The 246,034-nt window shown below is 40.7% G+C and overlaps 1 protein-coding gene across 4 annotated transcripts; it reads left to right on the forward strand.

Annotated features, from left to right (window-relative positions):
- Positions 1-20,243: 20,243 nt before the first annotated feature.
- LOC126293354 (uncharacterized) lies at positions 20,244-240,308 on the forward strand. 4 transcript variants are annotated; one of them, XM_049986555.1, is made up of 17 exons: positions 20,244-20,375; positions 53,614-53,774; positions 55,758-55,841; positions 74,637-74,781; positions 78,570-78,710; positions 93,024-93,090; positions 114,430-114,534; positions 137,821-137,976; positions 146,909-147,057; positions 168,871-169,060; positions 183,530-183,652; positions 196,508-196,630; positions 204,332-204,454; positions 204,590-204,709; positions 222,226-222,366; positions 230,832-230,986; positions 240,011-240,290. In XM_049986555.1, the coding sequence occupies exons 2-17, from the start codon at positions 53,641-53,643 to the stop codon at positions 240,143-240,145; spliced, it is 2,091 nt and encodes a 696-aa protein (XP_049842512.1). In that variant the 5' UTR covers positions 20,244-20,375; positions 53,614-53,640; the 3' UTR covers positions 240,146-240,290. The 4 variants fall into 4 exon arrangements, with proteins under 4 accessions (XP_049842512.1, XP_049842511.1, XP_049842513.1 ...); XM_049986554.1 differs by having other exon boundaries at positions 20,259-20,413; positions 240,011-240,305; XM_049986556.1 differs by lacking the exon at positions 55,758-55,841 and having other exon boundaries at positions 20,260-20,413; positions 240,011-240,308.
- Positions 240,309-246,034: the final 5,726 nt, after the last annotated feature.

A 246,034-nucleotide genomic window follows, 5' to 3' on the forward strand; every position in this document is an offset into this window, starting at 1 on the left:
CTTTACGAGGATATGAAATGGGATTATCACATGGTTTCAGTCGTGCATAATGCAGGTGGTAGACTTTGATTTATTGGTAGAATAGAGGAAAAAGGAGACTGCTTACAAATCACTCATGCGACCTATTCTAGAATATTGGTGAAGTTTGTGGGATCCGTACAAAATAGGACTAATACGGGATATTTGACGTTTACAAAGAAGGGCAGCACAAATAGTTAGAGGGTCGTTTGATCCATGGGAGAATGTTACAGTGATGCTGAAGAAACTGAACTTGCCGAGTCTTGAACATAGACATAAACTATCCTGAGAAAGTCTAGCAAGAAAGTTTCAAGAACTAGCTTTAAATGATGGCTCTAGAAATGTACTACAATCCCCTACGTATTGATCATATAGGAATCGGTGGGATAAGCACTGCACGCACAAAGGCGTTAAACAATCATTTTGCCCGAACTACATACGTGAATGGAACAAAAAGAAACCCTAATGACTGTTGCAGTGCGACGTAGCCTGTGTCAAGCACTTCACGACGGTTTGCAGAGGCTGGATGTACAAGGCTTGGAACTTAAATAATGGCAACTATTTATTCACAACCGATAAAAAAGAGTTACATGTTCGCACCTGTTACTGTCCTTCAAAGTAGTCACCAGCGTTGTGTAGAACCCGTTGCCAGCGATGTGGAAGGCGTAGTATATCGTTAGCTGAGCCTGTTCTGTTTATGGTGCGAATGGATCGGTCTACTGCCTCTCTAATCTCTGGAACAGTCCTGAAGCGAATACCACAAAGTGGTTCCTTCATCTTCGGAACCAAATCAAAGTCACAAGGTCTAAGTCGTACTACTTTTCGTTTTTGGAGCATCACCAGCGACCAGTTTAGCGAAATAATGGACGATACTTTCTGCGCAGATCACCCATCATTTTATACGACAACGGGCGGGCGCATACAGCGCAAGCTGTGGCTGCTCTGTTCGGTCGATGGGACTGGTAAGTACTGTACCATCCACCATACTCCTCAGACTTACGTCCTTGTGACTTTGATTTGATTCCGAAGATGAAGGAAGCACTTCACAGCATTAGCTTCAGAACTGTTTCAGAGATTCGGCAGGCAGTAATCCGCTCCATTCGCACCATCAACAGCACAGGCTCTGCTAACGGTATACTACGCTCTTACACATCACTGGCAATGGACTCTACACAACGCTGGTGACTACTTTGAAGGACGGTAACAGGTGCAAACATGTAACTCTTTTGCATCGGTTGTCCACGGCGACAGTCTGGTTTCCGTTCGCAGCACTTTCAAAAGGGGACGCACAACACTGAACACTGCACTATGGAGAACGACGGCATATGGGTATGGGGTGGTGGAGAGGAAGACCTGGACAGATGAGGGGAGGGGGAAAAGGGGGGATCCGATGGAGGGAGAGGGCACAGAAAAAGGGGGGAGCAGGGAAGATGCAAGAAAGGAGTGGGGAAGACATTGAAAGGGAAAGACAAAGGACTCGGGGGGGGGGGGGGGGGAATTGAAGTCAAGGAGTGGGTGATTGGAGAAAAAACAGGATGGAAGGGGGGAGAGGAAGCCCAGGAAAAGGACAGGGGGGAGGGGGAGGTGAGGATCATAGTTGATAGGAGGGATAAATGGAGGGAGAGGGCATCATCCAGGAGGTGGAGTTGATGGAAACCACCTCGGGAAAGGAGATGAAGGGTATAGAGGCGGAAGGTAGGGGGAGGCACAAGGAGCAGCAGTGGTTGGGGGTTGGAGAGGAGAGGAGCAACCAGGGATGAGGGGGATCAAGTTGACGGGAGGTGCAGAGGACGTGGACATGTTCAAGGAAAAGGAGAAGATGGGGGAAAGGAATCAGGTCATAGAGGACCACAAGGGGGACATGAGGCATATACAGAAGGCAAGGCAGAGTACATGGCGCTCGAGGATCTCGAGGGACTTATAGAATTTGGGGGGGGGGGGGAGGATATCCAGATGGGACTGGCATGACAGAGGATGGGACGGATTAAGGATTTGTAGGTGTGGAGAATGGTAGAGGGGTGCATCCCCCATGTCTGGCCTGGGAGGAGTAAGGAGATGGAGCAGTTGTGAGCTTTGGATTGGATACAGCGGAGATGACAGTCAATGGTGAGTTCAAGGTAGGTGAGGGTGGGGGGAGGCAGACAGGACGAGCACAGATGGTAAGGGAAAAATAAAGGAGCCAGAAGGAGCGAGTGGTATGACCTAAGATGATTGCCTGGGTCTTTGAAGGATTGATTTTGAGCATCCACTGGTTACACCATGTGGCAAAAAGGTCAAGGTGATTTGGAGAAGGCCTTGGGTCTGTTGAAGGGCAGGAGCGAGGGCAAGAAAGGCGGTGTCATTGGCATACTGCAGGAGGTGGACAGGAGGGGGGGGGGTGGGGGGCGGGAATGGGGCATATCTTCCGTGTACAGGAGGTAAAGGAAAGAGGAGAGGACAGAGCCCTGGGGCACACCCGCAGAGGGGTAGACGGTATGGGAATCGGCGTTATGGATGGTAACATACAAAAGGAAAAAAATGGTTCAATTGGCTCTGAGCACTATGCGACTTAACTTCTGAGGTCATCAGTCGCCTAGAACTTAGAACTAATTAAACCTAACTAACCTAAGGACATCACACACATCCATGCCTGAGGCAGAATTCAAACCTGCGACCGGAGCGGTCGCTCGGCTCCAGACTGTAGCGCTTAGAACCGCACGGATACTCCAGCTGGCATATGAGGCGCAGCAGGGAAGGAAGGAGGCAACCAGACAGACATAGTTGATAGGAAGGACATAGGTCTGGAGTTTAAACAGGAGACCGGGATGCCATACATGATCGTAGGCCTTCTCGAGGTCTAGGGAGACAAAAATGATGGAGCGCGGGAGTTAAGCTGAAGGGAGAGGATATGAGTGAGGCTTAGGAGATGGTCATCAGCAGAGAAGGAAGGTCGAAAGCCACATCGGGTGTTGGGGAGGAGGTGGTGTCGGCGGAGGTGGTGATGTATACTCCGGGTAAGGAGGGATTCCAAGAGCTTGCTGAACACCGAGGTGAGACATATAGGGCGATAGGAGGAGGTATCAGATGGAGGCGTGTTGGGTTTGGGGAACATCAGGATACGAGAGGTCTCCCACAGGTCGGGGTAGAAGCCAATGGTTCAAATGGCTCTGAGCACTATGGGACTTAACATCTGTGGTCATCAGTTCCCTAGAACTTAGAACTACTTAAACCTAACTAACCTAAGGACATCACACACACCCATGCATGAGGCAGGATTTGAACCTGCGACCATAGCAGTCACGCGGTTCCAGGCTGGAGCGCCTAGAACAACACGGCCACTCCGGCTGGCTGAGAAGCCAGTGGCAAGGATTACGTTGTACAGGGTAGCAAGGACTGCAAGGAAGGAGGGAGGTTAGTGTTTGAGATGTCGATAGGTAATGCGGTCGTGGCTGGAGTGGTGTTGCTTTTAGCGTGGAGTGTGAGGCTGATATCCTGTGTAGTGATGGGAGTATTAAGTCCTGATGGTGGTGTGTGGCTGAAGTACTGGAAGCTAGGAGCAAAGGGAGGAGTGGAGGTATCGGTATGCTCGATGACGGCATGGAAGATGGAATAATGAAATTGTGGATCATCTGGACTGGAAAAGACATCGGATAGGTGGGAGGCAAAGTTGTTGGCCTTACTGAGGTTGTCAGGAAAGGGATGGTTATTAAGGAAGAGAGGATACTGTGGGATAGGGCGGTTCCCAGTAAGGTGGTGGAAAGCAGATCAATACTTGGAAGGGTTACCGGGAACATGACGTTGAGTTGGAGATAAAGAACTTTAAGCTTTGGATTTTATCATACAGTAATCGATTTGAGGTGCTGCGAACCATAAAGCGCACCATCGTCGATTGTGTGCCTGCTGCATTTATTCATGTTTCTGACATCTGTTGATGTTATGGTGGGTCAGGTTTATCTGTACTGTAGGACCACATTGTACGTATATTTGAACATTCACAAGAAGCTGCCTCACTGGTTTCTCTGATATTTACTTATATATAGTGGGCCGAAGATGGCGTGCTTTTCGCCTTTATGGCTCTTAGCGCCTTAGTTGTATTCTAGTCAAGTTACTTTGTTCGTAGATAGTACTAGCCGAATTTAATAAATTCCGCAAACGGCAGTTTGTGATTCGAGTTGGTTGTTTGCTGTGCAGGAATTAGCTTTCCTGTGCAGAATCAGTATAAACTCTGTTGAATCCGTGTTAAACGATAACAGAAATGGAAATTGCCAAGAATAGTTATCCACAAAGGATGTCTGGCGTACTAGACCAGAACTGCTGTCTGAGAATGTGACGAAATCGAATAAGCGTGACTACTAGCGAACATTTAACAAAGAAGTGTATAATAAGCGTAAGTTGTCTGGCTGCAGCGCAAGAAAGCCTGATCTTCAGCCAGAAAGTTAATTCGTTAACTAATACATGAATTAGGGATCTTGTACAACTGGCTGAAAAAATAAGAAAGCACGAAAGCTCTCACACGAAAATGCTAAATGGTGAGTAGCGAAAGCTTAAACATTATTTCTTTCTTGCCATAAACTGTACTTAATTATGTGCAAAACAACAAAATTCCGCAAAAACAGTTTGTAACCGCCCTGTTAAACTGTTAACAACTTAGTCAGCCGGTGTCGTAATTTTGAAATAAGAGTCAGTATGAATGTCGCGTAATAAATATATCGTGGGAAGCGCCGTTGCGGCTCAGGCAACGGTCAATTGTGGAAACTAAGCCACTGAATATTAAAATTAACGCTATGAAGGAAAACACCCGACTGACTACACAAAATAGGAGGGCGCGTACATTCGCGAGTGAGTACTTCAAAATAAGAATTTATACGGTAAGGGAAATGGGTCATAAGTATAATTAGTCGGTACACACTCAGTTGTGTGCGAACGTACGATAGGAATAGAGGCACGAAAAAAAATTGTTCAAATGGGTCTGAGCTCTATGGGACTTAACATCGGAGGTCATGAGTCCCTTATAACTACTTAAACCTAACTAACCTAAGGACATCACAAACATCCATGCCCGAGGCAGGATTCGAACCTGCGATCGTAGCAGTCGCCGGTTCCGGACTGAAACGCCTAGAACCGCTTGGCCACAGCTGCCGGTAGAGGCACGTACATTCTATGTACTATCATACCCCGTGGCCTGGGCAAAAAGAACTGTGGTTAAAATGTATTTACTCACCTGAGAAAGAAAACAATCGGGCTTCGCAATTAAATGAAAAGAAAAATTGCAGGTTCTGAATGTGGTTCTGAGTGTCGCAGCAAATATAACATAAATAATGAAATTGACATTGGCGGCCACGAAGGGAGAGAGATGAACACATTCACTACCTCTATTGTTGAGCAGCGTCATCGTGAAGATGTCCGCCCCGATAGCTGAGTGGCTGCCGGCACGGTAGCTGAGCGTGTTCGGTCAGAGAGCTGGTTGGCCTCTGAAATAAAAAAATAAAAAAATGAGTGGAAGGATCAACAATGAACTTTAACGGATATCATGTCAGGACAGCAAAAAAAAAAAAAAAAATAGTCAGCGTGACGGATTGCCGTCCAACGGGTCATCCCCATCCGACGCGCAGGTGGCCCAATGTGGCATCGAATGTTGCACTAAGGCGGCCGGATCTGCCCCGCAAGGGGCCTCCCGGCCAATGACGCCAAACGCTCATTTCCATTTTCCATCGTGAAGATCGTTGCCTTCATCTAAATTCTCCATACAAAATTAAAGTAATAATAGTCTACCAGAATTACAGGAGCTGGGATTCGGGTATCGTGAATGAGAAAATCGTCTTGTTTCAGAAGTTCCTTTCATTATTCAGCACAATTTCAGCTGACGAATCTTCTTTTGTCATCAGTCTTAAATACTTTTCAAATGAATGTTTGGTACGGGTGTCGAATAATTACTTATACATTTATTAACAGGAAAAATTATTAAGTATCTTCACAAATTCTTCCTTTTTTCAGACAAGTTATGCATATTATTATTACTATTATTATTATTTTAACAGCAGCTGAAATTGTGTAAATTTGTTGATAACCTTGACTGTTATTCAGCAGATACTACTGATTTTACACTGTTATATTTATCTGAACCCAAAAGTTCGTGAACACCCAAACTGTATACATGTCACTGCTTTTACTATTACATAATATTTGTACCTTTAAAAATTATAACATGTCAGTTACTAACAAGGGAACCTCCCCATCGCACCCCCCTCAGATTTAGTTATAAGTTGTCATAGTGGATAGGCCTTGAAAAACTGAACACAGATCAATCGAGAAACTATGAAAAAAAATTAGCAAAATATACAAATTGAGTAGATAGACAACATAAAGACCAGTGCGAGCTCAGGAGCGCCGTGGTCCCGTGGTTAGCGTGAGCAGCTGCGGAACGAGAGGTTCAAGTCTTCCCTCGGGTGTAAAGATTATTTTCTTTATCTTCGCAAAGTTGTGATCTGTCCGTTCGTTCATTGACGTTTCTGTTCACTGTAATAAGTTTAGTGTCTGTGTTTTGCGAACGCGCAGCAAAACCGTGCGATTAGTAGACGAAAGGGCGTGCCTCTCCAATGGGAACTGAAAACATTTGATCGCAAGATCATAGGTCAACCGATTCCTCCACGGGAAAACACGTCTGATATATTCTATACGACACTGGTTACGGCATGTGCGTCACATGACAGGAATATGTTGTCGACCGGTCGTGCGGCAGCGTTCTCGCTTACCGCGCCCGGGTTCCCGGGTTCGATTCCCGGCGGCGTGAGGGATTTTCTCTGCCTCGTGATGGCTGGGTGTTGTGTGTTATCCTTAGGTTAGTTAGGTTTAAGTAGTTCTAAGTTCTAGGGGACTGATGACCATAGATGTTAAGTCCCATAGTGCTCAGAGCCATTTGAACCATTTTTTTTGTTGTCGACCCACCTAACTTGTACACTTGGCGAATGGGTAAAAAGATTCTTCTACCTTGCCCGATTTAGGTTTTCTTGTTGATGTGATAATCGCTCCCAAAAAAGTGATGAAAACATAAGAGTTTGTCACATAAACTGCAACAAATGAATGCAACAGTTTCACAGTCGCACAGTTTTCTCTGTTCTCTGTCAAAACATATGTTTTGAGGTCGTGTGTTTCGATGTTTGTTTGGGTGTAGAGTCCCCATACTACGGCGCAGTTACCTCGCATCGGACGGACAGATAATAATTGTCTGAAAATAAAAAAAAAATTGAACCTAGGACCTCGCGTTCCGAATTTGCTCACGTTAAGCACGGGACCACGGCGTTCCTAACCTGACATTATCATTGATATTGCCTATGTTCCGCATGGACTACTCAGTTTGTGTATTTTGCTTATTTTTTCATAGTTCCATACAACTTCTTCCTGTTTTTTCGATTGATCTGTGTTCAGTTTTTCAAGGCCTATCCACTGTGCCAACTTATAACTAAATCTGAGGGCGGTGCGATGGGGAGGTTCCCTTGTAAGTGTGAACCTCTCACCAAGTATGCATTACTGTAATTTTTATGGATTACGTTCACACTCTTATGACAGCTATGTATGTCCTACACTTGATTGTGCGCTTTTGACGCAAATGTATTTTTGACACATTGATAAACGCTGCGAAAACCTTTTTTAATTTCTCCCATTCTCTATGTTGCTTGCGTGTACATTTAGATTTATCTCTCTTTTGTACCTTACAGTTTACTCCTGTGAAGATAGTTGTTATAACTGACACCGGTAGAGATAAATATGCAATTTTGGAGCTGATGGGGCAAATATGCCTTTTTCAAAATACTGACCAGCCATAGACACCTAAGGCAAATTTTACTAACAATAAAGAAGGTTCAAAGTCGACATTTAAATACGTTGGAACTGTTTTACGATTAGTGTGTTATCATGGGCTATTGTATGTGCCGCTTCATTAACTGGTAGTCCAGAAAACCGTTTCACACTCTTACCACACAGCATCCCAAAAGCGAAAAATTTTGTAATTTGAATGTTTGTAATTATATTTTGTGAAAAAATTAAAAATCTTAAAAATAATAAAAACCTAAAACGAAAACAAAAGTGTCTTTTTCATTCTGTTCTGTATGATTTTTTATAATTTCGAGTTCCACACCCCCAAAGTGTTTGAAGTCGCATTGAGGAGCTGAAATTTGCGCCCTGTCACTATACCCAAGGATAGCCCAAATTAGGAAGTATATCAAATTCCCATACATATTTAGGAAAAGGGAAACATTACCAAGTTCAATAATTTTATGCATGCAGTATGATTAAGATAATTAGGTTGCACAATGAAATGTTATTAGTTTCTCAAGTTTGGGTGAAGTAACGTGTGGGAGACGATTCCCAACATCAGAATATTATGTATACAGTATATGCCTAGACCATTAACGACAGAAAACTGTGAAACACGGGAAGGCGATAAACTTGTCCACATGTTGCCAGTATATGGCTTCTGGAACAGGTACCGGTTTCAGGTAATTAATTTTCCGTCTTCAAACATTTGACTGATGGCATTGGGTGGATTACCACCCTCCCTTTATATACTCTGTGGTACCAGCAGGAGCATTATGAGAGAATGCAGAAAGACTGCTGCACTGTATATATAGAGTGCAGTTCTTTTGTGTTCCTGGATATTAGAGTTACGCCTCATCATTCTACCTTAAAAACAAACCACTTTTTTTTTAAATCTCATACAGTATATAGAATATTTCAGCAAAAATATTCCTGGAGCTAACATTTTGTTGAGGTATCAAATAACATAAGACTATCATTCATGCTATGCCATCCTTAAGAAGAGAAGCTGTACCAGAAACATAACCTACTCAAATTACCATGCCTACGTCATTATAAAAGGCAGGTAAAGCAGATGCACTTACAATGGACATATCGTTTTGGTTGCATTAAACCGACAGCAAAAAATGACCTACAATGCACAAAATTAGCATGACTTTCATATCTGTGTGCATGTGTGAAGCAAATAACGAAATTCATGGTACAGAGGTAAATGTTTTTTTTCTTTTTTGTGGGGATGACATGGTGAATGAAGTAATGGCACACATTTACTTGATGTTACATAATTACAAGGGAATAATCTCACAGTTTTAATTATCATTTTGCAGTGGGATTAGTCAGAGCCCATTTTCTCCCACTTCTCGATACACCCAAATAAATCTATTACTCGACACACAGACATTCCTCAAAATCACAAAAAATTTGGTTTTCAATTGTAATAAACTATAGAGTATTATTTTACTTAGTACAAATGTGTAATGACGAAGTACTTCACAAAATTTCTGATAAGCAAGTTGTACAAATTTTGAAAAGATAACAATAATACTTTAATAACACAAAAAAGCCAACCACATTACGGATGGCATATTTAAAAAGCTCAGTAGCAGTATCATCTTATTTTAAAACACGCTTAAAGTTAGAGGTTCATCAAATGTGAGAAACTTGTATGATAGCATCAGAACTGTAATACTGGATGCAGAAAATCATTCAACTGCAATGAAACAGTCAGTGCACATGAAAAAGAGGCCTCTAACTTGTTGGTGGACTTCAGACATTTCTAAAGGAATTGCAGTTATAGATTTGGCCTTCATAGATACAGGAGAATTTTTCTTTAGATAATTATCTTAAATTTTGCAGAACTCAGGCTCTAACTAAAAAGTTCTTAAAACAACAAAGAACACTCATTATCGAAATTTCTTTGAGAACATGTATACACAAAAATATATATCTGAGGTGTGGCAGTGTGTTAATAATTATTAAGTGGTTTTCTGAAAATGGACTCTCCCTAAAATTTGTAGAAACACACTACATTCAGTTCTGCACAACAAATACAGTCATACCATCACCTGATGTAGCACATCAACAGATGTTAGCAAATAGAGCAGAATGCTACAAAATTTTGCATGTAAGTATTGATGAAAATTTTAAATGGAAGAAGCATATAGCTTCTTATATTGCTATTGCTTCTACTATGAAGATGAAGGATAGCGCTGGGAGGATGAATTATTAGTTAGTTAGTTACATGTGCCATAGATCATTTCAACTATTATTTCACTGATATGATGTGGAACGAGTCAGTTGGCAGGATATGTGTGCATGATTACTGTTAACATTATTGAAAACATCATCATTTTATTCCTACTTATGCAACTACACTTAAAAACAAGGTTTTTTTGACTAACAGTTTTTAATTAATTTTGTATTATTATACAAACGATCAAAAATTTTATTGCTGCATATTGAACTCCTCCCTGAGCCACTGACAGCTTCAACAATGGGTATTAAAGGTCACTTGTTACTCTAATGTTGTAGGGATGTGCATCACTCTTCTTCTCAAATTATGGTTGATTATTTATGACGACTTTCACTAGCAAAAATATGTATTGTGATGGGACAGTTAAAATGCCCAACTACATTCATGCTCTGCAACCTTAAGTGAATGGCAGATGGTATGTCCCATTGTACCAGTTATTGGGGTTTCTTCTCATTCCATTCACGTATGGAGCATGGGAAGAATGATTGTTTGAATGCCTCTGTGTGTACTGTAATTATTCTAATTTTTTGTCCTCACAATCCCTATATGAGTGATACATAGAGGGTTGTAGTACATTTCGAGAGCCATCGTTTAAAGCTAGTTCTTGAAACTTTGTTGGTAGACTTTCTCAGGATAGTTTATGTCTGCATTCAAGAGGCTGCTAGTTCAGTTTCTTCATCATCAGTGCAACGCTCTCCCATGGTTCAAACAGCCCTCTAACCATTTGCACTGCCCTTTGTTGTATACGTTCAATATCCCGTATTAGTCCTATTTCGTACGTATCCCACACAGTTCAGCAATATTCTAGAATGGGTCGCACAAATGATTTGCAAACCATCTTGCCCAGTATTTTACCAATAAACCTACTTTGCCTATGACTGAGCCTATGTGATTATTCCATTTCATATTCCTACAAAGTCTTACACCCAAGCATTTGAGAGAGTTGGCCAACTCCAACTGTGATTCCCTGATATTATAGTCAAAGGATACTGCGTTTGTTTTCTTTTTGCCAAGTGCACAATTTTACCTTTCTGAACATTTAAAGCAATTTGCCAGTCTCTGTACCACTTTGAAATCTTATCCAGACTTGGCTGAATATTTAAGCAGCTTCTTTCAGACTGCACATCATTATAGATAACTGTATAACCTGCAAAAAGTCTGAGGTTACTATTAACATTGTATGCAACGTCATTAATATACAAGATGAACCGAGCGTCCCAACACACTTCTCTAAGGCTCACCTGAAGTTACTTCTACATCTGAATGATGACTCTCCATCCAAGATATCATGCTGTATTCTCCCTACCAAGAACTTTTCAATCCAGTGACGAATTTCACTTGCTACCCCACATGATCGAATTTTCAGTAATAAGCGTAGGCGTAGTATTGAGTCAAATGCTTTTCGGAAATGAAGAAATATCGCATTCGTCTGAGTGGCTTGATCCATAGCTTTCAGTATGTCATGTGAGATAAGTGCGCTTTCAGCATGTCATGTGAGAAAAGTGCGAGTTGTGTTTCACACGACCGAAGTTTTCGGAATCTATGCTGATTGGCATGGAGGAGTTCATTCTGTTCGAGATATCTCTTTATATATGAGCTCAGAATATATTCTAACATTCTGCAACAAACGGATGCCAAGGATATTGAACGGTAGTTTTGTGGATGAGTTCTACTACCCTTCCTGTAGGCGGATGGACCTGTGCTTTCTTCCAATTACTGGGTACAGTTTTTTGTTTGTGAGATCTATGAAAAATTATAGTTAGAAGAGGGGTTAACTCAGCCGCACATTCGATATAGAATCTGACAGGGATACCAACAGGCCCTGGAGTTGTGTTCAATTTTAATAATTTCAGCTGGTTCTCAACATCACTGACACTAAACTGATTTTACTCATACTTTTTCTGGTACAAGGGTTAAATTGGAGCAATACTTCTGTGCCTGCCTTTGTAAAGGAACATTTGAAGACAGAGTTAGGCATATCAGCTTTTGTTTTGTTACACTCAATTTCAGTACCTGTCTCATTCACTATGGACTGGACACCAACTTTGGTGCCACTAACAGCCTATACATACGACCATACATACACAACTGCATGACGTCCGTGTGTGAACCCTGCATATCTTCTTACTACTTGCTTTGTATGCTCAATACTTTCTTTCTAAGTGATGAGTTATCCCAGGATATTATTGAGTGGAAATATGCAAAATATGTTAGGAGGTTGATACATTTGATTACAAGATTAGCAATTATACGAAGAGCACAAGCAGCTGAAGTTAATTATTTGAGAAGCTCAGTAATGCTCGAATACAAACAGAACATCACAACATAACTGTTCAGATTACAAAAGTCTTATACAGTCCATTGAAAGTCCAAAATGGAACTATGATACAAACATATGTGTGGCAAAAACTGTTCACATGATGACACAAAACAGTGACAAAGGGAACATCTCTTCTTTCATTTGGATCGCTGCTAACTTAGGCACCACTCACAATGAACAGGTAGATCAATTACTGAAGTCAGCAGTTACACATCAGGAATTTTCTAACACTCGCTAGTTTCTAAAACATGTCTTCATTCACAGATGAAGGAGAAAATAACATCTATTTGAAAAAAAAATAATTAAATTTGTCCGTATCTAGTAAGGGAAAAAGCGTGCATCGATACAAAGATCTATTCCACCTAAACTTTGGTTCCATGACAAAACGTTCTCAATGACATTAAAAGCAAATGTAATCTTGATGTGTTTCAATCGTGGATTTCCTGTCAGGAAGGTCGCAATTCGTAGTAATAGACGGCAAATCATCGAGTAAAACTGAAGTGATATCAGGTGTTCCCCAGGGAAGCGTCCTGGGACCTCTACTGTTCCTGATCTATATAAATGACCTGGGTGACAATCTGAGCAGTTCTCTTAGACTGTTCGCAGATGATGCTGTAATTTACCGTCTAGTAAGGTCATCCGAAGGCCAGTATCAGCTGCAAAGCGATTTAGAAAAGATTGCTGTATGGTGTGTCAGGTGGCAGTTGACGCTAAATAACGAAAAGTGTGAAATGATCCACATGAGTTCCAAAAGAAATCCGTTGGAATTCGATTACTCGATAAATAGTACAATTCTCAAGGCTGTCAATTCAACTAAGTACCTGGGTGTTAAAATTACGATCAACTTCAGTTGGAAGGACCACATAGATAATATTGTCGGGAAGGCGAGCCAAAGGTTGCGTTTCATTGGCAGGACACTTAGAAGATGCAACAAGTCCACTAAAGAGACAGCTTACACTACACTCGTTCGTCCTCTGTTAGAATACTGCTGCGCAGTGTGGGATCCTTACCAGGTGGGATTGACGGAGGACATCGAAAGGGTGCAAAAAAGGGCAGCTCGTTTTGTATTATCGCGTTATAGGGGAGAGAGTGTGGCAGATATGATACACGAGTTGGGATGGAAGTCATTACAGCATAGACGTTTTTCGTCGCGGCGAGACCTTTTTACGAAATTTCAGTCACCAACTTTCTCTTCCGAATGCGTAAATATTTTGTTAAGCCCAACCTACATAGGTAGGAATGATCATCAAAATAAAATAAGAGAAATCAGAGCTCGAACAGAAAGGTTTAGGTGTTCGTTTTTCCCGTTCGCTGTTCGGGAGTGGAATAGTAGAGAGATAGTATGATTGTGGTTCGATGAACCCTCTGCCAAGCACTTAAATGTGAATTGCAGAGTACTCATGTAGATGTAGATGTATTTTTCCATACATCTTCACCGAGTAGGAATCTCGAATTCTCCTTATTGTGACAATACATCCTACGCTGATCTTAACAATATTTTTTTCACTTGTCCGAAACACAGGAAGGTCCGCTTTTTTTTTTTTTTTTAGTGTGTATAAATACTGTTCTTCACGTCTTTCGTGCAATGTCCAGTATCGATGGAAATCGGCGCTTTGCACCCCATTATATACAAAATGAGATTTTAAGTCTGAATGTTATGTTCCCACTCGGTAAAGCGGTCCCAGACTAATCTAGCGATATTTGTTTTTTCGATAAATATTAAGACTGGCAGTAAAAGACGATGAATCAGAAGCGTTCCAGAAGCGACTGAACACACCTTGCAGTTTGCAGATGATACAACCTTGTTCTCAAAAGGAGAGAATGTTTAACAGGCAGTTCAACAAGCAGAAGTCTTGTTCAATGAAGCTAAGGCCTGGTTTATCATGAACAAAATGAAAATTAATGAAGAAAACACTCAAAAGATGATATGCAGCCTCAGCAACACTGGAGCACTGGGTACGGCAGCAGATGTTAAACTTCTGGGTTTTCTCATTGATACCAAATTATCCTGACAACAGCACACGAAACATGTATCTTCCCAACTTTCACAGGTCCTGTACCTCTTGAGGAAATTGAAAAGTATAGTACCAGAACAGCACCTTCGAACTGTGTACTATGCCATGATCCACAGCCACGCCAATTATAGGCTGTTGTTTTGGGGCCATTCTACAGGCTGCAAGAATGTGCTTTTACTGCAAAAGAAAGCAATGAGGATCATTACTTAAAGCAAAAAAACAGACAATTGTAAACCAATTTTCACCAGGTTAGGAGTTCTGACTGTTTACCGACGGTATATATTGAACTGCCTCTTCCACATAAAGAGAAACCATGATATGTACAAAAAGAGAAATGAAGTTCACAAATACAGCACTCGCAACAAAGACAGTATCGACATGTCAAGGTGTCGATTAGTAAAGACACAAAACAGCTTCCCAATGGTGGCCCTAATATTGTTTAATGCTCTACTTGATCAAATTCAGTCTTTACCATGGGAGCAGTTTAAAACTAAAAGAACAACCCTTCTACAATATTGAAAAATTCTTCTCTAAAAATAGCATAGTGTTTACTTGAGCTGTAGCTCAGTTCCATGACTCCAACAGCAACCGTTATATTTAATTTCATTATATACTTGTATCTATTTTATAGTTGTGATATTATTGTAATTTAATTATATAACTTAAATCTGTCTTGCGGTATTAAATTACTGTCATAGTAGAGTTGTAATTATGTATTTTGATAATGTTGTATCTTGACACTGTCTGTCCTGCTGTGGCTCGTGAATGACATAGAACTGGTAATAAAGGAACAGCGCTGTTGCATGGCAATAGCAGTCAGATGTGGGCCACGATGGTACTGTCGACACTGGAGGATTAATACATATCGATAAAACGGATATCGAACCAGAAAAATTTGAGGCCCCTCTATCGAATGGACACGTAAAGTTCCACTTTAAAAATAACTTTGTTTGCAGTGGGAAACAAACCGACGCTTCCTATCGACACTGAGCGTCACAGAGAACGCGATGAGCAGTTTTGTTTGGGCAGCTACACATCGCAGAACCGAAATTGCAAATATCTGCTGAAACGCTATAGAAATTGTACCTCATGACTTTTAAGGGGGCGCTCTGTATATGACAGTGTTTAAATAGCGATATCTTCTCGAATTACAGAATGTCCTGAATTGTAATAACCAGACGTTCCAGAAACGAATGTTTAAGAACATATTTGGGGTCTAATGAAGCAAGGGATACAACCAATGACGTCATACATTACTCATAGATAGTAATGTCTTCACTTCGAGCCATAGATAATAAAACAGTTCAGTGTTCCTGATAAGAGCTATCATTGTACATTAAAATAGTTGAATGTGATTTTAAAGAGATCGCTACATATTGCTGAAAATATTCTTCGTGTGCGTTTATTAAAGTAATTGGTTTGTTTCTAGTTCATTCGGTACTTAATTTCATTCTTAGTGATATTGAAGTAGTTTGGACCATTAGTTTTTTTTTATTTTAGAACATTTTTTAGTATCTCATTTTCGTTTGTAGGTATGGGTTTATCTGTTCCGATGAACTTTGATGATTTACGAGAGGCTATGGGCGAAGACATGTTGGCCACGATTTGTTTTTTGTAAATGTGTGGTCTCATTGCTGAGTATATTCGATTTCGTGAGTACGGCGATCATATGCGCCTCACAAGTGCATCTCGTCGCCTTACTCACGACTTATTCGTATGGCGCTGCAGCAGAGATAGGTTGTGGCGATCCATTAGAAGAGGGACGTGGTTCGAAAAATCTCAGCTCGCTTTGAGAGACATTATGAAGATCGCATACTATTGTGTGGCTGTTTGTGCATGAATGTCGTGTGAGTAAGCGTATGGTTGTGGATTGGCATTCTTTTTGTAGGGAAGTGTGTGGGGAGTACATGATATATAGGGGGCCGTTGAGGCAGGTGTTGTCATCGAAATTGACGAATCACATTTTGGCAAAAGGAAGTACAACAGAAAGGTGGGGGGGGGGGGAGGGGGGGGGGGAGCGACCTCCGGTGGGATTATGGGTTTGCGGGGCAGTAGTTTCAGGTCAGGAGAGTGACGATGTAATGTTCGAAGTAATACCCAATCGAAGGAAGGATGTTTTGGTCAGCTTAATTGAAGATCACGTTGCATGGGGCTCCATTGTAATTTCAGACGGGTTTTCTTCATATAGGGATTTAGGGGAAAGGGGTTATCAGCGTCTCGTAGTAAATCACAATATTGAGTTCAGATCATTATCCACAGGGGCTTGCACAAATAGCATAGAGGGTTATTGGTCAGCTGTGCAATCTCTTGTAGGGAAAGGGAAACGGCAGATTTCCACACTTCAAAGTCATCTAGACGAATATTCATGGAGACATAGTATTCCCCAAACATATTGCCTGTTTAAATGTTTTATTAAACATGTTGGGCAAATGTACCGTCTGAAGTATGTTAGCTAATTTCACATTAGGATGGAGGTTTGGGTGAATATATGTGTGTGTGTTTTCGTAATGTTGTGTATGTGAGTATGTGATTTTTGTTGATGTCTGTCTAGGCGAGCTCCGGTTCCTTTAGGAAGTTCCCGTCTGGTAAGTTCACTTTTCCATTTTCTTCTTTTACTGCATATGACTATTTTGACGTATTTTATTGTTGTATTACACCAATACGTATGTTTTCGTGTAGTCCAGTACGTAATAGAAATTTCGCAGCTGCCGTTCTTCTTTCGTTTCCTAGCACTAGTATCATTACGATTTTTTCGAATCTGTTCTAGCAATATTGATGGCGAAACGGCCGACAGAACTGACGGCCGACAGAACTGAAATTTGTATCCCGTCCTTCAGTTGACCTTTACACTGACACTACTTATTCGAAAAGAACGACATATGTAACATTGATGAGATTTGCCAATATATGTCAACTGGAGAGCAGGATACAAATGTTGTGTATAGCTATATAGCTCAAGTAAAGAATGGGTTACTATTAGCATCGAAGGCAGCAAAAAAAAAAAAAAAAAAAAAAATTACCCCATAGTGAAGTACGGGATACAAATTTTATATGTGTCGTCTTATTGCCTCATCGCGTAGTTCAACTGAGGTACAGGTTGCAAATGTAACGTATGTTCATTTCTACGTTTTCGTTAGCAGTGTACATATATAGAGGTCAACAGAAGTATGGGATACAGATAATATGTGCGAAGTTCGTTCTGCCATCGGTAGTACTAATATCTACGTAAGAACAGACTGTTAGTGATAGTGGAGGCGAAATAAACAACACATGTAAAATATGTATCCCGTGCTTCATTTAGAGTTTGGTGAAGCTGGGGATACATAGTTCAACTGAACTAGAAATCGACACCCGCAGCTCGTGGTCGTGCGGTAGCGTTCTCGCTTCCCACGCCCGGGTTCGATTCCCGGCGGGGTCAGGGATTTTCTCTGCCTCGTGATCGCTGGGTGTTATGTGATGTCCTTAGGTTAGTTAGGTTTAAGTAGTTCTAAGTTCTAGGGGACTGATGACCTAAGATGTTATGTTCTAGGGGACTGATGACCTAATATGTTAAGTCCCATAGTGCTCAGAGCCATTTGAACCAAATAAATCGACGTACGCCAAACTTGTATCCCGTACTGCACTTAAACAATACATTTAGAATGAGGTTCGAGGTACAACTCATATATGTGTGATGTAATGTATTCTATGCTACCAATATTTTCCATCCATTTTTTCATTTCATTTTCCAGATAAATAATACGATACAAACACACGAGATCCTTAACGTGAAAATACTACTGGCATTTATATATGTCAACTATATTTTACGTATCTCGTATTCCTTTGTTTCTGAACATTCTTGTCAACTCTTTCATCTGTGTGATAAATGCTCTCTGGCCAATTCTGACGTCGTTGGTCAAAGCCGACGGGTTGTAACCCCTGCTTCACTAAACCCCATATTTGCAACAGTTATTTGCGAAGTATTGTGTTTGTAATATGTATGAGTGCATGGTACTTTTTCACCGAATGCCAAATAAAATATAAAATTCATTTAATGTTGCAAGGCCAGATCAGTCAATCATCCAGACTGTTGCCCCTGAAACTACTGAAAAGGCTGCTGCCCCTCTTCAGGAACCACACGTTTGTCTGGCCTCTCAACAGATACCCCTCCGTTGTGGTTGCACCTACGGTACGGCCATCTGTATTGCTGAGACACGCAAGCCTCCCCACCAACGGCAAGGTCCATGGTTCATGGGGGGGGATGTTAGTACATAACACGCAGAAAAGAATACGGCGCTTAAAAAGTTTGTAATAGGCGCTGCGTGGTTTGAGTGATTCAGACGATTCTCATATTAAGTAATTACCAGTTAAAAAAGAATCGTCGGTTGAGAAAATACAGTGAAGCAGTCGCATCACTCAGGTTTTTTGCTGTTATTTCCAGACCAAATATGCGGTAAGAGAATTTTCCAGTATTTGAGCGAAACGAAAGGTTATGGTACAGAAAACTCAAACAGCAGGGACGAAATAAAACTATAGCTTCCTCAGCACTCTTACGTCGCGAAAACTTATTTGCATTCAAAACTTACTATTCAACCAGTAAAACAGCGGTAGTGTTGAAAAAGTTCTGCGTGATTCCATTTAGTTTTAGTTTACTTAAGGACAAAGTTCCTAATTTCCAGAGATGCGCACGCATTTAGTCTTTTTTCACACCGTGTGTTTTTAAAACCAGTTATTGCAAATGGTGCTAGTTCAGTCAAATAAATTAGTAACTGATACTTCTCTCCGCAAATTTTTAAATCTCTTATCATCCAACATTTTCTCTAAGGAAATTAACGGGAGGGAGAGAGCGAGAAAACATTTTTCTACATAAACAAAAAGTGGATACTGATTTGTACACCGAAATTACGCACACAAGTGATTAAAGTTCTTTATACAAAGCTTTAGACATGACCATTCCAAGCTTCCCTTAAGTTTGTAAATTACGAGCGACGCTCTATCAACGCTGTTCTCGAGAAAAAATTACTTACCTTTCTATAAAGTATGAAGTCCAAAACAGTCGGAAGGAAAACAGCGAGTATTTCAACTACTTTTTATCATGTAATACTTTAAAGTGGACAAAGTTATGCCTTTTAACGACTGTATATCACGTGATAGAACAAAAAGGATGCAGACAAAAAAATAAGCTACTAATTTAATTGCTGCTATATAATTCGCCAACCCCCAAAGCCAGTGGCACAACTAAAAAAGCCGGCCGAAGTGGCCGAACGGTTCTAGGCGCTACAGTCTGCAACCGTGCGACCGCTACGGCCGCAGGTTCGAATTCTGCCCCGGGGATGGACGTATATGATGTCCATAGGTTAGTTAGGTTTAAGCAGTTCTAAGTTCTAGGGAACTGATGACCTCAGAAGTTAAGCCCCAAAGTGCTCAAAGTCATTTGAACCAACCAACTAAAAACTGCAATACATGAGAAAACTCGGTATGAGGAATTAATTACTGAAAAATTATAAGCTTGCTTTAAATTTCTAGTAGGTATTGCTGGCAGTAAACTCCATTATATTTGTCGTGCACGTGAGGGCACTTCTCACATATTTTTCAGTGACATACTGAATTTGCAGTTTTTCTACTTGCTTCACTTTTCTCGCCGAGGTGCTAACAATCACATACAAGAGAAACGAACTAGTTATTTAAACAATGGATAAGTTCTACCTCTCCCATGTTGGTCAGCGGACGTTATTTGCAACGTGATATTCCATCATGAGAAAAATGCTTTTGACGATCCCTTCCTACTGTATACAGTTCTTCCATCACATACATACTGATGATAAAACAAAAACATTCCGACAGTGAAGAAATATTTCAGTCATTTGGTGCATATAATGTCTTTGGTAAAGCTATCTTTGGATTATGATGTGAAAATTTGGAGGTCAATTTAAAAACCACGTTTACAGTTAAGATTAAATTCCCAGTATAAAAATATGTCAGATGGACTAGTACGGTGCGTACAAGATAATGCTGCGGAAAGATGATCGACACGTATGTACGACATGAAAGTAATGTTTGCAGACATTTCATCACGAAAGCAGTTAGTTACGCGTTTTGATAGAGCTAACAGAGAAGCAGTTTAAGTGATTTAATATAATTTATTCTCTATTAAATTATACTTTGCTAGCATTGAAGTGTAAAAGATAAGATATACAAGAAGCACCATCCTAATAAAAGTGTACAGTATCTTCGCGACGTTATTAAGTGCGAGATACCTAGTTCTTGATCGGCTGAAGCCGGTAAAAGTCGGACCATTCCGGACCACAAGTGTTGTGTCTGTGGCCGCTGCCAACATTGGCTACCGAATAACACAGTACTTACGTGTTCCGTAACTATTAGAAAGTAATTTTCGCTTTGTGGGGTACCAAACCAGGAAGCGCAAGAGCTGTGCATCACTGTGTGGGAAACGCAGCGTGCGCGACTAGCGCGTATAATGCGCTCCTGACTGTCAACATATTGAATTACGGTTGCAAAAGTTACCTGCTTGTTCTCCTCAAACCAACTTGAAAATTCGGCCAGCATCTTATAAACAAACTATACGTGTGGTATCAGTTTGCGTCTGCACTTAATTGTAAAGATTTATTTTTTACTAAATTATGCGGTGTATGCCTTCGTCCCATATACCCCAACCCCCGCACCACTCTCCTACCTTCTGAAGTCTTAATTGTGATGACAGACCGATTCCTGACGTAGCCCGACATCTAGGCTACATTTGAAGGCAATAACTTGCTTATGAGTATTTTACCGAACATTTATGTGTATAACACATAAAGTATGAAAGAACCGGGATGAGCCACTACATGTCTTTTGTCACATTGTTAAATGCATGAAACCATTCCTTTTTATGTCTCTCTTGGGGCAAAAATCTGGCTATGGATTTTTTCCACACTGTGGAAGTTGTTGGTTCTGGATCAAAGATTTTCTGTTACGGCAGCTGACCCCTTTGATATCACAAGAAGAACCCATATGATCTTATATGACTCCGAAATATTATTGTGGACGAATATTTTTCGAGTTGGAGTGACCAAGAGGAAAATAAAAATGCACCTCAGAGGAAATGCTTTGAACAATATTTGAAACAGCAGTTAAGCAACAAAAAAAGTAATGAAAACAGAAGATCTATATTTGTGGATGCGTTATTTTGTGTAAGAAACTGACACACAATAGTGACAGTCCATGGTGTTGGGTGGCTACATCTCACACAGTTGTCTGAAGTGCGTGATTACATTTTGTGAGTTATCATTAAACTAATCATTACTTTGAAGTTTTTGACTGGTTTTTGTGTTGGGTCCATTCAAAACAGGAAAATGTAGCCGGTTTTATTTGTTTATTCGTATTGTGGACTACATTATCAGTTTTTGACTCACAGGAATAGCTGTATATACACAAAAGAGAATTTTTTTTCAATATATTAGGTAATTGGACAGATAAAAAATGTACCATCAGGAGAGTATACATATCAATGGTATTAAAGTTTGCAAGCTTCTGGAGTCAGTTGCTCCTGACACGGGATTTCAGGCAATTTTTGAAAACTCTACCACTTTTCCTAAACGTCACCAGTGCTTTTCCTTCCGCACTCTTCCTTCCCCACTCCTTCATCCCCTTCTGTCCTTCTACCCAACCGAGTGAGGTGGCGCAGTGGCTAGCACACTGGACTCGCATTCAGGAGGATGACAGTTCAATTCTGCGCCCGGCCATCCTGATTTAGTTTTTCCGTGATTTCCCTAAATCACTCCAGGCAAATGCCAGAATGGTTCCTTTGAAAGGGCATGGCCGACTTCCTTCCCTGTCCTTCCCTAACCCGATGAGACTGATGACATCGCTGTCTGCTCTCCTCCCTGAAACAACCCGATCCCCAACCCTTCTACCCAAAGAAGGAGCCACTGAGTCAAAAAGCTTGCAAACTTTAATAGCTTTTATACCTGTGTTCTCTGCTGCCTCTTGGTGAGTAGATTTTTGTGTCTATCCACTTAAATTATAAATGTATATAAATATTACTGAACTACTACATGTCAACATTTCATCACAGCTCTCCATCATAATGTAGCACAAATGACATCAGCCATAAACAAATATCAAAGTTTTTATGTAGTTTGTCACACTATCCTCACTGTCAGGAAAGCTTCAAAAGAAACCTTGCAGGTATGTGTGGTACAACATGAACAACTGTCTATCATTCTGCTCCACAGTCATAAGATAGTGATGAAGATATGCCTTACTTGTGGAGAGTGTCAGCACATCTTCCACGGCCCATTCAGATGCAGTTCTGGATAGTTCAAATTGTTCATGGCTGGTCAAATCCAGAGGGTTTCTCCTGGATGCATAGCAGTTTGAGGCATTGTGGAGGATAGTTTTATTGTCAGTAGCATTTGTGATCATCAGTGGTATTGAATTAAATTTCTGTAAGAGTCCTGGCTGTCAAAAGAGTGGGCTGTGTTGATTGTAATCACTTTTGCTCGACATGCAATAGATCAATCAATACTGGAAGGTCGGTGTTATAAGCAGTCTTATGTTATTAAAATAGTAGCATGCTCTTCTGTCGGATATCAGGTGGTGGTATGTGGCTTGAGATAGTTAACAAGTACATGGGAATATATCATATTGACCCACTAACAATGCACATAGCTTCATTAACTTACGCGTCTGTCTTTTTCGTGTATGGACTATTAAGCCAGATAGGTGGCACACAATACTCTGCTGCTGAGTATACCAATCAAAGTGCTGATATTCGAATAGTGTTTGCTGATGATACCCAACTAGCAGCATACAGTTTATGGAGAATGTTATATCTGCTTTTGACTTAACAGATGTTCTTGTCAAGTTCTCCTTAAAAAAAAGTATCCTACCTTGCTCGATCCCAAGTTGTTTGTGATGCTTGTTATGATGAAGTTAGTCTTTCTCAAAATAGACAGACAAAAATGTACAATTTCTCTTTTATTTGAGTTTTAACCTCCATTTATGAAAAAATTGGCCTAAGATATCTAGATCAGAAGTTAGGGATTCTTCAGTTGTTTCAAAGGTTTTGTGTTGCGGACCTATTACCCAGTCATCCACATAGCCCAACTTTCTGGACTGTGCTGAGGAATGTCAAATATATACTGGGTGGTTGTAATAAAATTGCAGCTACTTACGAAGGCCCAGTGTGAGCTGTAATTATCATATGTCAGTGAAACTTGGTAGATATTCTAGTGTGTAAATGTGGAGCAGATTTACACTAAAATTAGTTTCAATTTTAGCTACCAGGTGCAAACCTGGTGCTTTACACTTAATGCTGGTATGACATCCACACTGTCATTTGATATGCACAATGTGAATGAACAGTATGGCTATCGAGAAGAGAGACCATGTGCTGTTAGTGAAACTGTTTTATGTAAATGGCAGCAATTATAGTGTTGCAATGGGATATATTGACCAGCTGGAAGGTCTGAGGAGATGCCTGATGTAATTAAATGGTTTAAAGAAGATGACAAATTTAAAAAAAATGGGTGAGTTCGGTGTGCACCTAGAAGATGAAAGTGTCCTATCCCAGTGGAAGTTATTGACAAGGTTGCTGTTGCTGTAACTGATCATGCAGCTCAGTCCCCAGATAGTGCTAGTGCTCATGTCTTATCACAAGAATTGTTCATCCCATGGACAGCAGAAAGGGAAGTTTTCTGATCTATATTACACTGGTACCAGTAGAAGGCCAGCCGGAGTGGCCGTGCGGTTCTAGACGCTGCAGTCTGGAACCGAGCGACCGCTACAGTCGCAGGTTCAAATCCTGCCTCGGGCATGGATGTGTGTGATGTCCTTAGGTTAGTTAGGTTTAAGTAGTTCTAAGTTCTAGGTGACTGATGACCTCAGAAGTTAACTCACATAGTGCTCAGAGCCATTTGAACCAAGCAGTAGAAGATCCAGATGATGCAGCAACAAAAAGCTCATGAGCTGCAGCAACATTCTGAATTTGCTCTTCGGTTTCTGGCACGAATTGAAGCTGATGACATCTGGCCAGGCAATATTCTATGAAGTGATGAGGCACATTTTACACTATGGTGTGCAGTCAATACACAAAAATGCCAAATTCTGAATACTGCTAACCACGTGTTGGGTAGAAGGGCCAATGCACTCACGATATATGACTGTGTGGTGCGGATTCACAAGCACCTTTATTCTTGGCCCATTCTTCTTTCAAGAGAATATACAAAGAGGGCCTATCAGATGTACTGTGATGCTTGCACTTTATGGAGACCTCCTTGTACAACATGTAATTCCTGCTTTGGAAGAAAACAACTGTGTGGAAATTATTGTTTCCATGCAAGATGGGGCAGTACTTCATTCGCTTGACCAGTGGAAGTTCTGCTTAACACAACCTTACATGAATGTATTATCTCCAGACGTTTTATAAATACATGGCCTGCTAGATCACTTGATCTGAATACATTTAATTTGTGGCTCTGGGTCTGTCTAAAAGAACACATGTACCAGGGATATGTTTGGTCTCTACCTGATCTGAAGGCCAGTATATGGGAACACATTGATCAGATTCCACTCAAACAGCTGGGAACAACTATTGATCAAGTCATTTTATGGATGCACTGTTTCGTCGACATCTCAAGTGCTCTTGCTGAACAAACTGTGTAAGCTGTGGTTAATAATAAAATCAACATTACACCCTTCTCACTTGTCTGACCTTGTCCATGTCCCATTCATAATCCGTTACATATGAAAACATTTATATACATCTTTCTTGCATTCACAGTGCCACATTAGCACGTGGTGGCCAAAACTGGAATTAGTACAATGGAAAACCAGCCAAAGTAGCAAAATTTCACTTTTTTATTTATTTGATGACTGGTTTGGGTCCAGAACCCATTTTAAAATCATCCAGATAGTCAAAAATGGCACTTCCAAAAATACAAGAACCATGTCAAGATAAATATATGTGTATTATGAAGTGCAAATTAACAGTTACAGCACATAGAGATTATGATTTGAAAATGATTCCCAGCCCAAAAACTAGTCATCATATAAGTAAAAAAAGTGAAATTTGCAACATTGGTTGGTTTTCATTTTATTGATTAACAGAAGTTGCTAATCTGCAATTATTCTAGCATAATGGAAGTCTATAAAATTGGAACAATTTTTTTTCCAGTGTAAGATGCATTGATGCTTTAGAATTTCTGTCAAGTTTCACTGCCATACAATTATTGCAGCCCACAATGGACCTCTGTGAGTAGTGACACTTTAATTGTAACCAACCAATATAAATTAAACAAGAGAGGAGCAATGATGGGTCAATGCGGTAAGCCATTATTCAGTACTTTTTGACAGTTACTTTATTTTCTTGTGGTTACAGTAAATTTCCATACAGTTTTGTTGCTCATCAGCATGGAATAAGTTGTAATAATTTATAAAATGGCCCATGGCTCCAAATCATGTCGTGCTGCACTTATATCACTTTGATCAATGAAAACAACTGATGTTTTCTGCTTCATTTGGTATTCTGCTTCAGTTAATGTTGTTAATGACAACACTTGACCAGTGCAGCTCTGTCCTGGTCAGAATCTAGCTTTCTCGACAGAAAGGTTCTGAAAGAGCACTAGACTAATCTAATTGTATAGTATTCTTTCAAGGAACTCATAAATAGAGAAACTGGACAATAATTCTTTGGCTGGTCTGATGCCTTTCGAGGTTTGAGTATTGCTGTGATATATATAAAAAGGGCTGAATGAGATATCATAATGTAAGAGAAGAAATCTGCTAGCCCCCTTTTTGCATAGTTCCCATTGTGTAGGAGAAATTTGGAATGGATTCTATCACTTCCCAGTGCCTTATCAGAAATTTCAGGTACAGAGAAAGTTCTTGAAAACTTAGATTTCTCAATAGTGTTCTGTTTAATTCTGATGTATCTTGTATGAGCTTTGTCCCATGGTGCTCTGAACGTGGACAGTAAATGTGATACAGTCCTGTGAGTTGATATGTGTTTTCCCTTACTTTTTTGTCTGAGTGTACAGCTTACGAAGTAAGTTATTCGCTGTTTTCATGTCAGAAATTTTTAGAAATTCGGCGTACTCTTTCTCATTAATCTAATTCTCGGCTGTCATCTACTGCTTGCAGTAGCTACTAGGGCTCTCATTGTTTGCTGCACTTGTCATAGCTACAATAAACCGCTCATGTTATTTGCTATTGGGGGATCCAACCAAAACATTTGTCCAGAATTTTAGCACATACATCCCATTTTGCTTTTCTAAAGTTCCATCTAGATCATGGAAAGGATGATACAAGTGGGATACCTGTCCCAGTTTCAATCAAGATTTGACAGCGTTGGTTGTCTGGGAAGCTTGTAATGCAAATTGGAAACACTGGAGAGGTACTTTATTCTCATTAGTTGTTTCAACACATAGGATTGTACTCTTGCCTCCTGTTCCTTTCCCCTTTGCATCAAACGCCAAATATAAGTTAATGAAAACTTTACGATTTTCATAATTTTCCTTTTACTTCTGTTGAGTGTGGTAACTGCTAAAATCGAAGTGTTGACATGCTGGGATGACTTGTGAAGGCCAAGAGATAGCTGGAGGTTTGTTATATTGACTACTGTTAGTTACCCAATTTTTACCACAATTTCATGGATGTCACTGAGATCAGATACAGAGCATTGCGGTGCATTCTTGATTGGCAACTGTCACTCCATAAGCATAATTGTACATTGTGCCTAGTAAGTCAAAGCCATGAATGTTTCCTCCCATATTCATTTCAATTTTCTGTATGTGTTTCCTCAACAGCGACAAAATTAATTTTATATTTCGATGAAACCTTCTGTAAGACTTGGCACTTTGATTTATTTATATTTTCAGTATTGATTTGGCAGATCTTGATAACAGGTTCGAATTGTGTAGTGGGAGGGTCCTGAAAATAACTGTATGATTCCATGGCTTGTGACAAATTCATTTTAGCCAAGAGATCTTTGAGATTATCTTGCCGCCTCTGCTTCTCAGCTTTAGAAATTTGCCTTGAAATGACTGTTCTTTAGCACCACCCATAGGGCATGTGCAACTTAAGAAATGTGACAGTTGCAAATAGTCATAGTCCTCCACATATGTAGTAAGTTCAGGATTCAGTACCACAATACTCAAATCTAGACTTGATGACAGGCTACAAAATTTATCACACACTTTTTTGAAGGGACCATTTCATATTTAAGGAAACGGTGAAACTCTAGAATTGGATAGTCTGATGGTGGTTTGAACCTTGTTGTTTATGACTGAAAGCAGTCTTAATCTAATATATTTTCTTTTCTAGTAGCAAGGGGATGGAGAAGGTAGAAGTATCTTCAAACATTATGAACAATGATAATACCTCTCCCCATGAATGAACTTATTAAAGATACTTAATGCCAATATAATGAATCCATAAGACTAAACTTACTAAAAGAAAAAAAATATACATATGGATAAATATTTTCAAAGTTGTTCAAGTGCATTGACTATGAACAAGGCCACTTTGGATCAAAAAATGTACTTGCATAGACATTTTCAAGCCATTTATATGTTTTTATAGACTTGCTGCTTACACATTTGTAATTGAAATTTTCAAGAAGAGAACCACATTGTACTGCTCAACACGTCAGGAATTTGAAAAAATGTATCCAGGAGAATGCGACAAATAACCTTACTTTGTGTATCAGTGGAAGATAAAACTCTGGAAAGAATATTGTCATTAGATTGGGAGAATAAATTTAGTAGTTGTATTATGTGACAGTTCTAATTTGCATGCTATGACAGTCTACTATTTCTTGATATGTGTTCTCCAGAAAGATCCAAAAAATGAGATGTCCATATAAGCAGTGAGTGTTATTTTCATTTCTGCCATAACCATCTGTATGTAAATAAGTGCCAAGGCACTCTATCTTTATTGTCATATTGCATGCCTCTACCTGAATAAGACGGCTCGCATGTCAGTTGAATGATAGGACAACCTGCACTGATTACCACTGATTGAAAGAATTTACTTAAAAATGACAAATATTAGTAAATGTGCAGGACTTAGAATGTGTTTGAAATTTGCTAAGTTAAATTACGAGTTTGATGTAACACAAGTAATTTAAATAAACTTAAATGGATAGATTTCTACTCACCACATAGAGGAGACACAGAATGGCAGCTAGCTGTGGATTTGCTTTTTTTTGGCAAGTAATTTAAATAAACAGTCCAACTACCATCAACAGCAATAGAGAATGTACTGCGATGTGTGATGCTGATATAATAATGATATCTGTGAGTCACAAGCCAACTAAATGCCATTCTTTCTGCAAATCAGTTCTTGAGATGTGTAAGGTTCGAGGAGAAAGACTGCACATAGCAATATTCTTTGTGAGAATGTGTCATTGGATTCAGGTCAGGAGATTTAGCTGGGAACTTTATGTACTGAGATTCTTGATGGTAAATGCTAGATATAATCAAATTATGTAGACACTGGCCTCAGCTTCAGGAAGGTAGAGGGTCATGTTCTGTCTGCCCATCATCATCTATGTATTCTGCGGTTTACCCAAATTGTTTCAGGCAGGTACTGGGATGCTTACTTTAAAGTGGCCATGACCAGTCACTAGTGCTGCCCTCTTTTCATTGAACATTCGTGTATCTGTGTATATTACTCTGTTTTTCTTGTATTAAGTTGACAAACCCTATACAATTGCAAAATAATTCTTGGATGAATAAAGTACTAATATTAATCTGCAAGACAAGCTGCATTTAGTTGACCATGGGTACGTAGTAGGATAAAATATAAGGATATGAGCAAACATTGAGGATATCATTACTGCAGATATTTGCAGTTGGAGGTCTGTATGAGTACTTTTGACAGTGTTGGTTAGTGTACACTCTTAGAAATACTGAAGGTAACAGGGATAACATGCAGGGAATGAAAGGCTATCAATAACTTATACAGAAACCAGACTGCAGTTACAAGAGTCAAAGAACATGAAAGGGAAGCAGTTGTTGAGAAGGAAGGTTGTAGCTGCAGTACCGTGCCTACCATGGAGTGGTGGCAGCCAAATGTCAGCTTGCTGCACAATTCTAGCGCCCATGGCTTGACTTAAACTGTGGCAAGGCCATGGAGTCAGCAGATAGACCATCAGAGAGTGAAGCTGGTGGCTGCACCAAAAACTCAATCATCGTGCACAGCCAGCATTGGCGTGTGCTGATCAAGATTATGTTGTTTCTGCGAACCAGCCAAGCAGGCAATCAGAAAAATCTAGTACACCACACATCAAGGATTTACAATCACACTAGGGCAGCAGTAGGCAGTGCCATCGTCAGCCCCAAACTGGTAGACTTCATCAGAGCCACCACCACTGCACCTCTCAGTCAGCTGTCTACTGCAGCTCTTTAACCAAGACATCACACCCTCAGGGACTGGACTTTACAAGCCCAATGCGTAGGTAGGAACAATAACTTTTTCATTACTCGTGCTTGGTACTGGCTTTGCATTCACAGTGAGTATGCTCCACAGTGGCTTGTCAGACCTTTAACTTTTTGTTCTACTGGTTGTATTGTCCAACAAGACTTTATTTGTTTCCTTATTATTGACATTTCGTAAGACTGTGCTGTTTACAACAGTGCTCAAGGATAGCTCTTCTTGCAACAGTAAATGTTTGAAGAAGTATTTAATTTCTGTGGTTTAATTGATTAGTTTGGAAGACACTTCAAAAAGCCTATTAATGTTGTTGTTAATATGTAGCTAAAGGCTCAGAATAGTGCACATTCAATATAATTGTGTAAATAAATACTTTTACGGTTTAGGTTCTGTACATCAATCATGTCTGACATAATAGTAGCCTATTCCCAAAGTTATTCAGTATGTACATCGAGCAAGCAGTAAAGGAAATGAAGGAGAAATTTGGGAAGGGGGTTGTAGTTCAGGAAATAGAAATACAAAGTTTGAGATTTGGCTATGATGCTGTAACTCTCCTAGAGATGGCAAAGGGCTGGAGAGAGCATTTAAACAGAATGGATAGTGCCTTGAAAAAAGATTATACAATGAACATCATCAACAAATGAAAATTCTTTTCTAGGTAACTTAGACAGTGTACTTTGCTATGTAACAGTGTGGAAATAATATGTAGCTACGCAAGCAATTGAGGGAGACATAAATTCAAGCTTTGATAGAACATGTAACAAACCTAGTGTAAAAATGTTGTGGCAGTTCCAGTTCCTGCAGTGAATCATTGGGCAGAGGAGATCACCAGCATGCAATTGTTTGCACAAATGAAGCACTTTATTATAAAAACGCCATAGAATAATAGAAATGAAATCATATAATGGCCATTGACACCAGACTGAATCGAGGATCAGCACATCATAAACCAACATAGTTCTTGTTAAAGTTGATAACCACATTTTCAAAACTGGTGCTCGCCACAACATTACTGAATATGCTAAGGCAGCACATTTCCATGATGTGAATTCAGAACCTTCACAACTAAAATCATTTCAGGATAATGTTTTGTTAATATTTCACAGATTTGTGTTCTATCTATGTGAAGGAATTTATTTTCTCAGGTCACTGCATGTTGACAGTAGATTTGAAACATTTTATTAGACAGCAAAAGAGCAAGACCTCACAAAAGTTATCAAAGTTTAAAAGTACCTAAATACTATCAAAGTACAATTGGAGAAAACACACCACTTGAGCAAAACTGACTGCAAGAATTATTTCTAACATATGGTTTCAATGCCCAACTAGTTAGTGAAACTTTTCACAGTTATTTAGTAAGTATCTCAATTCTTCAGCTTCTTCCATGTAATTATCTTAAAGTAGAAAGGGTAAACTGTGGAGAACAAAAAAATGGTAAAATCAAATAAACTGCTGGTGTTAAAAGCTGTAAGGTCAGTATCAAGTGCATGATCGTGTTTGGCACTTAAAAGCTCTCAGGAAAGTTAATAATTTTAATGAAATTAAAGATCAGTGAAAGTCTCTAAAACTGTATGAGGAATAGTTACACTTGTCTAAACATTATTGAAAAGATATATTACGAACAAGTGCAAAGCAGCCTGGTCATTAATTATTACTACTGAAGGTGAAGTCAGAAACTCTTACAACACAGCTCCAATGCTAGCAGATTCATTCAACAAATGCTTTGTAGCTGTGCAGAAGAAATCAGAAAGTTGATCATCTGGATTTCCTTAATAATACAAATATTAAATGTGATTAGGCCAGATCTCCATGAAGCAAACTTAGGGGAATGAACCAAGAGAAAGTTCTTAAAATTGTCAAAGAAATGAAAAATTCATATGGTAGCAATATTTTAAGTCAAATAACCTACTGAAAGAATAATACATTATACTGTAGCACCATTAACATATTATATAAATATAAACTAGTGTCTCAGAGAAGGCAGTTTTCCTGATCTCAGACTATCCAAGGTGACTCCAGTTTTTGAGAATGATAGCAAATTGGAGCAGTTATCACACACTTGAAGTCCAACATGAAGTGCCATGGGGATTGAATTTAGGATCTTGTCTGTTCTTTCACAAATAGGTGACTTACCAGAAATATATATAAAAGGTGTACAACTTTGCTTCCATCATGTGCCGATAGGTGGCGACAACAGTAAGTAGAGGTCGAAAGAAACAGATCACAGATGTCAGGCAGTTAGCTTGGACATCGATCAACATAACCTCGTTCAAACATTAGTCGATTTGTGTCTGCACCGTAAAGTTGTTGTTCTTGATTGAAAATGTCAGTTTACGAGCCTAATTCTCGTCATTTGCGGGAGGCGTTACTGTTTTGTTTCAATATGAAGAAAACGGCAGTGGAATCTCATCAAATGCTCTCAAGTACATATGGTAAGGAAGCTACTAGTGAAAGAACGTGTCGTGAGTGGTCTCAACATTTCAAGAACGGTGATTTTAACGTCATAGACTGGCACAGTGGCGGAAGAGAGAATGTTTTCAAAGATGCAGAATTGGAGACATTGCTGAGTGAAGACTCATGTCAAACTCAAGAAGAATTGGCATGATTTGTGAGAGTGACAGAGGAAGCCATTTCAAAATGTCTCAAGGCTGTGGGCATGATTCAGAAAGAAGGAACTTGGGTCCCATGTGAGCTGAAACCAACAGATGTTGAACAGCATTTGTGTGTTTGTGAACAGTTGCTTCAGAGGCAAAAATGGAAGGGATTTCTGCATTGCATTGTGACCAGGGACGAAAAGTGGATTCATTATGATAACCCTAAATGTAAAAAATCATGGGAATATCCCCACCATGCTTCCACATCGAGGGCCAAATTGAATATTCGTGGCTCCAAGATCATGCTCTGCATTTGGTGGGAGCAGCTCAGCGTTGGGCACTATGAGGTGTTAAAACCAAGTGAAAAAATCAGAGGTTCTCCTTATCGAACACATATGACCATAAGCGTGTAAAAATGTATTTTTTTAAAATTAGTAAGTTAAGTGTACTGATGAAGTCTATTGCATGTACTAATGCTGAATCTGAAAAGTAAAGCAAGGGTACTGCAATGTTGTTGAATTAAATTGGGTGGTGCTGAGGGAATTAGATTAGGGAGTTAGACATTAAGAGTAATAGATGACTTTGCTATTTGGGCAGCTAAGTAACTGATGACGGCAAAAGTAGGGAGGAAAAATAAATGTGGACTGGCAGCACCAAGAAATTTTTTTTAACTCTGAATATAAATGTAATGTTAGGATATAATCAAACAAAGGCAATGCCTTGTCTCTCCAGTCACCCATCACCTCCCAAAGTCCCACTGTCAAGCCACAGAGAAGCATTCCTCTCGTAACTTAGTGCCACCCAAGACTGGAGCAACTGAATCACCTTCTCCACCAGGGTTTCAACTTCCTCTCGTTGTTCCTTGAAATGGGGCATATTCTACCCATTATGCTCCCCATAGTGATATTCTGCCACGACCAAACCTACACAATATCCTTGTACATCCTTACTCCACCCTTCTCCCAATCCTTTGCCTCATGGCTCATATCCTTGCAATAGATCTAGATGCTAGACCTGCCCCACACATCATCCCACCACCCCCTACTCCAGTCCAGTCACAAGCATCACCTATCCCATCAAAGGCAGGGCTATCTGTGGAAGCTGTAGTGCTCTACAAGCTAAGCCGCAACCACTGTGCTGCATTCTATGTGGCTATTACAACCAATAAGTTGTCTGTCCTCATGAATGACCTTCGGCAAACTGTGGCCGAGAGAGCTGGACCACCCAGTCGGCGAGCACACTGCCTGACACAACATTCTTCATAACAATGACTGCTTCACACCCTGCACTGTCTGGATCCTTCCTACCAACACCAGCTTTTATGAATTATGCAAGTGGGAACTGTCACTACAATATATCATACATTCCTGTAACCCTCCTGGCCTCAACATTCTTTGGTTGCTGTCCTTCATCCAACTATCCCCTCCCCTGATACCACTCTAAGACTACACAGCCTTCTATTCCAGAAATACACCCACAGTCTTTTTAGTTCTCTCCTTTTACGCTACCTTCCCCCATCCCCCCTCCAACCCCCAAATGCATCTGGCTATCCTAACCTCTACCCATCTTGTCCCTGTATGCTCCCACAAGTAACACTTTTAAATGTCCCCCTCCTCTACTCTGCTGTCTCGCCCCCTCCCATCCTCCTCCTTACACCCCACCACTCATATTGCTTCTCCCATTCTCCCATCATGCACAGTTGCTCACACTCCAGCATTGGCAGCCAAAGACAGTGGCCATGTGTGTGGAAGTTGTGTGAATGTGTGTGTGTGTGTGTGTGTGTATGTGTGTGTGTGTGTGTGTGTGTGTGGAGAAGAAGCCCTTTGGCTATAAGATCACTTATTTAACAGTCCTTTTGTTGTGCCTGTCTACAGGCCATCTCCAATATATGGCGAAGAGCAGTCTGTCCTTTTCATTGTATTATTATTGTTGTTAGTATTATTAATTTTAGGACATAACTTTCTGAAGGCATTTGCATGGAATATGTCTGAATATGGATGTGAAAGGTGGATGATAATCAGTTCAGGTAATAAGAGACTAGAAGCTTTTGACACAGGAGAATGCTGAAGGTTAGATAAGATGGTCAGATAACTAATAAGGAAGTACTGAATCAAATTGGTGACCAAAGAAATTTATGGCACAACTTGCCTAAAGAAGCACACTTCCTGAGGCACTGAGGAAGAGTCAGTTTGCTAATGGAAAGAAGTGTGAGGGATAAAAATTGCAGAGTGACTACAGTTAGCACACTCAAATAAATTTATGTTGTAGTAATTAAGCAGTCAGCCAATGGACTTGCCACAGTGGTAACACCAGCTTGCGTCAGATCACTAAAGTTAAGCACTGTCAGGCATGGCTACCACTTACATGAGTGACTATCTGGGTCTGCTGAGTGCTGTCGGCAAGGGGTTGCACTCAGCCCTTATGAGGCCAATTGAGGAGCTACCTGACTGAAAAGTAGTGACTCCAGTTACGAAAACTGACAATGGCTGGAAGAGTGATGTGATTACCATATGCTCCTCCTTAATTGCACCTAGTCACACAGATTGGCTGTGGATAACATGGCAATCAGTTGGTACTGTTGGGCCTTGCGAGGCCTGTTCAGATTGTAATGTGCCAGGCTGTTTCCTTACCCAGGGCACCACATGTAATGTGCCGGGACATGTCCTTGTATTAGTGCCACTTAAAGCTCACGTCAAAACCGGATGTACTGGTATTGAAACATTTCCTCACCCAGTAGATAGTGTGCAGCATTCTCGACCTACCTTGTTTTGTTTATTCAATATTGTCTTACTGGTAGCTGCGTCCGTCTCACCTAAATCACACTGAAATTAAGAAGCCAGGATCCTAGATTAAGTTTTCCAAAATAAAATGTCAAGACCATATTCATTGTTGAACATTTATGTCAACCACAGTGTGATTTATTTGTTATCATTCGCACACACAATATTCATGTGACCAGGCCTCTTACACTTAATTGTCACATTAGGTAGGTCAAAAACTTCCAGTCTTTAACAAAGTTCACCGAAAAATTAACCAACTTGCCGGCACTTTTGCTCCAAGAAAATCTGACCGAGAACTAACTAGAGCGGCACCAGCTCGGACCTTATATAGACGAGCGCTTGAATATCTACATCTACATCTACATCTACATCCGTACTCCGCAAGCCACCTGACGGTGTGTGGCGGAGGGTACCCTGAGTACCTCTATCGGTTCTCCCTTCTATTCCAGTCTCGTATTGTACATGGAAAGAAGGATTGTCGGTATGCTTCTGTGTGGGCTCTAATCTCTCTGATTTTATCCTCATGGTCTCTTCGCGAGATATACGTAGGAGGGAGCAATATACTGCTTGACTCTTCGGTGAAGGTATGTTCTCGAAACTTTAACAAAAGCCCGTACCGAGCTACTGAGCGTCTCTCCTGCAGAGTCTTCCACTGGAGTTTATCTATCATCTCTGTAACGCTTTCGCAATTACTAAATGATCCTGTAACGAAGCGCGCTGCTCTCCGTTGGATCTTCTCTATCTCTTCTATCAACCCTACCTGGTGCGGATCCCACACTGCTGAGCAGTATTCAAGCATTGGGCGAACAAGCGTACTGTAACCTACTTCCTTTGTTGTCGGATTGCATTTCCTTAGGATTCTTCCAATGAATCTCAGTCTGGCATCTGCTTTACCGACGATCAACTTCATATGATCATTCCATTTTAAATCACTCCTAATGCGTACTCCCAGATAATTTATGGAATTAACTGCTTCCAGTTGCTGACCTGCTATTTTGTAGCTAAATGATAAGGGACCTATCTTTCTATGTATTCGCATCACATTACACTTCGCTACATTGAGATTCAATTGCCATTCCGTGCACCATGCGTCAATTCGCTGCAGATCCTCCTGCATTTCAGTACAATTTTCCATTGTTGCAACCTCTCGATACACCACAGCATCATCTGCAAAAAGCCTCAGTGAACTTCCGATGTCATCCACCAGGTCATTTATGTATATTGTGAATAGCAACGGTCCTATGACACTCCCCTGCGGCACACCTGAAATTACTCTTACTTCGGAAGACTTCTCTCCATTGAGAATGACGTGCTGCGTTCTGTTATCTAGGAACTCCTCAATCCAATCACACAATTGATCTGATAGTCCGTATGCTCTTTGTTCATTAAACGACTGTGGGGAACTGTGTCAAACGCCTTGCGGAAGTCAAGAAACACGGCATCTACCTGTGAACCCGTGTCTAAGGCCCTCTGAGTCTCGTGGACGAATAGCGCGAGTTGGGTTTCACACGATCGTCTTTTTCGAAACCCATGCTGATTCCTACAGAGTAGATTTCTAGTCTCCAGAAAAGACATTATACTCGAACATAATACGTGTTCCAAAATTCTACAACTGATCGACGTTAGAGATATAGGTCTATAGTTCTGCACATCTGTTCGACGTCCCTTCTTGAGAACGGGGATGACCTGTGCCCTTTTCCAATCCTTTGGAACGCTTCGCTCTTCTAGAGACCTACGGTACACCGCTGCAAGAAGGGGGGCAAGTTCCTTCGCGGACTCTGTGTAAAATCGAACTGGTATCCCATCAGGACCAGCGGCCTTTCCTCTTTTGAGCGATTTTAATTGTTTCTCTATCCCTCTGTCGTCTACTTCGATATCTACCATTTTGTCAACTGTGCGACAATCTAGAGAAGGAAGCACAGTGCAGTCTTCCTCTGTGAAACAGCTTTGGAAGAAGACATTTAGTAATTCGGCCTTTAGTCTGTCATCCTCTGTTTCAGTACCATTTTGGTCACAGAGTGTCTGGACATTTTGTTTTGATCCACCTACCGCTTTGACATAGGACCAAAATTTCTTAGGATTTTCTGCCAAGTCAGTACATAGAACTTTACTTTCGAATTCATTGAAAGCCTCTCGCATAGCCCTCCTCACACTACATTTCGCTTCGCGTAATTTTTGTTTGTCTGCAAGGCTTTGGCTATGTTTATGTTTGCTGTGAAGTTCCCTTTGCTTCCGCAGCAGTTTTCTAACTCGATTGTTGTACCACGGTGGCTCTTTTCCATTTCTTACGATCTTGCTTGGCACATACTCATCTAACGCATATTGTACCATGGTTTTGAACTTTGTCCACTGATCCTCAACACTATCTGCACTTGAGACAAAACTTTTGTGTTGAGCCGTCAGGTACTCTGTAATCTGCTTTTTGTCACTTTTGCTAAACAGAAAAATCTTCCTACCTTTTTTAATATTTCTATTTACGGCTGAAATCATCGACGCAGTAACCGCTTTATGGTCGCTGATTCCCTGTTCTGAATTAACTGATTCAAATAGTTCGGGTCTGTTTGTCACCAGAAGGTCTAATATATTATCGCCACGAGTCGGTTTTCTGTTTAACTGCTCAAGGTAGTTTTCAGATAAAGCACTTAAAAATATTTCACTGGATTCTTTGTCCCTGCCACCCATTATGAACGTTTGAGTCTCCCAGTCTATATCCGGCAAATTAAAATCTCCACCCAGAACTATAACATGGTGGGGAAATCTACTCGAAATATTTTCCAAATTATTCTTCAGGTGCTGAGCCACAACAGCTGCTGAGCCCGGGGGCCTATAGAGACATCCAATTACCATGTCTGAGCCTGCTTTAACCGTGACCTTCACCCAAATCATTTCACAATTCGAATCTCCGTCAATTTCCTTCGATACTATTGCACTTCTTATCGCTATAAACACGCCTCCTCCTTCACTGTCCAGCCTATCTCTGCGGTATACATTCCAATCAGAGTTTAGGATTTCATTACTGTTTACGTCTGGTTTCAGCCAACTTTCTGTTCCTAGTACTATATGGGCGTTGTGACCGTTTATTAATGAGAGCAGTTCTGGGACCTTTCTATAGACGCTCCTGCAGTTTACTATTAGCACATTAATATTGTTATTCCTTGTTGCATTTTGCCTACTCCTGCCTTGCCGCGTCTCAGGAGGCGTCTTGTCGGGCCTAGGGAGGGAATTCTCTAACCTAAAAAAACCCCATGTGCACTCCACACGTACTCCGCTACCCTCGTAGCCGCTTCCGGCGTGTAGTGCACGCCTGACCTATTCAGGGGGACCCTACATTTCTCCACCCGATAGCGGAGCTCGAGAAATTTGCACCCCAGCTCTCCGCAGAATCGTCTGAGCCTCTGGTTTAAGCCTTCCACTCGGCTCCAAACCAGAGGACCGCGATCGGTTCTCGGAACGATACTACAAATAGTTAGCTCTGATTCCACCCCGTGAGCGAGGCTTTCCACCTTCACCAACTCCGCCAACCGCCTGTACGAACTGAGGATGACCTCTGAACCCAGACGGCAAGAGTCATTGGTGCCGACATGAGCAACAATTTGCAGTCGGGTGCACCCAGTGCTCTCTATCGCCGCCGGTAGGGCCTCCTCCACATCTCGGATGAGACCCCCCGGCAAGCAGACAGAGTGAACACTGGCCTTCTTCCCCGACCTTTCCGCTATTTCCCTAAGGGGCTCCATCACCCGCCTAACGTTGGAGCTCCCAATAACTAATAAACCCCTCCCCCCGTGTGCCTGCTCGGACCTTGCTGAAGGAGCAGCCACATGTCCACTCACAGGCAGAGCGGGCGATGCCACACGGCCAGCCTCCACATTGACCCTCCGCCTCGTGCGCCGCTGAACCCGCCACTCCCCTTGGGGAGAGGGTGGCGCAACCGCGCCCGGTACCCGCGAAGATGTCTCGACAGCAGGGACAGTGGGTGAAGCATCTAACACCTGGGGTGCACCATGCGACGCACCAGACTCCCCACTGCCGCTACACTCCGAGGCAGCAGCCTGAAGACGGCTGACCGCGGCCATCAACACGCTCAGCTGTTCGCGAAGAGTGGCCAGCTCCTCCTGCGTCCGTACACAGCAGCCACACATCCTAGCCATCCTAAGAAATCAATTTACTATAGAGTGTTAATCAGCTTTTAACTAGACTGCTAATTCACTAAAGGCGGTTGATTATTGACTAAACTGTGATTGCTAACCACTTCTTGTAGAAACAAGGAAAATAGCACTACCTGTCTCTGGACGGTATCGAAAACAAACACTAGCACTACTAGCACTATGGCTGACTAAAGGGACTCTCTGACTGTATTCAAAACAAACACGAGATCTATGGAACACTTAATAGCACTCTACTATTAAAGCTTCCTAAAAGCAAAAACACGCAGAAGAAGAAGTGACAAGTAAGAAAAATACAGATAATACTTAGATTAAGGTAGCTCGCTGCACAGAAGACGTGAAGCAGACGGCGGTTAGGGCGACACTGACACTACTGGCAGTATGGCTGACTAAAGGGACTCTCTCTGACTGTATTCAAAACAAACACGAGATCTATTGACTATTTCTGTTAATATATTATAGTTTATAATTTCCCAGGGTTAAAATGATCCTTTCTAACTGGTTTTGAAGTTAACTATTGGGTTTTGTTATTTAAATAACATGAGTGAGCTGTATCAATTTAAATATGCGGAACTAACTTATGCATCCGCCGTGGGAATTCCCAACTTATAATCACGGCAGCCCTATTGAACAATAGTTTTTACATATTCAAATTTACTTAATTCTTAATTAATGCACTTACAAAGTTGAGACTGGAGTCATTTTACGTAGAAAAATAAAGGTAGCAAAAGTATCAAAACAGACCTCGGAATTATTTGGTAGTTTGGTCACAATTGGCACTAAAGGTCATACAGGCTACAGATTTTAAGTCTTAATATCTATTTAACTAACAGACTTTAGGTTAATTTAAACACTTTGCTGGAATCAGTAAAATTTAGGCTTTCTTTTGGATGCAGTCTTATAGCTGAATTTGATCTATTTGCTCACTCGAATTTTACTTACTATCTACTGCACAATATACGTCATTGTTCATAACTTTTAACAGTATGCATTTCCAATAAAACTGATTAGCTCATTACTTTTAGAATAGACATTAGAATGTACTGAAATAATAGATTTTACTAGGGGAACTTTATTTAAACTATTTCTGAATTCTGTACTATGAGACTGAAGGCCACAGAATCTGTAGTTGGAATCTGAGTAGTGAGAATGAAAAAAAATAAAAATTCATTGCTTAACTAAGTTACTGAAGGAGTGTAAAACCAAAACAGGATAGCAGTGAGCAACCCTGCTTCGTTACAAGACAGAGAGGAGAATTATACAGTAATGAAGAAACTTGCACATGATAATCTGGCTTGGGTAGCTGCATCAAACCAGTCTTCAGACCACAACATCCAAATCCCATGGACAGATTCTAACTAGTCCAAAAGAATCCATTTGATGGGTGATACCAAGTTTTGTCTATTTGTCATACCTGGATATCTCTCCTTTTACAAATCATTAAATTTGTTCCAGGGTTTCAAGTTCCCCATTCGGATCTCTGTGGGAAACCAGGTTGAGAGAAGCTTTGCGAAGAATAAGATGTTGCTGGGAGGAGTGCTGCATAGGAACAGGGAATGTAAGATCTGTGTATAAAGGAAAATCAGAAATGTGTAGTGGCATGGGAGAATTTGCTTTGAATGGGCATATTGTGTGCTATTCCAGATGAGAGAACAAACAGAAGTAATGGAGTAGCCTTCATAATTAGTAACAGAGTAGGAAGAGCTGTAATGGGATGCAACTATAAAAATGATAGACTTATGCCCATTGGATTTCAAGGTCAGTTATTCAAGTTTATGCTCCAACCACCGAGACCTGGAACTGATTGTGGATCAGATCACGGGCTCATAATTTCATAATTCTGGCTTAAACTGGGGAAAGTAGCAAAAGCTGTTCCATCTTGCAGATATTACCTTAAGTGCAGTCCTTTTGTCATGCCTGTCTGTGAGCTGTCTCCACTATATGGTGAAGAGCAGTCTGAAACAGATTTAATGCATTAGAGACAGAAGCCCACTAGAGCTGTGGGCAGAAGTGGCCAATACTGTCAAAAAGGCAGCAGAAAAACACATTCCTAAGAAAAAGAATAACAGGAAGGCCATGTGGGAATTGGTTGAGGCATTTCAGAAGAACACAGGAAAGCAAAAACCAAAGGGGATTGATCAGCAATGTTTAAATTAAATACAGAGTTTCAGAAATTATCTAGAAGAGATGAAAATGTCTTCTTAAACCAACAGTGCAAAGTAGTTGTAGATAATAACTGAATGAGGAAGACAAGGGATCTTTACAAGAAAATTAGATACATCAAAGGAAAATTCCAGGTAATAGTTGGAATGATAAAAGACAGAAATGGGAAAGATCTAACAGAAGCAGATGACGTTAAGGAAAGATGGGCATAATATGTAGGAGATCTATATAAGAAAGAACTGCATACTGACAGTGCTGATGATGATCAAGTTATTTTAGAACTAGAGCCAGATGTTTTGGAGTGTGAAGTGTAATGGACTATCAAAAATATGGTTAAAATAAAACTAGTGGACATGATGGAATTCCAGCAGAATTGTACAAAGTCATTAGAAAGAATGGAGTGAAAGTGCCACATTCAATATGTCAGAAAATGTGCAGCATGCAACAGTGGCCAGAAAACTGGTAAAGATCAGTATTCATCCTGATTCCAAAGAAGGGAATTTCTAAGGAATGTTCAAATCACTGAACAATCACACTTATCTCACATGCTAGAAAATTGTGCTGAAAATCTTACAATATAAACTTCATCAGTGTCTAAAGCAAGAACTATTGTAAGGACAAGCTGAATTCCACAAAAAGGAAGAGGAACCAGAGATCAAACTGCCAACATTTCGTAGATTATGGAAAAGGCAGGAGAATTCCACAAGGCCTGTATCTCTGCTTTACTGATTACGCCAAAGCCTTCGACTGTGTAGATCACAATAAATTATGGAAAGTACTCAAAAATTTGGGAGTACTAGATCACTTCATACATCTCATATGGAGTTTAAACTCTGACCAAGAAGCCACGGTGAGAACTACGTATGGAACAACTAAACAAATCAAGATTCAAAAAAGGGTACGGCAAGGCTGCATACTATCATCTTACTTATTCAATCTGTATGCAGAGCACGTTATGAGGAATGCCAGCCTAGATGAAGAAGAAACCAAAATTAAAGTAGCTGGTATGAACATAAACAGCCTTAGATACACAGGTACCTTACTGTTGACAGAAAGTGAAGACACTCTTGCTGAAAGTGAAAGAAGAAAGTGTAAAAGCTGGCCTTAGGCAGAATGTTAAGAAAATGAAAATTATAGCAACTGGATCTACCATTTCATGGCATACAGAAGGGGAAATGTGAAGGTAGTGCCTACATTCAGTTATCTCATTCCCAGATTTCTGCTGATGGTGACTGCAGCCGTGGAATCATTAGATGCTTGGTGCTTTGTAGAAAGGCAACGTCAAACCCTGAAGATTGTAAGGAGTAGAGATGTAACATTAGTAATCAATGGTCTTTCCAGGGTTATGTAGGGATGTGAGACCTGGACTGTTTGAAAGACAGAACAGCGACAAATAGACTCCTTTGAATTGTAGTGCTGAAGGAAACTTCATAGAGTCCCAAGGATGCAAAGAGAATGTATAGGTGGATATTAGAGCAAATGAAACCAGAATGCTCCCTGGAAGGTCAGATACTAAAACGAAAGTTGACCTACTTTGTGCACATCATGAAAGAAAATGTTCCACTGGAAAAAAACGCTAATGCTGGGGAAGATCTAAGGCACTAGGACAAGAGGAAATCAGAGGATGAGATGGATCAGCGACATCACAGAAGTGATGTGTTCTATCCTGGAAAACCTATGGGAGAAAGTGCAGGACAGAAGAAATTGTTGTGCTTTGCTTCATGGGGTCATGGAGATTCAGAACTGACTAAAAAAATAGAGGAAGATAGATTCCACAGGATTTCAGAAACCTTTAGGGTGAAAATTATGTGGTCAGTAGATTGGATTAGACACACAAAGGTTATGCATACTTTCAGGGAAAATTGCATGTCTTTCTTTCTTTCCTTTTTAATTTTTTGTTGTATGTTTGTGCCTCAGGTCACAAGAATGGTATCTATCCCAGCATTGTGTGTCCAGTTAGCACTATGTACACTTACGGAAAAAAATTTCAATACGAAAAAATAATTAATGTAAAGTAATGAAATGTCGGGAACACATTTGTCTAACTAACATACACTACTGGCCATTAAAATTGCTACAACATGAAGATGACATGCTACAGATGTGAAAATTAACTGACAGGAAGATGTTGCTGTGATATGCAACTGATTACCTTTTCAGAGCATTCACACAAAGTTGGTGCCAGTGGCAACACCTACAGCGTGCTGACATGAGGGAAGTTTCCAACCGATTTCTCATACACAAACAGCAGTTGACCACCGTTGCCTGATGAAACGTTGTTGTGATGCCTCGTGTAAAGAGGAGAAATGCATAGCATCACGTTTCGACTTTTATAAAGGTCGGATTGTAGCCTATCGCGATTGCGGTTTATCGCATCGTGACATTGCTGCTCGCATTGGTCGAGATCCAATGACTGTTAGCAGAATATGGAATCGGTGGGTTCAGGAGGGTAATACAGTATGCCATGCTGGATCCCAATGGCCTCATATCACTAGCAGTCGAGATGACAGGCACCTTATCCGAATGGCTGTAATGGATTGTGCAGCTACATCTCAATCCCTGAGTCAACAGATGGGGACGTTTGGAAGACAACAACCATCTGCATGAACAGTTCAATGTCGTTTGCAGCAGCATGGACTGTCAGCTCAGAGACCATGGCTGTGGTTACCCTTGATGCTGCATCACAGACAGGATAGCCTGCGATGGTGTACTCAACGACGAACCTGGGTGCACGAATGGCAAAACGTCATTTTTTCGGATGACTCCAGGTTCTGTTTACAGCATCATGATGGTCGCATCCTTGTTTGGCGACATTGTGGTGAATGCACATTGGAAGAGTTTATTCATCATCCCCATACTCACATATCATCCTGCATGATGGTATGGGGTGCCATTAGTTACACGTCTCGGTCTCCTCTTCTTCGCATTGATGGAACTTTGAACAGAGGACATTACATTTCAGATGTGTTACAACCAGTGGCTGTACCCTTCATTCGATCCCTGTGAAACCCTACATTTCAGCAGGATAATGCACGACTGCATGTTGCAGGTCCTGTAAGGGCCTTTCTGGATACAGAAAATGTTCGACTGCTGCCCTGCCTAACACATTCTCCAGATCTCTCACCAATTGAAAAAGTCAGGTCAATGGTAGCCAAGCAACTTGCTCATCACAATACGCGTCACTACTCTTCATGAACTATGGTATCGTGTTGAAGCTGTATGGGCAGCTGTACCTGTACATGCCATCCAAGCTCTGTTTGACTCAATGCCCAGCCGGCCTCGGTGGCCGAGCGGTCATAGGCGCTACAGTCCAGAACCGCGCGACTGCTATGGTCGCAGGTTCGAATCCTGCCTCAGGCATGGATGTGTGTGATGTCCTTAGGTTTAAGTAGTTCTAAGTTCTAGGGGACTGATGACCTCAGATGTTAAATCCCATTTTTGAACTCAATGGCCAAGCGTATTAAGGCCGTTATTAAGGCCAGAGGTGGTTGTTCTGGATACTTATTTCTCAGGATCTACACACCCAAATTGCGTGAAAATGTAATCACATGTCAGTTCTAGTATAATATATCTGTCCAATGAATACCCGTTTATCATCTGCATTTCTTCTTGGTGTAGCAACTTTAATGGCCAGTAGTGTATTTAAGTGATTAACATTGCAAGATCACAGGTTAATATAAGCATATATAAGTCATGGCAAATGTGAAATGCTGGTACATTAATAACTGGTGTAATCACCAGAATGTTGAATGCAAGCATGCAAATGTGCATGCATTGTCTTCTACAGATGCTGTATCTCAGTTTGTGGGATGTAGTTCCATGCCTGTTGCAGCTGATCATTCAGATTAGGAACAGTTGGTGCTGATTGTGTATGATGCTGGAGTTATCATCTGGTGATGTCGCAAATGTGCTTGGTTGGAGACAGATCTGGTTATACAAGAGGCAACGTGTTGACAAGGTGTAGAGCATGTTTGGTTACAACAGCCATATGTAGGTGAGCATTATCCTACTGGAAAACATCCCCTGGAAAGCTGTTCATGAATGGCAGCACAACAGGTCAAATCACCGGACTGATTTACAAATTTTGAGTAGGGTGCGTGGGACAACCAAGAGAGTGTTCCTGCTGCCATACAAAGTCACACCCCAGACCATAACTTGATGTGCAGGTCCAATGTGTTTCGCACCCAGATAGTCTGGCTGCAGGCCCTCAACTAGCTTCCTCCTAATTAACACCTAGCCATCACTGATGATGAGGCAAAAGCCACTTTCATCACAAAACACAACAGACCTCTACCCAAATGTCTTGGCAGATTAAAACTGTGTACCGGACCGAGACTCGAACTCGGGACCTTTGCCTCACGCGAGCAAGTGCTCTACCATCTGAGCTATCCAAGCACGACTCACACCCTGTCCTCACAACATTACTTCTTCCAGTACCTCATCTCCTACTTTCCAAACTTCACAGAAGCTCTCCTGCAAACCTTGCAGAACTAGCACTCCTGGAAGAAAGAATATTGTGGAGACATGGCTTAGCCATAGCCTTGGGGATGTTTCCAGAATGAGATTTTCACTCTGCAGTGGAGCTTCTGTGAAGTTTGGAAAGTAGGAGATGAGGTACTGGTGGAAGTAAAGCTGTGAGGATGGGGCGTGAGTCGTGCTTGGGTAGTTCAGGTGTAGAGCACTTGCCCGCGAAATGCAAAGGCTCCGAGCTCTAGTCTCAGTTCGGCACACAGGTTTAATCTGCCAGAAAGTTTCATATCAGCGCACACTCCGCTGCAGAGTAAAAATCTCATTCTGGAGACCTCCACCCAGTCCTTCAATGAGCTTTCGCTTGACACCACTGTAGTTGCAAATTGCAGTGGTTTTGGGGTTGGAATGGGTTGTTTGGGGGAGGAGACCAGACAGCAAGGTCATCAGTTTCATCGGGTTAGGGAAGGATGGGGAAGGAACTAAGTGGTGCCCTTTCAAAGGAACCATCCCGGCATTTGCCTGGAGAGATTTAGGGAAATCACAGAAAACCTAAATCAGGATGGCCAGATGCGGGATTGAACCATCGTCCTCCCGAATGCGAGTCCAGTGCAGTGGTTTTGTGGTCAATGGAATTCACACTTACAGGGCACCTGGTTTGGAAGTGTCCTTGAAATAACTGGTTTGTAACAGTTTGTTGTATCACTCTGGCACCAACTGATGTTCAAATTGCTGCTGCATATGCAGTATTATGCACCAGAACCCTATGCCAAAAACAATGGTCTTCTCACTCTCAATAGCGCTACGTGGCCCTCCTGAGTCTGGTCTGCTCATGACAATACATTCTCGTGACCACTGCCATTCTTGCCAAATCTTTCTGCACTATCACAGAAGGAACATCCAACTTCTCATATACCTATTATATGACCTTGTTCAATATGGGTGAGGTGTGGATAAGGCACCTTTATCACCCTAAATGGCATTCTGATTGACATCAACTCACCACGTGATTGTGTTAATGCTTCCACTTCTGCTGCTCGTTGAGTGGTCTCCTTTACTCCTAAGTTATTTATGTATAAAAATAAATGTTACTTAAACAGTTACTAATAACCTTAGATTTTAAAAATATCCCAAGCCGACCAGATGTTAGATAGAGGGGAAATAAAGATGATGATGTAAGAATAGAACCAAATTTAATTTGTCTACTTATTTTGCTGATACTGTGTATTGCTGCATCCTTAATTTGTCCTGTGCTTAAACAATTACTGATAAATTTAGATTACAAGAATGTGTCTGCTTACTTTAACTAACAAAGAGATAGAGGGGCTGGCCAGTACTTACCTCAGCTCAGTACAGCCGATAGAAACACAAAAAAACAACCGAAAATTTAAGCTCCTAGCTTATATATATAGATATTCTATATATATAGAATATATAGAATATATAGATATTCTATATTCTATATTCTATATATATAGATATTCTATATATATAGAATATCTTTGGCTTCCCTCTGACAACCATGCCTCCATCCTTGCTACCTTCCCAGTTTTCCTTTCCCTGTTGCTTCATAACCTGGGTTGTGAGTAACTAGATCCACTTTCCCTTCTTCCCTTTCTTTCCCCTCTCTCCTCCCTGATGAAGGAACATTTATTCCGAAAGCTAGGAGCTTAAATTTTCGGTTGTTTTTTGTGTTTCTATCGGCTGTACTGAGCTGAGGTAAGTACTGGCCAGCCCCTCTATCTCTTTGTTAGTATCTGCTTACTTTAACTTATTTATAAATAAAAATAAATGTACATGCATCCTCATTTTGCCCTGTCCAGTAGGCACTTGTACAATGTATGCTATATCATAAAACTGGACCAGTAAAAATTCAGTCAGTCAATCATTCAGTCTGTCACCAAACAGGGCAGAGAAAAATTGTGTCACGAAATTTTAACCCTGGATAGCTGATGCCAGTAAGAACCAAAATTACTAATGTTGTGTAGGTCAACAATGGACAGTTTTTAAAGTACGGAAACTTGGTGCCTCACACTCCAGTTGGCCACGGGATTGCCCTGTTGCCCTATTCGACATGTGTGTGTATCATGTTGGGCAGTGACAGCATAAGGGACGTTTCTGTGTGTGAAATGACAACTAAAGCGCTGCCCGTCAAATAACGAACAGCAACAGGGCAATCCCACGGCCAATCAGAGCATGTGATGCCAAGTTTCCGTAGTTTAAAAATGGTGTGTTGTTAACCTACACAACACTAGTAATTTTGGTTCCTACTGGCATCAATTATCCAGGGTTAAAATTTTGTGACACAGTTGTTCTCCACCCTGTATATATAACAAACACACACACAAATTCAAATTTCAAGCTTTCGCAACCCATGATTGCTTCATCAGGAAAGAGGGAAGGAGAGGGAAAGACGAAAGGATGTGGGTTTTAAGGGAGAGGGTAAGGAGTCATTCCAATCACGGGAGTGGAAAGACTTACCTTGGGGGAAAAGGGACAGGTATACACTCGCACACACACACACACACATAGCCATCCTCACATAACAGACACAAGGAGACATATGTAAAGGCAAAGAGTTTGGGTAGAGATGTCAGTCGAGGCAGAAGTACAGAGGCAAAGATGTTGTTGAAAGACAGGTGAGGTATGAGCAATGGTGACTTGAAATTTGCAGAAGTTGAGGCCTGGTGGGTAACAGGAAGAGAAGATATATTGGAGGAAGAGTTCCCATCTCCGGAGTTCTGGTAGGTTGGTGTCAGTAGGCAGTATCCAGATAACACGGACGGTGTAACACTGTGCCAAGATATGCAGGCCATGCACCAAGGCATGTTTAGCCACAGGGCGATCCTCATTACCAACAAACATTGTTTGCCTGTGTCCGTTCATGTGAATGGACTGTTTGTAGAAGGCTTCACAGTGTAGGCAGTCAGTGGGTAAATCACGTGGGTGCTGTCACATGTGGCTCTGCCTTTGAGCGTGTACACCTTCTGGGTTACAGGACTGGAGTAGGTGGTGGTGGGAGCGTGCATGGGACAGATTTTACACCGGGGGCGGTTACAAGTGTAGGAGCCAGAGGGTAGGGAAGGTGGTTTGGGGATTTCATAGGGATGAACCAAGAGGTTACGAAGGTTAGGTGGATGGCGGAAAGACACTCTTGGTGGAGTGGGGAGGATTTCATGAAGGATGGATCTCATTTCAGGGCAGGATTTGAGGAAGTCGTATCCCTGCTGGAGAGCCACATTCAGAGCCTGATCCAGTCCCGGTAAGTATCCTGTCACAAGTGGGGAACTGTTGGGATTCTTCTATGGGGGATTCTGGGTTTGGGGGGATGAGGAAATGGCTCTGGTTATTTGCTTCTGTACCAGGTCGGCAGGGTAGTTGCGGGATGCGAAAGCTGTTTTCAGATTGTTGGTGTAATGGTTCAGGGATTCAGGGCTGGAGCAGATTCATTTGCCATGAAGACCTAGGCTGTGGGGAAGGGACCGTTTGATAAGGAATGGGTGGAAGCTGTCATAATGGAGGTACTGTTGCTTGTTGGTGGGTTTGATGTGGAAGGATGTGTGAAGCTGGCCACTGGACAGATGGAGGTCAACGTCAAGGAAAGTGGCATGGGATTTGGAGTAGGGCCAAGTGAATCTGATGGAACCAAAGGAGTTGAGGTTGGAGAGGTCATGAAGATGTCATGAGTCCATGTCATGAAGATGTCATCAATAAATCTGTACCAAACTTTGGGTTGGCACGCCTGGGTAACCAAGAAGGCTTCCTCTAAGCGACCCATAAATAGGTTGGCATACAAGGGGGCCATCTTGGTACCCATGGCTGTTCCCTTTAATTATTGGTATGTCTGGCCTTCGAAAGTGAAGAAGTTGTGGGTCAGGATGAAGCTGGCTAAGGTAATGAGGAAAGAGGTTTTAGGTAGGGTGGCAGTTGATTGTAGTGAAAGGAAGTGCTCCATCACAGCAAGGCCCTGGATGTGCGGGATATTTGTGTATAAGGAAGTGACATCAATGGTTACAGGGATGGTTTCCAGGTGTAACAGATTGGGTAAGGATTCCAGGCACTCGAGAAAGTGATCAGTGTCTTTGAGGAAGGATGGGAGACTGCATGTAATGGGTTGAAGGTGTTGATCTACGTAGGCAGAGATACGTTGTGTGAGGGCTTGGTAACCAGCTACAATGGGGTGGCTGGGATGATTGGGTTTGTGAAATTTAGGAAGTAGGTAGGAGGTAGGGGTGCAGGATGTCTGTGGGGTCAGGAGGTTGATGGAGTCAGGTGAAAGGTTGTGTAGGGGGCCTAAGGCTCTGAGGATTCCTTGAAGCTCCGCCTGGACATCAGGAATGGGATTGCCTTGGCAAACTTTGTATGTAGTGTTGTCTGAAAGCTGACGCAGTCCCTCAGCCACATACTCTCGATGATCAAGTATCACGGTCGTGGTACCCTTGTCCACCGGAAGAATGACAATGGATCGGTCAGCCTTAAGATCATGGATAGCCTGGGCTTCAGCTGTGGTGATGTTGGAAATAGGATTAAGGTTTTTCAAGAAGGACTGAGAGGCAAGGCTGGAAGTGAGAAATTCCTGGAAGGTTTGGAGAGGGTGATTTTGAGGAAGAGGAGGTGGGTCCCGCTGTGACGGAGGACGGAACTGTTCCAGGCAGGGTTCAATTTGGATAGTGTCTTGTGGAGTAGGATCATTAGGAGTAGGATCAGGGCTATTTTTCTTTGTGGCAAAGTGATATTTCGAGTAGAGAGTACGAGCGTAGGACAGTAAATCTTTGATGTGGGCTGTTTAGTTGAATCTGGGAGCAGGGTTGAAGGTGAGGTGAACAACGTCTGCATCCACAGGCAAAGTATTTTGACAGATAACCAAGTTACCATAGGCAGGTGCACTGGCTGTTCAAAATCACACCTGGTGGCTACACGGTTTCTTGCCAAAATGTTGTGCATGTTGGACACTGACATTCAACTGTTCGCAGTTTCATCCACAATTTTTTATCATCATGTTAATGTTCCATAATCACTTTATCTTGCATTTTCTAACAATTTTCATTATATTCAGTGACTTAACTTGGGAAACTGATATGCATTTAAATCAACATCTACATCTGCGTGACTAATGTGAGATCACACTCAGGTGCTTGGGAGAGGATTTATAGAACTAAATTCAGACTATTTCTTGAGTGTTACACTGTCGAATAGTACATGTGAAAAATGAGAACCTGTGTCTTTCTGTAAACGCTCTTTTTTCTGCTATATTGTTAAAATAATAATTTCTTCCCTTGTAGGTGGGAGTCATCAAAACATTTTTGCATTCAGAAGAGAAAGATGGTGATTGAAATTTCACAAATGTATCTCACCACATTGAAAAATGCCTTTGTTTTAATGATTGCCACCCAGACTTACATGTAATATCTATGACATTCTCTCTCCTATTTAGCAATAATATAAAACATGTTCCTCTTCCTTGGACTTTTCCAATGTACATCAACCCTATCTGGTAAGGATCCCTGTACCGCACAGCAGCACTTCAGAAGAGAACTGACAGCCATAGTGTAGACAGTCACTTTAATATATTTGTTGCACTTCTAAGTGTTCCGCAAATAAAGTGCAGCCTTTGGTTCGCTTCCTGTCAACATTTACTACATGCTGGTTCCAGTTTGAGTTATTCATAATTGTAATCTCGAGGTTTTTATATGAATTGACGATCTTTAAATTTGTATTGTTTATCACCTAGCTAAAATTTAATGGATTTTTTTAGTGATCACATGGAGGACACCAAACATTTTGATGTTCAGGTTCTGTTGCCACTTTTCGCACCACACACATATCTTGTCTAGATTATTTTTTAATTTTTACTGATCTTTGGATCACTTTACTAGGTGGTAAATGACAGCATCATCTGTAAACACTCTAACATGGTTGCTCAGATTGTTTACTAAATTGTTTATTTGGACTAGGAACATTAGAGGGCTTATAACACTTCATTGGGAAACCCCAGATATCACTTCTGTTTTACTTGATGACTTTCTATCAGTTACTATGAACTGTGACCTTTCTGACAGGAAATCATGGAACCAGTTGCATAACTGAGATGATATTCTGTAGGCACATGGTCTGATTAGATGCCACTTGTGAGGAATGGCCTCAAAAATCTTACAGAAGTCTAGAAAACTTGAAATTGTCTTCTCCAGAGTGTGATTTACAATCACCTTAAACTGTGTGCATAATTCCTCTGCATCCATCATATTGGAATTAAATAACATTCATTCATTATCTAAGTAGAACGCTAACAACTGCTCATCTGCTCAGTCTGACATAAGAAATCTCCTAGACCACTTGATGTATTTTTTTAAACTTTAGTAACCATCACGTGTATGATGACATTGTGCTAACTAATCCATTAATCCATGTCTCTGTATTGACATTATCGATTAAGATCAGATGTGTTTGTAGCTATGAGGTCACAAATATTTCCATTGTGTGTAGGTTGTCCCACTAGTTACTCAAGCAAGTTGTCAGAGAAAGCATTTAGTACTTCTTCACAATATTGTTTCTCCGCACTACTTACAATGAATCTACAAATGTCCAAGTCCATACTCAGTAGATTAAAGTCACCTGCAACTAATATTTCTCAATCAGGATACTTCTGCACTACTGTATGTAGTCTTTCTTTGAATGATTCTATTACTGTTACATAGGAATGTGGTAGATGGTAGAAAATCTGGTAGTTAATTAATATTCAAATACAGTATATGTTCCAAAATCCTACTGTAAATTGATCTGAATGATATTGGTCTATGACTCAGCAGATGACTTCTGTTTCCCTGCATCTTTGTTAATGTTACCTGTACATATTTCCAGTGTTTGGGTGTGGATCTTTTGTTGAAAGAGTGATTGTAAATTATTGTTAAAAATAGAATTATTTTGTCAGCATACTCTGAAAGCAACATTATTGATATACAGTCTGAACTGTAAGACTTACCTTTGTGTCGTGTGTTAAGTGGCTTCACTGCAGTGAGGATATCTATTTCTAATTGACTCATTTTTTCAGTTGTTCTTGATTTGAATTCTGTAGTATTTACTGCATTTTCTCTGGTGAAGGAATTTTGAACATCCTTCTTTAGTAACACTGCATTAGTTGCCCAGAAATTGGTAAAATTATCATTCTATTTCACGTTGAAGATACTGATTGTGTCTTGCCACTGTTGTACTTTACATATGACCAGAATCTGTTTGGATTTTCTGCCAGATTTCGAGACAATGTTTCATTGTGGAAACTATTAAAAGCATATCAAATTGAGGTGCACGCTAAATTTGGATATTCTCTAGAACATCACCAATCATGGATGTTTTCAGTTTATTTGAGATCAGGCTTACTTTCTTCCTTCTGAAACAGTGTCCGCACCTGTTTCCTGTTTCATGGGAAATCTCTTCCATCTCTTGTTAATGTAATTGGTAAAAAACTCTCAGTTACTGTCAGCATTATTTCTTTGAACCTCAGCCACATCTGGCTGGTGCTTACACGGTTTGGAAGAAAGGTGTCAAGCGAATTTTTACATGCTTTCTCTAAACTAGATATATTTTACGAACACAACGAAGAATTTATGTTGTGACTAAACGACCTTTTCATTTTTCAGGTAAGGTAGCTGCTGGAGCAGCTGGAGATGCAACACGTGAAACATTTTAATTTACCACATCCTCTCTCTGTCCATCTGGAACCAGAAGAAGCATTAAACAGTTCTGTGACAGTTGAGTTCTCTGTGGAGGAAATACCTTCTATGCGAGATCCTAAAGTCAGGTACTGGTATTGTTTATTTTAATTTTGTTGAGCTATTTTTATTTTCCATGGGTCATGATTGAAACATCTCGTCATAATGCAGAATGAATCAGTTTTACGACTATAATACACTTTCTCAGTGAAAAATATAATTCTGGCAAAATGCTGACTTTGTAAATGATTATCTAAAACTAACTATACATGTAACACTGTAGGAAAACTCTAGTAGAATGTTAATTTTTTGGATTAAGGAGGAGTTCTCATTGAAAAATAGAAGTGTTGAGACATTGATGGGCACACTCAAAAAGCAAGAAAGCTTGCTAGCTTTCGTATAACCTTTTTTCAAGCCATAGTATAAATACACGCAGAGAAAACACCACACACACACACACACACACACACACACACACACACACACACACACGTGCTTACATCCTCAGACATCCCCAATCCTTCCACCACCCCCAATCCTCTCACCACCCCGAAGAATCAGCTACAAAGGACTACCCCTTCATTACCAAGAATCATATCCTTTGTCAGAGCTTTAGTTGTACCTCATCATGCCCTTAAATAAGGGGTGCCCTACCCACCCATCCCAAAGTGGTGTTCCATCACCAACCCATCCTACACAACATCCGAGTCCATGCCTTTGACACTTCCACCCTAACCCCTTGCTACAGGGATCATATCCCTCTGGAAGACCATGATGGAAGACCTGTCCAATCCATCTGCCCAGCACCTTCTACTCCAGCCCTGCCAGAGGCTAATCTTACCCCATCAAAGGCCAGGCCACCTGTGAAAGCATACATGCTGTATACGAGCTCTGCTATAACCATTGCACAGCTTTTTACATTGGTATGACTACAACAAACTGTCCACCAGGATGAATGGTCACTGCCAAACTATGGATGTGAACAAAGTTGATCACCCGGTGGCACGACATGGATCTGATCACAACATGCTCAATTTGAGTGGCTACTTCACAACCCAGCTCATCTGGAGCCTCCCTCCACCATTGGTTTCTCTGAACTAGGCAGATGGGAAGATGTCTTCACAGGACCTCTTTCGCTCCTGTAATTGCCCTGACCACAATCTCCAGTAACCCATTGTCCCCACACCCTTCAGCCAACAGTTTCCCCTTTCTCTGTCCTGTCAACCCCTCACAATTCACGTTCCCATGTCGCCATTCCCCACCATCTCTGCCATGCACCACCTGCCTAGCTTGTGCACCTGCCATCCCTCCCTCCCACTTTCCTAGCCGATAAACTGACTGCATCCCTCCGAGCAGCTAGTCACCCATCCCAACCTATATCACTGCCTCCCTCCTCTCTCTCCCTCTACCCCACCCCACCTGACGCAATCCACATCACATCCTAGCTTAGTTGCTGCAATGCAGCACTAGCTTTGTGTGTCTCGCCTGCAAAATGTGGGGCCGTTGTCCTCCCAATTGTGAGTTCAGTGTGGACTGGAGTGTGATAACCTTAAAACGTTAACTATAATTATAGGCTGGAACATAACAACTCTATCACTCTTTCAGATTATGACAAACTGTTGATAAACACAAAGATTTAACAAAGGATAATAATGTGCTCTGTACATTGTGTAGTTTTGTGTATATGGCAAATTGATTGGGAATTTAAAACGGGATTGCATGATGGCTGAAGTTCCAAGTTTCATTGCACTTGAAGCATACCTAATTACACCACTTTTATAGGATTCCTCGTGTGCTGTACTTGTAGGTAATAGCAGCTTGTAGTGGTACAAATAAAAATAACAAGTAATTAGTCAACTGAAGAAGGCAGCTGGATGATATATAGACACCCTTAAAATCAGACAGTTCTGAATACCTATTATAATATTTTTCCAGTTTTAGTACACCTCTGTGGTTGTGGATTATTTTAATTTACTAGTGTCCTCTCTAATGCCTCTCTACATGACTTAAATTAGTAAATATGACTGAACATAATGACTAGTACAAACTGAAATAAAAAAAATTGTTTTCAGCTGCTATGAGAACAATGGTTGCATTGTATTTGAAGGATACTGCCCTATTGGTGCACAAATTCCTTTCAGTCAATGTGGAATAAGGTATGTACATCAGAATAATGTTTTTATTGTATTTTCATGTTACCTTTATTTTTCTCACTGACTGCACAAAACACTGTTCAACCAATTTAGTCCTTACATACTATGCAGATAGCCATGCACATGCACAGATGAAATTGTGTAGTGTGTAAATTGGCAGTTCAAAAAATACTCAGAGAGATAACAAGGCCTGTTATTAACAGTTATAACTTCAGAGCCAAAACATTATCGCCACATGCTAAATAGAATGTTGATCAACTTTCAGAATGCAATGCAACAGTGATTTTGTGTGGCATGGATTTGACTTTAAAAGAATCTCATTTATATGCAAATTTGGACAACAAATCTGAGTATAAAATGACCTACCTGTATGTTATGAATATTTCATTTCAGCTCTGTCATTTAGGCACACCATCAGAAGTGTGTACACTAAATACCGTCCATTTCCTCAATACTGGCAGTAGATATAGAACTCATCTCAAGTTTAAAGAAAAATTCAATATGGTAGCTCCATCTCACACACAGCAACATACAGGGTGTTACAAAAAGGTATGGCAAACTTTCAGGAAACATTCCTCACACACAAATAAAGAAAAGATGTTATGTAGACATGTGTCCAGAAACGCTTAATTTCCATGTTAGAGCTCATTTTAGTTTCGTCAGTATCTATTGTACTTCCTCAATTCACCGCCAGTTGGCCCAATTGAAGGAAGGTAATGTTGACTTCGCTGCTTGTGTTGACATGCAACTCATTGCTCTATAGTACCAGTATCAAGCACATCAGTATGTAGGATCAACAGGTTAGTGTTCATCACGAGCGTGGTTTTGCAGTCAGTGCAATGTTTACAAATGCGGAATTAACAGATGCCCATTTGATGTATGGATTAGCACGGGGCAATAGCCGTGGCGTGGTATGTTTGTATCGAGACAGATTTCCAGAACGATGGTGTCCCGACAGGAAGACGTTCGAAGCAATTGATCGGCATCTTAGGGAGCACGGAACATTCCAGCCTATGACTTGCAACTGGGGAAGACCCAGAACGACGAGGACACCTGCAATGGATGAGGTAATTCTTCATGCAGTTGACGATAACCCCAATGTCAGCATCAGAGAAGTTGCTGCTGTACAAGGTAACATTGACCACGTCACTGTATGGAGTGTGCTACGGGAGAACCAGTTGTTTCTGTACCATGTACAGTGTGTGCAAGCACTATCAGCAGCTGATTGGCCTCCACAGGTACACTTCTGCGAATGTGTCAATCCTCATTTCAGTGCAAATGTTCTCCTTACGGATGAGGCTTCATTCCAATGTGATCAAATTGTAAATTTTCACAATCAACTTGTGTGGGCTGATGAGAATCTGCACACAATTGTGCAATCACGTCATCAACACAGATTTTCTGTAAACGTTTGGGCAGGCATTGTTGGTGATGTCTTGATTGGGCCCCATGTTCTTCCACCTACGCTCAATGGAGCACGTTATCATGATTTCATATGGGATACTCTACCTGTGCTGCTAGAACATGTGCCTTTACAAGTACGACACAACATGTGGTTCATGCACGATGGAGCTCCTGCACATTTCAGTCGAAGTGTTCGTACGCTTCTCAACAACAGATTCGGTGACCGATGGATTGGTAGAGGCAGCCCAATTCCATGGCCTCCACGCTCTCCTGACCTCAACTCTCTTGACTTTCATTTATGGGGGCATTTGAAAGCTCTTGTCGATGCAACCCCGGTACCAAATGTGGAGACTCTTCATGCTTGTATTGTGGACGGCTGTGATACAATACGCCATTATCCAGGGCTGCATCAGGGATTCCATGCGATGGAGGATGGATGCATGTATCCTCACTAACGGAGGACATTTTGAACATTTCCTGTAACAAAGTGTTTGAAGTCACACTGGTACATTCTGTTGCTGTGTGTTTCCATTCCATGATTAATGTGATTTGAAGAAAAGTAATAAAATGAGCTCTAACATGGAAAGTAAGCATTTCCGGACACATGTCCACATAACATATTTTCTTTCTTTGTTTGTGAGGAATGTTTCCTGAAAGTTTCACAATACCTTTTTGTAACACCCTGTATGATCTAGTATGTGCCAAACACAAACTCATAGCTACCACTGTTTTTAATTGTGAATTTTGTGGCCAAGGTGTCATAGTTAGTCCAGTGTCAGGCTCCTCAAACCATGTAGCATGATTCTTGCTATGTGACAGAGAGAGTTATACAGCTGACAGATGTCATCACTCTCTGCTATTTTGAAGTTAATGTGTAAGTAAATGAGACCCTAACCTCATATTTTTCCACAGAAATTCCATGGAATGTAAGTATAGCGTGTAAGGAGATTTACCTGTACTCATATCTCATAAATGCTTTGAGATAGTGAAATGAATTTTTGGCAAATAATAGCATGCAAAGCAGAGAATATTTTTCTATATAGCTACCCTTGAAACTTTCTTATGTACTGCAGTATAACAGTGATCCCAATGAAATATATGGATTTGAAACAACATAAGTGAAGGAATCAATTTTATTGTTATACCGAGCATGATCTTTTTATTAGCTATATACCTTATTTATCCTCAGCTGTTTGATAAATTGTAGACTGCTTCAGTATTCTGTCACAATTGCAACTGCATTAAGATGTTAGTGGGTAGTAATTGTGTAAACCCCATGGTGTTTTGGGAAAAGAAGCTAATTCAACATGGCAACAAGAGAAAGTAAAACAGTGTACGAGACAGCTGAAAATATGAAGTTCCCTCTGTTGCAATTCCAGTGTAATCCTGTACCCAACATATTTTCAGTAATAAAAAGAGTTGACTTGTCAAAGTATTGATTGTACTGGCATTACCTGTTAATACAATGATTTGCAGACTCACTAGCTGTAGCTTACAAATTTGTGTGGAGAGTGTTTGTATGAAGGGTTCTGTTGTAGAAATAGCTCTCCCTTTTCACATTGTCCTGCCCACAAATGATCCCTGACCACCACTTTTGTGCCAACTCTTACCATGTCGTCTGCTCAGCTAGGGGCTAAACAGTATTGATGCTCCCTACACAGAGCACAGAGAGATGCAGGTGTTCGGCAATAATGTTCACATAGTATGTGGCTGTCACTGTCCATTCAGTTACTACCGCTGTACATTTAATTACTGCAATGCTGTGTTCAATTATTACCACCCAGGTGAATGTCCACCATAGCATAATACTGCCCCCATTAGATTGCATCCATGGCAGAGTGCACATTTTGAGCAGCCTTTCTCCTCGATGATGGTATATCTGGTTACAATTGTTGACCTGGTGTAACAAGAAACATGATTCATCTGAGTGGGCAATACATTTCTATCAATTCATAGCCCAACATTGTAAATGTCACATTCACTACAGTCATAGTTTGCAGTATTATTGGGTCGACACGGAATCATGTAGAGGTCATCTGTTGCGGAATCCCGTCTTCAACACCATACACTGAATCTTGCACTCTGAAACATTCGTACCTGAAACAGCATTGTACTCTGTCACCAGATTTGCCATAGGTCACAACCTATCCTATTATACAGGGTCTCTGACCTACGCATTCTGCGAAGATGTGTTGATGTTCGTCTCCGGGTCACTTACTCACGATTTCACCATCCTTTGACCATTTTCCATATATGCTGATGGAAGTGGCACATAGATAGTTGACCAGTTTGCTGTTATAATGTTTTGACTTACCACTGTCTGTACGATACATAAATTGTGTGACAGAATTTTTGGCAAATACAGACTTTCAGGAGGCGAAATGTTGATACTGCTGATAGACACATGTAGATGTCAAAGTGGGCACTTACAAGTTTTCTTAACAAATAGTTCAGTACCCAGTGAAGAGAGAGGGTTAGCTTTGGTAAGATTAAAAGGAAGGGTTGCTCACTTGGATCACTGGAGGGGAGGGATTTAACTGCAGTGAGGATCAGGGTGACTTAAGGGATTTGTCGTCCCTCATCCCACCACAGGTGGCTGCCTGTCATCCCAGGAACTGATTCACCTGCCTTTCCTTTTAACCTTTCCAAACCTAACCCCCTCTCTTCTGTGGGGAATGAACTATTAGTCAACAAAACTCGAAAGTGTCTCACTTTGGCTTTTATCTATGTCTGTCAGCAGTACTACACATTTACCTCCTGTAAGTAAGTACTTGCCAGCAATTATGCCTCATAATTTATTACTTTTTATGATTTAATTTTCCTTTGGTATATACAGGGTATTAAAAAGTACTCCAAATTTTGAGTTGTTTTAGTGTGGTTCAAAACAAGAAAAGGGTATCCAGTAAACATGGGCTCTAAAATGCACACCTTGAAGATATGAACACTTGTTCATCTTCATTATTGTGAAATGCATATCATCTACTGCAAGCTTGTTGCTATTACAAACAACCTACAGAATGCTGTAAGCAACTTAGAACAAATTATTCTGTTACTATGGAGCAACAGAGCTTGTAATGTAATCTGCTTGCCACTACATATGACCTGCACTTATGAGCCATTGCTAAAGGGAGTGTGCGATAATGGAATGAGGAGCTTCCATTATGCTGATCAGTGCAAAGGTAAAACTAAAATTTTAAAAGCATATCAAAAACTTATCACTTACCCCAGAACTGCCAATATAGTTTATAGTAACAACACTAACAGATGTTTACTATATTTTGTGTCCATGGATGACAACAGAGGAATGTTTTCTGGTTTGTTTACTGTATTCTGTAGATTGTTCTTAATAGCAAAGAGCTCATAATAGAAGAGCTATGTTTCAGAGTAATGGTGATGTACAAGTGCTTGTAGCTAGTATAACAGATGCGGCATTGGAGAAGATAGCTGCTGTCTATAGGAAAATTAAAGAGACATTTCTGTGAAAGACCTGTAGGAAAATTAAAGGCCTTTTTATAAAAGAGAAACTTCTGCATGAATATTAGGAACTGACATGGCGAGCCAGTACTAACCAAAGAAAGGAAACTGGCAAAGAAGAAGGAATACATAGAGGGACTACTCAAGGAAAACTAAATTGAAAATAATTTGATGGAAAGGGAAGAGGAAGTACAGGAAGTATGGGAGATATGATGCTGTGAGAAGAAAGTGAAAGAGTGCTGAAAGTTGAAACAATGCACCTGGGTACACGACATTCTCTCAGAGATATTCAGGTCGATGAGTGAACATACGGTGACAAGGCTATTCCATGTGGTATGCAAGTTGAATAAGATAACTCAAATACCCTCAGACTTAAGAAGAATGTAATAATTCCTATTAAATCACATGATACCAAGAGAGTTGGTTTAGAAAATGAAGCACTAAAAGTAGTAAATGAGTTTTGCTATTTGAGCAGCAAAATAAATGACTATGGCCGAAGTGGGAAAATTGAAAAAAAAAAAAAATTAACTATTAGGAAACCTTTTATGAAGGTGTGTGTCTGGAGTGTAGTGTTGTTTGGGGATGAAATGTGAACAATAAGCAGTTCAGACAAGAAGAGTATTTGTGCTTTTGAAATGTAGTGCTACACAAGAAACCTAAAGATTAGATGGTTAGATTGAATAACTATTAGGTTTGTGCATAAGTTAATAGTTTTTTGTTTTGCATATTTCTATCCTAATTCTTTTATTGACTGTCATTTTTTATTTGTAGTTTGCTGTTGCTGTTTGAGTTTCCATATTGTTATTTTGTAATTTAGATATAGTGAGTGGAGTTGTCTATACTAGAAAATGGAGTACCAAGTGGAGAAGTTGGAACATTTCCAACATATTTCTCTGTTTGAGTTCAATAGAGGATCAACAGCAACAGAGGCAGCCACAAATATTTGCGCCATGCATGAGTATAATGTCATCAGACAGAACATAGCAAAAAAATTGTTTTCTCATTTTAAGGAGGATCACTCTGACATTAGAGACTCTCAACATTCAAGAATACCTTTTAAGACTGTTTAAGTGAATTAATCCACAATGATCCATGTCAATCAACATACTCGAGAATTGGCAAATGTGATGAACTGTAATCATTCCGCCGTTGTACAATATTTGCATGCTATGGAGGAAGGTTAAAAAATCAGGTGCATGGGTACCATGTGTTCTGAGCTAAAAACCACAAAAATCAGCAGGAGGCCACATGTGCAACTCTATTTGCTCAGTATCAGTTGGCTTGTGAACAACACCAACCGCTCCTATACTGTACCATAGTAACAGCCTTCAAGGAACTTCCTTTCCAGATGAAAATGCACTCCAAGCATGGCTCCCCAAGTTCTTCACCTCAAAATTATGTGATTTCTAAAGTCACAGAATTGAACATTTTCCCCAGCATTGGCAGATTGTTGTAAATAGTAAAGGAGAATGTGTGCTGTTGATTAAAGTCTCTGTTAGATGTATATGTTGTGTTTATTAAACTTATGGGAAAATGCTAAACTTATGTACCAACCTAATAATAAGAATATAGTGAAATGAATTGGGCAGGCTAGAAATTTATGGCACATCTTGGCTGTAAGAAAGTATCAGTCGATGGGACACATCTTGAGGAACCAGGTAACAGTCAATTTGTAAATTTGTGGAGAGAGACCAAAGCTTGACTAAGCTGGTTCAAAAAGATGTATGTTATGATAGCTATGCAGCAATAAAGACTCTTGTACTGGATGGACTGACACGGTGGGTTGCACCAAACCAGTCATCAAATTGAATACATAAGATCACTATAATAGATAGACCTGATTATAAAATGGAGATTACTGAAATAATAAAGCAGTGGATGTGTAACATTAGTCAACAGGAGCTGTCTAAATGCATACATACACTAATGTGCTTGTGGCTGATTTCTCATCACATCTTACAGGTCTAAAGTCCTCACTTCTATAACATTTCCTTAGGCTCCCAGTCCACATATCCTGTGCAAGTCTCTTCATCTCTGCATAATCACTGTAGCCTGTATCTATTTCGACCTGCTCACTGTATTCTAACCTTTGCCTCACTCCAAAAATTTTTCCTCTTTCCATGGATTGTGCACAAGAACTAGTGGTGACAAGACACGTAGACAATGCCACACTCAACCTATCATGGAAACATTAAACTGTGGCAAATACTGCATACACAAGATATCAAAAATACAACTCCTATGGAGATTTTTTAAAAAAATTCTTTGTTATTGCTGTGCTCTTGAGATTGAAGACTAGTCTGATGCTTATCTCCACATATCCTGTGCAAGTCTCTTCATCTTTGCATAATTACTGTAGCCTGCATCTATTTCGACCTGCTCACTGTATTCTAGCTTTTGCCTCACTCCAAAATTTTTACTTCTTTCCATTGCCAAATTGAGAATTTTTTGGTTGAATTATACCCATGCTTCATTCTCATTTAAGCTCATTATGGATTCAGAGTTAACATCAAACATCAATTTTCTAATGTCAGGTCTAACAAAGATGCCTTCCTTTAGTTCAGCTTCTGAAAGTTGTCAAAACTTTTGGCAGAGATACTTAAAACATGGTCCATCTTTAGGCAAAGCGTTTTCAAGCTGTTTCATTAGACCTAACTTTATGTGTAGAGGTGGTAGGAGTAAGTTTTTTGGGTCTACAAAGTTTTTGCATAGAATGTTCTTCTCACCAAGTTGTAAAGACTCCCTCACAGGCCAGTTCTTTCTGCACTGTTTGATCCCTGGCCCTACTGTTCCATTCACACAAGAAACATGGAAATTTGGTAAAGCCACCTTGCTGACCAAGGAGCATGCATGTTACTTTCAGATCACCACATATCATCCAACCATGAGCAGAGAAGCCTATTTTATTTAGCACTATTTCTAGGTTCTCATAGCTTTCTTTCATATGTTCAGAATGTCCAAAAGGTATAGATGCATACATGTTACCATTGTGTAATAAAACAGCCTTTAAACTAGTTTTGGATGGGCCGGCCGTGGTGGCCTCACGGTTCTAGGCGCGCAGTCCAGAACCGTGCGACTGCTACGGTCGCAGGTTCGAATCCTGCCTCGGGCATGGATGTGTGTGATGTCCTTAGGTTAGTTAGGTTTAAGTAGTTCTAAGTTCTAGGGAACTGATGACCATAGCAGTTGAGTCCCATAGTGCTCAGAGCCATTTGAACCAAGTTTTGGATGAATCAATAAACACCTCCAGTCTTCCTTTGTATTCAATACCAAAACCATTCATTAGACTGGGAATGTCTGAGCAGTACACTAAACCACCTTCTTGTTGAAAAAGCTTGGAAAATTGCTGCTCTCTCTTTGTATACATGTAAATGCTGGTTTCAACTGCCATTAAGTTCTTTTATTTTAATCTAGAGACAAGAAATTCAGTTTTTTCTTTCGTTAGGCTCAGATCCCTAACCAAATCATTAATCTCAGTATGAGTAAACAATTTGGGCTCTAGACTTTCTGTATTACAATGGAATTCATCATCATCTGCTATCATCTGCTTCATCTAAATCAGATTGTACATCAGAAAATACTTCTGTTGGAATAGTGTTTAAATCATCTGGTGGTTCAGGAACCAGCAAATCTACACCATGTCCTACTGGTCGGATGGTGGACGGAAAGTTGGGGTAGCTTATTACCGTCTTGTTTTTCGAATTATGACCAGTAATATCAACACTGCTAAAGTAGCAATCGTCAGAATGATTTCTTGGCTCCCTCCATATCTTAGGAACAGCAAATCTGAAGGTTTTTTTCTCCTTTTTGGATCATTTTCTCATATCTTCAACACACACATTACAAACCTTATGCGGTGCCCAAGATTGATCTTGATCACCAAGTTTAGATCCAAAGTATGAAAGATAAATCTTTTTCACAAAGTCTGTAATGTTTATTTGGTGTTTTTTAATCACAAATTCACCACAAATATAACAAAAACTGTCAGTAGAGTTTTTACAACCACGATTAGACATTGTACTGAGCACATGTACAGGAAATGGGAAAATGAGTTTAGGTTGACAGTAAAAAAAACACTATCTGTTAACACAAAAATAGAATCGACCTTTCTTGCCAGCAAATGTTTTTCAGCAGTGCTACCAATGTCACATACATTCATTACACCTCCGTTTCAAATTATTTTAACTATATAAAAGCTCTTAAATTCTTTAAAAAATAACTTAATTTAATAAATTTAACTGTAAAATGTGAATAAATGGTGGGTGATGCAGTTTTTTAAGTATCATATTTGGATTTCCCACCGTAAAAAACATAAGCATAAGGTATTTTCAGCAAAAAGGTTTTCCATCGTTGGCCTGTGTAACCTGAGAAGGCTTCATCATATTTGTTGTTGTATTTCAGTTATGTACAAGGATTTGCTCCAGAAAAACACAGTTAGAAAAAAGTTCCTAACACTTGAATTTATATGCCAGGTCCACACTTATCTTTTTCGAAATGCTTTCCTTGCTCTTGCAAGCCTGCATTTTATAATCTCCTTGCAGAATTCATCTATTACTTCAAGTATTTCACTTCCTAATCTACTTCATCACCTTCATCTGATTTAATTCAAGTACATTCGATTAACTTTGGTTTATCTCTGTGATAAGTCACACACAACTTCTACCACACTCACATAGCATGTTGTAAATACCTGAGACTCTGAGTCCATTATTATTGTTCTCAGGGTACAACATCTCTGATTTTCTTAGTTGCCTGAAAAATGGCTTTAACTCCCTGTCTGTTCAAGATGCAGGGTGACACAGAAAACGGGAATGTTTGAAATGAGTAGTGGCAGCCATGGGCAGATGGCAGCACTGAGGGTTCATTGCAGTTAGCGAGTAAACAGTCTGCCATTTCGGTAATGATGGATCTGTGGAACAGACAACAGTGTGTGTTGGCCATAAAAATGTATTATAAAAACAATGATAGTTTGGTAGCAGCACAGAGGGAGTTTTTATAATTTAGGATATTATGATTACATTCCATTGAAATATGTGGTAATGTTGGATTAATAACTTTGAAGAGACTGGATCTGCTCTCAAGAAGAAACCAACAGGACTACCAAGAAGTGTCCTACCAAGAAGTGTGCATTCTCCAGCGAACACTGATGTTGTACGCAAGTCTGGTCTGCGTTCAGTTCGTAAGCAGGCAGCAGTGGCTGGAATGTCCCTGGAGAGTGTTCACAGAATTCTTCATCTCGATTTAAAATTTCATCCGCACAAACTACAGATGGTACAACAATTGAAGGACAACCAACAATTACCGGTTACAATTAGGATTATGTCAACAAATGATAACAAAAATAAACAATGATGATGACTTTTTAAACAAGTTTTGGATGTCAGATGAGGCACATTTTCATCTCACAGGTTATGTGAATAAACAGAACTACTGTTACTGGGCAAACACATATCCTAATGATGTTCATGAGTGTCCTTTACACATTAGTAAAGTGACAGTATGGTGTGGTGTTTCATCATATGGGATTATCAGACCATATTTTTTCGCAAATGAACAGAGAGACACAATAACTGTCAATGCCGATCATTATGTGGAGATGTTAACAAACTTTCATTACTCCTGCATTGAACAACTTTCCAAACGTTCAACAGGATGGAGCAACATCACACAGTGCATGGCAATCAATGGCATATGTGTGAGAATTGTTTGTTAACCGTGTGATCTCATGATTCAGTAACATTACTTGGCCACCTATATCACCAAATTTACCCATTTGTGATTTTTTCTTGTGGGGCTACCTCAAGAGCAAAGTCTACATGACTCGACCAAGAACCCTGGATGAGATAAAACATAGAATTTGGGATGCAATTCACAGTATCCCAGCTGAGATGTTGCAGTGGTCAATGAGGAATCTCAACAGCAGATTTCATGAATGTATTCATGCAGTAGGATGCCGTCTAAAGGCTGTAATTAAAAAAAAAAAAAAATTATAAATGCCATCAGTGTTCCGTAAATGGCAAAGTTTTAAGGTTTCAATTACTATGAATGCAATTTCTTTCCTTCATCAGTTCTAGTTTTATTGGATTGTGGAAATGTTCCTATTTTTCTGTGTCACCCTGTACATCCACTTGTACTTGGCATAACTCAGAATAAGGGAAGAAACACCATGTGCTGATCTTGTATTGTTTGACTTGATAACTATCTCGGCTCTAAAATAAACCATCTAGCTTTTGTGTGCAGACAAATTGCTATCAGACACGTGAAAGCATGTCACTTCTGTTGAGAACATTCGTATTCAAATCTAGTAAAGCAACACAGCAGACCTGAAAATATATTATATAGTGATTCTGCCAGTTTGTTGTTGTTCTTGTTGTTGATGATGTGGTTGTAGCCTTCAGTCTGAATATCGGCTTGATGCAGCTCTCCATGCCCTACAGCAGAGCTGCATTTTCCAGGAAAAATTATAGCTGTATTCCTCTTTCCTTTCAGCTGTTCACGGTACCAGCACAACAAACTCATTTTGGTTGTTGTTACAACACCACTTCAGCCAATCATCCAGACTGTTGCCCCTGCAACAACTGAAAAGGCTGCTACCCTCTTCAGGAACCACACATTTGTCTGCCCTCTGTTGTGGTTGTATCTATGATACAACTATCTGTATCACTGAGGCACAAAATCCACCCCACCAACAGCAAGTTCCACAATTCATGGGGGAGGGGGGTCTGTCAGTTTATAGGACACCAAAAGGATATGTCTGAAACTTCTTTAAGCAACTACAGAGAGTCGTAATAAGACCCATAATAAGACCTTGTAGAAATAACTTGGAAGTGATTGTGTGTGGTGCTTTGATTTCCCATTGGATACCACTGACATAGTACATTCTGGTAAGAGGCTACTTGCATGGCTAACTGCCAGTTCTGAGCAGAGCAGTATCCATTGTAGCCCAGTGATTTCCACTGTGTTCACTAGGATTTTATCAGAGTATATTTGACCAAAAGAAAGCCTGAGAATAAATATAGTTACAGTTGAAGCAACTACTAATACAGTGAATACTGCCTTTTGGAAAAAGCCAAGGATGTTAAACAAAATGTATTTGGTGACTTGCATCAAAATATCAGAAGCTTCAGAAATAAAAAGGATGACATTGTCTCATAGATTCGTGGAAATGGCAGGATAGATGGACTTTAATCACACTAGTTGTGCATATCAAAACATCATATGGAAATCACTGAAATTGAGCAGGTTAATGTTAATGGATACAAGATAATATAGTACTACTATATCACCAATAAGAAGCAAAGGAGGTGGCTATAAGTATAAAAATGGGAGGCCCTTCAGGTTCAGGAATACTGTATTGGAATGCTTTTTGAATATTGTACCACAGCAGTGGATCAGGGGATTGGGAAACACACAAGCTTGTAGTGTCAACAGTCTACAGAGTACTGACAGGAAGTACCTTTAGGCTTGGTCCCTCAGTTACAGAAAATTTTAATAAGGGTCTGCAAGTGTAACTGAAAAATCATTTTGTGTAAATTGAAGGTGGATGGAGGAGAAAGGAAAGGAACTACCAATGTCAGCTGCCTCGGGACTTTATGCGAAGACAGTGGTGATTTGTGAAAATGTGTGCCAGACTGGGTTTCGAACCCAGGATGTTCCACTTACTAGCAGTTGAATTATCCACTACCCCACCCAGACAGAGTGTTTATCAAAGTTGCACGGCCTATCTCAGTATGCCTCCCAGCTGAGCCACATTTCCACCTAGTGCACTTACTCACAATCCCTGTCCATGTGCTCCATGCTCACTACTTTTGAGATTCCCACAGGAGGTTGAACGTATCTGTACATCCACACTGAAGGTGTTGGATTTATTGCCTATTGAGACAAATCAATTATATGAATGGATGGTATTTGTTCTTTCAGAAACGTCTAAAAGAAAAGAGACTGTGCAGAATATGCAGCTGTGATACATATTATGTAAATTGAAGGTAAAGGGGGTGGAAAGGGCATGCTGAGATAGTCCGTGCAGTTGTGATAAACTCTGTGTCTGGGTGGCACAGTGGTTAATGCAACTGTCTAGGAAGCAGGAGATCCCAGAACCAAATCTCAGTCCAGCACACATTTTCATCCATCGTTGTTGACTCCGCAGAAAGTCCCGATGCAGTCCTTTCCTTTCCTTTCCTTTGACCCCCACCCCCTCCACTTTCAATGTACGTAATATGTTTTACAACTGCAGGTTCCATGTACTGTCTGTTCTTTTGGACATGTCCAAAAGAACAGACACCATGCATTCATACAACTGATTTGCCTTGATGGGCAATGAGTCCACCACCTTCAGTGTGGATGCACAGATAGATTCAACCTCCTGAGGGAATCTCAAAGTGGTGAGCATGGAGGACATGGCTGGGTACTGGGGATAGGTGGTGCTAGGTGGGGATGTGTGTTGGCCAGAAGGTGTGAAAAAATAGGCCACAAAATTGCGGCAAACACTGTATCCAGATAGCGAAGAGGTTAACACATCTGCCTGGTAAGTGGGAAATAGTGCATTCGAACCCTGGTCTGGCACACATTTTCATTCCACCACTGACTCTTCATAAAGTCCCAATGCAGCTGACATCAATAGTTTCTTTCCTTTCCTATCCCCTTCCCCACTCCACCATCAGTTTATATAATATATATGGATTCCACATGGTGTCTGTTCTTTCGGGCATGTCCAAAAAAAATGGACATCACGAATTCGTATAATTGAAAAATTATAGTTAGTCGAGACTTTACTGGCGATTTTCTGTCAGGTAGTACTGCCAGAGGGGTCTTAGAGGTGTTGCCGGGGACCTTTGTGTTATTTGCCAAAGTGAAACTTCCTGCAAGGATTAAAGGATGAAGTGCAATACGTGAAAATCATTGATAATTTGTTTTAGGCTCAACATTCTTCAGTATTTTGTTATAAAACGGATGTAGTTAATACTTTATCTGATGACAGTATCAGATGCTGTCAGTCTATATTACTAAGCTACCATCCTGCAACCCGGAACCCAGTGACAGTTGCAGGTTGCCTATTTAATGGTTTCCAGGGGCAAAAATAATTCTATTTTCAGTATTTCTCATGATTATTGATCGAATATTAAAATTTAAAATGCTCTCATAATCTACTCACTAAGATATATGTTTAAAATTTAGCACAGGAAGATAAGTATTATAGTTAGAAAATGCAAGTTTGTCCTGAGGCAGCATAACTGATGACGTACAAATATGCGGGACTTCATTCTTTCAGTTTTTGGGAATGCGAGCTCCTGGAAACTTCCAACAAATTTTACACATAATTTTGAAGCTTTGCAATACTCTTTATCACTGAAACTCCCCAGAAAATGATGAAAGGAAAGAAGTGTAACATTTACTTCATTTATGCTGTTCATACCATCAAACTTCAGCATCAGGCATGATGTTTTAATTTATTACTTCTCTACTGCTAAGTCTATTTGCAACATACCTTACATACAGTATCTACATATATCACTGAATGTACCTGAAATATTATATCTTTGTATGGCACACAGTTCAAGAGATATGATGCCATAGACAGTGATACACTTGAAAAGCCAGAGTTTTCTTTAAACGGAGTGCTGTTTCATAATGAGAGCATTTAGCGACTTCCAACAAACTTTAACCTCTTCAGACCCAGTGTCAAGTCCAATTAAAAATTTTGAAAATGCCAGTAATTTTCTGTTTATTTGGTTGCATAGGCACCAGATTGTTGTGTTTTGCAATTTAGAAAATTTTCATTTTTTTAAAACTGATGGTACACATTTGTGTACCTCGGGTTTCAATCATAGACATATTTCTCAAATTTTCGTATGGGAACCTACTGTATTTCAAGGTAAGATTAATTACAATATGTTGTATTTCTACAATCTGCATATTTTATTTACAATAAGAAATTTTACAATACATATTTCACAACTTTATATTACTTACAGATTGTTTTGAATGATATGTCAAGAAATAATTGTTTTTCATCACACACAAATACATTTGACATTTGGTGCATTTAACTCTTGTCCTCGATTTCCAACCTTCAAGTCTGCATTTTGATGCAAACTTCTCATCACAAAATACAGGAAAATGCCCTACTTGATCATACCTTAATTCACAAACTGGTTGACTTACAACTTTCCTGTATTTTGGTATTGGTGTAAACTGTTCCTCATCTGTGGAACTTTCTTCATCAGTGGCTGCTTACTGATATTACACACTTCCTGAGATTTTATAAGTGACGTGGCTAGATGTAGTCGAAAAGCAATCGAAAGCATCTGATACTTTTTATTCAAATCTGCAATCACACAAGCTCTTCTGTACATCAACCAACAGTTTACAACCACCAAATCAAATAGAACTTCAGTAATAAGCTAGCAACCTGTCACACAAATCTATACCTCCCATCATTTGATTGTATGCTTGTACTACAGCTGGGCAGGGGACATCAATCTTCTGCCCATCTTTTTTGGACCATCTGTTACATGTGCTCACAGGATTGCTACCAGCTCAAGAGGAAAGTAATGTCACACATTTATTGTCTTTCCATTTGACAACACGGAGTTTGCCATCTGCCCTTACAATCTCATTCCATTCACCTCTTTTTAGGCACTTATCATAGATCAATTTTGAAGCAGCTGAGCCAATTCTATTTCTCGTAACTGTTCCTATCAGGAAAATGTTCTTCTCCAACAACATTTCTGCACATGTAACACTTGTAAAGAATCTATCTGGCGTAAATTACATAAGAGCCATCTTGAGGAACAGTTACTGACAATAATTTGACAACAGCTCCTCCCAAACTCAGGGTCTTCAAATCATCTTCTGGTACAGTACCATACCCAACATAAATACAGAAATCCAGGAGCAGTCCATCATTAGCAGCAAGAACAAAATTTTTTAACCCCAGTGGATTAGGCTTAGAAGGAACTTACTGAGTGAAACCACATCTCCCAGAAAAAGGAATCATTTGTTCATCAATATGCAAATGTGCATTTCTGGGCAATGGTATGTATTGTTTTCTCACTGCAACAAGTGGCTGAATTTTCCACTGTTTATTATTAGGGTCTCGAGTACTTAGGTTATCAACAAAATGCAGATTACTTCTAAGTTTGTAATATCTATCCCAGGGCATTGACTCAGTAATGAGAGAAAAGTGGAGAAGCCTGGACCGATACATTTTTGCTTGTGGTATCTTGAAAGTCCCCATGATAATTTCAATCCCAACAACGCAAAATTTCTGATGCTGTTGTTTTCAAACTAAGTGAACTAGTCTGAACAGATTTCAGGTTTGTCTGATACGCCACAAGCCCCCAAAGTTCACCTGGAAAGTATTCCATGAAAGTTTGTCATCCAGAGATGGGCCCATCTCAGGCATGCTGAAATGGAAATGAACAAATTATGGATTGGCACCAAACCAACATTTTTAAGAAAATTTGGTGTGACACTTTACACATTTTTGTTGCAAGTAAAGAAACAAACAAAGAAAAATACTGTTCTTCAAAATGAATAGCGATACTAACCAAGTAGCTCTCCATTGCAAACCTCTTGTGGACTTTTTAACACCACCATTCGTTACATCTTCAATGTTTTGAGACTGAATTTCGTCATTAGCATCACATTCGGAGTCAGAAATCATAGGCTGTTGATTCATTTCAGCAAATAAGTCACCCTAAGAGTCAGAATGTGAACATTCTGCATCACTTTCATTCAGTATGCATGATAACTCTTCATCAGTTAGCACTTGAGCTGGAAAAAAAACCAGTACATTATGAAGTAGAGATCTATCCTAAAAGTACACACCAAGAACCAAGGTACACAGACTTGTACCATGAAAACATCATCATTTACTGCACAGGAAAATTGAAATAACACACATTTGCTGCGTTTAAGATAATTCTCCAGTCTTCCAACTTCACTCATCACTCAGTACAATGAAGATAAATATGTATAGCTTTATTTATTATTTACTTACTGTCATTACGACGCTGTTGGGCCACCATCTTCTTTCACAACAACCTTCTGATGCGTGTAGCTCACGAAGTACTGCTACAAGAGCGCTCAAAATGGCGTCATTTGAAAGCACAAAATGTGCAACAAACAGCGACACAAGCTTACGAACGAAGGTGCGCGTATGTGCACTTATAGACTGATGAGGTTGAGCAACATTTCAAAACTTTCTTAATTTTTTTTCTTGCTTGCATGCTTCAAGGCAAATATTAAACACATGAAGTCATTTGTAAAGCAGTCAGATGTCTGCAGCTGTTTTATACATGGGAGCTCATTTCTTTAAAGAGTCAGCGGTTCACCGGTAGAGAGTATCCTGGATACTGTTTTAATGTCATTGATTATGTTGTGTAGTATTTTTATTGGTCCTGTTGTCTACAAAAACAATTTATGCATAAGGAATGGGCAAGTTGTATTGTATGTATTCAGGTGAAAGTGATTTCTATGAGGTTACAAATAATGCGCTTCATACATATAAATATTTACATAACACACTTCATAGATTTAAATATTCTTCAATGGAGTAAAAGGACTCTGATAGTCATGCCTAACATATTAAATGTCCTTTATATCCTTCCACTAACCATACTATCCTCCCTACCTTGTACAAAAACAAATCCCCCATGTCTTATCTTTCCAGTCTCCCACCACTTCCCAAAGTCCCACTGTCCAGCCACAGAGGAGTATTCCCTATGTAACTTAGTACCACCCAGGATTGCCATTTAAATCTATGAATTACATTCTCTGCCAGGGTTTTGATTACCCATTTTTGTGTCCTGAAATGAGAAATGTCCTGACCACTATCCTTCCCACCCCTCCCACAGTGGTAATCCACTATCTGCCGAACCTACTCAATATACTCATCCATCCTCCCAACCCTTATCTCTTGGCTCATACCCCTGTATTAGACCTAGATACAAGACTTGTCCCATACATCCTCCCACCACCACCTACTCCAGTCTGGTCACTAACATCACCTATCCCATCAACGGCAGGGCTACCTGTGAAACCAATCGTGTGGTCTACAAGCTAAGCTGAAACCACTGTGCTGCATTCTATGTGGGATGACAACCAACAAGCTGTCTATCTGCATGAAAGGCCACCAACAAACTGTGACTAAGAAACAAGTGGACCATCCTGTTGCTGAACATGCTACCAAATATGATATCCTTCATTTCAATTACTGCTTCACAGACTGTGCCATATGGATCCTTCCCACCAACACCAGATTTTCTGAAATGCACAAGTGGGAACTTTCCCTGCAACACATCCTATGGTCCTGTTACTCTCCTGACATCAGCCTTCGTTAGTCAATGTCCTCACCCATTCAGCTCCTTCCCTGTTCCCACTCCAGCTCTATGCAGCTGTCATTCCACCACCACACCCGTTCTTTTTATTTCTCTCCTTTCCCGCCAGTTCCCCCTCCTCCCCACCCCTCTCCTCACCTCTCCTTTGCACTCCGTCTAACCTGCAGCACTTCATTGTCCATCACACTCCCCATACTATCCCTCCCCCTCCCTGCCCAGCCTCCTCCTTACCCCCACCCAGTTATCACTCTCATCATGCACTGGTGATGCTGCTCGCAGTGTGGTTTCAGTTGCCTGAGACTACACACATGTGTGTGAGTCGCGTTTGCGCATATAGTTGTGTGTGTGTGTGTGTGTGTGTGTGTGTGTGTGTGTGTGTGTGTGTGTGTTGTTGTTGTTGTTGTTGTTGTAGAAGGCCTTAATGGCTGAAAGCTATAATTGTGAGAGTCTTTTTGTTGTGCCTGTGTGCGACTCAGCATCTCCTTTATATGGTGAGCAGCAACTTTCCTTCTCATAATGTTGTAACTCTACTAAGAATATATTGCATTAAAATTAAACTATTTCTGATTTTCCCCACCAGGAACACGAAAACTACCAATAAGCAACAAGAAGATATAACCTGGTCAAAAAAATCTGGACAAACCGAGGCACCCTACAATCCTTTTGTGCTTTGGGATGTCATTCCAAGGCTGCTGAATGATGTAATAAATGGGGCTGGCTTGAAGGTATACTACGTGTGTTAATAACATTCTGATTTTATTTATTTTTTGTTCCATTGATCCAACTTGTAATTGTGATATAGTCAGTGCCTTTTTTCTGATAGATCACAACTGGTTAATCAGTTTGATTAATCTGCACTAAGGAGCTGTGCATTACTTTAAGAAGGTAAGCCAGTAACCTAGCTAAGCTAATAACTTAAATCAGAAAAGTAACAAGTGGCTTCATTTAGATATGCATTAGATTTACTCTGGTAGACCTTATTCACAATACCAACTGCCATTTATTTAAAAGTGAAGATAGATGAGGGAAAATTTGTTATCTTCCTGTCAATTTGGCTTTCATAAAGGATGCTCTGCACAGAAACCCATTTATAACCTCATGAAAGAAGTCCCGCCAGTAAAAACAATCCTGTAGAAATATTCTATAACCTTACTAAGTCATCTGGTTACATGTACACCAAAATTCTACAAAGGAAATAAAAATTTTGTGGCACAAGTGTAGTATTATGTTATTAACAGAAACAGAGGGTCACACTGACAAACTGCGCCAAGAAATAAAACTGGATAGAGAATGGGCCACACAAAAATTTAAGTCCCACATGTTTCTGTATTCGGTCTGCTGGTACCTTCCAGTAACTTTACAGACTGTTCAAAAGCTGTGATGTTTATTACTGCCTCACACATATTAAACAAGGGCTCAGACTGGGGCACACCAGACACAACTTAGTTGGTATTTGAACAGACCAAAACAGGCTTGCAGCAAATTTCTTAATATTACAGTGATTCATATTGAACTATTTCAAACAAACGGAAATGATCTGCTAGTGCCAAAAATAGGCTAGATTTGTTAAGCATGAGACAGTAAGCTGTGTATGAAATATCATGAGTTCTAGCAAGACAACGTGCATTAATGAAGTCAACACGTACATGGTGGGAAGAAAATAAGCGTATGCCATCAGTTTTCTCAGTCATTTGGGAATGTTCTCAACCAACTTTCAAAAGAAGCCCTTATGGTTCATCGGTAAGAACATACCGTATGTGAGCTTCCAAATTGACCACAGTATGTGGTTGGTCTGACAAACATCCTCCTTTGCTTTTCCCCACAAGAAGAAGTCACATGACATTAGAACAGGGCACTATGCTGGCCACTCATGAGGACTACGGCAACCCAACCAATACCGATTCCAAAATATTGCAGTGCACCATTTTGAATAAAGGTCATGTTTTTATAATGGGTTGTAAAATGACACAATTGGCAAAATCTGATTTTCTAGTGCAAATAAGTATCAATCTGAGTTCATTATGTTTCAGAGAAGGAGCAGACCACTCAGTTGTTTGGATGTCATACTGCGTCACATCATTGCCTTGTGGTAATGTCACAATTTTTTTTTATGGTGGAATCTAGGGAACTTTTTGTCAAGTAAAGTGAATTATGTTGTTTTACAGATTCCCCCTCCAGCTCCATTTTAAGCACATATCAGATCTTGTATCACATTAGACCACTCTTGTCAGCCAAGACGTGTCACTACTCCAGAAATTATTGCAAAAGTGCACAAAACGGTCATGGAGGATCACTGATTGAAAGTTGCAAGATTGGTGCTGTGGCTCTTGATGCTGTATCAAAAACTCACAAGAATGGACATATGAGAACAATGTTCAGCCCGTTTTAGGAGAAACGAACAAGGTTTTTTTGCATACGTTTGTGACCACAGATGAAAGTTGGGTGCACTACTATACCCCAGAGACAAAACAACAGTCAAAGCAGTAGAAACATGCTGATTCTCTGCCATCAAAGAAAGCAAAGACAATTCTTTTAGTGGGGAAGGTCGTGGCATCAGTGTTCTGGGATGCGAAGGGGATTCTGTATGTAGATTATCTTCCCACTGGGCAAGCAATTACTAGAAAATACCTTGATAATCTCCTGGACAAATTGCAACAAAAGATATGGGAAAAAAGGCCAGGATTAGCAAGGAAGGAAGTCATCTCCCATCAAGAAGATTCAGTTCAGACAAAGAATTGATAATCAGAGTTGACAACTGTTTTGCAGGCCTGGGGGAAACTCATTTTTGAGATGGGATTAAGGCACTGGAACATCGATGGACCAAGTGCATTAATCTTCAAGGAGAATACATTGAAAAATAAAAAAAAGTTTCAGTGATATAAGTACTTTTTTTATATTCCATTCTAAGAACTTTTTGAACCATACTTGTATTACCGGAATTCTCACAATGAAGTTATTCACAGGTGGTATGTACTTACTTCCAGACTGCAGACTAAGTATTTTGGTATTTTGTGTGATGGCCAACTATTTAAAGATGAGTGTATGAACATATTGTGATTTTGTAAAATATATAATAATTTCAGAAAAGGCTAGGCTAGATTTTGCTACTAAGGATGGACTGTAGGCATTGAAGTAGCTCAGTTTATGAAATATATGGTGGTTTAGGAAATTAGAAGAATTCATGCAACCATTTTTTGCATCCACATTGTGAATACCTCATTTACAAGTACAAGCACCATATTGAAAATTATGATAAGTTGTGCAAAAATCCTAATTAATGACTTAATCAATTTGTGAATGATGATAAAAAACTATGATATAATCATAAGTGAGATAAGTTCCTCAGCATTCTTTTCTTCCTAAAGTTTTTGGCTTCATTGTTATGTCTGGTAGCCTATGTAGCCAGGCAGTAGCTGGCATTTTTTTTGTTTTGTTTTTATTTTACTTCTTAGATTCTTTCATCCTTTACCTGGACTTCCTACCACCTGAACATTCAGTTTTATGTTTACCCTTTTCTGTATCAGTTATATTAACCTCCAGTTTATAGTTTAAAGCCTACTGTTTCATTTCCCCCTGACAAATCTGGCTTGAACTGAGCAGTAATCAGGAACTAATGTTCTTTTGTGAACCACTTATTTCCATTCTCGATTCTGATGGGAAGTGCTTACTATGATGTTCTTCTTTTATTTTTGCAGAAACCTCTCTCACATTATCATTAAAAGTGTCATTCTACATTATTATTCTCTGTTCAGGTCTCTCAGAAGAAATGCAGAGTTTGCATTTATTAACTTTTGCTTTAACTGGCTGAGAGCAAATATCGACATTTGCAAAGACTCTTTAGTTTTGAACATGTTATAACAACAGCAAATATAAGATTAGGATATAATACTTGTAGTTATTATTAGAGGCATTCTGTTTTTGTTACTGAGTTAGATGAAAAGGATAACTGAATGTAAAATTGACAAAATATAATTTTTCATCTTCCTTAAATAGTCTTCTCACTTGTGCGTTTTTTCATGTGTACTATCTTTGATGGTTATAATCAAGATTATTCTATTTCCATGCCTTGAACAATTTCTTGTTACTTTCTGATGTGTTGAGGTGCTTAATAGGTTTAACTGCCAGTGAACAATCTCATGGAAAAGTCACATCCCTACCATGCTCTGTTGAACCACATATGTTCTTTATTGTTTTGCAGGAGATTTTCTTGTTTTGTGTTTTTTCTCCAAATATGTTTTTGTTTCCATACTTCTTGAATTAAAAGTTTGGATGCTGTTCTATGCCATGTCTTGTGACCATTCCAATATCTTGTATCATAAATATGCTCAAATTTCGTGATGATGCCTAACATTCATGCAATAGTGTACGTACACGCATATCATATATTTGTTATAGTTTTAAATGTTTAATGGTACTGGGTTATGTGAATAGACTTGTGATATGGTAATAGTAATGATATTTATTGTTTTGTTACTTCTAAGGTTGCTGATTTTATGAAATCAATTTATTCAAGGTACAAAGTATGGATGATAAAAAGCAGACTTCGGCTGTTGGAAATCTGCCAGTGAGTAGCACTTTGCATGATGATCCGGACAGTGGGTTTCCAGTAATGGGTGCTGGTCAACAATGGAATGAGACACCAAGTGTGAATGAAGTAAGTTTACAGATATGCTACACGGTTTTGATTTGATTTGTTTCGATTTTTTTTTATTTGGTCCTGTTGATTATGTATTGTACAAAGGGTGTTCTAGGACTATAGGACAAGTGAAGTGAAATAATACAAAATTATTTGTTCATACAAATATTTATTTTCTATAAATGATTGGCTGTGGACAATATTACAACTTTCATTTGAGCAAATATGGTGTCGAGTATAGAAGTGTTGATGAATCTCTCAGTGAAAATTAGTTTCCTAGTGTAGGTAAAGTGTGTATTATGTAGTGAAATAGTTGAAAATGGAAGAAGGATATGTTCTGTTTTTCAAAATAGGTGTCACACAGAGTGCTTTGGGGTTACAAATTTTCATAACTCTTTTTGTGAATGTTGATTACGTATGTGTAGTGGCTGTCAATCTGTAGTAGAAATGTACACCACTGAACTGAAGGAAAGTGTGTATACATCTCTTCAGCGTGATATGGAGACATGTTAGCAGTATTTAGGCCTACATGTATTTAAAAAAGCCATGAAAAGTGTCACAGGTATTTCAAACACGATTATTGACAAAATCAGTCATGAGCTTGAGAAGCCAAAGAAGGTTGTGCATCATAAACAATGTGAAAAAACATTAGTGCCTACAGAGACATATAATCAATTCAGTGTGCTTGACAAAGAAATATCTACAGTAATGACTCTAAAAAATATAAACAAACAGGCACAGAAAGACAAAACAACAGGCCTAAAATCGCAATGTACCAAACTTAAAGTGAATATACATTCAGAGAGTTGTGGACATAGCCTAGTGGAAATTTTACATATTGAACATGGAATAAATACTACTTCTTCCATAAAACCAGATGCACCAATGGCTGAAGTAACAAGCAACATAAAAGACGCAACAACATCTAACTCTAATCAATATACTGTACTAATTGAGGGTGCCAATGACATATATAAAAATGAATTAATTAAAGCCACAAATAACTTGAAAGAAACCTTGAGCACCAACAAGAATGCATCTGTAGTTGTCGTTGGTACCACATAGATAACCTGATAGAAAGTTCTTGTGTGAATGTACAAATTGCTAAGGCAAACAGACAGTACAAAATGTAAAGCATTTCTCAACACATATTTCTTATATGTTGATTCCTTACACAGAGAAGAATTGACTAAACTTGTGCCCAGTAGCTGGAAGGAAGCACAAGTCACGCTTGTCTACAAGAAAAATAGCAGAAGTGATCCACAAAACTACCCTGCAATATCATTCACTTCCATTTGTTGTAGAACCTTAGAACTTACTCTTAGCTAAAATATAAATGAAGTATCTCAAACAAACGACCTCCCATGCCAACCAGCACGGATTTCAAAAACATAGATTTCCTCATGTGACTTCCTGAAAACCATGGGGGAAATGTGGAGGGTTCCTTGTTGTGGACTATGTTAATTTTTACCTCAGACTTATCTGCAGCCAAAATGGAAGTTGTACAAATATTCAGTCAGACCTTGATGAGATTTCAGTTTGGTTCAAAGCTTGGCAACTAGCTTTGAATCTTCAGAAATGTAAAATTTTGCACTTCACTAAACAAAAAAACATAGTATTGATATAATATCAGAGAGTAACAGTTGGAGTCAGTAGACTCGTACAAATGCTTGAGGGAAAACTTCATAGGGATGTAAAATAAAACATTCATTTAGCTTTAGTTATGGGTAAAGCGGGTAGAAGTTTTCTGTTTATTGGTAGGATACTATGGAAATGCAATCTGTCTGCCAAGGAGACAGCTTACAAATCACTCATGTGACCCATCTTAGAATATTACTCAAGTGTGTGGCACCCATGCCAAATAGGACTAGTGGGAGATATTGGACATATACAGAATGGGCAGCATGAATGGTCACAGGTTTGTTTGATCCATGGGTGAGTGTCACAGAGATGTTGACAGAACTGAAATTGCAGATGCTTGAAGATAGATGGAAACTATTCCAAGAAAGTCTACAAACAAAGTTTAAAGAACTGGATTTAAACAATGACTCTAGGAGTTTATACAACCCTCTACATATTCCTCCTGTAGAGATTATGAGGACAAGGTTTGATTGAATATAGCATGCACAGAGACTTTGAAACATTCGTTCTTTCTGAGCTCTGTATGTGAATGAAATGGGAAAAAGTCCCAATAAGTGGTGCAGTGGGATGGACCCTCTGCCATCCACTTCACAGTGGTTTGCAGAGTTTAGACGCAAATGTAAAAAAGAAAGAAAGGAAAGAAAACACTCAATAAAAAATAGGATCACAAAAGAACAAATATCAGAGCTTAATGAAGAGAAGAACAGATTTATGCAGTAGTATAGAAACAGTCACAGACACAATAAGGAAGAAGATATTAAAGCTTTACAATCATGTTCATGGAATGAATGACAATTGACTAACTGAGAAAATTTTCAATTTGATTTCCAAGTAAAAACATATTAGACCGGATGGATGGGAGAGAATTTGTGGTAAGTTCCATGGGACCAAACTGCTGGGGTCATCGGTCCTTGCTGGAAGAGACAAGAAGGAATAAAGAGTTTTTCAGTGGCCAATGGCTATTATGGACTACAATAAATCAGAATTACTGTTCACACATGCTATCAGGCCACCAGGCCTCAACCTCCGCTAATTTCAACTTGCCACCGCTCATACCTCACCTGTCATTCAACAACATCTTTGCCTCTGTACTTCCGCCTTGACTGACATCTCTGCCCAAACTCTTTGCCGTTACAAATGTCTGCTTGTGTCTGTGTATGTGCGGATGGATATGTGTGTGTGTGCGAGTGTATACCTGTCCTTTTTTCCCCCTAAAGTAAGTCTTTCCACTCTCGGGATTGGAATGACTCCTTACCCTCTCCCTTAAAACCCACATCCTTTCATCTTTCCCTCTCCTACTCTCTTTCCTGATGAAGCAACCATTGTTTGCAAAAGCTTGAATTTTGTGTATGTTTGTCAACATGCCAGCACTTTCGTTTGGTAAGTCACGTCATCTTTGTTTTTAGATATATTTTTCCCACATGGAATGCTTCCCTCTATTATATATAAACAAAGATGATGTAACTTACCAAATGAAAGCATTGGTATGTTGATAGACACACAAACGAACACAAACACACAAATAAAATTCAAGCTTTTGCAAAGCTTGAATTTTGTGTTTGTGTTTGTTTGTGTGTCTATCAACATACCAACGCTTTTGTTTGGTAAGTTACATTATCTTTGTTTTTAGATATATTTTTCCCACGTGGAATGTTTCCCTCTATTATATTCATATATATACTTACATATTTGCATGCTTATGGGTTTTGGCGAAAGCTGTATTTCTAATTCACATTATATAAAATCAGTCAGTAGGTTCACTTGCATCATTCCATCACACCCTGTCCCAAAAGAAAAAGAAAATTTGTGAATAGATGTGCCTGTCTCCACCTCTCTGCTTGCCACTGCTTCTGGTTCTTTCAATTTATCTGTGTCCCATCTCCTTAATTTCTTCATTTTTAATCTGCAGTTCATAACCAGTGAAGACTGGGCGGAGTATACACTTGTTACAATAAATGCTTTACAGTTTAAAATCTGGGTTTGAAATCTTTGTCTTACCATTATGTAATTTATATGATGTCTTATGAGCTCTCCAACTATCTTTGTCACATTCAAGTTTCTTTCATGCTTCTAAAACCAACTATTTACAATGGCTAAGTTATGCTATGTGCAAATTCTACCAGGCAGTTTCTTTTTTCATTCCTGTTCCCCAGTCCATGTTTCCCTACTACTTTTCCTTCTTGTCCTTTCCTTATATCAAATTCTAGTTCTCAGGGTGACTGAGCCCAACTGCGATGATAACAGCTGGTTAGGCTATACAGGAGGAACTTCTCAGTATAGAATGGGTGGCAGCCATCAGTAGCAGAGGTACTGTTGGTGGTTGGTAGGTTTGATGTGGATAGAGGTATTATGTTGCCATCCTTGAGGCTAGCACTACATCGAGGAAGTTAGCTTGTTGGGTTGACGAGGACTAGGTGATGTGAATGGGGAATGTGAGTTTCTAGAGAAACATGGGAAGGGTGCTCTCACCCTCAGTCAAAGTCTTGAAGATGTCGTCGAATCTGAACTAGGTGAGATGTGTAGCATTCTGGGTGGTGAGGAAGAATTCCTGTAGATGACCCTTAAATGGGTCAGCATAGTACGGTTGCTCTGCAGGTGGCCTCATATGATAAGTAATTGTGTGTGAGGATGTAGTTGGTCATGGTCACCAGGAATAATGCAACTTTGGGGCCAGTCAGGCTTTGGGACATGTCATTTTCAACGGTGGTAAGCCTGTGGGCATTAACGGTGACAAGCAAAGTGACAACTGGTAAAGGAATGGTAACTGTGGAGAGTGGATAGAAGAGATGGGTGATTTCTTTTTAAATATGCTTTTAGGCTGCAGGTACTATGCTGAAGGTTCAAAAAATGGTTCAAATGGCTCTGAGCACTATGGGACTTAACATCTATGGTCATCAGTCCCCTATAACTTAGAACTACTTAAACCTAACTAACCTAAGGACATCACACAACACCCAGCCATCACGAGGCAGAGAAAATCCCTGACCCCACTGGGAATCGAACCCGGGAACCCGGGCGTGGGAAGTGAGAATGCTACCGCATGACCACGAGATGCGGTCTATGCTGAAGGTGTTGGGCCATAAGTGTGGAGGCTCTCTCTGTGGAGATGCAGTAACCAACTGCAATGGAGTGTCCCAGATTTTGGTACTTTAGGAAGCATGTACAAGGGAGGAGTGCAGGGAATGTGGGGATGAGGAGGGGAGGTTCTGGGATAGATGTAGGGTTTTGAGGAGAGACTGGAGATCATACAGGATTTCTGGAATGGGGAACACTGGCATACCTTTATGTAGACATCTCTGATAGATAGTGTATTTCCGACTTCAAACAATCAATATTAGCTTGAATTTTAGCACTTCAGCATTGTGTGGTTCTATTGAAACATTGTAATACATGCCTTTGTTTAAATATTTCATTAACACAAATAATACAATTTAGAAATGAAATCATATAATGTAAATTCGACTCAATTATTATATGCAGCTCATAACCACAGTGGTGGAGTTTTTGTTGGCCAGTAGGTTATAAGGTCAGAATCATGTTTTAGGAGGTGGATTGCACTTCTTTCTGTGAATGGGAGGTTGGTTTCCATGTTGAGGGATTTGGGGAATTATAGTGATGCGAGATTATATCTGGATTATAGTTTTGGTTTGCACAAGATAAGGGTTGCTCGTCCAGAAACTTTTTACAGACTTTATTTTCAAATAATCCAGAATATGCATGACAGCATCATCTGAACAGTGTTGTATAAAATTGGGCAAATGTTATATTCATTACGACAAAAACTTTTTGGGAACAAATTTTCCCACATGATACTCCAATAATGATATGCTAACCTCACCATCTTGAATTTCCCGTACTTTTGGTTCTACGTCAACCACATTACATCCCAAGACAGTTATATTATTTCACATACATTTATATTGGATACAAATTTTTCTCTACTTCATCGTTGTTTGTAAGTAAAGATTTAACTGCAGCATAAATTTGTTTATTTTTTTAGCCTCCTCTTTTAAATTCTCCTCTATGCCTGTGATTCTACTATCAAGGTCATCAGACCTTGAAATGAGATCCTTTGAACCTAATTCAAAGTTGTATATGACTTCCTCTTTCTGCTCACAGCTCATCTGAATTTTACGCTCAATTTTTAGAAGATTTATTGGTACCCCCTATTAATGTTTCCTTGTATTTCTCACTTCAAACAGTGGATATTAGGTTGCATTTTGAACATTTCAGGACAGTTGTGATTCTTCCATTCCACTGAGATTTTACGTTTTAATATCTAGCTGTTTCCTATAAAATTGCTTATGAAACCTCACCACAACCTCCAGTGTTTGTTTCTTTCCCTGCACTGTTGACTGATTGATTCTGTGATTGAAGCATTGAAATACATTTCTTTGTTTAGACATGCAGTTAACACAGATAATACAATTTAGAACTGAAATCATATAATGTATTTACAACTACAGTATCATCTTTGCTTGTAAACCATGTTGCCATTGCTATTACACAATATCCAAAAGTAATATGCTGATTAAAATTCTCAAATAATTAGATAATTATTTGAATGTTTTCTGCAGTAGTAGTAGTAGTAGTAGTAGTAGTAGTAGTAGTAGAGGGGTTTTGGGCGCATGACAGCAAGGTCCTCAGCGTCCGTTCAGTAACTTAGTGAGACGGGTGTCAAGAAAAATCCCAGAACAGGAATATAAAATGGAACAGAAAACATGGGTAACAATCGTTGAAAAACATGCGCTCACCCACACCAAAGCATGGGATGAAGCAGAGCATCAGCAGTAAAACATGGACAACATAGGAAGAAAATGATAGAGGAAGCTAAAACAATGTAGCAGATGGAAGTGGCTGGCTGACCGCAAGGAAAAAAGGGGAGGAGTCAGCCACTCTGCAATACACTAAAACCTCCAGTGTAAAATTTTAGGCCATAGTCCAGACACATCACAAAACTTAAAAACCCTAGACACACACGTCTCATCATTAACTAAAACAGAAGGCAGATCTGCATCAACTTGTGCTTCTGCCCATGCATCACAGTATAAAATGCAGTTTGTTAAAATGTGCCCGACAGATATGTGCACACCACAAGCATCACAAAACGGAGGATCCTCCCACCGTAATAAAAAACTGTGTGTGAGAGGACAGTGCCCGATCTGAAGACGTGTGAGGGCCACCTCCTCCCGCCTGAGCAACCGGCAGGAGGAACGCCACGGCCGAGTCGTTGACTTTATCAACCGCAGTTTATTAGCCGTCACCGCCAGCCATTCATCCTCCCACAACTTCATGCACTTCCTGTGGAGTGCAGCGATGACTGACTGCAAGGGAATAGGACACTGGACCACATCCTGCTCTCTGCAGGCCTCCTTGGCAGCTCGATCGGCCTGTTCATTGCCCCATATGCCGACATGACCAGGCACCCAGCAGAAGGATACCTTTGTACCCCACTGTTGGAGCAAGTACAGTTGGTTATGTATCAGCTGGACCATCTCCTCAGTCGGGTACAGGTTCTGCAGTGATTGTAAGGCACTAAGAGAATTGGAGCAGAGAAGAAATCGATCGCACCGAACACGATTCATCTGCTCCAGTGCCTTCAGGATCGCGTGGAGCTCCGCTGCGAAAATGGTATATTCAGCAGGGAGGCGAATCCGGGTAACTTGATCAGAGAACACTACAGAACAGCCAAGGAAATACTCCTGTTTGGAGCCATCAGTGTACACGACAGTGAAACCGTGATGCACATCTAAAATGTTAAAAAATAGAGATTGGAATGTAAAATCTGGTGTGCGATCTTTCTTAAAATTAGTCAAATCTAAAATAAGTTTGGGTCTCTGGAGGAGCCAAGGTGGAGATCTGCTCCAACTGCGACACAAAACACGAAGACCAGCCATAGACAACGCAGTGAGGCAATCCTGTGCGCGAATCCCATAGGGCTGCGTCGCACGTTGCCGCTTATGAAATAACTGTGCCAGAGGAGGCTGAGCAATGGCATGGTATGCAGGGGTGTATGGTGTGGACAAAGTTTTACATGCCTGGTGCAGTGTAAGTAGCCGTCGCCGCATATGAAGTGGCGGTCCACCAGCCTCTGCACAGAGGCTCGGTTTGGGGCTAGTCGGACTGCCCCAGTGGCCAACTGAAGCCCTTCATGGTGCACAACGTCCAACATCTTAAACCCATACACCGTGCACCCATAATTGAGCCGAGATCGCACAAATGCCCTGTAAAACTGGAGCAGACAAGTTCTGTCAGCTCCCCATGTACTGTGGCTAAGACATTTTAAAATACTTAAAGCCTTAAGTGACCGCCGTTTCAGGTCTTTAAGATGAGGTAACCACGTGAGTTTTGAGTAAAAAATGAGCCCCAGAAACCTCACCGTGTCTTTAAAAGTAAGAATAGTGTCCCTCATCCGCAACTCAGGAAAGGTTAAAATCGAACGAGAACGGTTAAAAAGGGCACATACAGACTTCTCGGTAAAAAACTTAAAGCCACTCTTCCACGCCCAGTCATCCAAACGTCTAATCGTAAGTTGCAACTGACGAGTTGTCGTTGCAAGGCTTGAAGAAGAGAAAAACAAAGAAAAATCATCCACAAACAAAGAACACTGGTCAGGACTTTTCACTATGGACATAATGCTATTAATAGCGATGGTAAAGAGAGTCACACTTAAAATGCTAACCTGAGGGACACTGTTCTTGTGCTCAAAGCGATCAGACAGGACGTCATCAATTCGGTATCTAAAATATCGTAGCGAGAGGAAAGACTGAATAAAAAGAGGAAGACAACCATGAAAACCCCATTCGTGAAGTTGCTCCAGGATGAGACGCCTCCAAGTGGTATCGTAGGCCTTCTCAATGTCGAAAAAGACACCTAGAAGGTGATGATGGTGTAGGAAAGCATGCTGTACAGCCGCCTCCAGGAGGGCAAGGTTATCGAAGGTGGAATGAAACCTCCTGAACCCACACTGGTAGCGACTAAGGAGTTGTCAGGATTTTAACATCCAGACAAGGCGGCGGTTGACCATCCGCTCCAAGGTCTTCCATATGCTACTAGTGAGGGCAACACTATGATAGCTACTTGGGCTCGTGCGGTCTTCCCCAGGTTTTAAAAAAGGGATTAAAAGTGCCTCACGCCACATGTCAGGAACGTGACCCAACGCCCAAATGGCATTAAAAAGTGCGAGGAGGATTTCTTTGTTGCGCATTGTGAGGTGCCATAGCATACTGTAATGGATCCTGTCATGACCAGGGGATGTGTCACGAGGTCCAGACGATGCAGAATCCAGCTCCCACATAGAAAATGGGCAGTTGTAAACTTCATGAGAGGTGGACTGGAAGTCCAGACTACATCTCTCAGCAACTGCCCTATGGCGCTGGAAACCTGGATCCTGACTAGTTGTTGCAGTAACTGTGGCAAAATATGCTGCCACAGTCTGGGCAATCTCACACGGATCCATGTGGAGAGTGCCGTTATTCATTACAGCAGCTATGGGGCACCTCCCTCCTCTGCCAGAAATTCTCCTGATGGTCTCCCACACAATGGAACTTTTGGTGAAACGATTAATGGTGTTCAGGAACTGAACATGACGTCTTCTTACTCTCATGAATAATGCGGCGACACCTTGCCCTCGCCACTCGAAATACTGCAAGATTCTCAGCAGTCAGCTGAGACTTGAACCGATGCAGAGCCGCACGCCTGGTCCTGATTGCAGAGCGGCATTCGGCACTCCACTAAGGCACAGGTGGCCTCTTTCGGGGGCCTGTGGACTGTGGACTGGATGCTGCAGTGGCGTGGTGGACTGTTTCGGTAATATGATCCACCCACACCTCAACAGACGCACAGTCTTCGAATTGGGCCAACTGGCTATAAAGTGTCCAGTCAGCTCCACTGAGCACCCATCGTGGAGGTCTCCTTTCGGGGCCCACGCCATCTGGCAGGTGAATCCAGATTGGGGAATGATCACTGCCATGCAAGTCAGCGACCACTTCCCAGTGAGCACTGGAGGCAAGAGCTGGAGAGCAAAGCGAGAGATCAATGGCAGAGAACGACCCAGTCGCTGTGCAGAAATGAGTACTCTGTCCTCCATTGAGCAAATAGGCACAGGATGACAGGAGAAGGCGCTCAATTGCTCTACCCCTGGGGCAGGTAATTGCAGAGCCCCAAAGCACATTGTAGGCATTAAAATCACCACAAATACTGAATGGTTGGGGGAGCTGTGTAAGAAGGTCGGTGAGGGCCACTTCATCAAGTGCGTCATGTGGGGGCAAGTAAAGTGAACAGACAGTCAATGGATGACGTACTTGCACAGACACAGCGATAGCCTGTAAAGTCGTCATAAGCGAGAGAGGCGAGGAGTGGTAGTCCATCCTGACGAAAATACCTACACCACCTCTAGCTCTCTCTCCACGCACATTGTCCTTTATGTGGAGTGTATAGCCTCGCAGCTCAGGGGAGTATGAGGGATGGAAATAAGTCTCCTGGAGACACAGACACAGTGGTCTACCCTGAGAGAGTAGACGAAGTTCCTCCACATGCGTCCTGAACCCTTGCAAGTTCCACTGAAGAACGGGAGCCATCTATGTTGGGGGTAGCACCTTCATCCTGTCTCTCCGACGGGGCGGGGAGACTGCAGCAGGTGGAGGGGCAGGTGTGGGGCGAGATGATTGACCCACACATGCGTCGTATTCCATCGACTCTGGGGAAGAGTCAGATGAAGCCTCACGTAAAACAACAGCCGCATGGTTAGACGGTTTACCACGGGATTTGACCCGGTGTTGCTGCTGTACAGGAGCTTTCTGTGGTTTGGTGGGCTTTGGGGGAGGTGATGTGGGAGTGGTAATTGGCGCACCAGGCTTGGGAACAGCCTCAGCCGTTGGAGGCGACAGGGGCTGGCCCAAGTTCGCCACTGTACCCTTGTCTGCCGTTCGAGTAGGGGCTACCGGCTCTGAAACACTGGCTGCGTTGCAAGTGCACTGACAGCTGCAGGTGTTAGTGCCAACACTCACCACCTTGGTCTGCATTGAGGCATCGACTTTTGGAGTAGGCTTCTGAACCAGCGATGCAAAAGATGTAGCAAATGTGGGAGGTTGCATCGACTTATAGATCTTCTTGACCTCACCATAGGGGATACGCTTGGTTGTTTTTATTTCCTGGACTTTGCGTTCCTCTAAAAATATTCGGCAGTCCATACAGGGTGGTTCCCAGAGCAATTAATACATTTAGTCGGAGACGAGCAACCAACCCCTTCATTAACAGCCTTACCACAGTTTCCACAAGTTGCTTCGCCTTTACATCCTATGATGGTATGCCCAAAACGCTGGCATTTAAAACAGCGCATTGGGGTCAGGAAATAAGGACTCACACTAAGGCGAAGGAAGCCAGCTTTAACACGTTCAGGAAGTTTTGTGCTACTGAAGGTCAGAATAAAGGAGCCGGATTTGACAAGATTGCCATCAACCCTCTTCATGATGTGTTGGACATCAACGATACCTTCCGGAGCCCACTCACGTTGCAGTTCGTCCTTGGGAATGTCAACTAGATCCCAGCATGTCACAACACCTTTGCTGTAGTTCAAGGTGCTGTGCAGTTCAGTGTCTATGGCAAACTCCCCAAGGCATTTAGCAGCTTGCAGGTTAGTTGCTTGCTGGGAAGTGGAAGTTTCCACCAGCAAGGTCCCATTACGTAAGCACTTCACTGATTTTAAGGAGCCACAGATGCCCTCCAGTCCCTTTTGTATATAGAAGGGTGAAACCTTCTCGAAACTATCCTCCTTCCATTTCACAATGAGAAACACATTCGGATTACCAGAATGCATTCTGTTACCTAAGACTGGACTTGTCAAAGAAGTGCCGGAGTCAGAGGGAACGACTGCACAAGCCCTCTTACGAGACTGGGTGTTGGAACCTTCCAGCGGCCCACTCTTTCCGTTGGGAGGAAGAAAAGAGGATTTCGAAGGATCCATCTCGGTCCCACGAGCAGCTAGGGAACTAGAAGTCCACCTAGACAGAGCCCCGCGTGCCTAGGTAAGCCTTATACAACTGAGGTGCGGCAGGTTCCCCAGAAGTTGCCCGCTAATGACTGTTCTACCTCAACAGTCATGCATCTCATCAGCGAGCAGCACACTTTGAGATTGAGGGGTTGTTTATAGAGGTTTATTCCATCCTCGCGATCCGGGCAGCCAAGCCAAGATCCGCACTCCCTGAGGCACACAACATTCCACCGCCACGCCTCACGGTGGTCGTTTAAGTATGCCCAGAGCTTACGGTGACAGGGGACTGGTGGCGCTACCAGTCCCCAGCTCAGGAACCCCAGGGTCGCCAAGCCCGTACTCAGCAAATGAATGCTGAGCCCCTGGGGGGTGTTTTCTGCAGACGTCTTTTGCATGTTTTAAGAAACTGGTTTTTAAGGCAAATTAAATTATATGAAAAAGTATCAATCACATTAAGTAATAAGAAACACTAATCAGTAGAGAGAAATTTATTTTGAGAGATATTTTGTCCTCTGTAATGCAGGCACTGCTGATGTTGTGCTCATACGCCTAATACTAGTCTGGCAATAAATCGGTATATGTGATCTGTATTTGTCATTTCTACTTGAGAACTCCTCTGTGCCACAGATCAATTAGTAAGTAAATAGTGTGTGTGTGTGTGTGTGTGTGTGTGTGTGTGTGTGTGTGTGTGTGTGTGTGTGTGTGTGTGTGCGCGTGCACATGTGTGTTAGTATGCTGTTGTAGACTTAAGATTTTTAAAAAATCCATTTATACAAATGACCAGCATTTAGCCATGTTTTCATAGAGCAAGTGAACCTGCAGACATTTTCTACATCATGGTGAATTGCTGCAGATACTATCCAACTCACAACTAAACTATCACCTTCCAACCTAGTCTAGGTCTTGGGATACACTACAGATCACTTTATCATCACAATCTCGTAGAAAATTGTCATCACAACCTCATAGAAAATAAGTATATAGGTTGAGCATACAACACAATCATAATAGTATTTCCTTCAGTTCTTCGCCATCTCCCCTAGACCTAGGTAAGCCTAGCATACGATACAATATAAGCCAACTCTCACAATAAATCAACTTTACTTTGTAAAGAAAACATACAACTAACATCTACAACTGAAACATAAAAACAAAAACATCTCAGACACAATCCATGTAAACTATGACATCACATATCACAACTATACTGGTGGATCATGTTGTTCACTATACCCATCAGGACAAGATTTCAAGCTTCCTGTGGTTACCTCTCCCCACCATTATCTCCATAAGGAGAGTCACTGAGTATCTGGAACTAGTCTTGCCTCTCCTCCAACAAATGCATACATTGAAAAACAGGTGAGTGAAGTTTTTCCCAAGAAAAATTGTCACAAGCAGTAAAAGTGGAAATATCTAGTTGGTCTTGAGTGCAGCATTCTTGTAATTTATGTTACAATTATTATATCAAAGTCCTTGGTTCAATATGCAGACTTAATATTTATAATACATATTATTATCTCATAAACCAATATGCTGATTTATCAATTTCTAACTTACTCAAAATTCACACATACTTCAGACAATGATCAACTAATAAGTTTTCTATATTCTTACTTGTGAGAAATTTCACGATTTCTGCTTTGAGAACTGCTTTCTACAGGTGTGTGCCATGTTAGTCTAAGAAGAAAATAATAATACAAGTTAATGACTTGATGTGACACTAATTATTGTACTAATTTAGAGAACTTAAATGTATTAATATCTTTGTTTTATAGAAACTAAATTTTAAATTAATTTTTGCTCCTTAATCTGTGTTTTTTATGAACTTGACATGCCTGACATTAATATCATTTGAATTACAACAAGTGGATTTCAGTATAAAATTACAACATTTAAAGTTTAATAATTTGGCATAACAAAACAGATTGTAAAATTCTCTGCTGTTAATAAAAGGAAAAATTAACAACATTTCTGTCCAACATCATGATATAATGACATATAAAGTATGTAAGAAGTGTTAATTTACTTTTGACTATGAATGGCTTAATTACAATTGAACAGTGCCAAATTACAAAATAGTTTGTTATGAGTAGTTTATTATGAGTACCTGTAACTTTGAAGGACAGTCGGAGGGTACGACATATGATAACAGACATCCATTGCAGAAGACTCTGTGGTTCTACTCATTATTGGCGTTACTGTTGTTAATCTTAGGTAACATATATATTTTATACATTCAAACATGTTTTGCGTTGGAAAAAGAAATATTTGTCTGAAAGTGTGCTTGATAAATAAGGGGTTGGAAGGAGACAGTTCTGTCACTCAGTTTAGCAAGGTTAAGCCTGATCACAATATTTGTTGTATTTTCCAGTGCACCACATGCTTGTACCCAGCAGTTCCATTTGTAATGCCATAAAAAAGTGTCTGCTGATAAATTGTTTGGTATTACTGCATTTATGTTCTTGTCTTTGAATATAACCAACACAGAACAAGCAATATCACAAAATTACACTTCTATATGTTAACACTGTCTTCCACTAACCTTTTCAATCCTTTTTTGTTTTCCTGTGTGAATTACATTTTTGGTGAATTGCATCACATAGAGCATAGAACATGTTTGTGGTTTTCCTTTATTTATTAAAACTAATGTGTTTGTAAATAAGCAGTTGAAACTATACATAACATCTTTTTCTCAACAGGGGAACGAACCAATCTATGCTCAACGAGATCGTCCTACTTTGATATTTCCTCGCATCACTGGGCTAGGTAATGTTGTTTCGGAACAACCAATGACTAATATTATACTACTATACATAACTTCTTTTTCTCAACAGGGGAACGAACCAATCTATGCTCAACAAGATCGTCCTACTTTGATATTTCCTCGCATCACTGGGCTAGGTAATGTTGTTTTGGAACAACCAATGACTAATATTATACTAACAGGAAAAAAACAATTACACAAGTGCACTCTTATCCATACTGTTAAGTGATATTTACAACTATGAAACAATATGAGGGACTGTAACAATATGTCCTTTAGAACAATTCCTCGTGTTTGCTATCACATATGTACTGCAAAAGCGCCATAGTTAGAAGAAGATGATTATTTTGGCTTATTATTAAAAAAATTGCTTATATGATGAAACACAATAGTCATCTAGGAGTTTTCTGTGAAGGTTGTGTTTTCAGAACTACAGAAACTGAGCACTGGTCCTCAGCATTAGTTGTCTTTTATTTTCAATAATTTGCAGTGCCATGTACACGTCAGGTAATACAATTTTACAGTTTCATCAGTAATTATCTGCATATTTGCTGAACAATGTGATAAAAACTCATGTCAACACTGACTTATTAGTTGACCACAATATTGTTGCACCTGGGAGTGAGAGCACTTCAGATGGCTTATCATTAATTTTTGTGTCATGATATTTCATGAGGACACACTGAACCATTGATGGTAACACTACCAGAGAAGGAAAGTTGCTACTCACCATATAGTGGAGATGTTGAGTCGCGATAGGCACAACAAGATTCACACAGTTATAGCTTTTGGCTATTAAGATCTTTGTCAGCAGTAGACACACCTACACATGCGCACATGCACACTCCTGCAAACATGACTTGCACACATGTCTGCAGTCTCAGAGAACTGCGAACAGCAGCACCAGTGCATGATGGGAGTGGCGACTGGGTGGTGGTAACGAGGAGGCGGGGGTGAAGAGGGGGAGGGATAGTACGGTGGGAGTGGTGGACAGTGAACTGTTGCAGTTTATACGGAGGGCAGGAGACAAGGAGCGGAGGGGGGAGGAGGTAAGTAGTGGAAAGGGGAAAAATAAAAATAAATTAAAAGACTGGGTGTGGCGGCGAAATGGCGGCTGTGTAGTGCTGGAATGGGAACAGGGAGGGAGCTGGATGGGTGAGGACAGTGACAAACGAAGGTTGAGGCCAGGAGGGTTACAGGAACATAGGATTTATTTCAGGGAAAGTTTCCACCTGTGCAATTCCGAAAATCTGGTATGGTGGGAAGGATCCATATGGCACAGTTTGTGAAGCAGTCATTGAGATGAGGGATATCATGTTTGGCAGTGTGTTCAGCAACAGGATAGTCCACTTGTTTTTTGGAAACAGTTTGTCGGTGGCTGCTCATGTGGACAGACAGCTTGTTGGTTGTCATGCCTACATAGAATGCAGCACAGCAGTTGCACCTTAGCTTGTAAATGACATGACTGGTTTCACAGGTAGCTCTGCCTTTGATGGGCTAGGTGATGTTAGTGACCAGACTGGAGAAGGTGGCGCTACGAGGATGTATGGGACAGGTCTTGCATCTAGGTCTAGTACAGGTGTATGAGCCATGAGGTAAGGGATTGGGAGCAGGGGTTGTCTAAGGATGGATGAGTATATTTTGTAGGTTCTGTGAACGGTAGAATACCATGGTTGGAGGGGTGGGAGTGATGAGAGGTAATTGAAACCCTGGTGGAGAATGTAATTCAGTTGCTCCAGTCCCAGATGGTACTGAGCTACGAGGGGAATGCTCCTCTGTGGACGGACTGTGGGACTTTGGGAGGTGGTGCGAGACTGGAAAGATAAGGCACTGGAGATTTGTTTTTGTACAAGGATGGGAGGACAATTACGATCAGTGGAGACTACAGTGAGACCCTCAGTGTATTTTGAGAGGGACCACTCGTCACTGTAGATGCGACAACCACGGGTGGCTAGGCTGTACGGAAGGGACTTCTTGGTATGGAATGCGTGGCAGCTGTTGAAGTGGAGTTATTGCTGTTGGTTAGTAGGTTTGATATGGATGGAGGTACTTATGTAGCCATCTCTGAGGTGGAGGTCAACGTCTAGGAAGGTGGCTTATTGGGTTGAGTAGGACCAGGTGAAGCAAATGGGGGAGACATTGTTGAGGTTCTGGAGGAGTGTGAATAAGATGTCCTCACCTTCAATCCAGATAGCAAAGATGTCATCAATGAATCTGGATCAGGTGAGGAGTTTAGGATTGTGAGTTTTTAGGAAGAATTTCTCTAGATGGCCCCTGTGTTTCTTTTGTTGCTTTAAGAGCTGCACTGCACGCTCTATGTATGAGCCACACTGTACGAACCGTTTCGACCGTGCGCAACAGATGGCCTCTAGACCACACTGATTGTTGGTGCAGCATCATCTTATGTCCCACATTACTCCCGCCAATATAATTAATCCTATACCTTCAAACTAATCATGCTCCCTGTGTCAGTTCCTGTGTTATCGCGTGTTATCTCCTGCACTTTTCTGGTGCCCCACGCTCTTACATCTCTAACCACGAACCCCTCACCATCCCCCACACTTTCTCTATTCTATCCCTGTTCACACCCACTAAATCCACCTCATCCTATCACATCTGCCATCCCCCTTCTTTACGCTTGTCTGCCCTTAAACCTGCTACCCACAGTAATATACATATATTTATTAATGATTAGTTATTTTCTACTTTGACCCTTGTGACTTCTTGACAATTTTAGTGAGTTTTCAGCTTCCAATATCATCATATTCCTCAAATTGCATCTCTTTTTTCCCCTTGTGCATCCACTTCGTTCTTTTCATACTTTTAAGAGGTATTTGGGTGTATTTTCTTGGATGTAAGTCTACTTTCTTACATAATTTTTCGCACTTTCTGCTCCACCGTGGATCCTTGCTCCTTCCATCTGTGTGAATACAGAAAAGTTTCCTTATCCCTAGCCAGATTTCAGTCCCACATACTGTTCCTACATTGTTGCTTGGCTCATGAAACCCCCCCTAATAGCCTTACCATCAAATTACCCATCTCTGGTTGCCACCTCTCCTTCCACAATGACCTCCACCTTTTCAGATACCACCAATCCTTAGCCCTCACCAACATGGTCCTGAAAAAACCATATCAACCAAGCCGTATCCTCCTTGCAATTCCTTCTCTCCATCTGCAAAATTCTCCTGCTATGTAATCCCAAATTCCTGGAACCCATAATATACATTGAAACTCTTACCCTGCAGGAACGTGTGCAACATGCACAACGCCACCTCAAAAAGCTCTCCATCCTCCTCAGTTCCTACTCCCGCCTCAGAGTACTGCTGTCCACCACTTCTACGACAACCTCCAAACCTCCCCCACGCCCCTCATAGCTGACAAACCCTGTCTTGCATACCTACTACGCTTACCTCACCCTCCAAACCTCCCTCCTACCACCACACAGAACCCAGAACCTAAACAGACCTACAACACAGTTATGAACCTTTTCTCCAGAAGCCTTTGTCCCACAGAAATATTAGTCCTTTCCAAAGGCCTCACCTTTTGCCCACCTCACAAATTCAACCATACAGGACTAGTTAAAGACCTTCTTTTCTTCTCCCGATCCCTACAGTGGAAACACTTTTTCACAACCAACCCAACGAATCAGACTCAAACAAAGACCAATATTGAACCTTGCCTAACTTATTTCACTCCTCCGTCCAACTGTGACCCACCCCCACTACCTCCAAACCACCCCCTGTTAACTTTTCAGAATTTCTTAACCTTGAACCTTGGCTCACCATCATTCCCCAAATCTGTCAACATGCAAATTAACCTTACATCCACAGAAAGAACCACAGTCGAGCAGTTAAAAACTGATCCTGACCTTATAATCCTACCTGCAGACAAAGGCTCCAGTACCCTTGTTTTGAACCGCAAGGATTACATGGCAGAAGGACTCCGTCAGCTGTCAGATACTTCCACCTACAAACCATGCCACAGTGATCCCATTCCAGTAATCCAACAGGATCTCCAGTCACTATTCAAGTCCTCAGGCCCGTCCCAGAACCTTTCCCCAGAGTCCATCTTTCTACTTACCCCTACCACTTCCCGCACTCCCACCTTCTACATGCTTTCTTAAGTCCATAAAGCCAACCACCCAGGATGCCCCATTGTGATTGGTTACTGTGGCCGCACTGAGAGAATCTGTGCTCTCATAGACCAACACCTTCAACCTATTACCTTGAACCTATCCTCCTATATAAAAGATACCAACTGTTTCCTCAACTGACTCTCCACAGTTCCTATCCCTTTACCACATGGTGCCCTGATCGTCACTGTTGATGCCACTTCCCTGTACCTTAACATTCCTAATGCCCATGGCCTTACTGCTATCAAACATTTCCTTTCCAGATGCCCTATGGATTCCAAACCAATAACTTCCTTCCTAGCCTCCATGATTAACTATATCCTCACCCACAATTACTTCTCATTTGAACGCATTACCTACAAACAAATCTGCAGTACTGCTATGACCACTCGCATGACACCATCCTATGCTAACCAATTCAAGGGCCATCAGGAGGAATCCTTCCTAAAAACCCAAAATCCTAAACCCCTCGCCTGTTTCAGATTCATTGATGAGATCTTTGCTATCTGGATTGAAGGTAAGGACACCTTATTCACAATTCCTCCAGAACCTCAACAACTTCTCTATTTGCTTCACCTGGTCCTACTCAACACAACAAGCCACCTTCCTAGATGTTGACCTCCACCTCAGAGATGGCTACATCAGTACCTCCGTCCATATTGAACCTACTAACCACCAGCAATGCCTCCACTTTGACAGATGCCACCCATTCCATACCAAGAAGTCCCTTCCGTACAGCCTAGCCGCTCGTGATTGTCGCACCTGCAGTGACAAGCAGTCCCTCTCAAAATACACTGAGGGTCTCACTGAAGACTCCACTGACCGTAATTGTCCTCCCATACTTGTACAAAAACAAATCTCCAGTGCCTTATCTTTCCAGTCTCCCACCACCTCCAAAAGTCCCACAGTCCGGCCACAGAGGAGCATTCCTTTCGTAGCTCAGATTCTCCACCAGGGTTTCAATTACTTCTCATCGTGCCCTGAAATGAGAAATGTCCTGCCCACTATCCTTCCCATCCCTCCTACCGTGGTGTTCCACTGTCCACAGAATCCTGCACAATATACTTGTCCATCCTTTGACAACCCCTGCTCCCAATCCCTTTCCTCATGGCTCATACACTTGTACTAGACGTAGATGCAAGACCTGTCCCATACTGCCTCCTTCCACCATCTACTCCAGTCCAGTCACTAACATCACCTATCCCATCAAAGACAGGGTTACATGTGAAACCAGTCATGTGATTTACAAGCTAAAGTGCAACCACTGTGCTGCATTCTATGTAGGCATGACAACCAACAAGCTGTCTGTCCACATGAGCAGCCACCGACAAACTGTTGCCAAAAAACAAGTGGACCACCCTGTTGCTGAACATGCTGCCAAACATGATCCCCCTCATCTCAATGACTGCTTCACAGCTTGTGCCATATGGATCCTTCCCACCAACACCATCTTTTCCGAATTGCGCAGGTGGAAACTTTCCCTGCACTACATCCTACGTTACTGTAACCCTCCTGGCCTCAGCTTCGTTAGTCACTGTCCTCACCCATCCAGCCCTCTCCCTGTTCCCGTTCCAGCACTACACAGCTGTCATTTCACTGCCACACACAGTCTTTTAATTTATTTTTATTTTTCTCCTTTCCGCTACTTACTTCCTCCCCCCTCAGCTCCTTCTCTCCTGCCCTCCATCTAATTTGCAAAACTTTACTGACTGCCACTCCCACCATACTATCCCTCCCCGTCCCCGCTCTAGCCTCCTCCTTATCCTCACCCTGTCGCCACTCCCACCATGCACTGGTGGTGCTGCTCGCAGTGTGATTTCAGTTCTCTGAGACTGTACACGTGTGTTCAAGTTGTGTTTGCGTGAGTGTGCATGTGCATATGTGTAGGTGTGTGTACTGCTGACAAAGGCCTTAAGGGCCGAAATCTTTAATTGTGTGAATCTTTCTGTTGTGCCTATCGCAACTTAACATCTCCACCATATGGTGAGTAGAAACTTTCTTTTTCTGGTATTGTTACATTCCATCCTGGATTTTCCATTGTTTAAACCATTGACAGTATACACACAGCTGTCTTGAAACCGTTCACAATGCAATGTGTTTTCCTTAGTAACCACTGTACTTCCTTACTTTAATGTCACTGTGTGTTTCCAGTAACTTCAGGCCAATTACAGTAATATCTATATGTGGTGTCTGTTGTTTTGGACATGTCCAAAAGAACAGACACCTTTTTATCCTGTAGCCACTATGTATTAAACCCAAAGTAATTACAGACATTGGCTGCAACTGGGCATTCATATTGGAATTTACAAACTGCAACAAGTAATGATGGTAATGGGCAAGGGGCACTACATTTGTTGCATGTGAATAAGTTGTGAATTTGGGTCTGACAGGAAGTGTGCTTGTGTAGTCGATGCAGCTGTGATGACCACTGTGGCCGGGTGTCTTAGTAGGGAAGTCAGAGCATCTGCCTAGTAAGCAGGAGCCATGGTTTTGACTCCTGGTCCAGCAAAAATTTTCAACTTTCCCTATTGATTTATGTCAGTTCCCACTTGCATCCAATTCATGTAATTCCTTTGTGTGAAATAATATCGTGGATGGGTAACGCACTGACCAACTCAAACAACAACATGACAAAAGCTAAATTGATCTTGCATTGGTCCTTATATAAAAACAAAATGATACACTATATTAGGAAATGTATTAATAGAATTCATACTTTGACAAAGTTAAGAGTGAGAAATAGAGTTTACCAAATTCTTGAAAGTGTCAGCAAGTTTTGCAATAAACAGGGAAATGTTTGGCATTACTTTTTTCCTTAAATAATTTGTTTTTTATACAAAATTTTTGTAAAATTTTGTCAATTTTCAACTACTTTTGCGTTATGCACACTTAAATTAAATTTATGTTATACGATTCTTAACGGTCTCGGTTTTGTCTACTGTTATTTAGAATACATGATTTCATACAAAATGTTGTTTCACATAACAAAATTACTATTCTTGTGACTTTGACAGTTTTGTCACAACTGAATGGACATGTGTAAATACCCCACTACAATTTTATCCACACTCATAATTCTGTTGATGAAATGATGTGTTTATCTTTTATGTCTACACTACATATAAGTATTCCAAACAATATTAAATAATGAGAAATGTGAAATGAGTAAATGCAGTTGCAGTTACACAATAGCATACTTCTTAATACAACAAATTTAGTAGTAACTGCATATTGCAGTCTACAGCAAATACAGTCGCACAGACAACTGGTGTGGCTCAAAAGCAGGAGCCAGTAAATAGAACTGAATGCTCCAAATTTTTGACTCTGTATAATGATGACAACTTGAACTGGAAAAAACCTATTACTAAGCATCAGCGGCTTTTGCTCTTCATATAAATGATAATTTTGGAAACAAAGAAATTAACTTCCTAACATGTTTTGCATATTTCCACTCAATAATGTCTTATGGAATTATCTTCTGGTCTGACTCACCTCTTGTAAAGAAAATACCACCTGCACAAAAGTCATCAGTGAGGATAATATGTGATGTTCACCCATGGACATCATGTATATTTATTTGCTAATGAAATTTGTCATAAATAAGTGTCACAGTTGTAGAACAGTGGAATCCATACCTATAACACTAGAGGGAAAAACTGACCTTTCTTACCTACTGTAAACAAACAGCCTTGCCGCAGTGGTAACATCAGTTCCCGTCAGATCACCGAAGCTAAGCGATGTCTGGCTGGGCTAGCATTGGATGGGTGACCATCCAGTCTGGCGAGCACAGTTGGCAAATGGGGAGCACTCAGCCCTTGTGAGGCAAACTGAGGATCTACTTGATTGAGAAGTAGCGGCTCCTGTCTCGTAAAATGGCATATGGCCGGGAGAGTGGTGTGCTGAGCACATGCTCCTCCCTATCCGCATCCAGTGACGCCTGTGGGCTGAGGGTGACACTGCAGCCAGTCAGTAGCGTTGGGCCTTCATGGCGTGTTCGGGCAGAGTTTAGTTTTACGTACTGTAAAAGCTGTCAGTGGCTCAGAGAGGAATTCAATATCCAGCAACAAACATTTTTGTTTATTTTCCCAATAACAGACAGGTAGCAAAGCTCTGGAACATTGCTTGAAGATTAATTCCTTTGAGTTGTGGCATGATACTTACCTTGTCTCCTCAGCTATGTATGACAATGCTGGTGTGTCTGTGGTGACTATTCTCTCTTCATGTTGACTTCTTCTCTGAAAAGGTCCATTTAAAAATCCATGTCCTCATTACATTATGAGGTGGAGATTAGGATGTAGCTCAGTAGGAGAATAAAAACTTGCAACTTCTACATATTATAAATTTTAAGTAACACAATACTGAGGGAGTGCAATTACATACGACTTTATCACTCCAGTTCAAAAGACTGACAGACAGCGTGATTGGTGAGAAAAATAATGAGGTACATAAAATAATTGATAGTTAAGTTTCAATTTTCTGTCATCTTAGTCAGCTGTGATTATACCTCCCTGCAATATCTTTGCCACATGATGACAGCAAAAATATTTATTTATATGTGTAGGCCATTCAAAGAACCTACCAAACGTAAGGTCCTCACCAGAACAAATCCTCCTATTCCATGGAAAAATTTCTTTTTAAAAATTGGTGGTCTGTAAAAAAAAGGAGAACCTCTTTTTCAAATGCAGTTGCATGAGTAGGACTAGAAAAATTATGTGTTCTTTAATGTTAACACGAATCATGTGTATGTATCCTGTAAACTGACATGTAACTAACTGACCTATAGGAAATCTAAGTGTGTTCATTGCAGTACATTAAAATGTGAGATTGTGAGATTATGTGTTGGACTGAGTGGTATGTCTAGAAGCTATACTGGTAACTGGTGATTATATGTGGGTGCTATTTACCATTCATTCATCATGTTTCACAGATCCCACCAAGAAAAAGAACTACCAGGTCTATCTTAGTATGAGGACAGCACTTGATAGAAACTTGATCTGTATGCTGTCAATATACTGGTGTCAGGGTTTGTTGTCAAGCAGTGAAGTGTGTGTCCAAAAAGCAAAAGTTCACAAGATAAAATCCCAGAAGGAGATAGGAATATTTCGGTCTGCTGTGACATAACATTCACCTCTTGATGATGTGAATATTTGCCAGGAATGTTACACAGTTCATATTCCAAGGTAAAGGTGTACACGATCAAAGGCAGAGACAAGTGTGAAAGCACCCACGTGACTTACCAACTGACGTGCCTATACTGTGATGCTTTCTATGTGGGAATGACCAGCAACAAACTGTCCATTCGCATGAATGGACACAGGCAGACAGTGTTTGTTGGTAATGAGGATCACCATGTGGCTAAACATGCCTTGGTGCACAGCCAGCACATCTTGGCACAGTGTTACACCGTCCGAGTTATCTGGATACTTCCCACCAACACCAGCCTATCCGAACTCCGGAGATAGGAACTTGCCCTTCAATATATCCTCTCTTCTCGTTATCCACCAGGCCTCAATCTCCGCTAATTTCAAGTTGCCACCACTCATACCTCACCTGTCATTCAACATCATCTTTGCCTCCACATTTCTGCCTTGACTTACATCTCTGCCCATACTCTTTGCCTTTAAATATGTCTGCTTGTGTCTGTGTATGTATGGATGGATAAGCGTGTGTGTGTGTGTGTGTGTGTGTGTGTGTGTGTGTTTGTGTGTGTGTGTGCGCGAGCATACACCTATCCTTTTTCCCCCTAAGGTAAGTCTTTCCGCTCCCAGGATTGGAATGACTCCTTACCCTCTCCCTTAAAACCCATATCCTTTCATCTTTCCTTTTCCTTCCCTCTTTCCTGATGAAGCAGCCGCCAGTTGCGAAAGCTCAAATTCTGTGTGTGTGTTTAAATTATGTGTGTGTGTTTGTGTGTTTTATTCATTGTGCCTATCTACCGGCGCTTTCCCGCTTGGTAAGTCTTGGAATCTTTGTTTTTAATATATATATATATATATATATATATATATATATATATATATATATATATATATATATATATATAAAACAGATGATGTGACTTGCCGGGCGGGGGCGCTGGCATGTCGATGAACACGCGGACAGGCACAGGCATGCACACGAGATTCGGGCTTTTGCAGCCAGTCGTTGCTTCTTAGGGGGGGGAGGGGGGCTGTGAGTTTTTGGGGGGAGGGTGGGGAGTCGTGCCACTTCTGGGGACGGGGGGACTTGCCCTGGGGTTGGGGGGGAGGGGCAGGTGTGCACTCGCACACGCACGCATGTCCGCCCGCGCGTGCACAGACACAAGCAATGTATGTGTGGATGGATATATGTGTGTGTGTGGGCGAGCGAGTGTATACCTGTCCTTTTTTCCCCCTAAGGTAAGTCTTTCCGCTCCCGGGATTGGAATGACTCCTTACCCTCTCCTTTAAAACCCACATCCTTTCGTCTTTCCCTCTCCTTTCCTGATGAAGCAACCGTTGGTTGCAAAAGCTTGAATTGTTTGTGTATCTATCAACCTGCCAGCGCTTTTGTTTGGTAAGTCACATCATCTTTGTTTTTAGATATATTTTTCCCACGTGGAATGATGATGTAAATAAAATAGAAGGAAACTTCCACATGGGAAAAATATATTAAAGCAAAGATTCCAAGACTTACCAAGTGGGAAAGCGCCGGCGCTATATATATATATATACCATTCATTTTATCATGCATGCATTGAGATCAATTAATTAAGATCATTCATGAGTATACTTGCAACTAGATGAAGAAAGAAGAAAACTGGAATATCAAAGTGCAGTCAAACAATTTTTTGTGTTGCAATTGCTAGAGAGTATGTGGGTTTTTTTTACTTAAGAGAATATAAATTCATTCAAAATACAGACCTGGAGATAAATATAATTACAGTTAAAACAAATACTAGTACTAAAAATACTGCAGAAGGGATGAAGCCATGGCTATTAAATGTATGCATTTGGTGCCATCATCAAAACATCAGAAGTCTCATAGATAAACACATCAAACTTCTCATATCCGTGCAGGAAAATGAAAAGATAGACAGATTGCATGTTGTGCATATTAGAACACACGGGAATCGAAATTTGGCAGATTCTTCTCGATGGATACAGGCAAATATCATATCAGTATAGAGCCAATAAGAAAAATTGGAGTCGAATTTGAGGCTCTTCAGATTAATGAACATTGTGTTAAGCAGTTTCTTGAATGCTGTGTTTCATTGTGTTTTTAGACCTAAAACCTTACAGTGATTTAGTTGTAAAACCCATGGTGAACAAAAAAAAAACGTTGACAGCAAAATTTATGCAAAAACTTGGTGCAGGTCTTTGAAGAAAACTGCTGCATCACAGAATCATAAACAATGGCTCAATCACACTTTTCAGAGAGAAGAATACTGGGTAGGAAATTATAAAGCAGACAGTGTTGATGCAAAATTTAATTGTATCTTAAACATATTTCTGCAGCACATTGAGTTTTGTTTTCCCTTAAAACAAATAAGTGCAGAATTGAACAGAAACAAGAATAAGAGATGGATACCTCCTGGGAACCAGGTTTTAAATTGTAAGACATTTTCAGGGGCAGATGTGGACTCTGACCACATTCTATTGGTTATGGACTGTACATTAAAACTGAAGAAACTGCAAAACGGTAGGAATTTAAGGAGATGGGACCTGGATAAACTGACTAAACCAGAGGTTGTACAGAGTTTCAGGGAGAGCATAAGGGAACAATTGACAGGAATGGGGGAAAGAAATACAGCAGAAGAAGAATGGGTAGCTTTGAGGGATGAAGTAGTGAAGGCAGCAGAGGATCAAGTAGGTGAAAAGATCAGGGCTACAAGAAAAACTTGGGTAACAGAAGGAATATTGAATTTAATTGATGAAAGGACAAAATATAAAAATGCAATAAATGAAGCAGGAAAAAAGGAGATCAACAGGAAGTGCTAAATTGCTAAGCAGGGGTGGGTAGAGGACAAATTTAACGATGTAGAGGCTTATCTCACTGGGGATAAGATAGATACTGCCTACAGGAAAATTAAAGAAACCTTTGGAGAAAAGAGAAACACTTGCATGAATATCAAGGGCTCCGATGGAAACCCAGTTCTAAGCAAAGAAGGGAAAGCAGAAAGGTGGAAGGAGTATATAGAGGGTCTATACAAGGGTGGTGTACTTCAGGACAATATTATGGAAATGGAAGAGGATGTAGATACAGATGAAATGGGAGATATGATACTGCATGATGAAATTGACAGAGCACTGGAAGACCTAAGTCAAAAAAAAGGCCCCAGGAGTAGACAACATTCCATTAGAATTACTGAACTCTACCATCTGGTGAGCAAGATGTATGAGACAGGTGAAATACCCTTGGACTTCAAGAAGAACATAATAATTCCAATCCCAAGGAAAGCAGGTGTTGACAGGCGTGAATATTACCGAACTATCAGTTTAATAAGTCACAGCTAAAATAATACTAACGCAAATTCTTTACAGATGAATGGAAAAACTTGTAGAAGCTGACCTCGGGGAAGATCAGTTTGGATTCCATAGAAATATTGGAACCTGTGAGGCAATACTGACCCTACAACTTATCTTGGAAAATTCTTTAATCGGACAGGTAGGTTAGAAAATTTAAAAAGGGAAATGGATAGGTTGGAGTTAGATATAGTGGGTATTAGTGAAGTTCCATGGCAGGAGGAACAAGACTACTGGTAAGTTGAATACAGAGTTATAAATACAAAATCAAATGGGAATAATGCAGGAGAAGCTTTAATAACAAATAAAAAATAGTAGTGCAGTTATGCTATTATGAACAGCATAGTGAACACATTATTGTTGCCAAGATAGATACAAAGCCCATGCCTGCCACATCAGTACAAGTTTATATGCCAATTAGCTCCACATATGACAAAGAGATTGAAGAAATGTATAATGAGATAAAAGAAATTATTCAGATAGTTAAAGGAGATGAAAATTTAATAGTCATGGGGGACTGGAATTCAATAGTAGGAATAGGAAGAGAAGGAAAAGTAGTAGGTGAATATGGACTGGGGGGTAAGGAATGAAACAGGAAGCTGCCTGGTAAAATTTTGCACAGATCGTAACTTAATCATCACTGCCACTTGATTTAAGAATCATGAAAGAAGGTTGCATACGTGGAAGAGGCCCAGAGACACTGGAAAGTTTTACATTTATTATATAGTGGAATGACAGAGATTTAGAAACCAGATTTTAAATTCTAAAACATTTCTAGGGGCAGGTGTTGACTCTGACCACAATCTATTGGTTGTGAACGTAGATTAAAACTGAAAAAACTGCAAAAAGGTAGGAATTTACAGATTTGGGAAGTGGATAAACTGAAAGAACCAGAGGTCACAGAGAGTTTCAGAGAGAGAATAAGGGAACGATTGACAAATTCAGGGGAAAGAAATACAGTAGATGAAGAATGGGTAGGTTTGAGAGATGAAATACTGAAGGTAGTAGAGGATGAAGTAGGTAAAAAGACAAGGACTAGTAGATATCCTGGGTAACAGAAAAGATGAAAGGAGAAAATATAAAAATGCAATAAATTAAGCAGACGAAAAGGAATACAAACATCTCCAAAATGAGATGGACAGAAAGTGCAAAATGGCTAAACAAGGGTGGTTAGAGGACAAATGTAAAGATGTAGAGGCATATATCATTAGGGTTAGATAGATATTGCCCACAGGAAAATTAAAGAGATCTTTGGAGAAAAGAGAACTTCCTCTACTAATATCAAGAGCACAGATGGAAAATTGATCCTAAGCAAAGAAGGGAAAGCTGAACAGTGGAAGGAGTATATAGGGGTTCTATACAATGGCGATGAACTTGAGGAAAATATTATGGAAATTGAAGAGGTTGTAGATACAGATGAAATGGGAGATATGATACTGCATGATGAATTTGACAGAGCACTGGAAGACCTAAGTCAAAAAAAGGCCCTGGGAGTAGACAACATTCCGTCAGAACTACTGATAACCTTGGGAGAGCCAGCCATGACAAAATTCTACCATCTGGTGAGCAAAATGTATGACACAGGTGAAATACCCTCAGACTTCAAGAAGAATATAATAATTCCAATCCCAAAGAAAGCAGGTGTCAACAGGTGTGAAAAATATTGAACTATCCATTTAATTAATCATGCTGCAAAATACTGACACAAATTCTTTACAGACAAATGGAAAAACTGGTAGATGCTGAAATAGATTCCATAGAAATGCTGGAACTCACGAGGCAATACTGACCCTATGACTTATCTTAGAAGAAAGATTAAGGAAAGACAAACTTACGTTTCTAGCATTTGTAGACTTAGAGAAAGTTTTTGACAATGTTGACTGGAATTCTCTCTTTCAAGTTCTGTAGGTGGTGGGGGTAAAATACAGGGAGCGAAAGCCTATTTACAATTTGTACGTAAACCAGATCTCAGTTATCAGAGTCGAGGGGCATGAAAGGGAAGCAGTGATTGAAAAGGGAGTGAGACATGGTTGTTACCTATCCCTGATCTTATTCAATCTGTATACTGAGTGATCAGTAAAGGAAACAAAAGAAAAATTTGGAGTAGGAATTAAAATCCATGGGGAAGAAATAAAAACTTTGAGGTTTGTCAGTTGCATTGTAATTCTGTCAGAGACATCAAAGGACCTGGAAGAGCAGTTGAATGGAATGGACAATGTCTTCAAAGGGTGATATAGGGTGAACACCAACAAAAGCAAAATGAGGATAATGGAATGTAGCCATATTAAATCAGGTGATGCTGAGGGAATTGAATTAGGAAATGAGACACTTAAAATAGTAGATGAGTTTTGTTATCTGCGGAGCAAAATAACCAAAATAACCAATGATGGTCAAAGTAGAGAGGATATAAAATGTAGACTGGCAATGGCAAGGAAAGTGTTTCTGAAGAAGAGAAATTTGTTAACATCAAATATAGATTTAAGTGTGAGAAGTCATTTCTGAAAGTATTTGTATGGAGTGTAGCCATGTATGGGAGTGAAACATGGACGATAAATAGTTTGGACAAGAAGAGAATAGAAGCTTTCAGAATGTGGTGTTACAGAAGAACGCTGAAGATTAGATGGGTAGATCACATAACTAATGAGGAAGTATTGAATAGGATTGGGGAGAAGAGAAATTCGTTGCACAACCTAACTAAAAGAAGGGATCGGTAAGTAGGACACATTCTGAGGCATCAAAGGATCACCAATTTAGTATTGTAGGGAAGCGTGGAGGGAAAAAATCGTAATGGGAGACCAAAAGATGAATGCAGAAAGTATATTCAGAAGGATATAGGTTGTAGTAGTTACTTGGAAACGAAGAAGCTTGCACAGGATAGAGTCTTATTGAGAGCTGCAACAAACCAATCTCTGGACTGAAAACTACAACAACAACGCCACATATAAGTGCAATAGAGTCATGTTAAGTTATAAATTGTGTCCCAGGCATGTCACAGGATGAAGGGGTAGGGGTAGGAGGGCGAAGGAAGGTAAGTCACTGGATTGTGTCCATGCACTTCCCAGCTTCATATGCCTGTAAACAGAACTCAAGTAGGTAATTCGCCACTCTATCTACACTACGGGGTGTCTCACAAAGTTATTCCAGCCATCCACAGTGCACCTTGCGATACATTGCGCAGATATGTCCATGGGGTTTTTATTTTCCACAAAATGCATTAACATGACATGAAAAGCATGTATGAGTTACTAATAATGCTAACACAAGGAATCCATATGGACAAAATCTACGAATATCTCTGCACTATTAGAGGAGAAATTGATTCTTAGTTGTACTGTACAGGAGCTGTAGTGTTCTTCCAGGGAAGAGAATTTTTCCCACTATGAACACAGCTTAATTTTCAGTCTACAGACGGGGTATACCTCCCTGGCATTTCCTGTCCAGTTCCCTTACATAAGTAAACAAAATAACTTCACTAAACTCACTTCACAGATGGAGTCAATGTCTGTGCTGGTTGCACCACCGCTTCCGTGGGAACGTAAACACTGGGAGGTATGTCTCTTCTACATCTCTGCATTGTGCACAGCAGTATGTAATCGCTGACCAATCATGATCTGACCAATCAGAAGCCATCCACGGGCTATATAAGGCCACCACTGCAGCGGTGAAGATGGTCAATTGCTCCTGACAATGATGATGGAAGCTATCGTCGAAAGCTCAAGATTTTATCCCGAACTGACACGACAAGAATACCCCGAGAATGTTTAACATATCAGTGCCGTTGTGAAAGACTTTATTCTCATATTACTTTCCTCTATTGGAGGACACTGCACACCACGCTCATCAACTGGAGAAGCTGCGTGTCAAATATGCGCAGTTGTGGAGTAATTTGGCATTTCTGCAATGCTGTCATGATAAGGAGATTATGCCTAAGTTTGCTGTTCTTAAACACCGTATCAAGTTGGTTGAAATTAAGAATATATTATGGTAGATCAGCTGAACGATCGCCAAAGAAAGGTTCAAACTGAATTTTAATACACACAGTTTATATAGTTGCCAACTTTTGACTTGGAGTGGGTCAATATGATGATGGCTACTCATCAAAGAGATCATCTTAGCAATATGTCAGCTAACCAAGTAAAGAAATTTGAGCATCTTGCAGCTATGCAAAGAACAGAGTCATTGTATAAAACACCATGCACTGTTGTCAACCTGTCGGGCAAGAACCTGGACAAAGGAGCCGTCTCAGCCCTTAATAAAGGTTTGAATTTTGCTCCTACATCATGTACTAGACCCATCGTGGATCATATTAGTGGAGTAGAACAGGTGCTGCAGCATCTTGCACATGTCAATGCTGACAAAGTGAGACTTATTACCAGTCACTTTTAGGCCTCAGCTAAGCCTCTCAACTCTAATATCAGTTGAGAAAAGAGAGAGGGACTCCGTTTACTTTGGAGAGATGAAGATCTTGTCATATTGCCAGCTGACAAACGAAATGCCACTGTCATTCTTAATACTACCAAATATCATAGGAAAATAACATCATTATTGGAGGACAGTACGTACAAATGTCTTAAACGGAACCAGACTTTTACGCACAGCAGAAAAAGTATGGAGCTATTGAAGAATTCCGGTCAACTAGATGATGTTACGAAAAATCTCAGAGTTCAAGCTCCTAGATCTCCCAGGTTATATGGACTACCAAATATCCACAAGGATAATGTTCCCATGAGACCTATTGTCAGTGCAATTGGTTCTCCCACCTACAGACAGGCCAAATACCTAGCAAAGTTGATGACTTCTATAGTTGTCCATTGTAAACATCACATCAAAAACGCCCAGATGTTCATTGAGAAAATCAAACAGATTAGAGTTTGTCCAAATGACATTTTAGTCTGCCTGGATGTGATTTTGGTGTCCACAGAAGTTCCTGTGGAGGACTCTTTGAAAATGCTGGTGGATCTTTTTCCTCCTGAAACTATAAAGTCATTCTGTCATGTGATGATAATCACCTACTTCTTGTATGGCAGTAAGTTTTATGAAATGATGGATGTTATGGTGATGGACTCTCTGTTGTCTCAATCATTGGCCAACTTTTGTTTGGAGAATTTTTATCATAATGTTGATGATACATTTATGGGCTGCCCATATGGCGCAGAAGCTCTTGAACAATCTTGGAACACATGAACAGCATACATCCAAACATGTGGAGAAGGAAAGAAGGTTGCCATGCTTAGACGTTTTAGTACAATGACAGGCAGACGGGCGTCTCGGCCACTCTGTGTACCACAATCCAACGCATACCAATTTGTATCTTAATGCCTGGAGTTTCCACCATCCTACTCAGATGAGAGCCATTTTGAACACATTGGTATATAGAACAAAAACTGTTTCTGATGAGTAGCACTTGAAGTCCAAAATTAACCATTATGTTCAATCAAATGTTTCAAAAGCAAGTAATGAATGAAAATGTTTGTAACTTGTCACAAATAAAAATATTACTTGTGAGCGTGACATAAACATTAATTATTTATAAATAAACTGAGTTGCTGATCCTTACATTGATGCAGTGTTGGAATTCTATGTATATGCATTTTATTATTGTGTTTAGTTTTACAGTAAGTATTGTTTTTCAAAAATCTGTCATCTTTTGAAGAAAATTATAATTTTTAAGTGACATGAACAGTGTCTTGTCCCATACAAGTGTTGACATTACTACTTTAGTCAATTATTGAGCACTTTCGAATTAATTCTTGCTGTTTGTTGGACAGGAAACAAGTGTTTATTTTATTATTATTATTATTATTATTATTATTATTATTATTATTGACTTGATTGGCCACATTGGACCACTTGAGTCATTCCATGTTCACTTTCTCTTGGAAGATTGAACTACTTGCTTCTTGTGCTCAGCTCAGTACAATCTCATTTGTTCCGAACGAAATTTTCTTAACTCGTCTGAAATCTCTACTGGTCGCCTGTGCATAGTTTCTGCCGAAAATTTATGATTCATAAGGAGAGTGTTAATTTTGTTTTTGTTCTCTGCATTAGTAATTCTAAGTTTGACTGCTTCAAAGATCTTGCTGAATTTCTTTGACCCACTGTCCTTCTGTCTTCTTTCCAAAACTCCTCATCACTAGTTGTTCTAAAATCCTCAGGCAGTTGTAAGACACTGAAAGAACTATGAGATTCTTTTCTTCTTCATTGTGCTGGTGATTGGGTCAGCCTCACAATGTTGTTGTTGTTGTGGTGGTTTTCAGTCCTGAGACTGGTTTGATGCAGCTCTTCATGCTACTTTATCCTGTGCAAGCTTCTTCATTTCCCAGTACTTACTGCATCCTACATCCTTCTGAATCTGCTTGGTGTATTCATCTCTTGGTCTCCCTCTACGATTTTTACTTTCCATGCTGCCCTCCAGTGCTAAATTTGAGATCCCTTATGCCTCAGAACATGTCCCACCAACCGGTCCCTTCTTCTTGTCAAGTTGTGCCACAAACTCCTCTTCTCCTCAATTCTATTCAATAGCTCCTCACTAGTTATGTGATCTACCCATCTAATCTTCAGCATTCTTCTTCAATTAGGGAAGATTATCCAGACTACATCAACCTGGTTTTTTTTAATTGATGCATGTTCTGATAATTCTTCGCTCAGTCTTGAGGAGTTGATTGGTTCTTTTATTTTCAGTTTGGAACAGAGTTTCACAAGCATAAGTTGCTTGTGCGAGAGTTACAGTTTTGTAAAGTTGGATCTTAGTGTCTAGTGACAGGCATTTCTTATTATATGTTGACCAGGTTAGAAATTGTGCTTTTCCCATTTTGTTGGTTCTATTTATTCATGTTGCTTCTCATCGAAGGTGTACAAAATAATTTATCCAAGATATTTAAACTGTATGGTCATTTATTAAGATTTTATTTATGCAAAGAGGTTTCATGGGCATGATTTCACTTTTCTCAAAGGATATTTGCAATCCTATTTTTTGAAGCAATTTTCTGGAGACTTCTCATCTGAGCATGAACTTCTTCTGTGTCAAGGACTAAGAGAGCTAAACTGTCAGCAAATCCAAGGCAGTTTGCTCTTATTGCTGGTTTTCCTCCAGTTTTGATTTTACATGGACTTCTTTATATCAGATTGTCATGATGTAATTGAGGGCCACATTGAAAAGCAAAGGGGACAATCCATCACCTTGTCTGAGTACTATTTTTATGTGAAAGCTTTTGACATTTCTCCTCTAAACTTGGCCTGTGAATTTGTGTTAGTTAAAGTTAGCTGAATGAGTCTTACCAGTTTGGGATGGAGTCCATATGCTCAAAGGATTTTTTGAAGTGTGGGTCTAGGAACACTATAATGTGTTGTTTTTTTTTAAATTTGTGAATGAGATGAATAACTGTTTGTTTCTACACTTGTAATACTCCATTATTAGTTTCAGGCTAAGAATTTGGAGCAGCCTCTGTATGGTCAAAATAATAGAATGGTATTAGATAATTCACTGAAAGTAGTGTACTTCAGCAGCTACAAGCTTTTCCTACTTTTGGGTAACAAATGGATTCCGTGACTAAAATAATTCAGGCCCTTTTGAGGAGGTCCACACATGCAGTCAGTTTTCAAGATCATTAAAATGTGTGAAGTGTTGCTCAGAAAGTCTGTGTTACATGGACCAAAACAAATTATGAACAAAAGGGGCAATGTTAAAGTTTCACTCACTAGGTTTGCAACATGTGGTTTTGACATTGTCACAAAGCAGAATGAATTTTTATTTGGCTCTGAAGATATTGTGAGTGTTTGTCTTTAAGTATAGGATAAAAATTGAGTAATTGCACTTCGTAGTGTTCAGCAGCCACCGTCTGATCCAGCTACAGCAGCCCATGGTACACCACACATTTTGTCATTCACTTCAAAATTGTTGTTATTGAATGGTTGAAACCAAAGCTGCATGCTGTTCCCAACAGAGCATGTTCTCAATGTGCTTCTACTTGCAAATGATGACTTTCTGTGGCGGATTTTTTGGGATGAAAGGAAAAGAGTTACACGTTTCATAACAGCTGTTGATAAGTACCAAACCTTCCATGTTTCAAGCAGTAAATGGGTATAGTCTTTCACTCTACTTGAAAGTCAGACACACATATATGAAAGCTTAATGTTTTCACTGTTAAACAGTTCTTGTTTTGCTGTCCAGTGTGATGCACCAGTACAACTACTGCCCTCTCTTCATCAGCAGTGGAATTTAATTCAAGCTCCCAATATCAGACTGAAATTTTAAATGAAGGAAAGTTCTCTGAATAATGAAAATTCAGAAATATCTATGCAAAATGAAGAAATGATGCAAAGACTGAAAAAGATAAATTACAAACATGAAATACAGATATGTATTGTGTTGTGCATTTGTTTTGTGTATATGTTTCTACAACACCACTTGACATTTCAGTTACATTGCAACATATATAAAGTGTCTATGTGTAAGTGAACCTTTTCTTACAAATATCAATAGCTGAATCTTACTGTGTCACTGTAATCCATTTAAACTTCTTATTTTTCTGCAATGGTGTGAAGAATTTGAATACTGTGTGCTATCAGACTTCAAAGCACAAATTGCTAGAAAAATTTGAGTAGTTTCATAACATTGCAACTGTTTCATTCAGACAAATTATTGAAGAGTAGAAATTGTAGATTGTTTATTTGTCTGTTTGACTTACTTTGGTGCTTAAGGTCAATATAAGACACTTCTCTTTCAGAGAATGGTGGTGAGTCATCAGATGAACTGAGCATGTCAAATGATCCATTTGAAAAGAAAGAATGGCAAACTGTGGGGAATATTGTGAACCCAAACAAACCTGTTGGTAAGTGCATCTTTTGTGGCTAAAAGCATGAGTAATTTTATTTTTTCTTACTTAATATAGCAGCATTATTGTTTTGTGTTGCAACTTACGTAAGTACAGGGTGACTGTAATTAAACTTTCAAACCACTGTAGAAATAACACCACTGGTCAGAATGACATCAAATTGCAACAGAATGTTACAATAGTTAACAAATTTAAACTTTTTTCTGCATCTGGTTTGTAACTGGGTGGATTTACCTAATTTTGGGGTGCTGAATACACAGGTAAAGTAAAATCAGTTTGTCTCTAGATACACAACAAAATAAAAAATGGTAATAGCAAAAATTGACACAATTAAATCAAACAAAAATACACATTCAGAACATTTGAAATATGACAATGGAGCTCTTCCTTTGCTGTTTCATCACTCTCCCTAACAAGACCCCAGCAGTAGTCACCCATTGTCAAAGGGTTCCAATGGCCTTAGTAATGGTGTGCCATGGTAAGATTGTCTTGGTGAAAGCATTCACCATGCTCATTGCTTACAGCTCCCAAATTTTCTAGGAAGAAATCAAGGTGAGAATGGAAGAATTGAATTTTAAGTGACATTCTACATCCCGTGTTGTTATAATTGTCCAACAGATCATTCCCAATGGTAACATAGGTTCTGTCTTTTTTCCTTATCCAAAAAGTTCTTTATAATTGCCTTAAAAGCAGACCATGCAGCTAATTGGATATCTGTGAGTTTGGTATCAAAGGTTGGATCTTTCATCAATTTTCTTATTTGTGGTCCAATAAATATACTGTCTTTCAGCTTTGCCTCAATTAATTTGGGAAACTTTTCTTTTAAGTGATTGAAGGCCTCACCTACTTTATCCAGAGCTTTTACAAAGTTCTTGATAAGGCCCAGCGTAATATGAAGGGAAGGCAAAATGATTTTATCAGACTCAACCAATGTGGTAGTGTTCACATTTACGTTTCCAGGAACATTTGACGCCTTTATAGGCCATTCCTTGACTGTATAGTGGTTCTTGGTGTCACAGATGTCCCAAAGGCACAAAAAGCAGCAGTATTTCATGAATCCAGCCTGTAAACATGTAAGGAGTGCAACAGCTTTTAAATCACAGCAAAGCTGCCATTCATGATCCTTATATTTGATTGCCTCTAGCAACAAAGCCCTGGTTTCATAAGTTTCTTTCATGTCTACTGTGTAAGCCAAAGGTACCGATGGAAATGCCTTGACATTATACAATAGTACTGCTTCCAGGCTTGTTTTACTGGAGTCAATAAATAGTCACCACTCCTGTGGATTATGTTGTACATCTAGCTGCATCATTTGATAAACTTTGCATAATGTACATTTCCTACTACTTTATTTTAGTTCATTATTATTTTTGCAAGTTTTATTTAATGTATGTCTAGCTCTGCTCTTGTAAATTAATTGATACCATGGTCTGTGAACATATATTACTCAAGTCATTCTACATCCTAGCGTGATATCCATAACAGGATCTATGGAATTTGTAGATAAATAAATAAATAAATAATTCTGGCCACTGACATCTCTACATACACACACCGAATTCTGCATATCAAAATATTGAGCGAAGGAAACACCTCTTGATCTGAAACACGAAATTTTTGTCCCTGGACCTGGAAAGGTTACATTGTTGCAGTCTTGACCCCAAGAGTTCAGCTTGCTGTTTTGAAAGTTTCAGATCGCAAACCAAATTGTTCAATTCCTTTTGATTAAAGAGCTGAGGTGAAGTGTCATGATACTGAAGGCAGCACACATCTATATGTTCAATACTTTCTGATTCACTTGACATGGTGTCTGGTTCCATGGCTTTCAAGTTACAGATAGGAACAGGCAACCCCTCATCATACGGCACAGGCAAATGCACTGAACATACATGTGGATACTTTATTTTATGTCTAGTTTTGCTTGAATGTCCCAAAATATTTGTAAGACAGAAGTAACACTCAGAATAATGATCATTAGGCTCACACCACACCATTGGGATAGTGAATGGCATGGCTTGGTGTTTTCCTTTCAACCACTCGGTTAAGGTTGTAGTACAGGTTTTGCAGGCAATATGAGGTGCAAAATTTTTATGCTGGTCCCCAACAGGACAATCAAAATACAATTTATATGCCTTCTTAACCATATAAGTGAGTGGTTTCCTTTGGGCTTTTGGAGTGAATTTCCCACACACATAACAAAAGTTGTCGGAGTTGTTTAGACAGCAAGATTTACTAGTTGCCATTTTCTTAGTGTAAGTTTTAAACACAAAAAGTTTGCACTATCTTTCAATGAAATCACTCACTGAGGATCTATTTTACACCACTCGATTACCACACCAGGCATTTACTGATGATTTCTAGATCTACTAGCTCCCCTCTGCAAATCAAAAACAAGCAATTAAATTAAACTTCCTGGCAGATTAAAACTGTGTGCAGCTTTACTTCTGCCAGTATCTCGTCTCCTACCTTCCAAACTTTACAGAAGCTCTCCTGCGAACCATGCAGAACTAGCACTCCTGAAAGAAAGGATATTGCGGAGATATGGCTTAGCCACAGCCTGGGGGATGTTACCAGAATGAGATTTTCACTCTGCAGCAGAGTTGCACTGATATGAAACTTCCTGGCAGATTAAAACTGTGTGCCCGACCGAGACTCGAACTCGGGACCTTTGCCTTTCGCGGGCAAGTGCTCTACCAACTGAGCTACCGAAGCACGACTCACGCCCGGTACCCACAGCTTTACTTCTGCCAGTACCTCGTCTCCTATCTTCAAAACTAGAAGCTCTCCTGCAAACCATGCAGAACTAGCACTCATGAAAGAAAGGATCTTGCGGAGACATGGCTTAGCCACAGCCTGGCGGATGTTTCCAGAATGAGATTTTCACTCTGTAGCGGAGTGTGCGCTGATATGAAACTTCCTGGCAGATTAAAACTGTGTACCCGACCGAGACTCGAACTCGGGACCTTTGCCTTTCGCGGGCAAGTGCTCTACCAACTGAGCTACCGAAGCAATTGGTAGAGCACTTGCCCGCGAAAGGCAAAGGTCCCGAGTTCGAGTCTCGGTCGGGCACACAGTTTTAATCTGCCAGGAAGTTTCATATCAGGGCTCACTCCGCTGCAGAGTGAAAATCTCATTCTGGAAACATCCCCCAGGCTGTGGCTAAGCCATGTCTCCGCAATATCCTTTCTTTCAGGAGTGCTAGTTCTGCATGGTTCGCAGGAGAGCTTCTGTAAAGTTTGGAAGGTAGGAAACGAGGTACTGGCAGAAGTAAAGCTGTGGGTACCAGGCTTGAGTCATGCTTCGGTAGCTCAGTTGGTAGAGCACTTGCCCGCGAAAGGCAAAGGTCCCAAGTTCGAGTCTCGGTCGGGCACACAGTTTTAATCTGCAAGGAAGTTTCATATCAGCGCACACTCTGCTGAAGAGTGAAAATCTCATTCTGGAAGCAATTAAATATCAAAACAGAAGAACAGCAAATAGCGAAATACTGAATACAAAAAAATAAAAACCTTTAAAAACTCAAAAATGGAACAAGCCAGAACATACTTGAAAGGTATATTCGGATTCTACATACCAAAATACATACTAATTGATGTATCACATCCCAGATGTAAAATGGCTGTTGACTAGTGTTATCGGAGAAGGGGAAAAATGTATGGCAGAAGAAAAATAAATAGTTGCAAAACGTAGCAATATATTGCACTGTAAGCATCATAGTGGTCAACTACAAATGACAAATGAATCATACAACAACGCCTAAGGTGTACATTTGACATTAAACTGTACTACTCAGTGTGCATGGGTGTACAGGTGTGATACTGTTAGTTATGTAAGCCCATTCACCACAGCGAGATCATATCATACAGATGGGAAAAATCTCTTTTTAATTGTCCTGAGGGCAAAAACTGGATAAAAAGCATGAATCAAAATCAAATCATATGATTAATTTCCATGTGACTGGTGCAAAACCTGTTCAATATGCGGTGCACCATTTTCTGCAATAAGTTGAAATTGAGAAACAGCATGTTCCACAACTGATCGAAGTTCAGAATGTATTGCGCAATGTGTGCCTTCAATGCAGCCAAGTTTTTAATTGGAACACTGAACATAACATCTTTCAGATAGCCCCAAAGCAGAAGTCACATGGATTAAGATCAGGTGATTGGGACGGCCAGGCTGTAGGGAAATGGCAGCTGATAATTCTAGCATTTCTGAAGTGGCGCTTCAGCAGCTGCTTAACAGGATTTGCAATGTGAGAGATATGCCATCTTGCATAAAACCGATCCCATCCATGCATTCATGCTGTTGGAGAGCTGGAATAATGTGGTTGTTCAAAAGACACTCATAGCATTTACCAGTGACGGTACAGGTAACAAGACTGGGAGCATCTGTCTCTTTGAAAAAGAGACAGTGACCTTTTCAGGATGAAGTGGTACTGGTTGAATTGCGTGTGGATTTTCTGTTGCCCATATTCCACGATTCTTTGTGTTGACATATCCTGTCAAATGGAAGTGGGCTTTGTCTGTCCACAAAATCTTCACGGCCAATCATTGTCCACTTCCATGTGAGAAAGAGATGATTCTAAAGCAAAGGTCTCTCTTGCCGGCAGGTCAACAGGAAGCAACTCGTGCACATGGGTAATTTTTAATGGATAGAAATGGAGGAAGCTCTGTAAGATTTTATGCATTTTGGTCATGGACATGTCCAATGTTCGGGCAATTCTCCGGGCACTACACATTTGCACACTACCACTCATCTCCTCGTGCATTGTTGTGGCCACTACTTCCACTGGTGTTGAATCAATTCGTTTCCTCCCTCTACCAGGTTGCACATCAAAAGAACCCGTCTTTTCGAATTTCTGAATCATTTTCTCCATATCCACGGCAGCCATCAAACCGATGCCTTTTGTCAACCCTTCAGTGCCCAGAACTTCTGCAGAGCAAAGTGTGCACAGTCATCACTCTTGTAATACAGCTTTACAAGCAGAGCATGATCCTGCATTGGGACAGTCATGGCGAATGTCACAGATGGGAATGGAGGAAAAGCTGTGTACCTGGCGTGTTTATACAAATTTCAGTGGGTCATGTCCATGACAGGTGTTTTCGTTTATGTATTCTAACACATACAGCGCCGTCTATTTCACACTTCTTTTTTTCTTCTGCCATACGTTTTCCCCATTCTCCAATAATATTCCATTGCAATTTGAGACCATTCTGACTAGTGGTGTTAATTCTACAGCATTTTGGAAGTTTAACTTTAATTATAATCACCCTGTAGTTGCAGTTGTTACTGCAAGTAGTTAATCTTTTTTTAATGTATTTCATGTTATATCTCATCTTATGGATGTATGAGATCTCAATTGGTTGGTGAGAGCATGGACCACAGTGCACTACTAACATGAACAAAGACAATTATCTTTTATTCTGAGCACTGATAACATTAAAAAATAATGAATGTAGATCTTTCTGATAGCAGCTGACTTCACAAATTAAGCCAAAAACAGTTACTGAATGATCCAGCCGGGCTTCACACATGAACGATAATTTCAAAGCCCTGGCCAGCAAGTACATTGGAACACTGAACAGCAAGTACGAGAACAAGTCACAACTGAGTGTGAGAGAAGCTATTTTCATAACTGAAATACATCTGCTGCTTGACATCAAAGTGGTGGAGGCCTTGAGGCAGGGGGGGGGGGGGGGGGGAGGGAGGGAGGGAGGGAGGGAGGGAGGGAGGGAGGGAGAGTCCCTTGCAAATTATTGGTGGCCGCGTAACAGTCAGTGTTGAAGCAGCTCCCCTAGGTTGCAATGACAGTTGTAAGAAAGATGGCAATGACTAGTGCCGTGCATATTTCAAAGTGCAGTTGACCAACATTGGTCAATACTGTATTTTCCAATCCCTGCTACCACCAGTGGCTGTGTAAATTTGTATTCTGAGGTCATGAATTCATCCAGGAGGTTCCAGTGGCACTAAGGACTGAAGATACAAAGAAGTTATTCTCTAAGATCCGTGGCGCGTGATATCATGTCACTGACCATCCTCTTACAAAAGCTATACCTCATAAACTCAAGTTCAGACTGGTAACACACAAAATCATTTGTCCAGGATTTCACTTATTTTGTGGCATTCACAAGGGGGGAAAAATGTATCATCAATAACCCACTTTACGTGCTTACTTTCATGCCCTAGTTTGCAAATGTACTTGCAGAGGAGGAGGTGAAAATTTTATGGGAAAACTTGGCACCTTATGGCGGTGAGCTTCCTATGTTAATGTGTCATGTCCTTCTGCTTCAAGTGGAAAGAAACAGCAGATGGTGTAAGTTTAGAATCCCTACTTTTGCAAACAGCAGCAGATGTCTATAGGGTGCTTCTTATTAATGTTTGAAAACCATTGAAGTGACATAGATGACACTGTGACAAGTAATTTCACATAAGGCATATGGGGTCAGAAATATTGGGAAATACCACAAAAATGATTGAGAAATGTTGAACGTATGATGTCACCAGATGAAATACCTTACTGCATGCGCAGCTGTTGGACCTCGGTGTGAAGGGATGATTGAGTGATGTTATATTTGCATTCGAGCAAACAGTGCAAATTTTGGACACCTTTTGCAAATATGATTTGTTTAAAATTATTGTCCTTGGTGTCACCAAGGAAAAGAAGTTCTTACGTTGTAGCTCCTCCCGTTGGAGGTTCAAGTCCTCCCTTGGGCATGGGTGTTGTGTTGTCCATAATGTAAGTTAGGTTAAGTAGTGTGTAGGCTTAGGGACCAATGACCTCTGCAGTTTGGTCCCATAAGACCTTACCACAAATTTCCAAAATTTCGTACATTGTATTTCTTTTATTTTGTCCTTTATTTTTTTATTTAAAGGTATTTTTAGTGAAGAAAATGTAGGTCATTTTCTGGTAACAATGCAATTTGTAAACTTATACTCATTTACTTGTGATGCAATATGGTAGGTTTTTGTTGTACTGTACTTTTCAATAAACCAGCAGAAACTGTGAGACTGCTGAAAAAAATAATAAATATTATGTCAATGTAAACACTTGTCTAACTCAATGAAGAAAATACTATCTGCCAGACACAAGACTGGAACCCTGAGCTTTACATGATAGTCATGTGCATGGTCCCAGAGCCACACCAATGTAAATACTTAACTTGTGTTGGGATCATCACGTGCTGCATGTGCGATGAAGAACATCATGTGGTGATGTCACATGTTCAACATTTGTCATCCACTTTGGCATTATTTCCCAACATTTGCAGCCCCATTGTCTATATTAAATTAATTGTCTCAGCATCATCTACATCATTTATAAATGTTAAAGAATCACCCTGTATATAGCAGACTTGGAGAAACCAGGACTCCAATGTGCATCGCTTCATCTTAAATTCTGCTTTCACTATACAGGGTGTTTGTAAATTCCTGTTACAAACTTCTAAGACTTGTAAGAGGGGAGTGAGTATGGGAACTGGTGCCTGTAACTCTGATGCTCTGTAGCATCATTGGTTGACATTTGGACATGGATTCCTATTCAAAATATTATGTACTCACTCCCCTCTACAAGCCCTAGAAGTCTGTAACAGGAATTTCTTAACACCCTGTATAAATGATAGTGTCATCGGAAAATATATTTCTCACCCCCTCAAAAGAGCACTTATCTCTTTAGAGTGATGTAGGTAGTGGAGAACTGGTACAGTGCAGCTGTGTGACCCTCCACTGTTACCAAAAGTTGTTGCACTGCAGTGATGTGTATATACCAGTTTATTGTGTAGGATCAGCACAGTAAGATCAGTCGATGTGGATATGTGACAGAATGGCAGAAAGGAGCTATGTTTTGGACATGTCGGTAACCACAATGTGAACGAAGTTGCTCAGTTTGTTGGTGTATCAGTGCAGACTGGCCAGTGTGTCTACAAGGAATGGTGTACCACTCCAAGCTATGCAATAAGCTGCAATAAAAGAGTTAATAAAAAGGTACTAAAAGTGACCAGAGATCACTGCCACACCTTGTAAAGTTCATAGCATTTTTCCATAAGTTCAATAAACATAGCAGATACATGTAACAAAGACTTCAGTCATCAGTAATATAGTGTCTTCACTATTTACAACTGTCTACCATTTCTGGGGTAACTTTAATTATTCCGCAACTGTAGAAATCCTGTGGTTTTGAGATGAAGAACTAAGCCATGTACAGAGCACATTTTCATTTGGAAGGGACATTCATTGAAGGTTTTCAATACAGAGTGGAAAAAGTGAAAATTGAGGGCACGAGATCAGGCGAAAAAGGTGGGTGCAGAATGACTTTCCAACCCAACTCCAGTATAGTGTTTTTTGTCGGTCTAGCAGAATGTTGGTTGGCATTGTAATGAAGTAGCATCACTTCACACAATCTTCCTGGTTATTGTTCTTGGACAATGTGTGAAAGACATCTCAGTTGTTGAGAAGAAATGTCAGCAGTTATAGTTACACCTTGGGGAAGCTATTCGTAGTACACCACAATATCACTGTTCCACCAGATGCACAACATTATCTTTTCTGGATGCGCATAGGTCCTTGTTCAGGGAGTTGCTGGTTTCTTTGAACTCAGCAATTCCTTTCTTTTCCCTACATTAGTATAAAGACACTATTTCTTGTTGCCAGTAATGATACAGAATAAGAACAGTCAGTGTCGTTCATGAGCCATTTGATGACAAGCAAGTGAGTTGCACATACGGCCACCTGCTCATTATAATTTTGGCTGCGAGCATGTGATACCCATACTCCAAATTTTTTAACCTTCCCCAAATGTGACATGATGGTGAAATGATCACAGTTCATAACATTTGGCGATTCTTGAGTACACTGACATGGATCATTGAGGATTAATGCATTTAAATGATGCGCATAAAACCCTGAAGGTGAGAGTCACTGATGTCAAAAAGATCCTCCTTAAAATGGGAAAACTATTTTCCCGCCGTGCTCTGTCCAAAGGCGTTATCCCCATACATGGCACAAATGTTTCTGGCTGCCCTCACTGCTGTCACCTCTCTACTGAACTAAAGCAGAAGAATATGCCGAAAATGTTCCAATTCCTCCATTTGGCTCTCCATTTTCTAGCAACTACAGCTACACCCAGTATCTCCAGATGACAAAATGTTAATACATAAGCTCGGCAACAATGAACTACAAATAAAAAATGACAATTGGTAAATAAATCATAACAACCTGAATACCAACATGCAAAACAAAAATGTTATGAACTTATGCACCATCCTTAATAATATGGTGTGAGAAAAGTGTTCATAAGAAGATACTAACTGGCAGTGACTGGAGACCAGTGTCACACCTTGTAAATTATAGTCAGTTTCAAACTCAATATGAATTTGTTGCTTTTAGGGAACGCAGGTCCACCACAACCAGTTTCTGAGCGAACATTGTGAAGGAACCCACATGAAAAGGACATCTGCATACAGGTATCTCACAAAAGGCCACTGCTCAGGGGTACCGACAAAGCCTTACCTCTTCAGTGGGCCAAATAACACACAAACTAGACAGTACCTTGCTGGAAGGGTCAAGTGTGATGCGACAAGCTGCAAATATGTCTCTTTGGGAATGTTGCACGAACAACTCAAAGAGGCATTTAACTTGTAGGGTATAATTTAGGTCAGGTGGTTCTGTGTTATTTTGGGGATGTTTTTCGTACCATGACTTGGACATGGGGGGGGCACTCCTGGGATCTGTAAGGCTTCTTCAGCCCCTGGTTTGGTGTAGATACATTGGTGGCATCTTCACCATTTGGACTTAATGTGAGGTTGACCTGTTAAAATTCTTAAAATCTCTAAATGCATTCTCCAATTGAATTTCATGGGGTCCTGTTCAGAACCCTGTGGCTCTTTCCTTGATGTTGACCTGATCCTGAGTAAGGCTCAGCTACAGATTTCTGTTCACATTAAACCTACAAACAAAGACAGTACTTACATTTTGACACTTGCCATCCTTTCTGCATCAAACATTCTGATTCAACACAGCCTTGGCATTAGAAGATAAGATATTTGTTCAAATGGTCTTTATAGTGATACAATACCATTCTCACCTTAGCCTTCACTGGACATAATTAAACCACCAGCCTAGTTCAAAAGCAGATTTCCTGGGCCATAATGTACAGTCCTAATGTTGGTGATATTTCCAAAAAACAACTTATGAGTACACATCCAGTATATCCAAATCTTGACTATATTAATCAGCTATTTTGACAAGGCTATAACTTCCTAAAATTGTGCCATAAAATGAGATCTGTTCAGTCTGACATTTTGCCATCTACCCCTAGAACAGGTGCCCTTCCAATATCAGCAATCTCTTTGTCAGACTGTATTCTCTTTCTGTTCCTGTTTTCCTACCCCTGTGACTGCCCATGACTGTCCACACTGCAAGACTTTCCACAAGGCACTCTCCTACCACCACCTACACCAGCCCTGTAACTGGCAAAATATATACTATCAAAGGGAGAGCCACTGTAAACATGGTTTGGCCTTTTCATCTACATTTACATCTACATTTATACTCCACAAGCCACCCAACGGTGTGTGACGGAGGGCACTTTACGTGCCACTGTCATTACCTCCCTTTTCTGTTCCAGTCGCGTATGGTTCGCGGGAAGAACGACTGTCTGAAAGCCTCCGTGTGCCCTTGAATCTCTCTAATTTTACATTTGTGATCTCCTAGGGAGGTATAAGTAGGGGGAAGCAATATATTCGATATCTCATCCAGAAATGCACCCTCTCTAAACCTGGACAGCAAGCTACATCGTGATGCACAGTGCCTCTCTTGCGGAGTCTGCCACTTGAGTTTGCTAAACATCTCCGTAACGCTATCACGGTTACCAAATAACCCTGTGACGAAACGCGCCGCTCTTCTTTGGATCTTCTCTATCTCCTTCGTCAACCCGATCTGGTACGGATCCCACACTGATGAGCAATACTCAAGTATAGGTCAAATGAGTGTTTTGTAAGCCACCTCCTTTGTTGATGGACTACATTTTCTAAGGACTCTCCCAATGAATCTCAACCTGGTACCCGCCTTACCAACAATTAATTTTATATGATCATTCCACTTCAAATCGTTCTGCATGCATACTCCCAGATATTTTACAGAAGTAACTGCTACCAGTGTTTGTTCCTGTATCATATAATCATACAATAAAGGATCCTTCTTTCTATGTATTCGCAATACATTACATTTGTCTATGTTAAGGGTCAGTTGCCACTCCCTTCACCGAGTGCCTATCCGCTGCAGATCTTCCTGCATTTTGCTACAATTTTCTAATGCTGCAACTTCTCTGTATACTACAGCATCATCCGCGAAAAGCCGCATGGAACTTCCGACACTATCTACTAGGTTATTTATATATATTGTGAAAAGCAATGGTCCCATAACACTCCCCTGTGGCACGCAAGAGGTTACTTTAACGTCTGTAGATGTCTCTCCATTGATAACAACATGCTGTGTTCTGTTTGCTAAAAACTCTTCAATCCAGCCACACAGCTGGTCTGATATTCCGTAGGCCCCTTGTTTATCAGGCGACAGTGCGGAACTGTATTGAATGTCTTCCGGAAGTCAAGAAAAATAGCATCTACCTGGGAGCCTGTATCTAATATTTTCTAGGTCTCATGAACAAATGAAGCGAGTTGGGTCTCACATGACCGCTGTTTCCGGAATTCATGTTGAATCTGGGTTTCCAATAACAACATGATACTCGAGCAAAAAACATGTTCTAAAATTCTGCAACAGATCGACGTCAGAGATATAGGTCTATAGTTTTGCGCATCTGCTCGACGACCCTTCTTGAAAACTGGGACTACCTGTGCTCTTTTCCAATCATTTGGAACCTTCCATTCCTCTAGAGACTTGCGGTACATGGCTGTTAGAAGGGGGGCAAGTTCTTTCGCGTACTCTGTGTAGAATGGAATTGGTATCCCGTCAGGTCCAGTGGACTTTCCTCTGTTGAGTAATTCCAGTTGCTTTTCTATTCCTTGGACACTTATTTCGATGTCAGCTGTTTTTTTGTTTGTGCGAGGATTTTACTTTCGAATTCACTGAACACTTCACGCATAGCCCTCCTTACGCTAACTTTGACATCGTTTAGGTTCTGTTTGTATGAGAGGTTTTGGCTGCATTTAAACTTGGAGTGAAGCTCTCTTTGCTTTCACAGTAGTTTCCTAACTTTGTTGTTGAACCACGGTGGGTTTTTCCCATCCCTCACAGTTTTACTCACCACGTACCTGTCTAAAACGCATTTTACAATTGCCTTAAACTTTACATTTTTTTTTTTACATTGGCATGACTACCACCAAATTTTCAATTAGGATGAATGGGCATAGGCAGAGGTGGTATACTGGCAATACCAATATTCTGTTGCATAACATGGTCTGCCACTTGACCATCATCACCTCAGTGCCTGTTTCACTACATGTTCTATTTGTAGTCTTCTCCCAGACACAAATTTCTCAGAACTTCATAGGTGGGAGCTGGCATTACAGTGTGTTGTCGGTTCTTGCCACCCACCTGGTCTTAATTTACATTAATTTGTTCAGTCTCCACATTTCTTCTCAGTAACTATTCCTTTCTTCACTTCCTTTTAGTTTTCTGTGTCTTTTATTTTCTGTCCTGTCTATTTTTCTTTTTCACTCCCCTCCCCCCCCCCCCCCCCTTGCCACATGCAACACACTTAGCTTTCTGCTCTTATTAACTCATGTATGATGTTTTAGCAGTAATCTCTGTCTTTCTTATTATCATCCTATCTTCCACCCTTAAGCTCACAGGCTTTCAAATTTCATGTGGTGCAGTCCTCAACAATCAGTTTTTCCTTCTCATCCCATACAGAAAGTCTCCCCTGACCCAAGGTTCAGGCTGACTTTTCCAAAATCACCCCTTTTCCTACATTTCACCAGTTAATTTCCTTCACCCCTCTTCCTTCCTCTTCAGTCCTTCTGCCAGAAGAAGGAGCCACTGGTTCTGAATGCTTGCAAATTTCAGTATTTTTATATGTGTGTTCTCCTATTGAAGCTAGGTGAGTAGATTTTTTTATCCATCCAATTAAATTATATTTTCAAAAATTGATTGTTTTCACCAAAATACATCCATACACAGCAAGTCACCATACGGTGCACGGCGGCGAGTACCTCTTACCATGACTAGTCATTTTGTCTCGTGTTCCATTTACAAATAGAGCAAGAAAAAAGCGACTGTCTATATGCTTCCATATGGGACCTAATTTCTCTTGTCTTATATTCATAGGCCTTACACAAAATATATATTGGTGACAGTAGAATAATTCTGCAGTCAACTTCAAATGCCGCGTCTCCAAGGTGACTATGCTGCAGACACTCATGTGTTCTGTGACGACAACAGTTATGACTATAGGGCCATATGCAAACATTCCCATTTTGAAAAAAAATTAAGGCACTCTTTTATATCTTGACTTATCTGATAAATCACGTAATGTATGGTTTTTGAGGTAATGAGAATTCAGTCCAATTCACTCTGACTTTGCGCATCCTCTACAGATGTGCCTTGTATTTCCTTATTACTCTCAAACTTCCTCAATTGGGCTGTCTGTTTCTAGTGGACTCTAAACTTGTGTACTTCCAGCAGACATACCTGGTATTTCCTCACTCATGCCCAAACTCTCTTCTGTTGGCATGTTGGTTTCCTCATCTACCTACCTCCCAGACCTCAGCTGCATAGAAAACATGACCACATACAAAAAGTGCTCCACAGAATGAAATGACACAGACAATGTGACACTGATGGCGGCACTGGTATCTGTGGACAGAACAATGAAAATTTGGAACAGTGTGTTTATGACAACACACTACACATTCTAAAACTACTTCACAAAATATGGTGGAGGTTGTGGGAACCAAGAGTAAATACACCAGCTACCGCGATGTCTACTTCATACTGCACATATGCAACACATTCAGCATACACAATCACACCATCTGTGCACTTGACATCATCTACAAAGGATTAGCATATTCTAGTAAAGGTATGGGAAGTTAATGCTTCCTTATTTGTGTCTGAAAATTTAGAAGTCCTTACACTAGCAAAAATGTGAAAATCAAATCAAATTGACATCCGATGCTGGGCACCAAGGATGCAGTGAATTGAGAATTCTTCAGCCCCTTGCATAAAATGAATGCAGATTATTAATTATGTTGCGCTATGTCAGGAGCCAATAATTAAGATTGATAAACAAATGGAGCAGATTGTTTAGATGATTAAAACATGAAATATTAGCTCTTATTAAGGACTTTTTCTGCATAAAATTACAGCTCTCACGGTTGATGCTCTCGGGGGTGCATGGATACAACTCAGTTATTAAGGGGCAGGAGGAGGGGATGAATTACCCCACCATTCTTTGTGATCATTCGTCTTGTGGTGATATTGGCAATAGAGAAAGGGTCATTGTGGTGTGTCAACTCCTAACAGAAACATCTTGCTGTCAGATCTTATCGGTGAAGACCCTGGAGCGGTCACCACCTTTACTGCCCATGACTGGTTGCCTTCACCAAAACAGTGATATCACATTTTCAGGAACTGGATGTCAGGCAAGGAAACTAAAATACTGAGTTGAGTGTTTCATTCCCGAGCACCGGATCATACGGATTTGTCCATTTAACCTGGGAAAGGAAAAGAATAAGTTACTAAGTAATGGTGAACATTAAGATGGGAGTCAGCATCAGATACAAAGTCGCTGGATGGAAGAGCCCCATATCCTCTTGTTTCTGTGCTGTCTCACTGTCTCTGTCTTTACGTCTCACCACCATCCTAAGCTCACCGACTTTTTCCTCCTCTCGGTGTTGTTTTTGATGGACTAAATTTGCAATGTTGCTCAATGACTGAACGCTGTCTCATGACAACTCCTCCCAGTGTAGAGTGGAACTTTTCTATCTTATGTGGGCCAATGTGTGACTCAAGAATTGGCATCATCCTCACGTTTTCACTGTCAAGACTGTTACCAGTGTTGGTTGCACATTGTGTCAATGTTTTTCTGCATTCCTTAATTGCTGTGAAAACAGCCACACAACATTTGTATGTAACAACTATCTCTGCATGAGGTCTGGACAGTCTCATGTTTGTGCATTGTTTAAGAATCTGCTGGAATTTGGAATTTATAAGAAACCTCCTTAATGTCACAAAAAAATGACTTATTCCATGGTTCTTTAGTTTCACGTGTCTTGTTGTGCAATTTCTTGGTGATTTGTGTCTACACTCCATCCCAGTGCCTCCAGGAGTACATTTAAATCTACATCTACATACATACTCTGCAATCCACCGGTGCATGGTGGATGGTATCTTGTACCACAACTAGCATCTTCTCTCCCTGTTCCACTCCCAAACAGAATGAGGGAAAAATGGCTGCCTATATGCCTCTGTACGAGCCCTAATCTCTCTTACCTTATCTTTGTGGTCTTTCCACAAAATATAAGTTGGCAGCAGTAAAATTGTACTGCAGTCAGCCTCAAATGCTCGTTCTCTAAATTTCCCCAGTAGCGATTCATGAAAAGAACGCCTCCTTTCCTCCAGAGACACCCACCCTAGTTCCTGAAGCATTTCCATAACACTCGTGTGATGATCAAGCCTAACAGTAACAAATCTAGCAGCCCGCCTCTGAATTGCTTCTATGTCCTCCCTCAATCCAACCTGATAGGGATCCCAAAAGCTCGAGCAGTACTCTAGAACAGGTCATATTAGTGTTTTATAAGTGGTCTCCTTTACAGATGAACCCCATCTTCCCAAAATTCTCCAAAGGAACCGAAGACGACTATCCACCTTCCCCATAACTGCCATTACATACTTGTCCCACTTCATATCGCTCTGCATTGTTACCCCCTATCGATGTGACTGTGACTGTGTCAAGCGCCACACTGCTAATGGAGTATTCAAACATAACGGGATTCTTTTTCCTATTCATCTGCATCAATTTACATTTATCTATATTTAGAGTTAGCTGCCATTCTTTACACCAATCACAAATCCTGTTCAAGTCATCTTGTATCCTGCTACAATCACTCAACGATGACACCTTCCCGTACACCACAGCATCATCAGTCATCGGCACGTGTCTCACTTTTTAACACGGTGAAAATGGCCACTGTCAGGCAGAAGTTTCATACACCTCTAGGTATGATTCTTGACACTTTTCTGCTTGCATTCTATTTTAGTGTCTGCAGAGGTCCCCAGTTATCTGCACATTTTGCATTGTCTGCCAGGTCCTTTGCAAGGTCTCCATTTTTAAATGAACTGAGGGCATCCATCAGGCTATCCCTTGCAAGACTGCGTAAAGCATCTGGAAATCCCTGTATGAGGTCTGGCTTTTGTCTCAACATGGGCTGCTGGCACTGTGAATCAGCAAAAGTAGCCCCCAGTTGAGATATCACAAGTTCTTCATGGGAGAACAGACTGCCATTTTCTTCTTCATCATTCTGACTTGTCCGACCACATTGGAAGCGACTGCAGCTGCTGACCACTGTGTCATACAATGATGCACTGTTAGTGTACACTTCTACCAACTTGGTGCAGATTGATGCTTCATTGCTCCCATTCAGATGCAGATAACAAGTTACCACGCGCTACTCCACTATACACTGAGGTGACAAGAGTCATGGGATAGGAATATGCACGTAAACAGGTGGTGGTAGTATCGCGTACACAAGGTATAAAAGCAGGTGCATTGACAGAGCTGTACTCAGGTGGTTCATGTGAAAAGGTACCCAACATGATTATTGCTGCATGATAGGAATTAAGGGACTCTGAATGTGGAATGGAGCTAGAAACATGAGACTTTCCAGTTTGGAAATTGTTAGGAAATTCAATATTCTGAGATCCACAGTGTCAAGAATGTGCCATGAATATCAAATTCCAGGCGTTACCTCGCAACACAGACAATTCAGTGGCTGACGACCTTCACTTTGTAAGGTAACAGGAGATAATATGGAGCTCTTTCAAGTAGTTCGTAATTTAAATTTAAAGCACAGCAGCAGGAACAATATGTTGGGCAAAATAGACCAGAAAATACTTGTTTTGTGTTTTGATTGCTGTAGTTCAGTTGAATAGTGTTTTGTCTTTCTTTTAATTGCAATGAATTACAAAATTGTGCTGATAAAAGTGTATAAAATTATATAATGTATTTAGGTTTAAGTATTTAAATTTTATAAAAATTGTAAACGAATTGTGGCCATGTTTAGGGATTATTTTGACTAATGTAGTGTTGCATGACCCGACTTAGGACTGTGGATATGAGTGGGAAAATCGGGGTCTTTGGTGGTTGACCATTGTGGTGGTAAGTTGGGAGTGGCAAAGTGCTGCAAGTGTAAGCATGGACATCAGTGTATGTGAAGGAATGACGTGAAAGTGTGAAGGTGCGAGACAATAAACAGTGAATGAATTGCACCGATTATTATTTATACAGATCAGATTTATTTGTGAACTTAAAAATGAATGGCCACAAGGTTAAAGTATTTTATTTTTTTGAATAAATAAGATTCAATCTGAACGTGTATAGTTCAATTCACTGTTGTTCAAAAGCTAGCCAATATATGACTCAATAGTAGGGGCACAAATGCAACCGTTCACTGCCAACCCCCTTTGCAGATGAGCCACGTGAAAAATAGGTAGTGAACGAGCCCAAATACAGTTGCAACTTAACAACTGAGAGCATGCAGCATTTGTGTAGAATTGTCAGTGCTAACAGACAAGTAACACTGTATGAAATAACCACAGAAATCAATGTACGCCATACGACGAAGGTATCCATAAGAACAGTGCAGTGAAATTTGGCATTACTGGGCTATGGCAGCAGATGACCATCGCAAGTACCTTTTCTAACAGCATGACATTGCCTGCAGTGCCTCTCCTGGGCTGGTGACCATACCATACAGACTCTAGATGACCATAAAACTGTGGCCTGGTCAGATGACTCCCGATTTCAGCTATTAAGAGCTGGTGATAGGATTTGAGTGTGCTGCAGACCCAGTGCAGCCATGGACACAGTTGTCAAAGAGGTACTGTGCAATTTGTAACCATTCATGGGCTTCATGTTGCCAAAAAATGATGGAATTTTGATGGATGACAAAGCATCATGTCACCAAGGCAAAACTATTTGCAAATTGAGGAACATTTTGGACAGTTTAAGTGAATGATTTAGCCTTACAGATCACCCCACATGAATCCCATTGAACATTTATGGGACACAGTTGAGAGGTCAGTTCATGCACAAAATGCTGCACCGGGAATACAATGGATGGCTCAGAGGTGGCACGGCTAAATATTATTGCTGGGGACTTCCATCAACTTGTTGAGTTCATGCTATGCTGAGTTTCTGCAAGGCACCAGGCAGTAGGAAGTCTGACATGATATTAGGAGGTTTCCCATGATGTTTTTCATCTCAGTGTAAAGTGGAGAATTTGAAATAACTTGTTGGCTACATTATTTTGTTTTGGCTTCTGTAGCGGGATACTACATAATTGTGCCACGGGGATTTCATGGTGTACAAGGACTGCAGACATGTGGTTGCAAACAAACAAATAATTAATTACGCAACTTGATTTTTAAAGGTGATAATTAAAACTTTATGACTATCCATAATTGCTTTCACAAGATAGTCATATCATAACCACTTTCTTATGGAGCATAAATGCCCCATCCCTGTGAACTGGTGACATCACCTGCTGCAAAAAGAAGGACCATTAGCACCCCTACAGAATCTCTCCCTTTTGTGAAACACATAATTCCTTATTTAGAAAAAAAAGTTAATAACAGAAAGGCAAATTCATCATTCAGTCACGCTGTGACTGCAGTTGGCTTTTGGGGGAGTAGAGGCAGAATGAATCTGCCCTGCTAGTGAGGGCCCATGGCTGTATGTTCCTGGTTACCATAGTGATTCCATTTTGCACTTAGCTCATGAATCATTTGATAATCTGATATTACATGGGCTCAGTATTATTTTTTTGAATGCTTCTAACAGTAGAATGTTTCCTTTTGTTGTTTGACCTACAAAACACAGTGCACTGAGATCTGTGACCCGTTAGCACCAGTTCATACACTAAATGAAACACACTATGTAAAATTCCTTGCAGTTCAGTTGGGGAATGAGATACAAAATTTTCAACACACAGATGAAATAATTATATTAAAAACAAAGATTTCAAGACTTACCAAGCGGAAAAGCGCCGGTAGATAGGCACAATGAATAAAACACACAAACACACACACAGAATTTGAGCTTTTGCAACCGGCGGCTGCTTCGTCAGGAAAGAGGGAAGGAAAAGGAAAGATGAAAGGATGTGGGTTTTAAGGGAGAGGGTAAGGAGTCATTCCAATCCCGGGAGCGGAAAGACTTACCTTAGGGGGAAAAAAGGATAGGGATATACTCGGGCGCGCACACACACACACACACACACACACACACACACACACACACACACGCATATCCATCCATACATACACAGACACAAGCAGACATATTTAAAGGCCATATGTCTGCTTGTGTCTGTGTATGTATGTATGGATATGCGTGTGTGTGTGTGTGTGTGTGTGTGTGTGTGTGTGCGCGAGTATATACCTATCCTTTTTTCCCCCTAAGGTAAGTCTTTCCGCTCCCGGGATTGGAATGACTCCTTACCCTCTCCCTTAAAACCCACATCCTTTCATCTTTCCTTTTCCTTCCCTCTTTTCTAGCGAAGCAGCTGTCAGTTGTGAAAGCTCAAATTCTGTGTGTGTGTTTGTGTGTTTTATTCATTGTGCCCATCTACCGGCGCTTTCCCGCTTGGTAAGTCTTGGAATCTTTGTTTTTAATATATTTTTCCCATGTGGAAGTTTCTTTCTATTTTATTTACATCATCATTAATTTGAACCCAACAATTACGTTTGTTATTGTCTCTGTTGCATTTCGAAATCTTCTCTATCATCTTACTTTCTCTTTTTGTTTGTACAAGTAGTTTCACTTTGTATGCATCTTCCCTTTTTCCGTAATCTACCATACATTTTATCCTGCCTAGTTATACTCAATAATACGTAATTTACTTCCAAACCATAACCTAAAAATTGGCCTTTAAATATGTCTGCTTGTGTCTGTGTATGTATGGATTGATATGCGTGTGTGTGTGTGTGTGTGTGCACGCGCGAGTATATACCTATCCTTTTTTCCCCCTAAGGTAAGTCTTTCTGCTCCCGGGATTGGAATGATTCCTTACCCTCTCCCTTAAAACCCACATCCTTTCATCTTTCCTTTTCCTTCCCTCTTTCCTGACGAAGCAGCCGCCGGTTGCGAAAGCTCAAATTCTGTGTGTGTGTGTTATTCATTGTGCCTATCTTCTGGCGCTTTCCCGCTTGGTAAGTCTTGGAATCTTTGTTTTTAATATATTTTTCCCATGTGGAAGTTTCTTTCTATTTTATTTAGATGAAATAATAAAGTAGCTAATTTCACTGTAATATGCCATTACAAACATCTCTCATTGTGGTGACGTAAAGACCAGTGTGTTGGCTTATTTTGTGTGGTTTCACTACGCTTTCTCTTATGGAATTATCTTCTGGGGCTTTGTACCTAAAGTAAATGAAGTGTTTATTCAGCAGAAGCAGCCAGTAAGAATGTTGCATAAAGTTTAGAAGTCTTCTTGAGGATCTTAGAATTTTTATACTAACTTATCAATTCATCTATTATTCATAATAAAAATTGGATTCGGCTGATTTGTGATCTATACAGTCATGACACAAGACACAAAAATAATTTTCATGTAGATTTTGCCTCCTCATTTTGGGGTCCGGAATAGATTTATGTACTCTGTCGGGAAGGTATTGACAAGCTACATCCAACATAAAGCAAGAAGCTGGAATCCTGTCCAATTAAAATAAAATAAAATAAAACATATGTCACTAGCCACTTTTTCTAACATTAGTGGATTATTTAGATTCAGGGATTGAAAAGTTGTAACTACTTGGCAAGTAGCAGTGTTGATTATAAATCACCATGATAATTGGAAATGCACTGTAAATGAGACTTGGTATTTGCATATATAGGGAAACACCGACTTTGAAAAACATTGTAATCAAATAACATTAAGCTACTAACTGGAGATAAAGAGCACCCAGGTAGTAAAACTGAGGAGAGGGGAGGTTTTTTCAGAGTAGCAGATTTCTAACTAATTTACTGGATTAAATGTAAATGGTATAAGTACGAATGTCATTAAGCAGTATAGTGATAGTTTGTTGTTGCAAAGGACATGCTGTCCAGAATTGGTTTGCCAATTGGGCAAAACCTTTGTGACCATTGAGACAGTCATTCCACTGATGGACCAGGTTGAAGATACACAGTTGGTAAAACATTGTGTCCTGCTGAAGAAATCCATAACTGCCTGCTGTACATCCTCTTCCAACAGGAATTATCAACACTTCAAGCCCTTTTAAGGACTGAGATCATGGTAATCACATGGGGAGAGATGTGTTACTGTAATTTCTGCGTTATGAGACTTGTGATATAGGGGCATAATGTGTCTAGTTGCAACCAGCTTAGAACTTGGTACACCATTCCATAATGGTGATTTTTGACAGACATGCTGCCCCATGCACGTTCTTGATTCTCTGGTTTTTGTCATTTGATAGCCAAGTAAACAATAATGGCATGTTCATTCTGTTTGGAAATATTTGTTAATATATAAAACATTCTCAGTATTCTTGCCGCATTAGTTCTGGATAAATTCTCGAGCTTTCGACGATTACCTCCATAGTCATCGTCAGGAGCTGCCTGTCTTCACTGCTGCTGTGGTAGCCTCTATATAGCCGAATATGGCTTCTGATTGGTCGGCTTATGATTGGTCAGCAATTACGTACTGCTGTTGCATACGGTGTCACTGTGTGCGCCGGTGGCGCCACTGCTTCCGTTTCAACGTAAACCTTGGAAGGAACGTCTCTGCTGCTTCTCCGCATCAATCGTTCGTTTCCATGCACAGCTCAGATGGTATCCGCTTTCGCGTTTGAATTTATTTTGGCTCATTCTTATTTCAACAGTCTCCTTTATAACAGAATCCCAGTACGTGGAGGTATGGGACAGAATTTTAGTTTCATCGAACAATATTTTATGTTTGTTCGTGAGGCTGTGCTCTGCAATTGCCGATTTCTCCAGTTCTCCAGTTAATATGGCGTTGGTGTTCTGCACAGTGGTCGGAAATGGTACAGATCATCTGACCTATATAACTGCTTCCACATTCACAGGGTATATTATAAACTCCAGGGACCCTGAGGCCAAGATTGTCGTTAACAGGGCTCATCACCTCCTTAATTTTCTTAGGAGGACGAAAAATCGGTCTTATACCTCGTCTACGCAGGATTCTTCTTATTTTGCTGTAAATCGCGCCACAAAAAGGAAGAACCGCAATCGGTGTTTCATCCTGTGAGTGTGCAGCATTTTCATGTTTCCTTCTTTTGGAGAACGCTGCCTTTATATCATGTGCACCATTCTTTTAGAACATGTTCTTCAGATGGTTAATCTCGGACCTTAAGTGGTCTGCATCAGAAACACTTTTGCCTCTATATACCAACGTGTTCAAAACGGCTCTCTTCTGAGCAAGATGATGTAAACTCTGTGCATTCAGGTATAAATCAGTATGTGTTGTCTCCATCACTGGCTAACTTTTTTATGGAGAATTTTGAAGAATGTGCATTAAATTCGGCTCCCCTCTGTCCATCATTGTTTTTTCATTATGTTGACGATACATTTATGATCTGGCCACATGGCACAGAAGCTCTCAAACAATTCATGGAACACATGAACAGCATACATTCGAATATCCAATTCACTGTCGAGATGGAGAAGGAAGGGAGACTGCCTTTCTTAGACGTTTTAGTACAACGACAGGCGGACGGGCGTCTTGGCCACTCTGTATACTGTAAGCCCATACAACATTTGTTAATAACATCATCATTGTTAACTTTTCTGCATTTAGCGCACGCACATTGGAATGACTTAGATGCCATGCTAATCTCTTGCCTGCATGTCGGTGTTTCATCAGAGTTGCACAGTGTTGCACATACATTGTGCCAACACCCTCAAATGGAAACTTTTTGATTATGTCTTATAGTTTAGTATACAGATTAAGTTTATTGTCTTTTGCTAAAGTGTAGTCTGATTAGATCCATATCCTCGAAGGTTCTCCTTCTGTATGGTATCCATGGAACATTATTAACGAATAACTTACAGAGTGTGTTATTGAATGAAAATGGTTGTTAATAGTGATCTTGTTTTAGGTACACCTGTCATTATTGACAACATTCGTACCAGATCCTCAGAAGCACTGTTAGATGCAGCAGATGTAGTAACACAGCGAAAGTGGGAAAGAAGACCAGCATATCGCGGAAAACTGATGCCCGCCGTTCTGAATCCGTGGGCTGCACCAGAGAACGGTAATCACTGTCTACTGCACTACAGTTTCCACAACAATTACTTTGCACTGGAAGTATTTCATTACTTGTATTTAAATAACTTTCACACACCTGAGGAAAGATTGGTATAACATTAATTGTTCTATTGCTTCTTGATATAACAATTTTATATTTAGTTACCTGCCTTGAAACCAAGGTGGTGTATATAAACTTTTTATATAAAAAACTGTTTACAACACTTTTGTACCTAACAAATTATCACATATACTCTCTAAAGTGATTTGTGTGAATTACCTCATCAAATGTTACAACACTGATTTAGAAATTGATACATTTCCTCATTTTTGGATAAGTCAACTCGTTTTTCTCCTTTCTATTACTGCTAAGTTAAACCTTACCAGTTTAGTGTCATCCATTGTCATATGATCACAAAGTAAGGTGAGTACAATACAACAGTCAGTTTATATTTTGAATTCTAAACAATAAATCATCATTGTCATTGTCTTTATTTTGATTTCTTCTCTACATCCAACTGTGAAATAGCATCAAAAATGATAATGTAAGCTGAAACATAGGATAATTAAATTGCACCAAAGAATAAATAATAGGAAGTAAATGAAATCTAAAAATAAATTTATGATACTTACACAACTCTTTCAAATATCCTGGTATTCTATATACTTCACAGGGCATTTGCTATTTGTGGTGGTTGTTTCAAATAGTAATTAATTTTAGATTAACTATGATTTACACAACCACAGTACAAGACAGAACAATACTTTCCATTTAACTCTCCATGCATATCCAGTATTCAGAGTGAGGTTACATATTCTAGTGCAAAGATTTTTCACTGAGCTAACATTTGACATGAAGGAAAAGACTGAGCATCCTGGTTGACAACAAACAAAAACTGTTAAAGTGAACTGCAGTTATGAGCACATTGTACTGGGTGAAATACACAGAAACATTGGAGGCATACAGTTAATACAAACACTTCTAAGTTCTGCATAACACATATAGGTTGCAGCCAGCTGAAAACAGAGTCTGTACAGTGTTCTGAATCAAAGTCAAAGCTGTCAACAGATAGCGGCCAGCTCATCGAATGTTCTGTCTAAGCGATCACAGCAAATAATGGTTGCTCTGAGGTGTGGAGGCATAGTCATAGAGAGCCGGTGGTCACGAGATCCCACCAGATGATGAGATATGTGCATCAGGGACGTGGCTTCTTCTGAGAGCACTGCCTGTGGTGACTGCTTGCAGGATGTGACAAACTTGCTGTTGAGGGCAGCAAGTATGGGACAGTCTGTAACAGTTGTGATACCTCCAGGTTCAAATGGCTCAAATGGCTCTGAGCACTATGGGACTTAACATCTATGGTCTTCAGTCCCCTTGAACTTAGAACTACTTAAACCTAACTAACCTAAGGACATCACACAACACCCAGCCATCACGAGGCAGAGAAAATCCCTGACCCCGCCGGGAATCGAACCCGGGAACCCGGGCGTGGAAAGCGAGAACGATACCGCATGACCACAAGATGCGGGCATACCTCCAGGTCTCTGTGTCACTGTCAGAGATGGTTCCAATAGCTCCCCTCCCAGAGATGGCACATAGTGGCAGAACTGGCTCAGTTTGTGTCTGCTCTCCTTCGGATGTGGGGGTGCCATTGCTACAGCTGGGTACAGAAGGGTCCGTATCTTGTCATCGATGACGTCATGCCGGATAGAAGCCGACACGGCAAGGTCTGTGCCACTCACAGAAGGCAGATGTGTGGCTGCTAGTTCTGTAACAGAGAAAGTTGGGTGTGCTGTAAACCAATCAGTGGCCCATCAGTCACTGTTGGCCTATCGTCGGTGGGGTGACACATTGTACGAACCAGGTGGGCATGCCATTTCTGGTTCAGGTGGCATCTCTAGAGCTGGCCCTCACTGTACGATCCCCAGATGGTGGTTGTAACCCAGGTTGCTCAAACTATTGCACCAATCTACACCAGGGAGCCTGTCTGATACCACTGACAGACTGGAAACCGGGACAGATGACAGTCTAGCAGTGAGAGTGAAATGAGGAAAGTCTGAGGCTGCCTCCCTCAGAGCAATTCAGCCGGGCTCTTCCTGCAAATGGTGTGGCCCTGCTGGTGGCCAAGAAGAACATAAGGGCATCTTCCAATGACCCAGATTTTGCCACAGCCCCCATCTTCTCTTCTAAAGTTCACAACATCTGCTCCAGGTGCTAGTTGGATTAGTGGTGGAATAGTGCTGTGAGAAGGTTTTGCATCCCTTGCTGCTCACAGAAACAGGACAACTAGTTGTAGCCAAACTGGAGGCCTGATGGCCATCGGAAGGCCCTCGATTGCAAACATTTGCAAAAGGGTTGGGGTTGGGTTGTTTGGGGGAAGAGATCAAACTGCAAGGTCATTGGTCTCATCGGATTAGGGAAGGAAGTTGTCCATGCCCTTTCAAAGGAACCATCCTGGCATTTGCCTGGAGCCATTTAGGGAAATCGCGGAAAACCTAAATCAGGATGGCCAGACGCGGAATTGAACTGTCGTGCTCCCGAATGCGAGTCCAGTGTGCTAACCACTGCACCACCTCGCTCGGTATTTGCAAAAGGGCCCTGATCACGTTAACAGTAGCAGTGGAGCATATGAGGTTGATATACATAAATTTAGAGTTTGAGTCCACCACTATGAGCCACATTTATGCAAGAAACGACAACCGAAGTTGATATGGAGATGCTCCTGAGGCAAAAACACCTTGGGTTGATGCAGACTGCTGCTGAGCACACACGGTGCAGCACCCTACTGCGACCTTGATGTGTGACTGGGTGACAGCTGTTTTGTGTGGGATATGTCTCAATGAGGTGCACGTTTGAGTGCAAATACTTTGGGACACAGAGCTGGAGGAATGAGAACCCTAGGCTATTGTGTTCCTTTTAATCTTAATGTAGCTGACACTATCTGGTTCAATATATGGATTATATAATTTATAGTTAAATCACCTCCTCCAGATGCCATTTTCTTCCACTGGTCCAAGAGATTGTTTCAAGACCTTGCTTCCAAATTTGCTCTGTTGCTTTTCATCAAAGTTTGTTAATGTTCATGTTTCAGCACCTTATATGAGCACCAGCCTTACTAAAACTTTATACATCATAACTTTAGTTTTCCTGAAGCCTTTCAGTGTCACACATTTTCTCAACAATGGAGGACTCAGTGGAGACCTCAGCAGAAGTCTGCATTTTCCTCTCCTGGAAACATTCCACCTTGTAGCCTTTTTAGAAATGTAAGTTGGGCAACAGTTTTCTTCATGTAAGGGCAGAGGAAAAAGTTGCTCGGTGCCATCTCAGGAGGAAGGCAAAATGTGACCTGTTCAGAGAAGCAGTATGTTTGACTGTGTTCACTGCAGGAAGACTTGGAGCACTGTTATGGACCAAAAGCACCCCATAGAGCAGCATTCAGTGACACTTCATCTCAACAGCCTTTCTTACCCTCAGTAGGAGCTTTCAGTAGGGTTGTCTACAGATGGTTTACCCTTTTCATACATAATCTGTTAGCACCACGCTGTGGCAATCCCAAGCAGCACCCATGATCACCTTGCCAGATGATAGTTGAATTCTCACCTGTTTCAGTAGTGGTGAGTATGGCTGATTTACTTTTTTATTAGGTTGTTGCATAGGCTCATATCATTTTCCCCTAAGTTTAATAAACATGACAGATACACATAACAGAGTATTTAATCCTCAATAATATATTCTCCTTCACTATTTACAACTGTCTGCCAACATTAGGGTAACTTTTCAATTCCAAGGCTGTAGGAATCTTGTGGTTTTGCGGTGATGAATTTGTCAAGCCATGTTCAGAGTGCATTTTCACCTGGAAAGTAATTTCCTTGAAGGTTGTTCAATAGAGAGTGGAAAAGATGAAAATCTGAGGGCGCAAGATCAGGTGACTAAAGTGAGTTTGGAATGACTTCACTACCCAACTGCTATATAGTCTTTTTTGTCAGTTTAGCAGAATTCAGGTGGGTGTTATCACGGAGTAGCATCACTTCATGCAGTATTCCTGGCTGTTGTTCTGAGTGCAGTGGCAAAACATCTCAGTTTTTGACAATAAACATTAGCAGTTGTGGTTACACCTTGGGAAAACAATTAATAGTATCCACACCATCGCTGTTCCACCAGATCTTGTGAATGCACGCAGATCTTCATATGACAAGTTTCTGCTTTGTTTGAGCTCAACCATTCCTTTCTTTTCCTTCTGTCAGCATAAAGACACCATTTCTTGTCACCAGTAGTGATACAAGGTAGGAATGGGCAGTGTTGTTCATGAGCCAGTTGATAATGCACAAGCAGAGGTACGCATATGGCCACCTGCTCATTTTTGTGATTTTGGCTAAGAGTATGTGGTACCCATACCCCAAATTTCTTAACCGTCCCCACTGCAAGAAAATGTCACTCGGTAGTGGAATGATCACAGTTGATCACATTTGCCAGTTCTTGAGTACACTGATGTGAACTGTTGTGGATTACCAATGTGCAAAACAAAAACACTATGAACTTATGTATCAACCTAATATTTTGGGGTCATAAAGACACACTCAGCACTCACTTGTGGTGACTAGGCAGCAAAGGAATCCATCAACATTGAAACTGCACAGTTGCTATATTTCCACTGCTGTCTCATTTTGGTGGGCTTTTTGAAAGGGTGCGAGCAGTCACAGAACCCAATTGGTGGCAATTTTTTTTCATGTTCAAAGCATCAAGCAAGATTTTGATTTTGAATTTTTCCACTATCACCTTGATTGTGATACACAGCACTGTGAGCACTGGCATCACCATTTGTCTTGTGATTCTTTGTTCATCAAAGAAAAATGGTCTGCCATTTCATTCCTTGACATTTGGACTTGTTTGACCTTGGCCCCTTTGAAAGGGCACGGCTGACTTCCTTCCCCATCGTTCCCTAATCTGATAGGATTGATGGCCTCACTGTTTGGTCCCCTCCCCCATAATAAAGCAGCCAACTAACTTGTTTGACTACATTGGATTTATCAATGCTATCCAACCACTGTGTCATACGATGCTGCATTCATGCTGTAAGGCTTGCCTAGCAAAGTGTGACTTATGAATCATTCCTCTCCAGTGAATGCTTCCCCCTCCAACTTGACAACCTGTTCACTGCCGTCACAGCCTTGTCACAGCCATAGCCATGCCCGCCAGTTGCAGTGACAACACTCATCCTGGGTTATGAGCCCTACATACTCCATATAAGCAAGCGTAAATTCAAATTATTTACGTTATATCTAACATTTGTTGAACATGCTAATTCTGAAAAGAAAAAGTGAACCCTACAGTTTCTTGTCAAACTCTGAACTATTTGAGTTTATCTTTTTATTCAAAGATTTAAAAACTTCTGAGGAAATAATAGAACTAAACTGTTTTGTGAACACACTAATGATTTTTGGAAGGAAGAATTTTGTCTCCATATACCGTGTCACCTACCAAAAATTGCTTAAATTTTCAATGAAATAGTAATGAATTTCCTCACCATATTGTATCCATAATTTTTGTTACCTTCTTCATTGCGGACAGTGTTCTAACGTAGTGTTTCCTTATGAAAAACATGGTGAAAAGTTAAATAATTTATTCTGCTTTTTCACAACTGACCAATGAAGATATTTACACTAGCAGTCATTGCTGGTTTAGTGCCACTACAAACTGTAGAGAATTTCTGAAAACCACCAATTCTGTAACATAGTTCTCAACACTATGAAAAATATCAAAAGCTGTTGCTCCTAGCGACAGAACTGAAGCAAGTAATTCTTCTGCACAGAAAAGTAGTCTATTATTGTGTGACTAAAAATTAATTGTTGACTGTGATTTGTTCGATCAGTATTCTCAACCAATAGTTTGCAATTAAATTGTTTAGTTTCCTTCTATGCCCCACACCAAGAAATATATTTTTAACAGCATTACGTTATAAAGCAACTATTCTTAAATATTAGTGACATCATCATTACCAAATGCTTTTGCCATATTTGTTGCACATTCTTTCTGAGTATGCCAGTACCAAAACATTTTTGATTTTTTCTGAGTACTGTGCATACCACATAATACTTGATGGTTCAGATAACTTCTGTCTTTCTGTTTTCAAACAATCTGCTAAAGCTCAACATCTGTCACGAGAGTAATGCCCATGTGTTCCTTCAAGGAGTGAAGTGAAATTGTGAGCAAGACCACCACCTTTGTTTTGACTTAATTGCTTTTTACATATTAAGTGTTCAAGTTTTTCGTCAGTATTGTATACAAAAAAACTTAAGTTTACAATGTTCATCCTTTTTAACATTCTCAAAAATGGTAATAACCATAGTAATATCCAGAATCAAAACAGAATAATAGTCACAATGGCAACCAAAATGAGAATCATAGTGATAGAGAGGTATTAAGGAGAGTGAATCTAAATAAATTTCCGAGAGCAACAGATGCATGTTAAGGTGTGAGAACATACACTTTGAGGAAGTGTTCAAAAGAAAATTCTGCCCCCCATGACCACAGATAAAGAAGCCTATCGTATGCTGTGGTGTGATTGTGAATACACAGCATGAGTAGAGTTGGAGGGGGAAATGCTCGTTGGATGGAAATGGATCGCGAGCCACAATTTCCAGGACTGCCAGATAGTTACATTATCTCAGTATAGACTGCTGTGACATTGTTCCTCTTCAAATGGAGAAAATTAATTACTACATGATACTCCACTTTATTAACCTTCTGTACCATTTTATTTTGACTTATATATATCGGCCTTCTGCACTGTGGCACAGGAATTTCAGTTGCACTTAGACTACAGACATGTATCTTCTAATGAACAAAATATTAATGATATTTTTTAAAGAAATGATTAAAACTTTTGGCTAGTGGAATGCTGTAATTTATTATTTGACTGTTTTATTTTATCCCAATTCCTCTTTTAATTATTCCCTGCATATATTTAAATTCACTACCAAAATAATTATTGGTGTTGGACACTATGCAGGGTTTGTTTACAATTTTTAAATCACTTTCCTTACGAGAGAATTGTGTTTCTTGTTCTTAATATGAGGGTTGTCCACAAAGTAAGGTCTGTTTGATTGTATAAAACAAGCATGTACAGACACAAAAAAAAATATTGTACAAAAATATACAACTGTTAAGCCACTTTTCTACATAGCTTCAGAAATTTTGTAGGCACTTGTCATAGTATATGCCTTCTTCATAGAGGGTTGCCACCTGTGTATTCAACCATGTGGTAACATGTTCTTTCAGCTCGTCATCATCATTGAAGTGTTGACCACCAAGGACAGATTTTAGGTGTAAGAAGAGATGAAAGTCACTAGGAGCGAGGTCTTGGCTATGCGGAGGATGATCAAATGCGTCCCAGTGAAATTCCCGTAAGAGTTGTTTGGTCACATTTGCCATGTGAGGTTGGGAATTATCATGGAAAAAAACACCTCCTTTTGACAGTAATCCTCAGTGCTTGTTCTGTATTGCACAACGTTATTTATTAATGGTCTTGCATTTATTGTTTGGCCTCGTGGTAAGAAATCAATCAGCAAAATGCCTTTTCTGCCCCAAAAATTGATGCACATGACTTTTTGAGGTGCCAAGATTTTCTTAGGCTTAACCTTCATCGGGGATGAAGTGTGCCTCCATTCCATTGATTGCCAGTTTGTTTCAGGGGTGTCGTACAATACCCAAGTTTCATCCCCTGTGACTATCTGAGAAAGAAAACCATTGCCTTCTTCATTGTAGTGTGTCAAATACTGAAGTGAAGTTTTTGTCTTGTGCAGTAAGAATTTTGTGTACCCAAAATGAGCAAAGTTTTTAAAGTTTCAGTTTTTCAGTAATAGTTTCATGAATTAGTGATCGTAAGATTTGTGGAACTTCCATAGCAAGAGCACTAAATGTAAAATTAAAGTTGTGCTTAATCTTCTCTTCTCTTTGGTTGTCATCTACAGCACCCTTACAGCACAGTGCTACGTTGATGATATTCCATGCCCTGTTTTGTTGCCCATCATGGCAAGCCATCCTGGACTTACATTTCAGCAAGATAGTGTCTGACTACACATGACAAGACTTTCTACTGTTTGTCTTCCATGCTTGCCAAACTCTACCTTGGCCAGCAAGTTCACCGGCTCTCCCTCCAACTGAGAATGTTAAAAGCATTATGGTCAGGACCCTCCAGCGGTCTCAGGATTTGGTCAATCTAATGTGACAGTTGAACAGAATTTGGCACTATGTCCCTCAAGAGGACATCCAACAATTTCTTGTAACAATGCCAAGCTGAATAACTGCTTGCATAAGGACTAGAGTTGGACCAATGCATTACTGGCTTGTCGAATTTGTGAAGCTCTTCCAATTCTCCTGAAACTTTTTTTTTATAGAGAGGAGGGGGAAGTCCTTTGAAGGAGATAAGGACTCAACTACGTGAACAACACACAACATTTATTATCCACTCTTTCAGCACTTCCAACTTTCTTATGAAAGTAATGCCACTCTAGTTGAGTCCATTAGCAACAGAGCACAAGTTAATATTTTTCAAGGATAGAGAAGAAATTATTGGTAGCCTTTTCAAATGTTTCCACATAGTATTGAACTTAAGTGATTCAGGGAACCCAGGTAGAACCTAAATTTGGATAGCTTTCAGAGATTTGGGGCCACGTTATCCTGAGTGCAGGTCTGCATCCTTATGCACAGTGCCGTCTTGCTTGTTGGAACTTATGTATAATTTGGATGTCACAGGGTCAAAACAATAGTAATCCATGCAACTGTAGTTACATTACCTGTTAAAAAATGTAATGGCATAATGTTGTTCACTTACGGCAAAATTCTGTGAAAATACACCATACATCTCTACAAAATTGTAATTTATCTTTGGGTAGTCTGAAATAAATGTTGTACATTAAAAGCATTACACCATTTTCAGCTATATCAAAGGATGATAGAGTGTCAACAGTGTTGTCAGCTTACACAAAATCTGTACCTCTTCAACGTCGCCGCGAAGAAGACCCAAGTAAAAAAGACGCAGATGCCGTGTCTGTTTCCATATCAGAGACTGATACTGGAGACATAGAGGTAATACATTCACTGATTAAACCATGTTAGAAAAAAATCAGATGTAAATGTTGTTAAATGCTTATTTGTCACAATTTAAACTGGAAATTTTTTGTTCATCTTTACAAACGAAATTATTTCCCAAAAATAATATAAATTACAGATAATTTGTTAGCCTGCTTACATGTGTCAAATCATAAATCTAGCTATAACTATGCTGACTGTCTTGCCTAAGTTTCATCAGTATCTTTTCTGTGGTGGTTTGGAAGAAATTTTTGTAATGTTGAATTGAACTGCATTGAATTTTTTCATGGCTGTAAAGATTTCGGGCCATCTTAGGCATTACAAGGGTCAAAGAAATTATGGTGAACCTATATACAACACATTATTAATTGTTGTGGCATTACATATGACAATATAATTTGTGAAGTAAATATTTACAAACATTAAAATAGAGTATGCAATATGTTACTGATTACTGATATTTCACATCCTAATTTTTAGTACACTAATAGACATGATAAAATCGCACCATTTTCTTGGCCTGAATTAACAATTCATCAGCTTCATAAGGACTCAGTTCCAGGAGAATTTCTTCAATTTTTGTTTTGAATTATTGATCTCGTAGGTCACATGTAAGAGCCTGTCATACTGTTTCAATATATCAATACTGTTTTCATTACAACATTTGGCTGCTCTGCCTATACCTGTACATGGCACTTCATGAATAAAGTGTGCATTGTGCACTGTTGTATTCACTAATGTCCAGCCAGAGCACAACACAGTTTATATCAGTCACTCACCTTTTGTTGGTACATAGGCTGCAACCACTCACTCTGCACACTGCAACAGATTTTACCTGAAAGAAGGGGCAAATCATTGTTAAGGGTCAGAGGATCCCAGCTACACCAGAAATATTGTGCTATAATTTTATTCTGTCTATTTTTTCAAAATAATTTAATTGGATAGATAAAAATATCTACTCACCAAGAAGCGGCAGGACACCTACATAGAAGGACAATTGTAATTAGGCAAGCTTTCGGAGCAAGTGGCTCCTTCTTCGGGTGGAAGGGTTGAAGGCGAAGGAAGACTGATAAAGGAAGAGGATTGGAGAGGTCTAGGAAAAGGGGTATATTTTGGGAAAATCACCCAGAAATGCAGGTCAGGGGAGACTTACAGCATGGGATGAGAAAGAAAGACTGATTGTTGGGGACTCCATCAGACAAGGTTTGAAAACCTGAGAACCTAAAGGTGGAAGACAGGGTAATATGCAAGACAGACATTACTGCGTACAAATCATGCATGAATTAATAAAAGTGAAAAGCTAAGTGCATTGTACATAATAGAGGTGGGACGGGGGTAGTGAAAAATAAATGGGTAAGACATTGAAAGATGTAGAAAACTAAAACTGGGCAAAGAAAAGAGTAGTTACTGTGAAGAAATGCTGAGATGGGAGATATTAACATAAATAAAGGCCAGGTGCGCGGTGACAAACAAGTGCATGTTGCAGTGCCAGTTCCCACCTTCAAGTTCTGAGGAACTGGTGTCTTGGGAAAGAGTCCATATGGCGCATGTGTTGAAACAGGTGCTGAGGTCATGATTGTCATATTGTAGAGCACACTCTGCAACAGAATATTGTGTGTTGCCAGAATATACCCTCTGCCTATGCCCATTCATCCTAATTGATAATTTGATGGTAGTCAAGTCAATGTAAAAGGCAGAACAGTGTTTACATAACAGCTAGTACAAGACATGTCATTTCACAGGTGGCTCTCCCTTTGATAGTATATGTTTTGCCAGTTGCAGGGCTGCTATGCATGGTGGCAGGAGTGTGCATAGGGCAAGTCTTCCAGCGGGGTTGGTCACAGGGGTAGGAGCCATAGGATATGGAGATGGGTGCAGAAGGAGCATAGGGTCTTACAAGAACATTATGGAGAATGGGAGGGCAACGAAAATCTATTCTAAGTGTTGTAGGCAAAATTTCAGACAGAATGGACCTCATTTCAGGGCATGATTTTAGGAAGTCATGGTCCTGTCAAAGTAGCTGATGAATACATCCCACACCAGAATAATACCAAGTCACCAGTGGTGTGCCTTGAAGCTGTTTTTTGGGGGGGGTCAGCTGTTCTGGGATTGGATGTGAAGGCCTCGGAAATCTTCTTTTGAACTAGGCTGGTGGGGTAATTACTTGCAGTGAAGGCCGAGGTGAGAAGGTTGGTGTATTACTGTAAAGTGCCTGCATGCAAACAAATATGTTTGCCTCGAATGCCAAGGCTGTATGGAAGTGAATGTTTGACATGGAAAGGATGGCAACTGTCAAAATATAAGTACTGTTGTTTGTTGGTAGGCTTAATGTGGACAGAAGTGTGTAGCTGGCCCTTGGTGAGGACGAGATCAACATCAAGTAAAGTAGCATGGGATTCGGACCATGTGAAATTTAATTGGGAGAAGGTACTCATAGATTCCAGGAATTTTAACAGGTCAGCCTCACTATGAGTCCATATGGTAAAGATGTCTCAATGTATCTAAACAAAACCAGGGGCTGAAGACTAATGGATTCCAGAACAGTCCCCTCCGAGTGCCCCATGAAAAGATTGGGATAGGAAGGAGCCATCATGGTTCCTATGGCCATACCCCTGATTTGTTTGTGTACCTGCCCCTCAAATGTGAGGTAGTTGTTGCTAAGGATAAGGTTGATTAAGTCAGTAGGAAGAATGTCATAGGTTTGGAATCAGGTGGGCCTTGACTGACAAAATGCTCAGCAGCAGACAGACCATGTACATGGGGGATGTTGGTATAGAGGAAGGTGGCATCAATGGTGACAAGCAAGGTGTGTGGTGGGAGTGGAATGGGCATGGATTTCAGATGATCTAGGAAATTCTAGTTGTTGTTGTTGTGGTCTTCAGTCCTGAGACTGGTTTGATGCAGCTCTCCATGCTACTCTATCCTGTGCAAGGTTCTTCATCTCCCAATACGTACTGCAGCCTACATCCTTCTGAATCTGTTTAGTGTATTCATCTCTTGGTCTCCATCCACGATTTTTACCCTCCACGCTGCCCTCCAGTACTAAATTGGTGATCCCTTGATGCCTCAGAATATGTCCTACCAACCGATCCCTTCTTCTTGTCAAGTTGTGCCGCAAACTCCCAATTCTATTCGATACCTCCTTTGATATAGGATGGGAGTCCTTGTACTATGGGTTTCAGGTACTGATCAACTTGGGCAGATATATGTTAGGTGAGTGCTTTGAAGCCAGCAACTATAGGATGGCCAGGATGATGCAGTTTGTGGATTTTATGAAGAAGGTAAAAGGTGGGGATGCATGGTTTCAATGAAATGAGAAATTCTATGTATGGAGGTGTTAATCCTTGTGGGGGGCCGGAAGTTTTAAGGAGGGACTTCAGGTCAGTTTGAATCACAGGGATATTACACTATTGACATGTTTAATTTTTGTGAATTTTGCAGCGAATGAATTGTCTTTCACTTTTAACTTACATCAATTCCTGTATTCTCTATGATGTTGAGATTTACGCAATTTGGTTACATGCTTCTTCTTCTGCCATGATTAGTTCTCATTTTTGACCATGTGTACAATACTGATTTTAATCAGAATTTCTTTTCAGATGCAGGCAGCTACAGTGACATGATGTTAGCATAATGCGTGGAAGAAGAGAAAACTTTCGTGGTTTTGCACTAAAAAGGAACTCTCACACTTCATACTTATGTGAAAATGACTATTCAGACAACACAATGTACATTAGACACCTCTCAGACGAATACATCTTCTCCCCATAAGTACTAAAGACAGAGTCTATCTAATAAATTGACAAAAAAAAATTCTGACCCTTGTTAATGATAAACAGGAGTCAGCAAAGGAACATGATCCAGGCACCTGCAGGAGAGGCCCGTACACAGAAACATTTGTTGAATGGCTGTTGAGAAAACGCTGTGGTAGCCTCGTGGTTCCTCTGCACATTCAGTTGCTCAACAGTTGCATGTGTATTTAGCTGCATGATCCAGGCACCTGCAGCAGAGGCCCGTACACAGAAACATTTGTTGAATGGCTGTTGCGGAAATGCTGTGGTAGCCCTGTGGTTCCTCTGCACATTCAGTTGCTCAACAGTTGCATGTGTATTTAGCTGTACATATCTCCTTAGTTGTGGTTCACCCCCATCATGTATGGCTCACGGTGCACCACATATATATCGGCGCTGGTTTTGGATAGTGTGATTTTGCCATGCACAGTATACTTTAAGTGTTTAACCATTTCAAAAATGTTTCCTCTCTTGGCCCATAAGCCAATGATCATGCCCTTTGGGATGTCAGATAAATCTCTCTGTTTCTGCATTACAACAACTGGACTATTTTCCATGTGCCCATGACATGCTTTATGTGCCCTCCACTGCTAGTGCTGCCATATGTGAGTTGTTATTGCATGTTGATACTGAACATAGGCAGTGGTCAGTTAAAGGTGGCTGTACCATGTAGGTCAAAACTGACCAGTACCCACACATTCTGCTTCAGGTACTATGAGGGCTATCCACAAACTACATTGTTGTTGTGGTGGTCTTCAGTCCTGAGACTGGTTTGATGCAGCTCTCCATGCTACTCTATCCTGTGCAAGCTTCTTCATCTCCCAGTACCTACTGCAACCTACATCCTTCTGAATCTGCTTGGTGTATTCAGCTCTTGGTCTCCCTCTACGATTTTTACCCTCCACGCTGCCCTCCAGTACTAAATTGGTGATCCCTTGATGCCTCAGACCATGTCCTACCAACCGATCCCTTCTTCTGGTCAAGTTGTGCCACAAACTTCTCTTCTCCCCAATCCTATTCAATACTTCCTCATTAGTTATGTGATCTACTCATCTAATCTTCAGCATTCTTCTGTAACACCACATTCTGAAAGTTTCTATTCTCTTCTTGTCCAAACTATTTATCGTCCATGTTTCACTTCCATACATGGCTACACTCCATACAAATACTTTCAGAAATGACTTCCTGACACTTAAATCTATACTCGATGTTAACAAATTTCTCTTCTTCAGAAACGCTTTCCTTGCCATTGCCAGTCTGTATTTTATATCCTCTCTACTTTGACCATCATTAGTTGTTTTGCTCCCCAAATAGCAAAACTCCTTTACTACTTTAAGTGTCTCATTTCCTAATCTAATTCCCTCAGCATCACTTGACTTAATTCGACTACATTCCATTATCCTGGTTTTGCTTTTGTTGATGTTCATCTTTTATGCTCCTCTCAAGGCACTGTCCATTCCATTCAACTGCTCTTCCAAGTCCTTTGCTGTCTCTGACAGAATTACAATGTCATCAGTGAACCTCAGAGTTTTTATTTCTTCTCCATGGATTTTAATACGTACTCCGAATTTTTCTTTTGTTTCCTTTACTGTTTGCTCAATATACAGATTGAATAACATCGGTGAGAGGCTACAACCCTGTCTTACTCCCTTCCCAACCACTGCTTCCCTTTCATGCCCCTCGACTCTTATAACTGCCATCTGGTTTCTGTACAAATTGTAAATAGCCTTTCACTCCCTGTATTTTACCCCTGCCACCTTTAGAATTTGAAAGAGAGTATTCCAGTCAACAAAGTACATTACGTTTTGGAATTAAAAATATATGAAGTATTGGAATCTTTTTTATTATATACAGATGGAAGCCACACTGAAATACTACTTTTCTACATAGTTGCCATTTCAATTAAGGCACTTATCGTAGTGATGGACGAGCTTGGAAATTCCTTCGTTGTAAAATTCGGCCACCTGCACCTTCAACCACGTGGTTACCTCTTCTTGAAGCTGTGCGTCGTCATCAAAACGCTGCATAGCCAACCACTTCTTCATTGCTGGGAATAAGTGGAAGTCACATGGTGCCAGGTCAGGACTGTATGACGCATGAGGTACCAACTCCCACTTAAAAGAATGGAGAACTTCACGAGTGGCATTTGCCGTGTGGCCCCGGGCGTTGTCGTGAATCAGCAAGATCTTTGAACCCAACTTTCTCCTGTGCTTGTTTTGTATTGCTCTTCTGAGGTCGTACAGAGTTTGGCAGTAGCTTTGAGAGTTTATTGTATTGCCTCTTTCCAGGAAATCCACAAAAATCACACCTTTTCTGTCCCAAAAGACAGTCACTATCATTTTTCTTGCCAACATTGTCTGCTTGCATTTCTTGGGTTTTTGGGGGGAATTTGTGTGCCCCACTGCATTGACAGCAATTTTGTCTCACAGTTCACATACTTAACCCATGTTTCATCACCAGTAATGATGCGATCGAGTAATGAGTTGCCATCTTTCTCGTAAGCATCCAAAAACGTTAACGCTGCAGCCATTCACAGATTTTTGTGAATCAAGATTTTTGGTATCCATCTTGCACAAAACTTTTGGTAACCAAGCTTTTCAGTAATGATTTTGTGCAACAAAATTTGTGGAAAACTCATAGAGAGTTCCGTTATTGTGAAATTACTGTTTTCACGGACCGTGGCATCGACTTTTTCGACAAGTTCAGCAGTCACTATGCTGGGTCTTACACTCTGCTCTTCATCATGAACGTTAGTTGGGCCATTTTTAAATTTTATGACCCATTGACGCACCCCACCTTCAGTGATTATGTTGTCCCCATACACTTCACAAAGCTGCCAATAGATTTCTATCGGTGTACAGTTTTTTGCAGTCAGAAACCTTATTACAGCACGCAATTCACACTTCACACCATTTTCAATTAATGCTGACATTTCAAACTGTCACAGTAACTCAGCGGAGTACAGCACAAACCTCTCACTAGCCTGGCAGGATGCCGACTGAGCAGTGGAAAGCCATGACACCAAGATGACCGCCCTAGCCCCGTCCCTAACGGACACAAACGAAAACGTAATGTACTTTGTGGATAGCCCTCGTACTACCCCAACAATGACAACAGTGTTCTCGCACTTGAACATAAGATTTACTCTACACACACACACATACACAAAGGTGGGGTATACATATTCCATCGTGGAGGGAGTAGTGCTGTCAGGAATGGCATCCAGCCACCAACTGCCAGTAACATTGATGCAACACATGTAACAATTCTGAGGATCCCGTAGAGAAATGGGGAAAAACCAGAAAGAACAAGGAGAAGAAGGGGAGGAGGAGAAGAAGAAAAGACTTATCATCTTCAACACCTCTTTGTCATACACTTTGTTAAATCTGTGCGGTTTTTCCTCACTTACTGTTTTACAGGAAAAGGACATATTAACAATTCTGAGTTGAAGGTCATCAGTCTTAATCAGTCCAGGAAGAGACATGAGGCTGTGATGTAAACCATAATGCCAGTAGAAAATATAATTTGGTTTCTCACACAAAAGGAACTGTAGAGTAAAGGGTAATTTTTTATGCCCAGTTGATAGAATGGACTTAAATTAATTTAGTTTATTTATTTACCTGCTCCATTAGCCGTAACTGCAGTCATTCACTACAGTGTGGAATGAGGCCAGTTGATAGTACACTCCCTTAATGAAAGAATGCCCAGAATATGGAAACATGCTGTCCAGTTACATAACTGTCTTAATCTTTTTTTTTCATTTTATATAATGGTTTATACTTGACTATGTTCAATCTCTCTCTCTCTCTCTCTCTCTCTCTCTCTCTCTCTCTCTCTCTCTCTCTCTCTAACATACACATAATGCATGCTTGAGAGTTAAAGAGAGAATGGGAGGGGTTGACAAACCCAAACACTGTATTATGAAATATTCTGAAATTCATCTATGGAGTAGCAGAAGTTGGCAGACAGAGATTTCTTCATGTATAGCTTTCTGATGTATGGAGCACAGAAACATGTATTTGCCATAACTTTTGAGCTCAAATTCTTTTGCTAATAAAAGCACACTCATTCACACACCCAAAGACACATTCCCATGACCACAGATGAATATGTGTTCTTATACTAGAGAAAGAGCAAGAGCTGAAAATCTGTTCCAAACAGTGTTTCTTAAAGGTTTGTGTGCTCCATACATCAGCCCACCATTGGTGAGTGGTCGGCTTTCCCTTATTTTATATATTGCTCTGTCCAAGTATTTTGATTATTGTAAGAGATTATTTCAGTTTGTGTTTGTTCATTTTATCTGTTAAATTCTCTATATTGTTCGGTAAGTGGTCAAAGATTCTTATAGCTGAATACCTCACTTCTTGCAGAGTACCTGGCTCATCCTGTTTTACTCCAGTGATCAGCCAGGCGTGGGTATGTGCTGTTTTCTTGTGTGTGTGTGTGTGTGTTGTGTGTGTGTTGTGTGTGTGTGTTGTGTGTGTGTGTTTTCATCCATAGTTCCCATTTTCATAATTTTACGATCTTCTTCCATGCTAGTCTCATTACATTTTGTAGGGGTGCTAAAGATATTATTGTCATGTAACCACAAAACCTTATCATCATCATCATCATCATATTCATCATCATCATCATCATCTGTTCCACACTAACTGTAATGTGATATTTGGTTCAAGGATACAGGTCACAGGTAACAGAAAAACACAGTACAGTTTATTGAGTTGCTGCTGTAAATGTTGATTATTCTTCATATTTTTCTATGTGGTACAAACTGTCAAGTGGAATGTTTCACCAGATGATTTGAGACTGTTTTATTGACTCACCAAATAAAATTCTACTTTAAACGACAAGTAATATCTTAAGGGAGAGCTCTGCTCACACTGTGGACAAAATCATCAGAAAATTACTGAACTATTCTCTAACATAACAACCATATTTTTAATAAAACTCTCAATATGTTCAACTCTCAGCTAGATTCTTAAAATATGGGTTGATTGATGTTAATTGATACCCTCATGAAGATAATTTTTGTAGTTCACACAATTACAGTGAAACACTGCTTTTATGCTTTTCAAGGGACCTCAAAAAATAGTGTAAAATGCAGGAAAATGTAAAAAGTGGGAAATAACATTTTAATCTGTAAAAGTTATGTGTGGGATACCCCACTGAATTTTTGCACTTTCTGTATGATATGTTTCATAAGAGGCATCAAAATACTTGTCAGATACTTACTTATTATCTAATAAAGGTTTATTATCTAATGAAACTGATAACTGTCTGAGAAATAGAAAAGCTTGACTCTATTTCATGCATCATTATCAGTGTTTTTGGAAAGCCTGCTGCTGTCATTCATTATTTAAATAATGAAACAGTGCACCAATTACATATTTTTTCATTCTTAGCATGATGCATTTTCAGAATTTTTTGTTGTTGTCAAGTACAAATATGTACATAAGTATTTTGTGTGGTGTTTGAATATGTGTTGTTCTGCATCTCTTGCACTGTAGTCTTTTTTGTGGTTATTAGGTACTATGCATCCTCAGTTATGTAGAAAAACATGCACACACGAACTATCACTCACATTGTTTGTTTGTGTACCATCACAAAAAATACGTATGTAAATACTGCACTTGACAACACAACTAAATTCTCGAAACACATTTTGCTCAGCATGAAAAATACATAATTGGCACTGTGTTTAAACCAAAAAACATTTGAGCAATACAAAGGGAGTAATGGTGTCAATTAGTGCTAGAAGTGGCCAAATGCCAAAACACATTAAATGTGGTTTGAGAAAGATGTCACGATAATCACAAGAATCACAAAACTAAGTATGCACAGTAGAGGCAGTTTGTAAATGGTTGTTATTGATGTTGATATCTTTATTCAAATGAACATAGCTACTCCCACTAGCCATCATGCTGTGTAGAGTTTGGCAGCACTAGGAGATATGGCACGAATTGCCCCAACTTTTACACTTTTACCAGTTCAGATCTGTTAAGTAGAGTGCCTGCTCTCAAGAAACTTAACCACATATGTTTTGTAAATACCACTTGACGGCCAACAGCATGCCAGCATCATTTGTGTCAGTTTTTTGTTCACCAACTTTTTTTTCATAATGCATAAATCATGGGAAAATTATAAATATGAAAAATTGGGTGCGAATCAACATTGTGGACATAGGCAGTTTGAAAGAAGTGATAAAACTACCATAACCAGCAGGACAATGTTAATTCTGGGAATGAAAAAGTGAGAATATTCTGTATTAGCAAACTTTGGTTGTCCAATATCACAGGCCAGACCAAATGAACAAAGAGTCAAAACATTACTTTGTAGATGAGTGCTGCACGGCCTTTTTCTGCAGCCACCATGAGGAGGACACATGCTGGAGGGAAATGTAGTGTATAACTTTTCTACCAGAACTGCTCACAAATAATATGTCTGTGTCATCTTAGAATACTGCTCAAGTATGTGTGACCAATAGCAGATGGGACATTGAACATAAACAGAAAAGAGTGACACAAATGGTCACAGGTTTGTTTGATTCACAAGAGAGTGTCCTGGAAATGTCATACAACCTGAACTGCCAGACACTTGAAAATAGATGCCCAGTATCTCATAAAATTTTGCTTATTATATTTCAAGAACCAGTATTAAATGAAGAATCTGGAGATATTCTTCATCTCACTACACATTGTTTTTGTAAGGATCATGAAGACAAGATTACACTGATTACGGTGTGCAAAGAGGTGTTTAAGCAGCCATGCTTTCCATGCTCCTTATGCAGCTGGGACAAGAAGAAACCCTACGTAACATATGGGGGCACTGAAGTATCCTCTGCTGTGCACTTCACAGTGGATTGCAGAACTTGTGTGCAGATATAGGGCACGAAGCTGACAGTTGACAATGGGTGTTACCAGTACTATGCCACCCCAGTGGATTTATAGTGCTACCATCTGCACACTTTTTTCCAATGGTCATCTGGACACTATGTAATCTAAAAGTTTGCCTCACTCCCCATCTTAGAGGGACAACACATGCATGTAATATGTCCTTGAACTTAATACAATAAGATTTTCAGTAACTGAAATTATATAAAGTGCTTTATGTTTTAAATAATTTGCCAGAAAATCATCGCAACACCAAAATTAAATAAATAATTGAGTAGTAATGAAATGTCGGAAATACATTTGTCTAGGTAACTTTTCTGAGTTATTAACACTGCAAGATCACAGGTTAATATAAATTCGAGGTAAGCCATCACAAATGTGAAATTCTAGTACATTAATAACAAGTGTAACTGCCACAACGTTGAATGCAACCATGCAGATGGGTGTGAATTGTGTCAGTTTGTGGGATAGAGTTCCATGCCTGTTGCACTTGGTCAAAACCGGGATGGCTAATGTTGTTTGTGGATGTTGTTGGAGCAATTGTCCGATGATGTCCCATATGTGCCCAATTGGAGACAGATCTGGTGATTGAGCAGCCCAAGGTGACATGTTGACAAACTGTAGAGCATGTTGGGTTACAACAGCAGTATGTGGGTGTGCGTTATCCAGTTGGAAAATGCTCGCTGGAATGATCTTAATGAATGGCAGCACAGCAGGCCGAATCATCACACTGATGTACACCTCTGCAGCCAGGGTGTGTGAGATAACTACGAGACTGCTCCTGCTGTCATATGAAATCACACTCGTGATCATAACTCCAGGTGTGGTCCAGGTTGGTTGCTGGCTCTTCTTCTAACCAACACATGGCCATCACTGGCATCAAGGCAGAATCAGCTTTCATCAGAAAACACAACAGGTCTCCATCCTGCCCTCCAGTGAGCTTTTGCTAGACCCCATGGAGTTGCAAATGATGGTGGTTTGGGATCTGTGAAATGGATGCTACAGAGTATTTTATTCAAAGCTTTCCTCGAAATAACAGATTTGTAACAGTTCGTTGTGTCACAGTGGTACCAACTACTGATCAAATTGCTGCAGATGTAGTACAGTGCACCAGAGCCATATGCTCAATATGATGTTCTTTCCTCTCGGTAGTGCCATGTGGTTGTCCAATGCTCCTGTGACAACCGCTGCCAGCAATCATGTACATTGGTTACATTCCTACCATGTCTTTCTGCAGTATCACACAAGGAACATTCAGTTTCTCATAGCCCTATAACATGACCTTGTTGATAATGGCATCTTTGTTGCCTTAAAGGCATTCTTGGCTAACACTGACTCACCACATCCAATCTCAAAGATAACTAATGCTCACCACCGTTACAGTGTGTATTTAAAGCAAACCTGATTTGCATCCTCATAGTGGCACTATTAGCACCATTCTTTTTTGACTGGTGCTAACTTTGAATTTACATCCTATTTCAGATGTAGAAACATGCCTACCAACTTTTGTTTATGTTGCACCACTCCTCCTTGTTGTTGCAACTTTTTTTTCCTGTCAGTGTAACTTCACTGAGAGAAGTTTGTTGTTTTAGCACATTTATTTGGATTCCTGGAATAGCAGTTGAACAGAATGGATATTGTCTTGAAAAGAGGATATAAGATGAATATCAACAAAGGCAAAACGAGGATAATGGAATGTAGTCGAATTAAGTCGGGTGATGTTGAGGGTATTAGATTAGGAAATGAGTCACTTAAAGTAGTAAATGAGTTTTGCTATTTGGGGAGCAAAATAACTGATGATGGTTGAAGTAGAGAGGATATGAAATATAGATTGACAATGGCAAGGAAAGCATTTATGAAGAAGAGAAATTTGTTAACATTGAATATAGATTTAAGTGTCAGGAAGTCGTTTCTGAAAGTATTTGTATGGAGTGTAGCCATGTATGGAAGTGAAACGTGGACGATAAATAGTTTAGACAAGAAGAGAATAGAAGGTTTCAAAATGTGGTGCTACAGAAGAATGCTGAAGATTAAATGGGAAGATCACATAACTAATGAAGAGGTGTTGAATAGGACTGGGGAGAAGAGAAGTTTGTGGCACAACTTGACTAGAAGAAGGGATCAGTTGGTAGGACATGTTCTGAGGCATCAAGGGATCACCAATTTAGTATTGGAGGGCAGCATGGAGGGAAAAAATCGTAGAGGGAGACCAAGAGATGAATACACCAAGCAGATTCAGAAGGATGTAGGTTGCAGTAGGTACTGGGAGATGAAGAAGCTTGCGCAGGATAGAGTAGAATGGAGAGCTGCATCAAACCAGTCTCAGTACTGAAGACCACAACAACATTTGGATTCCAAAAAAATTTAAAGTGCAGCATCATCAATCATTTTGTACATAATGACTTGAGAATAACTTCTTCTTCTTCTTCCAGAAACATTTCTGAATTAACTTAAAGTCTGTCTAATATCGCATCCAAAAGCTTATGCTCATTTTATCAGAATCAAATAATAATTGTTCTTAATGGGAATAGGATCATTTATTGATTACTGTTTAAATAACCTCAAAACCAAATCTTAGTTTAAAATATTCTGAGTTTGTAACTAATGGCCTCATTGCCACACATACCAAAATGTGTCTGCCCAGAGCAGTGAACCAGACCCATCTGCCCTCACTATACTGTCTGCTGGTAGGCCATGTGAGGCATTTCTCCACAATTTACATGCTTATAGATCATCTCACTGCATGTTAGTCAGATGTAGTCAACCTTTTTACCTACTGCCCACTCCTGTATCTCTGTCAGTAGTAACATTTTCTGACTGCCCACTTATTCCACGGTGCTGATGATTGATAAAGTAGGGAAGTAACTTTTAGTTTATGCCACACTTGTATTAAAAACTAATGAAAGTGTTTTTAAAACATAATGAAAGCTGAAATGCCAACATACCCACTAGAGGGCAGTAGGGACCAGGCTGACTACACTGTGCGAGTACATAAGTAATTATTTAATGATATTTACTGACTGACATAGTAGTATGGTAATGACACTGCAAGACACATGTGCTGTGTGTCAGGATGATATGTCTATAATAATATTGTCAACTGCTATCAGAATTCCAATTCCTGAATTGTAAATTTTTGGAAATATAACAAAGGAACGTTATGAAAATATTATGGTGAGTGTATATGGCATGTTAATCCACACTGTTTTTGAATACTGGTTGCATTGGCACAGTCAGTTTCTTTCCCCACCATGAGTTGTTTTTGATTTGCGAGTATTGATATAACAAAATGTTTAAAGCCAAGAATATTGTGATACTGTATTCTGCACCATCATAAGGCTACCACATGCTATTGCTTACTTGCATAAATAGGTCATGTCTTTCACCTGTGTGGGCTGTGTGAGTGTGCATTGTACAGATGCTGAGAACAAATGAAAGTACTCCTCCATGGCTTTCATTTGAGCCCTTGTCTGTTGGTATGTCACAACTGCAAAAATTGTCATTATTTATGAAGACTTCAAACTCAGAATACACGGTCTGTGTGTGTGTGTGTGTGGTCCAAAGCATGAGCTCTGCAGATGGACTGTTGTCTTTAAATTGAGCACTGAGACAGTGCATTTGTTTTCTGAATTTGTTTTGGTGAGAACATATAAGTGCCATGTACTCATATATATTACTTGATTATTCGGCATTTCTTTGGTATCATCAGCTGTCCCCAGCACAATATACTTTGCTGACAGTAAAATATTGGGATTTATAACTGGTAACACTTCGTCAGCTCACTCTCCATGTGGACCTGTCTAACTGTCTCTACAGGCATCTCACTTTCCTCTGGTGGAGTGCCATAGCAATGAGCCAACTCTCTCTGGTCATGTTGTGCTGATGTCTGATGTCACAAATTTCCACCAACTCGCACCCTCCATATTCAGTTGGCAAGAGGAGAACCCAGCTGGACTCTGTTACAGTTTCTAAGTACTTCTGTTTACTGTTTTATTCAGGATATCTCATGTTGACTCATAATGAGGTACGTTGGTGATTATTATTTTATACCTTGAATAGAAAAAAGTGGAATGATCAGAGATATTTATGAGGTTTTTTTAAATGAAATAAGTGATGTTTTCAGTTTTTACTTAATTTTTGTTGTAGGTATTTCATTAGTCCATGAACCATGGACCTTGCCGTTGGTGGGGAGGCTTGCGTGCCTCAGTGATACAGATGGCTGCACCGTAGGTGAAACCACAATGGAGGGGTATCTGTTGAGCAGCCAGACAAACGTGTGGTTCCTGAAGAGGTGCACCAGCCTTTGCAGTCGTTGCAAGGGCAACAGTCTGGATGATTGACTGATCTGGCCTTGTAGCAATAACTAAAACGGCCTTGCTGTGCTGGTACTGCGAATGGCTGAAAGCAAGGGGAAACTACGGCCGTAATTTTTCCTGAGGGCATGCAGCTTTACTTTATGATTAAATGATGATGGCGTCCTCTTGGGTAAAATATTCCAGAGGTAAAATAGTCCTCCATTCGGATCTCCGGGCGGGGACTACTCAGGAGGACGTCGTTATCAGGAGAAAGAAAACTGGCATTCTATGAATCAGAGCGTGGAATGTCAGATCCCTGAATCGGGCAGGTAGGTTAGAAAATTTAAAAAGGGAAATGGGTAGGTTAAAGTTAGATATAGTGGGAATTAGTGAAGTTCGGTGGCAGGAGGAACAAGACTTCTGGTCAGGTGACTACAGGGTTATAAATACAAAATCAAATAGGGGTAATGCAGGAGTAGGTTTAATAATGAATAAAAAAAAACAGGAGTGTGGGTAAGCTACTATAAACAGCATAGTGAACACATTGTTGTGGCCAAGATAGACACGAAGCCCACGTCTACTACAGTACTACAAGTTTATATGCCAACTAGCTCCGCAGATAATGAAGAAATTGATGAAATGTATGATGAGATAAAAGAAATTATTCAGATAGTGAAGGGAGATGAAAATATAATAGTCATGGGTGACTGGAATTCGAGAGTAGGAAAAGGAAGAGAAGGAAACATAGTAGGTGAATATGGAGTGGGGCTAAGAAATGAAAGAGGAAGCCACCTGGCAGAGTGTTGCACATAGCATAACTTAATCATAGCTAACACTTGGTTCAAGAAGCATGAAATAAGGTTGTATACACGGAAGAATCCTGGAGATACTAGAAGGTATCAGATAGATTATATAATTTAGGAACCAGGTTCTAAATTGTAAGACATTTCCAGGGGCAGATGTGGACTCTGACCACAATCTATTGGTTATGAACTGTAGAGTAAATCTGAAGAAACTGCAAAAAGGTGGGAATTTAAGAAGATGGGATCTGGATAAACTGACTAGACCAGAGGTTGTACAGAGTTTCAGGGAGAGCATAAGGGAACAATTGACAGGAATGGGGGAAAGAAATACGGTAGAAGAAGAATAGGTAGCTTTGAGGGATGAAGTAGTGAAGGCAGCAGAGGATCAAGAAGGTAAAAAGATGAGGGCTAGCAGAAATCATTGGATAACAGAAGAAATATTGAACTTAACTGATGAAAGGAGAAAATAAAAAATGCCGTAAATGAAGCAGGCAAAATGGAATACAAACGTCTCAAAAATGAGATCGCCAGGAAGTGCAAAATGGCTAAGCAGGCATGTCTAGAGGACAAATGTAAGGATGTAGAGGCTTATCTCACTATGGGAAAAACAGATATACTGCCTACAGGAAAATTAAAGAGACCTTTGGAGAAAAGAGAACCACTTGTATGAATATCAAGAGCTCAGATGGAAACCCAGTTTTAAGCAAAGAAGAGAAAGCTGAAAGGTGGAAGGAGTACCATATTTACTCGAATCTAAGCCACACTTTTTTCCCAGTTTTTGTAATCTGAAAAACCGCCTGCGGCTTAGAATCAAGTGACAAGTAAGTTCTGAAAAATGTTGGTAGGTGCCGCCACAAGTAACTTCTGATGCCGGATGTATGTAGCGCTATACAGGCATGCTTTGCAGGCACAAAGATAAATACTGGCGACAAAACCTCTGCGTCAGTAAATCTATGTAAAAATAAAAAACGTGGAAGACGAGCTTTCTTCTCCACCTCAAGTTTCGACCACTGCATTTTCATACATTATCCAATGAAGTAAATACAAATACCGTATTGTTCATCTTCGAATGTAGCAGCCTTTCAATGTACTACAAAAATCCGACTGGCAAGACTGTTTGGGACGGTTGTCAATATGGCCAACTTTATGTTCTGAATTTTTTCCTACCTGTGAAAAGAGATTGTTGCTAATAGGAACTTTTATGAATTGTGAATCACATGCAGTATTCTCTTCACCATAAGAATAATACGAATGTAAATATTTTCAAATGTATTGCTTCATGTTTCGTGCTATCGCATTTAAATCCTATCTGCTACGAAACTAGAGTGAGACAACAGCAGATGCGGAAGAATATGCATATCATGTCATGATTATATTCGTATTAGTCTTATACTGAATAATGATACAGTCAGAAATGAAGCGCGGCAACTGACTAGATTTTTAAATCTAAGATGACTCTAATTTCTGTGCAGAATGTAATGTACTAAAGAGGTGTCTGCAAAGATTTTCAAACGGAGAATAATTTTCGCTAAACTTTTGTTCAGAACATCTATCATACGCAGTCTATTATTTGGTTCTTGTTGATCTTTATCAAAGAAAGCAGCAGTGTAAGTAACAACAAATAGCAGTCTCTTGCCATTGTATTGCTAATGAGACAATGTCTCTCTCTCTCTCTCTCTCTCTCTCTCTCTCTCTCTCTCTCTCTCTCTCTCTCTCTCTCTCTTTTTTTCCATTGTAAGCGGCGGTTGTGTGCACATAAGCAAGCCATGCCGCAAATGGTGACAGGTCGTAAACACTCATTATCAGAATGCGACAAACAATGCGCGACACAGTACAATAATGTATTTTGAGCTTAGAGTGATGGAAACACCTATAACAAAGAGAACAGCACTTATTGGATCAAAGAAAAATAAGCAATCAATTCAAACCAGACGAGGCACATGAAAAAGGAAGTGTACCCGTATAAATACGGACTGACGCGTAGCGATGACTAATGCTAAGCTTATTACACTAACCAAACTACTGTAGCTGTATCATCATTCATTCAATCTAAATTGTGTCTCATATTACAATGGAACAACTTTGTTTTGGTTTGGAGGTGCGGTCTAAAACGTTTCTCTCCCCTTGAGTTTCGAGTCTCAAATTTCAGGTGCGGCTTAGATTCGGGAAATTTTTTTTCCTTGATTTCAAGTCTCATTTTTCAGGTGTGCTTAGATTCGAGTGCGGCTTAGATTCGAGTAAATACGGTATATAGAAGGTCTATACAAGAGCGATGTACTTGAGGACAATATTATGGAAATGGAAGAGGATGTAGATGAAGACGAAATGGGAGATAAGATACTGCGTGTAGAGTTTGACAAAGCACTGAAAGACCTTAGTCGAAACAAGGTCCCAGGAGTAGACAACATTCCATTAGAACTACTGACGACCTTGGGAGAGCCAGCCCTGACAAAACTCTACCATCTGGTGAGCAAGATGTATGAGGCAGGCGAAATACCCTCAGACTTCAAGAAAAATGTAATAATTCCAATCCCAAAGAAAGCAGATGTTGACAGATGTGAAAATTACTGAACTTTCAGTTTAATAAGTCACAGCTGCGAAATACTAACACAGATTCTTTAGAGACGAATGGAAAAACTGGTAGAAGCCGACCTTGGGGAAGATCAGTTTGGATTCCGTAGCAATACTGGAACACATGAGGCAATACTTACCTTACGACTTACCTTAGAAGAAAGATTAAGGAAAGTCAAACCTATGTTTCTAGCATTTGTAGACTTAGAGAAGGCTTTTGACAATGTTGACTGGAATACTCTCTTTCAAATTCTAAAGGTGGCAGGTATAACAATACAGCCCGACCCGTGGGTTAACTGAAATGACTGATACCAACTGTTTTTTGATATGTAACTGTGTAGTTATTGGACAATTCAGTGCCCTAGGGATTTGTATGTGTACCTATGTGTATTTATATATATTAGTCTGTCGCATTTACTAGTAATATTCTGTATTCGTTGTGAAAAGACTTTTATTGTCGTCATTGTTGTCATTAACGGAATTACATAATAAATGCCAAATTAAATGATTCATCAGCAGGGTGAGCTAAGAAATGTAAAGTAACGGATAATAAGATACTGTAGAAGTATTGGTATAAGTGGTCAGAGCCACTAATTACGATCATTTGGAACAAGAAATGTATTAGTATAGAAAAAGCTTCATTATCTTGAGAAACAGCTTTTTAAGTGATTACCAAGCAATGTATTCGTACTTGTTATTCATTTTATATCCTATTTTGAAATTAATGTACTTTGTAAACACATTTTGATTAACTCTCCAATTGTTTGCATCACACAATGTTCAGATTTTTCGTATTTCAGGGCGTATTTGTAACTTCCTTGTATACAGTCTGATAGAAAGCAGAATTTGTGATGTCATTAAATGTTAGTATCTGAAACCGAACTGTAATTAATTAAATAACTCAAAATTCACAAAAGACATTATTGTAATTAGAACCATATCGATTTTTAATATTTAAACCTAGTGATGACACTACAAAAATTACGTCAATTAATATTGTTAATTTTTCCTTATTCGGATGTAATGTCTGTTCGCAAACATTTTGTACATTTTAATTGTAACTTTGAAATTCTTCAGAATTAATAATGCAATATTTTGTGAGTGATTGTTAAAATTCTATATAAGCAGAGATGATGCGATGTCAGAGTCAGTCAGTTGTTTGTGATGATTTCGGCTGGAGAGTCTGTACAAGTGACGCCTGTAAATAAATAATGTGAAGTGTGAAGAATTCTCCGATTTCTTCATCTAAAAAATGAACCCCCAAAAGTTAAGTTTATAAATATAAAGCTGCTCGACGAACAAGTAGCTTTATACAGGGGAGCGAAAGGCTATTTACAATTTGTATAGAAACCAGATGGCAGTTATAAGAGTTGAGGGGCATGAAAGGGAAGCAGTGGTTGGGAAGGGAGTGAGACAGGGTTGTAGCCTCTCCCCAATGTTATTCAATATGTATATTGAGCAAGCAGTAAAGGAAACAAAAGAAAAATTCACAGTAGGTATTAAAATCCATGGAGAAGAAATAAAAACTTTGAGGTTCGCCGATGGCATTGTAATTCTGTCAGAGACAGCAAAGGACTTGGAAGAGCAGTTGAACGGAATGGACAGTGTGTTGAAAACTACTCCAACAATATTCGCAAACAACATTAGCTATCCCTGTTTTGACCAAGTGCAAAAGGCATGGAACTCCATCCCCCAAACTGACACAATGCACTCCCATCTACATGCTTGCAGTCAACATTCCGGCAGTTACACTTGTTATTAATGTACTGCATCACATTTGTGATGGCTTACCTCACATTTATATTAACCTGTGATCTTGTAGTGTTAATAACTCAGAAATGTTGCCTAGACAAATGTATTCCCGACATTTCACTACTTCTTTTTTTTTTCTTTTTTTTCTTTCGGAAATTTATTTAAAACATAAAGCACTTTATATAATTTCAGCTACTGAAAATCTTTTTCTTTTAAGTTTAAGGACATATTACATGCCTGTGTTGCCCCTCTAAAGTGGAGAATGAGGCAAACTTTTGGACTACATAGTGTCCAGACGACCATTGCAAAAAAGTGTGTAGATTGTAGCATTATAAATTGACTAGGGTGGCATAGTACTGGTAACATCCACTGTCAACTGTCAGCTTTGTGCTCTACATCTGTGCACATGTTCTGCAAACCACTGTGAAGTGCACAGCAGAGGATACTTCAGTGTCCCCATATGTTACGTAGGGTTTCTTCTTGTCCCAGTTGCATAAGGAGCATGGAAAGCATGGCTGCTTATACACCTCTTTGCGCACCGTAATCAGTGCAATCTCGTCTTCATGGTCCTTACAGAAATGATGTGTAGTGAGATGAAGAATATCTTTAGATTCTTCATTTAATACTGGTTCTTGAAACACTAGAAGCAAAATTTCGTGAGATGCTGGGCATCTATTTTCAAGTGTCTGGCAGTTCAGGTTGTATGACATTTCCAGGACATTCTCTTTTAAATCAAACAAACCTGTGACCATTCGTGCCACTCTTCTCTTTTTATGTTCAATGTCCCATATGCTGTGGGTCCCACATACTTGAGCAGTATTTTAAGATGACACAGACTTGTCCGAAAGAACAGACACCACATTCATATAAGTATATAATCAACAAACTAAAATACAAATGAGGTTCTCAAAAATATTTTGTTCTAACACATATATCATCAGTAAGGAATGCCTAACAATTAAAAAGGAAATTAAAAGTGCACTTAAAAAACCACTGTTTCTTCAAATTATCTGAACTTCTAGGGTCAGGAAATTAAAAGTTCTGTTAGCTTCATGACAAGAATCAGTGTTTGTTATAAAGCCTTACAACAAGTAATAATGTACTGAAAACAGGGCTCAGAATTTACAGATGTTGGCACATATTTTCTTTGCAAATACCATTACACTCAAGTGAGTATTGAGCTACTGATATAAGATAAACAAGAACTCTATAATATAACTCAGGACATTTTCAAAGTACCAACTTTCTTTCTAATTTACCTGCTAAAATACAGCTGGCATAAGTATGAATATATTTGGCAGTATAGTGATAGTTCATTGTCAGTGCAGCACACAGACTATATGTCTTAATATGGTTCACATTCTTTCTATATAACATTTCTATTATTGTAATGTGTGAAAGGTGGTGGGTAGGAATTACTGACTCACATCTGTTTGTCTTTCTTTAAAAAAGAAAAAAAAGACACTTTGTAAATGATTAGTATGTAACCATATTTACAAAATATTATTGTTTTGAATATAAACTGGCTCATTCTACATCATTATGACTTGGAGTGCAAATGACTCATGGAATAAAACTAAATAATGAACTAGCTAAATGACTGAAGGTTCTCCTTGATGGTATGTCTAGAGCATAGTGAATGAATGGATGAAAAGTGTTTGTTTATGAAGGAAAGATTAATTTATTTATTGTGTTGCATGCTAATTAGGTGGATCTCAGTGAAGCAGATGTTAATAATATAAGTGGAAGCTCAGAAGAGGTCATAAGCTATGCAGATGTTGCCTGTGGAACTGATGGCCTACAAAGAGATGCCAGCCAGTGTATCCTTTGTGGCTCTCTACTTCATCACAGACATCATGACCAGAGGACACATTATTCCAAGGATGCACCTGCCATAGGTGAGTTATGTGAAAGATAGACTCATTTCTGTGATCTGAGACTGACATATGTAATAAATGTTATTAGATTAAAAATGTAATTAGATTTAAAAAATCTGCTCACCAAGTGTGGCAAGAGAAAACATGTATGAAGGTTAAGGAAATGTGCAAATTTTCAGAGAACTTGGCTTCTTCTTGTAGCAGAAGGGTTGAAGGGAAAGGAAGAAGAATGAATGAAAAGGACAAGTGAGTTTTAGGAAATGAGAAGAGTTCAGAAGAGTTGCGCAGAATCCTGGGTCAGGGGACATTTACCAGGAAAATCTTACTAATAGTAATAATGTAACAGATTAATATTCTCTATGGCAGCAAATATTTTAAAGCAGGCTGAAATATGCACACATAACTGCACCCATAAAAAGTCATTATTGTTGTTTTTTTGTTCTCAAACATTTCAAATCTTTATATGATAACAGTGGTACGAGAGCAGAGTTACTAAATATAGCCCTCTGAAATTCCTTCACCAAAGACAAAGTAAATATTCCAAAATTTGAATCAAGAACAGCTGCAAACATGAGTAACTCTGAAGTAGATATCCTCGGAGTAGTGAAACAAAGCAGTAAATATCCTCGTAGTAATGAAACAACTTAAATCAGTTAATAAAAGCAAGTCTTCTGGTCCAGACTGTATACCAATTAGATTCCTTTCAGAGTATGCTGATGCAATAGTTCCATTCTTAACTATCGTATACAACCACTCGTTCGACAAAAGATCTGTATCCAAAGATGAAAGTTGTGTAGGTCACACCAATATTCAAGAAAGGTGGTAGAAATAATCCACTAAATTATAGACTCATATCATTAACGCCAATATACAGTAAGATTTTGGAATGTACTCTGTGTTCAGTAATTATGAATTACCTCGAATAGAACACTCTATTGTCATACAATCAACACAGATTTAGAAAACATCGTTCTTGTGTAACATGACTAGCTCTTTACAAATAGGAAGTGTTGAGTGCTATTGACAAGGGATTTAAAATTGATTCCATATTTCTAGATTTACAGAAGGTTTTAGAAAAAGTACCACACAAGCGGCTTGTGAAATATCATGCTTATGGAATATCGTCTCAGTTATGTGACTGGATTCATGGTTTCGTGTCAGAGAAGTCACAGTTCATAGTAATTGATGGAAAGTCAATAAGTAAAATGGAAGTGATTTCTGGTGTTCTCTGAGGTAGTGTTATAGCCCCTCTGCTGTTCCTTATTTATATAGACAATTTAGGAGACAATCTGAGCATTTGTCCTTGGTTGTTTGCAGGTGATACGGTCATTTATCATCTAGTAAACTCATGAGAAGATCAAAACAAATCGCAAAACAATTTAGAAAAGATATCTCTATGGTAAAAAAATTGGCAGTTAACCCTGAATAATGAAAAGTGTGAGGTCATCCACATGAGTGCTAAAAGGAATACATTAAGCTTCAGTTACAAGATAAATCAGTCAAATCTAAAGGCTGTAAAATACTGCCTACACTACATTTGTCCATCCACTTTTGGAGTACTGCTGTGCAGTGTGGGATCCTTACCAGATAGGATTAGAGTGCATCGAGAAAGTTCAAAGAAGGGCAGCATGTTTTGTATTATTGATAAATAAGAGAGAGAGTGGCATAGACATTATACAGCATTTGGGGTGGAAATAATTGAAACAAAGGTGTTTTATTGCTGCGGCTGAACCTTCTCACAAAATTTCAATCACCAACTTTTCCTCTGAATGGGAAAATATTTTGTTGACGCCAACGTAGATAGGGAGAAACAATCATCCTAATAAAATAAGTGAAATCAGAGCTCACACAGACAGATATAGGTGTTTACTTTCTCCACGTGCTGTTCAAGATTGGAATAATAGAGAACTGTCGTAAAGGTGGTGCGATGAACTCTCTGCCAGGTGATTTGCAGAGTATCCATGTAGGTGATTTCCCCTCTCCCTCGTGAGAGCTTCAGGTTTCCTCACTTGCTTCATCTTTTCAAGTTTCTTTATCTCTAATAATAATTTCTGTTTCTGCTCTTTTCTTTTCCTCTTTCTTCTGAGCCCTTCTTGAATATTAGGGCTTCACCTCATATCTTCTGTGAGAAGCTCTAAAATTGGTCAACAGTACTTGGTAATTGATGTATTCTTTATGTTTCAAAAACATTTTATTGAAATTTTTTTACTATTCTTTGAGCGGATAAGCGTTAAGTTTTATTCATATTTGTCTTAGACACATAAATTTTTAATGTGCCCCTATGCGTAAAGACTAAATAAATTGCCAAAGTTCCTGGAACATCTTATTACTTAAAGAAAAAATTGCCTTTTCTAAATAAGTTTTGAAACATTAGTCCAAAAGTGACATGTTCTTCACTGCAAAAACTACTGTGTTGTTCTTTGGTCTCTTCAGCAACAATGTCAGAGACTCTACAATGTTTCTAAAAGGAATTAACAAATGTGAAAATTCATATAACTTACAGATGTGGTTTGCTGTCATTTCTTAGCGATATGCGTCAAGCTCAGACTTTACAGCTAAACAAGTTGGTTATGTTGTATACATGTCATCTGAAGTCTATTTGTTGTCACTCTCGTTGCAGCATGTCAAGCGTAACTTGTTCAGTTGTGGCATAGATTATTGCTCCAAGTTATGCAATAGAAGCTGGTAAGAGTATAATAAACATGACATCCTTGATGAATTCCCACAAGAAAAAAATCAAGATGTATCAAGTCAGATGAATGTGGGGGCAATATAATTGGCACAAATCATCCAAGCAGTTTTACCTGAATAGCAGCTATTGAGCAAATCCCGGACGTCAGAGAGGCAGTGCAGCGGTACACTATCTTGTGTGATATGCAGCATTTTTAGCCAACCTCATGAGGCACAAGGATTAAAAACTTTTCCAGCATATTCGAAAATAAATAAGGCAAGTTTGCTGGTAGAAATCTAATATTTACTGAAGTTAAGCTCAAAGCAGAAAAAAATTATTATCCAAATTTTTCAAGAATTATATGCTGAAGCACCAGAATTGTCAAGTATGTATCACCACAGCAACAATATTTAGCATACTTGCACTCAGATCTTCTGAAATGAAGGTTTTATTTTCACTTATGTCATGTTGAGGTATGCTGCTCCCTGGAAAAAGTCATAATCAACCCCTGTGTGTGTGCTCTGTGGTCCAATTTGAAATTAATTACTTTCATCAACATATTCAGTTTAATTGATGAAAGGAGAAAACATAAAAATGCAACAAATGAAGTAGTCAGAAGAGCGTAGAAATTTCTAAAAAATGAGATTGACCGGAAGCGCAAAATGGCTAAACAGGAATGGCTAGAGGACGAATGTAAGGAATTAGAAGCATATTTCATGAGGGGAAAAATAGATACTGGCTGCAGGAAAATTAAGCAGACTTTTGGAGAAAAGAGAACCAGCTGCCAAAATATCAATAGTTCAGATGAAAAACCTGTCCTAAGGAAAGCTGAAAGGTGGAAGGAATGTATAGAGTGTCTGTACAAGCTAGGCAATGGAAATGTTATAGAACATTTTTGGAAGGTGGCTCTTATCAGCTGTGAAGTAAAGTATGAAATGCATGTTTGACCATCAGCTGCTTTTTTATTTAAAACACAAATATCAATCAGTTTCATTCACAGACCATCTTCATGGATTCCATCCAAATGTACAAAAATATATGTAATTTACAGGAAATGTTACAAAATATTTTCTGAGGAAATGCACAATATACATGAATACTTCCAGGGTTAAAACAGACTAGGCCACATCATCGCATCTGTGATAATTTAAATAATGACCATGTCTCATATGCAGACCAAGCCATGAATTCCATTACAAGATACAGGACTTTTAAAGGCAAACACACTAATAACATGCATAAACAAAGTGGTACTGAAGAGAAGATCAGAGGTATAAGTGCTACAATTGCCAAAATATTGAGGAACTGCTCAAACATCATTACAAAGTATTTTTTTATATGGCACAGAAATATCTTGATGATAAGTTTCTTGCTGAATACAGGGGACTGGTGTACATCTTTGGTATAGTTTCCCATGTGAACAGAAAATGAAGTTGCTATCTCCTTACATAAAATAACATCAATCTCACAATATAAGGTAGAAATCACTTTAAAACCCTAATGTTAAACAGCAACGTAATCATTGCATGTACTCCATGAAATGTACGTAAACAAACGACAATTATATCGTAAACATAATGAAAATAGTATCCATAACATAAAAACAAGTTAAAGTACTGTGTCCGAAATAGCTTGAAATTTCACCTAGCATTCATATGTATCTAAGTTACAGTAATGAAACATTATTGTAAAATATCGACTACATTTAGAGAAAAACATAACATGTAAATAAAGTTTAGTTAAAGTGCTTAATTACAAGCGTAATATATCAGTAATACTAATATCATAAAGAAGGATACAAATGGGATAGAAATGGAAATTAGCGATCATGATGTCATTATAGCAACTATGTTCACGCTAGTTAATAAAACAGGCAAGAAGGCTAGGAGAGCTTTTCTATTAGGCAGAGTAGATAAGCAGTTATTAACATGTCACTTAGACAGTGAATTGTCATCACTTAGTTCTTGTAAGAGAGATGTGGAGGAATTATGGGCAAAGTTTAAACAGATTGTAAGTCGTGGTCCGGAGATTTATGTCCCTAGTAAGTGGAAAAAGGATGGAAAACACATTGCCGGTACCTGTTCTGTATTGTCACATGCATAGAGTATGATTCGTGGCCTGTCTGCAGAGCTGCAACATGGTGAACCAACACTAACATCTACTGCATCTTCACACTACATTGCCCCTGTGTCGAACTTCCCTCTGCCTGCTGCCATTTCCGCATCATCACAGATGAATCTACAGGAGATTCCTCATGGCATGGCTGCTGTGTCATGCCGACCCTCATTGTCTGCAGCTGACACCCACACTGTTCCAACCCGGCAAGGTCGGTGAATCGACACCTTCAGTAATGGCATGGCACTTGTGACAGAATCTGCACCACAGATGGCCCATCTGCCTGCTGTTGCTCCCGTTCTGCTTCCCGACACCGTCGATGCTTGGAGCGACGTTCCGCCATCTACGCAGCAGTTCGACACGCAAGACTCTGGCAATGCAGTTTCTGACGCGCCCACTTCTTGCAGTGGACACTCTCTTCAACCTCTGCGCTCTCACAATGATTATGAGTTCAAGTGAGGAAGCTTCCCTCTGCCGTGCTCCGCGCTGCTGAGGGATGGGGCAGTGGTGGTGGGGGGGCTCTCTGTGCCACCTCTGGTGTAAAGCACCATTTCTTTGATTTTTCTTTGTCTCTGTTCTCTCAGTGCACTATGTTTGTACTGCCATGTAGTATTCACTTACTTCTGTGCTAAATAAATGTATATTTGACATTTACAGTGCGTTATTACCATCCTGCAACACGTAATAGTCACAACTGTAGAGTGCCTGTGAAATATGTAAAAGAAAATGACCTGACTTCTTGTTCCTTGTAATTCTTATAGATTTATCAGTATCCCTTAAATATAGCTGTATGTAATAACTGTACATTTTGAGTAGCCATGCTTTACAATGTCCTCCAGGATGGTTGTTGGGGTATTAAGCTTGTACCCCATTACATGTAAAAGATGTCACTTCATAATTTCCTAGACCTACCAGCACAGTGGTATTCTCAATTAATACATTTATATACTTTGTACGACTCAGTGGTTGTGTGAGTAAGTGTTAAAATACAAATCCACAGGCCTTCAGTGCAATCCTCAGTCTGTTCTCAGATTATTTCTGAAATTTATAACTTCTTTCATCTGTGGAAGCTTACACCGCTGATCAAAGTTTGTGTCAAACCATAGGCCCATATGACTAGCTAGGTAAATAAGTTTAAAGGCCAACGGAAGGCAAAGGCATACTGCCTTGAAGAGAACTGTGCAAATACAGTACTGGGGTGTAGGAACAGTATTCACCTTGAGGACACTTTGATAGCTGTCTTTAAACTGATCTGGACTTCATCCAAATTTACCTCCTACTCCAGTGATGCATTTATGACATTTCTATTTATTCTGTGTTCAATTTATAAAGTTACTTTTTAATTTTTCTGTATGAAATGCATTTTATGAGGAAGTGAAATGATATTTCATATGAGTAATGTATTTCACATACATGAGCAACAAAGACTTGTGGGAAATCCTTAAATTACAGTCGGTGCAAAAGGTCCCTTTCTTTCTTATGATTATTTGTTTCTATTTTTTAAATAAATAGATAAATTAAATCCTATTATAGAAATGAAGCATAGTGTGATACATTAGAACTAAATGTGAAATATAATTCTATACTGCTGCCTATTAAAATTGTAGCATCATCTGCATCAAGTATGAGGGTTTCCCAGAAACTAAGGCACCACTTTTTTTTTTCTTCAATAATTCTTTATTGAACATAATGAGAATTACACACATGAGTGAATGGTGTTTTATCTACACACACTATTTTTCCACGTAGTCTCCATCCCGTGATTTAGACTTTCTCCAGCAAGGAACAAGGGTGTGTATGCCCTGTTGGTACCATTCCTTGTCGTGATGGCAGAGCCAGTGCTTCACCATGGTTGGTTCAAGTGCCTCTGAGAACTATGGGAGTTAACTGCTGAGGTCATCAGTCCCCTAGAACTTAGAACTACTTAAACCCCATCTTCAAGAAGGGACGTCTAACAGATGTGCAGAACTATAGACCTATATCTCTAACGTCGATCAGTTGTAGAATTTTGGAACACCTATTATGTTAGAGTATAATGACTTTTCTGGAGACTAGAAATCTACTCCGTAGGAATCAGCATGGGTTTCAAAAGAGACGGTCGTATGAAACCCAGCTCGCGCTATTTGTCCAAGAGACTCAGAGGGCCATAGACACGGATTCACAGGCAGATGCCGTGTTTCTTGACTTCCGCAAGGCGTTCAATACAGTTTTCCACAGTCGTTTAATGAACAAAGTAAGAGCATATGGACTATCAGACAAATTGTGTGATTGGATTGAGGAGTTCCTTGATAACAGAACGAAGCATGTCATTCTCAATGGAGAGAAGTCTTCCGATGTAAGAGTGATTTCAGGTGTGCCGTAGGAGAGTGTCATAGGACCGTTGCTATTCACAATATACACTCCTGGAAATGGAAAAAAGAACACATTGACACCGGTGTGTCAGACCCACCATACTTGCTCCGGACACTGCGAGAGGGCTGTACAAGCAATGATCACACGCACGGCACAGCGGACACACCAGGAACCGCGGTGTTGGCTGTCGAATGGCGCTAGCTGCGCAGCATTTGTGCACCGCCGCCGTCAGTGTCAGCCAGTTTGCCGTGGCATACGGAGCTCCATCGCAGTCTTTAACACTGGTAGCATGCCGCGACAGTGTGGACGTGAACCGTATGTGCAGTTGATGGACTTTGAGCGAGGGCGTATAGTGGGCATGCGGGAGGCCGGGTGGACGTACCGCCGAATTGCTCAACACGTGGGGCGTGAGGTCTCCACAGTACATCGATGTTGTCGCCAGTGCTCGACGGAAGGTGCACGTGCCCGTCGACCTGGGACCGGACCGCAGCGACGCACGGATGCACGCCAAGACCGTAGGATCCTACGCAGTGCCGTAGGGGACCGCACCGCCACTTCCCAGCAAATTAGGGACACTGTTGCTCCTGGGGTATCGGCGAGGACCATTCGCAACTGTCTCCATGAAGCTGGGCTACGGTCCCGCACACCGTTAGGCCGTCTTCCGCTCACGCCCCAACATTGTGCAGCCCGCCTCCAGTGGTGTCGCGACAGGCGTGAATGGAGGGACGAATGGAGACGTGTCGTCTTCAGCGGTGAGAGTCGCTTCTGCCTTGGTGCCAATGATGGTCGTATGCGTGTTTGGTGCCGTGCAGGTGAGCGCCACAATCAGTACTGCATACGACCGAGGCACACAGGGCCAGCACCCGCCATCATGGTGTGGGGAGCAATCTCCTACACTGGCCGTACACCTCTGGTGATCGTCGAGGGGACACTGAATAGTGCACGGTACATCCAAACCGTCATCGAACCCATCGTTCTACCGTTCCTAGACCGGCAAGGGAACTTGCTGTTCCAACAGGACAATGCACGTCCGCATGTATCCTGTGCCACCCAACGTGCTCTAGAAGGTGTAAGTCAACTACCCTGGCCAGCAAGATCTCTGGATCTGTCCCCCATTGAGCATGTTTGGGACTGCATGAAGCGTCGTCTCACGCGGTCTGCACGTCCAGCACGAACGCTGGTCCAACTGAGGCGCCAGGTGGAAATGGCATGGCAAGCCATTCCACAGGACTACATCCAGCATCTCTACGATCGTCTCCATGGGAGAATAGCAGCCTGGATTGCTGCGAAAGGTGGATATACACTGTACTAGTGCCGACATTGTGCATGCTCTGTTGCCTGTGTCTATGTGCCTGCGGTTCTGTCAGTGTGATCATGTGATGTATCTGACCCCAGGAATGTGTCAATAAAGTTTCCCCTTCCTGGGACAGTGAATTCACGGTGTTCTTATTTCAATTTCCAGGAGTGTACATAAATGACCTTGTGGGTGACATCGGTAGTTCACTGAGGCTTTTTACACATGATGCTGTGTTGTATCGAGAGGTTGTAACAATGGAAAATTGTACTGAAATGGAGGAGGATCTGCAGCGAATTGACACATGGTGCAGAGAATGGCAATTGAATCTCCATGTAGACAAGTGTAATGTGCAGTGAATACATAGAAAGATAGATCCCTTATCATTTAGCTACAATATAGCAGGTCAGCAACTGGAAGCAGTTAATTCCATTAATTATTTGGGAGTACTCATTAGGAGTGATTTAAAATGCAATGATCATAAAAACTTGATCATCGGTAAAGCAGATGCCAGACTGAGATACATTGGAAGAATCCTAAGGAAATGCAATCCGAAAACAAAGGAAATAGGTTACAGTACGCTTGTTTGCCCACTGCTTGAATACTGCTCGGCAGTGTGGGGTCCGTACCAGATGGGGTTGATAGAAAACATGGATAGGGTCCAACGGAGGGTGGCGCGCTTTGTTACGGGATCATTTAGTAATCGCGAAAGCGTTACGGAGCTGATGGATAAATTCCAGTGGAAGACTCTGCAGGAGAGATGCTCAGTAGCTCGGTATGGGCTTTTGTTAAAGTTTCAAGAACATACCTTCACCGAAGAGTCAAGCAGTATATTGCTCCCTCCTATGTATATCTCGTGAAGAGATCATGAGGATAAAATCAGAGAGATTAGAGCCCACACAGAAGCATACCGACAATCCTTCTTTCCACAAACAATACGAGACTGGAATAGAAGGGAGAACCGATAGAGGTACTCAGGGTACCCTCCGCCACACACCGTCAGGTGGTTTGCGGAGTATGGATGTAGATGTAGAACCTAAGGACATCAAACACATCCATGCCTGAGGCAGGATTCTAACCTGCGACCGTAGCGGTAGCGCCGTTCCAGACTGTAGCGCCTAGAACCACTCAGCCACCCCACCTGGTGCTTCACCATGTGAATCACCTCCTCATCATCGTTGTACTGTCTTCCACGAATGGCATCTTTTAATGGCCCAAACAAGTGGGAGTCCGAGTGGGCTAGGTCAGGTGTGACAACTGTGGATGGTCTCCCCAACTGCTGCAAATCATGGAGCTCCACCAAACTGCCTTCTGATGACTGTCTTCTCCATGCCCAGTGACCAACTGTACTTCCCTCAATAGCAGAGGCTCCATAGGCTTTGCATAAGTGTTTGTGAATATTCCCCGTAGTTTCTTTTCCTGCAGTGAGAAATTCAATGATGGCGTGTTCCTACACCTACAGATGCCATTTCGAAACTGTCCTGCAGCATTGCTATCTGTTAGAAGTGATGGAAACTTGGCGTGCTCACTCAGGAGACTTAAAATAATACATACGTAATGTTTTGCATTTGTAGCATTGTTTTCAGCTGAGAAAAAAATACAGTGCATTTCTTTCTCAGCAACCCTCATATAATGTGTACTTGGAAAAACAAATGATTAATATTGGTATTTCAGCTACATTCTGTTTATAAGGGAAGATTATGCTGTGTGTTTATTATTCAGAAATTGCATTAGAATTTTTTTTGTCTGTTTGTTAGAAGATCTTGTTGCACCTTCTGTAAGAAAAAGAAACATCTGTCGTTATGTGTGAGAGTTTGACAGTTGCTTATAGAGACAGCAGTTTACTGTGCTGCAATTCTGGTGCTGGAACTGTCAAGAGAATATGAAATCAACAGATTTAGTGGGGGTGCACTCTGTGTGCAGGATTGAGGAGCTACTTCACATGCCTTCAATCAGAAAAAGGAATTGTTTGCAGCAAGATAAGTATCTTCAAAAATGAATATAGTCAGATTGTACTTATCATCTCTCTTTCAGTATCATCATATGGGCTCAAGACCGGAACGATGGTATGGGGTGCCAATGAATGCACAACATGGCTACCTCTGTCTTAACAGTAGTGAAAAGGATAGATAGCAACTCACTGTAAAGATGACACATTAAATTGTAGACAGGCACAACAAAAAGCCTGGTGCACACCGAGCTTTCAACCAAAGCTTTCTTCACACAGTCAGGTACACCCCATGCACAAATGAACACTATCTACAGTTACTCTAGCTGGACTGCAGCTGTTGTGATGAATGAAAACAGGTATTGAGAATGTTGCAGGGAAGGGCAAGGGATAGCAGAGTACAAGTGGAAGGAGAGAAGAATGTTGTATTCTGGTGGAGCAGGCGAGGATGCTGTAGATGGTGGCAGCACAAGGCTGGTGGTGGCAGTGTTGGGATGCTGGTGGGGGAGGGAGTGTGGGGGAGGCACAGATGGGGGAAAGGACATATGGTTGCAGTTGCAGAGAGCAAGCACAGTGAGGCTGACAGGACATGAAATGTGTGGAGGTTATAGGAGAGAGGGGTAGAAACTGTTGGGCGGAATGTATGGGGCAGTAGGTTATCATAGTTTGGGGCTGGGATGATTTTAGGAGTGAAGAATTTATTGTAAGGATAACTTGCATCTGCGCAGTTCAGAAAAGCTGATGGTGGAGTGGAGAATCCAGAGCTCTGGGTTGTGAAGCTGCCATTAAAATCAAGCATGTTATATTCAGCTGCATGTTGTGCCACAGGGTCATCCACTTGGGACATGATAATTTGTCCTGGTGGACAGCTGATTTGTAGTCATACCAACATAAAAAGCTGTCCAGTGATTTCTGCAGAATTAGTATATGATGTGGCTGCTTTCACAGGTGGCCCGGCCCCCGACAGGTTAGGATACGCTTGTAACAGAACTGGTAGATAGGTACTACTGCATGTGTAGATTGGGCAGGTCATGCACCTGCGTCTTCCACAGGGAAATAATCCCTGTGGCAAGGAGCTGTGACTATAAGTGGGATATGAATGGACTAGGATGTTGTGAGGGTTGGGGCTGAAGAAGAGGAGGAGATTAGTGTGTAATGTCCCGCTGACAACGAGATCATTAGAGACAGAGCACAAGCTCGAATTATGGAATGGATGGGGAAGGAAATCAGGCATGCCTTTTCATAGGAACCATCGTGGCATTTGCCTGAAGTGATTTAGGGAAATCACAGGCAACCTAAATCTGGATGGCCAGATGCAGGTTTGAACTGTCACCCTCCCGAATGTGAGTCCATGGTGCTAACAACTACGCTGCCTTGCTCTGTGTTGGGGATGACAGAACACCACTTTTGGAGGGGTGAGAAGGACTTGGTGTAGGGTGTCCCTCATTTCGGTGCGCGATGATAGATAATCACAGCCCTGACAAAGAATGTGGCTCAGTTGTCCCAGTACAGATTAGTATTGTGCAGTCAAGACTGTGCATGTTTGTAGCAGGGTATTGTGTGGGGTGGGAGGATTGGGTATGTGCAGGGATGTTGTTGTTGTTGTTGTTGTTGTTGTTGTTGTAGTCTTCAGTCCTGAGACTGGTTTGATGCAGATCTCCATGCTACTCTATCCTGTGCAAGCTTCTTCATCTCCCAGTACCTACTGCAGCCTACATCCTTCTGAATCTGCTTAGTGTATTCATCTAGAAACAAAGAGATAGAGGGGCTGGCCAGTACTTACCTCAGCTCAGTACAGCTGATAGAAACACAAAAAACAACCGAAAATTTAAGTTCCTAGCTTTCGGAATAAATGTTCCTTCATCAGGGAGGAGAGAGGGGAAAGAAAGGGAAGAAGGGAAAGTGGATTTAGTTACTCACAACCCAGGTTATGAAGCAACAGGGAAAGGAAAACAGGGAAGGTAGCAAGGATGGAGGCATGGTTGTCAGAGGGAAGCCAAAGATATTCTACTGTAGGTACTGTGCCAGCTTCAAACCAAAGAGGATGCATACAGAAGTAAAGAGGTGTATAGTATAAAGATATAGGATGAAAAGATGCATGAATGGCTAAAGAGGAAAGGGAAAGAGGAGAAGACTGAAAAGTAAATGGGAGTGAGGTTGTTTAACGTAGGTTCAGTCCAGGGGGATGGCGGGATGAAAGGATGTGCTGGAGTGCAAGTTCCCACCTCCGCAGTTCAGAAGGACTGGTGTTGGGTGGGAGAAGACAAATGGCACATACGGTGTAGCAGGTTCCTAGGTCCCTAGAATTATGCTGGAGGGCATACTCCACTACTGGGTATTGGACATCTGCTAGGCGGACAGTTCGTCTGTGTCCGTTCATGCGCTCAGCCAGTTTAATTGTTGTCATACTACGTTAAACAACCTCACTCCCATTTACTTTTCACTCTTCTCCTCTTTCCCTTTCCTCTTTAGCCATGCATGCATCTTTTCATCCTACATCTTTATACTATACACCTCTTTACTTCTGTATGCATCCTCTTTGGTTTGAAGCTGGCACAGTACCTACAGTAGAATATCTTTGGATTCCCACTGACAACCATGCCTCCATCCTTGCTACCTTCCCTGTTTTCCTTTCCCTGTTGCTTCATAACCTGGGTTGTGAGTAACTAAATCCACTTTCCCTTCTTCCCTTTCTTGCCCCTCTCTCCTCCTTGATGAAGGAACATTTATTCCGAAAGCTAGGAACTTAAATTTTCGGTTGTTTTTTGTGTTTCTATCGGCTGTACTGAGCTTAGGTAAGTACTGGCCAGCCCCTCTATCTCTTTGTTAGTAATTGTTTCACATCTTTATATGAGATTTTCCATTAATTAGTTAGTGTATTCATCTCTTGGTCTCCCTCTACGATTTTTACCCTCTACGCTGTCCTCCAATACTAAATTGGTGATCCCTCAATGTTTCAGAACATGTCCTACCAACCGATCCCTTCTTCTAGTCAAGTTGTGCCACAAGCTCCTCTTCTCCCCAATTCTATTCAATACCTCCTCATTATTTGTGTGATCTACCCATCAAATCTTCAGCATTCTCCTGTAGCACCACATTTCAACAGCTTCTATTCTCTTCTTGTCTAAACTATTTATTGCCACGTTTCACTACCATAAATGGCTACCCTCCATACAGATGCTTTCAGAAACGAATTCCTGACATTTAAATCTTTACTCGATGTTAACAAATTTTTCTTCTTCAGAAATTCTTTCCGTGCCATTGCCAGTCTACATTTTATATCCTCTCTACTTCAACCATCATCAGTTATTTTGCTCCCCAAATAGCAAAACTCCTTTACTACTTTAAGTGTCTCATTTCCTAATATAATTCCCTCAGCATCACCCGACTTAATTCGACTACATTCCATTATCCTCGCTTTGCTTTTGTTGATGTTCATCTTATACCCTCCTTTCAAGACACTGGCCATTCCGTTCAACTGGGGGATATGACATGGGAAATCTGTTTGTGGGCTAGGTGTGGGTGATAGTGCCTGTCTGCGAAGGCCATTGTGAGACTCAGGATACTGGACAAGCGAGTTCTTCACTTTAGATGTGCGAACTACAGGCAGTCAGGCTGTATGGGATGGATTTTCTGATGTGGAAGGGATGGTAGGTGCCGAAATGCATACACTTTTGGTGGCTGGTGCATTTAATGTGGAGAGAGGTGTGGATGGGGCCATCAGAGAGGAGATGGCACATTGGGTTGAGTTGGACTTGGTGAAATGGATGTGAGAGAAGGTCTTGAGGTTGTGAAGAACTCAATGTCCAGACCATGAAGATATCATCAGTGACCGTGAACCAGACCATACCTAGCCTCCCAAAACCCCATACTGCCCAGACAGGATACAGCTGTTGTTGCTGAGAGAGGTGGTAGCTGTCTCTACTAAATTTTGCACCATGTATATCTCCAAATGATGTCTGAATTTAACCATGTGTCTCCATACTATACTGTATGTGCATAATAGGTATAATTTTATTTTTTCTATTCTTTCTAGTGCTGCAATGTTAACAGCAAGCAGTGTAGATGGAAAATTTTCAACTGCTGATTGTTGTTATTATTTGTTATCAGCACAACCATCAAGAGCAATGGAGGATGCATCTACTCGCACTTCAGCTGCTGAATACACACACAAGGCAAGGCACAAAAGCGTAAGAAGGGAAAGCACTGCACACCCTGTGACTAATGATGGAGGTGAGTTCTGCTGCATATTAAAGGATAGAGCTGTCGTCACTCCCAGAGGCGGCAAGTATACAAACTAGATTTCACACCCTGTATACATCTGTATCTTCATCCACACTCTACAAACCACTGTGAAGTGCTATGGAGTGCAGGAAGAATGACTGTTTAAAATTTTTTTCTTCATACTATAATTAATCTAAGTTCTCTATGGGAGTGATATGGAGGGGGTTGTAGCATATTCCTAGAATCGTCATATAAAATCAGTTCTTGAATCTTTAAGTGTCTGGCAGTTCAGTTTCTACAAGCATTTCTGTAACAGTTTCCCATGGGCCAGACAAACCTGTGACCATATGTGCTGTCCTGCTATTTATACATTCAGTATCCCCTGTTAGCTCTATATGGTACAGGTCCTACACACTTGAGCAATATTATCTACATCTACATCTACATTTATACTCTGCAAGCCACCCAACGATGTGTGGTGGAGGGCACTTTACGTGCCACTGTCATTACCTCCCTTTCCTGTTCCAGTCACGTATGGTTTGCGGGAAGAACGACTGTCTGAAAGCCTCCATGTGTGCTCTAATCTCTCTAATTTTACATTCGTGATCTCCTCGGGAGGTATAAGTAGGGGGAAGCAATATATTCGATACCTCATCCAGAAACGCACCGTCTCGAAACCTGGCGAGCAAGCTACACCACGATGCAGAGCGCCTCTCTTTCAGAGTCTGCCACTTGAGTTTGCTAAACATCTCCATAACGCTATCACGGTTATCAAATAACCCTGTGACAAAACGTGCTGCTCTTCTTTGGATCTTCTCTATCTCCTCTGTCAACCCAATCTGGTACGGATCCCACACTGATGAGCAATACTCAAGTACAGGTCGAACGAGTGTTTTGTAAGCCACCTCCTTTGTTGATGGACTACATTTTCTAAGGATTCTCCCAATGAATATCAACCTGGTACCCGCCTTACGAACAATTAATTTTATACGATCATTGCACTTCAAATCGTTCTGTAAGCGTACTCCCAGATATTTTACAAAAATAACTGCTACCAGTGTTTGTTCTGCTATCATATAATCATAAAATAAATGATCCTTCTTTCTATGTATCCGCAATACATTACATTTGTCTATGTTAAGGGTCAGTTGCCACTCCCTGCACCAAGTGCCTATCTGCTGCAGATCTTCCTGCATTTCGCTACAATTTTCTAATGCTGCAACTTCTCTGTATACTACAGCATCATCCGCGAAAAGCCGCATAGGTTGGGACCCATGACTGTCTTGTAAGCTCTCTCCTTTTTAGGTTGACTTCATTTCCGCAGTATTCTACGAATAAAACCAAAGACTTCCATCTATGTGATTGTTCTATTTCATGTCACTACTAAGTGTTAATGATGATGGTGATGATGTGCTATCACTCACTGATGTGCATGAACCTCAGTTCCTATGGGGTCTGAAGTGAATACAGATGCAAACTGTGGAGTTGTGGATTTTTCGACATTGTTCTGGTGGGAATTGGGTGAATAGCATTGGTATCCTCAGGAGCTCCTCTTATATGAGTTGACCAATTCCAACAGTGACTTGTTAATACTGCAGACATAGTATACTTTTTTATCCAAATTGTCAAGTGCACAATTTTACATTTTTTGAACAATTATAGGTCCTTGCCAATATTTGCGCCACTTCACAATCTTATCAATTTCGCATTGAATGTCTGTACATCTTTTTCCAGACAGTACTTCATTACTGATAGCTGCATCATCTGCAGTTAGTATTGTCTGAGGATATTATTAATATTGTCTGCAGGATCATTAATATACAACATACAGCAAGGATCACAACACAATTCCTTTTGGGCAAAACTGAAGCTACTTCTACATCAGTATTGTGACTCTCCTTCCAATATACTGTGCTGCATTCTCCCTTTTTAAAAAGAAAAAATATGCTTTTGATAATAACCATAAAAATTGTACAGAGTCAAATTGTTTTCAGAAATTGAGGAAGACTGCAGCTATCACATTGCTCTGATCCAAGGCTTTCATGATATAACATGAGAAAAGTCTGAGTTGAATTTCACAGGTCAATGTTCCTGGAATTCATGCTGGTTGGCATGGAGGAGGTCATTCTGCTTGCGATACCTCATTACTTTTGAGCTCAGAATGTGTTTTAAGATTAAACATAAAATGACATAAAGGCTATTGGATGGTAGTTTCATGCATCACTTCAGCCACCCTTCTTATAGATAGGTGTAGCATGTGCTTTCTTGCATTTACTGAACACATTTTTTGTTCAAGTTATGTTAAAATAGTGGCTAATGTAGCCACAAATTCTGTTGGGAATTCCATCATGTCTTGGAACTTTGTTAAGTTTTAGCAATTTCAGTTTATTCTCAACACCACTGACACCAGTATCTTTGCAGTGGTGTGAGTGTCAAATTGGGGCAATACCTCTTTGCTTTTATTTGTAAAGGAACATTTGAGAACCAAGTTCAGCATTGCTGCTTTTTGCTTTCCTGCTCTTAGTTTCAATTCCTGCTGTACCCAAGAGTGTCTAGACACTGACCTTGGTACCACTAACAGGCTGTATTTATGACCAAAATTTGTTTAAGTTTTTCGAGAGGTCCTTCAATTATGTTCTGTTATGATAGTTGTTGAAGGTGTTATGTATTGCCCTCTTGACAACCAAACATGTTTAGTTCAACATCTCACTATCTCTAGCTCTTCACTTTCTTTTATTATGAAGGTGTATCTGTTTCTTTAGAAGTTTCTGTGCAATGTCTGTATACAATTAGGTGTCCCTCATACCATGAAGTGTTCTAATACTTGGTCTAGCCATGTTGATGTGAGCGCTGCCTTGTGGACCATGTCCACCTTTATGTGCAGTCTATAAAAATGAAAACAATCAAGTATTGATAAAATTGTTTAGTTGGACAGATAAAAAATCTTCTCACCAAGTGGCGGTAGAACACACAAATAAAAAACTGTTATGATTCGCTAGCTTCCAGAGCCAGTGGCTCCTTCTTCAGGCAGAAGGGGAAGCTAGAAGGGTGAAGGAAAAGGGCTGGTGAGATCTAGGAAAAGAGGTAGATTTTGGGAAAGTCACCCAGAACCACAGGTCGGAGGAGACATACCATATGGAATGAGAAGAGAAAACTAATTGTTGGGTACTGCATCAGACAAGATGTCAAAACCTGAGAGCTTAAAGGTGGAAGACAGGGTAATATGCAAGAAAGAGATTACTACTAAAACATGGTGCACGAATGAATAAGAGTGAGAAGCTAAGCATTGTACGTAACAGTGGTAGAGGGGGGGGGGGGGAGGGGGGGAGGGGGGGGGGGGATGAAGAACGGATGGGAAAGACAAGGGAAGATGTAGGAAACTAAAATGGAGTGAAGCAAAGAGTAGTTACAGTGAAGAAAAGCTGCGATGGAGGAAATTAACATAAATTAATGCTAGGTGGGTGACGAGAATCAAAGACATGTTGTAGTGCTAGTTCTTACCTGCAGAGTTCTGAGAAACTGGTGTCTGGGAGAAGAATCCAGATGGCACATATGGTGAAACAGGTGCTGAGGTCAAAAATGTTTTGTTGTAGAGCACACTCTTCAACAGGATAATGCGAGTTGCCAGTATACATTCTTTAGATAGTTTAATTAATTTCTTTGCGTGTTTTTGGGTACTTGCATTGTTTAATTCATATATTTCGGGCGTATTATAGTATTGGTCAGTTGTAGCATCGCGCTTTAGTGTTTACTTCGTAGATTCTTATTTAAATTGCGTGTGAGTTTCGTATAGGAGGTGCAATTTCGAGTTTTAGTTACTGTAATCGTAAATTCAGCAGATTGTAGTGCAGTCGTTAGGCATTTGTACAGGTTAGTTGATACATTCTTTTCGTGTTCTGCTTGCGTTATCTAGGCACGGACTCGTGTTTCGGTAACTGTTGTTAAACATCGATTAAAATGGACAGGGACTGCGATTGCTGTGTTCGGATGAGGGCTGACTTGGCATCCCTTCGCTCACAACTGCAATCGGCGCTGACTTCGGTCGCGCAGCTTGAGGCTGTTGCCAATGGGCACCACTGTGGGAAGCCGGACTCGGGTATCACGGGGATGTCAACCTCGTCCCATCTGTCCCCAGATCGGTCTGCCGCTGTGGTTGCCCCGGTTGCTGCCCGCAGTGGGGCTGAGCCCTCGCCTGTGGTTGATTTGGAGGTCATTCCAAGGCATGGCGTTCAGCGAAAGGCGTCCCCGGAGGCTGATCAGAAAGCCTCCCCGGTTCGTCTGACAAACCGGTTTCAGGCACTGTCTCTGGCTGAGCCAGATGCAGCTGCCTGTCCTGTTTCAGAGGATCATTCTCAGCCTTCAAGGTCCGGGCAATCGCAGAGGGTGGGCTTACTGGTAGTTGGGAGCTCCAATGTTAGGCGCGTAATGGGGCCCCTTCGGGATACGGCGGCTAAGGAGGGGAAGAAATCCAGTGTGCACTCCGTGTGCATTCCGGGAGGAATCATTCCTGATGTGGAAAGGGTCCTTCCGGATGCCATGAAGAGCACAGCGTGCAGCCAGCTGCAGGTGGTGGCACATGTCGGCACTAATGACGTGTGTCGCTTTGGATCTGAGGAAATTCTCTCTGGATTCCAGCGGCTATCTGATTTGGTGAAGGCTGCCGGTCTTGCTTACAAGATGAAGGCAGAGCTCACCATCTGCAGCATCGTTGACAGAACCGACTGCGGACCTTTGGTGCAGAGCCGGGTGGAGGGTCTGAATCAGAGGCTCAGACGGTTTTGCGACCGTATTGGCTGCAGATTCCTTGACTTGCGCCATAGGGTGGTGGGGTTTCGGGTTCCGCTGAATAGGTCAGGAGTTCACTACACTCAGCTGGCGGCTACACGGGTAGCGGAGGCTGTGTGGCGTGGACTGGGCAGTTTTTTAGTTTAGAAGGCCTCGGGAAAGTGTGGGATGGGCTGCAATGTCAAAGGGTGCTTGGCAATTACAGGACGTGCTTGGATCAAGGAACAGTCGGAATTATAGTTGTAAATTGCTGTAGTTGCACTGGAAAAGTCCCTGAGCTTCAAGCACTAATAGAAAGCACAGAAGCTGATATCGTTATAGGTACAGAAAGCTGGCTAAAGCCTGAAATAAGTTCTGCAGAAATTTTTACAAAGTCTCAGATGGTGTTCAGGAAAGATAGATTAGGCAGAATTGTTGGTGGAGTGTTTGTGTCTGTCAGTAGTGGTTTATCTTGTAGTGAAGTCGAAGTAGATACTCCGTGCGAATTGGTGTGGGTGGAGGTTATACTTAACAGCCGAATTAAGTTAATAATTGGCTCCTTCTACCGACCCCCAGACTCCGATGATACAGTTGCGGAACAGTTCAGAGAAAGTTTGAGTCTCGTAACAAATAAATACCCCACTCATACGGTTATAATTGGTGGGGACTTCAACCTACCCTCGGTATGTTGGCAAAAATACTTGTTCAAAACCGGTGGTAGGCAGAAAACGTCTTCCGAGATTGTCCTAAATGCATTCTCCGAAAATTATTTCGAGCAGTTAGTCCACGAACCCACGTGAATTGTAAATGGTTGCGAAAACATACTTGACCTCTTGGCCACAAACAATCCAGAGCTGATAGAGAGCATCATGACTGATACAGGGATTAGTGATCACAAGGTCATTGTAGCTAGGCTCAATACCATTTCTTCCAAATCCATCAGAAACAAACGCAAAATAATTGTATTTAAAAAAGCGGATAAAGTGCCACTAGAAGCCTTCCTAAAAGACAATTTCCATTCCTTCCGAACTGACTATGCGAATGTAGACGAGATGTGGCTCAAATTCAAAGATATAGTAGCAACAGCAATTGAGAGATTCATACCTCATAAATTGGTAAGAGATGGAACGGATCCCCTGTGGTACACAAAAAAAGGTCCGAACGCTGTTGCAGAGGCAACGGAAAAAGCATGCAAGGTTCAGAAGAACGCGAAATCCCGAGGATGGGCTAAAATTTACAGACGCGCGAAATTTGGCACGTACTTCGATGCGAGATGCCTTTAATAGGTTCCACAACGAAACATTGTCTCGAAATTTGGTAGAAAATCCGAAGAAATTCTGGTCGTATGTAAAGTACACAAGCGGCAAGACGCAGTCAATACCTTCGCTGCGCAGTGCCGATGGTACTGTTATCGACGACTGTGCCGCTAAAGCGGAGTTATTGAACGCAGTTTTCCAAAATTCCTTCACCAGGGAAGACGAATGGAATATTCCAGAATTTGAAACACGAACATCTGCTAGCATGAGTTTCTTAGAAGTAGATACCTTAGGGGTTGCGAAGCAACTCAAATCGCTTGATACGGGCAAGTCTTCAGGTCCAGATTGTATACCGATTAGGTTCCTTTCAGATTACGCTGATACTATAGCTCCCTACTTAGCACTCATATACAACCGCTCGCTCACCGATAGATCTGTACCTACAGATTGCAAAATTGCGCAAGTCGCACCAGTGTTCAAGAAGGGTAGTAGGAGTAATCCATTTAACTACAGACCTATATCATTGACGTCAGTTTGCAGTAGGGTTTTGGAGCATATACTGTATTCAAACATTATGAATCACCTCGAAGGGAACGATTTATTGACACGTAATCAGCATGGCTTCAGAAAACATCGCTCTTGTGCAACGCAGCTAGCTCTTTATTCACACGAAGTAATGGCCGCTATCGACAGGGGATCTCAAGTTGATTCCGTATTTCTAGATTTCCGGAAAGCTTTTGACACCGTTCCTCACAAGCGACTTCTAATCAAGCTGCGGAGCTATGGGGTATCGTCTCAGTTGTGCAACTGGATTCGTGATTTCCTGTCAGGAAGGTCGCAGTTCGTAGTAATAGACGGCAAATCATCGAGTAAAACTGATGTGATATCAGGTGTTCCCCAGGGAAGCGTCCTGGGACCTCTACTGTTCCTGAACTATATAAATGACCTGGGTGACAATCTGAGCAGTTCTCTTAGACTGTTCACAGATGATGCTGTAATTTACCGTCTAGTAAGGTCATCTGAAGACCAGTATCAGCTGCAAAGCGATTTAGAAAAGATTGCTGTATGGTGTGTCAGGTGGCAGTTAACACTAAATAACGAAAAGTGTGAGATGATCCACATGAGTTCCAAAAGAAATCCGTTGGAATTCGATTACTCGATAAATAGTACAATTCTCAAGGCTGTCAATTCAACTAAATACCTGGGTGTTAAAATTACGAACAACTTCAGTTGGAAGGACCACATAGATAATATTGTCGGGAAGGCGAGCCAAAGGTTGCGTTTCATTGGAAGGACACTTAGAAGATGCAACAAGTCCACTAAAGAGACAGCTTACACTACACTCGTTCGTCCTCTGTTAGAATATTGCTGCGCAGTGTGGGATCCTTACCAGGTGGGATTGACGGAGGACATCGAAAGGGTGCAAAAAAGGGCAGCTTGTTTTGTATTATCGCGTTATAGGGGAGAGAGTGTGGCAGATATGATACACGAGTTGGGATGGAAGTCATTACAGCATAGACGTTTTTCGTCGCGGCGAGACCTTTTTAAGAAATTTCAGTCACCAACTTTCTCTTCCGAATGCAAAAATATTTTGTTGAGCCCAACCTACATAGGTAGGAATGATCATCAAAATAAAGTAAGAGAAATCAGAGCTCGAACAGAAAGGTTTAGGTGTTCGTTTTTCCCGCTCGCTGTTCGGGAGTGGAATAGTAGAGAGATAGTATGATTGTGGTTCGATGAACCCTCTGCCAAGCACTTAAATGTGAATTGCAGAGTAGTCATGTAGATGTAGATGTACCCTCTGGTAGTCATGCCGATGTAGAAGACTGAACAGTGTTTACATTATAGCTGGTATATGACATGTCGTTTTGCAGGTGGCTCCGCCTTTGATAGTATATGTTTTGCCATTTACAGAGCTATTATAGGTGGTGGTCGGATGGTGCATAGGGCAACTCTTGTAGTGGGGACGGTCACAGAGGTAGAAGCCATGGGTAGGGAAAGCAGCATAGAGTCTGACAAGAATATTGCAGAGATTGGGAGGGTGACAGAAAGCTTTTCTAAGTGTGGTGGGCAAAATTTAAGACAGAATGGATCTCATTTCAGGGAATGATTTTAGAAAGTCATGGCCCTATCGAAGTAGTTGATTAACACATTCCAGACCAGCTGTTGATCAACTAAGGCAGATATACGTTCAGTGGGTGAAGCCAGCAACTATAGGACGGCCAGGATGTTTGGGTTTGTGGATCTTTAAAAGGTGTGTGTGCGTGGTTTTGGGTGATGTGAGAAGTTCTACACCTGCAACACATACTACAAAAATACCCCTTCTACATCAAAGATGCCAACGATTTCCTAGATCGTCTGAAATCCAGGCCCGTCCCCCTCCCACCACACACCTTGCTTATCACCACTGATGCCACCTCCCTCTATACAAACATCCACCATGTACATTTCCTCAGTCATTGCCCACTTGATACCAAAATGGTGACATCCTTCCTACTCACCTTAATCAACTTCATACTTACCAGCAACTACTTCACCTTTGAGAGGCAGACATACAAACAGATCAGGGGTATGGCCATGGGAACCAGGATGGCTTCTTCCTATGCCAACCTTTTCATGGATCACTTGGAAGGGGCTTTCCTGGGATCCATAAGTCTTCAGCCCCTGGTTTGGTTTATATACATCAATGACATCTTTACCATATGGACTCACAGATCAGGACTCACGGTGAGACTGACTTGCTAAAATTCCTGGAATCTCTGAATATCTTCTCCGAATTAAATTTCACATGGTCCTATTCTGAATCCCATGCCACTTTCCTTGATGTTGATCTCATCCTCACCAAAGGCTAGCTACGCACTTATGTCCACATTAAACCTAACAACAAAGAAACAGTACTTACCTTTTGACAGTTGCCATCATTTCCATGTCAGATATTCCCTTCCATACAGCCTTGACATCCTAGGTGAACGTATTTGTTCAGATGCATACTCTTTATAGCAATACACCACCATTCTCACTTCAGTCTTCACTGCATGTAATTACCCTGCCAACATAGTGAAAAAGAAGATTTCTCACGCCATTATGTCCAATCCTGGTACTACTGATCCATCCAAAAACAGCTTCAGAGCATACCATTGGTGAAGCGGTATTATCCTGGTCTGGAATGTGTTAAACAGCTACTTCAACAGGGCCATGACTTCCTAAAACGTACCCTGAAATGAAATCCATTCTGTCCGAAATATTGCCCATCACAGTTTGAATAGTTTTCTGTCACGCTCCCAATCTCTGCAATATCCTTGTCAGACACTATGCTCCTTCTGCACCCATCTCCCTACCCTGTGGCTCCTACCCCTGTGACTGTCCCTGCTGCAAGACTTGCCCTATGCACCCTCCTGCCACCACCTATAATAGCCCTGTAAATGGTAAAACATATACTTTCAAAGGGGGAGCCTCTTGTGAAACAACACATCATATACCAGCTATAATGTAAATACTGTTCAGCCTTCTACATCGGCATGACTACCAGAGGGTATATACCTGCAACTCGCATTATCCTGTTGTAGAGCATGCACTACAACATGTCATTTTTGACCTCGGCAGCTGTTTCACCATACACATCATCTGGATTCTTCCCCCAGACACCAGTTTCACAGAACTCCACAGGTAGGAACTAGCACTACAACATGTTCTTGGTTCTCGCCACCCTCCTGCCCTTAATTTACATTAATTTCCTCCGTGTCAGCTTTTTTTCACTGTAACTACTCTTTGCTTCACTCCATTTTAGTCTTCTACATCTTTCCTTGTCTTTCCCACCCGTTCTTCACCCGCCCCCTCTCCTCCCAACCTCTGTTACGTACAATGCTTAGCTTCTCACTCTTATTCATTCGTGCACCATGTTTTAGTAGTAATCTCTTTCTTGCATATTACCCTGTCTTCCACCTTTAAGCTCTCAGGTTTTGAAATCTTGTCTGATGCAGTACCCAACAATTAGTTTTCTCTTCTCATTCCGTATGGTATGTCTCCTCTGACCTGTGGTTTTGGATGACTTTCCCAAAATCTACCCCTTTTCCTAGATCTCTCCAGTCCTTTTCCTTCACCCTTCTTCCTTCCCCTTCAACCCTTCTGCCAGAAGAAGGAGCCACTGGCTCCAAAAGCTTGCCAATCACAACAGTCTTTTATGTGTGTGTTCTACTGCCGCTTGGTCAGTAGACTTTTTATCTGTCCAACTAAACAATTTACATGCAGTTTGTTTTTCCTCAGCACAGTGGCATATACCAGCAGGACAATGCAACATGTCACACAGCTCACAATGTACATACATGGTTTGAAGAGCACCAGGATGAGTTTTCCTTGGTGCTCTGGCCATCAAACTTCCCCGGTTTAAGCCCAGTCACGAATCTGTGGGAACACTGTCAGGGTTGTTCACACCATGGATCCTCAGCTGAGAAACCTAACATTGCTGGTCATTGCACTAGAATCGAGCCATGCCTCCACATCCCTGTCCATACCTTCCAGAACCTCACTGACTCTCTACTTGCAAATCTCACAGTGGTCTTTACCGCAGAAAGTGGTTATTCAGGCTTTTGTCAGATGGTTACGCTAATGTGACTAGACAGGTAGATATGTATGTGTCAAGTGCATGGTCAACTATTCTTCTAAATCTGAGCTACAGTTCTTCTACAGGCTCCTCTCCAGAAATAAATGTTTTGCAGTTTGTATTGAGATATGATACTATAGCCTCTTTATCTATTTTACTGTACTTTGCTAATAATTGATGCTGCAAATGCTTCAAAGTAACTGATATTGGCTTGTATGTGGAATACTAAAAATGTTTTGGTCTATTTATTGCTATTAGTTCTAAAAATATTTCCATTGTGAGTGACTTCCAAACAATCTGTCTTAGGTAGTTGTCAGAGAATGCAATTAGTAATGTTTCGCAGGACATCTTGTGATGTCCACCACTTATGAAACTATAGTTTTCCCAATTGATTATTGGATGATGAAAGTCTTCTCCCCTGATGACAGTGTAACTTGGAAACTTGTGTACTTCAGAATGTGGATTTTCTCTAAAGTTTTCTGTTACATCTTCAGGTGAGCTTGGTGGTCAGTAGCCTTCTGTTTGATTATAAGCATAAGCCCACCCCTGATACTGAGTCTCGCCCAGACAATCTCACATGTAGTTTCTTTCTATCTGGTGGATTTAATTCTCATCTGCTGTGACAAATACACAACCTACATTTACTGTTAGCCTAGCCTTTTGATATATGCATAAATTTTCCCCAAAAATCTCAACACTATTAGCACAGTTTTAACCAGTTTGTTGTATATAGTATAATGTGAGCCCCATAGTTTTTCAGGAGCACTTCAAACTCTAGCACTAATATTCTTGCCTGTAGGGGCATTTCTTTGGCTCTTATACGGACATTTCTGGATCCTCTACAACAGTGATTCCCAACTTGTGCGCAACAATCCCCTGAGGGATAAAATGAAATTTTCTGAGGGGTAACAACTAAATGAATAGATTGTGTTTCAGTCATGAAACTAATTTATTGTCAAAATATCATTACTATTATCACAGTTTTGTAAGACTCTGATATTGATTATATAAGCTGTCAAAAATTACTTTTTCTCAATTGGTAGCATAAATGATGTGGATGTTAAAGGTTCCTCGCATAGTCCACCCAGTACACCCATGTTGCACTTTGTCTCGTACATTGCTGATGGCAAAAGTGAGACATATACATAACAAACACTAAATATCTCAAGAAAATGTCTTCTCCATGTTGCAGATAGTATCTGCAGTAGTCCAAAAATTGCTTTATTACTCACTTCAAATCAGAAAAATGAATTAATTGACAGTTTGACACAGCAGTAACTACATAAGAGCTACAATAGTGTTGTTATTATTATTGTTATTATTATAGTGGTTAGACACAAAGCATTAACAGCCTGAAGTCATCCAATTTCTGCCATTCCAGAAGTAAGGCGTGCAGCAGTAAAGTGTTTTACGAACAATAAGTATAGTCCACACATGTGAACTTGTTTGATTTTAAATGGGACTGCAGTGTTCAGGCCAAGAAAATGCCACAATCGAGAGGAGTAATGCAGGGAAGCATGTTTTGAAACAAATGTCTACCCTCACTGTGGATAGTTAGCTCTTTTTTTTCTCAGAAGAAGTTGTGTGTAGCATTTGTGATGCACCACAAATTCCTTCGTCATTCATTCTAACACACAAACACACACACACACACACACAACTAAATATCATTGATCTTTCATCATTTTAAAAATAAAAGTGTTCCTAGAAAAGTCTTTCATTCTACAGTTTAGTTGGGTGCTAAAGTTAGTGATAATACGGGGGAGGGGTGGCAACAGATTGGGGGGAGGGGGCGCTAATGGCCTAAGAAAGGTTGTGAACCACTGCAGACTACAACTACCATAATATGGACTGAATGGAGATTTGCCTAATCTAAAAAGTTTCATGCACACCCCACACACTGTCAGCTATTTGCCTAATAGCCTCTGATGTGTAGTGCACATGCAGCCCATTTAGAGGGACCTTGTTGATTTCAACCCTATGATACAAGTCCAGAAAATGCAGTTTGGCTTGTCACAGACTCTTCAAAGTCGTTGGTTCAATCTTTCTGCTTGACTCAGGATGTGGAAACCATCAGGTCACCTCCAGATGAAATACTTATTTAATCATGTATTATTCCTAGTATACTGTGTGCACAAATAGGTAACATTTCATGTTTTTATCTTTCCTGGTGTTGCAAATTTAATTGTCAGAGTGTAGATGGAAGGGTTTCAATTGCTGACTGTTGTTCTCATTTATTATCAGGACAGGCACCAAGAGCAATGACTGATGCATCTACTCATATTCCAATTGCTGAGCACATACAGGCGCCAAAAATGAAAACCACCAGAAAGGAAGGCACAGCACATCATGCAACTAACAATCGAGGTGAGTTCTATGTATTACAGAAATGTAAACTTCTTCCACTCACTGACAATAAAAACTGAACACCCGAAAGGAGAGGGGGAAATAAAATGAAACTTAATGCATGTAGAGGATATGTGGCTCTATTTCAGGGATTACAATGTCATGTTAAAAGAAGAATCAAATTGGTAGTACAAGCACACTGCTGGGCCAGTCCTTGTTAGTAGAATGTTGCACTGTCTTTTGCAAAGGGTCATAGATGATTTGTTTGAGAACGGTGTTACAGAGTCAATTTTTCCTCTTTTGAGGTGATAAGGCACACAACTGTTGGGATTGGCCCTCAATATCCAGGATATTGTTGATGGGATTGATGGAATTGACATCCAAGCTTGTATCACATGTTTTGTATAGGAGACAAACTGAACGATCTTTTTGGCAAAGCCAATATCTTAACATCGTACAGATCATTAATATAGGCCCGTGCCATGCATGCATGAAAACTGTCCTATCAAAACATATTTTAGACACGGGAAATAAAATTGAGATTTCATCAAGAGGTAAATGTTTTGGTTGGTACCATTCTTGGGCAGAATTCCATAAGCTTCAACCTGTCTGCTGGACCAGGACTTGCACCTAGAATCTTCGCCTTGACTGAGCATCTAAGAATGAGACATGAGCTGCCCTCAGAACTTTACTTCTGCTAATGTCTCAGTTTTAATCTGCCAGGAGGTTTCAAATCAACATACATTCCACTGCAGGGTGATAATTCATTCTGCAAACAGCCTCCTAGGCTGTGGCTAAGCCACGGCTTCACAATATCCTTTCTTCCCTGATTGTTTGTCCCAAAAGGTATTTAGGGAAACAGCAGTAGCCACCAGAAAGATCGCGAGTGTTGCACATCGGCACGGTGCGTCACGACTACCAGAGGGCACTCGAGAATTCGGACACGACCTCTGGCGGCGTAACAACAACAACTCAGGCAGCGTGGGCCATGCTCAGTCAGTTAACATCGGGCATGCCTAGGACACAGTCCCGATCTACGCTAAGTGAAGTGTGACGTAAATGTGAACAGTGTTACTTCACAATTGGCGACGAGTAGGGTCGTTCTTTCACGTGTTGCGTCATTGTTACGGTTTTGCAGCTTCTCCACGGCATGGAGTATTTAGTGCGGGTTTTGGTTGAGCAGCAGACGGAGCTCATGGCCACCACGAAACAAGTGCTTCTGGCGTTGCTCTCCACGCAGTCTGCTCCAGTGCCATTCCCTCCTCCCTTTCCCCCGTATGACGAGACGGCGGAGGATTGGGACACATATGAACATCGCCTTCGGCAACATTTCCAGGCGTTTCATGTTGCCGATGCAGAGGTATGTCGTGCTCTCTTCTTGTCTTGGATATCTCCCTTGCTGTATCAAGTTTTCCGGCAGCTAGCGCCGTTGCAGGAACCCTCATCCTTGTCTTTTGACGCATTGTGTTCATTGCTGTGTTCATATAATCGCTGCCGCACGCATGTTAGGGTGGCTAGGGTCGAGTTCTATCAATGCAAGAAGCAGCCCCATCACGGTCTTAGTCGCAAGTGTCATTTTGTCACGGAGCAGTTGTGAGAGTCGTATGCCCACCTTATGGTATGCGACGTCATTGTTCATTCAGCCCCTGATATGGAGGTCCGGCAACGGGCCCTGCAGTTAGAAGACCCTTCCCTTGAGGAAGTCCTGTCCATTGCTCAATCGTATGAAGTCTCTCACACCGCAGGTCAACAGTTGGAAGTTTGGTGCGACATCGCGGCAGTTCAGGGCGGCGCGTCTGCGTCCACTGCATCCGGGGTGGACGACGTGCGAGCCGTACAATCCGACCGTTACGGCCGCTCCCGCACAGCGCGTAAACAGAATTCCGGCCGCCGGCCCCTGTTGCCGTCCTGTGTGTCATGCTATATACATCATGATCGGTCAGAGTGCCCCCAGCATTGGGCCGTTTGTCGCAAATGGAATAAAAAAGGTCACATTGCTAAAGTTTGCCGCTCAGCCTCAAGAGAATCGAAGGAAGCAGGTACAGAGGACATGGACATTGACATTCAGGAAGTTTCATCGGGCCAGGCTCCCGACGCATCGGCACGCAAACTCTTTATCGAGGTGTCGGTTCAGTCGCGCTGGTTACAACTGCAAGTAGATACGGGCATGGCAGTTTTGTTGTTAAATGCACAAACTTATTTTGACCTCGGATCGCCCCCATTTGCGCCAGTTTACCGGCGTCTACGCGGTTATGGTAAACAGTTCATTTCCCTACTGGGTCAATTCACTACCGACATGACTTACAAATCAATCACTTGGCCTATTACTTTTATTGTTGCCAGTGATGCAAGCTCCGCTAACCTTTTTGGCCTGGATGCCTTTCAAGCTTTCGGTTTTTCTATCGCTGACACCATACAGTTGGTCTCCGAAGACGTTCCCTATCAATCACTGGAATCTTTGATCTCAGACTTTCCAGATATCTTTGAGGAGGGCCTGGGGTGTGTTTCAGATGTTGAGGCTCACTTAACGTTGAAGGCATAGGCTCGCCCGCGTTTTCTATGTGCGCGGCAGATCCCCTTGGCTCTCCGCCCTCAGGTAAAGGAAGAACTAGACCGGCTGACAGCCCTAGGGATCGTTCTTCCTATTTCTTCTAGTGAGTGGGCTTCGCCCCTCGTTATTGTATGGAAGTCCTCGGGAAAATTACGTCTTTGTGGCGATTTCAAGGCCACCATTAATTCCCAATTGGTGGTGGACATCTATGTTTTGCCTCGTGCTGATGAATTGTCTCCGCCATGGTGGGAGGCCAATATTTTTCGAAAATTGATCTTTTGGAGGTTTATCATCAGATACCACTTGATGAGGACTCCAAATGGCTGGCGGTCATCAACACCCCGTTTGGCCTTTACCAATACCAGCGGTTGACCTTGGGAATATCCAGTGCCCCGGCGATATTCCAGCGTTATCTTGAGCACGTCACGTCAACAATCCCTCATTGTATTAATTACCTGGATGACATAATTGTCACACGCCGCAGCATGCAGGAACACTTGCACAACCTTCTCACCCTCTTTCTCAAATTCAGGTCTGTGCGCTTGCGTTGCAACCTGCGTAAGTCAAACTTCTTCCAACCGTCCATTGAGTATGTGGGCTACACCATCTCTCGGCACAGTATCCAGCCACTAGGAAGTTTGGTCCAAAGTATCGTCGACCTTTCTCGGCCCGCTTCACTGAAAGAGTTACAAGCTTTTTTAGGCAAGATAGCCTATTACCACCGGATCATTCCCAGGGCTTTCTCCATAGCCCGTCCCCTGTACTGCCTTCTGTGCAAGGGTGTTCCTTTTGATTGGTCGCCTGCATGCGAGCGAGCGTTCACCTCGTTGAAACGATTCCTCATGTCAGCGCCTTGTTTGGCTACTTTTGACCCCCATAAGCCATTGGTCCTGGCTACAGATGCTTTGCAGTATGGGGTGGTGGCGGTCCTGGCCCATCGCAACGCAGATGGTTCCGAGCAACCCCTGGCGTTTGCATCTAAAACTCTTAGTCCCGCGCAGGCCCATTACTCCCAGGCGGAAAAAGAGGCTTGGTCATTGTCTAAGCTGTTACCAAGTTTCACCCTTTCTTGTGTGGCATAAAGTTTCAGTTAATCACTGACCATAAGCCGTTAATATCGTTATTTGGCCCCGCCTCTCAGATTCTGGATAGGGCGGCCCACAGAGTACAGTGCTGGGCCTTGTTCCTCTCTAAGTACCATTATGACATTCATTTTCGCACTACCGGACGGCATGCCAATGCTGACGCTCTTTCCCGTCTTCCAGTGGGCCCGGATCCTACGTTTGATCGAGAGGAGATTATGTGTTTTCATTTGGATGTGGCATCCTGCCAAGCAGTTGATGGCTTCCCCATCACTAGTTCTTGAGTCACCAGGGAAATGGCAGCTGACCTGGCTCTCTGGCAAGTAGTTCGCCTCATTCAGCAGGGGTGGTCATCCCGCCCTCCAGGCCGAGCCTCGGACCCTCTTCATAATTATTTTATTCTATGAGACCACCTCTTGGTCTTGGAAGGAGTTCTCCTTCTGGCTACCGATGATACAGCTCCTCGCATGGTTGTTCCTGCAAGTTTACGAAGGGAGGTCCTCACGTTATTACATGCAGGGCACTGGGGTGTTTGCCGTACTAAAACCTTGGTTCGCAGACACGTGTACTGGCCTGGTATTGACAGAGAAATTGAGCACGTTCCCAGTGTGCAAGCCAACAGGCATCTCCCAGGGCAGCGTTCTCTTCATGGCCCCCGACAACCCAAGCATGGGAACATGTTCACATCGATTTTGTGGGCCCATTTCTCAATGGCTTTTGGCTCATTGTCATTATTGATGCTTATTCCCGATTCCCATATGTGGTTCACTGCTCCTCAACCACTTCAGAAGTTGCAATCCAGGCACTAGCAAGAATCTTTTCTGTGGAAGGTCTGCCAATCACCCTGGTCTTGGACAATGGACTGCAGTTTATTTTGCAGCCTTTCCAGGATTTTTGTAGGCGGTTCGGTATTCTGCACATTTGCTCTCCCCCCTTCCATCCACAATCGAATGGGGAAGCCGAGCGCATGGTGCGCACATTTAAGATGCAGATGAAAAAGTATGTGCACGACTTTCCTGTGGAGGAGGCATTGACGTTTTTCCTGCGGCCTACCGGACCACACCAATGGGAGAACGCAGCCCCACAGACCTCCTCCATGGGCGCCAACCTAGGACTCTGCTGCACCACCTCCAGCCTGGTCCTCGCCAGTCTTCGCAAAACGGAGTACCTGGCTTTCCACTGGGTATGTCGGTCTGGACACGTGGGTTTGGTCGCAATCCACGTTGGATACTGGCAGTGGTCCTGTGCCGAAATGGCCACTGGCTCTATACCTTGCAGGTGGGGGACCGGGTGGTATGTCGTCACCAAAATCAGCTACGTCCACGTTTGGCCACCCACTCTCCGACTTCTTGGACACCGGCTTCCTCATTGCCAGCACCCATGTTGGTTTATAAGGGGACGTTACCACCTCTCCCCGCTGTGACTCTGCCGCACTGCAATGGTTCTCAGCCTTGGCAGCCTCCAGTAGCTCCAGCATCAGCATCAACATCGTTAGCGATGCCCTAGTGAGAGCCGGCCCCCCTCGCAGGCCCGGTTTCTCAGGAGGCTAGTTCACCTGTGGTCATCCCTTCCCCATCGTCCCCGCCACTGGATCTTGCCTCTCCCGAGGTGGACCATGATCCGGAGTTCAACAGCTTGTCGCCGATTCTGTCCCGGGCTCCAGTGGTGGGATGACGGGGACCTCTTCGTGTGGGTCACTTCCAGCCGTATTCGAAGGTTCCGGCTTGAGGGTTGGCAGATCCCCTCGACTCCAGCCTTTCAATGGATGTGGAGGTCATCACTCCTGCCCGACACTCCACCTTCCAACGCAGTGGATCACAGTGGCTGAAGGAGGAGGAGTGCAGTAGCCACCAGTAAGATCGCAGGCGGCGGACATTGGCACGGTGCGTCATGGACGGTGGTTGCCGCAAGTAGAGTCCCATCCACCAGAGATGCGACCTCTGCCGGTGTAACAACAACTCAGGCAGCATGGGCCGTGCCCAGTCAGTTAACATCGGGCATGCCTAGGACACAGTCCCGGTCTACGCTAAGTGAAGTGTGACGTAAATGTGAACAGTGTTACTACACAATTGGCGACGAGTCTATGGTTTGAGTTGCACATTACTCCATTCATGCTGTTCAATATGCATGACTGCACTAAGTTTGGAGTCAACATTTGTGGTTCTGTCAGTTAAGTAAGCCCATCCACCACAGCAAGATTGTACTACATTGGATGGGGAAAATTGTCCTGGGACCAAAAACCACATAAAAAGCAAAATGACATTGGTTTCTAATTGTCATGAGATTGACACAAGGAATGTGGTGCTCCATTTTCTGCCATAAGTTGAAATTGAGAAACAGCATGTTCCACAACAGATTGGAGTGACTGGGGTCTCATCTTCAGAATGCATTGTACAATGCTTGCCTTCAGTTCAGTAACCTGTGTAGTTGGAGCACTGAAGACAACATCTACCAGGTAACTCCACAGTCATAAATTACATGGATAAGATCAGGTGGTCTGGAAGGCCAGGCTGTAGGGAAATGATGGCTGATAATATTAGCATCATTTCCAAAGTGCCTTCACTGACTGTTCAATGTGCAGAGGAGTGCCATCTTCCATAAAAGTGATCTTACTCACACATCTACACTGTTGAATGGTTGGAATGACATTGGCATGCAAAAGAGTCTCATAGCATTTACCAGTGTTGGTATAGGGAAGAGGACATGCAGGACCTATTTCATCGAAAAAATAAGGCCATGTCACGTTTGCAGAATGAATTGGTACCGGCTGATGTACATGCAGATTTTCCATTACCCATCTTCTGCAATTCTGCATGTTAACATACCTTTGGAGATGGAAATGGGCTTCATTTGTCCAGAGAGTGTTCCATGGCCATTCATTGTTCACTTCCATGCGAGTAAGAAATTCCAAAGTGAATACTTGTCTTGCTTGAAAGTCAGCAGGAAGCACTCTCCTGCACATCAGTGATTTTGTATGGATAGACTGGAAGGTGTTTCATAGGATTTTATACACCGTGCTTACAGGCATGTCCAATGTTTAGGCAATTGTCCATGCATTGCATGTTCGGACAGCAGTACTCAAGCCCCCCTGCAGTGCTATGACCACATCTTCAAGAGATGTTGCACTTCATAAGAACCAGTCTTTCTGAATATTGTAATCGTTTTCTCCAGATCTTTAGAAGACAATGGATCAAAGCCTTTTATCATACCTTGAGTATCCAAAACTTTTGCAGGGTTACTGGTGCATAGTCACCATTCTTGTAATAGAGCTTTACCAGTAGCACACAATGCTTAATGGTAATATTGGGTATCTTGGACACAACCTGAAAATCAGCCATGTGTTTGTTGGTGTGCATATTCTGATGCCTGCAGTGCCATCTATAGGTCAGTTTTTTTCCCCTTCCACAATGATGTTTCCCCTGTGTCAATAATATGCTGTTCAAATTTGACTTCATTCTGAGCAGTTGTTCTCTTTCTATAGCATTTTGAAACTGGGACTTTAATTATGGACACTCATACTTCCCACAGCCTGTGAAGGGTTTCAGAGTGATCTTTCACTCTTTGATATTTCAAAAATAAATTTTTTTAAACAGGTTTTGCATGAATGACTCCTTCTATTTATGAAAATTAAACATCTCTATATTACATCTGCTCTGTATGAGTTTTCTCTGTGAACTTCCTTTTGCCATGAGTTCTAACACAAAACTAACTTTACAAATCATGTGCCTGTCAAATCTATGGGAAAAGATAATAGGTACAACTGAACTTTATCACAACACAATTGGTCTACAGAGTGCATTGTGAACTTCAAATACAATATTTGCAAAAGTTCCTATTAAATATTTGTTGTTACAGTTTCATCAAATATAAATTTTAATGAAACAAAGAAAAATTACAATTTGAACAAAATCTTTATAATTACAAAACTGACTTGTGTTGAAAGAACCTTACCTTTCGAAAACTGTAAATGGACCAACTGATACACCAAGTTTCAAAAATCACAAACTGAGCTCCATTACGTATTACATCATGAAAACTATAAAATACACTGATATTCCTTATAATATTATAATTCTTATTTGTCATCAGGACAGTCTTCAAGGGCACCAGTGGATGTGTCTACTCAGGCATTAGGTGCAGGACATACACAGCATTCCAAAGAGAAAACCATGAGGCAAGAAGTGACTGCATATCCTGTGGCTAGCAGTCCAGGTGAGTTCTAAATATTAAACAAAGAAAACTTCTTTTATGAACTGAAACATGCTTTGATGCACTGGAACTATATACTTAACATTGCTGTGGATGGAATATTTTCAGTTGTTGGTTGTAATTCTTGTATGTCACCAGGGCAGCTACCAAAAGCAATGTTTGCTCCTTCTCATGCATCAACTGCTGAACATAAACAACATCCAATAGAGAAACATGCAAGAGAGGTAATCACGGCACATCCAGTGATGACTTACCCAAGTGAGTTCAGCATTTACAAACTTACGTAATAATTACTTCTGTATGTAGGTTCAAAAATTAATAATCATTGTAGTTTGTATGACATGAAATTAAAACCATTTAGGAAGGCTATATATTGTAGCTGTGGTAATAAAATAATACACATTATTTAAAAGTAATTTAATATGGATGAATAAAAATTCTACTCACCCAGCAGGGGCAAGAGAAAAATAAAAGATATGGAAATGCACCAGCTTTTGGAGTTAGTGGCTCTTTCTTCGGGCAGAAGTGTGTGAAGGGGAAGGATGAGGGATGAAAGAGAAGGACTGGCAAGATTTAGGATATGGGGAGAGTTATGGGAAAGTCACCCAGAACCCTGGGTCAGGGGATACTTACTCATACATTATGTAAAAGATATCACATAACGTTCAATGCCTTCTGCTAGCCTTCAACCGGATCCGACAAACACAAAAAATCATCTCTTTTCTTCTTTTTTTAATTTGCAGTTATGTAAGGATGAGGTCGTGGCGGCAGTAGTGGTGGTGGTGGTGGTGGTGGTGGTGGTGGTGGTGGTGGTGGTGGTGGTGTGTGTTTGTGTTTGTGTTTGTGCACGTCCTTTGTGTGTCCTTTGGAAACAAAATAATTGAAATTTTGCATGAACTTTGAAAGAGCAAACTGCTCCCTTTGGAGTGATGTAGATATTTGGTGAACTGGCACCAGCTGATTGTATGTCCCTCCACTGCTGATGTACAAGTAATGTTTTCAGCTGTATGTCACAAGCCACAATTTTTCTCCTATAGCAAATAAGAATAGTGAGCAAACTATTATTCACACACTTCAAACACAACAATGGTTGCTTTGGAGCAGAGTGTGCGGTGTGGAACTGGTATCGGGCAGTCCTGTCGTAAGTCAAGGCAGTGATGTGGCATCTGTGTGCCAGTTGGTTATATAAATTTGGCACAGTGAGTTGGGTCAATGTAGGAGAACTTTCAGACATGGGGAAAGAGTCAAGGTATATGTTAACAAAAGACAAGGAAGTCATTGAAACTTCATTGTATACTACACTAGCGACCCACCCTGGCTTCAGCAGGATACAGGAAGTATCTAAAGCTGCATGATTTTCGTGCATAGAGCTAATTTTATTCAGGGAACACTGCATAGAGTTATAATTAAAGTTCACAAAACAGCATTAGGCAACTGAATTCCAACAACTTAATACTATATGTAACTTTAATGATTTAGGCAGTGTGTGCCATGAAAATTCTCAGGAAGGAAGAAGGTTGTTTGTTCTTTGTGTAATTCCTATTTGGAGTGACATCTCATGGCAATGATGCATGCTGTGAACTACCATGTAGCCCGGTCTGCGCTGAATCTGTATTTTTGAGTGAAACTTGTATCAAAATCACTACAGTAATTCTTAAGATTTGCCTTCACACACAGTCAGATTATCATGATGGGGGACTTTAATTCACAAAGTATAATAGAAGAGAATATGTACAGATGTGTAGATCCTAGTAATAACAAACTTCATCCATCTCACTGGCCTAATGCAAGTCTTACAATTAGACGCCACTTCATCTCTGTACTGGCCAATGTTAGCTTAATTCGTGAAGACATGTGGACTGCACAAAATGTACAAGCCCCATCACAAAAAAATGACAATAGGTCACACAGTCATGACAACATTGTCTCAGAGTGAGCAGAGAATTGAAGGAAACGAGGAAGATGAAAAAAAATGCTCTCAGTCCCACAACAATCTGTGTTGTGATTTCTGCCACTCACCACTACATGACAATGGCACCATTTTCACATTGGCGGTTAACTTTAATTCATCATAATTCAGTCAATTTGCACAGAATATTTATAAATTACGTACACAAATCTTCCTCAAAAATCAGTCCAATTCTTACTAAAAACCATATAAAAAACCTAAAATCCCCACAGTTTTCCTTAGATTAGCCTGAACATACACAGAGAATTGAGTGAAGCACTTTGATTTACACACGGTGTACAACAAATAACACATATGCTACCTGATCCCAGTTCAAGACAAAAGTGTGGCAAGCAAAACCTAGTCCTGCCAGTAGGTTTAATGGAAATGCGATTTAAAGAATGAGTCTTTAGCAATGCTGTAAATGTGTACTGCATGGCCAAGAACAGGTAGCATGTACCCTTTACTATCCTGGAGCTGCCCCATTAGCTAAAAAAGATGAGAATTGCAAAGGAAATGATATGCAGATTCGCCAATATTTGAGTCGTATTCGTGCCAAACATTTTTTTTTTATTTAAGACATCAAAGTGTATCCAATTTTGTGTATTTCTTTCTGTTGTTACTTTTATTTAAACATTAAGACATAACATGAACTTCTTACAGACATAAACGATTGCTTTGTTCTGTCCAGGACACAAATAGAGACAATGAAAACTAATAATGGATACAGTAACATTGTCTGTATCCAGTGAGATGTGAAAAACACAATATGTGGATACAATAATATTGCCTGTATCCAATGAGATGCAAAAAACACAATAGGTAGACTACACTGGATTGCACATTATGCTACACACAATAATTCAATTATGTAGTTTGATATCCAGGTTTATCTTCACAGAAATGGTACGTTCATGTACGAGCAACATTCACTTTAGAGGAGAAGTTCAAAGTGACAACCTTGCATTTGCAAACACCTCACCACTCACTGTATAATATGTTGCCGGACCCTACACAACAGATCTGCATCAACCATTGCTGAAGCAGCATGCGTATGAGCTATTAGGTTGCGTACATTTATGGGTGGCTTGCTATAAATGTGTTCCTTTAAGTGCCCCCACAGATAAAAACTAGTGCATTAAAATCCAAGGACTGTGGAGACCAGAACATTGGAACTCCATGACCAAACTATTTCCCCAGAAACAGTTTATTTAAACAGTTATGCACAATCATTCCACAGTGTGGTGGTGCACCATAATGCTGAAATCATAGCTATCAGTGAGTACCAAGTGGAACATTTTCTAATGTGTCAGGCAAAGAAACGTACGATACAGGGGTGCGTTCTACTTTTCCAGCAATAGGTAAGTCCCAAAAAGACTCCTCTCATTATTCCTGCCCACACATTTATGACAAAGTGTTCCTGAAATCCATGTTCACTGGTGACATGTGGATTGTGTTCTAAACAATAAGGGTTGTAGTGAATGTTGAAAATACCTAAATGAATGAAGCTAAATTCATCCTTCACAAAACTGTATTCATTGAATGTGATCTTCTAGTTGCTAGAGATGAGGTAATGTGTGATGATATGGATGCAGTTCTTCATCATGTAACAGTTCAGTGACCAGTCTTGGAGATATCTTGAACTACCTTGCAACATCACGGGTACTTGGTCAAGGTGATCGGTGAACTGTTTCAAGAATTGCATCCTCTGTATATGCAGTATGTCTAATCCTAGGACAACCTCTGTCTATTATTTGTGGGTGTAGATTACCAATTCCCCCAAGACATTGCTCCTGGCCCCAGGCGATGAAAACATTTTTATCAGAATGTAAAAATATTATGAAAAGGATAGTTGCTACTCACTGTACAGCAGAGATGCAGAGTCGCAGATGGACAGAACAAAAAGACTGTCACAGAATAAGCTTTTGGCCAACAAGACCTTTGTCAAAAATAGACTACACACACACACACACACACACACACACACACACATACACACACACACACACACACACACACACACACACACACACACACACACACACACACACACATAAATGCAACTCACACACACATGACCACAGTCTCTGGCAGCTGAAGCCAGATTAGATTAGATTAGATTAATACTTGTTCCATAGATCATGAATACGACACTTCATAATGATGTGGAATGTGTCAGGTTAATAAAATATGTCTGTAAAACGTATTACATTACTCAAAATATTGCATTTCCCCCCTCCCTTAATTTATATCTAAAAATTCAGCCAATGAGTAGAAGGAGTTGTCATCTAGAAATTCTTTTAATTTATTTTTAAATGTTGGTTGGCTATCTGTCAGGCTTTTGATGCTGTTTGGTAGGTGACCAAAGCCTTTTATGGCAGCATAATTTACCCCTTCCTGTGCCAAAGTCAGACTTAACCTTGCATAGTGAAGGTCATCCTTTCTCCTGGTGTTATAGCTATACACACTGCTATTACTTTTGAACTGGGTTGGATTATTAATAACAAATTTCATAAGTGAATATATATACTGTGAGGTTACTGTGAGGATCCCTAGACTCATTCTTATCAGAATGGTGCATTTGAGGGTGCTGTGCAGCATATGCACAAGCAGTAGCAGCAGCTTGATTATCAGATGCATCCAGTACCAAAAGCATATTGATATATTTATCATTTGTGTATTCCATTGAGAAGCTGCCCTATATTAACTTGACAGAATTAGTTATGGTTGTACATTGCGTGGTTAGTAGACACATGCATGAGTTTAATGGATCCCACTGTCATGTGATCGGCTACTGCCATGTGACAAAATGGTTCCCTGCTAATAAATGAGAATTAGGGAATGGACATCTATGAAACAAAAAAGGAACCGGAAAATGAATGGAACCATAAACCCATGGTAACATGGGTTTGATGTCCAAGCAGTCTACTCAGTGGGCTGTGATGGCTGATACAGTAGTGCAAGGTGATAAACGTTCCTCTGTACATTCTGATGTGCTGCAAGATGTAACAGTTTTGCCATCTCCTCGTTTTCAAATATGTATTTTCAAAATGCAGCCAACCTGATTTTGCTAGATAAATTTTCGTCTTGAAACTGGATGAGGAATTACATGCCAACCTCCAAGTGCAGCATTTTTACTTCACCCTGTATATGTAGAGATTAACAATAAATTGTCTCTACAGTGCTTAATGCACTCAAGCAATCCAAATTAAATTGAGTAAACTAGAAACAAAGCTGCAGCATTGCACAGTGCTGTTGCCTTCTCAGTTTTCCTATATAGCTTCTGTTTATCTGCTATTAGTAGCTTCATATTTATTGCATTATGAATGTATTTTTCATATAACGTATTTCCATACATTTGTAATTACTGACTGTTATTTACAATTCATTGCTACTTTTCACACAACAACACTACAAACACTGCTACTTTCTGCGTAACTAGCAGAACGTTTCAATCAAGACATTCAGATAATTTGTAGAAATAGTGGCTAATGGGGTATGCTTTTAATACTCTTTTAAAGTGGTAGGAATTACAATATCCTTACTTCCTGTTAGATGGGCAGTTGTTGAAAATCCTACATAATTCCATTCTGAGCACTGGAAAAGGAGGAAAAGTTTACAGGAAAATTATTTTTGTTTGTGGCATTGTGACTGTGTGAATGACAGTTCAGTTAAGACTGATTATTATTATTATTATTATTAATAAGAAAAACCATTAATGTTTTGGGAAGTGAGTGTAAGAATTTCAAGACCCCGAAAAATGTTTCTGCGAGATGTACAGTTATCTACAAGGTGTTTCTGGAAAGTACCAGTTTGTTCTACTGCCACCACAGGACTCATGTCACATTTCTGCATATTTGCTCTCATGTCTCTGTTTCATTGCCTTTCCACTAATGCCACTATAGCAAGATTGTGTTGTGTTCACATTTGTTGGTGATTGTTCAAAATGCTTCAGACGATCTCTGAGCTCCCTGACTGTAAAGTGCTTTCTGTAATACAGTTTTGAATGCAAAGACTATTAAGCCAGCTGAAATTCACTGTCAAGTTGTTCAGATTTATCAACTTGTACAGATTTAAGGTGAAAATGTAATGAATGGTGGAATATTGAGAGAGGGGATGAGACAGTTTAATAATGGACAAACCAGTGTTCATGATGAAGCACTGAATGGGTGGCCTTCTGTTATCAGTGATGGTTTGGTTTGGAAAGTGAATGAGAAAATGCATTAAGACAGACAGTTCTCAATAAGAATGCTTTGTGATGAGCTTCCACAAATTAAAAAAAAAAACTGTTTTATGTGAAATTGTCACAAATTGCTTAAGTTTTGCAAAATGTTTTCCCATTGGTTTCCGAAAATTCTTGCAGATATCCACAAAATGAAGTGACTTGGCAGTGCTTTTACATTTCTTATCTATTACAGTGATAAGGGAATGAATATTCAATCAGAATTTGGCCCAGTTGATGTGTCCCTCACAAAGACATAGGGAAAACAGTGATCAAGTTTTAACAAGTTCATTGACAACAAAATATATGTACTTCAATAGTAAGAACAAAAGGCACAAAATACAGCATCTTCTGGTACAGAAGTTTGACAGAGCTGTTGTCTAAAATTACCTGACTGTTTCTAGTATGCAGTAATGCCAGTAAGGAACTTCATAGGAAAATACACTTGCAGGGAAATAATCCAAGTCTTGTGAATGCCGTCCCAATTAGGTCCAATACAGGCATTGAAAAGTCTGTTCCTACTAGAGGCTACGTCCACAGAGGTAGTGACAATGAAAATTGAGGACAGCAATGTCGGTCCCTACGATGGGTTTTGAGAACATCCTGAGAATATGAAGTGAGTAGCTCCCATCCAGTGGCCAGAAGAGGCTCTCCGAGCCAGAAGAACTTGCTGGTATAGAACATTTTCCTGCCACTATAGCTGCCATAGGTGGAATACTCATGACACTGTTTTCTTGTCATGTGTTGTACAGACATGAATATGTACCTCAGAAGTGGCGGCCCCTGTCAGTGCTGGCACTACCGACTGGTGTCTTGTCATGACTACGACTTGGATGATAAGGCATGCAGAGGCAATTCATACTGCACATGTGCATGAGGTTCCAGAAGGGTTACTGCTCCCTTTTTTGTAGATCTTCTATATAGTTCTCGTGATAGATTATGCAGGGGTTTTTCATGTCATGCCAGAAGCAAAACAACGTTCAGGGGAGTAGTGGTACTCACAATCACCCAAAGAATAAAAATTCAAAATGACATTGTTAGCACAAAAAATCATGTGCACTGTCTTCAAGTACAGACAGGGCATTCTGCTTGTCGGGTTCCTACCCAGAGGTGAAACAATCATTGCAGTATGATACTGTGAAACATTGAGAAAACATTGACATGTAATCCAAAAACAAAAGGTGTGTAATGTTCAGTCAAGGCATTGTGCTGCTTCATGACAATGCACATCACCATTCAGCTGGTGCCACTCATAACCTTATACAATAATGCAGTTGGGAGCAATTCGATCACCTGCCACACAGCCCCTGATCTCACACTTTTCTAACTACCACTCACTCTTGAATTTGAAGCCTAATTTTGGAGGAAGGCAATTTTACAGCGATGGCGACACAAAAAATAGTATTCAGCGGTGACTGTCTTCACTGGTGGTGTATTTTCATGAAGAGGGCATAGACAAATTGGTTTCCCACTATGACAATTAAGTGAACAATGGTTGCTATAACAAATGTGTGAACAATGTGGCGACTATGTAGAAAAATAGTATAAGAAATGCTCTTTCCTGTAAAAATAAATTTTTCTTTGAAATTTTTTTTCAGAAACAATACTTTTTCACTGATTTGTGTCATATTTTATACAGTATTCTTTCTCCTCACTTCAGCTGAATAAAACTTTATTTATTTTAGGTGCACTGACCCAGAAAATAATTCGTTATAACAACAAATAATGAAAATACACAAAATCAACCAACACTCTTGTGTTTAGGGCAACACAAGGGCTGTAACACGCTGAACTGAGCTTCTCAATTAGTTTATCTGTGTGTTGACTCCATTTTAAATTGTTATCCAGCTCAATCCAATGAATTTTACATATTGTGCCTCATTTTTTGTGTGACCATGTCTATTTCTGGTGGCAAATGATCATTATTACTTGTTTGAAATTGCATAATATGAGTCTTTACAAGACCACTCCCACTGTTCATCTGTCATCTGAGCTGTGTCTGTTAGGACTGAGTTTGGACCCTTGATTAGTATGTTTGTGTCATCAGCAAACACCAAAGTTTTTTGAACTGCACTTAAAAGTCATTAGGACATCATTTACATAGGTCAGAAGCAAGAGTGAGCCCATTATTGATCCTTGTGTCACTCCGCATTCTAATAGGACCCCATCCTGACTATAATTGAAATATTGTTAAATAACTGACAAAATAAAGTTCAGATACAATTCCATGCCAGAAATTTCCAGATAAATAATTGATTGAAGTTAATTGCAGGACAAGAAACCTGTATCAGTTTTTGCTAACGCATTTCATTGTAAAATGTCCATAATGAACCATACACTCATCTTCCTGTTTGATGCTGTAGTTGCTGTTATTATTTGGTTGTTGTCTTAAAAAAAAAAAAAAGAAAACAGGATATGGTCTCTCTAAAAGGTTTGCCAGTTATTGGATTTGTTTAACAACAATATGTTAATCTTCTTCTTGCAATCAGCACTGGGAACATACAGGGTGTTTCAAAAATGACCAGTATATTTGAAACGGCAATACAAACTAAACGAGCAACGATAGAAATACACCGTTTGTTGCAATATGCTTGGGACAACAGTACATTTTCAGGCAGACAAACTTTCGAAATTACAGTAGTTACAATTGTCAACAGCAGATGGCGCTGCGGTCTGGGAAACTCTATAGTACGATATTTTCCACATATCCACCATGCGTAGCAATAATATGGTGTAGTCTCTGAATGAAATTACCCGAAACCTTTGACAACGTGTCTGTCGGAATGGCTTCACATGCAGATGAGATGTACTGCTTCAGCTGTTCAATTGTTTCTGGATTCTGGCAGTACACCTGGTATTTCAAGTGTCCCCACAGAAAGAAGTCACAGGGGTTCATGTCTGGCGAATAGGGAGGCCAATCCACGCCGCCTCCTGTATGTTTCGGATAGCCCAAAGCAATAACATGATCATCGAAATATTCATTCAGGAAATTAAAGACGTTGGCCGTGCAATTTGGCCGGGCACCATCTTGCATAAACCACGAGGTGTTCGCAGTGTCATCTAAGGCAGTTTGTACCGCCACAAATTCACGAAGAATGTCCAGATAGTGTGATGCAGTAATCGTTTCGGATCTGAAAAATGGGCCAATGATTCCTTTGGAAGAAATGGCGGCCCAGACCAGTACTTTTTGAGGATGCAGGGACGATGGGACTGCAACATGGGGCTTTTCGGTTCCCCATATGCGCCAGTTCTGTTTATTGACGAAGCCGTCCAGGTAAAAATAAGCTTTGTCAGTAATCCAAACGCTGCCCACATACATATCGCCATCATCAATCCTGTGCACTATATCGTTAGCGAATGTCTCTCGTGCAGCAATGGTAGCGGCGCTGAGGGGTTGCCGCGTTTGAATTTTGTATCGATAGAGGTATAAACTCTGGCGCATGAGACAATACGTGGACATTGGCGTCATTTGGACCGCAGCTGCAACACGGCGAACGGAAACCCGAGGCCGCTGTTGGATCACCTGCTGCACTAGCTGCGCGTTGCCCTCTGTGGTTGCCGTACGCAGTCGCCCTACCTTTCCAGCACGTTCATCCGTCACATTCCCAGTCCGTTGAAATTTTTCAAACAGATCCTTTATTGTATCGCTTTTCGGTCCTTTGGTTACATTAAACCTCCGTTGAAAACTTCGTCTTGTTGCAACAACACTGTGTTCTAGGCAGTGGAATTCCAACACCAGAAAAATCCTCTGTTCTAAGGAATAAACCATGTTGTCCACAGCACACTTGCACGTTGTGAACAGCACACGCTTACAGCAGAAAGACGACTTACAGAATGGCGCACCCACAGACTGCGTTGTCTTCTATATCTTTCACATCACTTGCAGCGTCATCTGTTGTTGAAAATTGTAACTACTGTAATTTCGAAAGTTTGTCCGCCTGAAAATGAACTGTTGTCCCAAGCATATTGCAACAAACGGTGTATTTCTATCGCTGCTCGTTTAGTTTTTATTGTCGTTTCAAATATACCGGTCATTTTTTAAACACCCTGTAATTCCTTCATTCAATAAATTCGTCACTAATGATGATTAGCTGAGTTCTCAAATGACACGTTTGAGACATAAAATGTAACTTCTTTAAAAATAAATGCCAGATAAAGTCATTCTCTGATATATTCTTCCTGTTTGAAAAACCACAAGACACATTCTTGTCTCTTCATGAAATATTAACAGTATATCCCACAACTGTACATTACAGGTGAGTTACATTTCAACTTCTCTCCATCACATCTCACAAACAATTACTATTACTACTTGCTGCAGCATAGACATAATCAAAGATACAGTTATATCAACAGTTCACACATTATGATTCAGATCAATTCTTAATCATGGATAACATCTTTTAGAATTAATACGTTGAGATATACTTACATTTTCTTAAGTTTGAATATTAGATATATTTTTGAAATGTTTTCAGAGTAAAAGATAGTAAGTAATATGACATAAAAAATTATAGATCTTCAGACAAGGATATTACTCAATGATCTCAAATGGAAAAGAATCTGCATTGCCAAAACTACAAAATATAACAGGAACAGATGTTATATTGGGATGTACAATTGGTGGTAGCTATATCACCATCTAGAATACTCCAGAACTGCATAGTTATAGATTCATTATAATATGTTATGTTGTACTGTTATGAGGATATTTTCATGCTTGAGATACAGTCTGTTAATGAAATCTTCTGCTTTCTGTTATGGAAGGAAGATTCCAATATGAAAATGGAGTGCTGTTAGTGCCATAACATTTTAGTTTGCGAAGTAGAATCTTGTGATACACACAATCAAAGCCTTTGGCATTGTCAGTGACTATGCCAACAAGTTAACATTTCTTGTTTAGCTCTAGTAGCACTTCATTTGTGAGGTTTCATATTCCTTTTTGCATGGAGAATCCTTTACAAAAGCCAAACTGAGGGGCATTTAACAAGTTCAGCTCAGTCCAGTGAGTCACTATTCTGTCACAGACCAATTCCTGAAACAGAGTTGGAAAGACTGAAAGAGCAATATGTTGTTGTTGTTGTGGTCTTCAGTCCTGAGACTGATTTGATGCAGCTCTCCATGCTACTCTATCCTGTGCAAGCTTCATCATCTCCAAGTACCTACTGCAACCTACATCCTTCTGAATCTGCTTAGTGTATTCATCTCTTGGTCTCCCTCTACGACTTTTACCCTCCATGCTGCCCAACAATGCAAAATTGGTGATCCCTTGATGCCTCAGAACATGTCCTACCAACCGATCCCTTCTTCTGGTCAAGTTGTGCCACAAACTTCTCTTCTCCTCAATCCTATTCAATACATCCTCATTAGTTATGTGAACCACCCATCTATTCTTCAGCATTCTTCTGTAGCACCACATTTCGAAAGCTTCTATTCTCTTCTTGTCCAAACTATTTATCATCCATGTTTCCCTTCCATACATGGCTACACTCCATACAAATACTTTCAGAAACGACTTCCTGACACTTAAATCTATGCTTGATGTTAACAAATTTCTCTTCTTCACAAATGCTTTCCTTGCCATTGCCATTCTACATTTTATATCCTCTCTACTTCGACCATCATCAGTTATTTTTCTCCCCAAATAGCAAAACTCCTTTACTACTTTATGTGTCTCATTTCCTAATCTAATTCCCTCAGCATCACTCGACTTAATTCGACTACATTCCATTTTCCTCATTTTCTTTTGTTGATGTTCATCTTATACCCTCCTTTCAAGACACTGTCCATTCCATTCAACTGCTCATCCAAGTCCTTTGCTGTCTCTGACAGGATTATGATGTCATCAGCAAACTTCAAAGTTTTTATTTCTTCTCCATGGATTTTAATACCTACTCCGAATTTTTCTTTTGTTTCCTTCACTGCTTGCTCAATATACAGATTGAACAACATCGGGGAGAGGCTACAACCCTGTGTCACTCCCTTGCCAACCACTGCTTCCCTTTCATGACCCTTGACTCTTATAACTGTCATCTGGTTTCTGTACAAATTGTAAATAGCCTTTCGCTCCCTGTATTTTACCTCTGCCACCTTTAGAATTTGAAAGAGAGTATTCCAGTCAACGTTCTCAAAAGCTTTCTCTAAGTCTACAAATGCTAGAAACGTAGGTTTGCCCTTCCTTAATCTAGCTTCTAAGATAAGTCGTAGGGTCAGTATTGCCTCACGTGTTCCAACATTTCTATGGAATCCAAACTGATCTTCCCCGAGGTCGGCTTCTACTGGTTCTTCCATTTGTCTGTAAAGAATTTGCATTAGTATTTTGCAGCTGTGACTTATTAAACTTATAGTTCGGTAATTTTCACATCTGTCAACACCTGTTTTCTTTGGGATTGGAATTATTATATTCTTCTTGAAGTCTGAGGGAATTTTGCCTGTCTCATACATCTTGCTCACCAGATGGTAGAGTTATATCAGGTCTGGCTCGCCCAAGGCTGTCAGTAGTTCCAATGGAATGTTGTCTACTCCCGGGGCCTTGTTTCGACTCAGGTCTTTCAGTGCTCTGTCAAACTCTTCACGCAGTATCGTATCTCCCATTTCATCTTCACCCACATCCTTTTCCATTTCCATAATTTTGTGGTCAAGTACATCGACCTTGTATAGATCCTCTATGTACTCCTTCCACCTTTCTGCTTTCCCTTCTTTGCTTAGAACTGGTTTCCATCTGAGCTCTTGATGTTCATATAAGTGGTTCTCTTATCTCCAAAGGTCTCTTTAATTTTCCTCTAGGCAGTATCTATCTTACCTCTAGTGAGATAAGCCTCTACATCCTTACATTTGTCCTCTAGCCATCCCTGCTTAGCCATTTTGCACTTCCTGTTGATCTCATTTTTGAGACGTCTGTATTCCTTTTTGCCTGCTTCATTTAGTGCATTTTTATATTTTCTCCTTTCATCAATTAAATTCAATATTTCTTCTTTTAGCCAAGGATTTCTACTAGCCCTCGCCTTTTTACCTACTTGATCCTCTGCTGCCTTCACTACTTCATCCCTCAGAGCAATATAGGTATGTAATTATACATGGTGTGTTTATTTACAGTTCAGTAAATGTCTGTTACTACAGCATATTTAATGTTTGTCAGGAAATATGCCTTTAGTCAATGACTGATTACAACTATAGCTTAATGCTAATCATATCAAGTCAGCACAAGATTTTAAATAATTAATGGAAAATCTCATATAAAGATGTGAAACAAATACTAACAAAGAGATAGAGGGGCTGGCCAGTACTTACCTCAGCTCAGTACAGCCGATAGATACACAAAAAACAACCGAAAAAAAGAAGTATATAGTATAAAGATGTAGGATGAAAAGATGCCTGAATGGCTAAAGAGGAAAGGGAAAGAGGAGAAGACTGAAAAGTAAATGGGAGTGAGGTTGTTTAACGTAGGTTCAGTCTAGGGGGATGGAAGGATGAAAGGATGTGTTGGAGTGCAAGTTCCCATCTCCGCAGTTCAGAGGGACTGGTGTTGGGTGGGAGAAGCCAAATGGCACATACGGTGTAGCAGGTTCCTAGGTCCCTAGAATTATGCTGGAGGGCATGCTCCACTACTGGGTACTGGACATCTCCTAGGCGGACAGTTCGTCTGTGTCTGTTCATGCACTCAGCCAGTTTAGTTGTTGTCATACCAATGTAAAAGACTGTGCAGTGCAGGCATGTCAGCTGATAAATGACATGTGTAGTTTCACACATGGCCCTGCCTTGAATTGTGTATGTTTTACCAGTAGCGGGGCTGGAGTAGGTGGTTGTGGAGGGATACATGGGGGCAGGTTTTGCAGCGGGGTCGGTTACAGGAGTAGGAACCGCTGGGTAGAGAAGGTAGTCTGAGAATATTGTAGGGTTTAACAAGGATGTTATGGAGGTTAGGGAGACAATGAAAGGCAACTCTGGGTGGTGTGGGGAGAATTTTGTCAAGGGATGATCTCATTTCAGGGGTTGACTTGAGAAAGTCATATCCCTGCTGGAGTAATTTATTGATGTATTTGAGGCCAGGATAATAATGGGTGACAAGGGGGATGCTTCTGTGTGGTCTGAGGGTAGGAACATTGTTGTTGGACGGGGAGGAATGTATTGCTCGGGAGATCTGTTTGTGGGCAAGGTCTGTAGGATAGTTGTGGGAGAGGAAAGCACTGGTCAGGTTATTGGTGTAATTGTTGAGGGATTCGTCACTGGAGCAGATATGTTTGCCACGAATACCTAGGCTGTAGGGAAGGGAGCGTTTGATGTGGAATGGATGGCAGCTATCAAAGTGAAGGTACTGTTGTTTGTTTGTGGGTTTGATATGGACAGAGGTGTGGATGTGAGCTTCAACAAGATGAAGGTCAACATCCAGGAAGGTGGCCTGGGTTTAGGAGAAGGACCAGGTGAAATTCAGATTCGAAAAGGAGTTGAGGTTATGGAGGAAATTAAGTAGTGTTTCTTCACCATGAGTCCAGACCACAAAGATGTCATCTATAAACCTATACCAGGCCAGGGGAAGCAGCTGTTGGGTCTTCAGGAAAGCCTCCTCCATGCGGCCCATGAAGAGGTTGGCATAGGACGAAGCCATCCTGGTTCCCATGGCAGTTCCCCTGATTTGTTTGTAGGTCTGGCCTTCAAAAGTGAAGTAATTATGGGTGAGGATGAAGTTGGTAAGTGTGATAAGGAATGAGGTTTTTGGAAGATCTTCGGGTGGGCGTTGGGAGAGGTAGTGCTCAAGGGCAGATAGACCATGGGTGTGTGGGATGTTTGTGTAAAGGGATGTAGCATCTATGGTGACAAGAAAGGTTTCAGGTGGGAGAGGAGTGGGAATGGATTTGAGGTGTTCTAGGAAGTGGTTTGTGTCCTTGATGTAGGATGGGAGTCTGCGGGTGATAGGTTGGAGGTGTAGGTCTACCAGAGCTGAGATACGTTCTGTTGGGGCTTTGAAGCCTTCTACAATGCGATGGCCAGGATGGTTCTCTGTCTGCCTAGGAGATGTCCAATACCCAATAGCGGAGCATGCCCTCCAGATTAATTCTAGGGACCTAGGAACCTGCTACACCGTATGTGCCATTTGGCTTCTCCCACCCAACACCAGTCCCTCTGAACTGCGGAGATGGGAACTTGCACTCCAACACATCCTGTCATCCTGCCATCCCCCTGGACTGAACCTACGTTAAACAACCTCACTCCCATTTACTCTTCAGTCTTCTCCTCTTTCCCTTTCCTCTTTAGCCATTCAGGCATCTTTTCATCCTACATCTTTATACTAAATACCTCTTTACTTCTGTATGCATCCTCTTTTGTTTGAAGCTGGCACAGTACCTACAGAAGAATATCTTTGGCTTCCCTCTGACAACCATGCCTCCATCCTTGCTACCCTCCCTGTTTTCCTTTCCGTGTTGCTTCATAACCTGGGTTGTGAGTACTTAAATCCACTTTCCCTTCTTCCCTTTCTTTCCCCTCTCTCCTCCCTGATGAAGGAACATTTATTCCAAAAGCTAGGAACTTAAATTTTTGGTTGTTTTTTGTGTATCTATTGGCTGTACTGAGCTGAGGTAAGTACTGGCCAGCCCCTCTATGTCTTTGTTAGTATTTGAAGCACAAAATTTTAACATTTTATGGAAATGACATCGTAGTCAGCATAATTGCTGCTTTTTAATGAGCTAATGAATTCAGTTATTTCATGTGGAGTTGTTTTTCAAACTGCACACATAAGTCTAATGCATCTGTATTTGGATGTTTATTGATAGCTGTAAATGTTCCTGCTTCTATGAGGAAATATTCATTGAATTTGGTGGCCAATGATCTGAAATTGGCACAATTTGTACTAGAACTATTTTCAGGGAACTCAGTTTCATTTGGATCATTATCTTTGATTACATCATTTTGAATAATGATTTTTGCCTTATTAATAGAGTATTCATTTTAAGAACATAGCACATAAATGTCTTTTTTTTTTTTTTGAAAAAAAAAAAAAAAGGTGGTTGATGTGTGGTGATTGGGGGGGGGGGGGGGGGGGACGACTCAAAGTGCTGCATACATATACAGGTTTTCAGAAATTCCCATTATTATACTTTGATTATATGATCTAAACTTTATTGGGCATTGAATTTTGTTGTTAACATTTAACCATCATGGCTAGAAAAAACAGTACCCTGGTGGTTTCACTGTTGAATCACTGTAGGATTGTGGTCAAAAAACAAACATGTAGCTCTAAGTCCTTCAATCCTTACGGGGCATTTGACAGTGGATGACAATTCAAAATTGGACATCAATGCCTCTAGTTGTTCTCTTTTAATACCGTCTGGCTGAAACTGACATTAAAGTCTTCCAAACAATGATTCTCCAGTTAAGTGTGTATAATCTTATTATGAAATGTTGTCTGTAGTGCCCAGAGACAACAGTGGCCTTGTGTGTGTGTGTGTGTGTGTGTGTGTGTGTGTGTGTGTGTGTGTGTGTGTGTGTGTTTGGAAATTCATCCATCTTCCCATTTTCCTGGTTGGACACAAAATATTCATCTTTTTATTTATAATACTGCTGATGTTTTGATGAATGACACTAAATGGATTATCTTCAATATCCATGGCTTTGTCTAAACTACAAACAAAGGAAAATCCAGGATGGAATGTAACAGTGTAATGAAAAGGATAGTTGCCACTTACCATAAAGTGGAGATGCTGAGTCACAGAAAAGCACAACAAAAAGACTGTCAGGAAGTTAACTTTTGACCAACAAGACCTTTGACAAAAATAGACAAACACACACACACGCACACACACACACACACACACACACACACACACACACACACACATATGCAAATGCAACTCACACACACACACACATGACCATAGACTCTGGCAACTGGAGCAGCTGAAACAAGCTTTCTCTTTTATGAGGATGGTATTAATGCACCTGCCAGAGGTATGGAAACACATGTAGTGTCTTATTGTGATACAACCTTTATTTGACTGACAAGAAAGAAAGAGTAATTGTAAATCAAATGAAAACAATTAATGTCCATTTTGGAACCAATTTTCCAAGGGATCTCAGAAGGCTTGATACTAGTTCCTTAGCGATTCCTGTTGTGTGTCAGTGCATCTATCTATGAACCCAAGAAAAAGTTGTAATTTACACTCATTCATCCATCGCAAATTTCACTCATGAGTTACAAATTGATTCATTTTGCTGCATCCACTGTTCCTTTAGTTGATTAAAATCCAATGTTTTCTTTCTATGCAGATGATAAGGATTTTAATGAACATCTTGAATGTTACACATCGTAGGATGATATGTCTGCAGGGTGTACCAAATCCTTAGGATTATAAATTATACAGACAGTACATAAATGTAAAATTATGTCATCTCAGGTTTTATTAAACATTTTATGCAATATTGCCATCATTACTTTAAAAGAATGTCTTAAGTTACAGTTTATAAAAAACAGTCTCATATGCATTTCATGTATGACCAATTCTTAGCAGCTAAACTGAGCTACTATTTGTTGCAGTGAAATTGCAAACAAACTGTAATAATAATTGGATTCCTTCATATTACTTATTGTTCGCTGTATTGTCTTTGCAGGCAGACTTTCAGGAACAACAATGGATGCGGGTACTTCAACTGCAGCAGAGACACAAAACCCAGGAATGAATAATAGTGAGAAGCCAAAAACATTTGTAAATGATGAGAATGTTGCTGTATACCCAATGAGCCGTGCAACAAGTAAGTATTGCATTTATGACCTATGTACTTTGTTTAACCACAGTAATTATTTTATACTATATGAAACTCACATAATCAGTTATTAAAAAAGTGTAAACTTTATCAGTTGTAGGTTATTGTATGCAAAAGTTCAAACCTTTCAAGAGAGATTATGAACTATACCTGTAAAGGAAACATTGAAGTTAAAGTACAACAACGTAGGAAGTGTAGGAAATCTGAAGGATTTTGAATTTTTCTTAATGAGGACTAACAGAGACTCAAAGACCAAGGAAGGAAAAAGCTGAAACAGAAATAAGAAATCAAGTTGAACTGAAAATTATTAAAAACATATGCCAGAAAAGTCCCTTTCTGAGGTATCCTGTCATAAGAATTTGCAGTTGGATTACAGCAGGTTTGTGGGCTAAAAGTCTGAATGTAATGAAATGCATTGTGATTTTGCATCCTGGTCATCCCTTGCCCGCCTACCGCTCAGTTTGCCTGACCAACGTCTGTTGTCAACAGACTCAAGTGCAATTGCATTGTCTTCCTCTGCTGAGACAGTCTCTGCTATCTCTCCACTTAACATCACCCATTTCTAAACCATAATTGAGTTCCCACAATGAAGTTTCACTCTGCATTGGAGTGTATGCTGATTTGACACCTGGCAGACTAAAACTGTGTGCCAGACAGTAAAGTACTACCAACGGAAAGCTTCACTCTGAAAAGAATTCCCTGGGCTGTAGCTAAGCAGTTTCTTCACAATTGTGTGATTGGATTGAAGAGTTGCTAGATAACAGAACGCAGCATGTCATTCTCAATGGAGAGAAATTTTCCGAAGTAAGGGTGATTTCAGGTGTGCCGCAGGGGAGTGTTGTAGGACCATTGCTATTCACAATATATATAAATGACCTTGTGGATAACATCAGAAGTTCACTGAGGGTTTTTTGCGGATGATGCTGTAGTATATCGAGAGGTTGTAACAATGGGAAATTGTACTGAAATGCAGGAGGATCTGCAGCGAATTGACGCATGGGGCAGGGAATGGCAATTTAATCTCAATGTATATAAGTGTAATGTGCTGCAAATACATAGAAAGAAAGATCCTTTATCATTTAGCTACAATATAGCAGGTCAGCAACTGGAACCAGTTAATTCCATAAATTATCTGAGAGTGGGCATTAGGAGTGATCTAAAATGGAATGACCATATGAAATTAATTGTTGGTAAAGCAGATGCCAGACTGAGATTCATTGGAAGAATCCTAAGAAAATGCAGTCCAAAAAGAAAGGAAGTAGGTTACAGTACCCTAGTTCACCCACTGTTTGAATATTTCTCACCAGTGTGGGATCAGTACCAGATAGGGTTGATAGAAGAGATAGAGAAGATCCAGCAGAGAGCAGCATGCATTGTTACAGGGTCATTAACTAACCATGAAAGCATTACAGAGATGATAGATAGACTCCAGTGGAAGACTCTGCAAGAGAGACACTCAGTAGCTCAGTATGGGCTTTTGTTTAAGTTTCGAGAACATACCTTCACCGAGGAGTCAAGCAGTATATTGTTCCCTTCTTTGTATATCTTGTGAAGAGACCATGAGGATAGAATCAGAGAGATTAGAGCCCACCCAGAGGCATACCGACAATCTTTCTTTCCACAAACAATACAAGACTGCAATAGAAGGGAGAACCGATAGAGGTACTCAAGGTACCCTCCACCACACACCATTAGGTGGCTTGTGGAGTGTAGATGTAGATGTAGATGTAGGTTAATATTCTTTCTTCTGGGTTTGCTAGTCTTGGAAGATGTGCAGGATAACTTCTGTGAAGTCTGGAAAGTAGAAGAGACCTGCTGTTTGATGTGAAGATGGGCCACAACTCTTGTCTGGACAGCTCATTTGTAAGCACATTGCCTGTGAAAGTCAGTTCCAAGTTTGAGACCCAGTTAAGCACACAGTTTTAATCTGGTTGGAAGTTTCTTTCATGTATATTAAGGTTGTCAGACATATCAAAACTATGCCTCTGTTATTGCAACTTGCCATTCTCTTCCTTTTATTGTCATTTCTCACATATTTGTTTTTGCTATGCACATATTTCTATACTTCCATAGTTCTCAAAACTATTAACTCATTTCTTTAATTTTTATCTGTGCTTATCTTTACCATCTGCTAATCCATTTTTGTAGTCTTTCTGTATGTTGTGTAGAAGCAAGTTTCGCTGGGTCCTGATCCTTACAACTCAGATCAGTCTTCATTCTTTTTACTGAAGGTTTATGTGAACTATTAGGGAAAAAAGCTCAGTTTTTGCCTAAAAGTAGTGTGACAGATATTTAGAACCATTGTGCTCACCATATCTGGTCCACTAGGACTTTTTTTCCTCACTCCTGCAATGAATAGGTACATAAAAGGGAAGTGTTTCCAAGAAATAGAAAAGATGATAAAAATAATTTTGAATGTATGACAATGAAGGCAGGAAGTGAATCATCCCTGAACTTGGATGGTTCAGTCAGGAAGTGTGTCCTCTCAAAAGGCCACATTCTGAGTTTGAGTACCTGTCAGCCACATGGTTTTAATACATAAGGAATTTTCACAAGAGTACACACTCTGCTACCATATGAAAGGTTCACCTTGAAGTTTTATGTGAAAATAATGGAAATTCCTAGGTGGAGCAGTATGGAAAATTAGGCAAAGCCCAGCACTCACCTCTAGCAGATCAATGCATGGAGCACAGTAACACCTAACAGAAAACAGCATTCATGCGTGCTCTTTTTCCAGCATATGTCAGAAGACTGAATGTAATTAAATGCATTGTGATTTTGCATCCTGGTCATACAGAGAAGTTGCGGCATTAGAAAATTGTAGCGAAATGCAGGAAGATCTGCAGCGGATAGGCACTTGGTGCTGGGAGTGGCAACTGACCCTTAACATAGACAAATGTAATGTATTGTTAATACATCAAAAGAAAGATCCTCCTTTATTGTATGATTATATGATAGAGGAACAAACACCGGTAGCAGTTACTTCTGTAAAATATCTGGGAGTATGCATGCGGAATGATTTGAAGTGGAATTATCATATAAAATTAATTGTTGGTAAGGCAGGAACCAGGTTGAGATTCATTGGGAGAGTCCTTAGAAAATGTAGTCCATCAACAAAGGACGTGGCTTACAAAACACTCGACCTGTACTTGAGTATTGCTCATCAGTGTGGGATCCGTACCAGATCGGGTTGACGGAGGAGATAGAGAAGATCCGAAGAAGAGCGGCGCGTTTCGTCACAGGGTTATTTGGTAACCGTGATAGCGTTACGGAGATGTTTAGCAAAATCGAGTGGCAGACTCTGCAAGAGAGGCACTCTGCATCACGGTGTAGCTTGCTTGCCAGGTTTCGAGAGGGTGCGTTTCTGGATGAGGTATCGAATATATTGCTTCCCCCTACCTATACCTCCCGAGGAGATCATGAATGTAAAATTAGAGAGATTCATGCATGCACGGAGGCTTTCCGGCAGTCATTCTTCCCGCGAACCATACACGATTGGAACAGAAAAGGGAGGTAATGACAGTGGCACTTAAAGTGCCCTCTGCCACACACCGTTGGGTGGCTTGCGGAGTATAAATGTAGATGTAGATGTACACACACATGACCACACAGACACCCAAATGCACACTCCCCTGCCCATGGCAAAACTAATTATTGATACTTGAATATTGAAAGCAGTTGAAGTATGCAATAAGGGGGTTGGGGAAATGAGACAGGTCTTTGGACAGATGATTTATGGGCCACACAATAAGATGATAAAAGTAAGGAGGGTACTACAAAAAGAAATGAAGAAAGCGGATGAAGGGGGGAAAGGGGAAGGGGAGAAAGGAGAGAATGGTGAAGATGAAGAGGGAGAAAGGGAGGGGAGGGAGAAGGAAGAGATGTTGAAAGGGGGGAGGAGATACAGAGAAGGAGGGGGGTGGGTGATTGCCCATGTAAGGGGGTGCCCGGGGGGGGGGGGGGGGCGAGAGGGCATGAGTAGTGAAAGAAGGAAGTGCATAATCTGGATGGAGAGGTAGTGGTGTGGATAGAAGAGAGAAAGGAAAATGCAAGATGAGGCAGTGGGCACAGGTTAGCAGAGGTTTAGGCCAAGAGGATTGCGAGAGTGCAGGATGTGTTGTAGAGAAAATTTCCACCAGTGCAGTGCAGAGAATTGTGCTAGCAGAGAATATCTGAATGGCCTTCATAGTGAAGCAGCTGTTGAAATTATTTGTATTGTGGTGCAAGGAAGAGGCTTTCTGTCAGTCTCACTATTCATGGATATGACATCTGGAGTGGAAAACAGGAGATACTGAAATATACCAATAACCTCACCAGAGCCTTTATTGACAGACAACATCCTATCCATCTCATCAATAAACATATCCCCTGTGCCACTTCCACATTCTGCAAAGTAGAGTTCTGCTGCTCCTCCCCCTCCCCCTCCCAACCTAAAGAATATATTTTCCCATCCCTAGTCCAAGCCTACTCCCAGTCATGCACAACATGGGTCGTTCCCTTGTGGTCACACTAGACATTTCCCATCCAGTAAATACAGGGGGATTTGTGAAAGCAGCTATTTTATATATCAGCTATGCTGCAATTACTGTACAGTGTTCTGTGTGGGCATGAAAAGTAATCAACTCTACTGTGCTTGTATGATTGGCCACTGCCAAACTGTTGCAAACTGCAAACTTGACCAGCCAGTTGGTGAACATGCTGTACTCCACAGTAAAAATTTCTTGAACAACTGCTTTACTACACAGGGCATTTAAATACACCCGTCCAGCACAATTTTCTCAGAACTATGCAGTTGGGTATTGTCTCTCCAACACATACTGCACCCTCGCAATCCTCCTGGTCTAAACGTCTACTAACCTGTTCCCACTGCCTCACCTTAACTTTTCCCATCTCTCTGCTGTCCACACTGGTCCTCTTCCACCAGATTATGCACTGCCTTCTCCTTCTACTCATCCTCCCTCCCCCCTCCCCATGGCCCCCTTGTGGTCATTCTCCCTCTCCCTCAGCCCCTCCTCTCTCTGTCCCCTTCCTTGCCCCCCTTTACAAGCCATCTCCCTTCTCTCTCTCCTTCCTTTCTCACTGTTCATCTTCACCTGTCTATACTTTTTCCCCTCCCCTTTCCCCCCCTTGTTTTCCCGCCCCCTCTCCACTTCCTACATCTCTTTTTGTTATACTTCATCTCACTGTGTGGCCGCAGAGCCTGTCTCTTTCCTGCTACCCCTCCTTGCATCCTTCCCTACCCCATCCCCATATTCAACAGTTCAGTCAACTGCTTTCAGTGATCAAGTGTCAATAATTAGTCTTGATGATTTAAATAACAAAAAACTGCACCAGTGAATTATTTTTCTGTGCTTAGCACAACACATTTCGATAAGTAACTCATTTTAAAGTGCATTTGTTTACATGAATATTTTTGGTGGTGTTTGCGTGGGTGATTTTCTCTCTGTGTTGCATTATAAATGTCTTTTTTAGGTTATACTGCAATCAGAAAATCAGATAAAATGAATTTTGTAGTGTTTTTATATGCTAGTGTTATTAATAACAGTTTTGTTTTTCATGGCCACGAGAGTGTGTGTTGTGTGTCTGTGTGATTGTGTGTGTGAATCTGTGTTCCTTTTTGGAAAAGAGCTACATAGTGCTTGAAAGGTAGTATGAATTCTGTCTTCTTGGATGTGTTACTGTGCTCCACTCATCAATCTGCCATAAGTAAATGGTTGCTTTTCCTTAATTTTATGTACAGTTTCATATGAAATAATGTTTACAAAATGAAGCACTCCAACCTAACTCTTGAACCAAATCAAAACAACATGCATTAGAGGCTAGTAACAAGCTAAACCTATCACTGGAGCCACTCTACCTGCAGGAAAGGAATTATACTTACTTTTGAGCCCCTACTTCTCCTCCCCCCTTACACACACACAATGTGTGTTTGTCTTTGCAGAAAATGTGGGGAGCAACTCAGAATTATAGAATACATAACAGACTTAAGGAGTTTTCTGGAGGATTAAAGCGAGGATGAAAAACTATTTCTGGAAACACCATTTAGCAATGCTATACTGCTTGAGTAGCAGTTATTGACATTTTCCTGATCTGATTTGTGGTAATAGGTCCATCATAGTTGTAGGTTCAGATGTTTAGTGTACAAACTAAACATGCTGTTCCCATTTTCCCCAATTAGCTCTCAATGATTGTATTAATACTTGAGTATTTACAGACATTTCCTAGGACCTCCAAAATTTGTATCATTTCATCAGTTGTGCTTTCAGCAAATTTTGGAAATAGTATCTATATTCAGACAACCATTTGCCTCAATTTCAGTGTATATCTACCTGACTAAACATATACTATGAGAATATTTGGAAACTTAAAAGTGTGACACATAATGTATTTCATAGTAAATCAACAGTTGTGTATTCCAAAAATTTTTCAGGAACGTATATTGTTGGGAAAATCATTTCCGCATAATTGTAGTACAGGTATTTGCAAACTTAGTGCAACATTTACACATTTTTTCATCACATTAATCACTTTTTCAGGCAAGTGTTGGGAAGTTTACATATGTGAATTAATTTGGTTAAAATAACTGTATAAATTCCAATGGTTTTATTTATTACGACTGGCTTTGACTTTAAATTAAAGTCACCTTCGAATACAAGCCCCCTTTGGTTGGTGCTTAAAGTCACCTACGAATGTGAGTCCCCTTTGGCTGGTACTGGCAGTTTCTCAGCTGTTCTTGTGGTAGCATGAATGTAACAGCAGTTGGGCACCCACCTAGTAGAATTCTATACAAGGCATAAATGAACCATTGCTAACATTTGGTTTAAGAATCATGTAACAAGGTTGTATACATGAAAAAGACCTAGATATGTTGGAAGGTTTCAGATTGATTACATAATGGTAAGGCAGAGAACCAAACCATATTTTAAACTGTAAGACATTTCCAAGAGCAGATATAGACTCTGACCATATTTTATTGGTTATAGTCTGTAATTAAAAACTGGCCAGTTGCAAGTAGGACTCATACACTGAGCTTCCTGTACCAACTTAATTATGTGTATAGACTGTTCATCCATTCCGGGAATCAAGAACCTTGACTATTTTTGCTTGTTATCGATATTGATACTGGCAAGATATTGGTCCCATGGATTTCATTACTTCTGAGAATGTTTTAATTTCAATAACATAAATGTGACATAAAGTCATACAGGAGGCAGGTGACCATTATTATAATAATCGATAGTTCTCTATTCAGGCAGTGGTAAAAGTCCAACATCAGGCAAAGAATGATTTTGTTGCTTGTATGATGTATTTTGGAATCTATACTTCATCAGATATCCAGCAGTAATTAGTGCACATCCATACAGCATTTCAAATTGAATGTGAAACAAACATTCATAAACATACACCAGGAACATGATTTTAAAAATTTGAAAATTGGATGTATAAAGCCTGGGATATTAAAAAAATTCCCCATTATTTTTTCATCACAGCTCATATATGAGCTTGTGAAAGTCTGCCTGCTTAACTAAATGATCAATGTGTCTGTCTGCCACATGGAGGAGCTCACTTCAGTTCCCAGTACTGTCAGCAATTTTTGCTCAGTTGGAGGACTGGAAAGGGATGCACTCAGGATCAGTATGCCAACTGAGAAACTGCTTGAAGGAGAAATAGTGATTCCAAGGTCTGGAAAGTGGAGAATGGCTGGTTGTGCTGGGTTGGGTTGTTTGGGGGAGGAGACCAGACAGTGAAGTCATCAGTCTCATCAGATTAGGGAAGGATGGGGAGGGAAGTTGGCCGTGCCCTTTCAAAGGAACCATCCCAGCACTTGCCTGGAGCGATTTAGGGAAATCACTGAAAACCTAAATCAGGATGGCCGGATGTATGATCGAACTGTCATCCTCCCGAATGTGAGTCCAGTGTGCTAACCACTGCGCCACCTTGCTTGGTCATTTGTGCTGACCCCATAATGCCACTCAGTAGAGGATGACACGTGGTGGTCAGTACTGTGAGATCCTACGGTTGGGACATGAAGCTACTTTTACTTTCTTTATGAGCTTGTGAATATGTGACACTTGTAAATTTATATTTCTATGTCACCATGTGTGGTGGTGGTGAGCTAGTGAGTAAAGTACTCAGTTCAAGCTCTGAAGTTCTGGGTTCAGTCCTGTGCAATAACGAGAATTTTTTCCTCACTCTAGTCCCTCCAGGGTGACCATTGGTCCATGCAGCGTGCTATCAAATTGAGTACAGGGAATCTTCACCAGTAGTTAACAGCAGGGTAACAGGTTGTCATTCTCATTCACCTAGTGAAATGATGAATGAGAGGTTGTACTGAAATGTTATATTGTATATAAAATTAGCATTTTCTTCTCATATATTACCGTTTCTCTTATTTCTTGATGTTTGTTTACCATATTTGCCTGTCTTAAGTTTATTTCTGTAATAAATTGTAGGTTCCTTCTTTAGACGAAGTTCCAAAGCAAATAAGGATGACAAACCAAATAAGGGTGACACGCAATGTACAATGCAGCATATAGTGTTCCCAAGGGACAACTGTCCTTACAGTCCAAGCCTAACATCACTTCCTTTAGATGAGTCAGACATTGAGGTAAGCATATTTTCACAGACTTATTTTCATATTTGCTAATATAAGAAAAATTCATGGAACAATTGAAGTGTGGCTTACTGCTTAGCAGGCAACTTAGCAATGAAAAACTTAACTGTAATCATAAACTGTCACAATTCATATTTAGATATATACAGATTTTAAACTCTTTTAGTACATGTTTCCTATCTTAAACTGAATCTTTGTACAGTGTCAATCTGAGCTAGTTTAATGCTCTCCATATTAACAGATTTTTGTGATTATAGTACAGTTCTTAAGGAAGCTGTTTGTGTTCCTCCGTAGCACAGCAGTAGCATTACTGCCTATCACACATGGAAGCCTGACTTCAATTTCCAGCAGGGGACTGGGTGTTGTGTGTCCATCATCATTTTCATCATCACTGACACGCTAGTCGCCGAAGTGGCATCAACTAAATAGACTTGCAATATGGCAGCCAAACCCCAAAGGGGTATCCCAGTCAATAAATGTCATACGATCATTTAATTTCATTTTGTGTTCAAAAATGCAGCAAGGCAAAAATGTGATTAGTGTTGGCTTCATATACTGACAGCATAGATCAGGCATATCCAACACACAGCGTCCACAGGCCGGATTCACATACTTACTTAAGCTCATAGGCCGCCTCATCACAGGATGTGACAGAAGTGCTCCTGGTCAAAACTATAGCATTCACAATATGCAGCATCTAGTTTCTTATTTTTAAATGTCAGACATTTTGCGAATAAACTTGGTGAAGACATGCGGAACTGCATGAAACTATCCCTTTCCAGCCTAAGTTGTATAATTTCAGAGAAATATTTTTTTCCATGTTTCCATACATAACAATTGAAATAAGAATATTTGATCCTTTTTTTTTTTTAGTTTTTGGAGGGAAACTTGGGGTGACTCCATATGACTTCATGGGGTGGGATTTGTTTCTTTCATTCAGGGAGTTGAGATTTCAGTGTCTGGTGATGGAACCCAACAAAAAAACTTTAATTATACAATCAGATGCAGTTTATTAAAGAAAAGAAAAACCGAAAATAATCTGTAAAAGAATTCAACTTGTATTTCAAAGCAGTTTAACAAGGTTTTGTTTATAGTATGGTTGTTACTTTACACGAAAATTTATGATACATTTCCTGTCTTTGGTGGAAAAAGAACGTTTATAACATTTGTTGCATTTTGTTTGAGAACTTCCTTTAATACACAATTTATATCTGGCCTTGGAATATCAATATATTTTGATTCTCCGACTGCCCAAAGTTTCACAGGTTCCACTGGATTTATTCCTTTGTGCCATGCAAGGATGACAGATTTATTATCATAACATTTCATTGCTGCTATGTTCCTTTGTGTTCAATTCTGTAATTGTGTGATACTTGTCCCTGCTTTTTGAGCTCACTGTCCACTTTTGTATTGCACCACTGAAGTCATGTGGATCTAACAGTTCGAACAGCCAAGATTCCCAGATCTTTCAGGGCAGTAACGAAATTGTAAGAGGTGAACCATTTGTTGGTAAATACTTTAACATTTTTATGTTTAGGTAGTCTTTCCACCAGCTAAATCACTACATGACCGCTTATACCTAGAACAGTATCAGTACCAGTAGCTATCGATTCCATGGGAACAAATACAGGCAAAAACTGTGGCGCAGGGGCATTACTGATGGGGATGTCACATAATTCTGGAAGATACGAGTTGGTGCCTAGAGATTGGTCGATGGGAGGCAGTGCGTCAGTCAACCTTGCACCATTCCCAGAGCCATCACCTGGGCAAAATGCAAATATGTATGAGAACATAATTTTGGGAATTGTGTTATAAAATATTAATTTTTCAATTATGAAAAGTTTAATATTGAAAAGGTGACCATACAAAAAGGGAATGGGAATGGCTAACACGTTTTCTTTCATGAATGATGAGGATATGCAGATGTAGTGTCAGTGCAGTTAGAAATCATGTTAAAGTGATTTGCAGTCACAGAAAGAATAAAATCAAGTGTTCTGCACAAGCATGTTATCTAAATCTATAGCTTAACTCACCTTCACAATTTTAGGGTGAAATTGTTTTGTGTTAATATGAGCAAAGTAGATAGAGCATGTGTCATGGGCTACACAGTTGAGACTGTAATTAGTAACGCATTTGTCTTGGGAATAAGTTTGCCCCTCAAGAAACTGACTAATCTAGATGACCAATATCTTGAAAAATATCAAGCAGCCAGGCTAAAACATTTCCAGCAAACTGATATGAAAAGGGTAGGTGCAGCTTAAGATGTATCTATAGATGTGTCTTCATGATGCAGGAACTTGTCTGCCAACGTGATACTGTTTGTGCTTACACCAGCTAAAAGTATCACAATAACTATAAGAAAAGCAGTTACAGTGCTTCTGCTTCCTCATTAGCTGCTGTTTATCTTCTGCTGGTAGCTTAATATTTGCTCACTTACATAGGCATTTTTAAAAGAAAACAGCTGTCTGCATCTGTAACAACAGAGGCAGATTTATAATACATTACAACTTCAGGGCTGCTAACAGGAATTTTCAGTCCATGTTTGGCTTACTAATTTTCTTTTGAATTGTTGGAGATTTCCAGTTTCTTGCCTCATTGGATGGGATATTACAGAATACAGCACCAGCACCAGCACAGAATACTGCACATAAATGACAAGTGGACAAGGAGGAAAAGGCTACATTAAAAATACTTTTGTGTCTTGTTTTGTAACTGTGCAAATAACAGTTAAGCTGAAACTGATTTTTATTACCATCAACACTGATGAGTGAATGTAATAACAAGTGAGTGTTCAGTATAACAACACCCACAAAGAGCATGTCAAAAGATATGTACAAGGGTCACTCCAAAAAAATGCACACTATTTTTCTTTTAAATCCATCTTTTATTCTACATGTTTGAAAGTTTTACAGTGTGTAGATACATCTTTTAGGAACAATATTTTCATTTCTCCACATAATTTCCATCCCTCTCAACTGCCTTATGCCATCTTGGAATGAGAGGCCTGTATACCCGCACAGTAAAATTCTGGCCCAACCTGTTGGAGCCACTGTTTGGCAGCATTCACAAGGGAGTCATCATCTTCAAACCTTGTTCCACGAAGAGAGTCTTTCAGTTTCCCAAAAAGATTATATTCACATGGAGCCAGGTCAGGACTGTAAGGCGGGTGTTTCAGTGTTGTCCATCCGAGTTTTGTGATCACTTCCATGGTTTTTTGACTGACATGTGGCCATGCATTGTTGTGCAACAGCAAAACATACTGCTTTTGCCGATGTGGTCGAACACAACTCAGTCGAGCTTGAAGTTTCTTCAGTGTCGTCACATATGCATCAGAATTCTGCTTGGCATGACGTCCACAAGCAAGAGTCCTTCGGAATCGAAAAACTTCGTAGCTATAACTTTTCCAGCAGAAGGTGTGGTTTTGAATTATTTTTTCTTGGGTGAATTTGCATGATGCCACTCCATTGATGGCCTCTTCATCTCTGGTGAAAAATGATGGAGCCATGTTTCATCACCTGTCACAATTTTTCCAAGAAATTAATCTCCACTATTCTCGCACTGTTCCAAAAGTTTGCTGCATACCGTTTTTCTTATTTCGTTGTGAGCCACTGTCAACATCCTGGGAACCCATCTGGCACAAACCTTTTTTAATTCCAACACTTTTAGTATTCTGCAAACACTTCCTTCCCCTATTCCAAAGTAATGTGACAATTTGTTCACTGTGATGCGTCTGTCAGCAGTCACCAGTTCATAGACTCTGTGCACATTGCCTGGAGTGTGTGCAGTACGGGGCCTGCCACTGCGAGGACAATCCTCAATATGCCGTGCGCGCTTTCATCATGTAACCTGCTTGCCCAATGACAATGCATTAGGTTGCATCTAGAAATAATTCTTATAGTTATCTATATACAAGTAAGTAGATCAGCAGTAAACAAACTTTATATAAGTATGTGCTACATAAATAGTGAGCAGTGAGTGCTTCTGTCTGCTAATGTACAACTTTACTCCTTCTGTATCACTGAAAGGTTTCATTCATGGCAGGTGTTCAGGACATGATGTACCAATGTACGAACTTTTGTCACTCAAACAGTTGACACAAAATGCACAAAGCATTGAGGCAGAATCGCTTCAGCCAAGACATCTACTGGCACAGGGTTTTGCTGGCACAGTAAGCAGTCTTGTATTGGCTACCATATATGTCTAATGCTCTCATGTTGTCCCATTATAGCTGAGTCTGATTGATGTTGTCACGTCACAATGTTTTGTGTGACCTGGATAAGAAGACCATCTTGCCTCATTCTCGCCCTTGTAAAGGCAGCAACTGCATGTTTAAGAAAAGTATAACTTCTGGATTAAAAACTTACATGATTAATCTGAACAGTTGCCAGGGTTTAAAAAATACTAATACACAGTGCAATCGATGCCGGAATGTGAATCTTTCTTTAATTTGTATTGTGTCTTGTAAAACTTTTTACATAGTTTTCTGCATGTCCCAGCTAACCGGTAGTGATTATAGGAAGGCAGTTGCTTTGGTTTCAAAATATTTGCTGGTAGATGAGGGACAGCCACTTCACATTTAATGTACCCCAAATGAAGTAATTGCATGGATTCAAGTCTGGTGAACACATTGGGCAGAGTAGCAGCATCTGTACACCATCTATCTCCTGTCCAATCCATCACTGCCATGGTCTGTCATTGCCGCAGCTGTCAGCTTAAAATTACTCTGACCTCTTTGCAGAAGTGAGGTATTGCACCATCTTGTTCCACTGTGAAATTGTCATTGTCAGTGTTCAACTGCAATAACAACCATTTTGTAAGCATATCCAGATACAACGGCCCTGACACTGCCTGTACAGTGAAGAAGGATGGGCCATAGAACTGTCTTCCCTGCAGTACACTTCATACTCACTTTGGTTGAGTCATGTATGTGCTCCATGTAACAGTGGGGTTTTTCTGCTCTCTATTCACATGAAAGACTGCTTCCTTACTAAAAGCTAGTCTATCATTGAAACAACCTTCTTCCAGATATGTTTACAGTGCAGCACTGAACATTGTGTGCAGGCTTTTATCTTTATCTGTTAAAGCTCAGGATAGTTTTAAGCTGTATAGCTCACCCTCAGATGCACACAGTAACAAATACCATAATTTGGTTTGAGATGTCTCAGTTCTTTGTTGCCTCTGAGGTTTGCTGCTTAAGGCAATGGAGATCAGGTTCCATGATTCAATTCACTATCATTTCTGACACGGCAGCAGCTCTCCCCCCCCCCCCCCCCCCCTCCCCCTGCTTCAACATTTTACTACAACTGGTGCATATAAATGCAGTTGTCAGAAGGATCCATCCTCAATTTTATACTAAAATTACACTTGACCATAGTGACAGACTGATGTTGATGATAACCATAAGTAAAAAATGCTTTGTGCTATTTTGTGAGTCTATAGCTGTGTAAAAATACAGGTTACTTTTTATAATACAGTAATAATGGCAAACTGTCACTGTTAATAACATTATTTATGAAGAAGAAGTATCCCCTTATCTGTTTTGAATGAGCAGCTCATACTCCGATGACTGTTCACATTTAAAATTGTACATAGGCTAAGCTTAAAGGCGATGTTCGATGATTCTCAGTGTGACAAAAGGTCCTTGGAGTTGATGCCTTACATTCATAGTTATGTTCAATTATGTAATACAGCCTTTTTCTTACACCATTTCTGCCATATGGCACCCATCACCCCAAGGAGTGTTTAACACAATGAAAGCAATGAACTTCACATGTACAGTATAAACTTTATGCAATTTTAAATATGAACTGCCATCTGTTGGTTTGAAGTTGTGTGGCCACTTGCTGTTTTTGCTTTATTGTAATAACTAGCTGTGCCCAGCCATACATTTCTGTGTCACAATCTGCTTAAATACAAAAGAAAGAAAAGAGAAAACACATTTTTCTAATATGCATGGGAATTGGATATACATTCTTACCTCCTTTCTCCCCTGTCTCTGTCTATCTCCCCTTTTCTTCATCCATCTCCTTGTCCTCCCCCTTCTCTCTGTCCATCACCTCCTCCACCTATCCCTATCCATCTTCAGCTCGCCCTCCCTCCATCTTCTCATGCCCCTCTCTCCACCCACCTCCTCCTTCCCATTTTCTGTGTCCATTTTGTCACACACCTATGTCCATTAGCTTTTCACCCCTCTTTCCCTGACCTTAAGCCTTATTTATTGTTATTGCAAATTCCTGTACTAGTAGTCTAATCTAATCATAAACCAGTAAGCCATATATATCAAAAAGTATATAGTCTGTATGTGCCTAAAGATATACACTCCTGGAAATTGAAATAAGAACACCATGAATTCATTGTCCCAGGAAGGGGAAACTTCATTGACACATGGGGTCAGATACATCACATGATCACACTGACAGAACCACAGGCACATAGACGCAGGCAACAGAGCATGCACAATGTCGGCACTAGTACAGTGTATATCCACCTTTCGCAGCAATGCAGGCTGCTATTCTCTCATGGAGACGATCGTAGAGATGCTGGATGTAGTCCTGTGGAACGGCTTGCCATGCCATTTCCACCTGGCACCACAGTTGGACCAGCGTTCGTGCTGGACTTGCAGACCGCGTGAGACGACGCTTCATCCAGTCCCAAACATGCTCAATGGGGGACAGATCTGGAGATCTTGCTGGCCAGGGTAGTTGACTTACACCTTCTAGAGCACGTTGGGTGGCACGGGATACATGCGGACGTGCATTGTCCTGTTGGAACAGCAAGTTCCCTTGCCGGTCTAGGAATGGTAGAACGATGGGTTCGATGACGGTTTGGATGTACCGTGCACTATTCAGTGTCCCCTCGACGATCACCAGAAGTGTACGGCCAGTGTAGGAGATCGCTCCCCACACCATGATCCGGGTGTTGGCCCTGTGTGCCTCGGTCGTATGCAGTCCTGATTGTGGTGCTCACCTGCACAGCGCCAAACTCGCATACGACCATCATTGGCACCAAGGCAGAAGCGACTCTCATCGCTGAAGACGACACGTCTCCATTCGTCCCTCCATTCACGCCTGTCGCGACACCACTGGAGGCGGGCTGCACGATGTTGGGGTGTGAGCGGAAGACGGCCTAACGGTGTGCGGGACCGTAGCCCAGCTTCATGGAGACGGTTGCGAACGGTCCTCGCCGATACCCCAGGAGCAACAGTGTCCCTAATTTGCTGGGAAGTTGTCCCTAATTTGCTGGGAAGTGGCGGTGCGGTCCCCTACGGCACTGCGTAGGATCCTATGGTCTTGGCGTGCATCCGTGCGTCGCTGCGGTCCGGACCCAGGTCGACGGGCATGTGCACCTTCCGCCGACCACTGGCGACAACATTGATGTACTGTGGAGACCTCATGCCCCACGTGTTTAGCAATTCGGCGGTACGTCCACCCGGCCTCCCGCATGCCCACTATACGCCCTCGCTCAAAGTCCGTCAACTGCACATACAGTTCACGTCCATGCTGTCGCGGCATGCTACCAGTGTTAAAGACTGCGATGGAGCTCCGTATGCCACGGCAAACTGGCTGACACTGACGGCGGCGGTGCACAAATGCTGCGCAGCTAGCGCCATTCGACGGCCAACACCGCGGTTCCTGGTGTGTCTGCTGTGCCATGCGTGTGATCATTGCTTGTACAGCCCTCTCGCAGTGTCTGGAGCAAGTATGGTGGGTCTGACACACCGGTGTCAATGTGTTTTTTCCATTTCCAGGAGTGTATTATAGTAATGTGTAAAAATTGGAAGTAAATTGGAAAGGTACATTTTGAGATTTTTTATAACCAAAAATGTTTCCATATGTACACATTAAAGAATTAGATACCTAAAAACATGCTCATATTAGAATTAAATGTTGTGTCAGAATTTCAAAGCAATTGGTCAAGAAAGAGATTAATGCTTTGGAACAAACCAACATTTACATTTTTATAATGTTTCCCCTTTTATTACATAGATATTACATATACACCATATCGTGTTCCAGTAAGTATATAAAAACACTTGAGTATTTGAATGCAGTGTTGTATCAAAATTTCAAAGCAATCCATGAAGAACGTTTGGATATCTGAAATTTTAAAGAGACTAATATCTATGTTTGTATTTACGAGGGTTGGAACTTTAATAGTGACAACTATTTATTTACATCTCGTACAGACTAGATACATGTTTCAAAGTTTTACTGACCTTCAAAGTACTCACCAGTATTGTGTATAACTCATTGCCATTGATGTGGAAGTCGTAGGATACTCTTAGCAGTGCCAGCGGTGCGGTCCACTACCCGATGAATTTGTAGCAGTTCTGAAGGGAATGCCTCAAAGTTTCTCTTTCAGTTTAGAAATCGAGTGGAACTCATGAGGGCTTGAGTCAGGGGAGCACAGTAGGTGGTATAGCACTTAGCAGCCCCACCAGTCAAACAAATCAGTAACGGCTTGCACTGTATGTACCTGAGCATTGTCCTGCAAAATGATGTTCAGGTCCTGCAGAAAGTATCATCACTTCTGTCTCTATGCTGTTCATTTTTGAAACCTAAATTTTGAGAACATCTCCAAGGAAGTTTAGAGTACTGGAACCACTTTTTGTATTTTTTTTTTTTAACAAAAAATAAGTATCTAGAAACACACCTGTATTAGAATGCAATGCAATGTCAAAATTTCAAAGTAATTCATTGAGAACTTTCGTGGATACATTTGAACAAACATATTTATTTATACTGATTAACCAGTAAAAGATGCTCTCGCCTAACCACTGGCCACCACTTTGTCAACAGTTACAACTGCCATCTGATGGCAACTGGAGTAAAGCAGAACGAAACATTGACAGATCTTTTATTCAACGAAACTTTGACAGATCTTTTATTCATTGCTACTACGTAATAGTCATATGTTTTCCATTGTCACTTGAAAAATCATGAAACCTTAACAATCATTTATACTAGCCCAGCATCAACAGGAGTTATTTTGAGCATAATGTTTTGTATGTTTGCACAGTACATAATAAGGCGAGCCCAGCTGGCCAAGGCAGTCCTCCCAGCGGACGAGTCACTCTGCCCGGTAGAGCGCTGGCAGCTGCGCACCCACCACAGGCACAGTTCCAGGTCTGGCCGCTCCCGGTCCTCGGGGTGAGGAACCCTCCATTTCTGATAGGCAATGTAATTTGCTTATAAATGTTGTACCATATTTTCTCTTTAAACATCTGTATTTGAAATCGCTCTTGTCCTGCTATTACATAAATACATGAGGTGATCCAGGTTCATATACTGAAACAGTATGATGTTTATATTCATTCGGATGCAGTTTTTAATTTATTAATAATTCCATACAAGTGTACCGGTATGAAATTAGCGTTTTTTTTTTGTGAAAATGAAACACTAATTTTGAATTGAAAAGTAAAAACATTTTATTTAAAGTACTGACCACTGCTTTCTATGCATTTTGACCACCTTTCTGGCAATTTGTGGACACAACGCCAATAGAAATGTTCGTCTTTTGAAGCAAACCAATCAGACACCCAATTTTTGACTTCTTCGTAGAAATCGAAGTGTTCCTCAGCCAACACGTGTACCATTGATGAAAACAAATGGTAGTCGGAAGGGGCCAAGTCTGGTGAATACGGCAGGTGGGGTAGCAACTCCCAGCTAAGTGTTTTGATTGTATCCTGAACCAGTTTTGCTTTGTGTGCAGGTGCATTGTTGTGTAAAAAAATTACTTTGCCATGTCTTCTGGCCAATTCTGGTCTTTTGTCTATCAATGCATAGTTCAAATTGATCGTTTGTTGTCTGTAGATATTAGTATTCACAGTTTCACTGGGTTTTAGAAGCTCATGATACACTACACCTTTCTGATCCCACCAAACGCAGAGCATTGGCTTCTTGCCGAATTGATCTGGTTTTGCAGTCAATGTTGATTGTTGACCCGGATTAACTCATGATTTCTCCCATTTAGGATTCTTAAAATAAATCAATTTTTCATCGCCAGTAACAATTCGATGCAAAATTTATTTTCTTTCATGTCTTTGAAGCAAAATTTGACAAATGGTTTTTCGGTTTTCCATCTGTCTTTCATTCAATTCATGTGGCACCCATTTTCCACACTTTTGGATCTTTCCCATAGCTTTCAAACAGTCAGAAATTGTTTGTTGTGCAAAATTTAGCATTGCTGCCATTTGCTTCTGACTCAAAGTATCATCTTCATCCACCATTGCTTGCAATTTGGCGTCTTCAAACTTTTTTGGTGGTCTTCCACATTCTTCATTTCTCACATCAAAATCATTATTTCTGAACCGTTGAAACCATCTTTTGCATGTTGCTTCTGATAGAGCACAATCACCATATGCCTCGACAAGCATTCGATGCGACTCTGCAACACTTTTTTTTCAAATGAAAACAAAAAATTAATGCTTTCCACAAGTTATCACTTTCTGGTACAAAATTTGACATTGTTAACACGATGAAAGCATATGATGTTGTTTGTTCCATGACTTGGTGTATACTAAATGTCTTTGACAGATGTCACACCAACTAAACAAACAAAAATTAAGGCTCATTCACAACAAATGTTCCCTATCGATACATTTGTATCTTAACGCTCGTTTCATACTGGTACACCTGGTAATTCATTTGTGCTGTCTGAGACTTTCCCAGTGTAATAGCTGCTTCAGTGGTTCACAGGCATTGTATCAAATAATGTTGTGAAAACTGCACAATGTTTCAATGAGACAGCTGCTCATCATCTTCAGATGTTTACTGATGTGTTGTTGCAGTCACTCACAGATATACGCGCTGGCTCGCTAGAAGAGCATAGGTGCCACAGGGTGGTGCTATAATGTCTACATCTACATCTACATGACTACTCTGCAATTCACATTTAAGTGCTTGGCAGAGGGTTCATCGAACCACAATCATACTATCTCTCTACTATTCCACTCCCGAACAGCGAGCGGGAAAAACAAACACCTAAACCTTTCTGTTCGAGCTCTGATTTCTCTTATTTTATTTTGATGATCATTCCTACCTCTGTAGGTTGGGCTCAACAAAATATTTTCGCATTCGGAAGAGAAAGTTGGTGACTGAAATTTCGTAAAAAGGTCTCGCCGCGACGAAAAACGTCTATGCTGTAATGACTTCCATCCCAACTCGTGTATCATATCTGCCACACTCTCTCCCCTATAACGCGGTAATACAAAACGAGCTGCCCTTTTTTGCACCCTTCCGATATCCTCCGTCAATCCCACCTAGTAAGGATCCCACACCGCGCAGCAATATTCTAACAGAGGACGAACGAGTGTAGTGTAAGCTGTCTCTTTAGTGGACTTGTTGCATCTTCTAAGTGTCCTGCCAATGAAACGCAACCTTTGGCTCGCCTTCCCGACAATATTATCTATGTGGTCCTTCCAACTGAAGTTGTTCGTAATTTTAACACCCAGGTACTTAGTTGAATTGACAGCCTTGAGAATTGTACTATTTATCGAGTAATCGAATTCCAACGGATTTCTTTTGGAACTCATGTGGATCATCTCACACTTTTCGTTATTCAGCGTCAACTGCCACCTGACACACCATACAGCAATCTTTTCTAAATCGCTTTGCAGCTGATACTGGTCTTCGGATGACCTTACTAGACGGTAAATTACAGCATCATCTGCGAACAGTCTAAGAGAACTGCTCAGATTGTCACCCAGGTCATTTATATAGATCAGGAACAGTAGAGGTCCCAGGACGCTTCCCTGGGGAACACCTGATATCACTTCTGTTTTACTCGATGATTTGCCGTCTATTACTATGAACTGCGACCTTCCTGACAGGAAATCAAGAATCCAGTCGCACAACTGAGACGATACCCCATAGCTCCGCAGCTTGATTAGAAGTCGCTTGTGAGGAACGGTGTGAAAAGCTTTCCGGAAATCTAGAAATATGGAATCAACTTGAGATCCCCTATCGATAGCGGCCATTACTTCGTGCGAATAAAGAGCTAGCTGCGTTGCACAAGAGCGATGTTTTCTGAAGCCATGCTGATTACGTGTCAATAGATCGTTCCCTTCGAGGTAATTCATAATGTTTGAATACAGTATATGCTCCAAAACCCTACTGCAAACCGACGTCAATGATATAGGTCTGTAGTTAAATGGATTACTCCTACTACCCTTCTTGAACACTGGTGCGACCTGCGTAATTTTCCAATCTGTAGGTACAGATCTATCGGTGAGCGAGCGGTTGTATATGAGTGCTAAGTAGGGAGCTATAGTATCAGCGTAATCTGAAAGGAACCTAATCGGTATACAATCTGGACCTGAAGACTTGCCCGTATCAAGCGATTTGAGTTGCTTCGCAACCCCTAAGGTATCTACTTCTAAGAAACTCATGCTAGCAGATGTTCGTGTTTCAAATTCTGGAATATTCCATTCGTCTTCCCTGGTGAAGGAATTTCGGAAAACTGCATTCAATAACTCCGCTTTAGCGGCACAGTCGTCGATAACAGTACCATGTCATTGTTGACAAATCGTGGAGGATGATGACATCCAGTGCCCCCTACCAGAGAAATGGGCCACTGTCTTCAAATGTGCTCTACGGGAAAAGTGTGGTTGAAAATTGAGGGCGAGTGTGTGCACATCTGTGTTGGTGTCCAATGAAACGTAATGTCTTGACACCGTTTTCCCATCTTTGTTGACTTAGATTTGTTGGTTTGTGGCTGACAATACCTTGATAGCACCATTGCTGGTACCCGTGCCTTGCTAAGTTGAAATCATGTGTCCCTAATCAGGTTGTTACTTGTACTTATTTCTACTGCTTCTTTAATGATGGAGTCCCAGTATATGGAGGCAGATGAAAGGATCTCTGTCTCTATAAATCTTGTTGCATTCATGTCAAGGCAATACTCAGCAACAGCAGACTTTTCTGACTGACCCATTCTAGTGTAACGTCTCTGTTCAGTGCATCTATCTTTAACTGCGCAACATGTCTGGCCAATGTATAATTTGCCTCACTGGTATGGGATTTTATATATCCCTGATCTTCTTGGACCTAGGTTGTCTTTAACAGAACATACATCATTTGCACTCATGTTGGAGGATGGAAGGTACATTTTAATTGATGTTTTTTGTACATCATGCTGGTGTTAAAGGACACACCACAAACATAACATAAAAAACCATTCTCATAGAATTCTCCATTTCTTTTGGTTGTTCTTGAGTTGGTGCATGCGGGTTGAAATGCATGTAGAATCTGTTTTATCAGTGTACACATTTCGTACTGAGCCAGTTTCCTGACTGTCTTAAAAAGAGCTTTAGAGTATAAGCTCCAGTTCCGTCATGACTTTATGAGCTGCCTAAGATACATAATGAAGGGGTTCCAGTTAGCAAAACATATGTCTTCTCTTCTGAGCTCTGTGGTATAAAAGTGAGAACGTCATATATGAAACACAGAAGAGTTTTTACAGTGACTGAAGACTTTTTGTCTAACACCAGCTGACGTGTTAGTGAGTTTTGATGTGGTCACTTTGTTCATATGAGTAACTGGTGGATTCACTACAGCTTGCAGCAACTAAGCTGGAGGAGGATCTCTTGCATCTATACAAACATATGCCTACCTCAACTTAGTTTTTATCTAAAGGTTCTGGTCGGCAGAAAATGAGATACTTCCTTGGGTCACAGTGTGTTCTATAAACCAACTTACGCTGACCTATATCTACAAGCAACAAACTGCTATCACCAATCACAATGCTATGGTGTATTACAGACTCTTGTTACAGGGCTAGAGTTACCACTGATCCAGGGAGCTTATCAATACAGCTTATCCATCTTCGTTCCATTTGTACAAAACAGGTACTCTAATAAACAGATCGAAAATGCATTTCATTCTGCATGCACTAAACTTAAAGAACAGCCAGAAGCAATGGAGAATCCTGCTAGCGTGGTTTTTCTACCCAATATTGCTGGCATACTTTTTAAGGCCAACAGGCTGTTCAAGAAACAATCAAATAAAATAAGTCTTTCCATACTACAGCACGAATGCAAATGATGATAGATTCTGTTAAAGACAACCTAGACCCAAGGAGATCGGGGATATATAAAATCCCCACCATTGTGGTAAATCATATGTTGGTCAGATGTGTCACACTTTTAAAAGTAGGTGCATTGAATACACAGGATGAAAAGTATTTAAACTGACAAACTCTGGGAGGTTGCAGGGGACATCAAAACAAATATTTTTCCCTAATGTCATTTTTTCCTGTGAGGAGTATTTAAACCAGAGGAAGAGTTCTCTGTCAGCAAATTAATTAAACCAACAAACACTTTTCCATTTTTTTATGACCAAGAGACAACACGTTAACACAACCCAATTTCAGTTACAGTAGATTTTCAAAAATGCCTCCATTTACACGTAAACAGAGGTTACAGCGTCAGATCATGTTCTGTCTGACACGGGCAAAAACCCCAGGAGTATCCTGAATTGTTCCTGCTGCTGCTGCTACTATCCGGGCAACCAGTTCTTCTTCTCATGCAACAGGAGTTGCATAAACAAGGTTGTGCATCTCTCCCCACACAAAAAAGTCCAGAGGGGTATATCTTGGGATCGAGCAGGCCATGGTACAGGTCCACCTCTGCCAATCCACGTTTCTGGGAACCATCGGTCCAGGAATCGACGCACACGACAAATGAAATGTGCCACTGCCCCATCATGTTGGGACCACATGTGTTATCTTGTAGGGAGCGGGACGTCTTCCAGCAATTCTGGCAATGCTCTGGTGAGAAAATTGTAATGGTGCCTGCCATTTAATGCCTAGGTAGCACATACGGCCCAATTAAACAGTCCCCAACAACACTGACCCACATATTAACGAAGAACCGCACTTGAGTGCTAGTAATTGTGGCATGTGGTTTATCCTCACTCTAAACATGCAAATTGTGCATCATGCCCAAATGTTGCTTCATCGGTAAACATCACAGAGGATGGAAATGTAGGATGCATTTCACACTGTTCCAGGTACCACTGAAAATCTGTGCTTTGGGTGGATAAT

Source organism: Schistocerca gregaria, chromosome 10, assembly GCF_023897955.1.
Source record: "Schistocerca gregaria isolate iqSchGreg1 chromosome 10, iqSchGreg1.2, whole genome shotgun sequence".
Lineage (NCBI taxonomy): Eukaryota > Metazoa > Arthropoda > Insecta > Orthoptera > Acrididae > Schistocerca > Schistocerca gregaria.

Bases quoted from the DNA above. Each gene is read 5' to 3' on its own strand.
- LOC126293354 (XM_049986555.1), top strand. From the start codon at position 53,641: ATGCAACACGTGAAACATTTTAATTTACCACATCCTCTCTCTGTCCAT. The intron at 55,842-74,636 runs GTATGTACATCA...TTTCCCCACCAG, and splicing joins TTCAGTCAATGTGGAATAAG to GAACACGAAAACTACCAATA. The intron at 183,653-196,507 runs GTGAGTTCTGCT...ATTTATTATCAG, and splicing joins CCCTGTGACTAATGATGGAG to GACAGGCACCAAGAGCAATG.